The following is a 288358-nucleotide window of genomic DNA, read 5'->3' as shown; positions in this document are numbered from 1 at the left end:
TAAGCCGACTGATGAACGCGCTTCGTGATTGGCTGGTAATCCGATGGACATAAATATTAATGAGCCGGCTACGCTGGTGAAGGCGCTTCAGTGATTCGAGGTGAATCTGCGTGCAGAGCCTGTCATGTCAGTCATCTGTTCTTCGTGGAATTTGATCTGACTTTTTCACGGACAGCGATTTGGGGGTTGAAATCAGCACTACTATAAAAAATAGCAAAACTTTTTATTCACGTGACCCTGTTCTAATAAAGCACAAACAGCAAACAAAACAAATGGTGGAACTAACAGCCAGCAAACTACAAGTATTTTTTTTACCTTCAAAAGTAGCGACAGACTGTTACATATTAACAACCTAAACAAAACCCTGACGTATTTTCTACGTCTGTCAACACAGACACTGTCACAGTCACTTTAATGTCAGCGGACTCTGTTGAATGGCTAATTGACATCACCACAAACAAATCTCACAATATCACAGTAAATCGAGTTTGTGGTTTTTTTTAATTCATGCCGAATTAAAGAGCTGCTCCTCACCATTCACGAGTGTTTGTTTCATATTCGACATCCTTAACTTTATCGTGTAAATTAGCGTCCGAAATTAAATGGGAACATTTGCAATGGAGTTCGTCAGCCGCTTCCACCACTGAACGCGGTAAACTAATTAATAGGAACTGGACTTCAAACAATTTAGACACGGCGTCTAAAAGCGTAAAAACTACATTGTCTAAAGTGTGAGAGGAGATGGTGTATTTTTAGTTAAATTATACAATGTTCGCCGTCAAAGTCATTCATATAAACTGCCTGTAATGTGCAACAAATAGTAGTTTACCGGCGCCAGCTCTTCGGTGACCTTAACGGGTCCGTACCTCTAGTACAGATGCTACGGGTACGGTCCGTACCTCTAGCATCAACCAATAATAATAATAATATGACAGAAGTAGGGAAAATCAGTCACATCTGTTCAAAAGAAATCACACACAATTTCTAATAACCTATGCAATATGTAACAACTTGTTACAAAAGTTAATTAATGATTGTGTTCAACATTTTTATGACAAAATGTGGCATTATCACATAACAAAGTGAAAATTGAATACCTAATGAGGTGTTACATGTGTCATACAAATTTGCTTATCTTTTTTTCACAGGGTAATTCATCCTTTGAACCAACCAGCACCACAACAGATTTAGGTTTACTATTATTATTAGTTTTTCTAACCACAGTGACTAGTACTGACTTGACTTTTGACCATGGACAGAAGAAACGTTCGAAAGCGGGCTGTAAAAAAAGTCAGCACCTTGATATCTTCTATGAGTGAAAATGATGTTGAGTCTAGAGAGGCTGTACATGAGGAACATCATTTTGGGGCAGATATTTATCAGGCTGATGAAGCAGAGTCTGAAGCAAAGTCATCCTCATCTGAATCAGCAGACTCAGATGGCCAATCAGACAATAATACTTGTGGGGATTCTTTAGAGACATCTTTGTGTGACTGGGCTGTAAACTTTAATATCTCTTTGGTTGCTTTGACTGCTCTCCTGGCCATTCTGAGGATTTATCATCCCATGCTACCCAGGGATGGTAGAACTCTCCTCAAAACCAAAACTGTATATAATGTACAAAGCCTAGCTGGTGGTAAATACTTTTACTTTGGTATACTAAAATCTCTTGCAAAAACCTTTGAGAGTGTCTGCTCTAAACTTCCAGATGCACATATGTTTAGGCTGCAAATGAACTTTGATGGTTTGCCCCTCTTTAAAAGTTCTAATATCCAGTTCTGGCCTATTTTGGGGTTACTTCTGGATCATTCAAAGAAGCCAGTCATTATTGCACTCTTCTGCGGTAACTCAAAGCCATCCTCGCTAAATGAATACTTGAAAGATCTTGTGAGTGAATTAACATTACTTGGCAAGGGTTTTGTCATAAAAGGCAAGAATTTTTTTCTCAAAGTGAGCTCAGTGATTTGTGATGCTCCAGCTAGAGCATTTATAAAGGGGATAAAGTCACACACAGGATATTCTGGATGTGATAAATGTGTTCAGACAGGGGTTTGGATCAGTCATAGAATGACCTTTCCAGAAGTCAACTGTCCTGGCAGAACTGATGCCTCATTTATCAGTATGACTGACGAGGGACACCACACTAACTTTTCCCCTTTAAAAGATGTAAATATCGGAATGGTGACATGCTTTCCTCATGATTATATGCACCTTGTTTGTCTTGGTGTCATGAGGAAACTTTTAGACCTTTGGCATGGCTCTGGACCCCTGCGTTGCCGAATCTCTGCCTATCAGAGTCAACTCATTTCAAACACATTAATGGTCTTAAAAAATTCCATCCCAGCTGACTTTGCTCGAAAGCCTAGAACATTATTAGAGAGGCAAAGATGGAAGGCAACAGAGCTGAGACAGTTCTTGTTGTACACAGGTCCAGTGGTCCTGCGTGGTGTACTTGCAGTTTCACTGTATCAGAACTTCATGCTGCTCTCTGTTGCCATTTTTATTTTGTCAAGTCCATCATTATGTCTAACCCTGAATGATTTTGCTCACAGCCTGCTTGTGTCCTTTGTGGAGCATTTCAGTCAGTTGTATGGTTCAGAGAATGTTGTGTACAACATTCATGGTTTGACACATCTTTCTGAGGATGTGAGGCTGCATGGTAACCTCAACTTAATATCCGGCTTTCCGTTTGAGAGCTTCTTGGGAAGCATTAAGAGAACGATCAGGACTCCCCACCATCCTTTGCCTCAGATAATCCGTAGACTGTCCGAACAGAATGCTTGCCCTGGGAATGAAAACATACAGGGAAAGGACATGAGAGAGCTGAGAGAACACAAAGATGGCCCTGTACCAGGCACATTCAAAAATGTTCAGCAGTTTCAGGAGACAGTCATAGGGTGTGCTATGATAAACATCCAGTCTGAGAAAGACAGCTGTGTTAAAATTGGCAACTGCATCGCTGTAGTGGTAAATATTGTTGTGTCTGACAATGAAACCCATATTGTGTACAGGGAGTATGAGCAGCATGAGCCATTTTTTGACTACCCCATAAACTCAACTAACCTTGGGATATGTGTTGTCAGTAACTTGTCTAAACATGTAAAAGCCAAAAAAATTGATGATGATATTGTGAAGTGTGTCAAGCTACCATGTAATAGGAAATTTATATCTATTCCTTTGTTGCACACAAGTAATTAAGAGAGCTGACTGGATGAAGTCAGACAGTGGACAATGGACAGTGACATTGGACAGTAGACAGAGGACAGTAGACAGTAAACAGTGGACACTGGACAGTGACATTGGACAGTAGACAGTAGACAGTAGACAGTGGACATCGGACAGTAGACAGTGGACAGTATACAGTAAACAGCTTATTCCAACCTGCTTCACATTTTTATATTAATCAGTTTTCCTGTAAAGAGAAATAATAAAATCAGACAACCTATTTAGAGTTCAAAGTTTGTACATTTTTCTTAAGGGGCTCCTAATTATGAAGGGGAAGCTAAGTCCTCCATAGATAAGTGACTTACTTTATGTTTGACAGAGAGATGTTTAAAATAGTTGAATTCTTGGAGACGAGTGAGGTAGAGCTGGTGCCTGGTTCGTGGGTCAAGGAACATGAATGCCTGTGGCCACCACTCCGGGGAAAGGCACTGGAGACAGCAATTAAACAAAGAATCAGTCCTGCTTCAGACTGGATGGCATGGAATATCAGAGTGATGTTTACAACTGGTATGTATGCCTATGTAATAACCATGTCTCCTATTTGCAAAATGCCTGCATATCAAGTCCTTTTTGCACATGAAAAGCATAAAATAGTGTTTTTTTTATGAACATGCAGAAACCATTGTGTTTTCACCAATTCCAGCCAGGTTGGTATTACTTTGTGTAGTTAAGTCAGACAGGCATTTCACAGTTGCCATTAACTCACCAACCTCAATTGTTATGGCGAAAATTGAACGGAGCAACGCTGAATGTCCGCCAAAATTCAGTGCTGCAGCCAAGGCGCTTAGGGACCATCGCAAAAATGTATACTTAGTGGTTCAAATGCTTCGAAACACTGATCCATTTCAACACAATTGCTTCAGATTGATTCAGTGGTTCAGAAAGCTTTGTTTTCTCCATCACTAGCTAAAGTCATTTTGTTAGAGCTTCTACTTACCGAAGTGTAGTCCTCCAAATGGTTCTCATTGCAGTGTCCATTACTTGCAGTTGATTCAAAATTTATTTTCGTTAAATAAACTTAGATCATCTATATAATGTAAAGCAAAATTGCCTGTTGGATTTCTAAGCATTTATTTTGATATTTGCAACTCAAATAATCACAAAAACGATTTTCAGAGATTAAGGCCCTGAATTACTTTTTAGAGTGTATGGTTTGACAGTGTATGGCTTGACAGAAGTAGTAGTTGTTAAATGTTTTACAGAAAATTATCAGGAAGGCAGACAGAAGGTGAGAGAAGCTGAAGAGCGGTCTGATCTTCAGTCAGATGTAGAGGAATGCAGTGGACGGAAAACAAGGCGCAAAATGTAGATATTGCAAAATCTAGAAGTATTGTGAACAGCTGCATTCGAACTTAACAATTCTGAAAAACATTGCAAATTATAATAAGATCATTAATTGGGTCAAAACATGCACAATGTCTCCCAATCTGTAAACTATAGAGATTGTATAGATTACTTATGAACCTCCTCAGCAAATAAGTGTGTCAAAAAACAAAACAAAACAAAAAAACAATGCATTGAAGTGTATAATGTTGTGTAGTGGATGAGAAGGCTGACAGTATTTTTGAAAGGGATAGTTTGGATTTCTTGACATGAAGCTGTATGAAATAATCTTTGATAGAGTAGTGTATGAGTATGTTCTTATTGTAAGAGCTGCAATACTTGAATTTCTTATAAATAATAAAATAATCTTTAAAAAAAACTTCCTATGATATTATTTCTGTGAAATTACAATTGCTTTTTAGAAAACCACACCTAAAATATCAATGTAATGTCTTTTTAGGCCAAGTAGCCGACTTCTGCATGCTGGTTACCTAACAGACAGTGAGGATGAATCAAGACCTCAGCAGTGTGGCAACGGCTTAGCCAGTGCTCCACCAGTCTGTCCACCCACATATCAAGCCCTTCATCCTCCCATGATGTCTCACCAAAACGAGATGAGACATGACAGTTTGTCCTCCACTAGCCAATGGAATACTGACCAGGACCAGAGGAGCAGCTTGCAGTGGGGACCCCAGTTTGAGTGTAGGTGTTTACAGTCAGATTTTACCCATCTCATTTTGTTTCATACGAAAAAGATTAAATGACTTTATTTGTAGATATCAGTCATGCAGTTTGTTTGTTTTTTACTAAATTCTTACAAAAGTCTGGAGTGTAAATATTTGAAATGCTTATTTTGGGGCTAACAAATTATTTTCCAAATAAAATCTAAAATAACTCTGTCTTTAAAGATCACCCTAATCCAAGAACACAGCCCACACCATCGTGGTCTGCATGAGAAACTACAAACTGTAAGTGATGTTTTAGATATGTTGTAGATGGTTAAAGCTGCTGTCCGGAGTTTCCGTTTGTTTTCAATTTATGTATCATTTTTTAACAAAGCTTAAATGTGTTAGTCTAGTTCGATACTATAATATAAAGTTAGTATAACGCAATATGAAAATTTATTCCTGAGCTCCGCCTTCCTCTCATAGACCCCCATGTTATTCCAAAAAGCGCCGGTTGCTGCCGACCAATCAAGTTCGAGCTTCAGCTTTGTCATGCTGTCAATCAACGGTTACGCGCACAGCAAGCAAGCCCATGCAGAGGTGGGCGAGCTACGCACTACGCAACCGCGCGCACATTTGTTTTGCTTGTGGAGGAGAGAGCATCAGGGCTCAGCAACTTCCAGAAAAGTTACCAATCCCACGGCTTGTCAGGCCAAGAGACTGCAGGACGTTTTTTGGCTCGGGGTGCTCGCGTCGCTCCCCGACCACGGCCTCCATAGCCCGCCTGACGGCTTCGTTTAGATGCCCGACCTCTGGAGGAAGATGTTGGGGCGTCTGGGACATACTCTTCATCAGAGGAGTCATGCAATTCTGAACTCTAGATAGAAATAAATAAACAATGTAACACATATACACGCGTAAATGCACTAAGTTTGATAAACAACGTCATCGAGGGATACACGAGTGTAATCACATATTGAAACTTTACTCGTTCGTCCTAGCAGATTCATGTTATTTTGGTATTAGGACAAGTTAGACTCAATACAGCATTCTAACGTAATTCCTTTATTATTTACTAAATGTACTAAATGTAGAAGAGGGGAAAACAGCAAAACAGGCCATATGCTGCAGCACTCCGGGCACTTCTCTCATGTACTGCGCGCTTGCACAAATAAAGGGGCGAAATCAGAGGGAGGGACGGTGGGACCAACAGCGTTTTGGGAGACGCTGCGATTCAAACTCCGGACAGCAGCTTTAAGTAGATGGTTTCCCTTGCTCTGAGTTGTGTTCATTTATACCATCATAAAGTCAAACAAATCAATCTGTTTGATTTGATCTGATGTGATATTATGCTAAAATCTACTACCACAACATCCTGGTATGTTTTGTGTAAAGTTTGAATTTACCTTCATGTTTTTTTGCATATTCAGAACATGAGGTTGAATATGAACCCTGTCAAATGTGCAGTTTTGAACTGTATCAAAAGTTCAAGAGTGAAAACTAGTACTAGTTCTAAAGTGGTACCCTATGATATCATTCTGGTGTACCTTCAAATCCATTTAATGCCTCTAAATAATTAGGCATAAAATTAGATCTGTGTGAAGTTTTTTGAATGCTTTGTATTAAATACAATCTTTTGTTTTTCCAGCACTAATGCGGGAAATGCTGACAAAGCGAGAAATGATTCTCGACCAGCAGAAACACATTCTCCATCTGCTCCAAGCAAGACACCAATCAGACATGTCTGAATGATGATCTTTTGCCCATAAAAGACCATGAAAGTCTACAGGACTCAGATTTGAAAATGAAACTGGTAAGTAACAGAGGTGTGATGTTGTGGCTTCATCTAGTCATTTCCATGCCATGTGTTTGTTGTGCTCAGTCAATAGAGCAAGTCATTTCACTGATGATTACCTCATTTACCTTAAAAGTACCACATCACTTCCATGCACACATATGCATAAACATGCTACGATGGAGAGACCCAGACTCAACTGACTGAACTGTGGAGGCTCGTTCCTCTGTGGGCTGCAGACCCGCAATTGAGCCACAGCTAGCTACAGACTAGATACAGTATACACTGGGTAATGGGGCACAGGTGGAAACAATCCAGGCAGGTTCAGACATCAGACACAGCTTGGGACCACACTGCGGGAAGGACAAGTGAACAGAAACACTAGGAGGGAAAAATTTGAAAGGAACAGGAAAGATGAGACTACAGAGACAAAACATAGAATATGGCACAAAATCTACACACATCTACATTAATCGTAGTAACAAATTCTCCATTTTGTCATCCCTCTTGCCACATTGACCCATATTACTGCTAATAATTAATACATGTCACAGTACACTCTCAGAACATTTGAGTATTTGTCATCAGACACTTAAAAGCATGATTTCATTCTTTCAGGTAAACCACCTGAGCCTTGTTGGGGGCTGTGATGCCAAAGACACTGTTTGGCGCATCATGAAGCAAACCATCGCAAACAGCCTGGCAATGGAAATCAATTGGAGAGGCGTTAATGGCAAAACATCAATGGCTTCCCTGCAATTGAAGGCTGTTATAATTGGTAAATATTCTAATTATCAATTCATTCAAATTTCTGCTGAGTCATATAGTTTTGCCGCATTCCATTTGTCCTTGTATTGTAATTTTTATTTCTTTTCAAAACTGTTGTCCACATCAGCTGCTGTCAGAAAAAATCCACTGTCGTCGAAAGCCTCCCAACATGACATCGAGACATGGATTAAACGATGGTTGCATCTGGCGGCTGACAGGGAAGGGGGAAGGAAAAGGCGAGCCAGGATGGCTGAGTAAGGTTGTGACTTAAGTCATGTGTTAATAGTTTAAAAATAACAGAATAATAAAATAATAAATATAGAAAAAAGACAAATAAAAAACATAAATTGTTTAATTGTTTTAGTAACATCAATAATAATAATAATAATAATAAAATAGCAATGATAATATAATAATAATAATAGCAACAATAATAATATAATAGCAATAATAATAATAACAATAATTATTTTATTATTTTATTATATAATTTTATTTATTGATTAGTATTTTAATTTTAGTAATTAGTAATAATTATTTATTTATTAATTATTAATTATTAGTCATTTTGTTATTCAGTTCTTTACTATATTATTTATTTGTTAATGTTATCTATTTTTTCAGTGATATGATATGTTATATTTTTTCAGTGTTATGTTCTGTAATAAATTTTTGGATGAATTCAAAGTGAATTGAGTATGGTGTATTCCTGTATATTTTAATTTTCACAAAAACATCACACCTACCAGCTTCTGTTTCCCATGTGTATTTTTGTATTTTCAACTGTTGTTTCTTAAATGTTGAAACATGATATTCTGGGTATTTTGTTAATGTTCAAAACAGGGGGCAGCAATTATTTATTTCCATTCAACAAGTCACACTTTGTTAATAAAATAATTATTTATTTAATTTATTTATTATTATTTATTTATTTATTATTATTCATTTAATTTATTAATATTAACAGCAACTTGGAATATCATGTTTCAGCATTTCAGAAATACTAATGAAATTGCACAAATACATGTGGAACAGAAGCTAGCCCTGAAATGGGATGGAATTGAAGATCCCCATGACAACAACAGCCTTTCATGCAGTATATGGGCCAGAGCTGGGCCAGCAGCAGACTTTTTCTGCTTTCAGTATGCAGTGTGTGGGCCAGAGCTGGGCTGGATTATTATAACTAACATGAGACGATGTGTGGGCCAGTAGTGGGCCACAGGTTTTTTTGCATTGTAAAAAACACACTGGGCCACATCCGGCCCAGCAATGTTTTACCTGTAAGGCATGCAGTGTATGGGCCGGACTTGGCCCGTGGAACCAGACGTATACTGGGCCAGAGGAAACACAAGGATGTGGCCCAAGTATGGGCCAGATTAATTTTGCTATCTGTGCGTGAAATAAAAATGCCAGATAAAGAAGACCTCGCTGAAAAACGTCGGCATCATTCCTTAATATAGTCTATATCCGTGTAAATATCATCTATAAACAGTAAAAAGAAATGTGCTGGCGTAAAAAAAAAAATAGTATGGTGAGAGGATTCGAAACCACATTATTCTGCCGTAAAATTATGAGACCACAGTCTGACTTATCATGCCACCGATCAGTCTGATAAACATCACGCTTCATCCACAGAGATCTTTGTGATCCTGCCAGGTGTTTAACACCTGGTGATTGCTCAGGAAACACGTCCAGGTTAACTGTGGATAATTACAACTTAACACAGGCTGCCTGGTTAATAACGAGCCAGAAAACTAATTAATGTCTCACCAAGAAAAAACACAACAAAGAAGCTCGGAGTTCAGAGGAACAGATCCAGAGCAGAACTTAGGGTTTAACTCGGGGTTTGTTCTCAGAAACAGACTCTCAGCAGCAGAACATCAGCTGGATCTGATAAAATACATCAGAACAAATTGAGACCACGTTATCAAAACTAGTCACTCAGAAAACAATAAAACACGTTCAGTACTCCACGTCCGTCATTTCAGAGCACGTTAACCACTGACAGTATTTTTTTTAAGGAAATAAAGGGATCCTGCTTAGTTTTATTCCTCAAACGCCCTGCTGTTAGCCTACTATGGATGTGTACAATATTATGAACGTTACACCAGCTAACATGGTCCTGACATCAGTGATCAGAGGCTGGTTATTGTTTGCTTACAAGCTCTGAAACAACGTATTCTGAAACCTGAGAGAAGAAGCAGAAATATTTCACGACAAGACCTTTATTCAAAACTCTCCACATTGTTACACAACGGCCAGTTAATCATATTACTGAACTATATGTTAATCACTGAAATTTCCCTTGGAGATTCAATAAAACTCTTTCCTAACACGTTCTAATTTATCTGTTGATTATGTTTTGCAGCATTAATATAAGTATAAAACACTGATTAACACAATGAAGTAAAGAGTACTGGAAATGTGCAGCTTTTCATCATTTTATGGCAAAATGCTGATTGTTGTGTGATTTTCCAGCTTTGCAGATGTGAAAATTCAGTGTATACATTTCTTATACTTAGATTTCTTTGGTAGTTTGTAGCTGTACCTCAAATAAAACAAGACATTTAGCACTGTTGGAAATGATTACAGGTATTTTTGTAACACTTTCTAACATTGTATGGACAAAACAATACTTAATCAGTTCATGGAGAAAATGATTTGTAATACAGATGCTATCAACAGCATGTCTTGTTCATTTTATTTAGTTGTCGGTCTTGGATGATGAGGTCCAGTTACCGGGATCGCTAGTCTGCAGCTCACTGGTCTCATCCTGCAGCTCATCCAGGTCGACCTTTCAACAGAACAAATCAAATAAAATCTGTTTAGACTATGCAGACATCAACATGATCAGTATGTTATCTTTTGGCCCATCCTAAAATCACAAAATAGAACATTTACTTTAAGTTAACTGTGTTCATGAAAATAGAAAATAATTACTACCAACTAAAACCTTTTGGTTGCTTTTATGCAGGAAAAGGGAAGCAGGAAGCTGCTGTGGATCTGCTGCAGTATCTGGAGACATCAGAGGAACGGTTCTTGGAACAGATCAGAAGAGACCAAGACCTGACCTCTGCCATGCTCCAGAACATCCAGAGGACGGATGAAAACTCAAACACTTGTTTGGACTGATGGGACGCATGGTGTCGGTACTGGAGCGACTGTCCCAGAAATAAACTGCACTGTTCACTACTTTTGATCTTTTCCACAAAATAATCTTGTTTTTTGTAAAATCATTTACTTCGCAGTTATTTAAGTTCACTTGTGTTTTTACCATAGTCAGTCTATGATTATTACTCTTGCACTTTGGGTGAATAAAAATACATTCACAAAGCAATACAAAGCATTTCATTGAATTCGTGCCTTTTGGGTGAAATGCCAGGGGAATAAAGGAAACAGAACGTTTTAACAGAATCTTGTTTTGCTTTAATACATAATAATAAAATATAATAACTCGTGGGGAAAACCAAGAAAAAGTTTCTAAGATCATCTAAAACCTGGTCGCCTTTTGTTTGCAAACAAATATTTAATAGATCTTCCTGTAGTCTACATTATGTCTATCTGTTCATCACCTCCAATCTGTAAATATGATCTCGGTGACATTATGTTTATAACAAACCCCTCTCATATTTTATGGTTACATTATATCAAGTCTCATTCACCCTGTATACACACATGGACAAAATTGTTGGTACCCCTCAGTTAAAGAAGGAAAAACCCACAATTCTCACTGAAATCACTTGAAACTCACAAAAGTAACAATAAATAAAAATTTATTGAAAATTAAATAATCAAAATCAGCCATCACTTTTGAATTGTTGATTAACATAATTATTTAAAAAAACAAACTAATGAAATAGGGCTGGACAAAAATGATGGTACCCATAACTTCATATTTTGTTGCACAACCTTTTGAGGCAATCACTGCAATTAAACGATTTCTGTATTTGTCAATGAGCGTTCTGCAGCTGTCAACAGGTATTTTGGCCCACTCCTCATGAGCAAACAGCTCCAGTTGTCTCAGGTTTGATGGGTGTCTTCTCCAAATGGCATGTTTCAGCTCCTTCCACATATGTTCAATGGGATTCAGATCTGGGCTCATAGAAGGCCACTTTAGAATAGTCCAACGCTTTTCTCTCAGCCATTCTTGGGTGTTTTTGGCTGTGTGTTTTGGATTGTTGTCCTGTTGGAAGACCCATGACCTGCGACTGAGACCAAGCTTTCTGACACTAGGCAGCACATTTCTCTCCAGAATGCCTTGATAGTCTTCAGATTTCATCGTACCTTGCACACTTTCAAGACACCCTGTGCCAGATGCAGCAAAGCAGCCCCAAAACATTACTGAGCCTCCTCCATGTTTCACCGTAGGGACAGTGTTCTTTTCTTCGTATGCTTGGTTTTTGAGTCTATGAACATAGAGTTGATGTGCCTTACCAAAAAGCTCCAGTTTGGTCTCATCTGTCCAAAGGACATTCTCCCAGAAGCTTTGTGGCTTGTCAACATGCATTTTTGCAAATTCCAGTCTCGCTTTTTTATGAGTTTTTTTCAGCAGTGGTGTCCTCCTTGGTCGTCTCCCATGAAGTCCACTTTGGCTCAAACAAGGACGAATGGTGCGATCTGACACTGATGTACCTTGGCCTTGGAGTTCACCTTTAATTTCTTTGGAGGTTGCTCTGGGCTCTTTGGATACAATTCCAACGATCCGTCTCTTCAATTTGTCATCAATTTTCCTCTTGCGGCCACGTCCAGGGAGGTTGGCTACTGTCCCGTGGGTCTTGAACTTCTGAATAATATGAGCCACTGTTGTCACAGGAACTTCAAGCTGTTTAGAGATGGTCTTATAGCCTTTACCTTTAAGATGTTTGTCTATAATTTTTTTTCGGATGTCCTGGGATAATTCTCTCCTTCGCTTTCTGTTGTCCATGTTCAGTGTGGTACACACCTTTTCACCAAACAGCAGGGTGACTACTTGTCTCCCTTTAAATAGGCAGACTGACTGATTATGAGTTTGGAAACACCTGTGATGTCAATTAAATGACACACCTGAGTTAATCATGTCACTCTGGTCAAATAGTTTTCAATCTTTTATAGAGGTACCATCATTTTTGTCCAGGCCTGTTTCATTAGTTTGTTTTTTTTAAATAATTATGTTAATCAACAATTCAAAAGTAATGGCTGTTTTTGATTATTTAATTTTCAATAAATTTTTATTTATTGTTACTTTTGTGAGTTTCAAGTGATTTCAGTGAGAATTGTGGGTTTTTCCTTCTTTAACTGAGGGGTACCAACAATTTTGTCCACGTGTGTATCTCTGTACATTTTGTAAACCTTACATTTGCTGCTTATTGCACTCTGGTTAGAGTTCAAACCACATTTCATTACCTACTAGTACATGTGGTCATTGTCAACAATTAAAACTAGTTCTCAACTAACCTACCTGATAAAATAAAGGTTAAATAAATAAATAAATAAAATGTGTAACGACAGTAAATTAAATACAAATAATCTAATCTGCATTGGTGCATTTCTATGACCCACATGAAAAGACTGAGATATGGTCTGGTAAAGCATAATTTGTTTCAGGGGTAGACTATATTCACCATTTCAGCCTCGTGAACGACTTGTTGCTCGGTCCTGTCTGCCAGATGTAGATCACTCATTGCTGCCTCCAGCTCTTCCATCTCTCGGGATATTTCGTTCTCACCACTGTTGCATTAAATAAGGAATAAATCATTGCAGGAATAAAGTCAAACCTTACATTACATACATAAAGTCAAATCAGTGCATAGAGATGGAGTGAAGGTCAGACCTGGAATCCTCCAGTCTCCGTCTCTTGACGGCTCTATCCTCACTCATCTCACGTTTCCGTTTCCTCTGCTGCCGAGGGCCTGTAGATTGAAGCAAACACAGAGAGACTGAGTTCTAGGCTGTAATAAAAAGATGTTTTAGGTGTCAAATATTATTTTAAATGCAGGCTAATAATTACCACCAAGTTCTGGGTTCTCATCAGAATGCTGATCCAGTGGCTGTGAAATCTCTCTGCTAACAATAATAATTACAAATAAAAATCAAACGAGTACCACTCACATCACGAGTTCACAGCTAAAGGGAAGAATTAAGCAAATATGGAGAGATTGAACACATAATAAACAGACTATTATGCTCACTGTGATGCGTTGCAAGGACAAGAAAGCGAAAAATAGTCAGACTGAAAAAAGAAACGCAACACCAGAATACACCTGAAACCCAGAGACACACTTTGTGGAGTCAAAGCATGGGTGCAGTAATAAGACGCACACTTTACGCCCACTCTCTGAGACTGTGGAGAGCCAGCTTGATAAAAGAACAAATGAAGATGTTTGAAGAGATGAACTAATTCAGATGCTGTGATAGTCCTGTCCACCTATTTCACACAGTGTAAAGAGATCAACAAAGGTCAACCATCTGTAAATCATGCCAGGAATGGCCATTTTTGTTTAAGGAATCTGGTTTAGCAGCACATTTCCAGGAACTGACTGGCATAAGTTTGACTGAGTCCTTCCTGCCAATATAGACAAAAAGGGGACATTTATCTAAAACATCTTCAAAAGTGTTGATGCACATAAACATGAACAGTTCTGGACGCTCTTCTCAAGCAGCAAACTGAAAGAGGTCAGTCCACTGGTTGCTCAGAAGAAGTCATACAGATGGTACTTCTGTTACTGGTCTATTTTGACCAGAAGGAAGAGAATCTATTCAATTTTGTGGAGAAGACAAACGTTGCTGAGGAGGTTCAGAGGTAGAAATGTGCCACCAACACCATGCCTTATTGAGAAGTAAACTGAACCAAACCTGCAACTTTTCTCTGCCGTGGTACCAACACCAACTTGTACTCTTGGCTTGTCTACTCTCTGTTATCTTGCAACCAACTTTGGGACACTGGCTAACATTTCAGCTGATAAATTCTGCCAACAGTAAATGGAGAATTGGGAAATACTAAAAACAGTCTTGCTGACTATCAGAGGGCTATGAAACAGGGAAAATATTTATCCAACATCATTTCCAGCAACATTCATCTCCCCAGAATTCTGTTCAACACGGTTAATTCTGTTGTTAACTCACCTCTCTGGCTGATGCTTCAGTCAAGACTTAATTTCCTTGACTTTTTCTCTGATAAAGCTGCAACTCTCTCAAATATGAATGTTTCTGGGTAAATGATTTGTTACTCTGTGAGTAAACAAGTGTGTTCATCTTACCACACTGGTTTCTAAATGGAAACAGTTTCAAAGTGAACTTTTCTTCCATGATGTTCTTGTCAGTCATAGATAATTTGTGATATGTAAAACTTCAAATATATGACATTTACAACCTCATAAATATCAAAATAAACAGTTTATATATTAGACAGAATTTTAAAGTGAATATTTTGTGGCTGTTTTGATGCATGAAATCATTTTACAATATTAATTCATGTTTTGTGTATTCAGTTTACAGAACAGAATGAAAGCACAGTACTCACTCTGATAGTAAAATAAGGAATAAAACACCATTTAACCATTAAATCAGCAGCACTAGCGCCCTTACTGTAGTAGAAACTGATTTACTGTATTTTTTTAACAATAATTTCTGCCTGGACCTTAATATTTGCTGTAATTTCTGGTAATTTTTACAGAATAGATTAGTACTATAATTTAGGCTGTTAATTGTCAAGCAAAAAACCTTCATAAGGTACAAACTTTATTTTTACGGAATGTTCATTTTAAAGCTAAACATTTTTTTTAAAGTTAAAACTTTGTTGTTGTTGTTTTTATAGTTACTTTTTGGCCTTCATTGGAAAGGTACAGCGGAGACAGACAGGAACGGAGAGAGAAGAGTCGGAGGAAGACCAGCTGTAAAGGGCCGTGAGCGGGAACCGAATCCAGGCCGCTGCGTCCGGGACCAGGCCCTGTACATGGGTCCCATTGAGCTATCCGGGGGGCGTGAACTCATTTTTAAACAGTGAAATATGGAATGAAGCAGATTTTGTGAACGTAAAATGAATATTATCAATCCATTTCTTTCCCGTAAATGAAGAAAATGTAAGAAGATTTTAAGGTAATGTTCTGGTGAAAACAGCTGCTGACATTCTACCATGAAAACAATGTTTTGTGGTCAAGTTTAAAGTTCACACCTCTTTTGAGAGAACTGTCGTCCTGTAAATCTAACCCTCCTCTTGAAGAACTGCACCAACACAAGAAAATAGCATTAGCTCTCAGGGCCTCTAATGTTGTTTCATTATGAACAACCCTGAACACATCCTGAAGCGGCGAACAGGCTGCGGTCACGTCAGCTGCTTAAAATAAAGTACGGGTTTGTGAGCAGGAGAGATGGCGAAATCTGTCAGAGATGAAAGCATGGATGAGAACTGTGTAACATTTTTTCTGTCTCATCTCACAGAAGAATTTTCGATTATCATGTTGAGGGAAAGCTCAAAGAAGTCCTGAATGACTGCAGATATTTCTCCCTGGATGAGAGTACAGATGTGACAGATGTGAGCCAGCTCCTCATTTCTACCACAAACACTGACAGTTCATTTGAAGTGTATGAGGAATTATTGGTGTCTTTGTATGCAGGTTAGTTGTTGAACTTTGTGTTGGAGTTCTGCACTTTACTTTTTCGGAGAATAAAATACTTTTGTGTTTTTCCAGAAGCATTACAAGAGTGCATTTGAATGTTAAACATTGTAAAACAAGTACAATAAACACTGTTAACTGCCACGGTGTGTGTTACAGTGTTCTTTCATAAATATAAGCTCACTGATTAAACACGTTTTAAATAAAGACACATGAATTTTTTTGTTAATCAGTCCTGGAAGATTTTCGCTGACTTATTTCTAATTAAAATGTTTGTTTATTTCAAATTCAAAACGATTTTTATATTCAAAATAAAATTAATAATAAAATATCAAACAACTATTCAATAAAAATGTCAATAATATTTTTGATAATCAATAAACATTTTAGAACTTGAAGCAGCATGCCCTGTGATCACAGGAGAAAATTTTAAAAAATCACTACAGCTGACCATTGGCTGAAAAATAGCGCCCTGTAGCATAAATCCACAGCTGACTTTCCACGTCAAACACAAACGGGCTGCTGAAAACAATCTAACTTAGTTTTTTGGGACTCAAAGTCAGTAAATCACTCTGCCCAGTTTTCAGTGTGTGCTTCTAAACACAGTGGCTGAGGCCCGGTGTGACATAAAGTATCAACGAGGAAAATTAACAGGTTAACAGTGTTTCTGGTGTAGGATACAGAGGGTCTGCTTACCTGCACGCCACATCTTCTCCCGTATCTTTCCAATAATGCAATCTCTGAAGCGGCGAAAATGGAGCGCTTCTGTATCTGTTCTTCAGCCTTTGGTGTGGTGACTGAGGACCGGAGGGTGCGACCATGGGTACCAGCAGTTGAATCATACAGTGAATCACACAGCAACTAAAGAAGGCTGTAGATGGAGAGGTGAGAAGTTTTGCAATCTATCAGGCACGTGCAAGGGGGGGGGCTGGGGGGGGCTGAAGCACCTGCCCCCTATATTGAAATTTGCCTATTGCTGGTCTGGGATCTTTCTGCAAAGTTTGCATGTTCACTCTGTTCATGAGGGTTTTCTCACAAGTCCACTTCCTCCCACTTCCTCCCACAATCTAAAAACATGCTGAGGCTAAGTTGTGATTGTAAATTGTCTGTAGGTGTGAATGTGAATGGCATTGTTTGCCTGGATATATAGTCCTGTGACAGCAAAATCGCAAGTGTTAATTCAACTCACACCGAGTTAATTTTAACACTTTTTCCGAGTTGATATAATTGTCACGGAATTTGAGTTACAATTACATTTTTGGACAGTGTTACAATTTTAACTCTTTAATAGAGTTAAAAATTTGACACCCTCGGTGTTGTTTTGTGACACCATGCAGGTGCACTTTTGACTCAAATTTGTGTTATTCCCTCTCACTTTGAGGGTAAAGTTTTGACATACATAGTGTTATTTTATGACACGAAAAAGTGTATTTTTAACACTAAAATTGTGTTATTGCCTTTTACTTTGAGTGTTAATTTTTAACATGCATAGTGTTAAAAAATACATTTTAATTTGTTATGTCCCATAGTGTGTTAGCTTTCAATACTTTGTTTTACAATACATTCAATACATTATATAAAATACATTCACAGACCAGCAGTGATTAAGTTTTAAGTTTTTATTTGAGATAAATAATCTCCCAGCACCTCAGGAATTTGCACAATAGGCACAACTTCAGCAGTAACTACAAATAAAATAGTGGCACAATATACCGACTGTCATCTCCACCATAAGCAGTTTGTAAATCAAAGGGCTTATAAATCACAAGACTGTCTGCTTTAACAACATCCTTGCCAACGTTTTCAAATACTTTGTAAGCATGAAAATGTTCACTGAAATGGTCGACCACAAGCTTGTTTACAAGGAAGAAAGTAGTGTGTAAGTTAGCATGCATAACACATATGTAATTGATAGGGCTGGCCCGAATAGTGGTTTCTGGCCTCCGAATATTCGGGCCCTATTAAAGACAAATATCCGGAAATTCGTTCCGCCCCGTAACGTCCGACCGGGGGGGGGGCGGCGGCGGAGATTATTCTCCGAATATTTGGATCCGTTTGTGTGGTTCGTGTAGCAGCGCGGCATTTTGCCCTGGTTTAGTCTTTAGTTAAACTGAAGAATTCACAAACACCGGTCTTCAGCATCTTGTCTTGTGTTTATGCAACGAAGTGAAGCGTGACTTCAGAGTCGGCAGCCACCCGGCCATTCGGGTGGTGTTTACAAACACGAATGGAGGAGCCGAAATGAGCCGAAGAACACGGCGGGATGAGGAGAAATGGGCCGAAGGCGCAGGGAAGAGACAAGCTCCGAATATTTTCGTCTGGGGGGAGAAGGGGGTGATCACATCGACATATGTGTATATGTTATAGACATATGACGACGCTGAAGTTAGCTTCCGATTCGGCAGCTTCCGATTCGGCACTGAAGGGAAAAGTTAAGGGGAAATGAAATGAACGTGCGGTGCACAGTTTATCCACTGATTATCTGTTTTTGTCGACACTCCTTGATGTGTAAACATTTTAGACATTTGGGTAAGACATTAACTATGCCTGACAAGAGCTATTGTATTGGTAAAATTAGTATTTTATTTGTGAAAACGTTTAAGGGGATATTTCACTGTTTTTGCTTTATTATTAGACCAGGTCCAGATTGAAAACCACTGTACCTACACTCCTCAAATCTGGACTGAATTATTCTACAGAGCCTGTAGATTCATAAAAACACAGTGTCTGATTTGTGAAAACTTTATTCTATTTGTGAAAATGCAATAAAGGCACATTTTACTGTTTTTTTCTCATCCAGACCACATTAGACCAGGTCCAGCTCGAGACCGCTACACCTAGACTCTTCAAATCTGGACTGAATTATTCTACAGAGCCTGTAGATTCATAAAAACACAGTGTCTGATTTGTGAAAACTTTATTCTATTTGTGAAAATGCAATAAAGGCACATTTTACTGTTTTTTCAGCATATAGACCACATTAGACCAGGTCCAGCTCGAGAACCGCTACACCTAGACTCTTCAAATCTGAACTGAATTATTCTACAGAGCCTGTACATTCATAAAAACACAGTGACTGATTTGCGAAAACTTTATTCTATTTTTGAAAATGCAATAAAGGCACATTTTACAGTTTTTTTCTCATCCAGACCACATTAGACCAGGTCCAGCTCGAGAACCGCTACACCTAGACTCTTCAAATCTGGACTGAGTTATTCTACAGAGCCTGTAGATTCATAAAAACACAGTGTCTGATTTGTGAAAACTTTATTCTATTTGTGAAAATGCAATAAAGGCACATTTTACTGTTTTTTTCTCATCCAGACCACATTAGACCAGGTCCAGCTCGAGAACCGCTACACCTAGACTCTTCAAATCTGGACTGAATTATTCTACAGAGCCTGTAGATTCATAAAAACACAGTGTCTGATTTGTGAAAACTTTATTCTATTTGTGAAAATGTAATAAAGGCACATTTTACTGTTTTTTCAGCATATAGACCACATTAGACCAGGTCCAGCTCGAGAACCGCTACACCTAAACTCTTCAAATCTGGACTGAATTATTCTAGAGAGCCTGGAGATTCATAAAAACACAGTGTCTGATTTGTGAAAGCTTTATTCTATTTGTGAAAATGCAATAAAGGCACATTTTACTGTTTTTTTCTCATCCAGACCACATTAGACCAGGTCCAGCTCGAGAACCGCTACACCTAGACTCTTCAAATCTGGACTGAGTTATTCTACAGAGCCTGTAGATTCATAAAAACACAGTGTCTGATCTGTGAAAACTGTATTCTATATGTGAAAATGTAATAAAAGCACATTTTACTGTTTTTTCAGCATATAGACCACATTAGACCAGGTCCAGCTCGAGAACCGCTACACCTAAACTCTTCAAATCTGGACTGAATTATTCTACAGAGCCTGTAGATTCATAAAAACACAGTGTCTGATTTGTGAAAACTTTATTCTATTTGTGAAAATGCAATAAAGGCACATTTTACAGTTTTTTTCTCATCCAGACCACATTAGACCAGGTCCAGCTCGAGACCTGCTACTCCTAGACTCTTCAAATCTGGACTGAGTTATTCTACAGAGCCTGTAGATTCATAAAAACACAGTGTCTGATTTGTGAAAACTTTATTCTATTTGTGAAAATGCAATAAAGGCACATTTTACTGTTTTTTCAGCATATAGACCACATTAGACCAGGTCCAGCTCGAGAACCGCTACACCTAAACTCTTCAAATCTGCACTGAATTATTCTACAGAGCCTGTAGATTCATAAAAACACAGTGTCTGATTTGTGAAAACTTTATTCTATTTGTGAAAATGCAATAAAGGCACATTTTACAGTTTTTTTTCTCATCCAGACCACATTAGACCAGGTCCAGCTCGAGAACCGCTACACCTAGACTCTTCAAATCTGGACTGAGTTATTCTACAGAGCCTGTAGATTCATAAAAACACAGTGTCTGATTTGTGAAAACTTTATTCTATTTGTGAAAATGCAATAAAGGCACATTTTACTGTTTTTTTCCTCATTCAGACCACTGTTACGGGTGTTGCCGTATTCGGGGTTTCTCCTCCTCCTGTGGGTGCTTGTGTGCTGCGTGAATGTGTGGCGTGTGTATGTGTGTGCGCATGCCCTATCACTCTCTGGCTGATGATGATCCATCTCACCTGGAGCCGGAGTAATTAGGAACAGCTGCTGCTCGAGAACCAGCCAATCCGGTGCCACGGTGGACCAGCATAAAGACGCCAGTCAGCCTGAGGACGTGGAGCTCGCCGCTGTACCCAGCCTTGCTCATTTGCCTTTGATTAGTAGAAACTCTGTAAGGCTTTGGAACTCTGTTAGGCTTCGGCACGCTGTTAACCCTGTTGAAACTGTGGATTTGGAGGCCCTAGTTTTCGTTGGTTTTGTCACACACAGATAGTGTTAGGATTTATAGCAGGATTTTGCGTTTGATATAGCTCTAGTTTAGAGTCTCTTTTGGTTGTTGTTTATATTTTATTTTTACATTTATTACTTGCTGCCTCTTTTTTTTGTTCTTTACTGTATTTTATTTATATGTATTAAAAATCTTTAACGCCAAATGACATCTGGCTTATTATGTTATCACCCTTACCCACACTACGAGCCAGGGTTGTAACAACCACATTAGACCAGGTCCAGGTCGAGAACCGCTACACTTAGACTCTTCAGATCTGGACTGAATTATTCTACAGAGCCTGTAGATTCATAAAAACATAATCTCTGATTTGTGAAAATTTTATTCTATTTGTGAAAATGCAATAAAGGCACTTTTCAATGCTATTTGTCATCTGGGATGGGGTTGCGCAACTTATTTATACAATTAGTCAGAACAATGGCCTCTACAGATAATGTAACAATGATATAAGAATGCATTTTTTATGTTTTCTCATTCTTCTTCCTTTGATGTGTGATTACAGGTACTTTGGTTTTGGATGCAAATTTTGTCCTTCTAACTTTTGGGAGTGTTAACTCTTTTTATGTCAAGTTTTGTCTTTGTAATGATCTGACCAATCATTCACAAAACACTCACAATATATGTCAACAATGATATAATGAACCTGTGACACCCTATTTCTATCATTAATAAACACTGACAATCTTCAACATACATGGACATGGTACATGGACTTTCAAAAAAAATGTCAACAGAATTATTAACAACAAAACCAACAACAACAATAATAATGATAATAATAAGAATAAGTATAACAAAAAAAAAAAATTAGTAGACCTATTTCGAGCTTGGCTTTTAAATATAAAGCTCTCTCTCCCTGTATGTAAAGGCACATGCAAAAAATAAAATTAAAAAAAAAACTTTCAGGTGGTCACCTACAACATTTCAAGTGCGCACCTGAAAGTTTCAGGTGAGCACATGAAACATTTTTTTAATTTTATTTTTTGCATGTCCCTTTAGGGGCTCCATAATATAACGCCATGCTAACTTATTTTGAAAAAGGAAGTTAGCTTATTCCAGCACCGGCTTTCACAGTGGAGTCCGAGCATTTGCCGTAAGTAAATAATAATAATCAAGAAAATAAGCACCAGTCATTTCATGTAAACTGTTAGCACAGCACTAAATATCAAACAGGTTGTATTTAAAAGAATTACAACCTAAGTAAAGAAAAGAATCTTTCAGGGATTAAGTAAGAACTCTTAACTGCAAAAAATGTTTGGATCTAAGCATTTTCTACTCCAAATAACCATTATAAATACATGTTTCTTTCATTACTTAGGCTTCAAAATGAAGAAATTAAGAAGAGGTCAGAGACATGGCCTTCCAGATTTATGGACAGAGTCAGGAGGACAGGACCGGATAGTGACTGAGCTGTCAGCTTTTGAAAATCTTTCTCGAAAAATATGTTGGAATAGCCCCATATGGGAAATGTTGGCACAAAAAATATTTGAGGACAAGAGTTTTAAAAAAAAGAAATGGCTGTACACTGTATGGCACAGTGACAGAAAGTTCATCAGAACAAGGGTGTTGTTGAGGCAGAAGGATTGGAATAAGCAGGTGGCAATAACAGAATGTCACTCTGATGAAAAGTCAACTGAGGAAAAGAATGAAGATGGGGAAAAGAATGAAGATGGGGAAAAGAGAGACACGGAATCTGAGATTAAGGAAAGACTTGATAAAAAGGAACAGGAAGATGAGGAAACGAGAGACACAGAGTCTGAAGACGCAGTGTTTATAAATAAAGCCAGTGAAAATGAAATGTCTGAGCGCATTCAAACTGACAGCATTTTGTTTTTGGATGACAACCTTTTTTGTATTTGTCGACAGCCAAATAATCCTAATGAGCCATATGCCCAGTGTAGCCTCTGCAAAGACTGGTTTCATCCTGTTTGTGTTGGCTTCCAAAGTGTTCAAGACATTGCTGCCATATCTCCATGGCACTGTCCTTCATGCACCACAGATACCCAAACACCAGAGTTTGGAGATAAGGACCAGGTCAAGAGAAGGTTATCATTTGGAAAAGAATTGCCTGCTTGCCCTCAAGAGTTCAGTGTAAGCCTGACAAGAACGGAATGGGCAACAATTCAGCCAGCTGACAGAGTAGGACACAGAATTTTGAAGAAAGGCTGGATTGATGTTCTGAGCCGCAAAATAGGCTCTGTAAACAAATTTTGCGTCCTTGCCTTCAAGACTAATAAAATAAAGTGTAGCCAAAGTCGAAAAACCAAAAATATCTATTGGAGAGGTAAGGCTGTGTGTAAGTTTTCTGGCTGTACAACCTATTTACTGTCTATAGAGGAAGACCCTGAAGATACAGAAGGTGATATACCTGTGAATGTGACAGTCCAGGGAAAAATTAAGCACAGTTGCCCTGAACAACACAACCGTCACTGTCGCCTACCTGAACGCCACACACTACAAGGACAACTTGGCCAATGTTCGCCCATGCTCTTGCACACCAAACAACTGGCATCCACAGATGAAGACAAACTTTTAGCAGGAAATCTAAATGATGTTAAGTCTGTCCCAGTGCTACAGAAAATATCAAGCGAAAAAAATCTTGCAAATCGATTGGACAGAGATGCTTTCAAATTCAGCAAAAGCAGGATGTGGAAAATCCTAGTTCGAAGATGAAACACAGCAGCAGTCAATATATTGCAATGTGTCCTTTTGTTGTTCACACTTATTGTGAATCGCAGCTGCAGATTCTTCATGAGCAACAGAAGAATAATAATTGTTTGTTGTATATGGATGCAACTGGCAGTGTAGTTGCCAAACCTCACCCCTCCAGCCAGTCAGTACTGTACTATGCTCTTTGTACACCATGCCAGTCCACAACCAAAACTGTGGTTCCTGTGGCTGAAATGCTAACTTCAGACCAAAGTACTGCAACAATTCAACACTGGCTGACTTGTCTGCGCCGGGACTACTTCAAGCTGTTTATGAAACACCTGAAGCCACAGAAAATTGAAATTGATTTCAGTTGTGCCATGATACACGCAGTAGTTCAGGCATTTAACATCGTCAGCATTCAGGAATATCTGGATCATTGTTTTCAGGCTTCCCAAGAGCAGTACACGGTGCGAATGACAGTTATACACCTCTGTGCTGCTCACATGCTGAAACTAATAAGCATGAAATTGAGCAAGGTGCAAAGCAAAAAAGACATCAAATTTTTTTTTCTGTACTGCTTTGCCCTTCTACAAAACGCCACCGATTTTTGTGTGATCTTGTCCATTGTGAAATCTATAGTGTTTGCTTTTGCCTCAAGGACTAAAACAAAAGCATGTCAGGAGCATCTGGCATTACTGCAGGATGCCATCCAGACACAGAAGACAGACAAGATAGACATAAAAAATGAAGATGAAGATGACGACAATAATGATGATGCTGATGTTGAAGCTCATGATGACGATGACGGTGGACCCAGGATCTCAGCTGACCAGCATAGATCGATCAGAAAGTCATCACCTTTCTGTGCCCCTATTGAAACAGTGGTAAAGGAAGCAAAAGAAAAAGCAAGAAAGGATGAGCAAACAGAGGGAGCAACACAGAAGAACAGCCATTTCTGTGACTCTGTGGTGGAGATCATTTTAGATTACGCAGGCACTGTTCCTCTTTGGTCAGGGGTTATGTTAAAACATCTTGGAAAACAAAGAGACAGTAATGCTATAGCTGAAAACTGGTTTCGCACCACAAAAACTGTGGTTCTGGGAAAAAAGCTGCATCGACGAGCTGGAGATTTTCTGCAGCTCCAGCATGAATTTGTCGTGGGAAGATTAAAAGGGACATTAGTCCATAAACAGGCACTACTGACAAAACAACCAAGCAGCAGTAAAGATGCAGAGAAGATGGATGGCCCACACTCTCTTCCTCTATCACAAGAGGAGAAATGGAAGAAGCGAAGTACTCATAAGAGAAAGTCAAAGTACTTCAGCTCCCCTCCTCCACTCAAAAAAAAAATAAGGGCAAAGAGTCACATCACAGGTGCAAGAACACACTCACCACCACCACCACCACCACCACCAAAAAAGGGATGCTGTCCATTTTGGGGAGGAGAAGGTACTGTACAGCAGCAAACAGTGTCCATGACAAATACATGTACAGTCGACAACCTCCTGTATGTGCTTCACTTGGCAATTAAGAGGAGACCTGGGATCAAGGCTGACCTCAATGCAAATGCCAAGTTGAATGATTGGATTTCCAAACTACTTGAAGTCCATGAACTCTTTGACAAGAGAGAGTGGTCCCAGGGTAAATTATTGTGGTTAAACACAATTGGGCGCTTCAAAGGGACCACATGGGATGCGTATGGGACAGAGGAAGACATGGTCACATGTCGTCTGGAATTCCTCATGACAACAGAAATCCTGCAACGGTGCAAGAATTCAGCTTGTCCTGTCATTACAAGAAGAGTCAATTGTGTTGATGTCATGTAAGGATTTTTTTTGGTAGAATTATAATTTATATATGTGTTTTGTAACTGTCGTCAAGAAAAATAGAACAATATTTATTCTAGAATACAAATACAAATATATATGTTAACAAATAGACTGGTCATATTTCACAAGTGCTTTTTATGTGTTTCAAGGTGTGAGGACTTCAGTACTTTACAGACGGATATTGACAAGTGGATGACTACATCCCTTACAGCTCCTTGCAAAAGGTAATTATACAATAAGCAAACAGGTGTTTCATTCAAAGCATTCTCAAATGCAGTTAGACAGGTCTACTGCCTGATAGTCTGTTAGCAAGTGTTTGTTCTTTTCTACCTTTCATCTCAACAGAGGTCCTGTCCCATGCACTGAAAGTGAGCAAGCACCGCAGCGTGTTTTTGTAAATGGACAGCCCTGTCTTCTACTAGTCTCAGTGATACACAAAGACAAGCTCAGTCACAAGCTGCATCCTACAAACTTGCCACACCTGGTGAAAATTCTTGGTGGAAAGTAAGGAGCGTAAAGACTTTACAGTTCCCTATGTCACACTTGAATAATTTATAGTCACTGGTTTTATTTGTTTTTGTTGTTATTCTAATGTAGTTTGAATTTTTTTGTGACTACTATTTTCTACTATACTCTCATCACCCACAAAGGTACGAGCCAGCTGCAGTGACGTATCACCTGGGCACCAGAAACCACTTTGTGGCATTCCACAAACTAGGTACTGAAAAAGGCTGGCATTTTTTCGATGCCCTTGAGGAACTTGTCAACCCTGGCAAGGGCGATGTTGTCATTAGTGACACATTTATGAGGAAGAAACTTACGGCTAAGTGTAATGTCAGCCACATTCTCATGGTCAGGGTAAGCATGGACATCCAACCATGGCACAAGACTGTCTTGACTTCTAAAACTAGTTTTCCTTTGTTTTCAAAATTATTACAAAATTATTTTTAATTCTCTCTCTTTAGGACAAAGCAGCAGAAGCTGTAGAAACCAGGCGGCAAAAAAATGAAGAGCTTGTAATCTTCATTGTGGACCACAAAGGTGCAGATGAAAGGCCAAAGGTAAGTCTCTACTTAACATGTAATAACTTAATCATTCCTGTGGAACAGTTTTTGACCAAAAATTATAAAATTATAGAGCAACACCGAACCTGATACATTTTGAAAGTATCACTATGATATACAGCAATGCAATATTTTAAACACCTATGTACCAGTTATAGATTAATGGAATTAGAGATGCTTTCTTTTTTGATTAAAACTATGTTTTCTGCCAAGTACACCACTCTAATATGTGCAAGACTACAACAAAATTGTGGAAACATGGGTCTTTGCAAATATGTATGTTTATTTGAGCAAAGAAGAATAGAAAAGAACTAAATATTACATATATACATGTTTCATTATTTCCATAATCCATATTTTTCAGGCCATTCTTTCCAGTGATGAGAAGCCTCAATTTTCTTTTAAAGATCAGTGGGTCCCAATCATCTTTGATGATGATATGCAGCTGGACAGAATTGTGAGGTACCTGTCAGACCTTCTTGACAGCTGTGACACCCTATCTTCCGAAGTCAACACCATGGTGTCCTTGGACAGGATCAAATATATCCTGAATGTAATGCTGTCAGAGGTAGGCCAACAGCTGGCTGACTTACATTTATGAACACATAAATACAGGGATAGCAGTATTACTATTTCTTGTGTATAGTATAATTAAGAGAAGTGTTGGTACTTATTTAACCTCAAAAGATGTGTACTTCTTTGTTCTGTGAAGTACACATATTTCTGTTATTTGTTATGTTATCTTTCAGTGTTGGTAGTTGGTATGTTTGTGTTGGTAGTTACAAGTAATGGAAAAAAGAGAAAAGCTAAATATGCCAACAACAAATCCATTGATTGAAGTGAGAGACGTGCAGGGATATGGAACAGAGGGGAAACAGAGAAGGCAGTAAGGCAGACAGTAAGATAATGGAAAACCTTGAATGTTGCAGGAAGGCAGAATCTGGAAAAAAAAAAAAAGTGGTAGCAGCCTTACAGATTACAATAAATAATTTTATCCTGGTATGCTATTGATGTACATATAGCACACCTTTATAAATAATAGTAAACCTATCGAACCTGAATTAATTTCCTTTTTGTGAAGTATGTCTATGTTAAACATGATTTGCAGGTTTACATAAACTTTGTATTGTGGGCTAGGATTAGGATCATGTCTGCAGGTAAGTAGAAGGTCAGGTGCAAAGGAAGGAACACAGTTAGGACAGCTGCTGGCCAGGAAAACATGAGCAGGGTATGAAATAATAGCAGATGTTAGAAAAATACTACCAAATTAATTATCAAATATTCCTAAGTGTTTTGGGTACTGATAGAAAAGGTTTACCGTGTATGTGTTCATATTGTTCAGATGAAAAATAAGCACACTAACAGCTAAAGTGGTTCTAACACAGGCAACAGTACAGGTTCTTCAAGAGGTGAGAAAAATGACAGTGACAGAAGCTGTGGGAGCAGTGGAACATGGGAACACGATAGAGGAAAGGTAACAGCAAATCAGAGATTTTGGGTGTATATTTGCCACATGACCAATCTGCATATATTATGTGTTTAATGTTTCATAAGAAGTAAACATAACTTTTCTACTTTTGTTTTAAAGTGAGAAAGAAGAATTCTTCATGTTTCTCACAAATGAGATGGAGAGATGTACCAAAATGACAAATGACAAAGAATTGAATTAAAAAATAAAGATTTCACAAATCAGAAACTGTCACGCCCCCTCCTCACTCCTGTGCTCTGGCTCTCCTAATTACCAACGGCTGTGAAGGAGCCCAGCTGCTGGTGATCAATAATCAGCACAGCTTAAAAGCCTGGCTCTTCTCACAGCTCAATGCTGGGCCATTGCATGTGGAACTCAATTGTGCACACATTGCTGTTTGGATTCAATCACCCTGTGGGTTATCTTGCTGGCTCCCTCTTCCCTCCTCAACTCAGAACTCGCAGCCCGATCTCACGAGGATTCGTGAAACTGTTACGTAAGTTTTAGTTTCGGTTTCGTGCGCACCAACACGATTTCGTCATGTTTTTCGTGCCGCTCACCACAAAATGCGCACCAATGTATTTTAAACGGCGGACTTTTCGTGCCACTCAGAACGTATTTCAAAAGAATGTGTATATTATATTTTTAATGTAAAACCGTGGCGAATCCAACGCTATATTTTGCATGACATCGTCCCTAAACATAACCCTAACCATAACCATAACCATAACCTAACCATAAGCCGGTGGTACACTTACCAATTTGCATAGGAATTTCAAGAATGTCCGGCGGCCGGCGGCCGCAAACGCAATCACACAAGCAGTATACGCCGATGGACAGCTTAGATCGTCATGAATCCGCCGGTATAAACCACTTTCAGATGTGATTACCACAGTGAAAAACATTTCGTGGTGAGCGGCACGAAAAACATGACGAAATCGTGTTGGTGCGCACGAAACCGAAACTAAAACTTACGTGACAGTTTCACGAATCCCCGTGAGACCGGGTTGGAACTCGTCACTACTCCCCCCGCTCTGCACCCCTCCTTCGTCTGCCTGCTCCCCGGTTCTCGCCATATCCTTGTCACCGGCTCTCTCAGCTTTGTCCCCCACCTCGTCTCCCGATTCCCCGGACATTGTGTGAGTCATCTTTCCACCACGTCGCCCTCAGTTACGTTATAGTTTAGCCCCGTTTGTTTAGTTTCCGTGCCTCCCTAGTGGAGAGTGTTTGTGTTCTGTTTTATTATTAAAAAAAACCTGCCTGTCTGTCCGCCTGCTGCTTGGGTTCACACTCCGTCCGTTTCATAACAGAAACGGCGTTTTCATGAATGTTTAAGCTCCATAGATTAATCGAGTCCAGATTTGAAGAGTCTAGGTGTAGCGGTCTCGAGCTGGACCTGGTCTAATGTGGTCTGGATGAGAAAAAAACAGTAAAATGTGCCTTTATTGCATTTTCACAAATAGAATAAAGTTTTCACAAATCAGACACTGTGTTTTTATGAATCTACAGGCTCTGTAGAATAACTCAGTCCAGATTTGAAGAGTCTAGGTGTAGCGGTTCTCGAGCTGGACCTGGTCTAATGTGGTCTATATGCTGAAAAAACAGTAAAATGTGCCTTTATTGCATTTTCACAAATAGAATAAAGTTTTCACAAATCAGACACTGTGTTTTTATGAATCTACAGGCTCTGTAGAATAATTCAGTCCAGATTTGAAGAGTTTAGGTGTAGCGGTTCTCGAGCTGGACCTGGTCTAATGTGGTCTGGATGAGAAAAAAACAGTAAAATGTGCATTTATTGCATTTTCACAAATAGAATAAAGTTTTCACAAATCAGACACTGTGTTTTTATGAATCTACAGGCTCTGTAGAATAACTCAGTCCAGATTTGAAGAGTCTAGGTGTAGCGGTTCTCGAGCTGGACCTGGTCTAATGTGGTCTATATGCTGAAAAAACAGTAAAATGTGCCTTTATTGCATTTTCACAAATAGAATAAAGTTTTCACAAATCAGACACTGTGTTTTTATGAATCTACAGGCTCTGTAGAATAATTCAGTCCAGATTTGAAGAGTTTAGGCGTAGCGGTTCTCGAGCTGGACCTGGTCTAATGTGGTCTATATGCTGAAAAAACAGTAAAATGTGCCTTTATTACATTTTCACAAATAGTATAAAGTTTTCACAAATCAGACACTGTGTTTTTATGAATCTACAGGCTCTGTAGAATAATTCAGTCCAGATTTGAAGAGTCTAGGTGTAGCGGTTCTCGAGCTGGACCTGGTCTAATGTGGTCTGGATGAGAAAAAAACTGTAAAATGTGCCTTTATTGCATTTTCACAAATAGAATAAAGTTTTCACAAATCAGAGGCTATGTTTTTATGAATCTACAAGCTCTGTAGAATAATTCAGTCCAGATTTGAGGAGTGTAGGTACAGTGGTTTTCAATCTGGACCTGGTCTAATAAGGACTGGTTATAAAGCAAAAACAGTGAATAAAATACTAATTTTACCAATACAATAGCTCTTGTCAGGCATAGTTAATGTCTTACCCAAATGTCTAAAATGTTTACACATCAAGAAGTGTCGAAAAAAACAGATAATCAGTGGATAAACTGTCGCACCGCACGTTCATTTCATTTCCCCTTAACTTTTCCCTTAAGTGCTGAATCGGAAGCTGCCGAATCGGAAGCTAACTTCAGCGTCGTGACATATGTGTATATGTTTATGTGATCACAGGACGAGATGAGCCGATGTGGGGAGGGAAGACAGTAACGCTGCATATAGAGTTCGGAACGGACGTCATACCGCGGTGGATTATGGGATGCGCCCGCCATGTTTGTGGCCTGGAATTGTAAACAGCCGAACAGCGTCATCCGTGGAATCTATCGTTCACGTCCAAAAAATGGACCGAAAGAGATGCAAATGCCCTATTATCTGCAGGGAAAAACTGAACAACGAAGCCAAGCAAAGATACATGGAAAAAATTGGATTAATTCGTGGGATAGATCCATACGAGCACCAAAGCTGGTCCAGTGACTACTTTAACCCGTTAAAGCTGCTGTCCGGAGTTTGAATCGCAGCGTCTCCCAAAACACTGGTGGTCCCACCCTCCCTCCCTCTGATTTCGCCCCTTTATTTGTGCACGCGCGCAGTACATGAGAGAAGTGCCCGGAGTGCTGCAGCATCTCGCCTGTTTTGCTGTTTTCCCCTCTTCTACATTTAGTACATTTAGTAAATAATAAAGGAATTACGTTAGAATGCTGTATTGAGTCTAACTTGTCCTAATACCAAAATAACATGAATCTGCTAGGACGAACTAGTAAAGTTTCAATATGTGATTACACTCGTGTATCCCTCTCGATGACGTTGTTTATCAAACTTAGTGCATTTACGCGTGTATATGTGTTACATTGTTTATTTATTTCTATCTAGAGTTCAGAATTGCATGACTCCTCTGACGAAGAGTATGTTCCAGACGCCCCAACATCTTCCTCCAGAGGTCGGGCATCTAAACGAAGCCGTCAGGCGGGCTATGGAGGCCGTGGTCGGGGAGCGACGCGAGCACCCCGAGCCAAAAAACGTCCTGCAGTCTCTTGGCCTGACAAGCCGTGGGATTGGTAACTTTTCTGGAAGTTGCTGAGCCCTGATGCTCTCTCCTCCACAAGCAAAATAAATGTGCGCGCGGTTGCGTAGTGCGTAGCTCGCCCATCTCTGCATGGACTTGCTTGCTGTGTGCGTAACCGTTGATTGACAGCATGACAAAGCTGAAGCTCGAACTTGATTGGTCGGCAGCAACCGGCGCTTTTTGGAATAACATGGGGGTCTATGAGAGGAAGGCGAAGCTCAGGAATAAATTTTCATATCGCGTTATACTAACTTTATATTATAGTATCGAACTAGACTAACACATTTAAGCTTTGTTAAAAAATGATACATAAATTGATAACAAACGGAAACTCCGGACAGCAGCTTTAAGCTTCAGTGTAAGCTTTGAGATCTGCGTAAGCATTTCCTTAAAGTCTGAAGCTGCAAACGCGATTACACAAACACTATACGCCGATGGAAAGCTTAGATTCTCATGAATCCGCCGGTATAAACCACTTTCAGATGTGATTACCACAGCGGGTAATATAAACGCATTTGTCCGAAAAACAACAAATATCCATCCATCCGTTCTCCTGTGCTCCCCTGATGCCTTTTCCAAGCGGGAAAACTGAAATATTTCAGTCCGTTGGAAAATTTTCCCACAGACCAGTGGTGAGACTTACTGTCGCAACCCACCACACAACATGTGCGCCCCATTGTTGCTGATGGCCAGAAAGTTGGCGCGGTAAAAACATGTACAAATGTGAAGGTTTTAAGGAAGCCGCCAGTAAACCTGCCACAAATCCCAAGATGCTTTGCGACGTGATGTCACATTCCCGTTCTCTATTCTTTCCGCCCGGTGATGTCCAACGGCGGGAGGGGGGGCAAATACTCAGACACCAAAATTAATATCCGGATAGTGCAGTAGTGAACAAATATTCGGATATTCGGGATATTCGGGTCCAGCCCTAGTAATTGAAGACACATCAGCATAGTTGTCCAAATTATCCGGACAGTTGGTCAAACTAGCAAAACTTTGATTTGCCGTTCTGTTTAGAAAAACAGTTAATGCCACAGACATAACAGTATTAGCATTCCTTTACTTACATTTACTTACAGGCAGCGACAAACTGCATATTTTCTGTGACTTTAGACACTGAAATGCTTACCTTATCTCTCGAAAACCAAGGTAAAAATAACGGACAGTTGTTTTTGTTTTGTTTTTTGCCACTTTCAGCCGCCTTGTTCTCCGTCAGTTTACTCGAACGTAAACACAGAACCGGAGACGGGGAGGGGGGATTTGAATGCCAACGCGCAATTGGTCGATGCGATTGTCCTATCAGAGGGGGGCAAAATATGATTCCGGGCATCAGATTAGCGCGGGGGGTGAAAGATGATCGGGTGGCTCTGATTTGTCCGGAAAAGACTGAAGAGGCGATGTGAGTGGTTTTCAAAAGAAAGGCTGGGTGACGCGAGTGGTGGGGAAAAGATGATTCGAGTGACACGATTGGCCCCCCGTGTGTGGACGAGCAACCTCCAGGTACCGCCCTGTACAAGCACGCAGGCCCACATGCGTCACACCACACGCACGCTCAGCCCCGCTCTCAGGTGACAGCTCTGGGATGAGTAGAGTTTAGACTTGATATCACGGTGTGTGCAGTAAAGCCCAGCCAGGCAGTTGGAGATGGAGAAGAACGTCAAAAAACGTAAAGGAGGGGCTGAAAAGCTCAGAGAAAAGAGAAGAAAAGTGCTCAAAACGTCGGCCGGACAGAGTAAAACAATAACAGAAATGTTTGCTGTAGCCGCTGTCACGCACTGAGCTGGTGGACCTGAGCAGACAACCACACTACCAGGGCTGGCTGAGTGCAAATGGTTTATTATTTGGGGGGTGAGAATGGTGGCTAGGTGGGGGGAAAACCAGGGTGTAGGAGCGGGGAGTTCCGGGCAGGAGTGGGGGTCCAGGCAGGAGTGGGGGTTCCAGGCAGGAGTGGGGGTTCCAGGCAGGAGTGGGGGTTCCCGGGCAGCCGAACTGAACAAAAGCAGGAGAAAACAAGTCAAGAAACACGGCAGAACTTAAAACAGAAAATACTGAAGGCTAGAGCGCAAACCGAACTGCATGGTTCTTTGTTCAATACTCTGGCAGGGAGTGGAAGGCTGAGCCAGTCTTTATTGCAGTGGTGAGTCGTTAGTGAGATGGTTGTCAGCTGCCCGGGAGACGTGGAGAGAGTTGATTGCCTGAGTGGAGTCAGCTGGAGAAGCTAGACTCCACTCAGGCACCGAGCTGTAGGGGAAGGACAGGACAGAGGAGCGGATGGAAAATAGACAGGCCAGGCAGGGCAGAGGAACAGATGAGACAGGTGGGGCAGAAGAGTGGATGAGGGACAGGCGGGGCAGAAGAGTGGATGAGGGACAGGCAGGGCAGAGGAAACAGGAGAGGGGGGAGAAAAGCAGATGGGAAAAGGGATATTTGGGGATGTCAGGTGGGAAGGATGGGGGTGAGGAGGGAGCCCTGACAGCCGCTGCCGGTCCATCACAGGCACAGGAGCCACCTGTTGATGAAGAGGCTGAGCCAACAAGTGAGGATGAGGGGGGGCGCTAGTGAGCACAGATGGTGTAGGACGTGTTTTCCAGAGCTCCTCTCTGTTCAACTTTTATCTGCTTATTTTACCGTCTTTAACTGAGTCTGCTCGAGTATTGACCTAGTATCTTGTTTTTACATCTACACAAGTCCTTTTGTGACCAAGGAATGCCGGACAAATCGAAAGCTGAGAAGAAAGATAAGCCGAAACCCAACTTGCTCAAGCTAGCTAGCGGTGCAGCTACGGCTAATGTCAGCGATCCTGCACCAGAACATATACCCGTCCATCAGATGGAAGAAGCATTGAAAAACGTACAAGATACTATACGTGGGACTATCAACTCCCGATTCGATCTTCTGGAGGAGAGGTTTGCTTCTCTACAGTCTGCACAGAGCACTTTGGTGGGCCGGCTGGATGATGTAGATGTTACGGTCACGGATCATGGGATGCGTCTAATGGCTGTAGAGGTTGCCATCGCTGAGCTCCGTAAGGAAAATGCCTCCCTCAGAACCAAGGCTAACCAACTGGAAGGTCGCTCAAGGCGGACTAATGTCAAATTCGTTGGGATTCCTGAGGGAGAGGAGAAAGGGAATCCGACAGAGTTTGTATGCTCTCTTATTCCTAAACTACTGGGTGATACCAACTTCCCAAAACCAGTGATCATCGATCGTGCCCATCGCGCTCTACTGCCCAAACCAGCTGGAGGAGGACCTGGACCCGCTTCTAGACCCCACACCATCATAGCGCGGGTCCATCTCTTTCAAGACAAGGAGAAGAGGAGTCACGTGACGCCATGCGAGAAGGAGCCACGGAGTAGGGAGCTCCCCACTGCATTGCTACTTTTATCCTTTAAAACATTTACACCAGAGATATTATTGTCTAGCCTACTGGTTTTAAATCAACGGGGGTGCAAAAAATGTCGAAACTTTCCAAGTCCTCGGCCTGTGGAGATATTAAAAGACATCTGCGGTCGCATGGGGCTGATGCCACGATGCAAAATCAAGATGAAGCTAACGAACCCGAGCTGCAACAAGCTAGCGATATAGCTCATGACATTAGCAACATTTACTTAGCACTAACAAAGATCTCCGAAGATCTGGCGGGGCTAGCAGAAATACGTCGCACCACCGCATCGGTAGAGGCTAAACTCTCGTCTTTAATTACGAGAATGGACGACGTGGAAAAGCGAGTGGAGTACTTGGAGAGAGCCGAACATGAATGGCAAGATAACCCGCCAGCTAGCAAGACGGAGGTCGGACAGATATGGGACAAATTAGAAGACATGGAGAATCGCTCGAGACGGAACAATGTTCGCTTCATCGGTTTTCCGGAGGGTAAAGAGGGAGGAGATGTGGTGAGATTTTTGGAGGAACTGTTGCCAGAGTTGCTGAACATAGAGGGGAAACGAGAGATTGAACGAGCACACCGGATCGCTGGCCAGCGACCCACGGCAGGAGACAGACCCAGACCAATACTGGCCAGGTTTTTGAGATCGTCAGACCGGGATGCGGTACTACGAGCAGCGAGAAACAAAGGCAAGCTGACCTGGGGAAACACTACTGTTATGCTTTTCCCCGACTACTCCAGAGCCACCCAGATGAAGCGCGACAAATTCAAGGATTGCAAGAAAAAACTGCATGAGTGGGGGGTGAATTTCAGGATGCTCTTCCCGGCCAAGCTGAGAATCCAGACCGGCGAGGGTGAGAAGGCTTTTGATTGTCCCCGGAGAGCCATGGCTTTCATAGACGCTATGCAGTGAGTAACGTGTCTGAAGGACTGATTTGTTTCCATTCTCATTCTGCGCTCCCGTTCGTTATGTTAAAGAGACTGGTGTAGACTTTTTTTCCTTCTCCATGGTAGCGGTGCGTGAGGACTCACGACGGGTGGAGCCTCGCAGATCAGACACGGACCGTCGGTCCTCTGTTGGAGGGTCTTACGTGGGGGTTCAAATGTGCAAAGTTCAGGTTCAGTTGCACATTTTTTGTTTTGTTAGTTGTATGGGGATGTTTGCACTTAGTCACCACCTCTGGGTAACAGTACTGCTTTTGATAAATGGTTGCTTATTATTAAAGTGTAGACAGGCATGTCTTCACAAATAGATTTAATGCGTCTCTCCACATGGAATGTAAATGGTCTGGGGAACCCCGTCAAGAGAAAAAAAGTCATGACTATGCTTAAGAGCAAGAACTATGATGTGGTGTTCCTTCAAGAAACACACATGTCAAAAGAGGAGTCTGAGAAACTCTGTACAGGATGGGTTGGACATGTTTTTTATAGTATAGGTTCTAGCAACAGTAAAGGTGTTGTAATTTTAGTGAATAAACATTTACAGTTCAAATGTCTTAAGCAAATTAAGGATATTTCAGGAAGGATGATTATTGTACTGGCTGAAATACAGTAACAGAAACTACTCCTGGCCAACATTTACGCACCCAATCTGGATGATGAAACTTTCTTTATTGATCTTGAAAGTAAGTTGCAAACTGGTGGAAATTATGCTACTGTTCTAGGGGGAGATTTTAATCTTATAATGGACCCAGTTCTTGACCACAGTGGGACAGGGCTGCGTAAAATGCCGAGAGCTGCTGTGACATTGCAGAGAATTTGTAAATCTTTGGGATTAATAGATATTTGGAGGATCAGAAATCCTTCTGGCAGAGACTACACATTTTTTTCACCAATGCACAAGACCTATAGCCGAATAGATTTTTTTCTGATATCCAAAGCACTCATCCCCTCTGCTATGGGCTGTGAAATAGGGAATATTCTTATTTCTGACCATGCTTGGGTTAGCCTGGACCTACTGGCCCAGAGTGAGAGAAGGAAATCTTATAGATGGCGTCTAAACTCATCACTTTTGCAGGACCCGGTGAATGTCAAATGGCTAAGGACAGAAATAAATGATTATTTGAAAATAAATTGGCAATCTGTATCATCTGCAGGTGTCGCCTGGGAGGCCCTAAAGGCTGTGATTAGAGGACGTATTATCCAACACACATCATACCATAAGAAAATTAAAACACAGGAGCTTTTAAAGTTAGAAAATATAATTAAACAGGCTGAAACAGGGTTGAAGCAACAAATGTCACAAGATGGCATGAGAAAATTGACAAAGTTAAAATATCAGTATAATAACATAATAACACAAAAGGTTGAATTTAATTTATTTCGGGCTAGACAAACATATTTTGAGTCAGGAGACAAAGCAGGAAAGTTACTTGCCAGTTATATAAAACAGAGGGAGCTGGCCACCACTATCCCTGCTGTTAGGTCGGCGGCTGGGGACCTACTTACTGCGACTGTAGATATCAATCAGGCCTTTAAAGAATTCTATACCCATCTTTATAGTTCAACATCCAGCGCTAGTGAAGAAGAAATCCATAAGTTTATAGAACCATTGGGACTTCCAAGACTGACAGCTGAACAGAGGGATTTTTCAGATTTAGATATTACTATTGAAGAGATTAAAGGGGTAATTCAGGCTTTACCTACAAGTAAAGCACCTGGGCCTGATGGCTTTACCGGGGAATTTTTTAAGAGCTATGCGACAGAGTTAGCTTTGCCTTTACTAGAGGTGTATAAAGAGGCTCTGGATAGGGGTATATTACCACCAACTCTGAGACAGGCACTTACTCGTCTGGTTCCTAAGAAAGGTAAAGATTTGGATGATTGCAAAAGTTACCGTCCGATTTCATTAATGCAAATAGATGTTAAGATAATCTCAAAAATTTTAGCAAACCGATTAGACAGTGTAATTACATCATTAATTCATTCTGACCAAGTTGGATTCATTCGCGTTCGTAGCTCCTCAGACAATATTAGACGCCTTGTCAATGTCATGTGGTCACTGGCAGACACCCAGTCTCCAGTTGCAGCAATCTCTCTGGACGCAGAAAAGGCTTTTGACATGGTAGAATGGAGGTATTTATTCAAAATTTTAGAAGAATTTGGATTTGGTACTACCTTCATAAAATGGATTCATGTATTATATAAGCACCCAGAAGCAGCAGTACAGACCAATGGGCTTATCTCAGATTATTTCATGTTGGGTAGAGGAACCAGGCAGGGTTCGCCCCTTTCTCCTTTGCTTTTCTGTTTAGCTATCGAGCCCCTTGCAGCAGCTATACGTGGGGCGGTTGATTTCCCAGGTGTCACGGCAGGGGGGAGGGTACATAAATTGATGCTTTACGCTGACGACATTTTATTACTGGTGTCCGACCCCAGTAGATCTGTACCATGTCTTCTTAGAATCATAAACTTGTTTTCAAAATTCTCTGGTTATAGGGTGAACTGGTCCAAGTCTGAGGCTCTCCCCTTAACAGCTTACTGTCCCTCCACTGTTTTCCAGCCAGGTGCATTTCATTGGCCACAGCAAGGTATCATGTATCTGGGTATCCGATTTCCTAGACAGTTGAAAGATTTGATCAAAGTCAATTTTGACCCATTATTACAAAAAATCTCTTGTGATGTTGAGAGATGGGCAACTCTTAATTTGTCCATGGCAGGTAAAGTTAATGTTTTGAAAATGAACTGTGTTCCCAAACTTAATTATCTAATCCAGTCCCTCCCCTTAGAAATTCCCCATTATTATTTTAAGAGGTTTGATAGGATATCCAAGATATTCATTTGGAATGGTAAACGCCCCCGCTTAAATCACAATAAGTTACAACGACCGGTTGATAGAGGAGGCTTAGGGCTGCCAAAGATGTTGTTTTATTATTATGCTTTTAACTTAAGGCACCTGGCCCATTGGTGTCTCCCTCCCGAAAGGGCGCCACCGTGGTACTGTATGGAACAAGCCGTAACGGCTCCTCTATCACCCATGCAAATCTTGTCTACTAATCTGAGTAAAGAAGCAAAAACACATCCAATAATCTCTCATCTTAAATTAATTTGGACTAAGGTTGCTAGAATATTTAAATTTGATCCCTTTCTCAATGTCTCTTCAAGTATCTGGTTAAACCCTAAATTACGAATTGGTAAATTCCCCATTTATTGGAAGATATGGCGGGAGAATGGTGTTGTTACGTTGGGGGACTTGTATGGTGATGGTTGCTTAAAATCTTTTGAGGATTTGGTACTGCAGTGCAATATCCCTTCGTCTCAGTTTTTTAGGTATCTGCAACTACGACATATGTTGGTGGGGATCTTTGGGTCCGGTACATCAGTCCCCCAAAATGCAGAACTCTTAGATAAAATTATAAAGAGTTATGGAAGGGGACACGAGGCAGCAATCTATTATTCTATGTTGATTCAGACTCTTAGTGATGGACCAATTTCAGCTCTGCAGAAGATATGGGAAAGAGACCTGAACCTGACCTTTAGTGATGAAGAGTGGAACAGAATTTGTAAAAATGTTAAAGTAGTTTCAAGGGATGCAAAAGTACGTCTTATTCAATTCAAAATTATACATCGTTTTTATTGGACTCCTTCTAGATTATTTAGATTAGGATTATTATCCACATCACACTGTTGGCGATGCAAATCTGAGGAAGGTAATTTAGTTCATGTACTATGGTCGTGTGATAAAGTCCAACAATATTGGTCCAATATTTATGATAATTTGTGTGAGATTACAGAGATGCAAATACCATTTAACCCTAGATTATTTATTTTGGGTGATCATTCAGTCCTGACAGGACAAGATAAATACATCAAAAGTTACATCCAAACCAGTATTATGATTGGAAGACAAATACTCATCAGGGGATGGAAGAAGGAGGGGGTACCCTCTCTTCAAGAGTGGGCTGAGGAGAAAGCTCGAGTCGCAGCATTTGAAAAAATGTCATACAAACAACTGGGTAAATTCGATCTATATGAAGCAAAATGGGGCAAATATTTAAAATATTTAAGGGGCTCCTGAAAGGGACCATATGGTGGAGAGATGCAAATTTTCAGTTAATATGGATAAATATAGTACAGTGCCTCTTGTTTGTCTGTGTTTTATTTAGTATTATTGTTTTTACTGTTTTTTTTTCTTTGTTATTAATTTTATTTATTTACTCATTCTTCTTAACCAAGTATTTCTTTAATGTAGTACCTACTTTATTTATTGTATTGACCCTGTTGGGATTAATTTTCTGTGTTTATTTTTGTTAGTTATTTTATGGTGGGTTTACATTGAGGCAGTTAGTAAAACTGGGATAGCTGTATATGAATGAATACAGCGATTGATGTTGATAACCAGATGGAGATTAACAGCACGGAGGCTGGTGGCTGGGGAAGGGTTTGTATGTTGGGGTGGGGGTTTCTGTTATTATTGTATTGTTGAAGTAATAAAAATAAAAATGTTAATCTCAAAAAAAAGACAAGGAGAAGATACTATGGCTGGCTCGTCAACAATCCCTCAAGTATGGCGAGCACAAGGTCTTCGTCTTCCCGGATTATACAAGTGAGGTGATGGAGCAGCGGCGTGGGTTCCGTGATGTTAAGGCAACGCTGCGGGAGCTGAAAGTCAAGCACAGCCTGCGCTTTCCTGCCAAGCTTCACCTGCAGCACAAAGGGCTCCAGAAGATTATTATTTATTACATGCAGACTCTACAGCGGACTATGAATCATAACCATTAGACGGTAATGCTTCATGGGCTAAGGCCCACATCTCGTTGTGTGAACAGAAGAGGGGCAGTCGGTTTGTTTAGTTGACTGCTTAGATAGTTAGACTCGTGTTTCGGTTTTAAGCCATTCACCCGGTGTCCTTCTGTAAGAAAATGGGGGAAGAGATGCTTTGTTTGGGGAAGTGTCAGTGGGGAGGGGTGTGGGATATTTCAGAGTTGTTTTATGTTTTTCGGAGCTGCCAAACTAACTTTATTTGTTTGTCAATATTAATATTGCTCATTGGGTGTTTCAGAATGTTTTTCTGCATATATATTATTAATGTCAGTACCTAATACTGCAAATCAGTCAGACATGAGTACTATTTCACTGATTTCTTGGAATGTACGTGGCCTGGGTCATGCTATTAAAAGAGGTAAAGTACTAGCCCATCTTAAGTCTCTTAAAGCGGACATAGTGTTTCTCCAGGAAACCCATATAAAAGCTACTGAACAGAGACGACTGAGAGCTAACTGGATCTCCCAAGTTTACCAAGCCCCATTTTCATTCAACGCCAGGGGTGTCGCCATTCTCTTTCGTAAAAATGTCCCACTTCAATTTGCCTCAGCTACCATGGATCCAAATGGCAGGTATATTTTATTAACCAGAAGTATTAACTCATTCCCTGTTACTTTTGTTAATATACACGATCGGAATATAGACGATCCAAATTATTTTTGCAAAATATTTGATTTAATTCCCGATGGCAGCACCACAAATGTGATCATGGGTGGTGATTTTAATTGCTACCTCGACCCATATCTCGATAGACTCTCCTCCCGGGTGCCAGTAACACTGCTATCTGTTCAAACATTCAACAACCTAGCAAAGTCTCGAAACATGGTCGATATATGGAGGCTGCAGCACCCAACAGAGAGAGACTATTCCTACTTTTCTCATGTGCACAAATCTTATACAAGGATTGACTACTTTTTAGTAGACACAGCATTAATTTCCAACATTGAAAATACTAAATATCATAACATCTTAATTTCGGATCACTCCCCTGTCTCATTACAACTAAAGCTTGACCTACCAAAACGCACCTATTGCTGGTGTTTTAATCCTTGGTTGTTATCAGATCAAGTATTTGTTGACTATATCTCTGCTCGGCTTGAGGAGTTCCTTGAGATCAATGATGCAGGAGAAGTTTCAGACTCAACGCTCTGGGAGGCCCGAAAAGTAGTAATGAGAGGTCATATAATTTCTTTTGAGGCCTCAAAAAAGAGGGAACAGCGCCATCGCCTGGTGGAAATTGAGAATGCACTTACAACTTTAGAACAGATCTATAGGAGCTCCCTGTCTCAAGATGATTACAATAGGATTCTGAACTTGAAATATGAATACAATAAAATTCTCAGTGGTACCATAAGTAATCTCTTACTAAAAGTCAAACAAAACTACTTTGAGCTAGGAGACAAACCAGAGAGGCTGTTGGCCAGACAGCTGAAAGGTGCTCAAGCAAATCGCGCAATTTATAAAATTAAATCTAAAACAGGAGAATTTTTGCTAAATCCTAAAGAAATAAACTCATGTGTCAAAGATTTCTATTCAGAGTTATATACAGCTAACTCTACTGCCTCCAATGAGGATAGAGACAATTTTTTTGACTCCCTCAATTTACCAACATTAGATGAGTCATCCAGAGTGGAGCTTGACTCAGACTTCACCGAAGCTGAGCTAGTTGAGGCAATCAAATCATTTCCCTCGGGCAAGACAGCCGATCCGGATGGATTTGGCTACGAATTTTATAAGACGTTCCATAGATTCCTAGCCCCGCTTATGATTAGGTCGATAAAGGATTCTACTGTAAACAAAACATTTCGACCATCGCTATATGAAGCAAATATATGTCTTCTTCTAAAAAAGGGCAAGGAGGACACAGATCCCGGAAGCTATAGGCCCATCGCTCTTCTCAATTTTGACCAAAAATCCATCACCAAAGTCTTAGCCAACCGTCAGGGGAGGCATATTTCTTCAGTCATACACCCAGATCAAACAGGGTTTATTCCAGATAGGTTTTCTTTCTGTAACATGCGGAGGTTACTAAACAACTTATATACCGACCATTCAGATAACTCTAGAGAAGCGATCTTGGCCTTGGATGCGGCCAAAGCCTTTGACCAAATTGAATGGCCTTTTATGTTTGAATTGCTTAGAAGATTTGGAGTTGGGAATGCTTTTATAAACTGGGTTAAGATGCTGTATCTCTGTCCTAATTTCTCTATCCTCACCAACAGTGACAGATCTAGGTCCTTCAGGCTACATTGCGGAGTAAGACAAGGTGACCGTTTGTCACCTCTTCTATTCAATATGGCTCTGGAGCCCCTTGCAATACGGATCAGGAGTCATCCTTTCATTCAGGGTATTAAGATAAGGGGTGTGGAAAGCCGTATAGGGCTTTACGCGGATGATGCGTTATTATATCTTGGGGATCCTGTTGTCTCTATTCCCTATTTACTGGACCTAATTAGGTGCTTCGGCAAACTATCTGGGTACACGATTAACTGGGGAAAAAGTGAATTTATGCCCTTAACAAGTGGTTTAGATCAACATTTCCTTGACACCTTACCTTTTGCAATTGTAAAGGATCACCTTACATATCTTGGGCTTAAAATATCTCAAAATCCTAAGCATCTATTTAAACTCAACTATGCTGACATGATTCTGAAGCTCAAGAATAATATAGAGAAATGGAGAATCTTGCCACTATCCATGGCAGGGCGTATTAATACAATCAAAATGGTGGCTCTCCCTAGGTTCTTATATTTGTTTCAAAACCTGCCACTTTTTCTCACCTCAAAATTTTTCAAACAACTTGATTCAATAATTCTTCCATTTGTCTGGGGTTACAAGCCGCCTAGAATATCCAAGGCATATCTGCAGAAACCTGCAAAGGAAGGAGGATTCGGCCTCCCCATCTTTAAGAATTATTATTGGGCTGCCAACGCCAGGGCCCTGATGTATTGGCAGCAGGCTCAGTCAGCTGAGGTACCTAATAACTCCCCCCAGTGGCTTCACATTGAAGCCACTGCCGTAAAAGGCTCCTCCCTTTGTGCATTACTTTTCTCCAAGACTGAATCCCCTCATAAACTGATTGGTGACAATTATGTAATGAAAAATTCTCTTAGAATTCTGAATCAGATAAAAGGTGCCAACAAGCTGCCAGACGTGTCAGTACATACTCCTATTTGCCACAATCATTTGTTTTTACCATCTATGGTGGATAAGGTCTTCACAGTTTGGAGACAAAGTGGACTTGTGACCCTGAAAGATCTCTACATAGATAAGAACTTTGCTTCATTCAGCCAGCTGAAAACTAAATTTAAATTATTGAATTCCCACCATTTTAGATACCTTCAAATCAGGCATTATGCTAAAGGCGCACTTACAAACTTTGAAACTATGCCAACGAGCTGTCCTTTCTACGATCTGTTGTTGAGTCCTCCTGATTTTAGGCACCTGATATCCCGATTTGTGAGGCTATTCTCCACCATTGTATCCACGCATCATCTTAGAGAAATCTGGTCAAATGATTTGCAACTCGAGGTTTCTGAAGACACATGGAAGGAAGCCCTAAGTGGCATTCATAAATGCTCCATCAATGTTAGGTATAAGTTGATACAGTTCAAGGTCATCCATCGTTTACATTTTTCAAAGCTTAAATTACATAAAATCTTTCCATCAGTTTCTCCACTATGCGACAGATGTAAGGGTGCAGAGGGCTCCTTATCTCACCTTTTTTGGTCGTGTCCTCAGCTGCATAAGTTTTGGTGTGAAGTTTTTCAATGGCTTGGTGCAGCATATAATTTGGACATATCCCCCGACCCAGAACTGGCTCTCTTTGGTCACTCAGAGTCTGCTCCCAGCCATTCGTCGACGGTGCGACAGGCACTACTGCTGGCAATGGTTGCCGCAAAAAAGATGATTCTCCTGGACTGGAAGTCCCCCAATCCTCCATGTTTCAGGAAGTGGCTCAATGAAATGATCAACATTATTCAGATGGAAAAAATACGCTTCTTCAGAGCCGGTGCACAAAACAAATTCCTGGACATTTGGGGCCCATTTATTGACAATCTTAACAACTAGTACTTGCTCATCCAGTCTGTACTGTATTATCTCTGTAACACCCGATTGTTAAATGTGGTAGCTACAAAGCGATGCATATGTGTGACTTTTTTTCTTTTGTTTGGCAGCTCCATGGTTTGTTTTGTTTTTCTTTCTCTTTGTGGTTTCGGTTCTATCCTGCTTTTATTTGTTGTACACTTTGTATAACTGAAAATTGGAAAATAAAATACTTAAAAAAAACAAGTGAGGATGAGGATGCAGATCGATATGAAGAAAGCGAGGCTGGAGTAGCCTAGCCACGCTAGACAACGAATTTAATTCTCTGCCAGGGTGGGTCTAGTTACCCTCCATAAGGCTCGAGGTTGGATGCTCCTAAAACTGGCTGGACGAATCACCATGAAGTGTAGAGTCAGAAGGCGGGCGTAACTAAGTGACGACAGAGGCACGACGATTCTGACAGAAACCGGAAACAACCATAGAAACAAGGATAGACAAGAAGATGGCTGCGCACAATAAACAGTTATCTTTCGACTCGGCTTTGGCCACAGCCCTTAAAGATTTGAAGCTAAAATTCAACTTAAAGATAAACAAAGGACGACACTCAAGTGTTTCATTGAGAAGAAAGACGTATTTGGACTTATGTCGACGGGATATGGCAAATCCCTAATATACCATATCGATTGCACAGGTGGGCTGGGCTGGTCCAAAAAGTCCTGGGCCGAATTTGACTTCCAATCCAGCCCTGTTGACAGACCTGATGTAAATGATGCTGAGCTGCTTCAGAGCAGCCTTGTGTTGATCAGAAACAACATGATCCAGGTACTCATCACACCAGCAGCAGTCTGTGCTCGTAGCATCAGCCAGAGTGAATCACCCCACTTAGAGGAAGCAGACAAAAGTTTGTAGCAAAGCATTGATGTTCTCGAGCCAGTGAATCCACTTGTGGAGACCTTGAAGGTTCCCGCGGCTGCTGTACACAACGTTATGAAGAAGTCTCTGCTCTGATTAGCAGAAAGGCCAGCCTGGACCAGCCTCAGCAGAAGCTGATTTGAAAGGAGGTGAAAGAACTGTGATACACTTTCAGACTAAAGTTACAGCTGTGGTAGCAGAAAAATGGTTGTTTCTTTGAGTGTGCTGCTACATACATATAGTTAAAATATAGCTGACTGTGTGTTAGTTGTGACTTACTGAAGCACAGATTCTGCTACTTTACTTCAGTCTTTTATTCACACTTCATACACTATATCTCAGAGTACTTTTCACCAGTCTATCACAGGGTTACATATACAGACAAACAATCATGCTCACACTCACACCTAAGGACAATTTGAATCATCAATTAGACTCAGCATGTTTTTGGATTGTGGGAGGAAGCTGGAGAACCTGGAGAAAATCCACGCATGTACAGGGAGAACATGCTAACTCCATGTAGAAAGACCTTGGGAAGCGGGATCTTCTTACTGCAAGAGGAAAGTGCTGACCACCAAACTACTACTACAGTCCTCATCCAGGAGTATTTTTTGAAAATAGTTTGTATGTGTTAAGAGGTGGAAGAATGTTCTTGCCCCATAGAGAAATCCTTCAGTTAATCACAAACATTTAGAATCACCAAATCTGGAGATACATGCTCTTCATTGGACGGGAAGGGTTCTACAAACTGTAATCTGAGGAGTAACTAGTAACTAGTAGAGGCAGAAAGCTGTATGAAATGAAAATACACTGTGTTCCAAATTATTATGCAAATTGGATGTAAGAGGCAAAAAAAATTTTTATTTGTTTTTTAATTAAACTCATGGGTGGCATTGTGTCTCAAGGCTCTGTAGATCATCGACATCAATCTCAGACACCTGTGATAAATAGTCGCCCAGGTGAGCCCAATTAAAGGAAAACTGCTTAAAAGTGATGTTCCACATTATTAAGCAGGCCACAGGTTTCAAGCGATATGGGGAAGAAAAACGATCTCTCTGCTGCTGAAAAGCTTAAGATAGTACACTACCTTGCTCAGGGTATGAAAACATTGGATATTTCCAAAAAACTTATGCGTGATCATCATCATGCGTAAAGAAATTTGTTGCTAATTCAGAGCACAGGCGAGTTCGTGCAGATAAAGGCAAAATAAGAAAAGTTTCTGCCAGACAACTTCATCGGATCGAGAGAGAAGCTGCTAAAAGGCCGTTGCAAAGCAGCAAAGAGGTATTTGAAGCCGCTGGTGCCTCTGGAGTCCCACGAACCTCGAGGTGTAGGATCCTCAAGAAGTTTGCAAGTGTGCTTAAAGCTAATGTTCGGCCACCCCTAAACAATGCTCACAAGCAGAAACGGTTGCAGTGGGCTCAGGAATACATGAAGACTAATTTTCAAACAGTTTTGTTCACCGATGAGTGCCGTGCAACCCTTGATGGCCCAGATGGCTGGAGCAGCGGATGGTTGGTGAATGGCCACAATGTCCCAACAAGGCTGAGACGGCAGCAAGGGGGTGGGGGTGTCATGTTTTGGGCTGGAATCATGGGGAGAGAGCTGGTAGGTCCCTTTAGGGTCCCTGAGGGTGTGAAAATGACCTCTGCAAAGTATGTAGAGTTTCTGACTTACCACTTTCTTCCATGGTACAAAAAGAAGAACCGTACCTTCCGACTAAAAATCATCTTCATGCATGACAATGCCCCATCTCATGCTGCAAAGAACACCACTGAGTCACTGGCTGCTATGGGCATAAGAGGAGAGAAACTGATGGTGTGGCCACCATCTTCTCCTGACCTCAACCCTATTGAGAACCTCTGGAGCATCATCAAGCAAAAGATCTATGAGGGTGGGAGGCAGTTCATATCCAAGCAGCAGGACTTTGAGTTATTTATTGTATTATTTATTGTAAAAAATACTGTTATCATTACGAGATTTGTTCAATGAAATTTGATTGAAACTCTAACGGCTGATGACTTGAAGATTATACTGACTGACATTTGCATCAATTATTCATGAAAATTTGAGTAAAATGTACTTTGTATAATAATTTGGAACACAGTGTACTTAAGTAAATACCTCAAATGTGTACCTAAGTAGAGCAGTTTTATAAAGTACCTGGTTAGTGTATTTTAGATGACAGCTTCTACAGAGGAAGTGTGGTGAGCTCCTCATCTATCCACAGAGCCTTTCTGAGGTCCAACACTGATTCCAGCTGATGAGGTCTGGTCTCCAGGAGGATCCTGGAGAATCAACATATTAACAGAGATGGAGGCAAATAATCACACCACCCCTATGTTTGTGGGCCGCCACTGGTTACCAGATACTTCTTAAAGCCTTATGCGGTCGAGCACCAACTTACATTTGTTATCTTTTACCTCCTTATGAAACTGATGGCTGTTTGAGATCCTCCTTGGCTGTTCCTTAATCTCACCCTGTGACCAGAGGAGTAGGACCTTTGCTGTTCATGTCTCTGAGCTGTAGAACTCCTCACAGATTACAAATGTGTTCCCTTTGAAAACATTAGTGAAGACGTTCTTTGTCACACAGGTTTCTCCTGATTATTTATTCATCCTTAGGTGTGTTTTTTTGCATATTTGGTGTTTTTCCAGTTTGGTTTCAGACCTACTTTCTGCTTTAGTAGTAATAGTAGTAGTAGTTTCATGTTGTTGTAAAGTGCTCTACAAATGAAGAGTTCATTTGCAAAAACAGATAACTCCGTTTTGATAAATTGTCAGAAAACCTTATATTTTATTGTTTACTTGAGATAATATCAATCAAACTGAAGATCTGACTCAGTAGAAAAATACATGACAAAATATAGAATAAATAAATTATTAGTGTTATTATCATTATTATTATTATCTAAAGTAAACAATAAAAAATTAGTTTTCTGAAAATTTATAAAACGGAGTTATCTGTTTTTGCAAATGAACTCTTCAAATATTTTGATTTTGAGTGGTAGTGGTGATACTACTTCTAATTGGACTACAGGTCAGAAAACAGAAAATGGAAGAAAAATGTCCTGAGATCTTTTGTTAAGTAAACGTACTAATACCACACTGAACACACTCCAATAAGTAAGGATGTTACTGAAGTACAAGATGGTGGAGAAAATAAAGAACTGTTTTTTGTCTAATCAGTGAGGTGATATTGATCAGTCAATAGATCGATTTGGAAAGTGATGAAACAGACCAACAGATCAAAAATAAAATTCTTTTCACTGATTAAATAGCTGCCAATTAATTAATTTTATGTTAATCATCTCAGCTCTGTTTGTACACGTGGACAAAATTGTTGGTACCCCTCAGTTAAAGAAGGAAAAACCCACAATTCTCACTGAAATCACTTGAAACTCACAAAAGTAACAATAAATAAAAATTTATTGAAAATTAAATAATCAAAAACAGCCATTACTTTTGAATTGTTGATTAACATAATTATTTAAAAAAACAAACTAATGAAACAGGCCTGGACAAAAATGATGGTACCTCTATAAAAGATTGAAAACTATTTGACCAGAGTGACATGATTAACTCAGGTGTGTCATTTAATTGACATCACAGGTGTTTCCAAACTCATAATCAGTCAGTCTGCCTATTTAAAGGGAGACAAGTAGTCACCCTGCTGTTTGGTGAAAAGGTGTGTACCACACTGAACATGGACAACAGAAAGCGAAGGAGAGAATTGTCCCAGGACATCCGAAAAAAAAATGATAGACAAACATCTTAAAGGTAAAGGCTATAAGACCATCTCTAAACAGCTTGAAGTTCCTGTGACAACAGTGGCTCATATTATTCAGAAGTTCAAGACCCACGGGACAGTAGCCAACCTCCCTGGACGTGGCCGCAAGAGGAAAATTGATGACAAATTGAAGAGACGGATCGTTGGAATTGTATCCAAAGAGCCCAGAGCAACCTCCAAAGAAATTAAAGGAGAACTCCAAGGCCAAGGTACATCAGTGTCAGATCGCACCATTCGTCGTTGTTTGAGCCAAAGTGGACTTCATGGGAGACGACCGAGGAGGACACCACTGCTGAAAAAAACTCATAAAAAAGCCAGACTGGAATTTGCAAAAATGCATGTTGACAAGGCACAAAGCTTCTGGGAGAATGTCCTTTGGACAGATGAGACCAAACTGGAGCTTTTTGGTAAGGCACATCAACTCTATGTTCATAGACTCAAAAACCAAGCATACGAAGAAAAGAACACTGTCCCTACGGTGAAACATGGAGGAGGCTCAGTAATGTTTTGGGGCTGCTTTGCTGCATCTGGCACAGGGTGTCTTGAAAGTGTGCAAGGTACGATGAAATCTGAAGACTATCAAGGCATTCTGGAGAGAAATGTGCTGCCTAGTGTCAGAAAGCTTGGTCTCAGTCGCAGGTCATGGGTCTTCCAACAGGACAACCATCCAAAACACACAGCCAAAAACACCCAAGAATGGCTGAGAGAAAAGCGTTGGACTATTCTAAAGTGGCCTTCTATGAGCCCAGATCTGAATCCCATTGAACATATGTGGAAGGAGCTGAAACATGCCATTTGGAGAAGACACCCATCAAACCTGAGACAACTGGAGCTGTTTGCTCATGAGGAGTGGGCCAAAATACCTGTTGACAGCTGCAGAACGCTCATTGACAAATACAGAAATCGTTTAATTGCAGTGATTGCCTCAAAAGGTTGTGCAACAAAATATTAAGTTATGGGTACCATCATTTTTGTCCAGGCCTATTTCATTAGTTTGTTTTTTAAATAATTATGTTAATCAACAATTCAAAAGTGATGGCTGATTTTGATTATTTAATTTTCAATAAATTTTTATTTATTGTTACTTTTGTGAGTTTCAAGTGATTTCAGTGAGAATTGTGGGTTTTTCCTTCTTTAACTGAGGGGTACCAACAATTTTGTCCACGTGTGTATAAATTGTAGTTTATTTCATAAAAAAGCCACATATTTCCCGTGTTTAGTATGAAACAAATAAAGCCAGTAAAGTGGCCGGAGCTGTCACAAGAAACAGACAAATAGAAATATTGAGTAAAGCACACTAATTAGTAAATTTACTTTTACTTTCTTTCCACATACATGTAAATTTTTTAATCCAGATTGTATTTTTAATTTACTGCATTGTGAAGTTTTATTTTTAATTACACAGATTTAGTGCACTTTGACTTGTTTCTCAAGCCTCATTTTGTACACTGTAATCCTGTAAGCTGTGCTAAACCAAAGATCCACCTTTAAAAGAAGGAAACTGAGTGGGAGTCAATAAAAAGTCCATTTAATATTCATCAACATCACTGTAACACTATTCCTGCATGTTTACTGCATTCTCTGTTATTCCACACATCTGTTATTTTCACTGTGATGTCCAACATTCACGTCTAATTTCACAGCATGAACACAAAGAGGAGAACTGCATGGTGGTCAATGATATAGGTTTTAATGTTTTTGCAGCTAACAGTGAAGCAGTAACAGGACAACAGTGAAAACATCCCCTCGTCCATCTGGTGCCCATCTTCTCATCCAAACCGTTACAGCGAAGCGGGGTCGTTGGAGAGATCACAGCTTTATTGACCATCTGTAACTTTGTCCAGTCTTCCCCCCTCCACCATTTCCTTTCACACGTCAGGAGATCCCCACCAGGAGGCGCTGTTCCCTTACACTCCCAGCTGTCAGCTGCTTTCACAGGGCTGTTAATGAAGGAGGATCACTTCTTTTTGCCTTGGCCAAACAGAAAAACAAATCGGATGAAACTGGTTCACATTAAGTTTTAGATCTCCGACAGGTGGTCCAGGAGATACAGAGATTGCTGACCAGTGGCTCCAGAACAGCAGCCTTAACAGTCCACAGTAATTCAACTAGTCAGTGAGTGAATTTTGACTAAAAGCAGTGAGTGTTGGAGCATGTCAAGAGAGTTTTTACCAACAAAACGATTTACTTCATAGGACCAGGAGATATGCATGTTTCATAACAGTAACACACTCGTCTCTTTTCTTTATTTACACAGCTACTTGGAAATACGGCCTGAATACAACACATCTGCTCTGCTGTCCAGAGAGGTGTGTTTGTGTGGACAGTGGAGCTTTACAGGGGTGGGTTGGAGGGAGGGGGCTAAGGCTGGACCTCCTCAGTCACATCACTGCTAGAGAGGCAGACGTCCGACAGCACTGAAGCAACAGCAAGGCAAAGCTTGTTTTCTTCATTCATTTAGAAACAAACTAAAAGTAAGAAATAGTGGGGTTTTTATCCAAGGCATCACATTGTCAGTAACGTCGCACACATGAACGCCTACAACCCAGATCGCATTGTACAAAATCTCATCAGCGATTCCTCTACACCGCCACAGACGTCACACCTGTCTTATTTATGCACAGCTACGCTGCACTAATTAAAGGCTCAGCTCACCCAAATCACAGAAAAAACACACTACTCATCACCTCTAATGGTGTGAAAAATGACATGAACTGTTTTATGTTCCTGTTAACCTGAAAAGATTCAAAGGATTTGCTGGGACAGACCAGTCAGTGGGTCGCAACTGGTGAGTCAGGACCCTCACAGTGAATCCTGAAATGATTACCCAGACAGGAAACAAGAAGAAAACACCAACTACACACTTCAGTACTTGAAATGCTCCATGTTGCTCACAGATACATACCGTACTTCTCTCTGTTCATGTGTCAGTATTATGTGGCTTACTGCACACACGTCTTTATCCGTGTATAGATTGGTTGACGGTAAATCAGAGGAACTGTCAGTCAAAAGAACCCATTTCAGCTCATTTAGAAACGGTGAGCAATTACATGATATGTCCACCAGGGGGCTGTCAAAGCTGTTATCTTGGCCGTGGTGTTCAGCAAACATAGAGGGTCCCTTTACTTAGCTAACTTTCTACATTTCAACTAAATAAAATGGGCGAGCTTTCACAGGCATACACACACTACCGTTCAAAAGTTTGGGGTCACTCAGACAATTTCATGTTTTCCATGAAAACTCTCACTTTTATTCATGTGCTAACATAACTGCATAAGGGTTTTCTAACCATCAATGAGCCTTTCAACAGCATTAGCTAACACAATGTAGCATTAGAACACAGGAGTGATGGTTGCTGGAAATGTTCCTCTGTACCCCTATGGAGATATTCCATTAAAAATCAGCTGTTTCCAGCTACAATAGTCATTTACCACATTAACAATGTCTACACTGGATTTACACACGTGGACAAAATTGTTGGTACCCCTCAGTTAAAGAAGGAAAAACCCACAATTCTCACTGAAATCACTTGAAACTCACAAAAGTAACAATAAATAAAAATGTATTGAAAATTAAATAATCAAAAACAGCCATTACTTTTGAATTGTTGATTAACATAATTATTTAAAAAAACAAACTAATGAAACAGGCCTGGACAAAAATGATGGTACCTCTATAAAAGATTGAAAACTATTTGACCAGAGTGACATGATTAACTCAGGTGTGTCATTTAATTGACATCACAGGTGTTTCCAAACTCATAATCAGTCAGTCTGCCTATTTAAAGGGAGACAAGTAGTCACCCTGCTGTTTGGTGAAAAGGTGTGTACCACACTGAACATGGACAACAGAAAGCGAAGGAGAGAATTGTCCCAGGACATTCGAAAAAAAAGTATAGACAAACATCTTAAAGGTAAAGGCTATAAGACCATCTCTAAACAGCTTGAAGTTCCTGTGACAACAGTGGCTCATATTATTCAGAAGTTCAAGACCCACGGGACAGTAGCCAACCTCCCTGGACGTGGCCGCAAGAGGAAAATTGATGACAAATTGAAGAGACGGATCGTTGGAATTGTATCCAAAGAGCCCAGAGCAACCTCCAAAGAAATTAAAGGTGAACTCCAAGGCCAAGGTACATCAGTGTCAGATCGCACCATTCGTCGTTGTTTGAGCCAAAGTGGACTTCATGGGAGACGACCAAGGAGGACACCACTGCTGAAAAAAAGTCATAAAAAAGCCAGACTGGAATTTGCAAAAATGCATGTTGACAAGCCACAAAGCTTCTGGGAGAATGTCCTTTGGACAGATGAGACCAAACTGGAGCTTTTTGGTAAGGCACATCAACTCTATGTTCATAGACTCAAAAACCAAGCATACGAAGAAAAGAACACTGTCCCTACGGTGAAACATGGAGGAGGCTCAGTAATGTTTTGGGGCTGCTTTGCTGCATCTGGCACGGGGTGTCTTGAAAGTGTGCAAGGTACGATGAAATCTGAAGACTATCAAGGCATTCTGGAGAGAAATGTACTGCCTAGTGTCAGAAAGCTTGGTCTCAGTCGCAGGTCATGGGTCTTCCAACAGGACAACGATCCAAAACACACAGCCAAAAACACCCAAGAATGGCTGAGAGAAAAGCGTTGGACTATTCTAAAGTGGCCTTCTATGAGCCCAGATCTGAATCCCATTGAACATATGTGGAAGGAGCTGAAACATGCCATTTGGAGAAGACACCCATCAAACCTGAGACAACTGGAGCTGTTTGCTCATGAGGAGTGGGCCAAAATACCTGTTGACAGCTGCAGAACGCTCATTGACAAATACAGAAATCGTTTAATTGCAGTGATTGCCTCAAAAGGTTGTGCAACAAAATATTAAGTTATGGGTACCATCATTTTTGTCCAGCCCTATTTCATTAGTTTGTTTTTTTAAATAATTATGTTAATCAACAATTCAAAAGTGATGGCTGATTTTGATTATTTAATTTTCAATAAATTTTTATTTATTGTTTCTTTTGTGAGTTTCAAGTGATTTCAGTGAGAATTGTGGGTTTTTCCTTCTTTAACTGAGGGGTACCAACAATTTTGTCCACGTGTGTATCATTCATTTAATGTTATTTTTGTTGAAAAAATGCTTTTCTTTTAAAAATAAGGACATTTTTAAATGACCCCAAACGGTTGAACAGTAGTGCATATATGAAGAGTTCATTTGCAAAAACAGATAACTCCGTTTTGATAAATTTTCAGAAAACTTTTTTTTTATTGTTTACTTGAGATAATATCAAACTGAAGTTGAGTGGCTTTGACTCAGTAGAAAAAACACATGACAAAATAGAGAAAAAAAATTATTTGTGTTATCTCAAGTAAACAATAAAAAAATTAGTTTTCTGAAAACGGAGTTACCTGTTTTTGCAAATGAACTCTTCATATATATATAAAATAACCCAAAAAATGTAGTTTTTGTGACAGTCACAAGTCTATTGATGGAATGTGATGGAGGAGCGCTTATTTTCTTGTAATTTGAGTGAACTGATCCTTGAGTAGCTCTTCAGGTACGACTACAGCTGTATATGCAGGAAGGGTTTGGCTTCAGATCATTTTCAGTGACATGAGCCATTACAAAGCATCACAACATTCAATTTTTTTGAAAGATGTCGTCCCTGGCTGTTGTCAGGTTGTTGTACTCCTCACTGGTCCTTTGTGAGGAAACACCAGCACCTTTACCAGCAAGACAGTTGAGCCTGAGGCTTTAGGGAAATGACAGATGAGACCTTGGACAGAAACGCTGATGGTTCAGCAATAGAAAAAAACCTACAACTTTACTTTAGTGGGATTTCTGACAGGAGGGAGTGGAGAGGAAAGGCCAGATGTACAGATAAAAAGGCTGGAGACACACACACACACACACACACACACGTACAATATTGGTCCCCATTGTAGTGCCCTTAAGGGTATAGTAGTTTATTTAGCACTTAAAAGTATGGGTCCGTCTACAGACAGATAACTGCAAGCTGGTGTAAGGCTGGTAGTCATCAGTGGAGCACTTGGGCACCCAGAGTTCTATCTGTGTGTACTGACACTCACTCAAACAGGAAGCCTCATCATTAAGAAGTAAAGAGGAGGCTTCTCAGCCTTTGTACATGTGGCATCTTCCTCTGTGCACTCCCATGCACGTCCCTTATTATAGTGCTGAACTGTTTCTTTAGGATTCATGGCTCACTCATTTAAAAAGCATAACAAAGGGCTACATAAACATACATTTTTGCATATAAATTATTGGCATTTTAAGTCTGCTATGTCAGTACTAAGCTGGAAAAAAAAGAGATAAAATAAATTGAAAACAAGACCTGTGAAGCCTGTTATGTGTGTAACAACATACCCACTGGTTCAACACATTCCACTGTTTGTAATCTCTCTCCACCAAGTAGTTCAAAACAGGAGTTTAATGAAGTCTTCTTAGGGTCCACTGTCACTTCTTTGCAAAGAAAAAAAAAACAAACAAGAAGCCTTCAACTGAAACTTAAGTGTACAATCTGTAATATTTTACTGTACAAGTGTCAAAAATATCCGACTATTTTCATCTGTGATCCGCCAAGTGATTCTGCTGATGGATGTGGGCTGTATTTCACAGATGAGCGCGGGGTCCAGATCCTGTCATGTACGTAGCCCTGGAGAACATGGTTTCATTCTGTGGTGAGTCTCATGGCGTTCAGAGCTACACTGGTTCAAATACAAAAGCAAAAACGTCCTCTGATTCCCAACTGAGAAGAAAAAGGCGAGTGAAACAAGAGAAGAGGTCATTTGCCATCCTTGCAGGATGTTTGAGGTTTTTCTTTTTTAACCACCCCCCCACCCCCCACCCCCCAGTCGTACGTCCTCGTTCTCTTGGAGAAGTGCAGCAGCTTGCTGTGTAGAGATGCATTGTGGTTATGTGTGTGCTGATGAGGTTTGATAACGGTGTCTTCTCTATTTTTTTTTTTTTTTATTTCACAACTACATGTGTATGCATGTCTGTGTGTACTGGCAGCTGCAGTGACTGTAAAGCCAACTGCCCTGCCGGTGATGCTTGAATTTTATGAGTATTACCAATTATTTGTGTGCAACTGAAGCATCACATTTAGGCTTATTTTATGTCCTCACCAGGCTAAAACCCACATGTCTCTCCCCTCCCACCCCCTCTCTTCCCTCATAAAATCAGCCGAGACAGGGGCGGGTTGGGCCTAGGCTCTGAGCCAATAGGAAGGCTTGTACCACCTCCTGGGTCTGCTGGGGTGTAGTGTTGACATCCTCCAGGGCGTCTGCCACAGCAAACTGTCGGTCCCTCAGCCGGTTCCAGTTGGACAGTACGTTGTGGTACTCAAACACCTTCTCATAGTTCCCTACTGAGTTGTAGAGTTTGATCAGGCCTCGGTAGTCGTACTCCAGCCCACTGTAACCCTCTCCAAACAGCTTCTTACCTGTAAGGACAGAGAAACATCAGATGACATGTTCGTAGTCTTTATAGGGCAATTAATCAGTTGGCTAAAGGAAAAAAAAAAAAAAAAAAAAAAAAAGTCAACATTTAGTCAAATGTGACAATCACCTTCTTATCCCTGTTTTACATTACGGTAAATGAATGTCTTTGGATTTTGAAGTCTCTACATAACTGCTTTGGACATATTTCACTATTTTAAGGTGCTATAGGAACCCAAAAGCTGTCTGCTTATTAGAGCAAGACACTGTCAGAACAGAAAGAAGGCGATTCTTGAACGTTTCATACATTAATGTGTGGTTCTGTCAGACAAATCTAAGCTTAAAAGTGTAATTTATTTATTTTCAACACATCGATCCAAAAATTCTCCTAAGATAAAGTCAAGGACTCCGGTGTACTGCAGGAAGTTTCCACAGAGCAGTGAGGAGGTGACAAGAGACAGAGGAAAATAAAACAAGCCTGATCAATGAATTCAACAGAGCACTGCTCTGGTATACAAAGGAGCAAGTTGTCAGTAAGCTGTTTGATGATATATTCAGCAAGAGAAAACATCTTTCTAGAGTTGATGTGCCACAGTGGTGTGAAAAACATCATTTGGAGATGTAAAATGTAAGCAGTTAATATGTATAGACATGGCGCTTCTATTTTTTTTTTTACGTGTCACTCATACGGGCACCTGAAGAAAACAGCTGTCCATTCCATTTCCACTTTTTTGCCCTTTTTGCAAAAAAAACAAAAAATGAAATGTAACTGTTGTTTTTGTGTTTTTATGATTTATGGCGTTAAAACAGGAACATACACCATGAACGGCATTTCTGAAGTCTCTTTACTTCTAGCAGCAAGTGCAGAACTTTACATTACAGTGAAAAAAATAGTTCACAGTGAGGAAAACCATGGCAGGAGCAAAACCCACCCAGAAACTTCTTAGGGTTTAGAGGGTTAATTACAAACTAATTAGGTTACTGGACGCTAACTTTATTGGATAGTACGGCTATCCAATACAGCTTGAACAGGCATTAAGCATCAGAGGATTGTGTCAATAAGATGGAGGAACTTCAAATCAGTATGACTCAGCTGCCAGCTTTGGCTCAGAGCTGGGTTCACTTGTGGAGCAGCACGGCTGGACGCACACAACAAAAACAGCATTTTCCTGGAATCCATGAGCTACAGGAGTGACCACAGGGCGCGTATAATATCAAACTGGAAGGCTGGCCTGGTATCACTGGGCTTTACCCAGCCTTTCAGGTACCATGAAGTAGGGTCAGTTGCAACCATTGTAAATTATAATGGTAACTTCAATAAATGATAACGTTGTGAAGCAAATTATATACAGCTGTGTTCAAAATAATAGCAGTGCAACATCACTAACCAGATCAACCACTGGTTTTGGTAGAAATGATATTCCTACATGGCAAATAACTTACTAGCAGGTGTAGTAGAGTAATAGAAAACCAACAGACCGAAGTCAATCATGACATGCACGCTGCTGACTCTGTTTCACTGAATAATTCAAAAATACCAGTGTGGAGTTCAATCAGTGAGGTCAAAAGCAGGTCTCAAACAGGTGGAACTCATTTAACGAAGAAGGCAGCAACCGTTGTGCATTTCTCTAAAAAATCTGAGTAAAATGAGTCGTTGCAGACGTTCAGATGAACAGCATACTTTGATTAAAAAGATGATTAGAGAGGAGAAGCCATATGAAGAGGTCAGAAAATGATGGGCTGCTCAGCGAAAATCATCACAAATGCTTTAAAATGGCAACCAACACCAGAGATGTGGAAGAACCCCCCCGTTACGGGGCGGAACGAATATCCGGATATTCGTCTTTAAAAGGGCCCGAATATTCGGAGCCCAGAAACCACTATTCGGGCCAGCCCTACTGATGTGCTGAAGAGGTTACAATTTGCCAAAGAACACATTCACAGACCTAAAGAGAATTGTCATTTGTTTCTGACAGCATTAACATAGCATTAGCATGGATATCTCCATCTTCAGCATCTGTCCTCTGTTTACTGACACGGACAAAGAGAAGCGTGATGTCAGGGTTTGTTGGGGTGGGGTGGGGAGTGAGATATCCGAGGTACTTGGATCTCACAATTAATATTCAGATACCACCACAACAACCGAATATGTTTTGATTTAGAATGAAATGTGCAGTGTTCCCAATGGAAATAAAAGTTATTATGATAAGGATTTTGAGCTTCACTCACTTCTTTAGTCTTTGCTGCTACTATTTTGAACACAACTGTAACTAGTCCACATCCAAAGCGAATCACTACAAGTTCACAGAGCAGGTTACCATGATTACTATGATCAATGTACAGACTTACTATACTTAAATGATACCCTTTCAGATGCCAGATGGACTTTTGTTGTACAACCCTGTTCAAATTATTAAGTTTTCCAACATATTACAGTTGACCATATTACCATCTAATAACTGAAATATGTACTTGCTTATTATTTGTGATTGTTTCACAGCAGGTATCTTTGGCATTGTGTTTCTATCAGTGTAATTCAGATAAAATGAGGAAGCTTTTCTAAATCAAATATTTGTACAGTTAACACGGAGAGAACTGTAATTAAGTATACTGTGACTGCATAATCTTTTTAATTAGAAATAAATATTCTCATAAATACCACCCAGTAGTAAATCAGACATGATCTGGCACCCTCTTATTTTCTTTTTTTCCAGCCAAGACATAATAATAGTATTTCTTTCAAGCTTGGACCACAGAACTAACTTTATTTCTGGTTTGCTTTTACTCATCTAAAGCCGTAGTCTTTTGACATTTGGGCATTATTCATACATATTTTATTGTTTCCTCTTCTTTATTGGTTAAGTGATTATGCTGTGCATCTTTTACTTTGCAGAATGTAATATAGACCTTCTCCAGCTGCAATAATTCAATTTCCCCACTGGTGGCACATCCAAGGTCTAGTGATTTTGCATGTGACTGGCTTGTAATTAAAAACTCTTTTATGTGAACACACTGAACTTTGTTAATAGACCCAGAGTAAACCAAGGCATTTAAAACCTGCTTTGTGAGGCACATTATTCAGGATAATTAACACAGGACTCAGTGAAGCCCGGCAACAAAAAGAAGCCCCGACTCAGATGAACTTATTTCCTGCTGACACAGGTTTGGGTCCTGCATATGTTAATTTACAGTAAAACATTTAAAAACAAGCATCTACTGTTGCTATCTTTCCACTGACCAATAGCAATGGAGCGCAGGTAGAGCCTCTCTGCGTCTTCATACTGGTTCATGTCGTAGTTGTAGAGAGAGGCCAGGTGACCCACTGACAGAGCCACTTCATAGTCTTCATGGCCCAGTAGCTGCTCCTTGATCTGGATGGCTTTGATGTGCATTTCCTCTGCCTCCTGGACACACAGTGACACAAACACAAAGATAGACAAACAGATCACACACGAGGGACACACTTTAAACACCTATTTATATTTCGACATTTTGTTTCTTGAAGTTTCCCAATAAATAAAAACATCTGGCTCCTTTTACACTGAAGGAACATCGTTTTGGGTAAATGCCTGTAAATGTCGTAACTGGGGTAAAGTACACTTGTGACATCATGCTTTGACAAACAGAGTCACAATGCTTATTAGTTTACAAACTTTCCAACAATCACTCCCTGTCTGGTTTTTACATAATCTAGAGATAAATATTGTGCGCTTTTGTGGGATTTAAAACAGTGTCACATTGGTCCCCTGCTAACTGTAACATATTGAATTCTGTAATTATTTCAGCCTTCATTAAATCTCTAGAATTATAGAGTCTCACAGTCCGTCTCCACACTACCCTTTCATTAGCCAAATGAATGAAATACAGCATCTTACATACAGTAAACAACAGAAGTGAGTACACTGCTGTACAACAGCTCTTAAACAACAAATGATTCAAAACTGCACCACCTGTCAATAATGTAGAATATTTGCTCTTATGAACAAATACTTCAGAAATGCAACAAAAGCAAAATACACCTGTAGTCTCATACAGCCAGCTCAGGCTGTAATGAACAACGGTTCACTGCACCTAATCATCATGCTGCTATCAGGGAGAAAAGGCCCGTCTTCTTTCTGTTTCTCTAAACCAATCACACACCCATTAGGTGGAGTTAATGAAGGCTGCAGAAACAGTGCCCCCTATAGACAGTGCTCTGGGGGGGTTTCGTGCTAGAAGAGAAGGCAAGCAGTGTCATTAAAATGGCTTAGTTATTAAATGGTTGCAAAACATGCTGTGAACATCAGAACTTTCTTAGGTCTCAACCTATAGACAGTGGCTATCCGTGTCATGGTTCCACATGGAAAAGATTCCCAGACAAAATGAGAAATCCGATGATGAGACTTTGCAAAATGATACTGCACACAGGAAGATTGGCAAACAAATTACAATTCAGTTGAAACACAGTTGCAGCAGCAACCAGGAGGTACACAACAAGCCACAGTATCACTAATCAAAGCTGCAGTGGTCCTCCTAAAATAACACCACGGACAGAGCACTACTTGTACTTTCTACCTTCTGTGTCAGCTAAGACAGTGTGAGTCGTCAAACTCTATGGACAGCATTCACTAAAAAAATCCCTTGAATGCTCTCGAAACTGAAGGTTTAAGCTTCGATACAAAACACGAAAGAAAATCCTGATGAATACTTAGAATAAATTCTTTGGTCAGATGAGACCAAGATACATTTGGTTAGCTAGGATGGGGTCCAGCATGTTTGGTGCTTCCATTAATCAACAGTGAAACACATGCTGTGATGGTTTGTGGCTGCACAGGTGTAAGAGGATGGGGAGATGACATTGTAGATGGAAACACGGACACTTGCAGATGTACCAAAACACTAACTGACAAGAAGCTTGGCAGAAGATTCCACCATAAAAATATTCCAAAGAACACTGACAAAATCACAAACAAGACTTTTTAAAGAAGAACAAAGTGAAAACTATGACCTGGCCAAGTATGTCACCTGACCTGAATGCAACAGAACACCTCTGGGAAATTCTACAGAGAAAGGCCGAGCAACACAACTCCTCCAACAAAGAGCTGCTGAAACAATAGTCTGAAGAATGGCAGAACGTCTCTGCAGGTATTAGTGCAACACTGGCATCCTCCATGCTGTGGATGTCTGTATTTTTAATATAGTACATCTAAACTGTTTATTATTTCACATAAGAGAAAATATCCTACTGTTCAACTTAGAAGTGATTTGAATATTTTAACATTCAGATGATCTGGCACAGGGTTGAACTCAATTCTGGTGTATACTGTATACAGCAAAGTAATTTCTATTGGACTTTATTCACCACAATTAACAGTTTTAAAGCTCCACAGAATGCTAAAAGAATATCCAACATCATGTAGCTCAATTATTTTTTTGCTTTAAACAGGGATCAAACTTCAGTCTGTTAGTCTAACATATTACAATCATTTAGTAGGCGTTCTGTCATGTGGTTTTGTTTCTCAGCTGGATACAACTTTTCAGGATCAAGTGCAGCCTGATCATCTAATAAGACCCAAAAAACTATAGCACTGGGTCCTGTGTAGGAAACACAACTGCAAAGATGAGCCCAAGTATTCGAAAGCAGCACGATGTTGATGCGTAATAAAACAAAACAAAACACTAAAAGCTGTAAAACTGACTGTCCTCGAGAAAAACTGCTAATTTGGCAACTCAAGAGAGAGGAAATATTACCTTAGTATTCATTACTGACAACCGAACCTCTCCATCGCAGCACAAAAAACAAACAAACAAACAACCCTTCCATTGCATGTAAACTAGACTAGGGATGACAAAAAAAAGAAAGTCTCAACTGGCCTTAAACTTCCTCATGGACTGGTAGAGCCGTCCTAGGTTGCCGTAGTGTTTTGCTGTCTGGACGTTGAACTCCCCAAAGGCTTTCTTGGCCAGTTGCAGTGAAGAGAGGTGCAAATCATGGGCCTCCTGCAGGAGACGCTCTTCTGTCTCTTTATTGTGGCAGTCAATGGCAATTTCCTCCAGGATTAGTGCTTATGAGAACACAGAAAAGATGTTAGACTTAACATACTTTGGCATAGGCAGGCCTATCCTCACTACACTGTGTCAGCACTCTGGCTCTGGGTAGGAAAATTACTTCACCAGCCCCTAAATAGGAATAACTGTTGTGTGCTCGACATCTACCCATCACTTTCATATTTTACCAGAACTTGGCTGGTGCTAATTTTCCATTTTTATTTGGTATTTATTAGGGAACACTCTTTAAACCGATCATAATCTTGTTGTGCAGCACTATGTCCAGGAAACAGTGACAGTAACCAAGAAAATAGTACTGGGGAAGAACTTGTGTTAGTGGACCATGCTTTAAAAAAGAAATGTTCATAAACTATGGGCAAATATTAAAAAAGGTTCCTGCTGCAAATGCTTTGAATATACTCTTTGTAGGTCTTTATAACCATTCAGGAAAAAAACAAGAGACTACTTTATAAAACTATCCATACTTTGTCTAAACTTGCCATTCTCAGCGTGTAGGTTGCATTGTTGTTTCCTATAGAGAAGGGGATTCTAAAAGCGCTGAGATGCAAACAGTGAAAGGGAGAGTGTTGTGTGTGATATACAGCCAATGGCAGGCTTAGATCCAGTCTAATGTACCACTACTGATTAAAAAAGCTAAATCTAATTCAGCACTACAACAAAACTAGGTGGATGATTACTCAGTATGAATTTCAGGAATGTAGAAAAACCATCCCTGATATTATCTGATAGAACATAAATACTATTTGCCAGCATGTGTCAGTTTTTTCTTTTTCTTGAAGTGAATAGTTAGCAATCAAATAGTGGCTAAATCATTGATTCTGCTTCTCAGCCTGACTTTTTACTGCAGTAACTCAGCTATTACTTGCGTAAATGTTTCTTTGGATTTGTGAGCCCTTTGTCCAAGATTTGAATCTGAATGGTTGAAAATGTCTGCAACATGTATATACATATTAGGTCCAAGGGACAATGACTGTTGTCATGAAATGGATTGCGTTCATGATATTTCCCACTGAGCCTTCCACACAGTGGGCAGCAGCCCAGCATGTCCAAGAAACTTGCCTTACCTTTGACTCTCTTAGAGGAAGCCAACAGAAGATGGTCCTCAGGCAGAATGTGAGTTATGATGTCTATGGCACGTTCTGCATGGAATCTGAGGGGAAAGCAAAGCAGATGACTCAAACATATCATGCAACTCAAACTTGGCCGAAGCTCTATTTAAATGAGGTAAAACACTTCCAAGAAAGCCAGCCTTTTCCGTTGAAGAAAGCTGTTTTGAAGCTCATATAGTGCAAAAGTGAACCAGTCTAATAGAGGTTCCATCATTACCCAATACTGAACCAGTGTCTTTGTATACAGGGAGGGGTATGACAAGATTAATTATAAATAAAAAAAAACATCTCCCACTCAGCTCCTTGCAGTCTTTGAATTTGGCATTGTGTAAAATTACATATCTTTTTAATGCAATGGCACATGACTCTAAACATGCATCCATATTACATAAACAGCAGTACAGACAGCAACAGCAGCAACACAGTATGAGTCATAGTCTTCTGCGTCATTTACAACAGGGCTTGTGTTGAAGGTAATTAACAGACTGATGTAGGAATAGTCCTGAGGTTGTAAGATTTATTGTACTCACAGAGCGTTGTCAAATTTCCCAGAGCTGTACTGGTGCACGTATGAAGAGTAGGCCAGGTCTTCATGGGCTGTGGCAACATGGATGTTCTTTCCCCCAAACACAGACTGTCGAATGTCCAGGGCAGTCTGAATTTTGTACAGTTAAAGGATTTAAATAGGTAAAATTCCTGAAAACAAGGATATGTAAAACATAGGCACACTTTGGTTGCCTATCACTCTGCTTACCTGGTAAATAGCAACTGATTGGCATATGTTGTCTACATTTAATAAGTAAAATCCATAATCTAGCAGCGTGTCGGAGTACTTGGGATGCTTGTGTCCAAAATGTTCTCTGCAAGACACAAAATACTGAATCAGAATCCCTGATGACAGAAAGAATAAAAATAACATGCAGTCGCTATAAAGACACAGCAGGTTACCTTGCGAGAAACACTGCATGTTTGATCAGCTGCTCTGCTTTTCTGAACTCCCTCTTTACCACACAGGCCTGCAGTGAAAGCACAAGTCCAACTTTAAACAGTCATTTCTGAATTTGTATCTGAGCATCTAAAGCTGAAATCATTTAAAATCAGTGCTGAAAGTTACTAACAGAGACACACTATGTATAGACATTGTACCTGTGACAGTGACATAGGGACATTTTCTTAATCTTTCACCTGATCTAAGTATTACCTTGGAGGCTTGTCTGAGGACATCAACTACTACTTTGACAGGCAGCCCAGGAGTAATTTCCTTCATAGCCTCTATACACCACCTGTATGCCTGGGACATGAGGAAAATGCAGAGAAAAACAGAAGTTACAGATTTCTCAGCAACACTGCAGTACTGTAAGTCAAACAAAACTACTATCAGTGGTTAAACATTCATACCTCATCATAGTGGCTTTTGGCGAAGAGCAAGGCACAAAGCTCACCATACAGCGCTGCCTTGTTGGCCTGGTGGCCATGTTTGGCTAGTTTGTCCATGTAAGACTGAGCAAGCTTGAAGGTCTCCTCCCCCAGGTGATACTTACAATTTCCATTGCGGACATGAAGCAGCCTGAAGAGACAAGAGCAGAGGGCTTGAATAACAGTGTCAGACTTGTGTGTGACTTCTCTGAAGTGATTTAGTAAGTATTACTCTGTCAAGGAATGGCAGAGTTTTGTGACGATTGGCGCATGTTTGTCTGTCTGTCCGTCTGTTTCTTTGCCTGTTAGCAACATTACATTACATATACATTAAAAACAGACTGATTAAACTGTGGCGGTGTTTACGAGTCCCATCAATTTGTTGCCTGCTACAAATTTAGGACACACAACTCCTAAATACACGCCTGTACTCAGTGTCAGGTCATTTTGTTTGTGGGTATATCTATATTGTACGGCTACTTTCTATGTTGCTGCGATTACCACCACAAATTTCTTCAAGATTTCATCAGAACAACACAACAACTGAGCAGCCTTGTCCTCTCAAACATTGTTATAAACAATGTAAAATTTGCTACACAGGTGGACTGCACAAACAGCAATGAAGGAAACTACTAGGTTCCCTTCACTGCATATGTGCTCACAGAACTGGAGTTGTGTGCAGTAAATATTATTTGTCTGTGTTTAAGCAAACTTAAAAATGACATTGTTAGATGGATCCTGTAGTTCATGTAACTTAGTACCTGCCCTGAGTTCCTGTAGTGGAAAGATGCTGATAGACTTGTGTGTGTCTGCCTGTTAATGCATACACATGTAGTTCTGATTGTGCTGGTTTAAAAGTGACACAAAAATCTTATCAGGTACGACCAAATAAGACTGCCATTGCAGCTGGCGCATAAAGTAAATAACGCCCTGACACATTCAGATCAGGGTTTGGCCGATAATGCTTTAAGTATATCTTAAAGAAATATTTATTATTGTTTTTCAGACAATATTGTTAGTAATCTGTGGTTGCCTCCTAATTTAGCTACTAGCTGTTAGCATAGCCAAAGCCACAGTGAAAGTAACTAATATCCTGATTTGTTGTGATGCCTGTGCTCCTTGTTCAGTTTTTGCACATTGTGTCTCTGTTCAAGAGAAAAGTTTGTCATTTAGAGCAGACTGCTAAAGTTACCATACTTTCTGGACTATAAGCCGCTACTTTTTTCACACGCTTTGAACCCTGCGGCTTATAAAACGATGCGGCTAATGCATAGATTTCTACGGGCTAACGAGCTTCATGCCGTCAATACATTTAGCCTTGTCACATCAGACCAATGAAATTATCAAACAGGTCACAGTGGACCAATGACACTGTTTGAATTAAATCAAACACACTCACACTAAATTCTTCGGATCAGTCATTTTGTACTTCATACACACATCCTCATCATGGAAAACACATGAAGAAATGCATATGATGCAGCTTTTAAGCTAAAGGCAATCGATCTGCCTGTCGAAGAAGGAAACAGAGCTGATGCACATAAGTTTGGCATCAATCCATGGAGAGACGCTGGAGACGGCAGCGTAAAGAATTGACTCAATGTTTATTACTGATGTGTTACAGGCACTGTTTGGAAAAAAAAACATTTAGTTAATTAAAAGTTGAAAAAAACCTTTCTGTGTAAATATCTCATGTTACAACTTGGACACCTGCAGCTTATAGACAAGTGTGGCTTATATATGTACAATTTTTTTTCTTTTTAAATTTAGTGGGTGCGGCTTATATTCAGTTGTGCTCAATAGTCCGGAAAATACAGTAATCTTACTGTAGAAAGATTGTATGTGTACTCAGGTTAGCTTTGCCACAAGCAAAGAGGCACAGCAAAACTCTTAGCGACAGCCTAACGTATACATTCTACACAAAGGGGTCTTCTTGGTTAGTGTAAGCACATAGAGGCTTTCAGACTGACCTGACACAGCATTCCACAGCCCGGTAGCAGTGGAGGACTTCACTGTGGAGTGTGCACAGCTGCAGGCACGACAGGAACACTTTTTCTGCATCTCCATACCAGCCCGCATCAGACAAGAAGCCACCTGTGGTCAAAAATATTAGACACACTTAGCCACATACATATTCATGGAGCGAATTACTCTAGCAAGCGAGTCTAAACATTATATAAAGGAACCTCAGTTAAACTGACAGTATCCAACATGGCTTGGTAGCTAAACAAAGTTAGGATGATTTTACATGTTACCTCTGCTTCTGATAAAAAAAAAAGTAGGTCAAAGCATGTTATAATAAACAAGATGCTCTTTCAAATACAGTTGACAGCATTTTTTGCTAATTCTAAGTTACACTTCAGGGTTCTCGCCAGCGCATTTCAGTTGAAAAAGTTTAAAGTTGAAAAGATTACGCTGTGATTAGGGCCGCTACGCTGCCTTTCAAGTTGTGGTATTGTGTTTTCGTAATATTTCCATATTTATGTGAGAAAACCTCTTTAATGGGGCAGTTGGCGCTGTGAAAGAGAGTTATTTTGACAGATAACGCCATGTGCATTTGTTTTTATCGACTGGGTGCCTATCTAGGTTAATTTATGTCTCCCCACCTCAGCCGTACTTTCCTATCGATTGAGCCGTTCCCGTCTAAAATTAAGAGTCGCTTCCAATCTCGGGGTTACAATTAGCATGTCTCGGTTGTTTCCATGATGCCATGTATGGTGAATAGTGACCTAAATCACGAGCATTTGGAGCATCTGCGTGACGCTCATTGGCTGACATCTGGGCCGGCCGCTCGCGAGATTTAATGAAGGCTATTGCGCATGCGCATAGTGTCGGGCCGTCCCGACCTGCTGTTACGCTGTGAAAAAAATCCTGGTGAGAACCCTGCACTTGATAAGTACGGACTAGTTTTGTTGGTAAAATAAACACGAACACCAACCACAAACCTTTAGGATCCATCCAGTTTTACCACACCAATGACAAATGCTTATACAGTTTAAGTGGTAAATCTAATATAAGGGGAAAGCGTTTAAAAGATAGCTGCACTTTTTGGAGCTGAAATAGATGTTTTAATACAGCATATAACATACATTATTATACCTCAGTGTAAAATCACATTGGTTCAAATGATGTAAAATTGCTCCAAACTTTCTCACCTCTAAATAATTGTATTATTTCTATGTTGAAAAGTAGAGGATTTCCTGTTAAGAAGAATTAAAAACAAATACTTATATTGAAAACACACAGCCCAAAATAAAAGGTCAGTGCGACTAAGTGAATAAACTTGTGATCACTGATACACAAGACAGAAAACCTGTAGTCCCTGAAACAAAATTTAGTACACCTGTGATTTCCAGCTAGCCTAACTGCTTGGACATGGCTATAAAATGACCTGTGACCATCAGACCTTTCTCAGTTTTGGACCTATGGACTGTGTCAATGAGCATGTCTGAACTGGTACAAGGGTTATTAAAAGAAATCAGAGTTTCTGTGAAGCTTAGACAGCGAGAAAGACACTGCACACACAACACATTGTGTAATGTGAACCTCTATGGACACATCCAAAGAAAAAAACCCTTTCTTGCTCTTTGTCACTAGACTGAAAAATCAAACTTCTGATGAATACTGGGAGCACATTTTTTGTTCCTATGAAACCAAAACAAAACTGGCTCAGCTCAGACAGAGTCTAACATGTTTGGTGTGACCGTGGTCAGGATAACCATGGCCAGCTGAGTGCATATTTCCAACAGTAAGGCACAGAGGTGGGAGTCTGATGGGCCACATGAGTGCAAAATATATTGTGAGATGATATTTATAGCTCAAACCATGAATGTCCAAAATCCTAGCTTAAAAGGATCACTCCTAGTCTGCAGAAGCTCAGCAGTAGATCCATATTTCAACATGATTATGATCTAAAGCGCACTGCCAAAATCACACAAGAGTTTCTAATGAAGAATAAAGCACAAAGTATGACCTGTTATGTCACTCAACGTAATCCAACAGAACACCTTTGGGGGATTTTAAAAAGAAAGGAAAACCCCTTCAGCAAAGGGCACCAGCAAAAACAGAACGCCAAAACATCTCTCCTAAAAATTCTGCAACACTGGCATCCTCCATGATTGAGTCTGTCATCAAAAATAAAGGCGAACATGTGAGGGACTGAAAAATAAAAATCTGAATCTTTGTAATGAAAGGTATTCTGACTTTTGCCTGTATTTTTTACTGGCGTAAATCTAAACTATTAGTTTTTAGTTTTACATGACAGCAAATACCCTGCTGTTCAACTTAGAAGTAATGCAATCACTGTGCTTTGATGAAACACTGAATCATTTGACCTTTAAATGATACTGCACTACTTACTTCTCTTGTGTACTGTCAATCAAGAAATTCTCTATTGCTTGTATGTTCTTAAGTTATATTTTCAAAAATAATTACATTTGCATTTAAACATGTTTATTTTTCCCATGTAAACAAGTTGAACCAATCCACACATATTTTCAGAAAATGTCAAACACGACTTTTGGCGAGATAAATGGACTTTTGACTTAAAGTACAGTAAGTGTTGCAAACTGTCCTGCAGACATATGTTAAGGATAATGGATGATAGCTTCAAATTTCTGATGAATAATTGTCATTTTAAACCACCCTCTTCCTGGAACCCAGACTATTTCTAAGCTCGCTGAAAACAAAGTGAGAACCCTGACCTGTATCTCACAGACTGTCTAGGAGAGACTACTTAACACTTTCCATTCCCTGGCCCGCCACTTACCCAGCACAAAGCCGAACTGAATAGCCTTCTCTTTGACGTGGGCGTCAGACTCTGCGATGTAGGAGCAGCGGCGGCTGAAGGAGTTTGCCAGAACTGAGGCTACTTTCACACCGTGGTCCATTAGGGCCTGGAAACAGTGGTGCAGGAGATGTCTGCAGTGAGGGGGACAAAGAAAGAGACCACGTCAGTAGTGTATACAACCAGTGCATCTGACCAGTCACTGAATAACAATAGCAATGACAACAACTGATCCACGAGCAATGACAGGTTTTTCACACTAAGCCCATCCAAACGCAGAACATAGATAACTCTATGGAAAAAACCATCAATAATTCACCTTAACACTTAAAGGGCAGTTTACTGTGGTAAGGGATTTACAATGCTATTTTATATTAAGTTACATTCATCTACTTTCATAAACCCCTGACCCCTTTTAATATAAAAAACAAGTCTTTAATACACTCTAGAAGCCAATTAATACGATTATTTCAGGATCAACACTAACACCAATTGTTTGTAATTAAGGAGACTAATGTTTACATGCATTTAATTTGAAGAGCACTTTTCAGTACTTATCCTTTGGTATTGATTAATACTGTTTACAGCACAGTGAAAATAAACTGCTCTGACAACCATAAGCGATCACAGGCTCAAGGATAATATTCTAAGATAACTGATGGCTTAATGGTGTGTGGTTAAAGACAAAGCATAGCCCCTTATTTCCTTACCTTTTATCTGAAGCCCGCAACACCTTAGCAAACACCTCCAGCTCACAGAACTCTCCCCCCAGCTGGCAGAGCCGGCCCTGCTGGTAAAGCTGAAACACACACACACACAGGTTGGATTGACAAGACAAAGGTGGAAATGCACTGAGAATAATACAGAGGCCAGCTCTTCCACCAACCACTCATCGAGCATGTATGTGTGGACAGCATGTCTGAGGAGCAGACTACTGAATAAAATAAAACAAACAAAAAAAACAGCTCATGATCCGTAATTACAATGGTGGAGTTTCTGTTCTATTTAGGGGTGTGTTCTAAGTGATGCTTTAGACAATGCTGCGTGCTGTTCAGGAGTTCAAACAAAAAAAATTGCTGATGTCTAGCCTGTCATCAAATTGTGCTTAGCTGGAAGTTGTTATATGCCATGGCTCCGCATGGTGGAGTCAACAGGAGACACTACCAGCCCAAGCTATGGCTCTGGAAATATCAGTTATTGGGCAAAATAAATGTGATACACTTTCTCCAGTGCTTTTGTATAGGCCGATTATATTACTGTGACCTTCAATTAATTTTATTTATAATGCGTCAATCCACAACATATGTCATCTAATAGCACTTTACATACTTCTCTTGATGCCTTGTTGACACATTCTGCTTCCTGACTGCAATCTTGCGGCTCATGACTGGAAGGGAGTCCAACTGAGCTTTCCAATCAAATAAAAAGTTAATTTTGTCACCAACTTGCTGCATGTAGGAAACTGAGCCGTCATTTTTCAGGCCTGTGATTTACAGTGAACAGGCCTGTCTACTGTTGATTTGTCTAGTTTGAGAACTCACTACAGCCCTTGACACTGTTAATCCTACTGCTGTCTTAAGAGCTACAGAAAGACGTGGACTACTTTTGGGATAAATGGTATCATCAACTGTTGCATGTAACAAGGCAATGATTACCATAACTGGGAGGACCGGCTGCCAAGTATAATTAGTCATTAGTTCACTTTTTTTAGTAGAGACAGAATAACTATCAGTTTGGCTGATTATCGTGGCCAATAGCTGGCATTTTTTCAATTACTAGTATTGGTAAACTATTGACAGATTATTGATAAATGAAATGTGCTACTTCAGGTCTAATGCAGCCACCTCTCTCTGTCTTTAGTCATTCTGTGGTCTCAAATGTCTCTCGAGCAGAGACTGCAAAATCTGAAAAAGAAACAAGCTGTTGCCACAAAGCAGGAAATTAGCTATGTTAACTGCAAGCATCTAGGTTGGAAGGCTGCCACAAACTATGTTCAAACAGAATCTAGAAAACCATAATTAATAACGCTTTAACATATGGGCCTTAGTCTGTAATAAAAATGATAGAACAGTGAAAGACGGAGAAGAACGGTCAAGGTAATAGCTGGAGACAAACTGATCAACCTCAGTCACTTAAACAGAGGAGAGCATCCTAATTTAATCAGTCCTATTTCTATTTTACAGATTAAGTCACTTTTAAGAACGTGTTTTTCATAATAGAAGAAGCCTAGTTATGAAAAACAGGTTCCCTGCTATCACACGCTGTTAAAACATTGCATGTAATGTACATTGGTTCCAAATACTAGTTATCAGTCTTTCTTGATCACCAGTAATTGCCCTGAGTACCAGCTTTAAAAAAAAACAAGCAAAAAGCATATCAGTCTATCCCTATTTTTTTTTAGTTTCCTTGGAAATGTGTCACATGAAACTACTGTGTACATTACATGTCGTGACCATGCAATACAACTTATAATCAGTGGCACACTATCCTGGGTGGGAGCTCTTCGGGGGCTCCACCATTTTGCTACAAGCAATCCAATCTTGCTCAAAAAATGTCCTAGCAAAATGGGTTCTCCATCACTTGTCTTACAAATCACACATGAAGGCATGAAAAAAAAAGAGGTTTCATAGTAACTGGTACATCCAGTCCTTGGAATGTCACACTGTTGTGCTTATTACTGTAAACTTCACTCTTTGCACAAACTTGCTTAAGTGGCTTTCTTAATCATGTTCGGAGGATAGGCCATGTATAAAAGATGAATGTAGCCTCCTGGTCTGAAAAGGGAAGTCAGAGCGGGAGTGACATAAATCTGCACTCTTTCTAGTGGTCAGCAGGAGCCAACTCCTCTGACTGCAAAGAGAAGTCTGGCTGTATATGAGAAAATTCCCTGCTTCTCACTTCATCTGTTACCTCAGTAAACATTTTCCCTAATGTGTTTATGGTTTTAATTGATAAATTCAAGCCCCCTTTGACAGAACATGGTGTCATGGTGTTCACTGACTGTCTATAAAGACAGTCAAACACTCCATCAGCTGTAGTGGCTCCGGTCATTGTCATTCTGGCAGTGCCTGACTCTTGCTACTTCCCAGGTAAGTCAAAATTAAGCAAAGAGGGGACATGAGTGGAGCTGAGGCGAGCCATGCAAAAGTCTCTGGAACATGAACTCTTCTCTGACAGCATCTACCTGCCACTCAAAGCAGCGATGCCTTTACACATAAGTTATTCAAAAATTCAGTTCCTATACAGTTGTCATGAACTGCAAAATAATCTACAAAGAACAAAGATGTACTTTTTGCACCGGGCTGTAAAGTTCGACATTTTAACATGGCAGTCTATGAGGACTGACTTGATTTTGGAGCCAATCTCAGGTGGGCATTCAAGGAACTACTGTTCTTGGCACTTCTGCATGATTTTTTTGTTCTGGAGGTTATAGCTTGTATTAACTTGCAAATGATGTTCTTATTCAGACTAAGATCAATGATAAAGCAGGGTATGCTTTATGGTCTGGCTGGTATATTTCCACCTGTGTGTTTGAATAATTCAGAAAAAGGGACACAAAGGCCAAAGGAAGGAGGGAGGGAGATAGTTTCACTCCAAGTCCCCTGCCCAGGTCACCTACTTTCTGTCACCCAGTCACTCCGCCTTATCCCAGCTTCATTAACAAAACAGTTACTCTCATTTGCAAATTTTTTGACCTAAAATACAGATTTCTGACAGCAGCTGTGGTGTGACACTGAAGCCGATCAGACTGTCTGATTTCTGTTTATGGTAGTATAATGAGGAATAATAAAAATAAAATACTGATTACTATCATTCTAATATACAGAATTTGCATATCAAAGATATACTGTTCGACAGTAACAACTTTATGTCAACAAGCTTACTACATCCTACAGACTCAATGAATCACATTTACAGAAAAGAAAAGACAAGTAATTTACATTCTTATATACTAAGACACCAACGGTTGGTAAAGATGAGGTAATATTCATTACTAAATAGTATGGTATCGGTGTTTTGTTTGAATGAAGAGGTCATAGTTTCAATGTATGACATTTAACTGCCTCTAACAACACAGTGTATGCCAATGTACATCACATCTAAAGCATTTCCCTGCCTGTGCAGAACCCCTTTAAGATCCTACTGTAAATGACCCTTCATAGGCAGGTGAAGTTGTCGTTTCAGCTCAGTGTTGTAGTTATCTAACTTAAAGTCGTGGGAACAAAAAGAACCGTTTTCAAAGTCACAGTGTTTCTCAATAGAGCTGTTATGTGTTCGCTGTCTGTGGCAAACTGACGGTGACCGTTCGATAAAGCGGAGACAAGTCGTAACCAATATGTTTGCCCATTTAAAACAAAGCTAGCGTTTCTTAAAGAAAGTGGGTCACAGCAGATCTTCACAACAGCAAATCCACAAAAATATTTTCTTAACACGACGTCACTGAAAGAATTCATTTATACGGTTACTGATGTAATTAGCTACAGGGTCGATGTCGGTTATGGCTTCTTATTGAACAAACGTACACACATACACAAGCTATCTTTAATGTAAATAAAATGTCAGGTCAGCTGTTAGTTAGTTCATTTACACCCATTTAAAAGCTAAATTTCGTCTTGAGGAGCGGATGTAACGTTATCGATATTTTGCTAACGTTAGCAGCAACGTTAGCAGCTGATTACAGAAACTCGTACAGGATGGTGGCTGTCTGATACACCAGAGCCTGTTGACTGGTAAACCTTACCTTATAATAGACATCGAACTGTATATTTTCTGGGAGCGAGCGTATGTCCCTTCTTGACCGGCTGTAGTTGTCCACCACCGCCGAGATAGCGGTGTTGTACAGTGTTTCTGGGATCCATTCGAGCTCCACCGCAGCCATGTTGTTTTCCCTCTCCAAAAAAACCCCAGCAGCTACAGCCCTCCCCAACTCTCCCTACATTCGCTACCTTACCGCGATTAAACCACGTCCTCCCAGAGTCCTCATATAACATTCGCTCTGCAGTGAGCCCACAGATATTCGTACTGTCAACAGGGCAGCGCTGCTCCTCTAAAACCGCTGTTTAATTTTCATCTTTCTCCTTCATCTACGATCATCCGTCGACCCTACAGCAGTTCCGTGCCCCCGTCCCGACGCACACTCACAGGCGGTGACGCACTGACGTCATGGTGCAGGCGATGCAAAACTGTTGATGCAAAACAGCATTTTGTACTCAGAGAGAAAACTAAGATTTCCTGCGCAGATGTTACCATATGAAAGCAATCTATTTTAAAGATCTACATTGCACATTCATCCAAACGCACTCAGCTATTCTACTATTCTCGGAGAAGCAATGGTTCTTCAGAAGGCTCTCTGTTTCATCAAACTGTCATTACCTATTAAAGAATCTCTATTGAGGGAATGGCTCTTCACATACTTAGTGTCGTTCTTAAAGTACTTATACCTTTTACTTTTTAGCAGAGCAACTGATGGTAGCTAATTTCATGAAACTATAGCTGCAGCTAACGATTATTTTGATGATTAATTAATCTTAAGATATATTTTTTTAATTTTCTTTTATTAATAATCAGAAGACAATGAGAAATGCCCTTCAGAATTTGTCAAACCCCCCACAGGCATCTTGCAATATGTGTTTCTGTCTGACAAACTGTTAAGAACCCAAAATATTAGATAAGGAAAGACCCAGAAGTGATGTAGTCTTACATTTACAATTCATACATAAAAGTTGTTAAAAACCAGTGTCTCTATATCTTTGAAATTCATTCAGTGTTTCATGATTTTAGTTTGGATTTCTCAGTTAATTTAAAGCTTTAGGGATAGGTATTCCTTTTAATTTTAAGGCTTTAGGGATAGGTGTTCCTTTTAATTTTGTGTTTGTGTTTGGTCAATAAGTCAGATGGACTTAGTTCGTGCTTCTCTGAAACTGACATTTTAATACCTGTCTGAAATTAGATGGTATACAAAGGGAACATTAATAAATGCCCAAAAACTAGGTTCACCTGCTTGTTTTTCAACCAGCAGTCCATAATTCTATTCAAAATGCTCACAGAACTATTTACTTTATGTTTTTTTTACTCTACTCTATGTAAGAACTATTTGAAATAGCTTATGTTTTTCAGGTGGGACCACAAAAAACTCTGTTGAAAATTACTCCTTAAAGAACCCTTTTTTGTGAAAGTTCTTTGGAGCACATGACATTTTTGATGGTTTTTGGAGGTAGCTATGGGCATTCTTGAAAGACCTGTTTGCAATAAGGTCCTTTAAAGAACCTCTCACTAAAAGATTCTTTGAGAAAACTAAAACACATCTTCTGTTGCATCACTGTGAAGAACCTACAATAGTGCCTGTCGTCATCTTTGTTTTTCTGAGTGTTGCAGACAAAAAACAAAAAATATACAAATATACATAACTTTTGTATTTAAGCATGAATTTATTTCAACTTTTGAACGTTAAACCGTCAGGGTCTTTGATTTCTACTGTTGGGAATTGTTTTTGTTTTTTTTAAATATCCTATTTAAATGTATTTAATTTTTAAAGTTTGTTCTGCCCCCTTTGCAACAATGACAGACACAACTGAGCTGCATGGACTCTTCAAGTGTGTGTAAAACTTTATCAGAATTGCTTTCATTACATTAGAACCAAGCAGAATGTGACAATGTTCCAAAGAGCTCACTGTGATGACAGGAATGTTTGACTTTCTTCATGCTCAAGAACTCCATAAAAGTAAAAGTTCACTGGGGTTGAGGTCATGTGATTGTGGAGGAAAGTCCATGAGGGTCAGCACTCCTCTGTCTTCTTTGGTCTTCGGGTCGAAGCTTTAACGTATTTTGGGGCTCATTATCCTGCTGCAGAATGAATTCTTCTCCACAAAGATGCAAACCAGAGAGTGGAGTATGTCTCTGAAGAGCGGATTGCTGCTTTTTCTTGGTCAGGGTGGAGTCAATTCACTGCAGGTATCCAAACCCGCCAGACTTGAATCTTCCCAGCAGCATATTTCACTGTGGGTTTGATTCACTGTGGTATCATTCTCTCTGCTGTTTTTTTTCTATCATTCACTGTAATATGCTGTGCTCTTAGCTTTTTCCATCGCTCCAAGTAGTGAGCTACAAGTGTTTGGTCTTGTTTCTCGACCTGAAAAGTGGCTTAGAGATGCTCCTCCTAGACTACTAGACAGCCATCTTTTGACAGGACTTTTGCTGAGTAGTCTTGTGTTTTTTATTTAAATTCTCCACCTGTGACCAAGCTGCTCTTCCATCTCTTTGTAAAAGCTATTGTATTAAACTTCTGATCTTCTGGTGGTGTGCACAGTTTGTTTCTGCTTGATTCTGCTTTGGATACAACTGGTACAATGCCTATAAAGTGTTTCTGAGTACCCTACACAGCCACCTTAGAAACCTTCAGTCTAGCTATGGCTAGATGTTGAGAAGGCTCCTCCTTGCTCAAATTCACAATCTGGCTTCTGAAACCTTCACATATTCTGATGCCATGTCTACCACTATCACAATGCTGCTTAGTGAGCATAGCTCAACTTGAAACTTAAGGCAAAGCCAAAATTGAACAGTGGCCGCAGGTTGATTTAATCGAGCAAACCTCTGATGAGTCAATCAAATGTGACATCTGAAGACTGCATTAGTGGTAAGATACAGTTCAAGGAAGTCTGACCTTTGAACAAAGAAGTTAACATGATCACTGACACTGATCTGCTTCAGCTCAACTGCTGACATGCTGAATCTAAAATACTTCCTCTTCATTTTACCAAGTTTTGTGTTGGACGTTCCAGCATTTTGAAATCAAAATTTACATGTTTTGCAAATGTTTATCAGTTATCTGTCTCCTTAAATACTAATAATTAGTTTTTCAAACAGCCCTGAACCAAATCTGTCAAGTTTTACGTAATAGTATCAAACTGTAAATTATTCTGTAATCCTCAGGCTCATCATGGCTTGCTTCATGGGCACTGTTGAGGAGGTTATCAATTCCAAAGCAAATGTAATCAAATCAAATCAAATCAAGCTTTCTTGTCGTTTTCCTGTACATACAACAGTAGTACAGGCAAGATGAGAGAGCATTTCTCCAGGCTCTAGTAACTTAAAGCAATTAAGTTAAGACATCAACACTTGTGCAGTCAAACCCCTACCCACCCTCCTGCCCCCTCCCTCCACACACACACATACACACACACACACACACATGCCTAAAAAGTCCATTTTACAAAATTACAAAATTGTCAGTATTCACAAATTGACAGTTGAGTTGTTAGTGTCTATAGCAGCAGCCTGTGATGTAAATAAAGTGAACACAGTTAAAGTGACCTTGTGGACTGATGAATTCAATTGTACACACAGCTCTGCTCAGTGGTCCAGCCTCTAGAGGGCAGCAGTGCAGCTGCTGTTGCCACGTCCACGTACTAGAAGAAGGCAGACTATGACGTCAACGCGTTGGAGCATGCCTACTACGCTGAGAGATAAACAAAGGCAGGACGTCGCTCTGATATAAACTATTCTGCTGTTATTTTATAAGCTAACAAAACCGAAACATTGTGAAGCGCCCTAATTCTGGAGCCATGGAAAAAACATTGTTGATGCGAGTGAGTGTGTTTACCGACCAAGGAGGCAGGAAATACATGGAAGATGTGACCGAGGTCATAGTAGAGCCGGAGCCGGGAGATGATGCGCCGACGTCGGGTGAGCCAGAGGAGAGCAGTGAGGGAGACGGTACGGTCACTTCTCTAGCCGGGGACGCGCGTCTGGACCAGACTGGTGAAGCCGGGGAACCACCACAGGTTTCAGATACAGCCTGTGAGCCCGTACGGACGGAAGGCCAGACTGTACTGGCGGAAACATCTTTACCGGGAGGTCAGAGCCCGCTGCGAGTTGAGCCGAGCCCCGCGAACCCTTCCCGCCGTTCTGTCGCGTTCTTCGCTGTGTTTGATGGTCACGGGGGTCGCGAGGCTGCGCAGTTTGCACGAGACTATTTGTGGGAGTTCATGAAGAAGCAGCGGGGTTTCTGGTCGGACAGCGACCGGGAGGTGTGCTCTGCCATACGCAAAGGATTTGTAGCCTGCCACCACGCTATGTGGAAGAAGCTGCGTAAGTTTACCAACACCTTACGAAGCTGTGGCTTTTCAGCTGTCAGTACTTGACCCAAAATGTTCCCTCCCTCTGTTTGAGAACCCTTAATGTAACCCCAACCCCCTAAAGGAGACTAGTTGTGGCCTGAACCCTGTAAGCTTGTCCCAGTTCGTGACCAGTGGAACTCCTATGACGGCCGAATTTACTACAAGACTCCATACTCAGTGAAGTAATTTTCTTTCGGCTGCATAGATTGTCTAAAGACCGATATAGACACCCTGACACTCTGTTAAGGCTTTATTTCTGCTGTTATTTAGATACAGAGGTATTTATGATGAATTGTTTTAGCCACCAAATGCAACGAAGCTACATTAGTTAGCAATAGCCACTGGGTTGACTTCAAACAAAGCCTGCCTCGACGAACGGCTACTGACTCAGATCGCAACTTAATGTATAATGTAGTCTGCAAATATGTTATTGTTTTCTTTATATACTTCACCTGTGTTACTGTAGCAGTGCAGGTGCCGCTATAAGCCATGGCAAACACTTCTGAATCGTGTTTTAGCCGGTGTGTACTATGCTGTACAAATGCCGGCTGTCTGCTCAGGTGTCTGGCTGGACATGCCATGGCATGTTAGCTGTTTTCCAGCTGGCCATGGGTTATGTCTCTAAGTGTTTGCACAGCGCACGTCTGACTTTGCTTGCTTTGGTAAATTTGCTCCAGTACTGATACAAACTGACCCCGGGTTCACGGTGTTCTTATCGGGATCAGTGCATCAGACAGCAGCCGTGCTAATGAGGGGTTTGTAAAGCAAATAATTTAAGTAGCATGTTCTGCTTTCATTTTTTCTTGATGTTAAATTTATGGTTCCCTGCACAGTAGGGAATGTGTAGGAAGCAGATGATAAGCTGTAAACAGCTCCAACCCGGTAGAGGTATTTATTTTCTGCCTTCTGTGTTCTCAGCTGAATGGCCAAAGACACTCACAGGCCTTCCCAGTACATCTGGCACCACAGCCAGTGTAGTGGTCCTTCGAGGAAACCGCATGTATGTGGCCCACGTTGGGGACTCGGCAGTGGTTCTAGGGGTACAGGATGACCCCTCAATCCCATTCATCAGAGCTGTGGAAGTCACACAAGACCACAAGCCTGAACTACCCAGAGAGAGGGAACGAATTGAAGGTCTGGGAGGAAGGTAAGGCTGAACCCACAGGACCCCACCGGTGCATTTTATCTACATTTTGATGTTCTTGGTGAAATATGTTAAAATGTAACTATTGCATGCATCTACATTGAAGGATTTTGTTGATACTGAGCTGTGCTAGTAAATTAGAGTTTTTTAAGGTAAAAGACATACTGCAGCAGAAGCTTGAATTCCGGGTTAATATAAGGAAATTCTAGGAACAAGAATAAGTCCAATAATTTCAGTGTATTCATTGTTGCATTTCCGCAATCACACCACCCTCTATCTAAAGCAAGTGATTATAATCAAGAAGCTTCTTTACAATAGCAATAGCAAAACATTATCACTCTCAAAGGACAATGCCCTTTTACAGGGTCTGACATCTCTGCTGGTGAGATATTGTTGTAGTTATAGGCTTCTTAGTGCCTTGTCAGCAAATAAACCTCTAAGCATAAATGGCAGGGTAAATTCCACATTTCTAACAGGATTTATAGTTAAGTGTCAGCTGTGATAATCAAGATGTAGTTCATTTTGTTGAATGAATCGTTGTTGTTTCACCACCGTACCAAATGGTTGTAAGAACACTGGAACAGACTAACCTTAGTATAACTTCAGGTTGTAACTAAACTGGAACAATCATAAACCTCTCTGTAAATGTTTGCTTTTTTTGTGATGTGCTGTGTCAGCCAGCGTCCACACGATCTCTGTCCAGACAAGTCTCATAGAACCTTTTAGAAATAATCTCTGTTCATACCAGCGCCTGTAAAATACATGTCACATGACCATTAACTCGCGCTGAGCAGCCAGTGTACACAGAAGCTCAGGGCTGGATGCTTAATTGTGGAGTCATGTGATAGAGGCACGGATTGGGGAAGGACATACAGTGACTAATAAGACCAATAAGGATGCAACACGAGAGTCTGCATCATTTCCAAAATTGTCGGTTTCCCTCCGTACAAAATAATGGGGTGTTTGAAAATCTTCACTGTGGAAGGAGTTTCCAAAAGGTTTGTTTTCAGGGACCTAAAGCAGCATTTGCACATGGAAGAAAGCTATGATTGAAAAAAACTGTTAATAATAAATATGAATGTGGGGACAAAGCCATAGACTATTAGTTTTAGCTCATTGTGCTGAATAAACGGTTAGCTGTGTGTAGTCCTGATCATTGTAGCACAACTGGCTCTATGAAATCTGCGTGTTCTCTGGTTGATGTAAATTGCAGCTTTGTTTTTCTCTCCTCTATCTACAGTGTAATCAAGAAGTCAGGAGTGAACAGGGTGGTCTGGAAGAGGCCAAGGCTCAGCCACAATGGTCCAGTACGTCGGAGCACCGTGATCGACCAGATACCGTTTTTGGCAGTAGCCCGAGCTCTAGGTTGGAAAAACACACCACAGTATACTTGTGAATAGGGATATGTTGAGATTTTAATGGTACTACTACTTTTACCGATACTACTTATTGATCCAGTACTTTTACGGTGTTTTTCTCAGTACTTTTTGATTGTTTTTGTTCTTTGTTTTGTTTTTAAATAGAAAAAGTAAACAAACGAAGAAGAGACTATAGATTGCTCTATTTTTTTTCGTGCATACTATATTTAAATTAAAATTTCTATAGATACTAATGTGTTCATAGGATGGTCAGAGCTCACTGGACAGGTTTTTACTCACAAAACAAAACATTATGCACTGTGTTCCATTAAACTATCAGCATTAAATAAGAATTTAAAGCTCCGCCTTGAACAGATATCAAGTAAATGTAAAGACCTGTTTCACTCCTCACTTTTATATATATAAGATTAATGTAGGGCTTTGACAGTATTTTTACTGTGACTTTAATAGTTTAGTGAAGAAAACCGTTTGAGTACTACCAATATTCAAGTAGAGCAACAGTAAAAGAATTTGTTTGCAGCCCTGAAATCACTAAATCCTGCTGCTCTGTGTTCTAAAAGTGAAGCTAAAACGATAGTTCAGATAATGAACCTCTGAATTTCAGACTGAACTGATGAACAAAACCACAGTGAAACAGCTGGTGAAGGCTTGCTTTTACTCAAATTGGGTTCATTCTCACCAGCCACACTCACATATGATTATTGCCAGGCTTGTTGAATCTAAAATCACTAAACAGAACCTGTCTGGTATTGTGAAGTAGGTAAAGGGTCTCAAAAAGCAGCACATGATGCCATGTTCTAAAGAGATTGAAAAACCGATGCAAAACAAATTTATTGACATTAATCAATCTGGATTAGATGCACAGGATGATATAGGTCTTCAATAATATTTAAATAAACCATTACCTAAAAGCGGCATTTTGCTTTTTGTAGACTATGTCTGTATAATAATCAAGAAATACATATTAGTTTGATGATCTGTGGCATTTAAGTGTGAAAAATATGCAGAAATAGAAGATTTCTGCAGGGGGGCAAATACTTTTGCACAGCGCTGTGCCTGGTTAGAAAGGGATGAACTTCAAACCCATCAGTCAAACATTTCTCTGTCTGGATGTGGTGAACTTTTACTGAAACTTTCTACAGATGGATTGTGTTTCTGTTCTTATATAAAACAGCTCATTACTTTTGTGGCAATGAACATTTTCTGCACCAACTGTAGTGAAGTTTAATCAGGCTACTGCACGTTCAGCACCTGTTTGTACTGCACGTAGCTGCAGGTGACTGACAGGTGATCCTCCCTCAGACACTGGGTTGGATTTGGAATGTGAAAGTGCATCACAGACATCAGAGACATGTCCTTTGGTGATGAGATAAAATTTGCAACACAGCGTTCTTATTTCCAAAGTACTGTACTCTGACGCTAACTGCTGAACTGTTAACGTCAGACCTTACCGATCCTCTGGTTTTTAAAGATTTTGCCCTGGGGCTCGTTTAATACCGGGACTCGGTACTCATCTCTACCTATGAATAACCTGTTAGGAACGCTGAAACAATGACCTATGAGAATAATGTTGTTCTTTTTGCCTGACCATAAAAATCTTACAAACTAAAAAAGTACAACCTTCATCTTAGTAACAACATGCTTGTCGACGGGAGCGTTTAGCAACCGTAGTGGGAAAAAATAGTGAAACACACAATCATGTTTTTTTTTTTTAACAAAACGCATGAATGCATCTCTTTTTTTTAACAGTATACATAATGTATGCTTAAGGCAGTGGGGAAAAGTCATGTAACTAGAAAATTGTTAAAGAATTTAGAAATACATTCATACATTGTGCTTAATTAATGCACCTCTTTTCAAAGAGCATGGAATCAGCTCATTCTTCCTAGATTTAGAATGTGAGCATATTCTCCCATACCACCATCAGACTCATGTGCCAAAACTCTTAAGTTCACCTTTTCTTGTTTGCTCTTCAAATGTTAAATTGTGACTGAGTTCAGACATTAGTTGGGTTTCCATTACAGTTTTTCGCAAAATTAAAGCAATATTTGTAAAATTTCGACAAAGTTTATTTGCGCTTTGAACGTGTTTCCATTAAAGGTTGTTCTGGGCAGAAGCATCGTAACTCTCGTAAAATATCATCCCGCGAGATTTCACTGCAGGAAGATGGACGAACCCTTTCTCCCTCATTTCCACTTCTATCTCCTTATAACACTCTGCATGCCTCTGCTGTTTGCTGTCTAGTATGGCAGTGATGTTTTTCTCAAGAATAATGGCAAGAAAAGTCTCGGTCTCCTCTTCTGTCCACACGTACCACGCCATGTTTACTCCGAGAGAACTGGTCATGTGACCAGGTACGTCACGTCCGGTGACGTATAATTGCGGAAAAAGTGGTTCCATTGCGCTATTGCGATATTTTTCAATATCGAAACGTCTGAAAAACCACCTCATGAGAGCGTAAAACTTTTTAGCGATATTTTAGTCCTTTTTCGAAATTCAGGTGTTTCCATTACCAGTTTTTTATTGCGCTATTTACTTTTTGCGCATATCTAAGGGTAATGGAAACGCAGCTATTATCAGTGTTGCATTGGAGCCTGTTTTCCACCAGTGTGCAGGCAGGCACATGTCAGGCTACGTCAAAGTCTTGTTTGGCCTGTTATGACATTAGTTGAGGCATTCATATTAGTCAGCAAATTTAATACACCTGCTCTTTGTCAGTTAAGCCAGCAACAAAAGAACAGAACTACAGTTTTCACTTATGTATGGTAGCAGTTCTTGCATGATAAAGACCCGCTCTTGAGGGTTTTGTGAATGTAGATCATGCTGGAGGTTTTGGACCACATTGGTCGAATAACCTTGGTTTTCCTTCAAGTTCTAAGGACTAAGTTGCTCAGGAAAACTGACACTGATTCTTAGTCAGAGAAAAAAGGATGGGTTACAACGTTGTGCCATTCAGCTGTATAAATGTCTTGTTTAACAAATGGACCGTGGCTTCAGTGCACAATTGTTTGATGGACAAAAGAGAGACAGCGAAGAAATAGCAGACGAATTTAGACAGACAGTTTATAAAAATCATCCGTTCCAGACAGTCATGGCAAAGTAAGTTGTGTGGATTTGTATTTCCTTCAGCTAAGACTTTCTTATCCAAAACAGGTGATCTGTGGAGCTATGACTTCTACAGTGGGGAGTTTGTGGTTTCTCCAGAGCCAGACACTAGTGTGGTGATCCTTGACCCCAGAAAACATCGCTACATCATCTTGGGCAGTGATGGTCTGTGGAATATGGTGCCCCCTCAAGAGGCCATATCCATGTGTCAGAACAACGATGAGGAAATGGTGAGTGGTCTTTGCTCTTTGGCTAGTATCATTTGAACTAGTATAGAGGGATGGCTCATTTACTGTATGCCTGGTTTGTTGTCTCTTGTACAATAATTGTTAAATAAGCAAATGTGAGCAGAAAGCTATACTATGATACTTGATTAAATCCACTAATGTGTGCCTCCATGTCAGCCCTTGTCAGTGTAACAACAGTCTTTGATACTGCAGGCACCATGTGGGGTATCGAGTGCCAGACAGCTGGTCAGCCACGCTCTGCTGCGGTGGCGCCAGCGAATGTTGCGTGCTGACAACACCAGCGCCATCGTGATCGCCCTGCAGGAACCTGGGACCTCCCAGGACACCTTGCATCATGAGGAGGTGCTGCTTGACTTAACCAAGGTGTCCCAGTGCCCTCCCACCTCCATATCCCGTGCCGACACTCCTCTCCTTCAGGTGAGGGCAGGGTGACAGTTCACACATTGAAGACTACACAACATGTTTGTTTTTTTATTGTTGTGAAACTGTGGGAGTTTTATTCTACCCTTTAAATTCCCAAATGACCTCTGAGTTCACTGTTGACTCATTTGTGAACAACTTTCAATACATAGTTGCAGAACTGGATACAAAGCTGAAAGACACTGGGACATTATCCCGAGTCAAAGAATCAGACCGTTTTATTATTTTTTTGCTGACAGTTCTGCGTGGTAGTGTTGAAACAACCAATGTCTCCCAGGTTTCAGTTGCTTTTAATTGTGTTATTTTGCACTGTATAGACTGAAGATTGCGTTTTGTGTAATCCATACACTCTACCAGTCACAAATCTGGACACAGCTTCTCATTCAGTGGTTTTTATTTGATTATTTTGTACATTGTAGATTAATACTGAATACATCAAAACTATAAAACAATACATATGGAATTATGTTGTGATCGAAAAAGGTGTTAATCTTCAGTATTAATCTACAATGTAGAAATAATACAAATAAATAAAAAGCATTGAATGAGAAGGTGTGTCAAAACTTTTGACTGATAGTGTATATACAGCTAAGCTCCAAATTATCCATACCCATGAACACGTTAGATGTATATGGAATTTTCCTTTTACAAGTAGGTTTGTTCATGCTAGAAATGACAAAAGACAGTAACACACTGTTTTAGAGATGTTACAGATACATTTGAACTATTTTTGATTTAGAAAAGATGCACTGTGTTAAGTGGTCATGGTAAATTCTACAATGTTCTAGAGGGTTCTAATACACTATTGCATTGACAACCACTGATACAGTAATTCTCCAGTCATTTGTTAGTCAGTTGCATGTCAGCTAAAACCACAAACTTTAGTGAGGACCTTTGAATGTGCACTACGGCTGCTCACAACATGGGGAAAGGCTATGCAGTCATATCCAAGCGTGTCAAAAAAAAAAAACACAAGGACTTTGAATCATTTAAACACCTCAGAGTGTGTGGTAGAAAGTCAAAAATGGTTACTGTGTTGGCAAGAATGGCAGTTTGAGGAACCAAGGGGAATTCCAATATTCCGCGACGATTCTGACAGAAACCGGAAACAACCATAGAAACAAGGATAGACAAGAAGATGGCTGCGCACAATAAACAGTTATCTTTCGACTCGGCTTTGGCCACAGCCCTTAAAGATTTGAAGCTAAAATTCAACTTGAAAGATAAACAAAGGACGGCACTGAAGTGTTTCATTGAGAAGAAAGACGTATTTGGACTTACGCCAACAGGATATGGCAAATCCTTAATATACCAGTTGGCTCTGCTGGTTGGGAAGCTAATGGGACTTAGGCTTCACTGAACTCCCGCATCCTCTGATTTCCGGCGCTCTAGGAACTACGTCAGCCTATTCGTTGCGCTGATTGGTTGTATACCTACCCAATTGCTGCAGAGTGATTTAAAAGACAACCTTTTAGCCCGTCTCCCTCCCTGTCGAGAGTTACTAGACCCTTGCGTCTTCAGACCTGGGTCTAGCGCGGCTAGGCTAGTGAATCTGAGCAATTCTGGTACCAACATCTAAAGACATATGGTCAAGCAGAACCTGAACAAGGCTGGTCTCCATAGACCCAGACCAAGGAGGACTTCACTTCTCCAAGACAGAAATACAGATGTCACATGGACAGTTGGACACAGATGGTTTTAGTCATCAGGTCTGTGGTCAGATGAGATGAAAATGGATGTTTCGACATGCTGGGATGGGATTTTTACTGTTGAAAGGAAGGACAATCGGTCAACCCTGAGAACATCATACTAACAGTAAGACATGGTGGTGGGAGTAGAATGTCTTGGTGTTTTTTTCAGCTAAGTGGTTAGGCAGCCTTGTCAAAGTAAATGGTGTCATGAGAAAAGAGCATTTAGATTCTGGGGTAAAACATCAGGCTTTCTACTGAAAGTTTGGCATTGGGCAACATTTGACCTTCCAGTAAGACTTGATCTGAATTCTGAAATCTACAGCCAGAGTGGTCAAGAAATGGTTAACAGTAAACATTATGAACATTGTGAAGCAGCCCATCCAGAGTCTTCACCTGAAGTCCATTGAGAATCTGATTGATGGCAAAGAAGCCTTTAATCTCAAAAACCTGGAGGTGGGGGGGCGCTAGGGAGCCCGAGCAAGATGGCAGCTTAGCGTAAAGGCTCCTCACGACTTTGCACATAAATCTACCCTAACTTTCTTTAAACCTGACCAGGCGACGGGAACGGACTATGTCAAAACCCTCAGCAGCAAAGGAGTGCGACATTTTCTCTAAAGCACGGAAGCCGGGCCTACGAAGCTCTAATATATCATCTTTGCCACAAGACTCAAGTGAGCGTAGCATGGCTAACATGACCGACATGCTAACAGAGCTAAAAGCACTCCGCTCCGACTTTGGCGTGAAGCTGGACGGAATAACCAACAGGCTAGGTGAGCTGACAAATTCAATCTCTGTGATAGAGAGCAGTATGAGCGAAATCAAACGAGAAGTAACAGCTAATGAAAAACGTATTGACGAAACGGAGGTCCGTATATCTGCCGCAGAAGATATGTTGAAAAAAACCGAGACGGCGCTAGCTACAGCGGCAAAACGACTTGCACTCCTGGAGGAAAAGGCAGAGAATCTGGAGAACCGCGGCAGGAGGAAAAATATTCGGCTGTTCGGTCTTAAAGAAGGAGCCGAGGGTAACCGTGATCTCTTGGACTTTGTACATGACATGTTACCCCAGTGGCTGGGCACTGGAGACCATCGGTTGATGACCTTGGAGAGGGCTCATCGCACGCTGGCCCCGGCTAACCCGAGTCATAGCAGAGCTGTCCTCATCCGCTTCCACAAATTCCAGGATAGAGAGTTTGTCCTACGTGCCACCAGACAGCGGAACATCACACACGATGGGTCCAAACTCGTCTTCGTCCAGGATTTTTCAACGGAAACCATCCGACGAAGACGAGAGTTCAACGCTGTTAAAAAGCTGTTCGTCGACATGGGAGCCTTCCGGGGATTCCACCTCCAGCCATGCAAGCTCAGGGTGTTGTACAACGGGAAGATTCACCTGTTTTCTTCCCCACAGGAGGCAGAAAAATTCCACCGTAATATCACCGCCAATCAAACCACACATGGTCAGGTTTGATTTATGTCTATATAATACAGAAGGGTAGGCATATTAATCTCTGTGCAGACTTTTTTTTTTTTTTTTTTTTTCTTTTTTCATGAGTGCAATGCTGATACAGGACACTATATTTAAGTTATGTCTCTATCGTGTGAATGGATAGACATTTTGTGTTAGGACTTTCTACATGAATCAGCCTTTATGTTTAATACAACTTAAATATTGAGTAACATTTGCACTTTCATATTGCTCACTACTCTGCATAGAGTCAGTTATCTCCAAGCAAGTTGTATGTTGTTGAGGGACTGATGCTGTTTGCCAGATATGTTCGGGGCGATGCCTGCTCTGGTGGGTTTGCCTGGTCGTTTGGGGACTAGGCTAATATTCTGGGGAGGTGGGAGGGGGGGGATAGAGTGGGGCCCCTACACTCTACCCATATGTTCTTCTTTCTTTATTAGTTGGTTTGCTTCTATTGTTTGTTTAGTGTTTTGCTCATACAACATGTTTTCTTTCTATGCCCACTTTTATGCCAGTATGGTCAAATATTATCAATATTATATAAAAACTTTAATATGCCTAACACACTTAACATAGTAACATTTAATGTCAGAGGCCTCGGCCACCCAATTAAAAGGAAAAGAGTTCTTACATTTCTAAAAAACGAAAAAGCAGACTTGGTATTTTTACAGGAAACTCATTTGTCTAATGAGGAGCACAAAAAACTTAAAAGGGACTGGGTCGGCCAGGTCTACTTTTCTAGTTTTACCAGTAACAAAAGAGGAACAGCAATACTTATACATAAGAACTTGCCATTCATATTGAAAGAACAACACTCTGACTCTGGGGGTAGGCATGTGCTTATTCGAGGAATGTTGTATGGTCAAGAACTAACGCTGCTTAATATTTATGCACCCAATGAAGATTCTCCCAAATTTATGACAGATATAATTACCTTATTTAGTCAATATTATACAGACTTAGGGATAGTTGCTGGTGATTTTAATTGTTGTCTGGATACTAATTTGGATAAATCCTCACTCACACTCTGTAATTCAAATGCAGCGAAAATTCTGAAGTTGTCCACTAGAGATATAGGCCTTGTCGATGTTTGGAGAGAACTTAACCCTACATCGAGAGATTACACTTTCTTTTCAGCCAGACACAAGTCATATTCCAGAATAGATTTATTTTTCTTACCACAGGAACATATCTCTAATGTAATTTCATGTAACATAGGGCCCATCCTTTTATCTGATCATTCACCAGTCCATCTTCAACTTGCCCTCACACCACAGACTCACCAAACTAAATACTGGAGATTTAACTCCTCAATCCTTACTGAGCCTGAGGCCTGTAATAATATTCGTTTATGGCTTGAACAATATAAACAAGATAACGCAGCCTCCAATGTAACTCCAGCCATAATGTGGGATGCTGCTAAGGCAGTAATTAGGCGCCAGCTGATCGCCTATACATCTGCAAAAAAAAAAATTTTTTTTAGACAATCAGAGCAGCTCAAGACAGAGTTAATCAATTTAGAACAATCTCATAAACAATCCCCTATGGAAGAAAATCTGAAGAAATTAAATGAAGTTAGGAATAAACTTAATCTTACTCAAACAGAACACATTAAAAAACTCATGTTCTTTACAAGACAACAATACTATGAATATGGCAATAAACCCACTAGGCTCCTAGCCTATCAGCTTAAAAAACAACATGCAGACAACACGATTAAGAGTATACGAACTACGACAGGCCAACTGAAATATGACATTCACTCAATAAAATCCGCATTCCACAAATTTTACACACAACTTTACACATCAGAAAACCCATCAGAGGCAGATATCAAAACGTTCCTGGAAGGGGTATCTTTTCCTTCTTTATCAGAAGATGAGAAAAAACAACTAAGTGCTCCATTTACCCCAGATGAGGTATTGCAAGCAATTAAATCGATGCCCTCTGGGAAAACTCCAGGCCTAGATGGTTACCCCATAGAATTCTATAAGACCTTCTGGCCACAAATCCAGCCCCTTTTTATGCCAATGCTTATAGATTTTTCTGAAAATGGAATTCTTCCTGAGTCCATGAAAACAGCAATAATAACATTATTACCAAAGAAGGATAAAGATGCGACTGAGTGTTCCTCATTTCGCCCAATTTCACTACTGCCAGTAGACTTAAAAATAATATCAAAGTTAATTGCACGCAGAATAGAAAACCTTTTGCCACAGATTATAAACCCTGATCAGTCTGGCTTTGTAAAGGCACGTTATGCGACTGACAATATCCGGCGGCTACTTAATATAACCGATTACTCAACGCTTCACAATAGAACAGTCTTATTACTATCGCTTGACGCAGAAAAAGCTTTTGACAGGGTCGAATGGCCGTACCTGTTAGCTGTCTTGGAAAAGTTCAATTTTGGTGAAAAAAGCATTGGCTGGATCAAAGCAATGTATAGCAATCCATGTGCCCAAATATGTATAAATGGTGCGCTTACTGACAAACTCAGTCTGTCCAGGGGTTGTCGGCAGGGCTGTCCACTGTCCCCATTCTTATTTAATTTGGCAATCGAACCATTTGCAGAAGCTATACGTGCCAATGATGAAATCACTGGTATTGACATTGGGAACATTAAAAATAAAATTTCGCTATATGCCGACGATATAATTCTATACTTGACAAACCCTGAGAGATCAATCCCGGTGCTATTAGATCTTAGCATTAAATTTGGGTTAATATCGGGATATAAAATTAACCTAACGAAGTCTAACGCCTTATTATTGAATTCACCAATTTCAAATAAATTAAAAACTATCTCACCTTTTACCTGGGCTCAAAATGGTTTTAAATATCTAGGGGTGCACGTGACTCCAAAACTCAAAGATCTATATGACATGAACTATGTCCCGTTAGTCAAAAAAATTAAAGAAGAATTAGAACATTGGAAAACACTCCCCATTTCTTTTCTAGGACGCATTAACATAATCAAAATGAATGTTTTGCCACGCTTTAATTATTTGTTCCAATCCTTACCCTGCTACCTAGACAAAACATTTTTTAAATCCATAAACGTAATCTTGACTTCTTTTATCTGGAAAAACTCCTCACCGAGAATAGCTTTGAAAACTTTGATAAAATCGAGAGAAAAAGGGGGGTTGGAATTACCTGATTTACAGATGTATTATTGGGCCGCTCAAACAAAAGTTCTAATTAGCTGGATACATAAATGTAGCAGTGCTCAGTGGATAGACATAGAAGAAGAACTCTGTCTCCCTGCCTCTATAACAACATTACCTTTTATTAACAATACAAAGGTGGTAGTAGCAAAGACCTATGTAACCTACAACACTATTCAAGCTTGGCAAGATGTAAAAAAATTTTGTGGTACTTTCAATAGAATTTCGAGGCTTGCACCTTTATCCTCCAACCCAGACCTGCCGCCATCAATTGGAAAATCTCTCCTTACAAAGTGGAAAGAGTTCGGCATCCTTCAGTTCCAAAACTTGTTCACTGGAGACACTATCAAGTCCTTCGCAGAGTTAAGATCAGAATTTGATATCCCAAAACAAGACTTTTACAAATACTTGCAAATACGCCATCTAATTAATACTCTGAAAAGGAAGGGACGACTATCTTTGGGTTTGACAGGTCTTGAGAAGGTTTTGATTAGTTCCACATCACTTAAAGGGAAAATTTCTTTAATTTATAGAGTGCTTTTGGAACAACACAGTTGCTCCCTAAACCCATTGAAGACAATATGGCAACGGGATTTGGCAAGGGATCTTAATGAGAACCAATGGGATACAATGTGTCAGAATGTTATGTCCACACTGTCCTGTAACAAAATAATTGAACAAAATTATAAGTTTATGCACAGGATGTACCTAACTCCATCTCGACTAAGTAAGATGTTTCCTAACTTATCTCCCAGATGTCATCGTTGTGAAATTTGTGTGGGGACAACAATGCACATTTTTTGGGGATGTAGAAAACTAAAACACTTCTGGAGGGATGTACACAATCTGACTGTTAATGCTGTAAAAACTCAACTGGAATGTACACCGATACTTTACCTCTTTGGTACGGAACTGGACAAGACACTCAATCTCATACATAAGAAGAGGATTACCATAATATCTTACATAGCGAAGAAGTGTATCCTCCTCAACTGGAACCACCAAAAATCCCCGACGTTTAACCTGTTTAAACAAATCCTGAACGAAACTCTAAGACTGGAACAACGGACATACACTTTGAAAAACAAAGGAAATATCTTCATGAAGATATGGGAGCCTTTTTTGGGCCTCTGACTTTACTGGAATATGTTGGAATAGGCTATGATCCCACAAAACAAAAATCATATTTGTTTTTATGACCATATTATGACTTGGTTTAATTTGTTTCATTGGTTGTATGGGCTGTATTATCATTGTTGTATTATGTTTTGTTATATTCTTACCATTATTACATTATTATTTTAATGTTTTTGTCTCTGTAAAAAATTTTTTTAAAAAAGACAAATAAATAGATAATTGAAAAAAAAAAACAAAAAAAACCTGGAGGTCACCACAAAAAGTAATATAACAAAATCCCAGAGGAGACATACAGAAGGCAAGATCTGTTTGACTGTCTTACCACTGAGCAAGAGCATGAACAACTTTGGACATGGCTTTAGTAGAAAATGTAATTTACATCTCTAACACGATGACTTTCTGTCTTGTGACTTATTTCATTTCCAGACAGAAAGAAACATACTAGTTGATAAAAAATGACTGTAAATATACATTTGATATGGGTGTGAATCGTTTTGAGTGTACATGTCAATGCTGCATATGTCATCACTGTCCTCCTGTTCTGTTCTCCTGCAGCGGCCTCCAGAGGAGGATTCTCCTTCAGCCATGTGTGAGCTGCTACCTGCCTTGGAGAGACGGGATGGGCTATCAGGAAGCAATAGTTTGTACCACATGAGTCTGTCTGACCCGTTTGCTCTGAGTTCACTTTGTTCAAATAGCAGCACTGAGCTGCCCAGTCAGTCCAGTCCCACTGATGGTCCAGTTAACAGCAGGACACCCAGCAGAAAAAGAACTATTGATGGATCGTCACCACCGGCAGGTCAGCCGGCAAAGAAAGCCCGGCGCAGGACAGCCGACAGGCCACCGCTGGTCCAACACAATGCAGAGAAGAAACAGAAGGAGTCGAATAATGTCTCTCCCATTCTCCAGCAGCACAACAAGACCACAGTGTGTGTGTGCTAAAACACACACCAGCTTGCTGCTCCCACTGTCCACCTCGTCTCCAGTGGTGTTTCTGCTCCTGATGTTTGCAGCTGTCCTGCATTGTCACAGTTCAAAGCAACCTTGCTCTAAAGGTTGTTAACATACTTGTCTCAGCACTAGGACAGTCCTCACTTGAAAACTGTTGGGGTTTTTTTGGATGAATTTTGTGTCTTTGTTTTGAAATTCCTTCCTGATAAAATGTGTCTTATTCCACCTACGTTTCTGGTAACAGTTGTAAGAAATAAGTATGACTAATTGCTGGTGTAAATATTATGCATTTTATAACTGAGTATTGAGAAGTAAGTCAATCTGCTCATCTAAAACAAATCTATATTTTTTATACATTCTTTTATTGTACAAAGATAAACATCAAAATCCCCTTTAGATGAATTCCACCACAGCTTTCTTCTTCTACTCCTCTGTCTGTCAACACACCGCCGTGTGCACACCTTGTGTTAAAACATATTTATGTATTGTTATTCTTATCTGTTTATTTAATCACTGGAGATTTGTCTTGAATATAAAAACTGAAGGTGCTGCTACAGTCATGAACCAGTAAGCTACTACTTTGTGTATATTGATATATAAATATATGTAATGCGTCATGTAACATGTTGTTCTTTTAAAGGTATTCTTTTGACCTAACTCATCAGGCCATCATGAGGTTTCTAATATTGGAAGATGTTTTTAAGTTGTAATTGCACAGTGTATCTTACGGGATAAATCCACTCTACTATCTCTCATTGTTGTAGTTTGTATTGAGACATTACAGTTGATTTTGGTGTCTTCACTTCCTGAGCCTGCAACACTCATTCATACATCAAGTAGTGATTTTTCTAAGTCTCCAAGAATGCCTTTCAACAGCCCTCTGCTTGTGCAGATGTTGGTATGTTTGTCCCTATAATGATGGATGTCTCCCTCTGTGTTTGCTAAATTTCCAGGTGGTTCTAAAACTAAGACATCCTTGATTCTGAGGGACTGACAGCAGAACTGATGTTTACAGTCATCGTTCATGATTATTTGTTGCTGCCAGATCTTCATTGTGGCTGCAGTAAAGTATCAGTAATGTCATTCTCCATCACAAACATGTTGGTTCCTGCAGAGAGAGGACTGTCTGGTTCACTGATCGACCCTTTACCTTGTTTTCTCTCGTGCAACAAGACAATAACTGCTGGTTTCTGTTTTGCTGAGGGTGATTGAGAGGTTTATTTAGGATTCTCTTTCGACAAGCCATTGTCCCTCCATGCTGCAGCTGCAGTTGTATTGTTACTGATGTATGCACAAGGCTCATTTGTGAGTAAATGCACTCTGCATGGACTTTATAAGAGAATATTTTTGCACTCTTATGGTGACCTTAATTGTCTTTGAGAAGACAGTTTTGTTTTCTTTTTGAAATAATGCAGCTAGGAATGAATGACCAGATTAGAGTCTGAAATAAAAACAGCAAATGTAGGACATCAAATGACAAATAATCAGATCTCTTTAGAAGGGAATCGTCTTTATGCTGAGTGGCGTTTGTGTGTAGAACGTGGCCGTGTCCTCTTTTGCCTCTGGTTAATGACGGTGTTTGATTCAGATGATGAATATTCACTACAGAAAGATAATGACCATTACACAGGAAAGACAGATGCCTCAATCTTTGTTAGACTTTGTTACATGATGATGTATTTTCACTGAGCGAAGTGCAATTTCTAACAGGAATTTGTAGCATTATGGAGTGGATCAATAAATATCTTACCACATTGGAGGAATGATGATAATGCTAATGTTTGACACATTCTCTGCTAATACAGTCTTGTCATGGGATCCCTTGGTTTCTGACTTTTCTATAGTATTTTTGAGAATTCTCATGAATCTTTGTCTACTCATTTACTCTGTTGAATACTCACATCCCTGATTCAAATAGCTGTGCTAGCAGCAAAAGTGCATGTGTACAGTGTAAATGTGAAAAACACTTATCTGGAAATGAACCTATTTAAATAAAAACTTCTCTGAAGTGAAGTATTTACACTGCTGTGCAAGTAGATACTGACTTTTTTTAAAATTGTTTTGCATTCTGCTTGTTAAGTTGCACTTTAAAAAGACCTTAATGTCATAGTTTTTATTCTTCCCTCTTCTATCACCACCACACTTCACAAATATTTGCTCACCACTTTGTTTGTAAATAAATATTTTCCAACTGAGAGCCATGCATATATTTGGCACTAACAATCACCTTCCTGTTAGCTTTCTTTTTTAACCAAATTTTTATTTAAACTACATGTTTTTATGCATATTTATGTGCAGTTAAAAAGTGGACAAACAAGAACATACACATGATAAACACAAACAAATATACAATTCAGCAACATGACAAGCTCGTGGCATCATCTCAACACATAAAAAGGAGAAATAAGTTTAAAGATTAGAGAGCAGTAGGAGGCCATGAAACATGTCAAAATATGCAATGCAGACACAAATATCTTTACATTTCCAATTTCAATTCAAGCAAAAACATCTCCCCGAGCCTGTTAAATATCCATCCATCCATCCATCCTCTATACACCACTTTATCCTCACTACGTAGGGTTGTGGGGGGTGCTGGAGCCTATCTTAGCTGACTCGGGCGAAGGCAGGGGACACCCTGGACAGGTCACCAGTCTGTCACAGGGCCACATACACAGACAAACAATCACACTCACATTCACACCTACGGGCAACTTCGAGTAACCAATTAACCTCAGCATATTTTTGGACTGTGGGAGGAAGCCGGAGTGCCCGGAGAAAACCCACACATGCACAGGGAGTACATGCAAACTCCATGCAGAAAGATTCCAGGCCCACCTGGGGATTTGAACCGGGATCTCCTTGCTGCAAGGTGAAAGTGCTAACCACTAGCCCACTGTGCAGCCCCCTGTTAAAAATGTTAAACCAAATTAAAGGAAGCAATAGCAGAAGCCCATAAATTCATAAAGGAACCTAACTTCAAATGGAGTTTTACTGTTAGCTTTCTAACCTTAGCTTGATAAGTACAGGAGACAGATGCTTGACCTTTTCTACTATCTAAAGCCAAAATCTAGGTTTTGTTGACCACTACTTTTTCTTTAACCAGTTTTTAGCGCTCAGTGCTAATGAGGATAAAGCGGTGTACAGGTAATGGATGGATGGATGGGGCTGGAGTCTATGGGATGGACCCCAAGCTCAGCTGACTAAACACCCTGGAACACCCAGTCTATTACAGGACTGCATATAGAGACAAACAATCACACTCACACCTATGGACTATTTAGAGTTACTAATTAACTTTAACCTGTTTTTAGACTGTGGGAGGAAGCTGGAGAACCTGGAGAAAGCCCACGCATATACAGGGAGAACATGGAAACTCCACACAGAAGGATCCCAGGAAAACCGGGACGCAAACCAGGGGTCTTGTAACTGCAAAGCAACAGTGCTAACCACTGATCCACTTTGCAGCCCTCATTTAGTACCAACACCAGCTTCATGTCATTGATATTGAGTAATAGAAACAGTCACTGGTATCTGATATGTTATCTGTTTACTGATAAATTACCTCACCAAAATGTAGAAAGTGCATTTTGGGGAAGGTTTTTAGGCTCATATCACTATGTGGGTCAGGTGGTTGGTGTTTAGTTATGACATGTCTAGTGTGAGTCATTGCAGGAAGTTTACAAATGCAACTACTGATGCGTCATATTGCAACCAGCACGCCACGCTAAGAATTCACAATAAAAGTCTAAAATTGTATTGATCCATGTAAATTTGGATATATATATAGACAGACAGATGCAAGACTGAAGCAAGACTAAAACAAAGCTAAATAAATGAAACTAAAGCAAGTCTGAACAAAAGCTGATTTTTAAAGGCATCCACAGTGCCTACACATCTGAAGTCCAATGTTACAGTTCTGAAGTCTCTTTTGTCTTGAATTGAAGTGGAAAAAATACTCAGATGCTCTACTTGAGTAAACGTACCAATATGGGAATGTAAGAATACTCCATTACAAGTTAAAGTCCTGCATGAAAATTCAAATTTAAGTAAAAATGCATGAATATCATATGCAAAATGCGGTTAAAGTATTATAGAAAAAGTATTGATTTAGATCCTCTGACTGATATATTATTATTATTATTATTATTATTATTATTATATATGTTGTCATTAAATTATTAATAGTGAAGCATCAGTGTGTCCACAGCAGGTTGCTATTGTAGCTGCTGCAAGTTTGAACTACTTTATATCCAGTTTTATATCCAGGTACTGAAAATATATCTGAGAGCTCATCACATGATTAATGGTAGAGAAAAGAAGTGAAAACAAAGTTCTGATAGACAAATCTGTTTTCAGTTTTTCTCAAATTATTTATTGTTGCTGAGATATTGGATCAGTAAAACATTTATTGAATTGAAACCTTCTGAAAAGTTTCGAGTCACTGTTTCGTAGAGCTCATGTCTATATTGTGAAGTGACTATATGCTGTTTATAGGAAAAAGCCCAAAAGTCTGACACCTCTGGTTTAACCTGTAAGATGCACTGTATTTAGATAGCTTGTTATGTTATCCAACGTGTCACTACTTGGTCTTACAAAGCACAATATTGGTAGCATAAAATGGAGAGAATGAAGTAGAATGCAAGTACCTTAAACTCTACTTGAACAGAGTGCTTGAGTAACTTAGTTTATTTCCACCACTGGCCTTAAACAACTAACAACTAATAAAGCCTGAACAGAAGAGCTTAGATTCCTACTAATATTTTATAGTAACAGTTATTAATACACACTGAGGAATCACTATGCAAGGCTCTGTGCACAATCACAAAAAGTTTGAAGTGGATTCTGTAATGAAACTGGGTTTGGAATGCACCTCGCACAACCAATCAATCGATCAATGTAAGAAGGATCTAGCCAAAAGAAAGAAACTGAAGTCTGGATGGACACATGACAGAATGGGTTACATGTAGGGCTTACTTTTGAGCTTTATCAACAATTAAAAAACATAACTGTAGCAACCATTCAAGGTTTTATCACATTAAAAGAGTTTTATAATGTTACTTATCAATAGCAGCATTTTCTGCATAAGCAAATGGTAGTAATGAGTGACAAAAAGGAAAAAGAGATCTGACATTGCCTTCACTTCCAACACGTCCTTCCTGGATGTCTCTCTCTCTCTCATGCTTTTATTTTGACAGGCGCCTGAGGAAGGCTCACGTGCAACACTGCTAGCATCCTGGCAGGGAACTAATGTGATTTTCAGAGCGGGAAGAAACATGGGAAGAACAGGGAAAACATAACCAGCTTTTGTTCGCCAAATTCGTCTCTTTTATATCTGTCCTAACATTTTTGTTGTTCTGAGCAGCGTCACCAGTTTTATCATGGGACATCATGCCAAGAATGAGCCAAAGTAACGTAAAGGAGGACTTAGCATTAGCTCCTAGGTAGCCGGTGATAGCTTCCCAGTGACCAGTCAGGTAGGTGATAACTGTGGAGCAGCAAAGACACGAAGCACTGGTTACTCTATTGACCGTTTATTAGCAATGCGTTAGCTGTGCCTTATAGTACCTTAAGCTTGTGAGTTTTTAAGGTACAGCTACTAATAAGGTCGTTGTTTAAGGTGTACTGAACTAATGTCAGTATATTGTGTAGCTAATAGTAGGCTTGTTTATGCATCTCTATTTCTGTGAAGCAGACACAGGAACATGGCCACATCCAGGGTGGAGTACACCATAGGAGGGGTGAAGATCCACTTCCCCTGCAAGGCTTACCCATCCCAGCTGGCAATGATGAATTCAGTGAGTAACTACAGTTCATGAGACGTGCTCATTATAAATGAGGGGCTGGAGACAGCTCATAGTGGGCATGCTCTAGTAAGAACACCAGTCTGTAACAGGGATAAATTATTACAGCTGAGGTGAATTCACTGAAGAGAAAAACATTATATTGGTCTTGGTCTTGGTGGGTAAAGTTGTCAACACTAGCTTATATACACTTACAAGTCCATGTATATCATGGACAGTCTTGAGTTCCCAATGATTTCTGTAACTCATGTTCCTGTGATGGAATGATTGAAACACATGCATCTTTGTCACAACAACTGTGCAATTTGGTTCTTTCATAATTTTATTATAGGTCTTCTGTAAATATGTCAAAATCTACTAGGGTGAAAATATACATATGCAAAAATATGTTCATACTAATTCAGGAGTGTCTTTATGTCAGGAATGCTATATTTTAACTCCTTTCCTGAAGATGTCTGTGTTTGGTGGCTCTCAGTGTACCGACACCAGCTTCAAAAACTTGGGAGAGATTCACAAGGAGACTGCGGCCATCCGTGTTGCTTGTGCACCTTTTCCTACGTTCTTTTCACCTTGTGGAGAGCATCAGTGATCGTCCTCTAGACAGTTTTCAAGTCAATTTCCTATAATTGTGGTAGCCTGTATTAAACTAGACCAAGAGTTACATGGTATTTATATTGGTGAATTATAATTTACTCAACTCAAAATATACTAATGTTTTGAGATACTGGATTTCTCATTGTCATGAGCTATAAGCCGTAATCATCAATATTAAAACAAAAAAGGCTTGAAATATTAAACTTTACATGGAATGAGTGTAGAATGATATACATAGTAAGCACTCCATGAGACACATAATAGACCCTGATGTTGCACTTATGACTCTTGGCAGATGAGCCTTATAGTGTTCCTGTTGACCTACAATATTTAATTACTTTTTATTCAGTTTACAGTGTAGCATGATGTGACAGGATTTCTTTTAGTTTAACACACACATGACACATGGTGTGACACAGAAGTAATACACAGATAAAGTCTGGCATATGTTATGATTTGCCATCCCTGCCTCCATCATGGTTTGTACATTCCAGCTGTGTGTCAGCCGTCTTTTGTATCACAGGTGTCAACAAGTTTTCTGCAAAAGTTGTAGTGAAATATACCTGTCAGTCATTCCATCTCAAATCCTCAAAATTTTTGACCTGTTCCTGCTTGACCATTTATTATTTGCCTGAAACTTTTAAAGCCTTCTTTTTTTTTAAGATTTTAACTCACACATTTAATCAGAGGTAGTTCAATCTACTTGTCTAGTAATGCAGTTTCTGAATCAATGCCATGAGTAAAACCAGTGAAAATTGCAGAACTGTGTCATCAGTTGTTTCTGAGATATTGATCTAAGCCTGCTGGAAGTGGGTTGACCGAGAATGTAAAAAAAAAATCTTGGAAAGTACTTGATAAATCAAGCAAATCAGAAGTGGTTGAACACAAGCCCCCTACAGATTTTTATGTATACGCAGTAATATTTATCCACAATGTAACAAAGCCAACAGCACCTGAAATTGTGCAGTGCTGAACTGGATTTGGGATTTGGTGATTGTGATGTTGTACCCTACAGCAGAGTTAAACCCATAAATGAATGTGTCTGTATGTTGTACCTAGATTGTGCGAGGGTTGAACTATGGGCAGCACTGCCTTCTGGAGAGTCCTACAGGAAGTGGAAAGAGTTTGGCTCTGCTCTGCTCAGCTCTGGGATGGCAGAAAGCTCAGTGTGGTAAGCCTCCTCTGACTGAGACCAGCTAAACAGAAAACAAAGTGTTTTGGTACATTATCTTACTAGTAAATTCAGTCAAAATTCACTGGATGGAGAGATTTTTTGCAGCAGAAATATGTCTCATAAGCAGCATTTGTACATATTGTGTCACTTTTTTATTCCAACTTTTATAAATGACCTCTTGTAAACTAAAACAGAATTACATGTCTTTACAATATACTGTATGTACAGTGACATGAGGCAGAAATACTTAGATTTTTTTCCTCAGTTTTCTTGTTTATGCATTTTTTTCTCATGACCTCCCTAATGTACCGACTGGATTCATTGTAATTGACTGTCACATCTCTTTCATTGTGCAATGACAGTTAAAATGCAAGAAGGACGGAGTTCTGTGAAGGACAAAAGCCTGTCAGATGCCCCCACACCTTGTCAGTGTGTGTGCCACAGTAAACCCAGTAAGACTGTGGATACAGCAGCAACCAAACCTGCTGTTGTGGACCTCACTGTGTCACCCTGCAAAGAAACAGCTCAGCCGCCCCCTCCTGCACCCAAACATAGTAAGAAGACCTTTTTTGTACTTGTGGCAGCATGTGAATCATACTATATATCACGGTGCATCTAAAAAGATGAATATTGTGGAAAAAAGTTGAGTATTTTGCATCAGAAAGTGATAATTTAATATATTCTAGACTCATTACTTGAAATTTGAAGTATTTGAAGCCTTTTTTACTTAACTTTAGATGATTTTGACTTATAGCTAATGCAAAATGAGAAAATCTAGCATCTCAAAATATGAGAGCATTTTATTTAGAATTTGAGTAAATTACTGTTCAGACAGTATAAATACTATTTTTCTCTCTGTAGTAAAGTACACACAACCACAATCATAAGGAAGACGGCTAAATGGAAAGTTGTCATTGCTGATAAGACTGGCTGTTGGCACTCAGAGTGCTGTATGGAAGTATATTAATGGAAAGTAAAACTGGTAGGAAAAGTTGCACAAGCTAGAGTGATGCAGACAGCAGCCTTGAGAGGACTGTCAAGGAAAGTCGGATCAAAAACTTGGAAGAGCTTCACAAGGTGAGGATGGTGTCGGTGCATCAAGAGGTACTGAGCACAGACGTCTTCTGGAAAAAGCTACAACTGTCACATTCCTAATATCAAGACACTCCTGAACCAGAGACAATGTTAGATGCATCTTACCTGGAATGAGGAGATAAAGAACTGGACTGTTGCTAAATGGTCCATAGTCCTGTTTTTAGTTGAAAGTAAATTTAGCATTTCATTTGGAAATCAATGTCCTGGAGGAGTCTTGAGGAAGAATGGAGAAGCTCAGAATCCAGTGTGTTTGAAGTGCAGTGAGAAGATCCTGCAGTCTGTGACAATTTTTGATGCCACTTTGTCTGCTGGTGTTGGTCCATTGCCTTTTATTAAGACCAAAGTCACCGCAGCATCTACCAGGAGATTTCAGAAAACTTAATGCCTCCATCTGCAAGCTTTATGGAGATGCCAATTTCCTTTTCCCATAGTATTTAGTACCGACCTACAGTGCCAAAACTACCACCAAATGGTTAGCTGACCATCATATTACTGTGCTTGATTGTCCACCCAAATTCACCTGACCAGAACCCCACAGAATCCCAAATGGCATACTGTCAAGAGGAAGATAGCACCTGACCCAAAAATACAGAAGAGCTGAAGTGTGAACTCTCGGGACTCCAGAGCAGTCTCAACACAGTCATCCTACTAAGCATGGTGAAGGACCTAAGCTTCCTCAGGAAGTGGAGTCTGCTCTGTTCCTTCCTGTAGACAAACTCAGTGTAACATTTTAAGTTCAGTCTGTTTCCAAGTAAACAATGTGTTGTATCTGCAGTTGCCCCCAATAATGGTAGAAAGATTGTATGAGTCGGTGCATAAATGAATAATTTCCATTAAATAAGTGTGTCTTACATTTGCTAAAGCTAGCCTTGGCCAAAGCAAAGTCTTTCTCTGTGTTTGTTTCTCTTATCATATGCAATCTAAATGTGTTCTTTTTGCTTTGTTTTAGTGTCTTTACCAGAGGAATCACAACCCAAAGAAAAGTCTATAGCCTCTCGTCTGTCTGAGAAGTTCCGCGCTTCTCACAACTGTGAGAAAGACGACGACTTTCAGCCAGACAGGAAACGTATTCGCACTGCAGAGATCAAGGTAGCCCTGGGTGCTTCTTGTACACTGTTGTACACTTATACTATATTTACTGTATTTTGCATTTTACATCAATATATGCATTTGACTGATTAGCAATATGTGAAATGCTGAGTAATGTGCAGCCCACTGAAGTAAATTCCCTGTGTTTGGTTGTCAGAGCCGGAAAAAGCAGCGTCTGGAGCAGGGAGTCGTGTTCATAGATGATGAACCGGAGCAGGAAAATGAGCCAGCAGGTCCTCAGGATTGGAGTACAGAGACCAACAGCCAGGCACCTGGTTTACCCTCATCCTGCAGTGTGAGTAGACAAGGATACAGAGTAACTCCAGTTATTTGGCTGCACTGACACATGGGGGCAATGTTGTCCTTTTAGTTACGTTTTAAATACCGGTCTGTTGCTTTGGACCACCTCAGACATGAACAATGTGATTCAACTTTTTGTGTGTTACCTCTATCGTTTAGAGCCGGTCAGTGCTGGTCTCCAAGGCAATATTTTAACTTTTGTCTTCCTGCAGATAGTTGGAGCAAGTCATCTTATCCATAAAATTAAATAAATGACAATGTGTATTAAAAGATTTATACAGAGAATCGTCCTGTGAAGCCAGCATGAAGATGTTTTTTACTTGCAGTAAAAAAAATTTTTTTTAATGAGATCGATATAATTTTACATGGGTCATTCCAGGTGAAATGACCAGATATTCCTTGGGGGTGTTGCTGCACCATTTTCAAATTAGTCAAAAAGTGTAATGGTATAACTTAGGTATACCTAAGTTATAACTTAGGTATAGGTTCTTTTGCTTGTAACATGACATTGTACAATTAAATTTAACATGTTTAATCCCACTGCACTGATACTGTAAAATTCAACATTATTGTTGTTATTTTTAAATTAATCAATCATATACTACTACAGAGCTCCCTGAATTCAAGTTAGTACATGTAATTTGTATGTGTATGTTATAATTACATGCATGCATTGGGGCAACTGGGTGTCAACATGTCATTGCACTTTTTGAAGGTAGTCACCTTTAACAAATAACATTTCAAAAAGAACAAAACATAAATAATACTACCATTGGAATGACTGCTAATTGTATCCCAATTTAAAGTGCTGAAAAGCAAAAAAACGATTTTAACATTACCCATGCCATTTTGAGTAAGAATATCTCAGTAACTACAAATGTAACCCTGCTGCTTTTTTGTACAGTGATAGAAGACAGATGGAACTGTCTTGTAGAAAAATTTGGGGTCTCTGGTACCTGTCCCACACTGAGATTTTTGCCACCAAAAATAGCCAATTAAGAATCTCATCCAACTTTGGGAGCTCATATTTTCCAAACTGAGGTACCTAGAAAGCTCCAGTTTGCTAAGTTATCACACAAGTTTGTGTAGAATGGAACCCAGGGGTGTTAGAACACTTCTGTGCAGTATTTCTAGTACTTTTAAGGTCCCAAACCCCACTCGTGCGTAGGTTTTTCTTAATTTGTAGCATTTTTAGCACCCCCCCATGACCTGCAGAGTGTAGGGAAACACCTGAGGATGTTTGTGGGGCACTAGCTGCTACATGCAGAGGCCTTGTTTACCAACTCACAGCTCTCTGGTATGTCTAGAGGCTGAGAAATGACCACTTAAAGATGCAAAAAACGCTGGCGAGGCTTTTTATAGCCCAAATTCTGAAAATTTCAGACCCCCACAACTCAGAAACTATTTGAGCTACAGGCCTACAATTTTGCATAGAAAGTACTTTTGTGACTATCTAATGGCATGCACATTTAGGACTAATTTGAAAATGGTGCGGCAATCACCATCTGGTGAAACCACATGGAATGACCCACATGTAGTTTTACACATGTCTCCAAGATACAGAGAAAAAAAACAAAATAAACAGTAATACAAAATATCCTTGACATAGCAATCTCACTTGGTCTGAATATATGGATGGTACCTAATAGGGCTGGGCAGTATAGCTGAAAACATATTAGGACAACATGCCTCATTTCATTTGACAATTATCATTTTCAATGACAGATTTTTTAATAAAGTCCAGCAGAAAAAAAAGTTTACTTTAAACTTGATCACTTTACTTATAAAGGCACACAGGTAATGTTGTCAATATTAGCACAATAATAAAATATATGGATACACATTAAATCAATAATAATAATACATTTGATTTGTATAGCGCTTTTTGCAACACTCAAAGACACTTTACAGGTAAAATCAGCAAACATTAAAAGTAATGGAACATCATAAAACAAGTTCTAAAATATATTACAAAAATAAGTTTTTGTTATGTGTTAAAAACAGTTCTGAACAGGTGGGTCTTAATGAGTGATTTGAGGGTGGTCAGGTCTGTGCAGTTGCGGATGTGTTGCGGTAGGTAGTTCCAGAATGTGGTGGCAGACATGGAGAAAGCTTTGTCCCCCCAGGTGTGGTGCTTGGTTCTGAGCGGGGTGAGAGAAGGTTTGCAGTGGATGAACGAAGGCTGCGGGAGGGAGTGTGGAGCAAGTCTCTGAGGTATGGGGGCAGTAGAGGGAGTGTGGAGCAAGTCTCTGAGGTATGGGGGCAGTAGAGGGAGTGTGGAGCAGGTCTCTGAGGTATGGGGGGGCTTGGTTATGGAGGGCTTTGTGGGTCAGCAGGAGGACTGTGAACTGGATGACAGGGGTGATGTGTTCGTGGGAGCGGGAGTGGGTGAGGAGGTGGGCAGCAGAGTTCCGGATAAATTGAAGTTTATTGAGGACTTTTGAAGATGATCCTTAAAGAATGCTGTTGCAGTAGTTACTTTGGGATGTGATGAATGCACGGATGAGGGTTTCAGTAGCAGGGAAGGAGAGTGACTTACGGAGGCGTGCGATGTTCTTGAGGTGAAAGAAGGCGGTCCAGGTGATCTGATTGATGAGTTGTTGGAAGGTGAGGTTGCGGTGCACACGTAAAAAAAATTGCAGTGGAAAAGGGTACCATAATCTTTCGGTACCTTTGAGTGCACAGAAGGCAACCGGGGCGAAGTTGAGACATCTCGCTAAGTTGAAATGTTCTCAGTGACTGGCTGGATGAGGACTCCTCACTGGCCTTCACATGGCTAAGTACGACGGTCCATTGGAGCAGGCTGCTAGAAGTGTGTTGGCAAACACATGGACGTGGGTGTTTTTTTAAACGTGAGTAGGAGGTGATGAAGACTGGAGAACCACGGACCAGTGCACCATGGGAGATTTTTACGAAAGCCACTGGGTGAGTGGCAGAAAGTGAAGGGGCTCCTATAGGAAAGGGTGGGACATGCTGTTTATAAGCCAGGGTGGGTGTACATTTGGGAAAGTTCATACAACTGAACTTTGTGTTTCATTATGTGCTCTCATGATGGCCTGCATCTGATGCATTCATGTAAAATAATGTAACATTCTATTGAAGGACTTACAGGTATGGATGAAGTGTCTGTGGCTGGTATGTAGTGCTGTTGTTCAGTACTGACCCACAGTCCCTCCAGCAAGAATACGAAGTCCTAGCGCATTTGAATTAGAAGCAGAGTTTCTGCCATGAAAGTAATTTATTTTTGAAATAATCGGCATCAGTGGAAAATATCAACTGTGAGCATTCTTTATGCAAAGCAGTACTATGCAATACAGCCAGACTAAAGCACTGTTAATGCTATATGTTCATGATCTGCTGTTAGTGTTTCAATAAGCCATTACTATGAGCCACCTATCATCGACAATAATGACATTAATTTCACCTATGCTTCTCTTTCACTTACATGTCAAAGCATTGGTTTGACAAAGGTCCATACTGCCTTGCTGTTGCCAAGACACTTAAATGGAGCAGAGCCATCAGTGCAAATATTGGTTGTGATCTAAGGATTTATTGCACATTTTCAGTGTGATAAATGGCCGACACAAACACAGATTGGTTAACCTCCTTCGTAGAAAATGTCAAGAGAGTAGATTACAGCTGGCTTTGGTCTTTGTGGTTCCACTATGTTAGCAATGGTTTAGAATCACTATTCAGTATCACCACTGGGTGCCAGTATACTCCACCAAATTTACTCCAGGCCGTAGTTAAAATTTCAAACTAGTATAGGCCTAAAATGAGACATTGAACTTTTCAGGTATGTCACATAGGTTTTCATACAAATACTACGTTTTGAAACATATAAGAAACAGGTGTGAGTAGGTTTTGTATTCATGTGATAATTTTCATTTGTAAAATCTGGAAATCAGACAATTTCACAGTAAGAGCTTTTCCAAAACTTTTAGAGATTGATAAAATAGTATAGTACATACCTAAGTACATATTAATACCATACCTTTGGGCCTGAAAGCATCAGTTGGCAGTAATGTGGAAGGTAGAGGGCCATTCTGAAATGTTTGTTGCATAAAAATCTGTTCACATTTCAGGCTGCTAAAAAGTGCTAATCATTACAGAGAGAAATCCTAGCACACTTGAACAAGGAGACTGTTGTACATTAAATAGCCTGTCCTGTGACAAACACAGTTTTGTAAACTCTCACATTTTGACATCTGTGTCAGCTGTTGTTGATTTACAGTGGCAATTTTTTTGTTTTTGTGGATGAATAATAGTAGACCATTTTTACTGTTATTATTGCATTTAAGAGGCCATTTATATCTTGCCTGGGGACCAGACAGCCTTTATATTGTGTATTACAAGTACACATAAAGTCAGTCTGGAACTGCTCCATTGAACCAAATCTAGCCCAGAGGTGGGACCACCAATCACAGCTTGAATTGGAGAGAGCCAATTAGCGTAACACATGTGTGACGCAATCGCTAAGCGACCTAACAACTGCCTTTCCGCCATGATGTTTTGTAGTTTTAACAGCTTCCTTCGCCGTACAGGGGTCCTGAGGAAAATTTAAGCTCTCCCTTTCAACAGTGGAGGGCAGCATTACGCATTCTATCGTACAGCCTGCTGGAATTAAAAATACATCCTTTTTAAAAAGAAAAGCTTTAAGAGCTGCTTCTTGTTGAGGTTTTAAGGACAAATTCAGCCCGTGCAAAACAGAGAAAAGCGCACGAGAGAAACCTCGCTCTGTTGCGGTCGCCAACTCGGCCCTGAAGATGACGCATCGTTAACGCCCGCCTCTGGTGCTCTGATTGGTTCGGTCTGATCTGCTCGGAGCTTGAAAACCTGTCAAAATGTGTCAGTGGAGGAGGGCTAGACCGTATTCCCGTATATCCCTTATAACGGGAATACAGTCTAGCTAAGCTAGATTAATTTATATCTACATGAGTAGACAATGCATTATTTCTCAGTTAATGCAAAATAACAGCACAAAATAATAAATAAACTTTGGATTGAACATTGTTATTATGTTCATCATTGATCAAACCAGATAATCAGCTATTTTTTGACTAATATTATTGAAATATGACCAATGTGCTCAACTTAGCTTCTTTGGAGTTTTTGTTTTGTCCATCAATAAGTACTAAACACAAGGACAAACTGTTTACTGAAAGGCAGAAAATCCTCATGCTGAAAAAGCTGATCCTTTGCAAAGTAGGTATTTATGCTTGAGAATGGACAGCAACTACTGATTTATGATCACAATAGTTTCTGATTTATTTACTGAGTCCACAAATCAGCCATTTGACTGGCTGCTTGTCTTAGTTTATAATCATTGCAGTCACTGCATCAGATTTAGTTTGAAGGTACTAATAAACTGACACCTGAGAGTATTTTGAAGTTATGCTATGTCTAGAAAATTCTTGAAAGTTAGGGGCAAAGTTAAACATTTTTGCCACCTAAATGTTGATTTTGACAGCTCACGATATTCGTGACTAATCCCTTTCTTCTGTTAGTTTAATGGTTTGGTCTTATCATGAAAGTATAACGTCTCATGTGAACCTGTTTCTGCAGTCACAAGCAGCCAAACCAGGTACATCAAGCAACACCACATTCTTAAAAGGTTGTTTCTGGTGAATAATCTATGTTCAGGAGTTCTGTCCAGGTCCCAAACACCAGCAGGTTTCCCATAATCATTCAGACATTCTCAGCCATAGAATGCTGGCTGCTGCACAGCTCACAGGGTGGTTAAACTCTCACAACTGCGTCTTAACCTGCCACAGGTGTGTAGCTTGGATTTAGAGCTGTGGATGGTGGGAGGTGGAAAAAGAGGAGGAGGGAAAGTGAAGTCGAAAAAGCGCGTCCATCTCTGGTTTCCCTGCAGCTACATGACCCGGGCTCTTTTGTCCCGCGAGCGCTGACTGACGGCCTGAATGGGGCCCTTTGAAGCAAGCTCCAGTTTTAATTAAGAGGGTTTGCCTCGCCTGGGCCGCTGATCTGTGAAAGCCACGGGGATAAATATTGAATGGGGTTCACCCGCTGGTTACTGCGCCCGAGGGATAAACAGGTGCTTTGGAGGGCAGATATTTGCCAGGGCCCCAACCTGCTCAGTGTGGTCATATCGGGAGGAGGGGGTGTTGGGTGTCATGTCTTCCGAGGTATTGGCTATTGAAGCCCACCCTTATTGGAATGAATTCCAAGCTCTCGAAAGCTGTGGAATGAGGAGCAAATTGGCGTCCAGTGAGAGGCGCCAGTGATACCACCGCCTGCGGCCCCTCAGTGCCCTCTGACTGGCCCCCTGGAGTGTGAGATTTCCATCTCTCAGGTGTTGGCACTGAGTATAGCAACAGAAGCCTACCTGTGAATATTCTGAGGTGTTCAGTAACACCACTGACCTCTGTTCTGTCAATTCACGAAAGCTTTAGCCGCTGCATACACTTACACCTGGCAGTGTAGGTATACCAGGGAAACTGAGTACACCTGCACTAAGTAAACTTAGTATACCTGAAGAAACTTAGTAAAGCAAAAGAAACCCAAAGTACCCTTTCCCATACAATGTACCTGTAAATACTGAGTTACAAGAAAACGGGTCTTTCATGTAACATGCTGTTTGACAGACAAAGGAAGGGCATTGTCGTTGCTCCCGGCACCCAAGAAGCAACACCACTGGAATTGTTCTGCACTAAAAGAATCAGTATGTTCTCGATGCGAGCAGAGCTGGCGTCTCGTTTGCCCCTTTTGCCAGTTATCTACATTCCTTTCTTGGGGGTGTCTGCTCTGGGCTGTGGGGCCAGGCTTGAAACCTTGTTGTCCTGGCATCTCGGGAGGCAGCCGCGTAAAAGGATACTCTTGTGTCAGCTGTTTCCTGCTGCAGCTTTTGACAAGGGCCTCTATTCATCAGCAAGCCCTTCTACACTGCCCCAACCCACCCCCACTCCCCCCACCTGCCAATGAATAAGTAATTATTGGCCATCTTGGGGCAGGATATTTGGATGGCTCTATTTAATGTGGCAGCAGCAGGTAAGGTGATCGGGCCCAGGGCCCAGGCTGTGGAGCGTAACTGTTCCAGAGGAGAAAGGTAACCTGAACTGGTGTTGGGGCCCTGCAGCACCTCTGTTTATTTTTCACATGGGCTCAGGGCTCGTTATCCCTCTTAACTCTGAGAGGCGGCTCTTTAAGGGCTCTCTTTGGCCTACACTCCATCACACATTGTAATATTTGATGGGCAAACATGCTTGGAAAATCTGAGCTGCCGGGTAACCGGAGCCTCCAGTCTCTCATCACAAGTGCTACCTTCTGATCCTCATGATAAGTTGCCATAGAATGTGTGACATCACGTACCATTCATTCTTATGTAGAATCATTCAGGTAATTTGTAGAGGATTTCAGGATAAGCTTGTTTGTTGGACTACCGAGTTATATGTATTTGATACAAAGAATGGCAAACTCTTAAAAAATAAGCAGGCTACCTTTAACAAAAGATGATACCATGCAAGGTGTGCTTATCAATCTTGACCCTTGGGTGTTTAACAAGCCAGAATGCCACAATAGGTCTCCACAGTCCTACAAGTGCCTTTTGATACAAAACAAGAGATTGCCAACCTATTTCTAATATACTGACAATGATGAATGTGTAATTCTCCCAGCTTTTACCATTTTCATTTGTTCACACAGTGTGATTGTAATGGAGACACAGGACAGAGGCTTTCATTAAGATGTGATTCAAAGCAAGAATCTTTCTCAACAGTTGAAGTGCATCATATGAATAAACCATTCCTTCATAGAAAATGTAATATTACATTGCAGTATTACTATAGATCATTTTAAAGTTTACTTTCTGCAGGTGATAGTAGATTTTTTAATTTCTAAAATGACCAGGCTAGAAATTAAAGCAATGTAGCTGACTGATCATAGCACTTTAACACAGAGAAATCTGTATCCTATAAATCCATTACTGCTTAATGGTATACCATATTCAGAATTGCATAGTTTAAACATACGTACGTCTCACTGTATATGCTCGTAAAAGAACGCTGTGTAGTGAGTGTAAGTAATACTCTAGTAGCAAAACCTCTAGTGTATTGAACTGAACAACGGTCCTTTAAATTAATCACTTTTAGTCTTCATTTGCTTTAATTTTTCCTTATTTCGCCTGACAGACATTTGAGTCTGGACGTCATCTACCCAAATCTTTACTATGTTGGTATGATAATGTGATTTTACCAACTGAGATCCGTACTAGACCTTGTTTTGCTACAGAGCTAAACAATGTGAGGGGAATACTTAATTACAATTTTTCTGACAGATATTGTAGTCGCAGTCTGATTTGCACTATTTTTTTAAGTCACACCTCAGTTTGATATTTATTAAAAACATTTAAAACATTCAATTGAGCATTACTATGTGACACCATCAAAAGTGTGACAATCACATGCTAAGGACAGCATTCATTTGTGGCATTGACATGACACGTAAACCTTGAGTAAGACATGCTACAGAATCTCCAAGGTGCCCGCTGAATAATGAGAATAGGTTTTTGTTAGTTAACACATGGTGTGCATGCCTGAACCATGTAGTATACACTAATTAATGGGTATATACACCCTATGAAAGTTTTAGTCAACTCAAATGAAATTGAACTGAATTAATAGCTTCTAAATGTATACGGCACACTTGGAACCAACTCCAGACCTATTACCTGTACTCAACTTATGAAAAAATCACGAGGGATTAGTCCACACCTGAAATCCATGAAACAGCTTTTGAATTGCTCGTTAAGTACTTTTGGTACCTTGAAAAACAGGAGGCTTCATATTAATGATCTGTAATTCCTAAACTGTTATTACACTTAGTCTCAAATGAAAGCTGTTTGCACTTAGCCCATATTCATCATAGAACTGTAATGTCAATATGTTCCGATAAAAATAAAAACATAACTAATCTTGTTATTGTGGTTAATGTACAAAATGTACAGACCACACTGTATATTCGTGCGACATGCATAAAATACTGCAAGCACTACTACAAACAATATTCCTAATACATATGATACTACAGAGTATAGAATATTAAACTAAAAATTCTGGTTATGAGAAGCTGGCGACTATATAATATATTTGAACCACTTAATGCTCAAAGAGTACCCCACTTAAAAGAGCTCAACAAATAAGCTGGATGAGTTTCATAAGCGTTGCCAGCTACACTTTACCTGTGAGCAGGGGAAAAAAGAACCAACTACGTCACTGGACAGCCAATTATGAAGCAGCTAGATTTCCTCAGCTGCCACAATGGTGTCCTATCGTCTTACAGACCCAGAAAAGGTCACCTGGTGCAGAGTGTCAGGACACCTTATGTTTATACACAAAATCTTTCTGCTTCTTTGTGTGTTTTTCAAAGGACTAAACAGGACAGTATGTCAGACAGTGACTAATGCTGTGAGGACTTGGTGGCTTTTTGTATCATAATACATTGAAAAGCTTGACATCCAGAATATTAAGACAATTATGATGACAATGGAGAAGAAAATGCAGCTCTTATGCATGAGATAAAGCGAATTATTGAACATTTATTTGAAACCTTGCAACACATCAATGAAACTCCAGCATTAGAGTAAAACTATGAGAATTATGACTGTAATTTAACTGTAATTTCATTGAAGAATAAGACTGTTGGTCAGGCCTCAAAGATACAGCTGTAAACATTTACATATAGCCACACAAAGTCAGTCTAGAGTTTCCAATAACTCCTACAGCTCCTATTTTCTGTTTCTGGAATTATCGACACACATTTCTCACAAACAATCCTGCGTTTTGGTTCTTTCATTGATTTCTTATAGCTCTGGAAATGTGATCAAATCTGCTGGCTCAAAAATATACATAAAGCAACTTAAATTATCTGTTTTGGTGATGTCAAAATGTGATGTGATGTCTTGACCAAATTTTCTAAGTGGCATGGCCTCTTTGCTTCTCTTAACTTCTACAGTTGAGTACATCTGCTGACTTCTGTGAACCAGTCTTAATAGGGCCCATTTGATACGCTCATTATACTCAACCAAAAATGCTACAATAAAAAGATCAAAGAAGCTCACCACGAATCTATAAAATAGCTAATCTTTGACTTGAACAAGTCAAGAAAGTCACTTGGAGCCATTTCAAAGCAGATCCCAAAATCATCTGTGCAAGAACTGTTTGTATGTATAAAGTGTATGGTACAGTTGTGTCACTGCCACAATCAGGAAGAAAACACAAGCTTTAACCTGCTGCTGAGACAGTCGGTCAGGATGATCAAGAGTCAACCAAGATTCACCAAAAAAAAACAGGTCTGCAATTAATTAGATGCTGTTGGAGCACAGGTGTCACCAACACTTGTTGACTTGAATGAAGTTTGCTGGTCGAAGTACACAAAGTAAATGGTACCATGAAGAAGAAGGATTGCCTAGACGTTCTTCAGGATACCATAGCATCAGCATGGCCTTGACAACGTTTGGTGTCTCAGCAAGACAGTGACCCCAAACACATCAAAAGGGTTAAGAAATGGCTATACCAGGCTAGAATTAAGGGTTTAGTTTGTCCTTCCCAAAGTCCTGACTTGAACCCCTTCGACATCCTGTGGACTGTGATGAAGAAACAAGTCTGTATCAGAAAGCCAACAAATTTAATTAAAATGCACCAGTTTTGTCAAAAGGAGTGGTCAAAGATCTGTCCAGAAGCTTGCCAGAAGCTTGTGGATGGCTACCAAAAGCACCTAGTTGAGCTCAAAATGACCAAGGAACAGCAAACCAAATATTAGCAAACCGAATATTTTCTGACAAAGACGCATTTGTTTTAATTAATAGACTTAACGGCACTAGCATTATATTACCGATATCTGGGACTCAACTGCAGCATGTACTGAGATGTTGAAATCAAGCTGGGAATAAGATGAGATAGGATAAACTTTATTGATCTTTCAGCAGGGAAGTTAACATTTTACAGCAGCTGGATACAGACAAGGCAGAAAGAAGCACAAGAATTGCAAAAAGTACAATAGGGCTAAAAAATAAAGATGTAAAAATAAAAAAGGTCTCACAGAGACGGTATACCAGGCAAATCTACATATAGATAACTACAGTTATGATATGGTGAGTTCACATATGGATATGTACACATGCGAAATGATGAATTTACATATGTACAAGTATGACATGGAGGATAGTGTTCCCACAATTCTCTTATTGCAGTCAAAAAACGTCAAATACCAGTGGTTAATTTCTCAGTATTTTTGTTTTCTCTGTCCAGGATCCTGAACCCTGTTCACGCTGCCCATGTGCTTCAGCTAAAGACGGTGTGAAGGACAAAGACAAAGATGGCAGTAAAAAGATTCCTAAGATCTTCTTCGGCACTCGTACACATAAACAGATAACTCAGATCACCCATGAGTTGAAGCGCACTGTTTACTCCCATGTGCCCATGACCATCTTATCCAGTAGAGATCACACCTGTGTCAACCAGGAAGTGGCGCCTCACTCCAACCGCAATGAGCGATGCAAAGATCTGCTGGACGCCAAAGATGTGAGGATGAGCATTTAAGCACTTGCACACACACACTTTCAGAGACTCAGTAAATCTGTTTTAAACTGAGACCGTAATGTCATCTGCATAGCAATGAAAAGATACATGGTGCCATTGGAGACAGTGATGATAAAATTGTACTTATGATTTAACCTTGCGGTACATCGCAGGCAACTTCACTTGTAGTAGATAAGTACTTACTTGACCGCAGGAGTTCTTCTTCAAAGACAAGAATATAAACAACTAAGTGCAGTACCCTTGATGTCAATCCAGGATTCCAGATGTTGCATTAAAACGGCATGGTCAGCTGTGTCCAAAACTGTACTTAAGTCTAAAAGAATTAAAATGGTTGTTTTAATGCTTTTAAAATTAGATCATTAGATACCTTGAGGAGGGCAATTTCTGTGCTGTGCAAAGCTCTGAAGCCTGATTGGAATTTTTCAAAGATGTCATTGTGACATGAAGGCTAAAAGTGGAATTGAAACCACTTTTTGTAATACTTCAGATAAAAAAGAAAGTTTAGAGGTTGGTCAAAAATAGTTAAGAACAGAGGAATCTAGGTTGGGTTTCTTTAGAAGAGGTCGAGTCACAGTATGTTTAAAAGAAGATGAGAAAATGTTGTTTAAGGAGCTGTTGATGATCTATAAATACTGGTCTCAACTGCATCAATAACCTCTCTAAGAAATTTTGTGTGGATTACATCAAGGCAGCACGTGATTGTTTTGTTTCTCTCTTTTAAAAAAAAAAAATCGGAATGTTTTTTGTCTCTCTCACACTCCCATTCACTGTTCTTCACAGCAACAATGAACCAGCGCACCCTGTGAAGAGAACCCTGACCGCTGTATAGCCTCAGAGCAGCAATTATGCTGATACAATATCCACAATTGGTTCAGAAGACTCTTTTTGACACTGAAATGTCAGGAACCATTGAACAAACTTTTTTTAGAGACATGAGACACTTGCAACCCATATACTGTCCTAAAGGTGAGGCGCCTACTGTAATGAGGACGATTACGCTGTCATCAGAGGTGTTTGCCTCCCATGGCAATTGTCATGTGAAATGGCTGGCCCAGTCATAACCCCTTGCCAGAGTGGATGTCACTGATGTTTCATCTCCTCAGGGGATATTCAGTGTCAGGTTACCATGCTGTACAGACACACAGAGATTTATACACAGAAACCCCTATCGTTCATTTAATGTCATCTTCAGCCACAACACCCACCCTCTGTTTGAACTGTGATGAAAACTGTCCTGATTCCCTGAAGGTGGCTGAAGGCTGTTAATCCTCCCAACTCCCCTTTCACTGAGCAGACAGGGTTCAATGTCAGCAAAGTGTCCAAGCTTAGCACATCATTTTGAGAAGTAGACCATTTCTTCTAGACATTATTATTGTGTCTGGAGGTTATTGAGTCCACCAATGCACAGTGGGGATGTGACAATGTCACCTCAAGCTGTTAAATTCATCAGCAACAGGGTGGGACATCTCAAGCCGTGCCTATGTTGACAGAGTAATTGAGGCTTGGTACATGAGACGCTGCTTCTTGACACACTGTATCCATTAGCTGTATGAGTGTCAGTACATGTAAGCTGCTACAATAGCTAGAGCACCTGATCACAGGCAGCCTCTGAGATACTGTATGTCACGTGTGGTTGATGTGGGAAACTTGAGAAAAGAAATTAGCTGTGAAGAATAGCAAGGAAGATGTTTTATACAGTGTAATAAACTATTGGTGTTTTGTCATTGTATTACTCTGATGCAATGAAATCAGCTGACAAAAACATGCAGAACATGGAACACCTAACTTCATTGAAACTAGATGTGTCGAGTAACTGTTCTACCCCAAACTCTGAAAATCAAATACCATGAGAATATGTGGACACAAAAATTCTTAGTAAAGTGCTAGCAGGATGGGTAGAGGGGTTTTCCCTAATATTATCAGTGACAACCAGAATGTTTTTACAAAGGATAGTGTCCCATTAGACTGAATGATTTGAGAATGTTGACAAAGGCCAATCCCAATACACACAGTTACGACTTTTGAGGCAATTTCTGTACACCAGAGCGGAAAGTGTGTGACCATTTATGAAAACAAACCTGTAACAAATAACAGTGGGTTCCTGCACTGAAAAAGCATTAAACCTAGTCAAACCGTTACTGTCCACTGAATACTATTGACTTTTAGTCATTTTATTTCTAATGTCATAAAAACCAAACCATATATATTAGTGTTATTATACTTTGGTGTAGTGAGCTAGTTTTCTATGCATCCTCTGAAAATGTCTGTGTTACAGGGCCGGTCATGCCGCTACTACCATGGTGTCCAGAAGATGCGAGACCAGTACACACTACAGCACGTCCACGGACTGCATGATGCATGGGACATTGAGGAGCTGGTAACACTGGGGAAACGGCTCCGCTCATGCTCTTACTATGCTGCCCGTGAGCTTATGGAGAGCGCCTCTATCATCTTTTGCCCATATAACTACCTCCTGGACCCGATGATCAGAGAGAGCGTGAGTAGAGTTTGCAAGTGGAGCCGTAGAGTCATCAGGATGAAAATAATAGGGAAAGGGATCTCTGTTGGGTCCTAACAAACACCCAAATTACATGTAGAGTTTCGCCATTACTCACTCCTTCTCCACTCTTCCTTTATATCTCCATCTCCACCAGATGGACATTGACCTTGCAGGACAAATTTTGGTGTTGGATGAGGCTCACAACATTGAGGACTGTGCCAGGGAGAGTGCCAGCTTCACATTACAGTACAACAGTCTGCTTATGTCAAGAGATGAGCTGGATGGGATGGTCAACAGCAACATCAGACGCTCCAGTCACGAGCCACTCAGGGACTTCTGCTACAGCCTGATCAAGTCTGATTTAATTTCTTGATTTTGCCAATGTCTGTAACACATTGTTACATTAGGTCTTTACTCAAGGTGTCTTTTTGTCTTCTGTGTAGCTGGATCCAGGAGAGCCAAAGCCTGATGTCTGAGCGGGGATACGAGAGCGCCAGTAAAGTTTGGAGTGGGAAAGACATACTGAGCATCTTTCATGGATTGGGTATCACTGCTGGCACTTTCAGCATTCTGAAGGTAAACCAGATATCCTTTCCTGTTTGTGTACTTGTAAAATTCGACGTTGACTGTATTAATAAGTGCAATCTCAACTTTCTTGGCTCAGTTGATTCCAGCTGTAAATTATGGGTAAATGGTCTGTCCTATCATTAGTGGTACTCAAGCGCTTTACAATGTGTTTCTTATTCAGTCATTCACACACCAATGGTCCTGACCCACCCAAACATCAGGGAGAAAAATCTAAGTCTTGTTCTGTTGTGGTATTTGCAGGAGCTTCTACCATGTTCATCACCTCACCCCAGTCAGGCATTTCCCACTGTAATGTGCATGCATTTAGTGTTTTTCATCTAACAGAAGACCCTATTTGAATGTTTCTGACATAAGTGCTAGCTTGTCTCCATACTGTAAGGCTAAAACAGGGAAAAAAGGCAATGTGGCTTATGATAAGTCGTAGTAGTCGCCTTTATTTGTTGTGAAAACACTCACAGCTTACATAAATAGAATGAAGTTATTACATTTAAATCTATGCTGTGTTTTTTGTAATAATCAGCAGCACTGTATTGCTCTTCCACTGTGTTTCTGTGTGTTAGCAAAATCTGGCAGAAGTGTTGGAGAAGGAGGAGCGTGTTGGTGTGGTTAATGGTAGAGACGACATGGTGCAGGTCCCGACCATCAGCACAGCTACCGCCACCGTCCTCAAAAACCTCTTCATGGTGCTGGACTTTCTCTACAGGGACAACTGCAGGTAAAGAAATTGGCTGAGTACTTGTCATGTCGCTGCCTCAGACCAGCAGTCTCTCAGTTGGGCTTGTGTGTTTGTAGGTTTGCTGAGGACTACCGGGTAGCCCTGCAGAAGACCTATGCTTGGACGAATCAGGTCCCTCCTGATGTCCCTGATGCTCAGGGCTTTTTCGTTCGACCTCGTCACCGACAGCGCCAGAGTGTCAGAGTCAAGGCAGAAGTCCTGACACTGAGTTTCTGGTGCCTGAACCCTGCTGTGGTAAGAGGTTAGACATGGCAGGCTCTGGCATGTAAGCCATACTGATCTATTACTGAGTAGTGTTACCAGGTGTACTGATACTAGAGAAGTATCACAATACCCTGTTGTTAAAAACAAGACTATTCCCCTTTTTTTTTTTAGTAGCGGTACTTAAACAATGACAGAGTTTCAATGGTGCCATATTTCCTGTGAATTTTCTCAGTGTCCTGGATTGTCCACTTTGTACATCACAAAGCAAAATGTAGCATTATTTCTTTACAAACCAACCGTCAGAACAAGACCGCGAGCACCAAAGATGCCAAAGTCATGTCTGTCAAAGATGTTTTCAGCTAAGAATAAGCCAACATGTCTAACTTGACAAAGAATCTTGCTGACAGATTAGCAAATGTGACAGATAACATAATCCATGCTCTTAAAATACATATCAAGCAAATTATTTACTGTATGAAAAACAAACTATCTCACCATTGGAGTTTGATGATGTAGTTACAGGCAGTGATTACTGTTTAATTTGTTTTTCTCTGTTTTTCAAACCAATACGATGACCTCTTTTTATGCAAATGCAGCATTCACACTGCTGATGTTAACTCATGTTACTGTAAGCTGCTAAAAATCAGAAAATTCACAAGGTTGCCAATCAGACAGCAGTACTCATGATCAACTGAATCCCTACAGACAGAGTGAACTGGGAATGATTAAAATGTGCACTAAACCACTGCTGCAGTTATCTCTGCAGGGATTTATACTGCATTAGGCAGTTGTGTGATGAGAACATGAAAGAGCTGTATGAACACATTATGGTGCAGCAGTTCCTTCCTGTTTCTTTTCAGTTTGTTGACACAATCTCCACAGCCTTGTAGTAGCATTGTCAAAGTATTTACTTTTAAATGAATTAAACTTTAAATTCCATGTTCGGTCACCTATTAGTCCGTAACTTTTCCTGATGTTTTAGGGTCTTACCATCATTTCACTACCAAGATATTTATGCAGATATCTTAACACTTAATTTTGGTATTATGATAACACTTATTACTGAGGGTTATAAACTCAAAGATTAAATGATTTAAGCAGATGTGACATTATTAAAGATAACCATTTTCTCTAGTTCCTGTCTCCACTGAGTCATCATATTGAATATTTGAATACTGATTATGAAATTAATTGTCTCTGTTTTTGTGTTTACATCGCCCAGGCTTTCTCTGACTTGAGTGGGTCGGTGCACAGCATTGTGCTGACATCAGGAACTCTGTCACCCATGGGCTCCTTCTCCTCTGAACTTGGGGTGAAATTCTCAATCCAGCTGGAGGCCAACCACGTGATCAACAAGTCCCAGGTAAGTAGGTTTACCCATGTCAGTTAGTCTATACGAATCTTGTGGCTGTTCTTAGTCTATTGTTGTCCAGTGGAATATTTAGTAGGTGGATTTACAGGAACATTGTGTGACACTGCCTGGTTGTTTGACTCAAACCACCATCCTTTTTAATTATGGCTCAGAGTCTTGGCTTGAAATAAGTAAAAGTTTGAGCTTGTAGATGCTCCAAATCTGTCAGTCCTGCTTTTGTCCAGCAGATGTCACAGTCTAACCATGTGGTTGCAAAAAAACCCCATCGAGAGTTCTGAATTATGGAATGGCTGTTCAGGGATGGTATATTAGAGAACGTTCTTGCCATTATCACCACATTTATACATTTTGAGTTGACTAATCATAAAGGATGACATTAAATATACTGCAAATTTGATCACTGACAGTAACTTATAAGTTACACTCAGGAATTTTTATAGGCAGACGAACAAAACAATTCTAAGCTAAACACATTGTATTTTTGTTTGGGTTTTTGATAAAAATTTGTTCTGATCTCTTCAGGTTTGGGTGGGAACTGTTGGTGCAGGACCTCAAGGCAAAAAACTCTGTGCCACCTTTCAGCACACTGAAACGTATACTTTCCAGGACGAAGTGGGTGCCCTGCTGCTCCATGTCTGCCAGGTCATGGCCAAGGGTGTGCTGTGCTTCTTGCCTTCCTACAAGGTAAATGTGGAGATTGATGTGTAATAATCTGTCACATGGGGTCATGTTACATAATGTTATGTCTCCCCATTACGTCTCTCTTGTCACCTCCAGATATGCATTGGCTGGTTGTTAGGGATGTGTAGTGAAGAGCACGGATTACAAAATATTTGTCAGCAAAAGGTTCAGGAATTTCTAGAAAATATTAAATGCAGACAGTCCTACAAAATTAGTTTTCAAAAAACATTTCTGTTTGAATATTTCTCCTTAGTCAAAAAATAATTGCTTTCACTCATTTTACTTGTTAAAAACCAGGCTCAATATTGTGTCCAATATAAAGCCTTTATCTGGTCATTAGTATTGTTATTTTTATTAATTCCCGATAAAATATATTAACTTACAAATGTGCTCTCTATCCGTAGTCATCATTCTGTGGGCTCAGTGAGCCCCCTACAGTGTCAGATTTAGCCATATGGCAAGTCCTAAGTAGACCTGCAGAAAGAAATAAATCAAGTGAGCAAGAGAAGGAGTAAATGTAACACCAAAGCACTGCATACATTACTGCGCAAATGATAAGAAACCAGTACATATAATGAAACCATTATAAAACATTCAATAATTCTAACTTATAACAAAAACACGGGAGCAGGTTTTTCTAATTCTTGTCAAACACCAAAGCACTTCTGAAATGTCTCTTAAATATGAAGATTTTTAGCTGTTAATGTGTTTGAGAAAGATTTATCTCACTGCATGAGTACATCAGTAATGTACAAATGCTTCAGTTTTCATTGCTTTTATTTATAAAGGACAGGTAAGTGCATCATCACGACAAAATGTTTACTGGTGTCATATTCTCAATGTGATTGTAAATTTACACTCAAAATAAATAATTACATGGTGCTGAAGTGGTGGTTGACGGTCCGAGTTTGAAACATTGACTTCTCCATTTCACCACTGGGAGGAACTAGAGACCACAAATTCAATTCATCAAAGCTTTTGATGTTTAAAGGCATTCATGTCAACCTGTACCTTGCAAAACAAATAACTGTTTGAAGTCTGGACGACATTACAGTAGTTTCCACTGCTAAGAAGCAGTGAGATCACATGTTACAATAGATCACTACAGATCAATAGAGGTACTTGTCAGGTACTTGTTAAGTAGCATCATCCTCACAGAGCTGTATCCTCTTTCAGTTAATGAGGGTGCTTCTGAGAGCACACTCATAGACACTTTGTCCCCCTTTGTTTGTTATGCGTTTTTCTTTATCAATAATTAATGTCCACTGTAGCTCAGTTGTCACATTAGCTTACTGAGGGCCAAGTGGATTTCATTTGTCACCGTGTGTGTCTTTACATTGCACATGTTACATGTAGTCGATTAACATACTTACTACAAGAACCTTAATAAATGTGAGCTGAAAGTCATTATTCATTCACTTGACGTCTTGATATTGTAATGCAGTACTTCTTAACCTTTTTGGCTGGTGAACCCACTAAATGAAGCATGCTGTCTCCTCATACGTCATTGTCAGTGGTTAGAGTGTGCATAGAGTATGGCCAGTTCAACCAATAATCCCCACCAAAACCCATACTAGTTGTGTAATAGACATTGTTTTTTCAACTTTCTCATATTGTTAATCATCTGTCAACCCCTGAGGTATGTTTTGCAGTCACTGTAATAATGTACACCTCTGAACCCTCTATACCGTAAAACATTGCCAAAATTACGCCGTTTATCAGAGCCAGAAACTGTGAAAACAGAAAGATTTGTTCAATTTTTATTTGTCTGACAGTCTAACCTGTGGGGAAAATGACACAAATATCAGCTTGCTATCATGATATTTCATCAAAATCCATTTATTTTACATGTCCTATTCAAGAATTTACCAAAAATAGAGCATGTCCTGTAAAACCCATCAAATTTTGCGCTCCTGTGTGCACCTGTGATGCCACGACTGACTCAGCTGTGACCAACAGTTATCTGACAAAAATTCAGCGACTTTTTCTTTGAACTGCAGACTGTGTTTGCACAGAGCAGAGAAGACACAAATATGGAAACAAATTAGAGGAACTGAAAGCAAAATTAAACATACCTGTCAATAAAATAAAACTTTAAATGATAAAGAGAGAAGCAAGTTTTTCTGGAAGTTGTTGGCAGATACATTCATCAAGATGAATTATCTTTGTAGGGTTGAGAAACAGTAGTGAGAGGATGTCTAGTTTGTAGAGCTTCTAAAAATAGAAATAGGCCTCTTCAGCTAACCTCTCTAACATGTAGAGCCACCATTTTTGCCCTAGAAAAATGTTGTACATGTTGCTTCCAGTTTCTTCAATTTGTAAAAAAAAAAAGACAAATAATGAAAGAAATTCAGCTTTTTTCTTTTTTTTTTTTTTAATGATTCATGGCATTTTACATTTGTAGTGCTGCACAAAGACATTTTTAAGTTCTAGTTCTTGCCACAACAGTGTTGTTTCCGTAGAGGTGCAGAAAATAGTCTCACATTATCTTACATTATCATAACCTCTCTTCCAGTTTTCAATCATATAATCTTTTATAAATATAGGTTTTTAGCATTTTGCCGATTTCATTAGCGGCAGTGGAAACATTCAATGATTGGGTCACAGTAGCTGAGAATGAATTTTTGAAGCTCATGCAAGACATTTTGAACGTCTGCGTCACCTCTACTGCTGCTGTGTTCGACACTCACATCCTGTTTTGAATGGAAACACACTGTGTCATGAAAGCCAGGCATCGCTGACATATTGTTTTGTTGTGATCAGTCAAACAGGACTTTTGCTGTGATTTGCCCTTGGCAGTCTTTGTTTTTGCCTTTGGCGTATTTTGAGTGGCTCATGTTGGACTTGTATTTCACCTTGTCCCATCCAGCGATCATGGTGTAATTTTTCTGCAGTCCTCGCATGCTTACTAACCAGTTGCATCGTCAAACAGCTGATGACACCACCATGCAAGCTGTGAGAGAAAGCTAAGACTCTGAATGTTGTTGTTCTCTCATTTTACCTTCCTTTTTGTCAGCCTGTACTGCCAGCAAAGGAGCGACTATGAGCTGTGGGATGTTTTTATATTATTGATAGCCATGTTGGAGTCTTCTATCGCTCTTTCTGTGCTGATGCATAAATATTTAATCTGCAGTCAGCTCTTAAGATGAGGAGATGAGGGGATATGAAGGGCTAGGGTATTAATTGGAGCCCATGGAGGCTTTGTTGGTGCCACTGAGTCCCGTCTGCCCTGCGATATGTGTGTGTGTGTGTGTGTGTGTGTGTGTGTGTAGAGAGAGGGTAGGTCATCCCAAGACATCCCTGTTTCAGTATGTCTCGGTGATGACTATCAGCTCCTCATACACAGATGCCTCTGTGACAGACAGTCAGAGCAGTGAGGCGAACAGGCCTGCAGGGTCAGAGGGGTGTCCCTCGAGGCTCTGCCCTCACATTCACACACATTAACACACAGTCAATAGCACACATTTGCACAGTTTAAGTTATGTTTTAGTACTAATGGATTCCAAAATGACTAAATTACAAGTGAAATTAGTAATATAATCCACCTAAATGTGTTTTTGCTACCAGTAGTGTGTCTGTCTGGGTCAGCGTTGTAAAATTTAATGTGTCAATATTTCTGTCTCCATTATTGTCATTTCCCAACTTTGACGTTGGTGCACTACAAACTAAATGCAAGGAACACTCAATAGTGTGTTAGGCATCAGCACACAACACAGCTCAATACTTTTTTAAAGATACACAAAGTGTGTCTACAATCAGTGGTCACATACACAGTTTCCCAGAGATACTGCACCAGTGCTGTGGTTTTGTAGCACTTTAGCCTCAACAGTCCCCCAGTTAATGCCCATTAAAACCACAGCAGGCTATGCCGTCTGGTCTCAGCCGCCAAGGGAAGGGACCAATGCTCCACGGGAGAGGGGGACTGATGGTTTATTAAAAAAAGCAGGGGTTTGCAGAGGTGAAAAGATGGCGGGGAATACAAGATGCTTTTAAAGAAGATTGAGATAAGGGCCATTAGGTGATGTCGCCTCACTGTCTGTGTGAAGACGCACCCAGCGCTGGCGCCTGGGCTCTGCTGAGCTTGTGTCAAATCAAAGTCAAACCGGACTGCACGCACTGTCCTCAGCAGCTCAGGGGTATCTGAAGCACCCATCACACAGCTTCACAAGTACTGTTATCTCAAAGTGAAGCTCTTTCTGTCTGTGTTCGGGAGCACATTAGAGTCATTAGTCAGTTTACCCAGTATAGCATATCACTAAAGATTTTTGTTAGAACTGAGCTGATGTTTTATTTGAGTTTTTACAGTGGAAACTTCAGAGTTACTGCTGTTTAACTAAGCTGGACCTTTTTTTGGAAGGCTCTCATTCTCAGACTTATAAAAGCCCAAGTTAAAGGGTGTCTGAGTAATCTGTTTGGTACCTTCTGCAGCCACAGTAGCAATGAATCGTCTCTATCAGTGTGACTGAAATATAACAAAACATAATGTGAAAGCTATACAAATACTATAAAATCAAATTTGAATTGCTTATTTTGTTCAACAAACTATTTAAGTCCAAAGGTGTGAATCTTTAATATTTGCCATTGATAAATAACATACATGACTATTCACTTTTCAAATGAGTTTTAAGTTAGCAGCAGAAAATGACTTATTTGAAACCCCACCATGTTTAATGTTTGTAGAAAATACCTAACATATCTGGATGTTTGCATTTTGCAAATGGAGTGTAACTTAAAAAAATGAATTGTTAAACCATAAGGTTGGTGCTATCCTATATTTTTTTGAATGTCAACTAGTTTAAGTCAGCAAATTTAGTGCCCACAAAACTGACCGTTTACTAATTTCTCAGCAACAGTGGTTAAAAACTAATGTCCATTTTTTGTGATGCTTTAAACATTTATGTATTTATAACAAATGTTTTAGTATGTTTGTCTTCATTACGTACGAATGGGCTTGGGGCTGAGAGCGATACACAGGGCAGAAAAGCCAGAGAATATTGAGGGACAAACCCATTGTTGTTCTAGATGTTTTATTTGGATTTTATGAGAAAATTGTTGATATTGTATTGCCAACTTTATCTTAAATATGCATAAGAAAATATAATATTTCCTTTCCAACTGACTGACATTCTGTGGCATTTTTCCAAGTTATTGAACAGTGTCAATTTAATACACAGTCACTACACATAATTATCTATACAAATACTGTGATACACTTCAATGATAAATCTCCATAATCTGGTAATCTGAGATCTTTAGCTAGACAGACATAGAGAGATATGGATGACTTGTGTTTAATGATGATGGGTATGAGACATTATATGTCTCAAAAGAGTTTATATTCATCACAGTTTAATCTATTTTTTTTTTAAAAGAAGACAGTAAAATCATATCAGCGGCTGTCTTCTCTGGGCAGCAGGCAGTGTTCTTGCAGAGTTCCGTTGTCACCACCGGTGTGGCTGGGATGTGTAGAGCAGACGACAAGGGAAGAGTGGTAGGCCAGAAGTGGCAGGTGGCTTCTTGCCACCAGTCTTGGCGTGATGGCTGCTGTGATATTTTGGGGCTGAATAATTTACACTGCAACAACACGTCTCCCCTCGCTGCTGCGAAATGTGGCTCCTGGCTGCATGTTTCATTAATGCCATCGCCTCCAAACCCCTTCCATAATTCAGCAGGCACTAGAGGAGCTGCGATGTGTCGCCACACAGCTCAGTGACACCAGGGACACGAGGAAGGAGATAGAGTGAGGCCGGATGCAGAGGAGGTGAAAGATTGGGAGATAGTACGAGGGGGAAAGAGGGGAAGTGTAAAAGTGCGAGAAAGACTACAGTTCACTGCTTCTGTCTACTTGTTTCACCACCCTGTCCCAATTGGCAGGAAGATCTGGCCCACTTTACCGTGTCACTGGCAGAGGCAGAGCATTGCACCTACCATGCCTAGAAAGGACAATAAATTATTCACACCTTGTTGTGCCCTCTTATGTGCTAAATACTGCTCATTCCATCCATGTTGCATAGACATCATAACTGTGCTGCTGTTACACCTCTTGAAGTTTGAAAGTGCTGGGTAACAAATGAATTCACTTTTAAATGAAAGTTTTGCTGTCTGTTGAAAGCAAGTTCACATGTAGCTTCAAACAGTCAAATCGTCTGTGAAAGAATCCTTGGCCATAGTGTGAAATACACATAATTGTGCTTTGATGCTTTTGACCAACAAACCCAAATGACCACAAAGTGAAGGATACTTTAAACATGTATTTTTAGATGATTTACATGTGCACATGTATAAGCTACTATCTTTTGGATGTTGTGTATTGCCAAAAGCACTTTTCTATAAAGCAATGGACTATAAGTGGTAGAACTTAACCTATGTGACACAGTTACCACATGGATTTTTGTGGTACTTCCTATATTGTTAATCTGCAGGCCTTAGCCTTTACCTGCTTTTTCTGTTTTCTTTGGTGTTTTGTGGTAAACTGATTCAAAGATGTGTAGTGTATCTTGCAGACTGACATCTTATTATGATCTGCCAGCTTAGCTCCAAGTCTTTGTCAGATGTTGTTCCTAAATTATTTATTAAGGTCCTCATGTCTTTTTGCCTGTAATTTCAATGTTGAGTTTGTAACACTCTTGTGGCTGAAAGGCTTTGCTGAAGGTGCAGAAAATCCATTTGACTTCACAGTTAAAGCTTTAGTTTCACACCTACAGCCTGGCAGTTGGATTTATAAGACAGATGACGTAACCCACATATTCACTTATATATTGAGAGAATTTAATTTTCTTTCCAATAGAGTTTGACATTCTGTTAGTGTAGCTAATATTTAAATTTTCCCAGTCAAAAGGGTATTTATTGGCATTTATTCAGTGGCAAGTGTTTTGTCTTGCATTCATACCAGCTAATAATTTCAAGAGTTTTTGAAGACATTCATCTTAAATGCACATCTTCTCTCATTTTTTTTATGGCAAAAGACTTTATTAGGTACCATTTTTTTCAGCAATGAATGGATTTCTTTTTCAATGAATACAGAAGCATCAAAGCTAGACCATGGAAGAAGTAAATCCTTTTCTTTTTGAGAAGTTATGGTGGAGGAGTTTGTGCTCTTGTCATTTTTAATTTTTAAATTTTTTTTTGCGACAGTAGCTCTTGTGACCTCTTGAGACAAACTGCTGAGGTATCAGATGAAGTAGATTCTCTTTAGAACTGCATTTTTGGTAAATGGCAACCTTGTCTGGATTATGGTGGTGGAGCCAGTCTTAGAGGAAAGCTGTTAGGTGAGCTTCCCTATGCACATTATTTCCTGAGGTTTATTAGTGACAAATTGCATAAGTGGTGTTGGAATATTTGAGTGTAAATGGTTGTATTTATATAGCGCTTTTATCCAAAGCACTTTACATGATACGTCACATTCACCCATCCACACACTGATGGCGGAAGCTGCCATGCAAGGCGCTAACCACGACCCACCAGAAGCAATTCGGAGTTAGGTGTCTTGCTCAGGGACACCTCGACATGAGCATGACGGGCCGAGGATCGAACCGGCAGCCTTCCAGTTACAAGATGACCACTCTACTCACTGAGCCATGCCACATTCATACCTATCCATTTGTCTGTCGAAGAAACCTGATAGGGTCAGGGAAGCATTGTTCTGATCTGAACCCAAGTCATGCTTCATTGACTGTGCCAGTCATAACAGAGATGTGTAAGTCAAAGAATCCTCAGATCTGCAATTGTATGTCTTGGACACCTTGTTGGAGAGAGGGGCAGTGAATGAAAGAGGAGATTAGAGTTGAGTTGTTTAGTGCATTAGGATGACTGTGGTTCAAGTCCCTAAGATTGGTAGTTGGAACTAAGGTTGGTAGTTCAATCCTCCACCCTTCCACATGTCAAAGTGTTCTTGGGCAAGACACTGAACCCGAAGTTGCTCCAAATGGAAAAAGGACACCCAACATGGCAGCTCTGTTCACAATGATATATGGGTAAGTTTGTGAATGGCTGAATGAGAAACACATTGTCAAACACTTTGAGTACCGCTAAGGTAGAAACGTTCCATGTAGGTGCAGACCACTGACCACACCATATCTTGGGAAGTACCCCAGCAGTCTAGGACAATAGCTAAGGGATGCTTCAGGCGGGTCCCGTGAGCAGCCCTAACTGTAGCTTTATTTAAAGAAAAAAAAAATTTATGCCTAATGTTAAAAGTAGAGTGAGAGTCTGCTTCCAGAACCCACACTGGGACCTGGTTCCACTGCAGAGGTCAGGATTATAATGATACATGGAGTGTTTGATACAGTGCCTTGTAAAAGTATTCGGCCCCCTTGAACTTTTCAACCTTTCGCCACATTTCAGGCTTCAAGCATAAAGATATAAAATTGTAATTTTTTTGTCAAGAATCAACAACAAGTGGGACACAATCGTGAAGTGCAACAAAATTTATTGGATATTTTATACTTTTTTAACAAATAAAAACCTGAAAAGTGGGGCGTGCAATATTATTCAGCTCCCTTGCATTAATACTTTGTAGTGCCACCTTTTGCTGCAATTACAGCTGCAAGTCGCTTGGGGTATGTCTCTATCAGTTTTGCACATCGAGAGACTGAAATTCTTGCCCATTCTTCCTTGCAAAACAGCTCGAGCTCAGTGAGGTTGGATGGAGAGCGTTTGTGAACAGCAGTCTTCAGCTCTGCCCACAGATTCTCCATTGGATTCAGGTCTAGACTTTGACTTGGCCATTCTAACACCTGGATACGTTTATTTGTGAACCATTCCATTGTAGATTTGGCTTTATGTTTTGGATCATTGTCCTGTTGGAAGATAAATCTCCGTCCCAGTCTCAGGTCTTTTGCAGACTCCAACAGGTTTTCTTCCAGAATGGTCCTGTGTTTGGCTCCATTCATCTTCCCATCAATTTTAACCATCTTCCCTGTCCCTGCTGAAGAAAAGCAGGCCCAAACCATGAGGCTGCCACCACCATGTTTGACAGTGGGGATGGTGTGTTCAGGGTGATGAGCTGTGTTGCTTTTACGCCAAACGTATCGTTTTGCATTGTGGCCAAAAAGTTCCATTTTGGTTTCATCTGACCAGAGCACCTTCTTCCATATGTTTGGTGTTTCTCCCAGGTGGCTTGTGGCAAACTTCAAACCAGACTTTTTATGGTTATCTTTGAGAAATGGCTTTCTTCTTGCCACTCTTCCATAAAGGCCAGATTTGTGCAGTGTACGACTGATTGTTGTCCTATGGACAGATTCTCCCACCTCAGCTGTAGATCTCTGCAGTTCATCCAGAGTGATCATGGGCCTCTTGGCTGCATCTCTGATCAGTCTTCTCCTTGTTGGAGGTGAAAGTTTAGAGGGACGGCCGGGTCTTGGTAGATTTGCAGTGGTCTGATACTCCTTCCATTTCAATATGATTGCTTGCACAGTGCTCCTTGAGATGTTTAAAGCTTGGGAAATCTTTTTGTATCCAAATCCGGCTTTAAACTTCTCCACAACAGTATCTCGGACCTGCCTGGTGTGTTCCTTGGTCTTCATGATGCTCTCTGCACTTCAAACAGAACCCTGAGACTATCACAGAGCAGGTGCATTTATACAGACTTGATTACACACAGGTGGATTCTATTTATCATCATCAGTCATTTAGGACAACATTGGATCATTCAGAGATCCTCACTGAACTTCTGGAGTGAGTTTGCTGCACTGAAAGTAAAGGGGCCGAATAATATTGCACACCCCACTTTTCAGTTTTTTATTTGTTAAAAAAGTATAAAATATCCAATAAATTTCATTCCACTTCATGATTGTGTCCCACTTGTTGTTGATTCTTGACAAAAAATTAAAATTTTATATCTTTATGTTTGAAGCCTGAAATGGGGCGAAAGGTTGAAAAGTTCAAGGGGGCCGAATACTTTCACAAGGCACTGTATATATCATAGTTCTGAAGTCACAAATTGGCAAGTTTTCAATATAGCAGAGAAAATGAAAATAAAATATGTTTTATTTATTATTTAGGACAAGGGCAACATATTCTTAATTAACTTAGGTGAACCGTTAAATCTAGTTGTGCAATTCAAGGTTTAAAATTAACATAAATTACACTGCCTTTCTCTCTTTCTGTCAACATTGACAACACAGCCATCTTGTTTTTATAATATTTATATTGGAATTGCCAGTGTCCCCTCAGCTACCAGTCTCCCAAATGACCAACTTCATTTGTCAGCTGGGTTCAGTCTCACCAGCCACACTCATATATGATTACAGCCAGGCTTGCAGTATCTAAACATCACTAAACATAACCTGTCTAGTATTGTGAAGTAGCTAAAGGGTCTCAAAAAGCAGCACATGATGCCATGTTCTAAAGAGATTCAAGAACAGACGATAAAACAAAGTTACTGATATTTATCAGTTTTGAAAGGGTTACAAAGCCATTGTTCAGACTCTGGAACTCCAGAGAACCACAGTGAGAGACTTTATCCACAAATGGAGAAACATGGACCAGTGGTGAACCTTCACATGAGTTGCCGACCTACCAACATTTGTGGTGGTATTGTGATGGTTTGAGGCTGCTTTGCTTCCACAAGACCTGGGCGACTTGTCATAATTGATGGAGCCATGAAGTCTGCTCTCTTTTTTTGTGGGTTGTCTCTTTCTAAAGAGTCAAAGGGTCAAATAGTTTTTCATAGGACTGTACATTCAGTGCGATCTCCACTTGCTGGCTTATAGATTGACCCATGCACCATGAGCAGTGACGTCACAGGTTCTGGCCTCAAAGGAAGGCAGATTATGACCTCAGAGTGTAATCTGAATGAAGATGTATGACATGTTTAATCAAAGTGTCATAGTGTGTGCACAGAAACTCACAGAGTGTACCAAACAGAAAATTTTGTTCTGATCCCAACACTGCATACTGAATGATCTGAATGCCCATGATCTTTGGAATTAGCAACTGGTCATCATGTTCACTATAAAATGATCAAATTTATGCGATTGCAATAATATTCCCAAATGTCCTTCAGGTCTTTAATGGTCCAAAGTGTTCTGTTCACATCAGACATGACCTTTGTTTAAAAAGATATTTTCTGTTATGTAGTGATAAATTTAAAAGTACCAGCCTTTTCAGTAGTGAATATAAAACACAGTTAAATCCTGTGTTTACTGACCCTGTCACATCAGTTTTATCAGTGAGAACATTCTGCCTCCATACTAATCTCCTTGCGGAATCAGCTCCTTCCCAAGTGCAGCCTGGCAGATAATGGCTGTTTTGTTTAGTGGCAGATCTGCCTAAAGTACATAACATGAATTATTCATCTCCTGCTGCAAGATTGCACTGGAAAGCAATTGCAGGGCAAACAGTTTGCTGAGTTGAAGACGCACGTAAGGGGGGGTCCTTGTCGATGTAACACTGCATATTTAGCCAATGTATCATGTTTTATTGATGCAAACATCCTGACCTCACTTGCTTTTGGAGGCAGCAACCTGACAAAATCCTTCCCATGCTTCATTTCACCACTATGTGGCAATCACACTGGCATGCAAGAAGCCATCAAAGCTCTCCTGCTAGCTCATTTCCCTGTGTATTTCTGTTGTTTTCCTCAGTACGGCACATAACCCGCAGAGCAAATTTCTCTTTAACTCTGTATGGTGTTTTTGAGAAACACTTGAGTTGAATATTTATGCAGGTAAACTGACTGTTGGGGAGATGTTGATGGATACTCCCAGCCCTCCTCCCATCTAGAGGCTCCATATGCATCTGACTCTTGACACTATTAGTCTGTTGAGAAGTTTTCTGCTGACTACGAGAAGAACTTCTATTTGACCCTCCTAACACATTTCCGAGCCAGTGAAGCTTCTTTTTGATTGTGAAGCCTTGCTTATTCAAGGATATAATCTGCACAGCACAGACATGAGTGGGGCCATGCCAGGATGAGGGCTTTTAGATCAATGTGCCTCCCCTGAGAGGCGCTGACTTTTTGCACTAACAATAGTACAGCAACAGTGATTTTATTGCAGAGGAGGTTTAAACACATAAGCTTTCTGCCAAGTGCAAGTAAAGAAAAGAAATCCAAGCTGTTGAGGACACAGGAGCAAACATGGGTAGCTTAATGGTTCTGTGTTGCAAGCTTGTTTCAAACTTAGAAAGTGTCATAAAGTGGTACAGTGGCATGTCCTACATGGTGCAGAGATTTACTGGAGACATAGGCCTGCTACTGTCTTCCTAGCATGCAGGTGCATTTTGCCCCCAGTATCTCCCTGAAGTTGCAATTTTTTTGTTTATTAGGCTAGTTTGCTGGGGGAGTTTGCACTGGTTTAAACTATTTGTCTAGAAGAATCTTTTTAAATGCCCCAAAAATCATTTGTGTGATCTGCAAAATACCATACATTTTATTTCCCTTGAGTCCTTACATGAATCATTAATATGTAGAATAAACAGTTTTGGTTCCAACACTGGCCCTTGTGAAACACCACATGTAATGTCTAATAGACTTGATTTTTGTTGTCCAATCTGTAAAAATTGTTTCCATTTACTAATATAACTAATATATATCACACATAACTTCACTCAATATAATGCTATGCCTTTTATGCCATACTTTTCCAGTTTATTAATTCAGATTTTATGATTTATTATATCAATTGCTTTTTCAGATCTATAAAAACTCCAACCGTAAATTCTATGTTGTCACAACAAGTTATTTCTTCTGCTAGTTCTAATAATGTCATTGCTGTTGATCGGTTTGATCTAAATCCCTACACATCCCCATTAAGTTCAGTAAAACAGAAGAGCAAGTGCTACACCAGTTAAGCCTAGATCGTGTGAAGGGTGTTCGATAACATAGTTTCTGGAAGATGAAATACATATGTTTTTTAGCATAAAACTTCAAGTTTAAACTTTGCTAAAGAACAAGAAAAGATGCCTGCTGGATATTGACATCACATTCTTTGGTCAGATGGGATCAAAATACATTTTTTGGCTCAGATTGGGCCTGACATGTTTGGTATAAATCTGGACAGGACAACCAGGCCGAATGCACAGTTCTGATGGTGAAGCACAGGAGAGGGGCGGCATTAGTGCAAGAGGTGTTGCTATGAATACACTTAGAGATGGCACCATGAATTGCACTATGAATACCAAATACTGGCTGATAAGAAGACTCCCAGACCTTTGAAGCTTGGCAGAAGAGGAATATTCCAGCATGATAGCCATCCAAATCACACTGCCAAAAATCATACGAGATGGAAAAATATGATGTGGCCAAAGATTCGGCTCAACTTAAATCCAGGGGAGTCTCAAAGGTGGTATTTATTTGAGAAAGGCAAAGCAACACAACTCCTAGAGCAAATAGCAGCTGAAAGTGTGCCTCTGAAGAATGCCAGAGCATTTCTTTAAATATTAATTAATAGTGCATCGCTTCTCCATGCTGAGGAGTATTGAATCTGTCATCAAAAGTTATGATGGACTTATTGAAAAACATATCAGTAATGAATTGTGTACTGTCTTGGTGATTTTGCTTTTTTCAAAAACTAGGCAGGCATCTGTGTTGACAGCATGATGCGACTTTTCATTTTGATCAGATGCTGGACAAGCTGAGAGACCGATGGACCAACACTGGTCTCTGGGAGAAGCTAGAACAACAGAAAACCGTGATCACAGAGCCGCGTGGTGGAGCCAAGGGGGATTTCGACAAGCTGCTTCAGACGTACTATGATGCCATCAAATACTGTGAGGGAAGAGGTGAGACTGGTAAACATCATCAAAATGGCTTTGGCAGAGTTACTGTTGTTGTTATATTACACGGAAGTGGCTTAAATGGTCACTTGATCACCTGTATATTTGTGCCAAAACACATTAATCTGTGATGTAGTGGTTGTCCAGCGAATCAAGCAATTAACTGATTTGTAACAGTTCAGTTAAGAGCTGCATGTTGTTGTTTATAATAATAGTTTGATTTATCATTTGTACAGCAGCGCAAACCCGACATAATCATAAGTTACCACAGAATAGTTCTTGTAATTGTTCAGTTTTACTGAATATAACTTCCATACTTTGGTGATATATGCTGATTTATTTGTTATAGATGGTGCATTGCTGATTGCTGTGTGTCGGGGTAAAGTGAGCGAAGGCCTCGACTTTACAGATGACAATGCCAGGGCAGTGGTCACCATTGGAATTCCTTTCCCAAACATCAAAGACCTCCAGGCAAGTAGAATCACAGCAGTCTGCAGACATTCTCCAGCAGCTCTTTCAGTTGTACATGCTAAACAAGTGGTTTAGATCAGAGGCTCCTATCAGGCCAGAGAACAATTGCTTCAGGGCTGCAGCTAAAGTGTAACTTTGACCTAAAAAGCCAAAGGAAAATTTACAATTACATTCTTTAAATGATTCACCGCTTCACGCCTTTGTTTAAAGAAGCCTCGATTGTCATACTATAAAATGCACGAACATCGCATGTGTTAAAATCTAAATTCTTTGCACAATCATAGCTATAAAAAAAAAAGGAGGTTCTTCTTAGTATGTTGAAAACTGTCCATATCTGTTTGTATCAGGCAAAAAATGGATGCTAGTCACAGCTCATTTCAGAAACAGAAACAAATACACTGCTCAAAAAAATTAAAAGAACACTTTGAAAATACATCATATTTCAATACGGGGAAAAAAACCAAACTGGATATTAGCATTGATCTGGACTGGATAATGTGTTAGGAATGAAAATTATCAACCCCCCAGGAGGACTAAATTCAAGACACCCCAAAATCAAAGTGAAAAACTGATGTGGCAGGCTGGTCCATCTTGCTGAAATTCCTTGGCAGCAACTCAAAATGGTATTCAGTAGTTTGTATGGCCTCCATGTGCTTGTATGCATGACTGACGATGCCGGGACAAGCTCTGAATGAGACGACAGATGGTGTCCTGGGGTATCTCCTCCCAGAACTGGACCAGGGCATCGCTGAGCTCCTGGACAGTCTGAGGAGCAACCTGATGGTGTTGGATGGAACAAAACATAATGTTCCAAAGGTGTTCTATTGGATTCAAGTCATGTGAGCATGGGGGCCAGCTAACGTCATCAGTTCCTTCATCCTCCAGGAACTGCATGAGTTCTCTTACCACATAAGACTGGGCATTGTCGTGCACCAGAAGGAATCCAGGACCACTGCACCAATGTAGGGTCTGACAATGGGTCAAAGGATTTCATCCTGATACCTAATGGCAGTCAGAAAGCCATTGTCCAGCCTGTAGAGGTCTGTGCGTCCCTCCATGGATATGCCTCCCCACACCATCACTGACCCACCACCAAACCGGTTATGCTGAACAATGTTACAGGCAGCATAACGTTCTCCATGGCTTCTCCAGACCCTTTCATGCCTGTCACATGTGCTCAGGGTGAACCTGCTCTCATCTGTGAAAAGCACAGGGCACCAGTGGTGGACTTGCAAATTCCTGTGTTCTATGCCAAATGCCAGCTGAGCTCCACGGTGCCAGTCAGCGAGCACAGCGGGCACAAGAGGCCGCTGGACCCTCAGACCACTCTCATTACATCTCCTTCTGATTGTTTGATCAGAGACATTCACACCAGTGGTCTGCTGGAGGTCATTTTGTAGAGCTATTGCAGTGCTCATCCTGTTCCTCCATGCACAAAGGAGCAGATACCTGTCCTACTGATCGGTTGAGGACCTTCGACAGCCCTGTCAAGCTCTCCCAGACTAACTGCCTGTCTCCTGGAATCTCCTCCATGCACTTGAGAATGTGCTGGGAGACACAGCAAACCTTCTGGCAATGGCATGCATTGATGTGCCGTCCTGGAGGAGTTGGACTGTCTGTGGAACCTCTGTAGGGTCCAGGTATCGCCTCATGCTACCAGAAGTGACACTTACCCTAGCCAAATGCAAAACTAGTGAAAAACAGTCAGAAAACATTAGGAAGGAAAAAAAATGTCAGTGGCCTTCACCTGTAAACTCATTCCTGTTTTGGGGGTTGTCTCATTGTTACCCCTCTGGTGCATCTGTTGTTAATTTTATGAACACCAAAGCAGCTGAAACTGACTAAAAAGCCCCTCAGTTACTTACTTGACCAGATCAGTATCCCACATGTTTCACTGATTTGATGCAATACTTAGATCAAAAAATGTTCCTTTAATTTTTTTGAGCAGTGTACTATCGATCCCTTAGGGGAAATTGCTCCTGCAAAGGTATACCACACATGACCAGAGGGCACATTAAATGTTACACTCGCTGTTTTCTCCACCTCTGTTTGTCTTGGTTATAGAATGCTTCATATTCACAAATGTTGGTGAAGAAATCACAACCTTTCCTTTCTGGAAATTGTTAAAAACTGTGACCATGATAACGCTAGTGTCCAACTTGTGCTTTCTTTCTTCACTTTTTCCATTTTGGCTCCAAGGTCCAACACTCTGGATACGATGAAGACAAAAAATATATCTCACAGACACACACGTGCACGCTCAAACAAACCCGCACCACATAAGAGCATCCCTTTTTGGTGATCCGTGAAAAAGAATCCCAAAGCGATGTTGCTGTGTCTGCCCCGTCCTTAACAGATAAAGTTGACCTTTAAGTTTGAGTCTCCCCCGCCTCCCGGTTCTCCTCCCCTTTACTGCTCCTCATCCTCCTGTCAGAGCACGATGAAGCTTTCACTAACCTGTTCTGTCAGTGTAGCAAGACGTGTGGCTGATTGAAGCTTTCCAGACCTTTTCACCTTAGCCAAAGCTGTCAGTTTCACCTCTGTCAGCTCTCAGGGCATTGCTTTTTGTTTGTTTTTTCCCTCAGATTTGTTTGAGATTTAGTTTTTTAAAATTTAAATGTTGTGTTTCTTGTTAACAAAGTAGCTGTTGGATTGCTGTAGAGAAGGTCATGTTACCCTTCTTAGAATTTTACTCTAAGTGATGCCGTTTTCTTTTTTCTTCTATTAAGCAGCTGTTACCTAGCTCAGTTCCTAAAATAATTTGGTCAGAAAACAAAGGGTCACCAATATGGAATGCTGAACTTCTTCACCTACAATACCCACACTAGTAAAATATTTAAACTGCCAGTATATTATGGGTGTGGACCAGGAGGAGTTATTGAAGTTTCACTCCAACCAGCAAAATCCTTGCAGAGTTCACACAACAGTTATGCTTATCTGACAAAATGCATGTGGTGACAGGATAGGTAGGGTTAAAGCATGGAAGGAAAAGTCTGACTGTACTGAGAGACAGACTGCTGGACTACAAACTGAAACCAACACATTTCTGGCATTGGTTTTGTTTTGCAATTCGTTGACAGTAACTAGTGCTGGGCAAAGATTTCAATTTTTAATCGCAATTAATTGCATTGTTTTTGGTGATTATTTACGATTAATCACATCATTATGCGTAAAATTAAATATTGAATTTAAAAGTAGTGTATTCTGCACTTCTATTTTAAAAGTACTGCTATATGAACAAAAATGCAATCACATTTAGCTTGCACACATGTTAAAGAAGTAAGGTGCTTTTTAACAGCAGTATTCTCTTTACACAGTAGCATTTAACATATTTCTTGTAAATCTCAACCTAAACATTAATGTAGTCAAATCGAATCAAACCAAAGCGATTTGCCATGACAAAGGCATTAACGTTTTATCTGGTTTGTTATAGAAAAACAGGTTACCCTCAGAGTCCAGAACCATGATCAAAAGTTTAGAACAGGAACCTTCCCAGCAACAGCAAGTTAACATTTATCCATCTCTATTGTTATTTTTTTCTGAACAGGTACCAACCGAAACATTTCTCTTTGTTAGGGAGCAGCAGAAACATTTCTGTTTTGTCAGGGAGCAGCAGAAACAGTCTACGTTCAGTAGCAGCTGTCCTGGTTTGTAAGGTGAAGTGGTTGAACAGAAAAAAATACACAGCCGGGATTGACTGTGCTGAAGACTTTTTAGCCTGTGAATTCCATGTTTGTGCTTCTTTTGGTCTTTTGGGAAATCTCAGACAGGAAAAAAAACCCTTCCAGTGATGCAAGTTGAGGCTCATGCGTGCTGTCCTTCGTTGTGGTCCTAATAACGTATAGCAAAATACTTTGCTGCAGCATTTGTTAGCTTGTCTTGTTTTAGTTTATCTCTATTTCTTCCACATGCTGTTTCCAAGCAGTCTGAATCCTCCCTCCACTGTTAGTTTGGGTGAGACGTTATGACGTCCTGATCAACATCCAGCCTTCTGTGACTCATGTTTAGTCTGTTTGTGTATTCAGAGCCAGTCAGCAATGGACTTCAATGTGCAATAAAATAATTGTTGACGTTAATTAATTAATGCGTTACCATGATAATAACCTGTTAAATAGCCCAGCCCTAACAATACCACAAAAAATTAAAGAATATCTCCTACCTTTTCCTTTAAAAGACACATTTGCCTATTTTAGACGGTTGACATCGGCACAAAGCAATCGCTATCTTGTACTACCTACTTATAGCAAATGACAACCAGTTGTCATGTTTGAGAAGACTGTAGAGAAGGTACATTTTTTAGACTAAGGCTTGTAGCAGTTTGCTGTTAGATGATATTACATTATATGGTGATTTTGTTAGCCCTAACCCAACAAAGGCTAACATACAGTATCGTAAAGGTGATGTGTTGATGTGGTGTTGCTGTATCAAGGTTGTAAAATAATGCACCTTGTCTAAAATACAACAAGAGATGAGTGGATGGAGCACAACACCGGGGGGAGAGGTGTGGAAGCCAGAGCTAGTTAGGGCCAAGACGGAGCTGACCAAGCGTGAAGAGTCTGCATTTCTAATGACATCTTCTGTGGTCTGCAGCAATAGCCTTTGTTTATTTGCGGCGTGTGTAGCGCTCCGCAGAGAGCTCGCCATCTCCTGCCATCTCTTGTCATAACTGTGACTGCTGTAGGATCAGGTGGGAGAGGCTGAGGCTGGTGACGGCTGAGATTTCAACTTTGTACGGCTTTTGACAGTGTCATTCTTCACTTTTCCCACTTTAACTACACGATGAGAGCACAACTGTTAGTTCAGTTTTCCCAAATTTCATTTTTTTACACTGTGTGCTTTAGGGCTGGGCGATATGACCAAAATTTTATATCCCGATACGATATACATCACGATATAGCATATTTTTGGTAAATTCGATGAATGAATGGGACTGCGCAGCGGCATACCTTACAAAGTATGGTAGTCTGATCCTTGTCAGTCTTTTTAAATCCAAACCGCCGCCATATGACAGAAGTTCCCCCTCTTTTAGGTACAGGCTCGTCGGTTTGAGCTGGTTGTTCATCATCTTGTTGTTTAGATTGTTCTTCTGAGTCGAGTCCACCGTCTTCCTCGGTAGCTGTTTGTTTTAGCCGTGTGCAGTGTTGCCCAACTCCTCAGTAAGGAAAGTCTCTGTTGGCTGTCCTAAAAGTCGCTAGAAGTCACTAAATGACATCATCGCCTAATTTGCATATTTCCCAGTTCACATGTAATTGTAATCAACGTTGTAGGAGAGAGGAATAACGTTGTGGAGACCAAAAAGTGAGTATAAAACGCCCAAAATATGTTTTTGAACTAGAGGCTAAATGCTGTGGTTTATTTTAGTATGACAGTGAAGAAAACATTTTCATTTATATTCTGCTCCGTAAGTCTGGATGGGATCTGTAGTGACTTTGCACATGCGCGATTCATCTGTCGTCTGGCCGCAGAGTGATGTGGGTCTCCTGAGACACTGGGACTGCTGCGGGGTTACTGGACTGACAGCCTGTGCTCTGGGACAGGGAGGAGCTCACAGCAGCACCTGCTGCTTGTTGAGGACAGTAACTGCAGAATGATCCGAGTTTTCCTGTCAGAATCTCCAAAGTGGCACAAAAAGTTGCTAGATTTGTCGCTAGTTGCTTTTGACAAAAAAAAGTCGCTAGGACGCTTTGGAAAGTCGCTAGATTTAGCGAGAAAGTCGCTAAGTTGGCAACACTGCCGCGTGCCTTGACTTGCCATAAGGCACGTCGGTGACGTAAAATATTGCCGTAAAGCGTGTTTTGCGACACTGCGATATAAACGATAGGATCTTCACATAAAACGATAGATATTTTCTATCGCCCAGACGATATCTATCGTCATATCGCCCAGCCCTAGTGTGCTTTTAGAATTACTTTTACGTAGTCTTGTTTCCTTTCTACCTGTACTGTAACTAACTAATTGTAGCAGAGGTACCAAAAGGAACTACGATTTTTGTAGTAACAGATTTATACAACAAAATTGCACTGTAAATCTGGGACTGTATTATTAAAGGATACAAAATGTAATTCAAATCTGAATTGCCTGGATTTTAGTGTGATTATCTAAACATCAGGTCTCCCTCCTCTATTTTGGACTGATACATTTGATTATTGTGTCCAAACCTGTTCACAACTTTTTCATTCATCTCTTTTTCAAATCTTCAACTTCAGCTTTGTTTCCCCCTCCCGTTTACTGTTCTGTTGTTGTCACAGTGGCAGAAGCAAGGTGGCCCCAAGAGAAGCCCTGGGGGTCTGTAAAGATCTGTGAGCTAACCCTATTGCACTACTGAGAGGAGGACACTGACACTGATGACTGTGAAGCCATGCAGCTACCCCTGTAGCATGCTAAACTAGCACAGATACTGCTGCAGCACTCTGTCAGAGAGATAATAGCTCATGAAGGGACCGACGGGTTCAGACAGAAACATGCTGCATATGTAAAAATGGATCCACTACCAGATAGTTAGTACTACATTACTGTGAGGGTTATTTTCAGTGAAAGGTGAAGTCAGCATGGAGTGTCCTTTGTTTTTGGTAACCATATTTTTTGAGTAAGGGTTCACTGTTCTATGCAGAAACACAGTGATCTAGAATAATGCTGTTCCAGTCAAGTGCAGAGACCTGCTGCTGCTGCAGAAAGTTGCTGAAAAGGCTGAAACTGTATGTTGCTGTGATTTGGTTAAGTTGTGAGTTATAAACTGAAAAGCAGGCCTTAAATTAAAGGAATTGGAAATGAATTGAACTGAAATTAATAATACTTCAAAGGTTGGAGTCACCACACATAGATTTGTCTTAGATTATTATTGTTTTTTTATAATTCAGCATCCTGCATGGCATGCTGTTTGTCACAGGTCAACAATGTCAACAAACTCTGTGTCGTGTTACTATAAAAAACCTGTGTGTATAAGAATCCCTAAATCAAAGTAAAAGATGTTTCATCAGACAAACTTCTCTGGTAGATTATTCATGGAAAACAATAACAGTTGGAGTTGTAGCATGATGTGTACTTCACTTCCTGCATAATGACTATTGAGTGTGGTCACATCACAGTGTCAGTATTAAATCGACATATTGTGCAGCCCTGTACTTATCAGTATATAATGGAGTTCAAATGAGCTAAACCAACTCCATTGACCCAGCCCATGAATCCCCTCAGAAGAAATTGCTGTACCAAACTGTGAACCATAAATCTATTTAGACTGAGTGATCTCTCTGTGGGGTGTATTGTATTACCTTTTATAACCGTTATGGCCATTAAAATACTGTCTTTACCTCTATATCATGGACCAACAAAGAAGACCAAAAGATAATCGCAAGCTAATCCTAACATTGAAAACGGTCTTGTTGGAATAGCTGTTATATGACATCTTGGACATGAAGTTTTTCCTCCCTTTGCTTAGTTACTGATCCCCCTCTTTTGATCTCTGCTGGTTCCCTTGGAATTAACAGATTGAATTTTGTTTACTTTAAGGCTATTTTGTGACACTGCGGGTGCTGATCCTGCAATATGCAAGACACTTTATAATCTCTGTTCATCATGTGCTCCATACAGTACAGCTATGCAAAAATAGATCTTTTAAGGAACCTGGATAAGTGTGGTGGGAACGGTGTTAAGGTGCTCCTTGTGCTCTGTCACTACTGTCCCAAAAACACGCACAAACATGCATGTGCAGTTTGGCAGTTTTAGCATTCCTGAAGACCACCATTTTCTTTGATTTGACCTACGCTGGTGAAGTTCATTTCAATAGATATGTGCCAGATGTGATCAAGAACAGGTTCAGTGTACAAAATTTTGTAGCACCTGAACAAAAGTGTAAAATTTTAAAATATTTGTATTTTGTTTTATTTTGGGTCTTTTTAGGAAAAGAGATCAAATGTAAAGGTAGAAAAAATGGCATCGAGGATGTTTTTACTGCTATCAAATGTAAAAACAGGATAAATGTAACCAAAGCAGTGTGTAAGAGTCACAGCCCAGCAGCTGTATTGCTTCTAATTTTCACAGTGTTAATGTGTTTGGTTTTATTTTTCTTGACCCATTTTCACCTTTAATGTATTAATACCTTCTTGAATTTACACCATACGTTTCACACTGAAACTTGTTCTCTAAATCCACACAAACACACGTACATATGCCTGACATGTTCTTACATTGTCACTGACATGCACTAGTGCTAACATGTGCACATTCTCTTAAGAGCACACATGGATCCAGACATATTAACTCATTCATTCTGTGCCACAGTCACACGACAGCACCCCATTGCTAGGATAAGAGGTGTAAGCCCAGCTTCTCTCCACTTAAACTGCTCCAGCACTCTGGATGCCTGCACCGCCTGCATTCCCAGACAGGCAAAACTCGTAGACGCTCCAACCTAAGCACATAGCATAGCATTTTACTGGCCTGTTGTGTTATTGTGACAAAGATCAAAGGTTGAACTTGAAAAGTCCTCTGCAGAGAAAGCCTAGCCAAAGGTGGTATTACATTTATGTTGAGTTTTTCCAATGGCATGTTTAACAGTGAACAGTCACGTCCTGCGTGAGTAAGTCAAACAGTAAGTAGTTTTAACAAGCAATAAAAAGACACTTACTACTGATAAGGCATCTCTTTTATTTTAATGAAGGTCTCAGCCAACCTCTTTGGCTGTCTTTTATGAAAGACACAAGAGCTTTTTAATTCTAAGGCCTGCGCGCATGTAAAACAAATGGATAAAGGGGATTTTGGAGGAATGTTGAAGAGTTCACGGAGATCATCAAGATGAGGGGATGATTAATGCTCCATGCGCACTCAACACACTGTACATATGGCTTTATCAGCAGAAGCTGAAGGAATGCTGTGTAACACATGAACACCACTTGCACAGTCCTCGTCAGCACCACAAGCAAATCCTCATTTACTCCTAAGCCAGCATCAGTCTTATGGTTTGTTACTCTTTAGAATTATTTTCTACACTTTGCAGAAACCATACTGAAACAATACATATAATAGCTAAGTTTGATGAATATAAGCCAGCCCCGATTTTGGGTAGAGAAGAAGCTCCCAAATGTAAATGATGTCTAAACAAAAGCAGCCATACATGAAAATTCAACAAATTTTGAAGTAAATCTGGAACTGTCTGATAAAATATTAAGACTGCAAACCAGGCTTTTAATGGCAGCTTTCTGTCCTCAACAGTTTTCAGCACATGATGTTCTGCATATATTTTGTTAAGTAATGAGATTTAATACCAGGGCTGTAGGTAAGACCACCTGAGTGAAGTTTCACATCGGTCCGAACCGTTCTGAGAGGCATGATTATTAGAGGCACTGATTATTGGTTTGGTCAATTAGCAGAGACAATAGTCAGCATTTTTCAGATAATGGGTGTTATTTTTAAAAACAAAAAGATTTTTGGTAAAATATGTTAATCTAAAGATGTGCTACTTTTTGCTCTGATGCAGCAGATTCTCTTTATTGCACTCGCTCTATAGTCTTGGGCAATGTCCTACACACAATTTCTGTCAATTTGATTAGTTGTACATCAATATGCACTGCCATTCAAAACTTTGGGATCGCTGAGAAATGTCCTTTATTTTTGAAAGAAAATCTTTTTTTTTTTTTAAATGAAGATAACATTAAATGAATGATAAATCCAGTGTAGACATTGTTAATGTGGTAAATGACTATTGTAGCTGGAAATGGCTGATTTTTAATGGAATATCTCCATAGGGGTACAGAGGAACATTTCCAGCAACCATCACTTCTGTGTTCTAATGCTACATTGTGTTAGCTAATGGTGTTGAAAGGCTCACTGATGATTAGAAAACTCTTATGCAGTTATGTTAGCACATGAATGAAAGTGTGGGTTTTCATGGAAAACATGGAATTGTCTGGGCGACCCCAAACTTATGAACTGTAGTGTATACAGCGCCCTCCATAATTATTGGCACCCCTGGTTAAGGTGTGTTCTTTAGCTTCAAATAAACTCTTTTTTTTTTTCTAAAAAATATAAAACCACAATTGAAAAAGGAGAGGAAAATCCAACCTTTAATTCAAGTGCAATTATTCAGTGGGGGAAAAAAATCACACATTAAGAAATAATTCTGTTACATCAAATCATGTGTGCCACAATTATTAGCACCCCTGATGTTAATATTTTGTACAAACCCCTTTTGTCAACAAAACAGCACCTAATCCTCTCCTATAATACATTTTTCAAAAATTTTCAATGTGAGAGTATGCTTCTGCAATAAAAGTTGAATTTATGTTAAGGCTTTCAACACATCTTAACCAGAAGTGCCAATAATTATGGAGGGCGCTGTATATAGGTTGGAAAACCAATATCCATCAGAAAAAGTCTGAGCAAGCTCACACCCATCAGACAGATGTAAGTGGAAAATAATCTCTGAGAAAAGTAAGGAGTTAAGTCAAATAGGTTTTGACCCAACAAATAGCCACAATACTCATGAGACCCAGTCTGAGATAATAGCAACGTTTTCCCTTCAACTGAGGCCGAACTCTGTTCTGACAGCTTTGTTTGATACAGTTCACTCTTCTGTAATTACTGTCCAGAAAAGACATCTTGTTGTGGCAGCCTCAGCCTTCACATACATGTAAAATTGAGCTGTTTGACTTGACATTCATTTTTGGTTTAACTGCCTCCCTTTGAATTAAAAAAAAAAGACAACAGCAATTAAAGAAGAATAAGTAGGACTCAGTGTAGACATGGTGTGAGCTGATCCATGATCATATTGGAAAGGAGTGTGATAGTCTGATGCCCTTGTCAGTGTGGGCACACACACACATGGACAGTGTCTTGAAGATGAGCCACTCAGCTGTCAGCTCAGCCACATGTGGCAGATGAGGCGCTCAGCAATCTCAGTGACAGGCACAAGATGTCCTGGACTGCCAGGGGCGTGCACACTGACACTGATGCGCACACACACACACACACACACACACACACACACACACACACACACACACACACACACACACACACACACACACCCTACGTAAAATGTACCTCAAACAGATGCGCTCAGCTGCGAATCATGCCTAGTGGTCAAATATATGTTTTTAGGGATGAACAAGTTGCTGTAGAGGACAAGGCCAAAGCAAACGAGTGATCTCTTGACATTTTAACTAATCCCTTCTAGCTTGTGGTTTCTTGCACATTTGCGAGATTTGCTAGCAGCCAGAATTGGCTTTTTCACATATGCAACCTGTCATGTTAGATTGGACGGTGACATGGTACAGACCAGGGATGTGATGGCTCGAACGCTGAAATGGACTGTGATTGGATTTAGATGACACTGCCGGCTCGGGGCTACCGGCCTTTTTGTGGGTTGAGAAGTGGATTCTTTAACTGCTCTGGTGTCTCATACATTGGCAAACCTCTCACCATGAAGCCAGCAGCATTTTCTGAACTTGTTGTGATACGGTTACATGAGTTTCACTCCACTGACAGCCTGCACTCCTGTTGGATTGTTTTTAGAAAGAAAGAATAATTAAAATCTCCTGACAGGCCTCGGCCTACATTCTACAAACTATCAAACTTTGTGCTAAGATGTTTCAAGGTGGGAGTTGTTGCATATCTGCTTGCATGCTTCTGAGGTGAGGTGTGATTAGTCATAGTCCAACTTTGGGGCGGCATTTAGAATTTCCTGTGACTCTGCTTGTTTGTTTACACACACAAGCTGAGGCAGGCCACAGTGGCATTGCGTGATGCACGTGAGGGAACAGGCTGTACCTGCCATGGCCCCGTGTTTGGTGGCTCTGGGCAAACACACGGTACCTGTCAAAAGCAGTTAGAGCCCCGTTCAGCAGCCTGCCCCGCATGGCATCCCGTCAGACGCCAGCTGAACTTTTCACTTGTCAATTCTGAAAGGTTAACGCTAAAATCAGCAGCGACAGATGCAAATGGATGGATGCTTTCCTGGCATTTTTGTACAGGGATGCTTCATGTCGCAGAGACCACCTTGTCTTCCCCTCCTACCTACATTCTACTCTGTCATGGCCTCTCTTTAGCCCCTCTGTAGCCCTTTCAGAACACATCTGTCTGTGAGGGCAGCTCATACCTCACCACTTCAGGCCCTGAATAATATTTGTGTAGGGTTTGGGTTGTTTGCCCTAGATCCCCACTTGGTGTGGCCCCTTATATTTTTGTTATTAATTCAATTTGTTCTGCATCATTAGGTAAGCATAAAACCTTCCTTCCCAGGTACTGCCACACTGCTGTGGTTGTTGCATGGCAGATTAGGTTTTTAGCGTAGCAGGTTAGGTAATCTTTTTGTAGCGGGTAACTTTTTGGAGATTAACGCTCAAGATTAGCGATAGGACTCATATTCGAACTAGGAGCCTGTTTGACTGAAGTGAAACATGCAATTTGCTTTTTGCAGCCCATCAAGGGAGATTTTTTCCAACAATTGAATAATAATGAAATGATAATTTAGTTACTGTTTTCAAAAAAAAAAATACCAGTCTTTGTCAGTTAGCAGCTCCCTTTCACTTTAAGGGTTTGTTTTGTAACATTTTCAATTCAGTATCTCAAATTTGGTACTGTTCAGATGAAGCAAGCTATTTCAGAACATTATTTTGTTTGTGGGAATTTGTGACAGACAATTTTCAATATTTTTGGACAGTGATCATTAAATATCAGAATGACAAATTAACAGATAATGAAGATACTAATTAGTTCCATATCTAAAGCAGAATAGGGCTTGATAAAGTAAAAGCAGCAGCCAGAGCAGTGAATTTACTTTTGAGAAATTTTGTTCATATTCTGGTCACTCTTGACAGCATTTCTGAAAGAAGTTCTTATTATTTGTAATTGATTTATTAAATTGCATACATAATTGTGCAACAACGTAATCCACAATCATTCAACTATTCCACTGATTGCCATTCCAGGTAGAACTGAAGATGAAGTACAATGACCAGCACTGCAGCTCTAGAGGTCTTCTCCCAGGTCATCGCTGGTATGAAATCCAGGCCTACAGAGCTCTAAACCAGGCCCTAGGAAGGTAGGTCTGTCCTCTGAAGCAGCTGTGGATTACCTTACAGATTTACTTTGGTGCTCTCTGCCTTTGGTAATTAAACTTTCAAACTTCATTTCTCAGGTGTATCCGTCACAGGAATGACTGGGGTGCCCTAATTCTTGTGGATGATCGGTACAGGAATAATCCTAATAAGTACATCACAGGTACTCAGTATGCTTCACAATGTTAACTTTGTCGACCTGCACAGCTTCTCAGTTTGAACACTAGGTGGCAATAGTTATCCACTGTAAGATGTTTGGTAGCATGTGTGTCTACTGTGTATGTCTGTGATCTTAGGTCTGTCTAAATGGGTCCGCCAGCTCGTCCAGCATCATGACACCTTCCACAATGCCATGCAGTCTCTGGCAGCATTCTCTCAGGGGCAGCAGAAGGTGGAGGTGGCTTCTGTGTCTGCAGAACTCAGCCCTACTGCCTCCTCTCCCAGCCCTCACTTAGTAGCAACTGTAGAGGAACAGAGCTTACCCAAGGCCTCAGAGCTTCGGATACCCAGCTCATGTGTCAAACCGCCTGAACCCCAGCCGGACACAAGCCCTTCAGTCTGCCATTTTTTTTCTCTTACACAGCTGAAAGGTGAAGAGAATAAAAAAACAGGTGAGATAAATAAAAGTATTGAAAGAAGAGTTTTGGAACTGCAAGTTTAACGTCTCTGAACTCTAAGCAGCTTCGGGGTGTTTTTGCCTCTGTCACATTTTTAACTCACTGTAGGCTCATTTGTCACAACAATATGAAGACCTGCACAGTCATGACTGGAAGTAGAAAGAGCTTACACGTCTTTTGTGCAGTATAACACTTTCATAGTCATAATCATTAAAAGTGGGGGGGGGGGGGGGGGGGAAACATGATTTTAAAACAAAACTGAAATCAACATGTATAATATTTTGCGAATGTATCATTTTTGATGAAATTTTAAGTGAGACATAGAGAATAGAGTGATTTTTCTGAATTATTATGATTTTAAGCTTAGATCTGGTTCATTTTCACTATTCAACTATGTGCCACAGCTTTAGGACCAGCTGAAGCTGAACGTCTGCCAATTCTTTCTTTTTTCACAATTCCTGATAAATGGTGCAGTTTTTTCAGATCAGTTTATTGTAATTTAAAGATAACAGCCTGTTCAAAACCACACTTTTTGGTTTTAGAGGGTCTATGAACTCTGTGTTTTATGTTATACATACATAGTTCTCTTTCCTCTTTTAAAATTTATCAAATAATGTCACTCAGAATTGCTGATGGGAGGTTTAATGATCGTTACAATATATCTTTTTCCTTGTTATCGTTGTACTGTCATGGTTTTGTTAAAATTTTGTTTTGCATCTCAGATAAAAAGGCTGGTTTTCTTTTTGTCAACATCTTGGTACTATAGTAACTGAACCTGTACCAGTCCAAACACAACAACTCTACCAAAGTAAAAGACAGCCTGTCACTAGCAAACAAATCCCATGAAAAACCAAACCAACAATGTGTCTGTGGCTTTCAGTCTGACGTAAACTTGATAATCCTTTCAAACAGCTTGTTTGATTGTGGGATAGTGTCGGAAACGCCCTCACCTGATGTTTTTCCGAATGTGTCTGTGACTAACTACTTCTGAACCAGATGATCTGACATTCATACCCACTTTACACAGTGACTGGTGAGCTGTGGAGATGAGACAGGGAGGACTGTGTTGCTGTCTGTAGCACTTTTTTTTCCATTTTTTAGCCATCTATTTGTAGCACCTGTCATGTAAACCACCAAGTGCAGCACTGTGAATATCTACATAAGGAGACTCCAGATTTTACACTCCAACTTCCAAGTGTGGCTGCTCAGAACAATTCCAAACTCTTCTTCTGGTTACCATTCATTTAGTGCTATCTTCATTGAATAAAGCTGCTTTTCTTTCAAAAAATAAGGACATTTCTCAGTGACCCCAAACTTTTAAACAGTAGTGTATATTTGCCTTTCACACACAATACTTGTTGGCATTGTGCATTCATTGTTGGTTTTGCTAAAGTTATTGACAGTAAGACAATTACAGAATGTTAATTTTTCCTTCAGGATTGAATGTAAAAGTCGATTTTTGGTGTGATGATTAGCATGAAGAGTTACACTTTATATTGTATGCTTTTTATAGAAACAATGCTTAACTCTTTAAATCTTAAGCACATGTTTTCTCAGGTATGTTCCTAAGGAGAGACAGTGCTGCTTTACTATGTCAATTTCAGATTGCGTCCGTCATGATGGGGATGTGATAAAATTGTGTTGTTCCTATAAAATGATCAAACTTCTGATAAATGAGCACAGAACAGATTTTAGTCAGTATAATTATACTGCTCCCACTGTCTGGAACCTATTCTTACTTATTATTCTTCCATGAACTGTGACATTTAAAGCAGTGGTGCTTTAAAAAAACAGGAATTGAAAGGTGTATATCATTTTTGGTGTATGAGCGTGACATCACCAGATAGAAATATGCTGAGGTGACGTGTTTGCACATTGCCTTGGCGAGCACCCATTGTTTTTGGGGTCATAAGAAGGTTGAGCTGTTTGCCCATTTGAATTGAGTGTGGTGGATAGAGTGGTAGAAGGGTAGTAGACCCCCACCCCCTTAACCCTCATAGTTGGGGGTGGGGGTCCATGGGATCAGTTGAGTGGCTTGCCTCATTACTGTAAGGTCTTTTGCGTGCCTGAGTGGCGCTGGAGCGAGCTGATGAGCAGATGTTGGACTGTTGCTTTTAATTAAATCCCCTTGACCTTTGTTTGGGTTATATTGAGCGTATGCCCACATTTAGTATGTCTTTCTTAATCTTAGCATGTTTGCTCTTTCTGTTATATGCTATTTGAAGGGTAAAAATGTCTTCTGTGCACTGATTTAATTATTAAAAACTGAATTTTGCTTTATTGATACAGAACAATTGAAGATGCCGCATGTTCCCCCAGCTGAGCCTCGCTCACGTCCAAAAACAACAGATCAGGCTCTGTTCCCCATTTTCACCTCCAGCTCCATCAGCACCTCCTTTAAGAAGCCAATCTTTCGAAGAAGAGCACTCGATAATTCCAGCCAGCCCTTGGAAACTTTCAATCATCCTGAGGACAAAGAGAATCATCAGATCTCCTCTCCACCATTAAAGACTGACGGGGTTTGTCTTGAACAAAAGGCTGGAAACAATTCCAGTGAAATCAATGTGGAATCAAGCTGTCAGGCTCCACAATCTTCTACAGGAACAGCCCCTCCTTGCTATAAAAGTGAATCAGCCTCGTCAGATGATTCAGATGACGAGGACCAGACGATTTTTTTTACTCCAGAACTTTTTGAGGAAGAGGATGATGAAGGCAGCCCACAGAAAGAGATGAAGACCGAGTCGCCGTCCTGGATGGTCTTCAAGACAGAGAGCCCAGCCCTGCTGTCAGAGGAACTTTTTGGCTCTGAGCAGGCCCAAGGGCAAGCCTCTGCTTTTGATGGACAGAGTGCTATTTCAGTCAGTAAGAAAAGCACAGAGCTGTCACAGGGACAGAAAGAAGAAATCAGAGGACAGAAGCAAGGTGAGGAGAGAGAGGAGGTTGAAACCCAGAACAGACAGACAGGCAGTAAGCTCCGCAGGCTGTCTAGGTCCAAGCAGAAAGCTCCCTGCACTTCAACAGGTAACTAACAACCTGGATAGAAGCAATAGTGTAGACAAAGCTGAAAATCTTAGGAAACGATGTGCTGAATGCATATTATTTTGGCAGATGTTTTGGCTACAAATTTTACAGGTAGATTCATTGTGAAACAGATTGCAGCACAGTTTAAAATACCACATTCTCTTCATTCCATATTTTTTATTTTTTTTATTGATGTTCTTCAGTTCGTCTTTCAGAATTTCTTGAACACTTTGTTGTGAACTGTCTCAGTGGGTTACAGCTGCCTCAGGCAATTAGCCCACACACTAATACCACACATGCAGTCCACGATGAGGCTTCAGCCATCTCAGATCTGCTTCTTATGTAGTGTGACAGCTCATCTTATTAAAGCTTGTTCTCAGTTAAAAAAAAAAACACATAGCTAACCAACAATATTGAAATTGCTCCACTGATTGAATGTCTGTTTAAACAAATCATTAAAATACAAAAGCAGGAACTCATTTGTTTCTATACAAGTGCCTAATCATTTAGTTCTGTTTTAATGATGTTTGTAGATTATGGGTGAGGAACATGGATGCTTTAGGCATGCCTGATTTAACACAAAGAAGGGACATTTATTATTTTCAATTACATTTCCAACTATGTAATTATATACTGTAAGCCAAAGTGATATTAGTGTGTGAATATACATTGGCTCCACCTTCGGTATAAGCTTACATACATTGTAGTCACAATAAAATTAAATGCCAGCATTTCATTTCTGTTTTTGCTCTTCCATTCTCTTCATTGATTTTGTATCTCTTGTATGGCAATAATTTAGCTCCCAAAAGTATGATATGAATTAAAAAAGCAGGCAATATATCTGCAGTATCTTGTACTACAGCACAAAGCAAGACATCTGACAGACATCTGTCTGATCAGTGCATGCCGGATCTGAATGCCATCCAGAGGAAAAAACTGTTTGAGATGGTTTGTTGCAGCATATGAGGGTTCCTTTTGTCTTTTTGCAGCTCTTCTGAAAATGATCTTTCATTTTCTATGTAGATGGACATCCTCAATCATTCAAGGATTATCCGTTCTTTCCAGAGTTGTCCAAGTCATCTGGTGAAAAATCCTGTATTATTTCCTATCATATATCACAGAAAAACAAAACGTAGCAATATTGTTTTTTCCCCAATATCATGCAGCCGTACTTGAGTAGTCACAATATAATAATGCATAATTTTTGATCCACTGTTTTTGATACATGACCTTGTAGTGCAAGTCTCAAACAAATCTTCTTGGAGATGTCAAATAAACAATCACTAGTCATTTATAGTAGAACTTCCTTAACTGTAGTCCTTAGACAGTATTTCACTTCTGTATAACTGCAGAGCGTTTAATTCCTTTCTTTTTTTTTTGAGATAAACAGCTATTAGTTATGGCCTGAGCATGAGCAGTGCAGTCTGTGTAATCAGCAGTTTAAAGGCCATATTTGATTTTCTGAGCCTGAGGAGCGGATGTCATTAAATCAAGCCAATGCTAAATGCAGAGTCATCAAACAAGCTAAGTTGAGGGGAGACAGAACGATGACATTAAACATGATTACACTGATGTGATTTGTCTCATTACAGGACAAACTTCACCAATGTGTGATTTGCGCAGACGAGCAGAGTAGACAAGTGTTTCATTAAAGCCTTTCTATGCTCATCAGCTGCCTCCCAGGACTCTTGTATATGTAATCGTGCATGACCACTCGTTAACATAATCAAAAGTCAGAGCGTGGAGAGGCCAGCAAATGTGTGTTAAAAGCACTTAATAGGGAGCCCACATTACTGAAAGACTCAGTAATGGCTGTGAATGACTGTGTTCTTTGACATTAACCTAATTCAGCCTTTTCTCCAACCAAATCATTAAAGCTACACTAAGGAAACAGTTTTATTTGAAATACACTGAACCCAAATTCACAAAGTAGAAATGAAACACAAAAGGCACTTGATCCACATTCAGTGTAAGCCCACAGAGTTGTGCTCTTTGCCCAAATTAAATTCTGGCATTGGGAATGGTCAGAACTCTGTCTACGTAAAGTGACAACTTTCTGCTTTTTCACAACTTTTTCAGACAAGTGCTTTGTCTGAAAAAGACCCACTAATGTTGTGATTGTCGACCAGCTACACTGGTAAACTAAAGCAGTGGTATGTGCACGTCTGCTGTTGCCATAGAAATATTGAGGAGAAGCTCAGCTAAAATACCAACAAAAAATAAATCAAATGAGACACATGAATAGATATCTATATACAGCAGACTCCAAAAGTCCAACACCACTTTGAAAATTGTATTTCTGAATAAACGTGAAAATTATCAGAAAGTTTAAGGTTTTAAAACATTTAAAAACACAAGAAGTCAAATTATTATACTGAGCAACAAGGGCTTTTTCAATGTCACATTATGATTAAAGGTTGCCAAGAGGCAGTACGTGGCACTCTAAAATGCTTTGTGGGAACTGGATTAGTTGTATCCAAAGCACAATTAGACTAAGAGTGAGCACACCATCAAAAAATCAATACATCAAGCAGCAGCAAAAGTCCTGTCAAAAGAAACCTGTCTAGTAGTGTCTCAGAGGACAGGCAGCATCTCTAAAACACTTCGCAGGAGAAATCAAGGACAAACACTTTGGGTGAGCTAAGACATTGCAGTTTTTCAGCAGGTCATATCTATGATGCTAAGCATGGACACCACTACCACACATGCACACTATTGACACTCTAGTCTGGTCCAAGCAATGTGGGAGTCCTGACTCTCATGGACTACAAGTAAAGGGTGGGGGTACTTTAGCACTGTGTGAAAAAAGTCAACACCTTCTCTATTAGTGAGTTTTATAATTTCAATTGATTTCTAACTGAAGAAACAAATGAATGTTGCTATCAAACCAAAGATGTTTGTCTGTGTCTCGTCTCAGCATCAACTGAAATAACTAATTGTAAGTTATAGGGCCTTTATGGGTGTCTGTTTCACTGCCAACAAAAATGCACGGTGATCAGCGAGAAATATCACCTAGTGGCACTCTGGTACTGTGTTTTGTAATGAAGTGCAGTGCAAATAGAAAGTATTCACCCTTTTTGGAAGTTTTCCCCTTTTGTTGACTTTTTTTAAGCATTGTATCATTCAGTCAGTTTAATTTGGCCTCTTTGAAAGGAATTTAAAAACAAGTACTTCATGTCAAAGTAATGCCAATTAAACATATAAAATGTGAAATAAGTGATTGTTTAGATATTCATTCCCCTTAAAACTGACTCACCTAATTCAACACAAGTGCAGCCAGTTGGTGCTAGAAGTCACACAGTGAAATGAGATCATCAGAGTTCAGATGGCTATAACTAAAGTTGAAGACAAAGGAACACTCCATGCAACTATGTTAAAAGGATATGGAAAAGCACAGGGGTACAGCAGAAAACATCCAAATCACTGAATATCCTTTGGCATACAGGTAAATCTATCATTAAGAAAAGACTATGACACATGTTTAAATCCACCTTGTCCAAGCTATCCTCAAAAACTAAGTGACCATACAAGAAAGAGACTAGCAACGGAGGCCACCAAGACACCTATGTCTCCTCTGAAGGATTTACAGGCTTCATGGGAGATGGGAGGGACTGTTCATACAAGAACTTTTGTCTGGGTTCTTCACCACTCATTATGGGAGAGTGACAAAGAGAAGACCACTGCTGACAGAAGATCATATTAAATTTCAACAAGTGTTCATAAGAAGGCATGTGGGAGAATCTGAAGTGAACTAGTCTTTGGTCTGATAGACCAAGATTTGTCCTTTTGGTCATTTGACCAGATGCTTTTTTTTGCAGACACCAATCACTGCACATCATCACAAACACCATCCCCACTTAGGAGGTAGGATGTGGTGGCAGAACAGGTTCAACAGAGTGAGAACAGGGCTCGTCGTTCCTCGATGTGGAGTTTTTTATTTAAATTTTTATGAACAACTTGTCGTCTATGGTTGTGTGAAAGCTGGATTTCATTCTTGCCCAGGTGTCAGTGGCTGTGTGGTATTCAGCCATCATGATTCCTTACAGGGTGATATTAGGTTGTCTCACTGGTAACAGAAAGTGACCCCTAGTGTTTACAGTTAAACTTATGCTTTTGGTCTGAACCATAGACTGTATATAAAGATGGTCGTAGCATCTGACTTCAAAATTGAAGCCAACCCGGAAGTGTCAAAAACTTGCAATATCACGCCGTCCACTAGGGTTGGCTCCAAAAAGCTTTTGCTCCATAGACCCCAATTCATTTTTGGAAAAAATAAAATTTGATAGACTGATTTTCTACAGCTCAGGATTTTTTCCTGTTAGTTTTCATGGTCAAAATGAGAGATCAGGAGGCCGATCTTAAAATAAATCAATACTGAATTTTAAATAAATCGTTAAAGTTGGCGGAGCAAGGGGGCGTGGCTATACTTGATTGACAGTCCCATTGACTGGTCCTGCCCCGAGTTGCTCTCCAGTCCAGCCTGTTTGATGACGCTTTTTACGTCACTGGCTCCAAAAAGTCCAAAATGGCGACCAGGAAGTAGCAAAATCCGGGCTTCATTTTCTCGGCGTTGAAACCAACGGGTGACGTCACGGTTAGTTCGCACCTGGTCTGAACCCCACTCACATTCTTCAGAATGCTCAATTAGCTGCCTTTCACTGCTGTTTATGGCTGCTTGTCTGTGATGCTGCTAAATTTGGAGTTAAAGAATGAATGCACTCATTGTAGTTACTCCAAAGCATTCTCATTTATTCTAGCTCCAAAAAGCAAGACTGTGACAGATGTATCTGCTTGCTAAAGATGTAACTTCATTTGAATTGACAGATGGAGGCTATGAAGGGAAGTGTCACGGAATAATCAGTCTTCAGCAGGCAGATGCAAGGACCAGCCAGAGGAGGGTGGACAAGGCCAGGACAGATAGTGAGCTGAAGGTACTGACCCATGGTTTGTTCTCGAGCAGACCATCCAGAACCAGACCTGTCCTAGTATACAGCTCAATAATCGCTTGCCAGGAACACCAGCTAACAGAAGTTCAGAAAGACAGCTGGATTGTCTGCCAACAGACAGGACAAATCTTAAAAACAAGTGCACACCACAAAATGCATGAGCCAGGAAGACCCTCTGAGAGTGTAAGGGAACACAAAGCTCTTAAAGTGTCCACCATACCTGTTTGCTCAACAAGAGCTGAGTTTGACATTGTCACTCCAAAACAAGAAGACAAGGGGAGTTTGGGAGAAGCTGGAGGAGGAAGTCAGCACACCAAACCACAAGGTACACTTATCACAACAGTTCACTGGATGTATGTGTCAGCGATAAATAGCATCCAGTTCATTTGTGTTCTTAAGAAAGCTCTGCACCATAGTTAACACATCACAGAAATGCATTGCTGTCTGACTGTCTTGTGACAGCACCACTGCTAGATTACAGTAGGACGTCTGTATAGATCAAAAGTTGACCAAACCCGGCTTCTATCATGACGCTGTAGTCTTACTAGTATTTATTATGTCACTAATTTAGCTATGCAAAATTAAAACTTTTTACTGTTTGTTTAAACCAAGCTCTAAAAGTGCAGAGATCTTATAAGCAGAAACGCAGGCAGTTCAAGAAGACCTCTCCAAAGACAAAGGTAAGCATTTGGTACCACGAGTGAAACTGGCCAGCAAGTTGGCCTCATTTCACCAAATCACATTCAGCCTGTGTCTTTAGCATATGACTTCTCATCCATTTCAACTTTACCTCACTCTTATATTTAGAATTTTATTCATTCATATAATGGCTTTGAAGGACACGAATAGCTTTGTAGGACTAGTAAAAGCAATGAATGTTCTCATAGACTGCTGTGTATGTTGTCTGTACACCAGCAGGGAAAGTTTTGGCATTTCTCTGTCTCCCACACTCAAGCACATAGAACACAGTTGGTGGCAATCTGACTCGTAAGATTTTGCATCCTGTGTGAAAATCAGAAGAGAAAAAGCTACGTGAAGTCATCAAATCTGTTTGAAACAATGCTCTATATGTTACAACTGAACTTTTTAAACTTTTCTTCTTATAGTTAGATTGGAGCTTCTAATTAAAGTAGCGTTTAGAAACAGTTTTAATTTATGTATCTGCCTTTTCTGTAACTCCTTAAAGATGTTTCTCAACAGACATTTCCAAAATTTGGGATGTAATGGAAGGCTATGAAGTATGACCATATTTACTGAAAAAAAACCCAATCTTACAACTGACTTTGTTTTTCTCACAGAACAGCAAAGACCAGAAGCCGTGCTCTCTGGGACTTTACTGTTCTGTGTGTGAAATGCAGCTGCTTCCAGTGGCACATGGTAATTTCTGAGAAAAAAAAATCCTGTTTCTGTTTATGATGTGTGAATAGCTGTGGTTTATTTACCACTGCTCTGTAGTTTTGATGTGATTTTCACTTTTTTAATTTGATTTTTCAGGCACATTACGTCAGGCTTTGTGTAATTTCGAGCATCTATCTTTTCTAAGAAGAGATGGATGTAGTGCTGCTGCTCTGACCCAGCGCTGCCAGTGTGCACCCCATCAGCCATTCAGTTCAGACAACTCACTGCTGGTAGTCCAAAGTCTGTCCTCACTGAAGGCCCTGCGAACTGCTCTGCAACCTTACTGTGACAACTCTGTAACTGGTAGGCTGACTGCTGATTTGATTTGGCAAGTGCACTATTTACATAACATTATACTAGCTTGCACATAGTAATCAACTGAACTGTTGACAGTTGGACATAATGATAAGAAATACTGACACATTTTTAGAAGAAATATATTAAAGAATGAAAGGAAATGTACCCACCCCTGCTGTTTTAGACACAGTTTAACATTCACAAAGAGATGTTAGCCTTTCACTTTGATCCTTTTACAGCACTTTTTTTCCTTCTAATGTCACTACAGTTACATGCTTTCCCACTGATTCTCATTCATGCAGCATATAATGCCATCTGGAACCCTGAAGAGTGCTCTATTACCAGATTTATGCAATGCAAAGGCTGCTCCATTCAAAGCCCCATTCGTTCTGCAGCTTTAATAGCTGCAGAGATCCAGTACCTGGGAGACATGGCTCAAGATCAGGTACATAAATGTGAAGGTGTGTAGTGTATGTATTCAGTGTGGGGAGTGAAATTTAGAGACCCGGATTTTAGTTTTGTTAGAAATCATTTCTGAATTTTTTACATTCATTTCACACTATCTTGCAAAACTCTCCTAGATTAGACATTCTTGTAATTTCTCTTGAGGTTTATGTCTATAAGCTGGGAGGATTTTTGTTCCAGTTAAAAGTGTCATTCTAAATAAATGTGTTAATATTTAGCTAGTTAGCATGTGTCACACTTACCATCCCTCACACCCACTACCTTCTTTCTGCCTTATCTCCCCTTCATTTTCCCTTTGAGTTGGAAAGACTCACTGGTGTCACACACAGTCTTTTGTGCATCAGTTACAGCCACTTGATTTCCTGTTTACAGGACCAGGGCTGTGTACAAACACCAGATGTTTTGTGCACACAAATGCTGAATGAACATCGCGCAGACCTCATAGAGATAGTCACTGAATTTCACCAAAAGTATATTGGATTCCTTTAACATTGCTGAATCTTTGTGTTATTATGTGTTCTAGTAGCATCTGCCTTTTTGCAGATAGGGGAACTATGTGTGTGAGTTTTGAGTGAATGAAAAGTTGAGTTTGTGTAATTTATTGTCTGGGTTGATTAGATGTTTTACATATCACATTCCTACAATATTGTAGGTACTATATTTTTATGTAGAAATGTGATCAAATCTGAATTTGACCTCAGATTTCGGGAATAAAATATAGTAGCCTACGCCTAGTAAACAGCCGTGCTTACAACATAGATGGAAATAGACCCTGATGGTCTCTACATCTTCAGATGCGTGTGCTTGTGTTTTCATGTTTGTGTGTCAGTATTACATGTTTTGTTTTATAAACCTGCTTTGTAGATCAGAGCTGCAGTACTACAAATTCAGCTACAACAGTTTGCATCAGGCTGTGACTTTAGCTTCAGAGAACTGACAACAGAAAGTGTCTGTATCTTATTTCCTTCCTTCCGTTATCAGTGTGTCTTCAGGCACTTAGCTGTTGAATTGTTCCAATGAAGCAGATTTTGAATCCGACCAAAACCTAAATCATGCCATTGCTACTTTACCAGCAATTGACAGTGCTGTAATATTTACAGAACAGGGAAATGAAAGCAGAAGCCTCTCCCTCTCTCATTACTCATTTCCCTGAATCACTGAAAATGCATAGTTAGCATGACCCACAGGTGGGAAATGCACCATGTTGAAGTAAACTAAAATATTCCTTTAAGTTTTTGGACTTAATTTGAGCACTAAGATATTACTAATGAGGCAAAGAAAGTAAGTTCTAAAAATCTGCTTGCACAAGAGGACAGAGCTGAAAGTGCTTTGCATGTGTGCACATAACGATGCAGTCATCTTTCAAACTAATAATTACAATGAAATAAGCGCCTTCAGAGAGGAAATGCACTGGTCTTAATTTGTCGTGAGACGTCAGACTTGTTTGTTAACAAAGTAGCGATGTACTATTGAGTAAAGGCAATTTGACTTATTTTCGGTCACAGTTTGCACTATGTCCAAGAAGCTTCCTCATGTTTGTGTTGATATGAAATTAAACAAGGCCCTAGAGACGGTGAAAACCAACCAGATCATGTCTTACATTTAAATGCGCTGTAAAGCTAGTGTGCTCAGGGATCCATTTAAAAATCAGTCCAAAATATGATCCAGTCAGTTACAGTATCTTGCACTTACATCAAGATGTATGTGCAGTTTTCTTTTGTTGTTTTTTCATTTGTACCTCCAACTTGTACAAGGTGGACACATGCTGTGCCTGGAGGCATACTTCAATCAGTAACTACCCCCACCCTCCATAATCCAACTTACAGTTGTAACAGAACAGAGATACAGCACAGAGTGTCACAGCTTACAGGAATGCCGTGGTTCGTTTTTATGCCCTCATTGATTTCTACATCCTTATGCTGCTTTTTGAAAAATGCTTTGCTTTATAGGCAGTAAATGCCTCTGCGCTACATTGTGTCTATTAAAGGCATGTGGCAGAGGTTCAGTTTTTAAGAGATGTTTAGGACGCATGTTTTTCATGTAACGTATATGCACTGATGTTTTTTCTGCACTGAAAACCCTTATCCAAAATTCATTATAAAAAATGTTCTTTCAGTTTCAAACCAGTGTGTAGATTTGCACATATTCTTTTTTTCTTTTTCTTTCTTTTTTCTTTTTTTTTTACAGGAAAATACTTCAGTGTATGTCAATTTTTAAACCATGAAGGACAATTCTGGCTTTTTTTTTATCTGGGTTTCTTGCTCTTTAGGTCATAACTATAATATATTATGCATTTTGAAAAATTAAGTTCATGATATTTCAGCAAATTTATAGTAGCTTGGTAGTTGAGAATTTTCAGGTTTTTATATCGATTGTAGTTGTTTTAGACTGCAAACATGCAACTGCAAACAAGCATTTTGAATAATTTCAGACTAAAAACTTCATTTCTGTGACTGTTAGAGCTTAGTTGGTTGTTACCAGGAGAATCCAGTATTAACTGCTCAGTCTCTTTGTTCTAGCAGCTTCTTAAAGGCCAGTCGCTGTTCAGATTATCACTGTGACATGTCAGATTAAAAAGATTAACCCTGACTGACGGGGTAAATTCAGGTTAAACGGTAACTTTCCAAACTTTGTGCTACTTTCAAGTTGTCCATTTTCTGCTCATCTTTTTCCACTCTTTTTTCTTAAGATGAAATATATGTACAGTAAAAATAGTTCCGGACTATGTATGAAATTATTCAAATGCACATTTTTTTTTTACTTAACTGCTAAAAAAATAAGAACAAATATGCCAATTAAATCAACAGATCTTTTTGCCAAGTAGTGCTTGTTTGATTTTCAATGTTCTTGATTTGTAGAATGTTAAAATAAAAATGAGTAGAAATAATTTGCGGGACTAAACCATTTCTGTGCTACAAAATTTACCATAGTGTGATGATGCTGTTGAGTTAGGAACCTCAGTCAATGACTGAGACAGAAGTCATACTGAAGGTTAATTAGATGGCATACACTGACAACAATACAAACAAAATAATGGAAATTTAAATTAATGATCAAGAAAACAGATGTTAGAAAATGTGAATATTTAGCAGCACAAAGTCAAAGAAAGATTTGACATACTACAGTGATGTGGTGTGGCCTGTTTGAAACATCTTTATATTGGTAAACCTTTGCTGTGCACCACAAAAACCCAGATCTTTAAAAATTCTAACAAATATGTTGATCTGCTTAATCATTCTCTGCTTTGTCGTGTTGTTGCAGTTTGATTTTTTTTGTCAGTACTCCCATCAAACAGTAAGTTTAAAATAGTGATCTTGTTTGTGAAAAAGCTTCAACATTTTGGCCATCTGGATCACAGTGTGAATTTGACTAAGCCCATCGGTCGAATGCACATCTCTGCCCCCCTTTCCAGTCAAGGGTTTAGGGCACACTTTGGTCCACCCTTCACTGTTTTTGAAACGCTTGCTCGCATGAGGCAAGTTTTAAGTTCCTGCTGTTCCGCTGTGAAGTTGACAGACACCATATTGCATGTAAAGCTTTGGAGTCTGTCTGGGTGGAATCGGCAGACACCCAAACTCCAGTCTGCCTGCAGCCAGGTTGACTGACCAACACTGTTGGCGTGGGGGATGACACGCTCACAACAACTTCACTGGCATCATTAACCATTGTCATTTTAACCTGTTAGGCTCGTCTTTGTCATAAGGTCCCCCTCCCCATCATTTATCACTGTCATCTGTGCCAAGAAGTGTTGCTGCTCATCGCTGCCTTTTTGTGTTTCATCTGACCTGCTGTTACAATCGTGTAGTTACTGCATTTAATAATTGTTCATGTTCAGATAATAGGAGGGCACGCAGACACCATGTGTGTTTCAGTGTGCTTTGTTATAGCACAGATGAGAATGGAGGCTTGCAAGCCCTGATACGGTGACCTTTAATAAAAGGCAATCTTCATGCCTCAGTGGATGTTAAAGGTGATTATTTTCATCTGAATGATTTATGTGTACCACAATATGGATTCTCTTCAGTATTTCTGTTCGAACAGTAAGCAAGTAATTCAACCTGTGATGCAGGATTTTACTTTAAAATGGTTTTACAACAATGAACTGCTGTAAAATTTACCCAATAAGGCATATGGTGACCAAGAACAGATCACTATTTGTCATTTTTTTAAAGAAGACACTTTAAACATGTTTCAGATGTGTTTTAATTTGCACAAAGCCAAATTAAAAACACAACGTAATACTTGGTTACTTGACCTTACACACGTGGACAAAATTGTTGGTACCCCTCAGTTAAAGAAGGAAAAACCCACAATTCTCACTGAAATCACTTGAAACTCACAAAAGTAACAATAAATAAAAATTTATTGAAAATTAAATAATCAAATCAGCCATCACTTTTGAATTGTTGATTAACATAATTATTTAAAAAAACAAACTAATGAAATAGGGCTGGACAAAAATGATGGTACCCATAACTTAATATTTTGTTGCACAACCTTTTGAGGCAATCACTGCAATTAAACGATTTCTGTATTTGTCAATGAGCGTTCTGCAGCTGTCAACAGGTATTTTGGCCCACTCCTCATGAGCAAACAGCTCCAGTTGTCTCAGGTTTGATGGGTGTCTTCTCCAAATGGCATGTTTCAGCTCCTTCCACATATGTTCAATGGGATTCAGATCTGGGCTCATAGAAGGCCACTTTAGAATAGTCCAACGCTTTTCTCTCAGCCATTCTTGGGTGTTTTTGGCTGTGTGTTTTGGATCGTTGTCCTGTTGGAAGACCCATGACCTGCGACTGAGACCAAGCTTTCTAACACTAGGCAGCACATTTCTCTCCAGAATGCCTTGATAGTCTTCAGATTTCATCGTACCTTGCACACTTTCAAGACACCCTGTGCCAGATGCAGCAAAGCAGCCACAAAACATTACTGAGCCTCCTCCATGTTTCACCGTAGGGACAGTGTTCTTTTCTTCGTATGCTTGGTTTTTGAGTCTATGAACATAGAGTTGATGTGCCTTACCAAAAAGCTCCAGTTTGGTCTCATCTGTCCAAAGGACATTCTCCCAGAAGCTTTGTGGCTTGTCAACATGCATTTTTGCAAATTCCAGTCTCGCTTTTTTATGAGTTTTTTTCAGCAGTGGTGTCCTCCTTGGTCGTCTCCCATGAAGTCCACTTTGGCTCAAACAACGACGAATGGTGCGATCTGACACTGATGTACCTTGGCCTTGGAGTTCACCTTTAATTTCTTTGGAGGTTGCTCTGGGCTCTTTGGATACAATTCGAACGATCCATCTCTTCAATTTGTCATCAATTTTCCTCTTGCGGCCACGTCCAGGAAGGTTGGCTACTGTCTCGTGGGTCTTGAACTTCTGAATAATATGAGCCACTGTTGTCACAGGAACTTCAAGCTGTTTAGAGATGGTCTTATAGCCTTTACCTTTAAGATGTTTGTCTATAATTGTTTTTCGGATGTCCTGGGACAATTCTCTCCTTCGCTTTCTGTTGTCCATGTTCAGTGTGGTACACACCTTTTCACCAAACAGCAGGGTGACTACTTGTCTCCCTTTAAATAGGCAGACTGACTGATTATGAGTTTGGAAACACCTGTGATGTCAATTAAATGACACACCTGAGTTAATCATGTCACTCTGGTCAAATAGTTTTCAATCTTTTATAGAGGTACCATCATTTTTGTCCAGGCCTGTTTCATTAGTTTGTTTTTTTTAAATAATTATGTTAATCAACAATTCAAAAGTGATGGCTGTTTTTGATTATTTAATTTTCAATAAATTTTTATTTATTGTTACTTTTGTGAGTTTCAAGTGATTTCAGTGAGAATTGTGGGTTTTTCCTTCTTTAACTGAGGGGTACCAACAATTTTGTCCACGTGTGTACATACCTCTTTTCACTAAAATACAGTTGGCAATATTGTGGCAATGTAAAAATATATAAATATATTTATTTGGTCTCCTAAGATCCCATTTATTACACAAAATATGTACTATATACTAAAGCAGATTACATTGCACAGAAAAATATATGAAGGTATGCAAATATACATGCATCTTATTAAGGCATTTGCCGTAAAATGTCTAAAATAATGTTAAACTTAAGGAGTTTTAAAATGTGTTTATGAAAATCACTTTTTTCCTATGAAAATGTTAAAGTAATATTAAAACCTATTTGGCAGCTGCAAAAATCTTCTTCAGAGTAGAATATGTCCGATGTAGATATGTACGAAAATAACTTCAGACAAATCTAGATGGCAGCATGCTGTGTATGATGAAACATGAACTTTGGTCTTTTGTGAGGGTTTGTGAAGGCAGTTCTTCAAAAATATAAATATATGAACGTATAAATTTTAGATACTGTATTTGCTGTCCAACTTTGTGTTTTGTGGTAGAATTTTCTCACATTCACATAGCCTTTTAAATGGTAACACACTGCTTTGGATAATTAGCTAATGTAATTGATTTCTTTAATCGCATGTCGACTCTCAAGGATTGCTTGACCGGATCATCTGGTAGTAGAGGGTCTTTAGCAATCTGTCTACTGAAGCAGCTGTTAGAACTTGGCTTGAGTCATAGGTTTGGAGCTCCTTGGATAATAAACCCAGATTTACTTCAGAGGGTCAGTGGAATTAGACACCTAATCTGCCTATGTAGTTTTATAAGTTGACTAATCTTGATATAGACATCCGTTGTTTGGGCTCATCTTAGTGTGCTTACACAATAAGCTTGTTAATGCTATAAGTGTGATTGTGGCAACCATTTGCTCAGCTGAAAGCCTAATGCTTTTTTAGTTCTGCATATTGTAGTAGGGTATCAGCAGGAGAGCATTAAAGACTGGCAATTAGCCATTTATGCAACTTTACCCCATTTATGATAGATCACTCACAGCGATAAGACGCTCTGATCCATTAAACTACTTAACCTCTTTGTGTAGTATCACATTGAATTGTTTGAGCAGTTGTTGACTAGTTGTACAAAACATTATACATTAATGTGTTTAAGCATGTTCCATACTACAAGTTATGAAAATTATTATCACTCACATTAGCTTTGAAATATTTGTCCAGCTCCATTTTGTTGCTTCCCACATTGACTTTTGAGTATCTATGTTATTATCCTTTTTCTAATTAATAAAGTTGGACTTCTTTACATGGGGATGTAGAAAGAAGTTTCACCCTGACACAAAAACCTGTTGTTAACCTTGATTGACTTGCTCAACCCTAACACTGAAAAGTGTTCGGGTTAAGTGGGGCTTAATGTAGACAAAATTGGGAATTTTAGCCATACTGTCATCATGGCTTCAAAAATTACAACATCAGTTGGTCTGGCAATCTGTTTGTCATTCCATCACTTTGGTCCAGACTGAAATATCTCGACTATGGGCTGGATTGTCAGGAAATTTTGCACAGCACTTCATCATTCCAAGAAGATGCATTATTTAACTTTTCCTCTTGTCCCACTAGCAGCTATGCATTTTTGGCAGGTTTTAAAATATTGGTTACATTCCGATGAGATTTGGAACAGAAATCCATCTGTACTATATACAGTCCGTGACAAAAGTCTTGTCGCTTCTCTTAAGTTGTAGGAACAACAAATAACAACTGGACTCGTAGTTGATCAATTGGAATCAGAAATGGCTCATATGAATAACAAAGCCCTCTAGATTATATTTATTATGCCAAAATAAAGTTTTGTATCATTCATTGAGTTTTATCATTTAATTAGGACAGAAAGGTCAGATTTTGCTTGGATAAAAATCTTGTCGCGTACAAAAATAATGTTGAAATTATACATACAGTGCCTTGTGAAAGTATTTGGCCCCCTTGAACTTTTCAACCTTTCGCCACATTTCAGGCTTCAAACATAAAGATATAAAATTTTAATTTTTTGTCAAGAATCAACAACAAGTGGGACACAATCGTGAAGTGGAACGAAATTTATTGGCTATTTTAAACTTTTTTAACAAATAAAAACCTGAAAAGTGGGGCGTGCAATATTATTCGGCCCCCTTGCATTAATACTTTGTAGTGCCACCTTTTGCTGCAATTACAGCTGCAAGTCGCTTGGGGTATGTCTCTATCAGTTTTGCACATGGAGAGACTGAAATTCTTGCCCATTCTTCCTTGCAAAACAGCTCGAGCTCAGTGAGGTTGGATGGAGAGCGTTTGTGAACAGCAGTCTTCAGCTCTGCCCACAGATTCTCGATTGGATTCAGGTCTGGACTTTGACTTGGCCATTCTAACACCTGGATACGTTTATTTGTGAACCATTCCATTGTAGATTTGGCTTTATGTTTTGGATCATTGTCCTGTTGGAAGATAAATCTCCGTCCCAGTCTCTGGTCTTTTGCAGACTCCAACAGGTTTTCTTCCAGAATGGTCCTGTATTTGGCTCCATTCATCTTCCCATCAATTTTAACCATCTTCCCTGTCCCTGCTGAAGAAAAGCAGGCCCAAACCATGAGGCTGCCACCACCATGTTTGACAGTGGGGATGGTGTGTTCAGGGTGATGAGCTGTGTTGCTTTTACGCCAAACATATCGTTTTGCATTGTGGCCAAAAAGTTTGATTTTGGTTTCATCTGACCAGAGCACCTTCTTCCACACGTTTGGTGTGTCTCCCAGGTGGCTTGTGGCAAACTTTAAACAAGACTTTTTTATGGATATCTTTGAGAAATGGCTTTCTTCTTGCCACGCTTCCATAAAGGCCAGATTTATGCAGTGTACGACTGATTGTTGTCCTATGGACAGACTCTCCCACCTCAGCTGTAGATCTCTGCAGTTCATTCAGAGTGATCGGCCTCTTGGCTGCATCTCTGATCAGTCTTCTCCTTGTTGGAGGTGAAAGTTTAGAGGGACGGCCGGGTCTTGGTAGATTTGCAGTGGTCTGATACTCCTTCCATTTCAATATGATTGCTTGCACAGTGCTCCTTGAGATGTTTGAAGCTTGGGAAATCTTTTTGTATCCAAATCCGGCTTTAAACTTCTCCACAACAGTATCTTGGACCTGCCTGGTGTGTTCCTTGGTCTTCTTGATGCTCTCTGCTCTTCAAACAGAACCCTGAGACTATCACAGAGCAGGTGCATTTATACGGAGACTTGATTACACACAGGTGGATTCTATTTATCATCATCAGTCATTTAGGACAACATTGGATCATTCAGAGATCCTCACTGAACTTCTGGAGTGAGTTTGCTGCACTGAAAGTAAAAGTGCCGAATAATATTGCACACCTCACTTTTCAGTTTTTTATTTGTTAAAAAAGTATAAAATATCCAATAAATTTCATTCCACTTCATGATTGTGTCCCAATTGTTGTTGATTCTTGACAAAAAATTAAAATTTTATATCTTTATGTTTGAAGCCTGAAATGTGGCGAAATGTTGAAAAGTTCAAGGGGGCCGAATACTTTCGCAAGGCACTGTACACTTTATTCTGAATACACAAATATGCTATAAAAACATCAGAACATTAAGTCATGGTGTCTTGCAAAAAAGAATTAATATTGTGTATGACTTCCAGAGCTTGGAGGACTGCATCCATACATCTCATCAATGACTCGAATAACTTATTGATAAAGTCATCTTAAATGGCAAAGAAAACAGTCTTGCAGGGCTCCCAGAGTGCATCAAGATTCTTCTTTTTCATCTTCCAAGCCTTCTCCTTCATTTTACCCCAGACATGCTCAATAATGTTCATGTCTGGTGACTGAGCTGGCCAATCCTGGAGCGCCTTGACCTTCTTTGCTTTCAGGAACTTTGATGTGGAGGCTGAAGTATGAGAAGGAACACCATTCTGCTGCAGAATTTGCCCTCTCTTATAGTTTGGGATGTAATGGGCAGCAAGAATTTCTTGATATTTCAGGCTGTTGATGTTTCCAAATGCAATATGATTTTTTTCTTGTCTTCTGTTTAATACTGGTTTCTATGCACTAATTTGACTATGGAGAACACCGCGTGAGAGAATTTGACAAACTGTTCTTGTAGATACAGGGATTTCTGGCGACCAGTTCACGTGTAACTCTGTTGCAGTTGAAAAAGGGCTGACCCTGGACTGTCGAAGCAACAAATGCTCTTCTCTAACAGGTGTCTGCCTGACCTGAGCTCGTCATAAACGTCACCAGTTTCTTCAGATCTTTTTCTTATCCTCTGTACTTGACATTTGGATACATTCAAGCTGTCTGCCACCTAAGCAGCAGACTTGGTCTTCAGGGTCTTGATGGTCAGCACTTTGGTCTGTGGTTGGATCTTTGGCATGCTGTCAGGGTCAGGTTGGGCTTCATATGAAGGTCTTGTGTCTTGGGTTTCTTTTTATACACACCTGGGAATGTGTCAGTTACAGTATTTGTCACAGGTGAACTTCTAATCTGTGATTGGTTAAAGACATGACAAGACTTTTGTCCATGCAAAAACAGATGTCATGGGCTTGACCAAGACGTAAACATCAGGACACTTTATGACGGGTTCAATTTGCACCCAGTTATTAATGTGAAAGCCTTTGACACTAAAATAAACCATTTTTTGTGAGAACTGATTGATTAGAAATAAAGTTATATGCTATTTAAGGTTACTATATCCTTAAGCGACAAGACTTTTGTCAGGGACTGTATTTATCAAACATGGCACATGCATGCCCTCATTTTGTATTGTATTACATATCAGCGAGACAATCAATCTTGTTGTACAACTGTTACAGAAACCTTTAAAGTCAAACTCAATCATTGTCTAAAAGAGTGTGAAATCCTCATGGTCAAATCATACATACATACAACATCATGGTCAGCTCTGCAACATGGCAGCTTGATTAGTTTGCTGATGCCTCAAAACTCTTCTAATTGCCTACCTACTTTTAGTCGGCATATGTTTCAATGACCTGCATAGTTTGCATTATGTTAATAATGGTGCCTCATAAATCTGTCAAGGAAAACATTTGCTTCTCGTTTGGGAACGGAGCTTGGGTTCGAGTCGAGGTTTTGGTTGAGGGTGGTGACCTCTCAAGATTAAGCAGCGCTCCATTAGCCTGGTATGCTGCAAAAAAACATGGACTGTCTTTCCCCTTGATGTCTTGAATTATTAGCACACAAAAGCTCTATGAAGTCTTCCTGAGTCACAGATCTGTCAGATGTCTAGGACAAAGAAGATGGAGATCACTGAGAATACTTCACAGGCATGTTCCACTTGCCATTAGATGGTAAATTATCAGATCCTTGAAGATGTAGCTCGACTGTGAAGATACCAACAGTTTAACAGGTGGAACGCACTGAAGCCTTGAGAACTAGCCTTAGTCGGGAGTGAAAACAGGCCTGTATTAAAAAATTACAGATGCCTGTGTTGTTGGGATATGCTTGTTTAAGGTACTGACATGGCAATGCATCCAGGAAGTCCAGCTGGAGTAGCAGAATAATATATTTAGATGTGCAATAGATGCCAAATCAGTATGCAATCTTTTGTAATACTCATAGACATCACCTGAATTTATAACTGCCACATTTTTACGTTGTCACAGTGACTGAGACAAACAATTACATTCACATAACAATGTAATCTACCATGAATTTGCATTTGTTGGACTGGCACCGCAGCTCGTTGTTGTTGAGGCTGGTTCAGCTTAGTCAGGAGAGTCGGAGTCCTTCTCAGCAGCACACTGACAGAGCTCCAGTCAGTCCAATTATGATTCATTATCACTGTGTCAGCCTGTCTCTGAGAGAAGAAGAGTTAAAGTTGTCTTTCACAGAAGATGGATCTCATTGCCAAAGTAAATCTGTTGCATGGGTTGAGATTGTTCAGCAAAAAGTTCTGAGATATAGTGTGGACAAAATTTGTTGTGGCTGCATTAGCAGAATTAAGACCTGCCCCCAAATCAGAACTTTGTGTGTCGGGTTTGTTTCAGCCATTCACTATATTGGTGTATTTATTTTGTTTCTATTTTAGTAGGGAGGCCTGTGGTTTTGGGCTAAGTGTCTTCACTGTATCCGGACCTGTTAGCTTTAGCTTTTACTGTCTGAACCAACACTTCAAAGATGAGGGGGAGGCAGAGAGACACATGTATAACGTTGCATGAACCAAGCCTTTCTTTTCCCTTTTTTCAGGCCGTTTCAGTTCAGTTTATTCACACATCATCCAGGGAATACAATACATTGTATATACAACAAATATTTTTACACAATACATGGCACATTACATTTGAATAGCTGTTACAGTGTAACTTAGGCCTATCTGGACACTTTATGGCTGTCTACAGTAACTAATCAGCCTGGGTTACATTCATTTCACAGTAGGTTTGTCTATGTCCTTGTAACATTACTTTTACATGCTACAGTTGCTCACTTCCCATAACACCTGACCTACGTCACACACAGGTTACCCACAAGGCCATGTTCCTAACAGGTAAACGCTCAGCTGGAACATCACTTTACATCAGGTTTCAGTTTCACACATCAGTTAACCATACTGTATGTGCTTTACACATTGGCAACATAAACAGATGTCCGTCTCTGAGTCGAGTCAGGAATCTTCAGTTGATACTTTGAAGCATTGATTTTCAGGGAGCAGCTCTAGTTAACATTACACTGAGCACCGATCTGTCCTTGCAGTTCTGCTCTTGTTCAATTATTCCATAGGTCAGGACATGTGTCCAGTAACAGCATTTGGTGCAAATGCACAAATTAGCAAAATACTGTGCCCTGTAGAGAACTGGAAAGTAAGGATGAAATCATTGGGGGCTGGATAGATGTGCAACATATCTAACAGTAGTGCAGTAGAACAAAGTTTGTATTTTGCCCCACACAGACATTAAGTATTTGTTTCATGTTGTGGAACAGACCTGGATGCTCATTTACTGTCCCCTTTCAAAGTTTGCATCAGTCAAGAATTTTCCTTAAAATGTCATTTATCTCACAATAGCCACCATTATCTATCCTCTCTACTAATATCTCACTATATTACAGAAATAAATCATTGTTAAAACACTGGCCATGAATGTTACAAATTTCCACAAAATAATTAAGGGTGTTTTAGAATTCCAATGCCACAGTTGGCCTGGCTAAAGAGTTGTATTAGATTTGGATAATTCCAAATGAAATATATGTTTTGAGTACTGTTGTGATCACAGGGTGGAGTTTTTGCAGTCTGTTGCTGCTCATACAGGGCAGGTGTGGGGAAACTCCCTGCGATAGACTTAATCGCTCCTGCATTTGGGAATCCTTCTGCAAATATTTCCGCAGATCAAACATGTAACTTCTCACTCATCTCCCACTAAATGCTCTGCTTTTCTCTCCTTGACATGATCGACTGCCTTTCTTTTGACAAAGGGCAGGTGAAAGGTTAGGCATTAAAAACTGTCAGAAAGCTAAGTTAGTGCCGGGGACTTACAGATATGCAGAGTAATGTGTTGAGAAATAGGAGGAATGAAAAGCATTGTACTGTTGGTGGTCCAGACCTGTGTAAATATAGTAAGTGTTGGGACATTCTGTGTCAAACATGCTGCAGCTTCAACAGGTTTGCTGTTAAATGCAACACGTGGGCTCTTCATGCAAATAGAAACTCCTGACAGATGTGGGTCTGGACTGAGCAATTTGCCCTTTGTGGTTGTATCTCTTACAACATATTCCTCTTGTTCCAATTATCTCACACCTATTCTCACCACACACAGTCATTCAAAGCACTGAGGAAAATCCCAACAGAGTAATGACGGGAAAGTTCTTTGTTCTGGCCTCTTAGTGGAATCTGTATGTGCTGACAGACAAGGCTATTTAAGAACTGGAGCTCTTAAAATCAAACAGGACACACTCAGTGTTTAATTCTGTAGCAACATACCCAAAAGCTTGCCCTGACTCATTACACTTTCAAAGCGCGCTGGCACACCTCGCCGTGGGAATGACACTTCTCAACGCATCTCTGTTTGAACAAGCTAATTCCACTTTCTCTGTGCTCTGTGTTGGGCATTCAGCAGCTTTTTTAGGTTATAATAAAGCGGTGACTGAATGCACGAGCTTAGACTTCAAAAACGGTTAATAAATGTTGAATACAAGTCCTAAGTGTGCACATGATTCCTCCTACCCCTCTGTTTGAAGTATGAATTAATCCTGTTTTATTGTTGAAGGTCTGGCAGGTAGACACACAGGTGGGGACAGATAGGCGTCAATAAAACTTGCTGCTGAGCTCTATGAATTTCCCTGTTGGTGTTTTTATATCCTACATGTATTTTGGGTGTCATCCTGCTCACGCTCATCTTAACTGTCAACATATCTTTAGCGTGAATGGAAGCATTTTAATTTTTTGCTTGTATGCATCTGTATTCTGAAACAACAACTACTTTTTAATGATGGCAAGATTCTTTGTTATACGTCCAAATATCTTGACGACCCACCAGCCTTCTTAAAATTAATTCAGAGGATAAAGCTGCTTTAACACATCTGGAACCTTATTTTTATAGCTTTGACCATTCTTTTCTTTGTTATAATAACATTGTACTGACCTCTGAGAACATGGTAGCATCACTACATTAAAGCATGAGCTTCACAGGAGATTGCTTTGTCAGTTTGTACTGACTGTAAGGCAAATTAGTAAAACTGAAGGTGAGCTCACCAGAAATTGGGGTTAAAATCTCTGCACTGGAAAACTGTGTGTGCACAACTGCAGTTATATAAGGTGGAATAAATGGGATGGATCCATGTGGACAGCAAGTGTAGAAACTTTCACATCTTTTTTTCATATTCTAAAAAGAATTGACTAGCCTGATGACCTAGTAAAAATATAACTATCTGGCCTTTCATTTTTGTCCCAAACTTATTAGCAGTGTTGTCATGTTCTTCAACCAAAGGTGTAGCAAGCTGCAGTAATCACTTAAATTGGTGTTGGTATGATGAAAAGAGTCAGTTTTAAGTTGTATCAGCTCTTCCATCCTGACAAGAATTAAAAAATATCACAAACACTTGTAGTATCATAACTCAGTTTCAGAAACCTGTGTCACTTTAGCTGCATCACATGTATTCATGTTTGTCTTTGTCTATGTTCGAGCTTCACGGTAGAACATGAAGGTGTCTTCTAAAGACTCGCCCAGTTCTGCCTGTCTAATAGGAATTCAGTCACGCATCAGTGTCCACAGCTTGCTCTCAACACCCTCTGTTCGTGTCAGAAAACAAAGGCCACAGGCGTCCCCGCAATACATAGCCGCTGGGCCAACCGGGACAACACCTCTAAAGCAAACAGGCTTACCCGCTCTTTATATCAGCAGCATAATGCTGAGCTTTTGTTCCTTCCAATCCTCCGCCCTGGCTCTCCTGCGCCATAACAGGTGCCGCTTGAAGTTGCTTTTCTGATTCATTGTTCCTTCAATTCCAAAAGCCCATCTTTATATGTGCCCTCCTAGCTGACTTTGTAGGTGACTTTCTCCAAATGTACTCAACAAATGTACAGCCTTTCATTCTGTGTGGTGCAATGAAAACATGGCTTAGTAAGTGAGCATTTGTGTGTACACTTGTGTTTGTGCCGCTGCTTTAATGATGGGACACAAGTTCTTCCTGTGAGAAATGACACCGCTCTGGGTGATACAAATAATCATTTAAATGGGTTTGAAGTCTTTTTTCAAAGCTGAGCATGTAAGTTTCAGGACTACTTAGAAGTGTCTTCCTAGGAGCGGGTGCTTTTTTCTCTCCTGAAACAAACAGAAAATGGTTCTGCATGAGAGGTTTTTGCAGTCGGAACAGTCAGAATTTTCAGCAGCCAAATGTTTTTTCAGGACTTGGAGGCCAAAATAAAAGAGATTATATTTGACATTCTTATACTGGCCAAGTGGCAGAAAGCACGGCTCTAAATGTTCTGACACTGCGTTATGTCTGAAAGATAAGGAAATAGGCAAAGTGTTTGCTGATATGTTTAACATTTTCTACTGCAGCCCCTTGCATTTTAATGCAGTGCTGTTTTTGGTCTAGTTGTGACCTTAACATAGAACTTGCAGAATCAAATATCTAAAACATTAGACTGAAACTAATGAAGGTTTTGTCAAAGAACTATACCTTAGTCAGTATTCAAATGCTGAAATGCGCACTGTTGACCACCTTTGGCCTCTTGTCATACTAAAGTTCCATTGTGAGGTTTAACAGACACTTCATTTCACAGTTCAGTTCACATATACACAAGCTCAATGCTATTAAAGTTATAAGCTGAAGTAATATGTTTAAGTTTAGCAGATCAGAGGTTTTCTGAGTTCAAGAGTTCACAGAAATTAAGTAACGGTCAGCTATAATAGCTATTTACAGTTAAGATTACATGATCAGTGTTTCCTTGAGCAGTTTGTTTTCCTTAATCTGTCAAGATACACTAATTGGAAGACACTCGTAATGCTTGAAGTAATACAGGAGTGTTATCCCTGTAACCCAGTAATTGACCTTTCTCCCCCTGATGATATGGGTGCGGGGTCAACCTTAGACCTCTGTAACAGTCTTTGGGCCTGTTATACAATTGCTGTCCTAGCCTCAGGAATCCTTTCCATAAGGCGATTTTCTCTTGATTTTTGAGACTGGGCAGTGCCTAATCATATGCAATCAATTACTGGCAATTTAGGTGATAGTAATAATTTTAGCAACATTTTCTACAGCATGTATGAGTCTTCACAAAACTCTTTTAGTGGAATATGGAATGTAATTTGCCATTGTATAAAGCATGAAGCAATGAGTCTTTATATATGTACATTTTTGTCTTTATTTTTGACAGTAGACAGCATTAAAGTGACAGAAATCAGAGTGGAGAGAGAAGGTGACTGACATGCAGAGTCTTCAGCCACAATCAAACTGGGGGTGATGCTACCATAGTGCTCTGGTATCAGTCTTAACCATTAGGCTACCAGGAAGCCCCAGTCAGTGAGACTCTTATTGAAGTTTGCTATTCTAGGTATTTGGGTGGGCTGTAACAGTTCTTGCCCAGAAGTATGCCCTGGGCTTTACTGTAGAGTATCAAACACCAGTCCTGACAAGTTGAAGCAGCATTTGAAAATGTGCTCGTGGTTTCCTTGCTTCGGGTACATGCTATGTGGGCTCGGTTTGAATTCACTTCAGGACATTTGTTGCGTGCCATTACAGGTTCAAATAGTATAGCTGCTATTGCTCAAACAAATACAAACTCTGTTACGCAAATATGAACATTTTGAAAAATAACTCACATGAGAATTTCTGATGTGGCATTCTTCATTTCATTTAGTGTGTGGTTCAGAAAAATCAAGACTTGGAAAAGTTATAGGAAAGTTAAGTTAGCATCATGATAAAATTAAGCTTAGCCAGTTTTGACTGTGTGTTAAAGTGAGACTTGAACTGCTGTTGTTAGCGTCAGCTCTCTGCCCTCATTTATTCACAGCATCATTTACCTTCTGCTTTGGCACTAAATGTTCCACGTAACTACAACAGATCACTTGTCAAGAAGGTGTAAACATGGGCTACTTTATGCAGTCTGAAACACTAATGCTGCTGTTTTTTCATAGACCATAGTGTCCATGAAGCTATCAGAAACATTGGTGCATGAAATACTAAAAAAAAAGCCATTATTAGATGTGCTATATCCAAAGCATGAAGCTTTCTTATGTAACCTTATATACTTACACACTGTGTTCACTGGTCACCATGCAGAAGATGCATGTCAGTTCGTCCACAGTACTGTTGACTCACCAGCAACCCATACAGCCCAAGACAAGTCACACATACAGTAGCTATTACATGTCCAGTGTAGACTGCTCGCTATATTTCATCAGTCACACATGAAATGAAAAATGCAAATATATGTGGTGAGGTCAGGGTGTCAGAAAGAAGGCAAACTAAGAAAATACTTTTTGGCTGAATTCTTTTTCAACTAATTATCCATATTTGGATATGATTTTATCCAAATAGAATACTAATTCATTCATTCATTAAATTTGTTACTTATCAGAAACTAATTTTCAAACAAAATATTCACATCCCCTGAGCATTCCAGCTTTTTTTTCCCTAGAAAACAAAGGACTGTGTTACAGTTGCTGATAGAGATGGATTAAGTAGAGAATGTTCAAAGAATTTTGGGGAAGTTTTCATCCATAAATACTTTCAAAACCACAATGTTTCCGTCAAAGTTGCTGTCCATGTTTGTTAAAAAACAAAAATAGGTAATTGCGGCTCACATTGAGGATTAGCTAAGTTTACCAATGTAAATTATCTTTGTCGTAGAAGAAGAGTGCTCTGCATCACACATGTATTGGATCATCTCCAATGTGGGTATTATTCAGAACCACTTCATTCTACATCTGTCTTTAAACACCTTGGAAAGAGGAGAAGACTTCTTGAACAGGTCCTCAGTCTGTCACAGCATTGGTACATGTTCATACCGTATTGTATGAAAATTTTAGGCACTTTAGATGTTTAGATTTTTCACCACCACACAGTACCATCAGATAGGTGTCTGATAGCTCCAAAACGTATTCAGCAGCAGCTCAGACAATAAGCTCAAACATCCAGCCAGGGTCATAAAGAACCTCAGCCACAAGAAGAACAAGGAGTCCTGCAGCAGCTGCCACGACCCACACAGAGCTCTGAGCATCATGGAATCAGCCTGGGATTTCATGGATGAGATGGATTGAAGCCACAGAAGAGAAGTGTCAATTTCTCTAAAACATTTCAATAACCTAACTCCCTAATACTGTGAAAAAAAACTGTGTTCAAGTTTACTGGGGGGAACTGGTGTTGCTATACAGGCAATCAATTAAATGAGAAATAAAGACTGTTCCTGGCATTATTTTTGAAAGCATTCTTACTTTTAATGCCTAAATGTTTGCACAGATGGACAACCATTCACAGTCTCAGTCACACCTACAGGCACCTACAGTTTCAAGTGTCCAATAACCCTAACCTTTTTGGAATGTGGCATGAAAGCAGAGCACTGTAATGCAGCCCACACCAATTCTAGGGCAAACATGCAAAGACCAGACAGAAAGGTACAGGTGGGCCACCAGGTAGCACATGCTGCCTTTGCTGTAAAGCAGCAGTACTAACAGCTGTCATGCTGCTCTAGCTTTGCTCTGGCAGCATTTCTGGCTTGGTCTTGAAATGGGCTCCTTGCAAAGCTTGAGGTCAACCTATTGAGGGTTCTGGTGAGGAAAAGTCATGCTCCACTAGGAAAGTAGTACAAGACAGGCTGCAGGTTCTGATTCATGAAATGTCAGGTTTTATCAGCTTTGTCTCATCTTTATCAACAGTTATTTCCTGTGAGTCACCCAAACCAGGTATTCTTAGAATACTATTTAACAAGCTGAGTTTATTTGTTGATTAACATTATTTTCATCTTAATGCTACTTTTGTTGGGTAGGTATATTTTTTAAATTTTCAAAACAGATAAGTGTAACAACACTTCTTTGTAGACATACAGCTCTCTATTAACAATATATTGCTCTTTAAGCCGCCCCACAGAGGTCAACAAATTTACATTCTGAACAGAAGTAACCATCTATATCAGCCTGTTTCCCAGACATGGGCGTGTATAAATTTCACATCAGGCAGAAATGTTGGTGTTTTAAATTTCACAGCATGTCTGCAATAACAACAATAACTGATCATGCGCTATAAGTAAGACTCAGTGGTAAAAGCTATGCAAAATTCTGTCATTTCTTAATGTGATTAGAATATAAAAGTGCCTTTGTTGTCAGTACCATACGTATCCTAACATGAACTTCCAAGCGCTTGTTTTTTATTTTCATTCACACTGTTTTTGTGTTATTGTGGTTTGTATTGTACACAGTGTTTGCTCAAACACTGCAAAACTGGAGGCAGACTGAAGAGATGAAAGGAAGCAAAGAAAAGAAAACATGTCAGTAACTGCTGTGTTGATCCCTGTGTACCAGAGTAGCCATACATCAGTCAGTCATGTAGGTGGTAGAGGTTCAGCGGTAAATAACTTACCAGAGCTAAAGCCATAGGATCATGAGAGTGCAAACATGATTATTGACAGGAACACAAAAGGAGGTTTAAGGGAGTCTCATCCCTCTTGTGTGAAATTTCAGCCAAACACTGCCATGTCTAAGAGGGTGGGCAGGTGACAGTGTTGAAGAACATGAGGATGCACCCCTCCCCACAACTAATTTGTAAGCAGTTTCATTTATTCTTCTCTTGTGGTTTCCAATCATGACCTAGTTTTAGACTGACAAGGCCCCTCGCTCTCCTGTTGTGTTTATGATAGCCATGTCTCCAATAAATAGGGCAGCCTGTATTTTTGTGTGCGTGCATTTGTGTATACTGATCACGGGGCAACCCAATAATCCTTTTTCTGTGACACGAAGGTGTTGCAGACACGCTGTCTTGGCCTTTGCCCACCTTCTGCTTGAGTCTTTAAGCCTTATTGCACTTGACACATTACCCTGCAAAGAATGAAGCCATCCTGTTTGTCCTACTCACTGAGGACAGAGTGGGGCACTGTTTCCCTACTTTACTTTCAGACACTGGCTTGTTAAAGCTGAGAGAAATGTTCTAGGCTCCAAGGGCTCACCGTTGGGCTTGTGTTGCTAGGTTTTACCATGTTGTCTATTGTGTCAGCAGCAATAAAGAGACATCTGTTTCTTAAGCTAATTCTGCTCATTTGCTATCCCAACAAAGCTCTCTAAAGTCAGTGGCTTACCCAGACACAAGGCACTGCCATTGTTCAGTTCATCTTGTCACTTTTGTTTTGCCAATCTGTCCAAACAGATTTACTGTTACTGAAATTAAGTGGATGTAAGAATGTTGAAAGGAGTTAATAAGACTACCAAGGGTCCCAAGATGAACACACCATTTATAACGTAACATACGGACTATTTCTGAGCCTAAACCAACACTGGTGTCCCTAGGGATGAACCATTAACAACACCCTCCAGCAGGGGAAAAAAACGGTCATTGCTCCGTGTACAACTGATCTATTGAGTAGGGCGCCGTCTGAGCCTGAAGTTGCTCTGAAACCATTTACTATTATGGCACTGCTTTCGCCTGCCACATAAACATGCAGAGATAGATTGTAGCCAGACTAGTGTGTTTTGCTCACGGTGCCACTAGGTGAAGAGAAGTCATGAGGAGTTTATTTTGAAAAATACCAACAGAGATGACATCACCAGAGCTAGTCTCTAAGATTCATACGTTGTGACTGCTCTGCTTTGGGTTTCACTATTTGGCCATCAGACCTGTTTGCTTAGTTGATAAAAGTGATTGTTGATGATTTGTAGTTATGCACAGGTTGACAGTATATGTATGTTACTTGATTTTCTTTTACGTGATATATTTCTTTTGAACTCTTGCTAAAATGAACTATCTGCACAGTTTCAGATGCTGCATACACCCAGTTAAGCATTTAATTGGTTTGTTAAAATCACTTTCAGATAGGGATTGTTTCAAATTTAAGGATATGTTGGAGGCGCTACAGAAGTTTTAATGTGGTATCTAGAGAGCTCTTGCATCATTGGCATAGACTGGTGGAAAAAAAATATTAGAGACACCTTGTATTAGACTGGATTGAATTCTTTTTAAATTTGGTGACTTTTCCATGACTTAACTGTGTTTTTAAGTTTGTAGCACATTTTTATACTTTTGTGTCAATGTCTCAGCTCATGTGTAGAGTTCTGTTTGCTATTAATTTCCAATACAGTATTTAAAATGTTTGGGTGCATCAAACACAGACCGTGGAGCCAAAGGTGTCTTGGTACTTGTGCAGGTTTTTCAGCAGCAGTGCATGTCAGTGTTGTAGAGCAGCACTCATTCCAGCTTCTCGGCCTTGCTGAACTACTCTGTGATTTTATGATGCCGCAAGTGTAGCCAGGATGTGTCCAGCTCTTCTAGCACTTTAAAGACGCCATCCAGGGAAAATCAAGTTGTTCACTTTGTCCATGTAGTGTTTTTTTTTGTTTTGTTTTTGTATATGTTTTTTGTTGTACGCGAGATGTTGCATCATGTCATTGGTTAACTGTCAACACCATGGCTGAGCATTTCCACCTGTAAGATGCAGTGTACCGATGACAGACTCACAAACACTCAGTCAGACTTCTGGGGTTTCATAACAAACCTATGAAACCAATTCTGTAAGCTTGGGTTCTACAACTTTCTGTCTCAGTCAAACAGGATAATTTAATTTTGAAACAAACATGTTTTAGCTGAAAGGTGTGATAGTGACGTATTAGGAAAAGCTTCCAGTTCGTAAGTTCCAGAAAGTCTGCAGAGGACTATAGGTAGGGAGGATGGAGGACTTGTCATCCAGGAGACAGGATTTTGTGTCCCATGTGGGACTATTATCCTTAGACTTGAGTTTAGTTGACTTACTGTTTGGTGAGGATCAGGCACCAAAAGCTCTTGGTTAGGTTTAGGGAAAATATGAAGGGTTGCTATAAAATACAACCTTTTCATGACATTTTCAAAGCTGCAGCTCTATTTCTGAGTTCCGTATGATTACTCCTACTTGATTTAATATATGATTGGTTGACTGAAAAGGCACAACATCCATCTATCCATTATCTATTCACTGCGTTATCGTCTGTAGGGTCTCAGGGGGCTTGAGTCTATCACAGCTGACTGGGTGAAGGCAGGAGACACCTGGACAGGTCACCAGTCTGTCAAACAGACAACCAAGCACACCTATGAAAAGGAGCAACAGTAAATTAAACAGGTGGATTTGAAACATTTTATTATAACAATTGCAACATAAAACCTTTTTCTTCCAAACGTAACTGAGACAGCAGTATAGTTATAAACAACGATGCAAATGTGGCTATTTGGGTGTCAACACTTCTGATTGAAGAACCAGCCATACAACATATGTAGTCATACTGACACCTGCAGTGACCAGGGGAGTATTCTAAAGCTTTGCTTGTTCACTTTTTCCTCATTCCTGTGTACCTTTGTACCAATGCCAGGTTCTATTAGAGAGCCATTAGCACACTGTACTATCATACTAGTACTAATAATAATAAAAATTTAAGTGTTCTACTTATTTGGTATAATCTTTCCCCACAAAGCAGATTTTTCTTTTGATGGACTCATTGATTGTGACTGACTGAAAAACTGATGTGATGATCCCAAAGGTGCCAACTCCTGATGCTTACAAACCAAACATAAGGATGCAAAATAAACACGTCATCTGAACAAGAACATCCCCCTTACACTCTCACCTAGTAAGCACACACTCTGACACAAACAGCAGCAAGAGCAACGCATGCAGAATAAGCTGCAGAGTAAACAAGGGAGTGGAGCCTCAACTTTAAAAAAATTCTCAGGCTGCAGGGCCCGTGGGTGTCAGGGAGAGCTCTACCTCTCACCTTTTGAATTGTGTTTGTGCACACATGTGTTTGCCTGCCTGTCTGTGTGCGAATGTTTGCACATTAGTATGGATAAAAGTGAAATGTTTGCTCTCTTAGCCTGCTTGACAGCTGTCTCTCAGCTAAAGCCCTATCCAGTTTGAGCCTTTCACCAGCACCTAGTGCTAATGGAAAAATAAGCTTTGAAAGGAGAGGCAATCTGAGAGAACTCATTAATTTGCAGTCAGCCTTTTGTGTTCACTGACACTGAGAAATGGGCTGTCATTGATCACTGTCCTAATAATTTTTTCTCCACCCAGTCAATAATTACTTTATACAAATGTAACAAAGGTTGTTAAACACTTCAACTAGACACTAATTTGCCTGCTTGATCACAGTTGAGTTTGATAATGTTGAGTCATCGTTTATCTAAAATACACTGCTAATGACATCTAGATCTTCTGTTTTTGCCCTTCAGCTTAGCAGTGTTGTGTGCTCCGTTACATACAGTATATGTTACATACATTATGGTGACAAATTAAAAGGAAAAAAACACATAAGTTATATTCCCGCGTGAACTTGAATATATTTCAAATTCGACAATAAAGCACCTATTTGTTGAGCTATTATGTGAGCTGTGTTAAGATTTTAGCCTTACAGTGGCACAATATAGCTCACAAGGTGTCCTCAATGGAACAAGCCAGAGTGATGAATGATTTATATTGGTTTAATGGTTGAATGATAATAAAGCTAAAGATAAGGTCATGAGATCACCAAAACAATCAGGACCACTGGGGATCATGAGCATTACACCAGATTTCGTACCATTGTGGCCAATAGCTGTGGTTATCCCTGGTGTCATCTCCCTGCCCAGCCAGACACGTATCTGTATAGATGCACAGAGCAGACTGGTCCTCTGGGAAACTGCTTTCAAAATGGTGTTCAACCCCTCCTTCTCTCTCTCTCCCACCCATCCTCGTCTTCCTCCCTCTCTCACATACTGTGTAGGGCGCATGCTTCTCCTGCAGCAGACACACTGTCTTCTTTTGGTCTAATTTCCTGATTGTGTAATTATATCAGGATGTTGTTTGTCCTATCAGAAATGTTGCTAGTCATTGTTTGGACTGTGTTTGTTTGTGTGAGATGAGCGCCAGTGATAGCACAAGCATGGAGCCAAGCTTTGCTATCTGAGCTATCAGAGATAGCACTTCCTACAGTCTCTAACTTCTTCACATAACAAACCTTTTCATCCAAGTCCTTGTTGTAAATGATTGAGACGTGTGGTGTCCGGAAAAGCTAAAAGTTAAAACAGTCAACATTAGATCCGTCCTTGTGTCTGATAAGCAGAAACCTCAGGAGAAAGTGTGCTTGCGGGGTGAGCGGATGTTTTTTGAATGCAGAAGGAGGACAGAGATCCTATCCAGCCCATTAACTGTAATTGTGCTTGTACAGAGTTTATTTGACAAGGAGTGGGGCCTGTAGGAAGAAGGCAACGGAAGGGGAGGTGTCATCCTATCACATCAGACATGAGGCTCTGGGGCCAGGAGGAGAGGAGGTGCAAATGAGTTTAGGTCACGACCAAAAAGGACTGCAAGATGGGCGTGATAAGTTCCACTGTTGTTGTCCACCCTTCCTGGCCATGGTGATGATAATCAATCTGCTTGTTTTGCCTTCACTTCTTCACGATAGACGCCAAGGGCTACATGACAAGACTCTAAACAACCTCTTAAGATGATAAAAGACAGACAGCTGATTGTACTCTGTCACAGACACAGTGAAAAGTAATGCTCACCATGTATGACCCCATACTTTTTCTTGGTAACTTTTTCAAAGATATTCCTGTTAATCCGCAGTGTGGGTCTGTTCTTTGTTTACAGACAGGAATATAATTTATTTTCAGTTGACTTTTAAGGAAATTATGTTCACCATGTATGGCCTTCACTTTTATTTCATATATTTATGTACTACAGAATGTAAAGAAATCCCTTCTCCTGCTGCAGATTTTCACAGTGAATTTTTTAAAAACAGACCTCCCATGTCACTTACAACAAACAACAAAACAGAACATCAGAACCTGGAGACGTCCAAGGTTGAAGGAACGCTGCGTCTACGAAGTCGTTGCGCAAAGGTGAAGAGATATCGCCTAAACGATTGGGGCCTGCACTACTGTAGCAGTGGAATAACCAATTGCATGTACATTTCGTGACCTCTAGATTAAGTCCAACATAAGCCAAAGAGCTAATCTGTTTAATCAGTGTTTTAAGGAATGTGGTAATGCACTTGCTTTGTATTGTTGTCTGCAGGGAACAATTCAAAAAAGAACAAGTGAAAAGTGTAAGTGGCTCCAAGTGGCCTGTCTACTCAGTTAGGCTATATGCAGTTTTGTTTTGTTTCCTGTCTTTCAAGCTCTTCTGAACTCTTGTAGCATTTCTCTTACTCTTGGCTTACCTGTCTCTGCTTTGGAAAGCATCCTACATGCTCTCTTCCAAGCTGCGCCCAAGTCTTTGTTACATGTGGTTGAAGGGCACATTGTGCAACTTCATTTGATACATACTGAGGCTCAGTTGGTAGGGCTGCAGTACAGTGCTAAATGAGTGCAGACAGTTTACTGCATTGGGTTGTCTGCACATATACATAGACGCTTTAATGAAGTCCTATTTTCTGCATATATATTCAATGCAGTCACAGAGTTTGCAGGTGGAATCAGAACTTCACATTTAATGCCTCCTGGACCATCTTGCATCCACTTAGATGCAGAAATTATTATTTGGTTGCAAAAATTATCAGTATCCATAGTATAGAGACTCAGTAACATGAGAACAGCTTCTCCTTGTCTGACAAAGCTACAAGTGAACAAATGAGCCATGAAGTGACTTTACACATTTTTTGCGCATATCACAATCATCCACTCTGGTGATGTAATCATGGAATCAGTGCACCTGAGATCACCTGAGTAGTTGAGGAGACACTTTGACAAAGTAAAAGTCTAGTATTCTGCCAGAGGCTTTCATGACATCTGCTGAACATTCACAGAACACCACAACTGCAGTTTACTAATTAAAAAACCTGGATATACTTCAGCAATTGTCCTGTAAATGTTTCTTGCCTATGACTGCTGTCAGAATACTTCCGAGGCTTGTTTTGGAACACATTATGGAGATTTCAATCCAACATAATGGGATCACCCTTTAAATACCCTTTCAAACAGCTATGCTAACAGGATGTGCGACCCACTCTTCAGCCTTCTCCCTGATCAACCTGGCTGGACTGCGTTAAGTAGACACCTGATTTGATGGTCAAGATTGTCCGTCACAACCTAAGCCCTGAGGGGATGATCCACAAATCACCAACTAAGACTCTTTGGAGTCGAGGCTGAGGACCTAAATCCCTAAGTTTACCTTTCTTACCTGTGCTTAGGCCTCTTACTGTACGCTACTTCGCAGGACACCGGGATCTGTCCTGGAAAACTGGCTGGTAATCCAACACCTGCTGTAAGGACACCTGGTGTCCAGATTTACTGAGATTGTGTCGCAGCGACAAGGCCTCTTCTTACAGCCCCATCGCCTAGCCTAGCAGCAGAAGTTTTTTGTTAAGAAATCAAAATGTGACAAAAGCAAACATTGGCATGCACTGCCTTAGCTTAAAGGTATTTACAAATCACTGTCCTTTCATCTGACTTAAGATTCAACAATGGGTGTCTGGGGCCAATGCAGTAAAGATTTCTGAAAGACCGTGCTGGCCAGAAATGTCAGTTCACATGTTCTTGCCTTATATTCAAATTTAGCATGAATTGCTTTTGTAAAAGATACAACCCTTGATGCGATCATTTTATTCAATCAGCACAATCTCTCCAGAAAATCTCTTCCCACACACACACCTGAAACTACAGAGCTGACTTGTCTCCCTGTGTTGTGGTTTGTCTTTCTAAAATGTGAGAACATTTAAACCTAAGTAGTAGATTTACATTTCAGTACATGGTTTGCATGCATGGACAAAGCAGTACTTGAAGCTCTCAGATTATATTTATAACCTACAGATATATTTATATCTGTAGGTTTCCTTAACACAAGTTCGCCCTTGAGTGGTCTATATTGTGATATCAACTGATACTGATATATTGTGTTGAATAAAGATATCCAGTGAATTAAGATTACAGTAGTGCAACAAGAATCTTCCTCAAGTTTTATTTGAAAACAGTATGACCTGAAATGTGTATTTGGAGAGGAAGAATCTGTGAGGAGTCTTTTTATTAGAGCAGTGTCTGTCAGTGCAGTGACCTGTTCATGATCTGAACTAGACAGTAAAGCTTTTACCAAGTGACATTACTGATGTTAAATATTTAAATTTGTGTGTTGATGCGGTGACTCCTCATTGTTACTCTTGTCTGGGTGAAAAATATAATTGTACTTATTGCCACAGTGACATGGAACATTATTTCAACAGACTTATTTATCAATTACTTAATCAGGATGTGTTCTGGTCCAGCCTCTTTCCAGGTTCTCACTGTGGCTAGCTGACCAGGTGACAGTTACAGATGAAAAGAAAAGAAACAGGAAACACAGATCCCTGGAACTACTGTATGTCACATTGTTATGTGTGAGAGCAGAGGACACAGGTGTCCTCTGAGCGTGTTGTCTGATCCAATTATGCACTCCACCTGTGTAGAGCGTGCAAAATGACGAACTTAGTTGTCTTATATCTCTCGCCCAGCCTTTCTTTAGCTACTTAATCACCTTCAGGAGGATTGTTCCTCCTTTGGCTAACCAGGCCTTCAGCAGTGTGTGATCCCCGGTAAACCTTACTTATCAAAGTAAATACTTGATCCGTAGCAGACTGGCAGCTAAACATGAAGCTCTAAGGAGCTCGCTCAGAGTATTGTGATTACAGACTTAATAGAGGACAAACATCTTAGTGGGATGTCTGTGACAGCGATGCCCTATCAATCCCACCTTTACTTGTTCAAGCTGGATTGTTTACAGCTGTCTCGCAAAGCTGCTTTGATTCATTGTTTTTTTTCCCCTCAAAATACAGCAATACGAATAGAAAACTGAAGTTGGCAGCCTTTTTTAATAGTGTAAAAATAACTTATTTACATTATGCTACTGAAATAAAACCCCTCACCACACAAGTTGGAGGCACAAAGTTCATAAGAAAAAAAAGAGGTTAGAAAACCACGGGGCCTTTTCATCACCTCTGTCTGAATAATGTAAACAATATTCATAGTCTAATAGGAAGAGTTTAATGGGAAATGATTTATTTATGCTCAAAGTAGCTAATTAAATGCATTGTTTAATACTCTGTTTACATATAATACATATAAATGCTGTCAGAGTTTGACATCCAAAGACCAGTGTTAATACTCCACCTCAGATATTTGAGAAGAGTGAAGCTCATCCCTATTTGATGTAACACATTTCAGCCAGTAGAGGGTATAGGCGCTCCAAGAGGAGATCCTCCTACTCTCAAGTCTCATTGTCTCATTGCATACCACTGACTTGCACTTCCACACATCTCCTCAGCCTGTCTACACAGTGTGTGTGCACAGATGTCATCACTCTACCCAAGAGCTGGAGCCACAGACACTCTTTTTACACCATTCAGTTCATTTTTTTCTCTCCGTTAACCATTTGTGACTGTGCAGAAAAAAATCACCACATACTTAGAGGAAAACATCTACACAAGATCTAAAAATCGCAGGGCAAGTAAATCTGAAAGAGTTTCCTGTTGACTTTTTTTTCTAAAGCAGTTTGAATGGATCACCTAATCCTTGATGACTGTGGTTGGGGTTGGTGGGGGGGCTTTGTGCCATGGTGTTTGCCTAATAAGCCAGACATCAAATAGGCTCCAGCCATAAGTGACAGAGGATTGAGTGGGTTAAAGGAAATAATTAAGGATCCAAAGAGTCTGTCTTAACTCTTGGTTAGGTAATGGTGAGGCAGGCGTGTTATTGAGAAATATTTAGCTTGTTTCTAATTGTCTGCCTTAATCACAACTCAAATTTTTCCAAAGGTTTTCCATTATTAGTTTGTAGCAAGTGAGTACCTACACTTTTCCTCATTATTTCTAATCCAAAATGGTGATTAAGACCACAACATAGAGCAGAAGGAAGCAGAATCTTTTAATTGGCCATTTTAAGTCTTGCTAACTATACGGAGTCTGACTGGTCAGTGACACCAAAAGAGTGCCTGCTTTTGTATCTACTTTGGAACTTGCATTACTTATCGCATTAATGTGTCTCATCTCCAGTGTGTTTAATACATAAATGGGAATGCAGCATTTTGTGTACTCTAGTTTACCATTTTTTAAATGTACAGTAGTAACAGCAGTAGGAGTTTTACAAGAAATAAATCCATTATATTCAATGGCAGATCGACTATTAAAGTCCTTGTTTTGGTCTTGGAATTGGACCAAACTGTTTTTTGTTAATTACAGGGCTTAACTTTACAAGCCACATGATGCAAATAGCAACAAATGGAGATTATGGGCCAAGAACAAATTATAGTTATCTTCTTTGCAGCTATAATGCAATTTATATCAAATACAAATGTTGGAGAATCAGATATGAAATCAGATTAGAACAGCCAGTTGCAAGGCTGGACAAAATTACAAGTTGTATATTTACTAGGTTTTACAGCTGTTCTACCCTTCTATTGCAATGCAAAAACAGAGTATTGTCATTCTTCATTTACCTTTTTATTACTCTAATCCTGATGATTTATCTCTTTAATACAGCACATGCTACATAACAGGATCCATTCACAGTGGTTAAAGTACAAAAAAGAGAGAGAAAGAAAAAATCTAATTTACTGAACAGTTAAACTTTGAGTGTTGAACAGTTGTGTAAATGGTAATACCAGTTACAGATCACAGGAATAGAACTTTACTGCAGTGGAGATGCTACTTTCCAAAAATATATCTTTTAATTGAGAGTAGATAAAATGTCTGTCCTAATAAAAAGTGCAGCCTTAACAATATTCTTCACTTTGAGTTTAATTACTTCACTTAGTGTAAAGATCGTCTGTCTTCAAAGAGAAGCTGGAACAAGCTGATTTTGAATGAATATGCTGTCAAACAACCTCAAAGCAAACTTAATGGGAAACCAAAGGGTAAGTTTGAATGCTAAGGGGTTTTAAAGTCCAATAAGTATACAAAACCAGCCAGCTCAGAGGGCTGGAGAATGAAAGTAAACTACACTTTGTCAACAGTGTATTGGAACAGTGTGCAGACACTAAAGAAAGCTGTGGATGTAGCCGTTTACCACTTTGTCAATGCTGTGTGTTTAGTATATCCAGAAGAGACAGAACTGCTAGGTGTAATTGAATTCAAATATACAAGTATAACAGAAGGAACTCTATCAGGTTACGAATGATAACTACGTATATAGAGTTAAAGGTCACTGTAGCTCTGAATGAGTTGAATGTGTACCTGTTGTGGAGCTGATTTCCTGCTGCTGAAGCACATTTCCACTGCATAGGTCAGTAGCGGCGTTGTTCCTCCACGAGTAGGTCAGGGTTAAAGGTGCTGACTCACGATACAGCGATGGAGGCTCGGAGCTCAATTATGACTGATCACTGTCAGACAATGTTGTCACAGAGTACGAGTTTTACCTAGTTATTTATATCTTAATGTTGCATTTGGAGTCAGAGATGTACCAAATTCAGTGCAAAGTCTAGAGGCAGTAAGAAACTTGAAACTTTACTGTTGCTCCTTCTCACCTTACAAACAGACATGCTTCAGACATGTTGTGAAAAATTAATAATTGAATCCAAACTGCAATTTTCCTAACTTTAACCACATAGTTCTTGTGCCTAAATAAAGGAAGTGACTGAAAACAAACTTTAGTGTAAGATTGATGGTGCCTCACTGGACAGGAAGCCTGGCCTGCTGAGTGAAAGTCCTGTTGCTGCCTTATGCCTCCATCCTCCTTATGTGGAGGTTTTGGCTCCTCTAAACTGGAAGTCTGTCCTACTATTTTGCAGTTGAGATTTATATGTTTAATACGAAGGGAAATGAAAACGTGAATCAGAATTTTAACTGTAGATTAATCAGCAAACATCTTAGGAAATATCTTTTTTTTAGGCGATGATGAAAAAGAAATTTAGTACATATAATTCCCATAAAACAGTTAGATGGTTAGATAAATCGTATATCATATTCAAAGTAATTCTATTGTGATAATCAATAAAATTGATTCAAATAGAAGTAGCATCTTCAACTTCATTTACTCCCAGCCTGAAATCCACCTTACGTCTACCGGCAGCCAAATCCAAAACCCATTATTAGCATCAGATCTCGTTAGATCGAAAGATGTCAATGCATCCATTTTCTGTCATTTATCTGGAGTGGTGTCATATTTGCACCTATGTAAGGTTATCCATATATTCCCCTCACCCTTCAGTGGAAGGTGTCCTGGTCAGATGCCTGGATTGCCTCATTCGGGTCCTTTCAACACAAAGGTGAGGTGTCTCTGCTACAGACGTCCTCTGAAAATCAGACCTCCTTTCCTTGTCTCTAGGCATGGTCCCAGGCACCTCTTGGAGGAATTCAGCTTGACCCCTTGTTACACAATAGATGGCTGAAATATTAATCAACTTATGAATCAACAACTTTTCTTTCCAGCTCAGCTCCCCCTTCAGCACAACAGTGTTCTCCATTTTACCTTGTGAACAAATCCCAGATAAACTAAAGGGCCATTAATGCTTTCCACATCAGTGGTAGACATGATGTTAATTTGGTCATCTTCCTAATTTGGCAAGGGTGTGCAGACTCTTCTTGTAGACGTCTGCAAGCATCCCAAAATTTGTAACTGCATAGATTGTATGCACTGTAAGCTAGCTTATGGCACATGTGCTAAGAAAACGCATGGTGCTCAAAACAATTGTTTGTTATAAAGAGAGAATGTGCAAGGAGATTCTCTGTCACGACCTGTCCAGGGTGTTCCCTGCCTTCGCACGAGTCAGCTGGGATAGGCTCCAACCCCCCCCCCCCCTCCGTGACCGTAGTGAGGATAAAGCGGTGTATAGAGAATGGTTGGATGGATGGATTCTCTGTCATCTGAACTTTAACTATTCATCATGAAAATAGTTCAACTAGTTACTCCTTAACTTTGGAGGTTTCCATTTTTGCTTACCATTGGCAATGTCCAAGTCTCCAGAAATCCTCTGCTATGTCTGTTCACTGTGCTCAGTACACCTCACAAATAATCACGGTGCCACATTCCAATCTGTAACCAGCTGCTATATCCTGTAAGAAGCATAAAATCACAGCCAACCCTCTGGAACCGTCCACAGAAGCCCGATGTGTTTTTCTGAGTTCAGTGTCAGGAGCAGTGAGACGATACATAGCATATTCTATAGTATTTACACTGTAGTTTGGATAGAACCACATGAGTCCACTTCAAAGTCTGCATTGATCTGCATATAAAGATGTGTAAACCATGAATTGTCTTTCACCCTGATGTAGTTGGGACAATAACTCCTTTAAAATAGAGAGGGAACAGTCCACCATTTTCCAATGAAGAGCCAAATGATGGAGTCTCAAACTTGGAGGTATGTGACTCTGCTCCCAGCTATGTTACACTTAGTGGCACCAATGCAGGCTAGAGCTCATGGGCTAAATGCTAACAGAACCTCATCATCTGCAGAGAGACAGAGCAGCAATTCTGAGGTCCCAGAAACTCTCTCCCTGGCTGCACTTTGATTTGTTTTCATGAAGATAAGATGCTGTGGCTACCTCACCACTAGAATATCAGGTTTCTGTGGGGTCACAGTACGTACTTAAGATTTGTGTGACTTCTTTAAACAATGTCTTTTGTCTATTTCTTCATGTTAAACACATGCAACACATATGAATTACATTTACAGGACCTTTAATAAGTTTTCTATTGTGTGAAAACACAATTGTATTGATCCAATTGAAGATTCTGACAGATGAAGTCAGTAAAAGTAAACAATGCACAAAAAATATGAAGTATGGAGACTGGAACAAACCAACATGACATGTATGAATTGATTTTCTAAAAAAGAAATTAGCCCAAATGGACCTGAGGATCAAGTCAAAAATATATATTTTTGACATATTGAAATGCTGAATTTGAGTGTTGTTAGACTACATATGACTTGCATCTAGGCCCAGATTACGAGGAAGGACTACAGACCTGTTGGGGTAAACTTACCATTTTTATTCAGCCATAAAATCATGTAGAATATCTGCAAAGAAAAAATGAAGACTCAGTCACATGTTGAAATCTTTAATTCATAGAGACCTACTGTTGCATTGTTCACATTGAGAAGAATATGCCATGTCGGAATACACTGCATTCATGTGCTTGCTGCCACTGCCACTGAAAGTTCTGCACAGATTCTCCTCTTGTGTCAGCAGCCAGTCCATCTCTATCCATCTTTACTCCTCTGTTAAGTCTTTGCAGTCATTTCTTCACTTTACATCTTCTTCTTTTTCTTTCGGCTTTTCCCTATTTGTCCATTTTTATTTAGTAGTGAAGGAAATTCATGGGGTCCATTAGAATTACTGCATGTTGATTTTTTGACACAAATCCTCAGTTTAAAGAAACTGTTAAGGTCCACAAACAATCACTCATCCATTATGTATATGTGTTTTATGTGTAGCGGACAGTAGAGAGCAGGAACCTTTTTCTGTTGACATTGGGCGACAGGTGGGGTACACCCTGGACGCGTTGCAGGTTCATCACACGGCTAACAGAAAGAGATAAACAAGCACGCATATGGCCAATTCACAATCACCAGTTAACCTACTATACATGTCTTTGGAGTGTGGGAGGAACCTGGAGCACCTGTTAAAAACCCAAACAGTGAAAACATGCAAACTCCTCACAGAAAGGCATCAGCTGACTGGCAGGATCAAACCCAGAACCTTCTTGCTGAGGCAACACTTCCAACAACTGCACCACTGTGTTGTCTAGCACAATGCTGTTTGAATAAGTAAAAGATTCTCAAAATTTAAACAAAATAATGTTTAAAAAAGGTCGGGAATAGACATGTTAGCTCTTTTTTTAATTTACAAGCATTTAATGAATCTGTGGAGGACAGTTACTAACTTATGGCTGGAAACAACAGAACATAGCTTTTTGGTTTTGCGGTGTTTCATTGTGTGTCTCCACAGTGGTACACAGCGTCTGCATGTCTTACACTAGCTGGATTCTGATGCTTTGGGTTTGACCTGTGTTCCACATGAAAGTTGTTTCAAACATCGAAAGACAACAATGTGTGCCGTATGTTTGTCTCCCTTCTACTGACTTTGTAAGTCATTTCCAAAGCACATGAGTTTTTCCAGTGTGAAATGTTTTGTCCAATGTAAGAAGTAAATAATCTGAATCTGTGGTTTCTTGCTCTCTAATGTCTAATCTCAGAACTTATTGTAATGATTATTAGTTTTTACAGTTTCTTTTATCCAAAGCCACATTGAAATGCAGGAATCTTATTTTATACAGCAGATTAAGCTTTGGTTTATACTGCTGCCAACCAGCTGTATGTTTGATCAAGGGACACAAACAGTTTAATGTCCCTCCACCAAAGCTTTGAACCCACACCGTGCCCTTTTGGCCGAGTCCTCAAGCCTCCCACTGTTCTGAGTAGTGCCCACTGTTGCTAATCCATCTGTGAACGCTGTGTTCTTCGGGCCTCCTGTACACAATCAATCATTTTTATGAAGGAGTCAAACAGACGACTTGAAACACCTTAGCGTGTTCATTATCCCTTCCTCAGCTAATGCAGTGTCACCCTGTGCTCATGGCACATGGATGGTCATCTGGTGGAGAGCCAAATGAGAAAACCTCTGGATTCTCCTCATCTTTTGCAGAGCCGATCTTTCTGCATGTGGATCAAATCAGAATTATCCACTAATTGACTATTTACAGGGCTCCAGAAAAGCCCTAATGGACTTGATATTAAATCCCCCTCAGATATTTAAAGTGTCTTTTTGGAGTGGCTTGCCGAAAAACCAAGCCTTTTCTTTTTTACAAGACGGCCAAGTTAAGCCCGTCAGTGCGCTGAAATGGGCCAGCCAAGCCCAGGCGGCTGTTAGATGGGATTATGGGACGACAGTAGGGAAGGGCAGTGTGGTGTAGCAGAGAGGGGAATGGCCAGATCTCCCCTCAATGACTTCCAGATGGACTGCAAGGCCCAGGTTCTCTCACTGGAGATACATACTCTGCTTGGTTAACTTGTGCTCCATAAGGGGCTTAAAGTTGGCTTCTTTATAATGAGATTGACTTGGGTTTTATGTGGAAAGTCAGATAACATAAATTTCAATATGCCTGCCCTGCCCTTTAATGCACTATTAAAGCTTAGACTAAAAAACTTGGACTATTAAACTGAAGTCAGGGATCTTCAGTGTAAACTCGTGTTACTTTGCTTTTAATGTCAAGAGAACCCTTCTTTAAACTTTTGTTGATTTAGATACAACATTTCAGCACTGTAACATCAACTGTTTGATAAAGGAACATATATATTACACATACATATTTTAATAGTACATGACCATCACATGATTTCAGGAGAATGTCAAGCTGTGTTTTGTGTTTTTCACAGATATGGTTGGCCCCAGCAGCAGTCCACTTCTGCTCTCTCATCCATATTGAAAGTTGAAACAGGACCAGAGAAAGGCTTTTGTTTGTTTTGCCTCCTGTGTGTAAAAGATTCTTTTTGGCTGCCATTATTTTATGACATGTACCAGCCACATTTATGACATGGCCTCCATAACTCTGTGGACTCTGTCCTGTGTTGTCAGAGCTTGCCAATTTTCAAATAAATGGCGTTTGAAGAAAAGTCTTGTGGGGTGTCATCATTCTCATACAGGGGGTGCACACCCTAGGGTTTGGTATCCACATCTTGGACGTCCACCAGTGTTTTTACATGTTCTAACTTATTTACTACACATAACTTTTGCTACACTTTATTCCAAAGTTATTCATACTCATGCCAAATTTTGATTGGTAATGGGTTTAAGCAATGGGTTTCTTCTGGCTGGAAGTGAATTAAAGCAACAACAAAAGAACAGAAGACATTGTGTTTACAGATGCTAATGCCTGTTATTTTTTCACGTTCACAGTTATTCACCATTGTCAGTTTTTGAGTAAATGCAGCTTCTATACTTTTCCTAATGGTCGTGGTCATTTCTATCATGTTTTAAAATATTCTACTAGAAACAGAGAACAGCTGATGCAGTCGTTCTCTAGTCAGTTGCGAATCATTGCTAAAACCATAGAGAGCGCGCTGAAGGAGTTAAAATGTATCATTAACATCTCCAACACAATGACTCGCTGCCTGTTGTCACTTGTTTATATCATTTCCAAGCAAGGAGGGAATCTAGTTCAATCAAAAAATCTATTTGGAATGACTCTTTTGAGCCTTAACTTTATTTTGCTGTTGCCTATTTTGCAAAACATGCTGATGTGTTTTGATTCTTGGATGTATTTTGTCTGTCTTTCCAGACAGTCATTGTTTTCCATTTGTTTGTATATGACATGAAATTTGACAAAAAGCTGGACGCACAATAATGCTGACTCAGTGATCACTGCAATTGATTACACACCTCCTGACTGCCAGTGGATTTTTATGCCATACTGAAGTGAATAAAAACCAGGGACTGCCTGGAACAATAGTAAAATACATCTGAACATCAAAAAGTGCACTGCATCCATTTGGAAACTGTCAGCAAACATGAAGAGTTTACATAACTTGTAGGTCAAAATTCCAAAAACAACCCTTTAAGCAAGTCAATTTAAAGTACCATAGCCAAGCAGAACTGTACTCTGATAAGATGAAAGATAGCCGGCTGATGATTTGTTGATTTGAATGTAAGCTCTCTGTAAAAAGAACTCCCTTCATGCGAACTGCACCAACAGCTGAGAAAGAGATAGAGAAAGAGGTGCTGACACGAACCAGGACCTAGCCATCAGCATAACTCATGATCTAATGAGAGCTCTATGTGAGGGAAAGCAGTGGCCCGTATGCTGATGCACTCATTCTGCCGTCTCTACATTCCTTTCAACAGATTTGCTTCACCTTGAGTTTTGATTGCAGGCACATTGGACGTTCACTGACTGTTACATGAGTGAATTATAAGAGTATCTTTTTGATTCTGTCAGACATCATGGTGCCTCCTGGTCCTGGATCGTGTCAGAGTGAAATCAGTTCAGTAATGGAGAAATTACTTCAGTGAGAATTGATGGACCTCTAGTGCATCTGAAAGACACCAAAAACATTTTTGAATTTAAATTACATGGAACCTATATGCCATGAAAGATCAAGTTTATGCAGGGATAAGAGTTGCATTAAACTGACAGGCTTGACAGGCCTCTATTTCCATACATTCTTCAGGCAAACATACAGCATACTGTCTATTGTGTAAACTGTCCAACGCCGTACTATATAAATCTCAGTTCAGCTCACCAAGCTGAATTTATTTGATTTATTGCCTCATTAAAAACCTTGAAGTAACGTTGAACAGTATATGATTTGTGATTTGTGGAGGATTTGTTTTTCAAGAATTAGAGGGGTTTGACTGGTATATAAAATCCTACTAAAAAAAGCTATTTTTCTTTTTTGTACTGTGTGTTTGCATGCAAGCAAGAAAAACTCTGCTAATCTCTCCATGCAGATTGTCACGATATTCTCTTGTACATCAATAAAAACACAAGCCTGCCGCCAGAAAAGAATGTCCACACTGGACTAATCTATACAACCATGAATCATGTCCAGTGCCAATTTTTTTCAAACACACTTTCTGTGTCTGCACACTGAATCTTTAGGTTAAGGAAGGATCGTGGTTATTGACAATAAATTATTGTTAAAAGTAGGCAGCTAAAATATTTAGTTAATTTAGGGGGAGGCTTTATAGGGCTCACCACAGCCTGCGCTAGCACGTAACATTAGCATTGGACATAAATCCTGAGCTGTGGAATCATCCTATATGAACAGAATCCCAAGAGATAGCAGGCTGGAAAAACAGCTCAAAATAACCAAGTGCTTGTTCAGACTGTGATGGCACAGTTCACATATAATATAATATAGTCATTTCTTTAAAGTTTAAGTGTTATACTTTTGGATTAAACATAACAAACAGTTCGGCATGAAAATGTTTATTTGTCAGGTGTGCAAAAATCTCAATATATTCAAAAATGTTATATTGAATTTACATGAAATAGAGGGACAATGCATGAATGCATGAAGGATCACCATCAAATCCAACACATAATCTTTTATCGAGTCGTTCCATCTCTACTGTGTGTAATGCTACTGAGAGCCTTTTCTTTCTGCTTTCCTGTCTGCTCGGACTGTTCTGTGTTTGCAGTCCTGCAAGGATTTTTTCCAAGTAAGTCATTTGGGAGTGGGATTTGTGTGCAGCTCTCTTTTCCGGTACTCAGTCTGGCTTAACAACAGTTCTTTAAGCTCCCATCTGGTTCTGCCTGAGAGTCCTTTGCTGTCCCGTTTCACTAGAATATTGTTTGGAGTCATAAGTCTGAAGCCAAGTTTTGAGGAACGACCACAGTATGTGTCTCAGTTTTACACTCTCAACATGGTGTTTTCTTCAGATGAGTGCTATTGTCACGCGAAAGGCACAGACTTGTAGGAAGTATTTGGATAAGACCTATATATTTACAACTCTCATGATGGGTGGTTTTGTTGTGCACCTTTCACTCATTTAATTACTCTGCATGTACATCATTAAGAGAGACTGTCTCAATGCATTTTCATCCTGTGTGTTGAAATGTAGCAAATCTCTTGTTGGCACATGTGAATAATCAAGACTACAAGGAGATTCGTTTTAATAATTTTTCGACATCAAAGCTGTCCTCTCCCATTTAAAGACTGACTTCATATATTTCTTCTGAAGTGACTTTCCGCTACACACTAAAACTGAAATTTACACTTTTGATGGCGATGTTTGAGAGGATATTGAACATGTAAAAATTCCTAGAGTGGAAAACGCCCTAATGACAACAAATTAAAAGACCGAAAACCAGCAATGGACTGATCCTTCTCAACTATGAGCCACAACGATTGTTCAAGATAACATATTCCCACATTACCACAGACACTGCCATTTTAGTTTTGAGCCAGTTCTACATATACCATCTGGCTGCTGGAAATACTCACCAACCCACCTAATGTGTTTATTTTAATCAGTCTCCTCACATGGAATGGACCTTCGTATACATACAGTGATGTTTGGTGTTGTGGCACTGAATTCAAGCGATGACAATGAATTCCCTTCTACAAGAACGTAGACTGGGACTGTACAGTGGTGGTGGTTGGCACTTTCGTCTTACAGCTACAAGATCCCCGATTCATGTGCTGGCCTTCCTGGGATCTTTTTGCGTGGAGTTTGCATGTTCTCTTTGTGCATACGTGGGTTTTCTCTGGGTTCTCCAGATTCCTCCCACAGTCCAAAAACATGCTGAGGTTAATAGGTAACTCGAAATCATCATAGGTGTGAATGTGAGTGTGATTGTTTGTCTGTATGTGTAGCCCTGTGACCTGACCAGGTGTCCCCTGCCTTTACCTTAAGTCAACTGGGATAGACTCCAGCCCCCATCTGCAACCCTAATCAGGATTGAGCGGTGTATAGGATATAGTATAATGGATGGATGGAGAATGTAGACTCATAGCTTACAGGTGGATGTTTCTTGTGTTTTTGAAATGCTATATCAATCACAGTTGCAGCAAGGAACAGCAAGGCTCTCTGTTGAGTAGTATTACAGCATCAAAAGGGAGTGTTGTCGATATGTTGCTTGATTGCTGAGTGAAGGGGTCGGGGGGTGCTCTGTTGTCCATGTCCAGTATCTAAATGTACTGTAAGGCCCCATCAGAGCTAGCTCAGCAGCTGCTAGTTTTCCCTTATCTATTAGGCTTTGTTCTCCCGCTCATTGTTTTTGTCGTCATTATTTCAGGTTAGCTGGCTATCATTAACTGTATAGTTGACAAAAAACTTCAATGCTTCTCGTCCCTTTAAGCCTGATGCTCCCCTGATGCACTTCAAGTGCTAGTCAAAGCCCATGATCTGCAGATGAGTGTAAGTGAGCCAGCCTACAGTACATATGCTACACAACTGCATAAGTAAAGAAGGTCAGCCACTGTTCACCAGCGTTGTATGGAATAGTGATTCAGGAAGGGATCATGGATGTAAATGGTTTAGAGTGCAGTTTGGCAGTGACCATGGCTGTAGTTCATTACCATTGCTTGGCATTTTCAGCCCACTGTGGGATTTTGAAAACCTTGAATAATTTCAAGGTAGGACAAATCTGGTTTCTCCAGTGGCCCACATTAGCTGTCAGTCCAGTGACTCCCTGCATTACTCAGCCCTACTTGGTACTGATAGGATGGATCCCGGATAGATATAGTGCCTTGTGTGGAATAGGCTGAGAAATCTCTGTGTGGCCGGAGCGGTGACCCTGGCTTCTTGTGGTACAGAGGTGGATGGCCTGACCTATCTCTGGATCCCGGAGCACCCGGAGAGCATGAAGAAGAGGAGGATGATGGTGGTATGACGGGCAGACCTCGCTGAACAGTAGCTGAATTGTAGACCCCTATGTCAGCCTGCGGTCGGGACACCATTGATGATGTGGGATGTGGCACCACAGGTGCAACCGTGGCAGCATTGGTGAAGTGAGCAGTGAAGGACTGGTACGGGACGCCCTCCACACTATAGCGAGGGTAGGGCTGCATTGTAGCCCACATGTTGCAATTAATTGAAGGGGCGTTGGTCAGGTCATCTGTGTCCCCTGCCCCAGATCCAGACTCTGTTTCCATGCTACCATACATACAAGCCTCTCTAGAGGTGATGGCCTCGGTACAGTACGGGTGAGACAGTAAGGGTGACTCGTAAGAGGGAGGTGAACGAAAGTAATGCTCCTCTGAGACTGCAGACGATGTCTCCAGATATGGTCGCTTACATCCAAGCTCCAAGTGCCGGGCATTATCTGTAAAGTGATTTTAAAAAACGCATTTACTGTGTATGTTGCATTCTCTGTAATTCTGTATGACTGCTGAACAATGACTACAACATACCTCTGTGTTTGAAGCAGTGGTACAGAAGGCTGGGATCTCTGCTCTGAGAGAAGTGGTTTGAGATAGGATCTTGGGAGTCTGAGTTTGGCATAGGAACCCCAGTCTCATACTGATAAGAGGAAAGGACTTGAGGGTGTCCTGTTAGAACTCCTGCTCCAAGTTTTCCTGACAGGTGACTGTGTGTGGAAATAAGCCTCTGGCGCACCATGTTTTTTGAAATGACTGGATATTCTTTCCTGTACATGAGCAACAGCGACAACACAGAAAAAGAATCAGTTTGCCATGCATACACGTACACTTCATCACAGTGTTTGACAGAGACTTGGTAGATTTTTGAATCCAAACACAGAAACAACCCTGTAAAAAGTAGTTTGACTGTACTGGTTCCTTTTTGTGTGAACATACCCCTGTAGTCTTGAAACGCGCAAATCTCCTTCTTCACTGCCTCGGAATCCTTTGGCAAAGGGATTGTTTTCTATCTTCAGCTGAGTGATCTAGGAAAATTGTATTTCATTGAAGCTCTTATTCTGTTTGTTTGCATAAATCAAGCCATAGATAAAACAATTGAAGAAACACTGTTTTCAGCATTCGAGTCTTTGTTCTAGTGGACAGGAACCGTTGAGCCACCCATGCACTCCTTGTTACCATTTAAATGGTTGAATTTCATTCATCTACAAGAAGCACATAATACCCTTTAAACTCCAACTCAGTTAAACATGATTGACCTTTGGACCACTTTTTACAAATCTCTAGTATATGCTGTACCGATATAACTGATGTACCTTGTGGTTTTGATAAGAGGTTACAGAGATGAAGGCTGTCTCATGAAAGACATGAGTGCAGTAGGCAGTGTTCTTGGATCCGAAGGCGTTGTTTTCGTCAGCTTTGACTATGTGTAGTCTGGGCTGGTACTTGTGCATAGAGTTCAGGATGATCTAGGAAGGGGGAGAAAGGACACCACATTTCACTTCAAACTTACTGAGCATTGTCACTGTGAAATGATACACTGGAGATGCAAACATGTTTTCAGTCCCCCAGCAGACTGAGAAGATACAAACTGACTGTTACAAAAACTGTACTGATAAGAATCGCATACTCCACCTTTAACCCTGTAAGTCCTACAGTCGCAAAATTATGTACATCACCTTCGGAGAGTCTTAAAAAGTCTGTAAGTGTTTTTTAAAGACCACATTGACATAGTCAGTGAGTCCTATTGTTCAGCCTTGTAATGCTCATGGATAGTAGATCAGCATAAAGAACCAGTTACTGAACCATTAAGTCACACAACCTGCAAAGTTTGCATTGGACTGACTTAGTTTTTTTGGAATGGCTCTGGTTTTTTTAAACATTTTTTGATTATTAGAATGTCTAGAATATGTATATATTAATTTACTGTGGAATACATTCATCAATTTAGACTTTGATTTTTTTTATGTCTATCCTGAATTCTGTCTCTATGACACTGGTAGTCTTATTGGCCTCTGTTCTCTAGCAAATCTGGAATGAGGTAGTGACCCAAGATATACAAAAGATCTTCATGTCAGATCATCAGCAACACAACTCCCAATCGGAATAAAGTGGAAAAAGTCATTACATATGCTAATAGGCAACTCAATATCTGTTTGTGCAGTGCAAGCACAGCATTAACAGTGTTAAAGTTGTTGCTCAATGGGAAACACAGCCACTGCTAGTAAAATTCATAATGGGAAGAAGTTAGTTTACCCAATGCCAATGCTTAAGCCTAAGATGATAAGCAAACAGTGACAATTGGCAGCATTATTGTCCATGCTTGCTAAGTGACACAACCAAAAATACCCATAATTACTGTATTAGTTGCAGCTGTGGCTCTGATGCTGTGGGAGGTCTAAGACAGAGAGAGATGTAGTTCATGCCGGATGTGCTGTCATAACAGCTACTATAAAAAGACAATTAGCTTTTTTATTTGAACTGACAAAAGCAATGCAGGAACAGACATCTATGAACCTTTTTCAGATCTGTCTAACATCTTTGCAGCTGTGAATAGCGCCTCCATTTCCTTTGTATATTAAATTTTGAAAAAACAGCATCCATTAACAGACCACTCAGAAACTAGGCATTAGTATCTAGTATTTAGTATTGACCTCCAATGGCAGCTGAAGCACCGTTGAAATCACCAACATTAATGGTGACTCAATTCCTTTTGAGTGTCTCTGTAAGCTGACATGCATAATAGCAGGGCCTTGGAACACTTAAATGGAATGTGGACATCATTATTGTCAATAATTGCCTCTGGTCTTCTCCTGATTTCACAATGAAAATGTCTGCCTTAAAAAAGCCCAATTCCATAGTACATAATAATCAAGCATATGTTGCGTTAAAGATTGCATCTTTCTAAATCATTTTCCCCTTTTTTATAACATTCAATTTCCTGCGAGGTGCCTCACATCAGCGCTGATGAAAGTAGCATACTGTATTTTAGACCAAATACATTCCTTCTAATTTTACCTTCAACAAATTTAATCACATGGATCACAGAACCACAGACTGGCCTCTTTCCAGTTTAGACCCCACTAAATTCAGGACCAGTCTGGGGCTCTAAAATCAAACCATTAGATCAAACCATTTGTAATATGTTTTTATTCACTGTGTTTATGGCTTTTGCCAAGCAGGTTGCTTGGTGAATTAATTATCTACTCATTATCCTTGAAGTATACCATGTCAGTTACTGTACCATATATTCTGAACCTTTCATGCTAATAGCTGTGAAGCACTTCCTCTGCTTCTTTCTTCTCTTATCACACTGAATTTGTAATGTTGTGTATCAGTATAGCAGGTGGCATGTGTTGAGTGCGTTGTGTTTAGGTTGTTGGGTGGCTGCAGGTTGACTCACTAGAATCACTCCGCTCAGCACAGCCCAGTGCTGTGCCCAGCGAAGCGTTAGCAACAGTAGGGCAGGGTCACCACTAGTCCAGCTCTGTCAGGACCGATAAGCATCAAGCTCTGCACCTCGGCTCCTCTCCTCATTTGCCAGACACTCTCCTGAGGAGCCTTCTCCTCCAAGGGGCTCCCAAAGAGAGGCAAAGGTTGGAGAGGGCACGAGGAGCTAGGCTCAGGTTGAGCACTGAATGGCCCTTCACTCACATGCTCCTGTTGCTGAGGAAAGCTGTAGAGAGAGATAATCTATTGGCTGCTTCACTGGAGGCTCTCTGATGACCTTTGTCTGCTCTGCTGTCTGGCTGCTGTCTGAGGGTGATACTGGAGACTCTTGGGTGATAGTCTGAATGCAGTGATCAGGGAAGCCTTCCTTAGATCAGTGAAGAGCTAAAGAAAGGATTTGCTTTCATGTCTACTGATATAAAAACATGCAGGCCTGATCACTTGCTTTGACTGATGTTTGATTGGGATGAGTCCTGACAGGCCATTGAGGTTTTTTTTTATTAGAATTGCACACAATAACTGAAACCTATCACCTGTTCAGGAATAAAGTTAAGGTTAATAACAAAATTATTGGCAATTGAAGGTCTGTGTTATGATGTAAACGCCAGTCTTTTGCTGGCCTTCAACCGTTCCCTACCACATTAATACTTCCTGTCTTGGTTTAAGTGGTGAAGGGTGATCTCGTGCACTATCGACATCATTGTTTGGATGCTGAGATAAATGGTGAAACTATACTGACAGTCAACAGAAACTTTGAGGTAGAAATGTACGCAGAATTCAACTTGTAGGGGGGTTGTAATTATTCATTGTGGATTTACTGATGATCTAGTGCCCCAGTAGTTGAGATAATGATGAGTTGTCATTTTGTCATGATTCATTGCACATGGGTTGGTCACTTTGCAAAAGTGAACCAAATACACACCAAGCAATACTCAGTGAGTATCTGCACAATTTGAGAATGGGTTTTGAAGGCCTATATAAAGGCCCAAAAAAGGCCACCATTGTTAGTCCAGTGAACAGCATCATGCCGCGTCTATCACATGAACAACGTCTCCGGGCACTGGGTATGGTGGAGGCCGGTTTGAGCTACAGTGATGTAGCCAGGCGTATGGGCTGTTCCCAACCCACAATCACAAGCCTGGTCCAAAGCATGCGGCGACGGATTGCTGCCTGCATCGAAGCAAGTGGAGGCCATACTCGGTATTGACTGTTGTGACTTTGTGTTTGGCAGGTGCCGTTTTCTTTTGTGAAATTCTTTATTTTGAAATCATTCCTGAAACTTTAGATTTTTGTTTCTGTATGCCAATATGCTAAACAAATGATTCATATGAAGAAAATCCAGTTTCGGGCTTCAAAATAAAAATTATGTTGAAAAATATGGTCTCAAAGTTTTTAATGACTGTCAGTGTACATGATCATCTGTTGATAGGACAGGGTAAATGATCAGTAACTCCAGGTTGCCTCAGCGATAAGGATACTATAAAACAATCAGCCTAACTGAAGTGTGAATTCCTCTGAACATCTCTTGGCTGACAGTAGTAAGTCTAATCCAGATTGCTAACGTCTGTTTGTTATCAATAAAAAGCAGATAGTCCATATTGCTCATGATTGTCATGGATTTAGATTTGAAAGATCTGAGGAAAGGAGGGTGTAGTCATACACTATTCACTATGGAACACAGATTCTACAGCCTGCAAATCCACAATGACAACACGCTGTGCACAACACATTCTCCATCCTTTAGATGCTGTTGACTCCTAAAGACACTGTAATTAGGTCATGGACCTGCATTTAAAATAACGTCATCTCATGATTTCCCAATACAGGAAAAATGTCTTTCTTAAAATTGATTGAACTCTTTAATAGTTGCCACTCCCACATACGTGGCAGCAGCAACGAAGAAGAGGAGTGAAATCTATGGTTAAATTAGTCATTTTTACAAATACTGGAATTAGCATAATTAGCAGTGAATGAGAGTTCCTTCACTCCACTTATAGAGGCACCGTGTTGCTGCACACCTCCTGGTCTGGGCGTCATCTGGGCCCTGCCTGGCCTCTAACTTGCTCTGTCCTCATTACTCGCCCTTATCACTGGCCAGGCACTCAACTCAATCTGACAGCAGGCCCCGCCACTGATCTGAGAGGTTATGAACCTAATGAGCCCGCCCATTGATGGGATGGCTTCGGACAAGCTATCCCAGAGTCCCCCTGGGGAGCACTGCCACAGTCACACTCTTCACCTCCCTCTGCAGCCGCTGCCTCCTCGCTCTGTCTGTCTGACCTCCCTCTCTGTCTTACATACTCCTTCACTTCCTTCTATCAGGAATCTGCCTGTGAAAAACAGCTTCATGATCTCCCTGTTCGCATATCTATCAAGCAGACATTTCACATCAGTTGAATGTTTCATAGATGGTTGCTTCTCACTGCCACGTATGTGACACTGGGTGACAACTTCTGTCACAACAGAGTTCCTCTAAGTCATGACATTGTTGTAGTATATTGAAGTATTTGGAGATTTGTCCCAAGCATGCAAAGCTAAACTTAAACAACCTTAAGGATGTGTTTTTTATTTAGCCTGATATGACACAATCTTAAAGATTTGACCTGTAGAAGTCTGACTGTGCACCACAGTTCTGTTGACTAGTTTTGAACTGTATCATACAGGGGAGATTAGCCACCCTTAACTCATCATTTGTGAACTTGAAAAGACTGTTATCCTGAATAAGATTTGATTTGTGCTGGTCTTTTTCTTGACTTAAACTGATGTTTTTCTCTCAGCTGTGCTTGATGTTGGACCTGACTCTGATGGCTTAAGTTCTTCCTGAATACTTTAAAGGAAATGTTCTTTTCTTTTTACAGCGGTGGTTTTCTTTTAGTAGTTTTCTCCATGAATCCTACTGTGGGTAATAGTCACCAGATGTATTAAAAAGATATGTGGACATAGTAATTCATTTCAATCAAGTAAACATTTTACTCTCCAATTTTACTGCTAAAGTAGAAGAACGTAGCAAAATTTCTCAACACTGCTTTCTAGCATAATCCACTGGGACAAGAAACGCTATGACATTGTAAAATAAATGGCTCTCTTTCAAGAAGTAATATTCTCTGTGGGTACTCACATGCCCAAAAGGGTCCAGGTGATTGTTTGTTAGCTTCAGCTTCTGAAACGATACCAGCTGCCGCATCCAGTGAGCTCCTGTGGCAGGGGAGTCAGGGTGCACATAGAGTCTGCCTGGCATTGCTGGCTCAGCCTTACCAGCCACCATCCTAAAAGCAGATTCAGAGAAATGTGAAGAAGCAAATTGAGGCCACCAAAGAAATTACAGATTTGACTATGTATGTTACTGCTTTAAAAAGCCAGTTCCACTCAAATTTTCAGGGAATATGCCAGGCCTCCCTTACCATAACATAGCTGCACACCACTGCTCTGAACCCTCACAGCATTAAATCTCTTAGACTGAAAGGCACTGGTCTCTGCTAAAACATCATTACTAATTATCCGAGTCCAAGGTGTCGCTGAGGAACGCCAGAACCCGCCAACTTCAGTCCATGCCACAAGATCAGAAACAAATGGCTGTAAAATAACTGGTCTGTGTGAGTTTTTGCTTTTTTTCAGCTTTTCCTGGCAAAACTTCTTTGTCCTCGCTTAGTTGTAAAGCAAAGGCTGCTCTTAGACTCTGCTGATGGAAGTAGGATTGCACTGTCATCGCTTCCAGTTACAGTTAAGTCCAATACAGGAGTTTTTTCTAATCTTTTCTTTTCTTTCCTTTTCTTTTCTTTTCTTTTCATCTTTTTCAGCATTTTGCCGGTGCTGTACAGTAAGGATTTGTTGGCAGTGTAGATTTGCAGCAAGAGTGAACTATCAGATCATACCATTAAATGAATGATAAATCCAGTGTAGACATTGTTAGTGTGGTAAATGACTATTCTAGCTGGAAACAGCTGATTTTTAATGTAATATCTCCATAGGGGTACAGAGGAACATTTCCAGCAACCATCACTCCTGTGTTCTAATGCTGCATTGTGTTAGCTAATGGTGTTGAAAGGCTCACTGATGATTAGAAAACCCTTGTGCAGTTATGTTAGCACATGAATAAAAGTGTGAGTTTACATGGAAAACATGGAATTATTTGGATGACCCCAAACTTTTGAACAGTAGTGTATGTAACTTTGGAAGGTGAGGTCAACCCTGATTTTCCGTGGCAGCTGTGTTCTTCCCTCACTTCTTTTTCTTTCTCTCTGGGATTAGATGTGGATTTCTTAGGATTTTAGAAATGTTATGCCTCTTTGGTGAAATCAGTGAACAATAGTTATCTGAGGAGTGCTTCTTTTGAAAAATATTATTTACTCAATTTCGGCATGACTGGAGGGGCAAGTACATAATGACGCTCCATCCCTCTATCTCATGGAGACTAGAAGGGAGCCCAGCATATTTGAGATGATTTGGGATTGTAGTGACCTGTGGGTTTACACACTAAGGCCATGGCCAGAACTGGATTAACCTGCTGGGAACGCAGGTGTGTACCTCATTAGTCCCACAAGTTGTAGAACCACCTAAGTCCACTTCTTCCATCTGGCTCAAGCAAGTTCAACAAAAGCTACCAGTAGCAGCAGAAAAATTAGCCTGGCAATGGAAGAAGGATAAATTCAGCACAGCTACTGACTAGTTTCTATAAAAGAAACAATCTTTTTGTTTTTGAGGAAAATTTGATTTTATTTAATTGCTTTCACTTTGAGTTTTTTTCTTTTTTTTTAGTTCAGGAATTGTCATGTTTTAAGCTAATGTACCTTAGAGTCCATACAGCAAATGCTTCCCTTGACCAGAGGTCTGCTCGTCATAAAATGCTCTAAATATTCAAGAGTTTGTTTGGGTCTTTGAACTTACAAGAGACTTTGATTAGAATAGTTGGATTCAATCATCCAAAATGACTGCATTCTCCTGAGAGAGTATGTACACTGATCAGTCACAACATGAGAACCACCAGAGGGTGAAGTGAATAGCATCGATCATCTCATTTCCTTGCAGTGCCGTGCTCTCCTATGAATCGGCATGACATCTTTCATGGATGTTACTTTGACACATAGCACCTATCTAAACATTGTTGCAGATCAAGCACACACCCTGCCATGTCACTGAATTTCCTTGATGGCAGCGGCTCACCCAGCAGGACAATGCACACTGTCGCACAGCAAAAACTGCTCAGTCATTGAGGAACCACAGTGTTGTAGTTCATGGAGGCCCTGGCTCACAACCCACAGGACCTATAGGATCTGCTGCCAATGTCCTGGTGCTGGACACCACAGGACATCCTCAGATCTCTGCTGACCATGACTAGGTGGGTCAAATCTGTTTGGCAGTAAACATTATTAAGTTCAATCTTGTAACTATTGAATGTTTATCACTACTGGAAACAATTGGAGGAATGACAAAAAGGGAGGTTGCAAATTTTCATCCCAGTACAGCAAGGCAGCAAATCTCATTCCGAAATCGCGCGATAGCTCGTGAAATCGCGCCATAGACCGGTTTTGGCGCGAGCTATCGCACGATTTCGGAATGAGATTTGCTTTCTAGCGTCCTGAGATTTGGATACAGACCACAACAAAGAGCGATCGCCAAGTAATGTGGAGGCTTTCGTTCACTTCTCATCCCTAGTATGTTGTGGGACACTCGTTGAGACTATCCAAGCCGGTCAGTGTGGGAAAAAAGCACGTTGGGGTGGACTTTGACGCGGGGGGGCAAGTTGCCCCATATTTTTCGCTAGCTGAGCTGCTAGCTGAGCTGCGAAGCTGCCTGCCTGGCTAAATACTGGAGCTGTGTCGAAAATTCATTTCTCCATCACTCACATGTATGAAAAGACATATGAAAACAGACCCCAGGTTGAAAAAAAAAAACAAAGTTCCCCTTTAATCCATGATTGGAGAATGGGCTCAACCTAAGCCAGCCCAACCTAACCAATTTGCATATTGAGTGTGGATCCAACTGCAGCCACAAGCGAGGTAATAGCAGGTATAAATGAGAGCACCATGGACTGGACAGCATTATCCAGATAATTTATCCAGATACAGAGCACATGTTAATACCAGGTATAAAGTAAATGTATTTAAATGCATTACCACACTAGTCCTCTTTCATTAAAGCAAATCTATATTCTGAAAGTTTTACAGCAGAGTGAAATTGCAGGACAGTGGCAGGTTGAGTTTCTCTTAGATAGACTCTCCTGAATCAGTTGCTTTGAAGGAATTATCATTAAAATGAGATCACAAGGCATAAATTGAAAACTTATCTCAGACACTGCATATTCACTTCTGCTCTCATAGAGCTATCGAAAGTCATGACACCAGGCAAGGTAGCAGGAAACCTTGGAACAAGGTCCTGACATTTGTGTTCCTACAAACTTACCACTTGTTGTCACAGAACTTGTAGCGGTGATCATCAGCTGGAACAATGTCAATCAGTAGGATGTATTTGGTCTTGGGGTTCATCCCAGTCACTTTTACCTTGTAGCTCGGAAACATCCTCCTGGTGAAGAATGTAAAGTAAAACTGTTAGTTATGCTCATTTGGTATTAAACAACGTGGAATAGTCCCAAATTTACACAAATCAGTTCATCCTAACTGGTCTTAATCGAGAGTCCCCATCTGCATTTGAATTTTACAATAATTAGCTGAAGCACCTTCTGTACAGTACAACAAACACACAAGTTCTTTTTCTCAAATCAAAATGCCACTGATCTAAACTTGTGACTCTACATAAATGCAAGATCCATTAAAAAATAGATTCCTTTTTATATGCATCAACTTTCAAAAGCTGATAAAACCACACATTGTCAAAGTCAAAGTCAGCTTTATTGTCAATTCTTCAATATGTACATGACATACCAAGAATCGAAAATACGTTACTCGCTCTTAGTGCAACATTAGACATTAAAGAAACACTTAGAAGGTTCTGAAATAAAAGAAACAGTATAAATTTAGAAATGTCATGTACAAAATAAGATAGAAAAAGGCAAAAACTGTGTGAATTAAAAACTAGAGAGCAAAAAACAGGTAAACTAAGAAAAACTAAGAACAAGGAAGCAAATGTGCATAGATCTCGTAGGCTGTTGCAAAGCAATTGTGTGTGTAGGTCAAGTGTGGTATCATCACCGTTAGTGCAAAGAAGATCCGATTAGCTGACTGACTGCAGCTTGGTGATGTTCTTAAGGGATTGGGATGAGCAAGGTCTCATGGAGTTCATGGGACTAAGAAACAAGTAGGGTGAATAGCTGCTATCTCCAAAACCTGAAATAAACCTGAGCTCAACGGTAAGTGGATGAAACCTGCTTCTACACAGATAACCACACTAAGCACATTAAAGACTCTGGAGCTGTTTGACAAACCTTTTCTCAACGTTGTCCTCTCTGACAAAATCTCACACTTTCTGGTCTAGCAATAATTTTTCTCCCGACAGACATTTATATGAGAGAGGACTGAAATCCTTTCATAGTCATGAAATGCCATAAAAAGCACTGGAACACGCTCTATCTTTCATCTTTTAAATGCCTCAGGACTAAAAGACAGAATATGCTAATATAGCAGTCAGGGCTATAAAACACATGAAGGGAGCTACCTTTGATGACCTCTTCTGGGAAACCAAAAACTTTTTCATCCCATCTGTGCCAAAGGAAGTTTCGTAAAGGACTCTGCGCCCCCTTATAAAGCTCTAAGTGGTTTTTAATGGCACCCCGGATCGCACAACAGTTTAGACAGCCGGCACGTCACTACTTAAGAGCCTACGGTCAAAAAGGCCTGCAGTTTATCTGTTGGTGCTGCCCATGGCAACGTGGTCAAACACTGTGCGACACATTCGTGACAGCCTCGCATGCTTTTCAGGGAGGACGGCGAGGCATCAAACCCCCGTCTTCAATCTTGCTCTTCCGATCGGTGCAAATGCCCATCTTCAAAGGCTCATAGTGCCGATCATGTTACTGTAAATACTCCCTCACGTAAGACAGCGGGAGGGGAGGGGGATTGAGGGCAGGTAATTTAAATCTCTCTCCCAGGCTTCAAATCCAATCAGTAGGAGAGATCAGTCCGCTATCATCCTCACTGAAAGACGGGTTAATCTTAGAGGAACATTCAAAACAGACCTCTGCTCATCTCTGGCTCCACTCACACTACACAGACAAGCAGATGGAGGCCTGTGTCAACACATGTGGCCCTTCGATCTGTATAATATAGCCATAACGACCTAATGGAGGCCTCTGCTGCTCACTCTTCAGCTGTGGAAATGACTCTATCCTGCCAGACCGATAAAACTGCATGCAATCCACAAATTATGCTAATAAACTGAAATCGTAAAGCCATTCTCAAAAGCACAGTTAAGAAATGCTAAAATGCAATCAATTTAATTGGGTGCAAACTAGAGCAAACACTGTGGGACAGTCTCATTTCAACAGCAGTCACAGCACTGCTCTCAGAAAGTGTGAGAGACGGTCAAGCCTTACCTACAGTCACATCTCTGCACACCTGTCCCAGTGCAGAGCTCAGTGGGAGGGCTGTGGAACTGTCACTTTCAGATTGTTACCTCTATGGTTGGACACGGCAGCCTACCGATTTCACCTGTAATGAGGGGATTTCATTCCCTGCTACACAATCTGACGGACACTTTCTTTGGACCATACTGAGGCCATTAGACTTCCATTTAACTTACTGCACTGTTTATCTCAGCTGAACTATGATATTTATTTGAATGTATGTATCTGGACTCTCCATCACTGACTGCCTCAGTCTATGACAAGAGGCCCCCACTTTTGCAGAGGAAGCCAGTTTATAAATCTAGTTTGAATTAGTTTTACTTTGAGCTCATTTAGTGTGAACTGTTCCATTTAACATGCTGACAGAACTGGAGTTAAATCCTGCAACTACTTTTTTTTTTCTGGCAGACCTTTGTTTTACAATGATTGTTCCAATCCAGATGCATTTGAACGGCGCTACTACCCCCATTCAGCTACATACACCCTATAAGTTCTGACTAACCAGAAAATATTTCCAGTGGTTTCACATTACTGTCATTAAACAGTGTATAGACGGTATCAAAATGCATCTGTGTTGTATGCAAATAAAGAATCTGTTGTTACTCGTGTGTATGATTTAGCTTTTGCTTTGGATTTAGCTGAAGCTCTTGTTTAGACCCTTAAAGGATGTAAGGATGAAACCTACTTTGAGGAGTTCTGGAAACAAACTGGTGAACAGTTTAAGACCTGCCTCAGAACATGCAGCCAAAACCAAGGAACTAAAGTCTGGTTGGACACAGCGTAATGTCTCAGCTAGGTGGAGTGTTCCACGTAGTTAACCTGTGGAATTAAAATTGGAATTATCTCATGAGCTTTATCGACAGTTCAAAAAGTACAGGAACAATGCAGGTTTTAATCAGTTGCAGATTACATGAAGCTTATTATTCTCTGTATGACTTCTCACCTTCTTCTACTTGCTAATCTTGTCTACATAAGCAAAAAACATGAGACACTGAGCCAACACAATTTGAGTAATGGCTGATTTCTGGGTGACATTGACATGTATCGTGGGGCCCAACAACAACTGTTTGCTCTGAGGCCCCACGCAGGACTGAACTGTCCAACTGATTAGAACACAACCCACATGCAGTAACGTCATCCCAAACTACCCTGTAAGATGAATGAGGTTGCATTCATTCACCATACCTCTGCTGGTTTACTTGAATGACAAGGGAAAGGTTCTGTAAGGACACTGCATTTTTAGGCAAAGTCAACAGTCTTTATCAAAGACTTTATTAACCCTGTGTTGAATCCAATGTGCTGCCTCACATTATTTACTGTACCTCAGTCTAGTTTACTGGAAGGGGAACAGGCCATGCAATCAGTCACATAGACAATACAATGCAGTTTGAATTTGACCAGATTACAAACAAATGTGAATTAAAGGCAGTCAGAAAGTGCTGAGAAACCACTTTAAATGGAAAGTAATTCTTGTTTATATGAAATTAGCAGAAACACAATCAAGACATAAGAGATATCAGTTCAGTTTGTCACATTTGTCAACCATTTTATATGTTCCCTGTACTGATTTTACAGAGGGCTGCACAGTGGATGGTGGTTAGCACTTTCGCCTTGCAGCTAGAAGATCGCCGGTTTGCGTCCCACAATTCCCCAGATCTTTCTGCATGGAGTTTGCATGTTCTCCCTGTGCATGTGTGGGTTTTCTCTGGGTTCTCCAGCTTCCTCCCACAGTCCAAAAACATGCTGAGGTTAATTGGTGATTCTAAACTGTCTGAAGGTGTGAATGTGAGTGTGATTGTTTGTCTCTATGTGTAGTCCTGTGATAGACTGCTACCTGTCCAGGTGTCCCCTGTCTTCACCTTAAGCCAGCTGGGATAGACTCCAGCCTCCCATGACCCTGATGAGGATTGAGTGGTGTACAGATAATAGATGGCTGGATGATTTTACGGAGCATACCTGTCTTTTTAGACTAAATGTAGCAAATTATGACGTACTGGACATTTTCCAGGAATGTCATAAACTGGATTTTTGTCCCTTTCAGCCACCTTCCTTACCCCCTTTGTGTATGTGTAGCTGATAGGTGAAGTGGCTTTGCAGTCCAGTCTTTCTGATGAAACATGGCAATACTTAGCGTTACACAGACGCTGAATGTATTGAAGTACATGTGTACTGCAACTCAAGACAACTGTTTTTCAAAGGCAGACAACATGAAGGCATACATATACATATGGTGGTGTGACTAAGTGAGTGAGTTTAAGGGGAGCATGAGAAATGGAAGCGGGCGAGTGTGTGTGTGATATCAGTGTCAGGGTGTGTGTGTTTCTGCCAGCTGTTTCTCTTAACAATCCCACATGTTTAGGCCCTCTAGTGATCCATTCCCTCTCTGGGAATCTCCAGTACCACGGCGAGATCAAAAGAAACATTGAGGGTGGGGGATGATGAAGCGCTACAACCTACGAGACTCTGGCCTATTGTGGGCGCCGGATTCCTCTTATCAACCCGCCGCTGCTCTCTTGACGGACTGTGTACAAAGAGGGAGAGTAAGGGAAGAGTTGCGCTGGGTGCTTTGAAGCGGGAGGATTACGCCTGGACAATGACACTCACCATAACAAGTCTTCGAGGCTCAGCTAGGTGCTGCTTGGGAGAGGACTGAGCTAGCTTCATCTCAGAGTGTTGGGGAAATGTGGAATCCCCTGGGTGACGGCCAGCCTGGTTGTTCTGCATCTGTCCCCCCTCTCTGCCACCTCCACATTCCCATACCTCACATGTTACACCAGCAGATTTCTATCTTTCCACTGTTTTTACTTTTTCTTTTGATTTTAATTTGCGGTAAATGTTGCATTAACAGTGTTAATGTAGCCTGTAGTTTAATTATCAGAAGTATACTGTTATATGAAAGCAGATGTGAATTACAGAAATTACCAGTAAATTACAGAACTAGAAGCACCACTTGGTGTTTGCATGCCTCCACCAACCACATAAGACACAGTATTTACTCCTGTTCCTGAGTTTTGTCTTTAAATACAGCCAGAAAAGTGTTTTTACAAAATATTAGTGTCATAATAAAGTTGACCTTTGACTTCTTGAATATAAAATATCATCACTTCAACATTTCATCCTATCATACATTTGTTGGATATTGTCATAATTTATGGGACAATTCCTGAGATATGGCCAAAATCGAGCTTTGCAAGGTCACAGTGAATTTGACTGTTGAGTCCAAGTGGGTGACAAATTTTACGAAATTTTCTAAGGTGAAAACATGCCTCTATCCACAAATGCATAAAAATACATTTACTAGAGTGTTTAAATGTGGTGATTTTGGTTTAAAAATAACACTTTGTTTTTTATGTGGTGCAGCTTCATTGATAATCTGAATAATTGTGACACACTGTGAAGCACCGTGTTACAGAGCCTCACAGGCAGTCCTTCTCCCCTTTTAGGAAACACAGCTCACTGACCAGCTTACATTACGCCTCTACACCGGTGCATTCATTTCACTGACTGTCTCAGCTACTGTTTCTATTTGATTGCTGCCTGCTTTCACTGTTTTCTTACTAACACAATTAGAAAGAAAACAGTAGAATCAGTTAGGATAAAGCAAAAAATATAAATATCAGGTCACACTTGTCATGCCTAAATTCTCCTTTTAAAACATCTACCAAATTTATCTCTTAGTTGGTCTTAAAGATGCATCTAACAGTTTTATTGGGTGACAGGAAGAGCACCTTATTTGTCAGTGTTGATGGGTTCGTTAGAAACCTACTGTATTTCCAGGACTTTTAGTACTACTTTTAAAGTTGTCTAAAACACATTCTATACGCACAAAGTTTTTGAGGAATTTTAGTTTGTTTCAGACAAAGTAAAGTTAATCCTGACTGTCTGCAGCTTCAACTGGCACTCTGACATATAATGTGTGTCTCAGCTTTCACTGCTCACATCAGCACCCTGTAGATCCTCACCGTTACTTCAGTGCTGCCGTGGATCTGCTCCATATTAGCTCATGAAGTTCCTTACACCATATTTTCCACACCATCTTCTATCATGCACGAAACTCATCAGCTCCCTCTCGCTTTATTTACTTGTTTCATTCAGTTTTTACAATCTGGGCTGGACTGTTATGTGTTATGTGGACCTTAAACTGGTATTCAGGTGTCCAAAAGGTTCAATGTAGTGATTCTGTTGTAAAAATTACACTTTGTTTTGTATGTGGTGTATGTGGATCTAACTTATTGTGATATTCTGGGCCCATCATTAAAGAACCTGCATTCCAGGATCATAAACAAAGGAGGTGGTTGCCTCATTGTTAATGTATACAACACACATGCTCAGCTGTTGCACGTCAGGGCTGTCTTTATGGCTCAATGAAGCCAAAAAATAGTCTTAGAAAAAAAGTTCTGGTCAACATAGAGTCTCTGGAGTTTTAAGCACAGTCTGCTGCGTTTTAAGGGATCATAAGGTAAAAAGGTCAGAAATTCCTACTACATACTTTAAATTTAAATCAATCTTTAGTAGAGTTATTCACCACCACACACACTAGCATTCAAAAGTTTGGGGTCATCCAGGCAATTTCATGTTTTCCATGAAAACTCCCACTTTTATCCATGTGCTAGCATAACTGTACAAAGGTTTTCTAATCATCAATGAGCCTTTCAACACCATTAGCTAACACAATGCAGCATTAGAACACAGGAGTGATGGTTGCTGGAAATGTTCCTCTGTACCCCTATGGAGATATTCCATTAACAATCAGCTGTTTCCAGCTAGAATAGTCATTTACCACATTAACAATGTCTACACTGGATTTATCATTCATTTAATGCTATCTTCATTGAAAAAATAACATTTCTAAGTGAGTCCAAACATTTGAACAGTAGTGTATCTCCACACTCCACACTGATCTGCTGATGGTGATGATATTTGAAGTGTAAATGAAAGGCAGACTTGCAGAAATAACTCCAGAGCTGAACCTGTTCTCTTGCTGAGGAGCACTCAGCTGCTGGCATCACAGTGCTCTAAACTGGCCAATCAACACACAGTGATATATTCTGCTCTATGAGACAAAGGATCAAAAACTGTGAAACATAAAGTGTGAGGCCTGAGGAAGCTTCATCTATGTACTACACACAACACAGGGATTCAGTCAGACATTAGCCATCACCTGCCTGACAGATGACGCTGGGCTCAGTCTGCACATTATTTTTGTCTGATAACATGGTGTCAGAGGAACTTATTAAATTCTTAGCACAACTTGGCCAACATACACAACAGACCATTTACATGTGGTGTGTGCAGGAGCCCTCTCTGTGCTCTCATTGGTCAGCATCATGGAAGGTTGTCATACAAAAGCAGAGAGAAGGCAAAAAAGAAAAAAAAGTTCTTCCAGGTTGAGGAAGGTGTCTAAGACAAGACCTCAGCAGCTGTACAAAATATGAGATAAAATGATGAATAGTTGTGCTAGACAGCCATTTTAGGTTCCAGTACATAATACCTTTCTGTTATTGTGTTGTCAACTTGTAGTGGTAATTTTTGCTTTTATTTATTGATTTAAAAAAAATGTGAATAAGGATACATTATGGTTTCTGACTGTTTCAGGATTTGTTTAGAAGATTTTATGTTTGTTTGTAAGGTTCTAAATGGTTGGTGCCACCAGATTTAGCAGACCTTTTCAGTCATCATGGTTAGACCAAAGAGATCGGCCCACCAGATGCTGTCTTCTCAGTGGCTCCTCCTAATCTCTTGAACAGTTTGTCATCTCAAGTAAGACCTGCTCAGACTTTAGAAACTGTAAAGTTCCTGCTGAAGATCCACCTCTTCTAGTTGGGATTTGATTTAAGTAGACTCATCTGTTATCGTGTTGTCACTTTTTATTCTTTTTTTTAAATTAAAATTTTCTTCTTGTTCTTTGTTTTTCATATTTGTCTCAAGTTAATGTGTTTTAGAGTGTTTCATGCTTCATTGTTTCACTTGCACAGCATTTTGGTTCAAGTCTTGTTCTGTTTAAATGTCCTTTATACATACATTTGAATTTGACTTTGAACAAAGATGGTAAACATTGTGCTTTCTGTAAATCAGCTTTATAACACTGTTGGCAGAAGAGTCTGCAGCTGTGATAGCAGCTTTTTGAGGCTATAGGCTCTTAGTCCTGTTTCATTATTCAGGACTAAACTGACTGTGGCTCCTGTTTTTTTTTCGAGATATTTGACTCAATCAAGCAACACCACGCTTCATATTGTTCATGTCAAACTGCATTTCATACCATGGTTTGAAAGGCCTCTCTCCTGTGCATGTTTTTCTCAGAGTCTAGCGTGTCCTTCTATTTTCTTTAAAAAAATCTTTTCTATTTTTCTACACAGTGTTATAGTCTGTTAAATGAAAAATTAAGTCTCTAAATAATTTGGTTTCTGTTTCATGATTTATTATCTGACTCCAGTTACTGAACAAACCTGTCAGCGTTGTGCTCTCAGATCACAGCTTTGACTGAATCAAACTATAATGTGTTTCAGAAGTGAGGCAGTCGAGGACAATCTTAGCATCGTTTAGATTATTAGATACATTTTCTTGTCGGCTCAAATGTCACATCTAATACAGTGTTCTTCTGTGTTTTACTGGGACACTACACCGTGCTGCCTGCTACAACATTACCAAATATCTTGATGGCACGGCGAGCAGCTCTACATGCATCATTCATAACGTGCCTGAATAATTCAGTCTGGTGTTGATATCATTTTCATTTTCAGAGCTGTTACTCCTGAAGAACGACAGCAGCTTTTCAGTGACCTTCAGCCTGTCTGCTGCACACTGACTGCAGGTAAACCCAGGCAGGTTTCCCAGCACAGCTGCACAGCTCCACCACTGCTCAGCCCTTCAAAGGGCTTTAAGGATTCAGAGCCCACTTATCAGCTGGACAAGGGAAAGCCCATCTCTTCTGGTTATGTAGCATTAAAGAAAAAATGTGGTGACCTTTTGCATTTTTTTACTGGAAAAAAAACCCCATCCCATGAGGAATGAGAGGCGGAGGTTGATTTGAGAGTGTACTCATTCTCTGGTTAATGTCCAAAGGCCTCACTATCTAATCCTCAGGTCGCATTAAATCCAACAAGCCGAGCAGTCATTTGTGTTTTCAATTATGTAGCCACTGCAGCAGGAACTCTCTGCCTCGTCCTGAAAGACAAACTTATAACTGCTATATGTTACTATTAGCTGTCTGAACACTGGATTGCAAGAAGGTACAATAGTCATTTTGTGTAATGAAGCCATCACTTAAATATCACTTTTCATTTTTTGCACTGAAGAATGTGAGCAGCTTTTAATATACTATGTGACTAACAATATAACGCAACACTTCGCAAGTTTCTGATGGTGAAAATCCAGTGAAGCTGATTACTTTCAGGAAGACTTATTCACGCTACTACATCACTAAATGTTATTCATAAACTCTATTATTAATGCTGTAATGCATGCTGTATTGTAGGTAAATGTAGGTTTAAGGCACTTCTTCTTTAGCTATATTTATGTGACTATAGTTACTACTAACTTTATATGTGACGATTTTACACAAAAACATTTGGTCATCATAAAATGATGGATTTTAAAAAAAATACTATATAGCAGCCCTTAAAATACATAATACCACCATTATATTATTAACATATTCCTTACATTTTCAAACATTACCAGTTTTAAAAAAATAATATTACTAGATCCATAATGATAAAACAATCTTAGGGGCCATTACATGTAAAAGTAGTTTTTCTTGGATAATATTCTGAATGTAAGTCTTTCACACAGTCAGCTTCTAATAATAGAATTCTATGATGAGCAATGCCACCATGTTAGAACACACACACACACACTGATGTAGCACGCTTTCCTTCACTAACCTCCCTGCTTTAGTGATGATCATCTCGGTGCCGGCCTCATGGAACTTCTTCCACAGCTCCCTCTCATGAAGAACCACCTTAATGTTCTCAATGTTCTGAAACAGAAATCACTGTTACACTCGACACAACTCAAAGCCCAGTGCAAGCCCAGTACAAATAAACTCTAATTTGTCTTAATGTTAACCTTAATAATATTTTCAGGTAAACTCACTTCAAAGCAGCTTGTAAAATCGTTTGAATTATATGTTCAATTAAAAATCCACTCCAGCATTTTTCTAATGGAGGTATTTAAAAGCATATTCCAGACAGAATTCATTAGATCGTTTTTTGGTACCGTCAGTACTGGTTACACTCTTGCTAACAAATGAGTTTATTTTTAATTAAAACATCTTCATAAACACTGTCATCCCATTTAATTGAGAAAAAGAAAGAAAGAAAGAGAATGTTTCCTCCATTATTTAGCAGTCTATAAACTACTGCCAGCTGCCTCCATGTGTACCTGGTCAGGCTCACTGGAGCTGGGAACAGTGGGAGCTGTGGACAGGCCCAGCCGTGACTGGTCTGGAAGGAGATCTGTCTCCCCACCGGTCTGGACCCGGCTCATGCGTTCATCCGTCACAACGGAAGCCTTCTCCTGCAGCATCTCTGCAAGATCAGAAAAATGCTCAGCAGTCGGAAATGTGCATTAGACCTGGTGTGGTGTGTTAAATGTGTAAATAGGTGCCTCACTGCCATCAAGTTGTGCTCAAATGCACATATTCAGTGCTGTTAGCCTTCTGTTAGCCTTGTATCAGGAGACATAAAACAACTGTGAAAGTCTAAGATTTCAAAATTTCCCTTCATCTAATTGTGTAATCATTACTGTAAATAAGCATTTTTCAGTTGGATTAATTCTTAATTTTTTTTTCTAAAATATGTATTTTTTATGAACTAATCTGATTAAATAATCTTTCCAATCCCATGTGCTCCTTGGGTCTGCTGTCTTACTACATAACTGCTCTATATTTATTTGCTCTACAATAACATTTTGCTTAAACTCCAGATTAAAAATCAGCTAATTTTATCTTTCTTTGAACACACTTCCATCCTGTTCAGTGACAATACATCTACAAACCAGCCGATAATTCTTCCTTTTTCTCCAGCCAGGTTTTTTTTTTAAAACACACAACACATGGTCATCCTCTGTTTAATGCCACTGATGTAAAGCTAACATTTTGTCCTGCAGATGCTGGCCATAATCTCACAAATTTCCAGTAGGTCTTTGAATGCAATTAGAAATGTTTAATTGTAGTTTGTAAAAATGAAATGAAAACCTTTCTCACTTCTTACTCTGTCTCTGCTGCTAAGCTGTTCTAATAGAACAAGAGCCAAGCTGAAGGATTAGAAATGTCTCAATTTAAGAAGTTGACGTAAAACCCCAGTGAGCTGTATTTTCTCTGCTCAGCTGCATCACCGTATGTTTGTAATACTAGTGTGTATGTTTCTTCAGTGAGGACGAGGTCATTTGTTTGGATTGTAGCGGGTGTCCAGGTACCAGCTGCTGTTGTTGTTCAGAGAGTCTGACAGACACGCTGAAGGTGGAAAATAACTATCATTATTGTTATTATTATTATTATTATTGAATGAAGACATAAGAAAATTAGCTGAAAAGTAAATATACAGCAAAACCATAGGTGGACATTTCAGACTGAAGAAAAACCTTTTATGAAGCATTCGTCTGGATGCCCCTTAGGTCATCTGGAACTGGTCTGTTGTGTGTCCCAAGAACAAGAAGCAAGTAAGGTGAGGCAGCATTCAGTTATTATGCTCCTCACCTGTGGAACACACTTCCTGTAGATGTGAGGTCCACTCAAACTGTCAGTGCCATTTTTTCTTTCTGCTGTCTGTTTGTCATTGTAATTATATAAAACTGCAAAATAAAGTTTGAAAAAAAAACTGTCAGTGCCTTTAAATCAGGGCTGAAAACACCATTGTTCACTGCAGCGTGCTTGTAGATTAAAATACTACCCACTTTCTATAATTCACTGTGTAGCAAGTAGTATTCCTATATGTTATACTCTATTGCTTTTACTTTTAGATATTTCTTTATTCGTTTAAAATGGATTTTACATATTTTTTATTTTTTTGTATTTTATTTTTTAAATTTTATTACTGCCTTGCTGTTTTTAATGTTTATGTAAAGCACTTTCAATTACCTTCTGTTGAATTGTGCTATACAAATAAACTCGCCTTGCCTATATACTGTTCATATGATTTTTCTCCCTGTTAATCACAGATCACTAAATCCTGTGGTGACGGTCTCGTGTGAACCCGTACAGCCTCAGAACTGTTTAGCTCCATGACAGGCAGTCAGTGAGTCAAAGGCTCAGGACGAGACTCTGGGTCAAAGCCTCGGCAGCAAATCACACGACATACTGTACAGCCATCGCTGCCGCAGTAAAAATGCAGCTGCAGCTTGGTAGAAGAATGCCTGTGAATTAGTGCGATACACAGATAAACCAAGATGATAATCTGAATCCTGATTCAGACATGAATCACATCAGGAAGGACTGTTGCTGTTAACAGGACCAGCTCAGTGAGGTGAAACTAACATGAGTAACTGTGGAGGATGTGCTCATCATGACGTTGGCGGTCATATGTGCAGAATCACTGCAGACTGTCTTCCACACTGCTTCATAACCTCCATCTGTGTCTGTGTCTCTTCCTGCTGCTACGAGCTTCATGCTGCTCAGACCCTCGAGGGTGTCATCCAGACTGCACACACTGTTTTCTGAACGCTGCTTTACACTGATGCTGGAACTATTCCTGATAGATGAACTCAATTATTTTAGCCTCACTCACATGTATTGAAAATGTTTTTTTTGTTGCATTCATTTATTAGCATTACAACACTTCAAACTGACATGTTAACTACACTTTGTCTATCAGATCATGTTTCAGCTGCAGTATTTCAGACTGACTTTAAGTCCTCATCACTCTCCCATAACTTCATAGTGATCCCAGTCAGAATCTTGTGATCAAATAAGGCAAAAACTGCTGAAAGTATACCATCTTGAAACCTGTTGCTCCTGTCTCCCTGCACCTATGAGCCCAGAGCGGTTCATTCCTCCGGGTTGCACACTGGAGATGTGTGCCTGTAAACACAGAACGGCCACTCTCTCAGCCATGAAAGCAGAGAGGCGGCGTGCAGTGTAAACTGATGGAGACATTTGTGAAAGCTAATAAAGATAAGAGCTGACAGAGAAACAGCCACAGAGGCTTTTTTTTTACAGTACAAATCTGATCCTTTCACTGGTCCTGTTTAACTGAGCAGTGTGAGCCAAACCCTGTTTCTGCCACCCTGGACAAGCAATCTGACAAATATTCTGGACATGTATGTGTGCACATGGAGAGATAACACCACCGAAAAGTACAGAACTAAAACCTAAATTCTGATGTCACCGAGCTATATTTTCAGCATGGTTCTTTTTAAAGTGTGCAGTCCTAAGGGGAGTCTGGTTGAAGGCGGCTGCTTGTATTAAAGGAGCGTTTGCTGTAAATGTATCTGCTGATAATAATAACATTAGAGTGCACTGGGAGAAGGACAAGAAGCAGCAGTAAACAGTGCCACAAATACTTTACTATGCAAATATCAAATACAGGGAATAAATATGAGAATTTTCACATTGAGAAAAGGTTTAAAAGTACAGCTCCTTGTGCACATTGGACAGCATATTTTGTGTTGTAAAGCTCCTCTCTTATTTCCCATGCAGGTAGTGAAAGTCCCGCGCTGTGGCCACCAGTGTGCATGATATCCTGCTCTGCCCGTATGACTCAAATCCTTTCCAGAGCTCTGCACAAAATGCAGCAAAGAGTTGTATATGAGAAACGCCAAAAGCCAAAGCAAACCCGTGCGCTGTGTACGCCTGCTGCTTCTAAGATGTGAGGCGTGTTAACTGTGTGAGACAGATGTAGGCTAATAAATTTCAATCTGCCGCCATTTTGTGTCCCTGAGCATGAAGGCCTGGGCATCAGCAGTGAAGGCTTTTATATCTAAATAACCAATAATATCACATGATAAATATGTAAATAAAACAGTTAAAATGGATCTTTCATCTGCTTCAATCAGCAGTATTTAGACCTGTCAGCTGCGGCCTCCAGAAACACAAACTCCTTTAAAAACATGAAACGGAAAATATACAATAAACTAAAGCATGTTTGCTATTTAATCCATCAACATTTTTTTTAAACTCTCAAGATAAAAAGCAATGCCCTGCTGCCACAGAAGCTCCCAGAGTGACCACAGAGGTGCTGCTCCAGAGAAACAACCATCTGACACCTTAGTGCTTGAAGACGATGTAAGAAAACCAACATGGACCGAATCAAGCACCATCACCCATTCAAGATATAAAATGAAATAACATTTAGCTGTGAATTATGACCTTTAATTAGTATTTATAATATTTATGTCATTATTTATCTACTTTCAATTCTGTTATTGTCCAAACACAGCCCAATATTTAAATAATCCAATCTTTAGCCTATCCTGTTTTTGAATTATTCCAAAAATAATGATAAATATTTCTTCTTATTAAAAATTAAGTAGTTATTTTTGTTGTAATAATATTTCTAATAAAGCATAGCATATATGGATGATATGATTGCTGTAAAAAAAGGAACAAAACTAGGATGAGTGCTGATAAATGTGGCTGAAGGAGAGCCCCTCAGTAAACAGCCTCTCTGCATCTCTGCTGTCACCTCCTCTCACACTGGATCTGGGAGAACACACTCTAATTCTAACCCCACAGAGGATGACAGTGTGTGTTTTTAAGCCTCCCTGTCCTCAGACTCACTGCGCTGTTTACAGCCAAGTAGATCACCAGCAGATAATCAATTTACACAGCAGCTAATGAGCAGCGCAGCCGCGTCTCTGTACCTCAGTCAGTCAGCTATCATCTGCTTAAATCCATCCCGCGCACCGCAGCTCGGTCCTCGGCCTGCATGCAACGGGGTGTTCCCTCCCCGCAGCGCGCTTCCACTAAACCCGCCTGCTCTCCAGCCGGACTCTGGCGGCGGCTGTCCGCTGGGAAGTGTCGCTGTGTCGGTCTGCTGTGCTGCCTTAGTGCCTTTCAGCTTCTCCAGCGCCGAGCTGCGTTCTGCGCCTGTGCAGTGCGCTCTCTGCGCTCTGAAGGGGGAACTCAGTTGGGTGTTTTCTTGGAACCATACACACACACTCCCTCACACACACACACACACACACATTGCTATACACAGAGTTGGTCAGCCCCCTGGATGTGTGAAAGCAGCAGGGAGAGAGTGATCTGTCCCCTTCCTTCTCACACCGGCTGCTCTTGGAGCTTTGGCGGGGAACAGAAGCCTCCTGAGCGCACGGAGACTCCTCTGATCCCCGCTGACGGTTCAGCAACAACCCCCTCACTGCACATTAACACTCCCAACACCAGCAGCTGAGTCCACTATCTAACCTCTCAGTCCTGCATCAACAGCCATTGCGCAGTTTAACTTTGATTTTATGGAGACGTTTTTAGTAATGAGTCCGCTGGAAACATTGAACACACCCTGAGCTCAACTCCACAGGCCGCATCCCCTGAACTGATGCTGACACACTGCTCACTGTTTTAAATGAGGCTAAAATGCAAAACTAAGTCCAAAAACCACTAATTCATTCAGTGAAGAACACAAACTTTAGGATGGCTCCAGGAAGGATGCTTCCCAATGGACAATAATCCACCCCAGGATCTGCCCCAAAACACTGATAAAAACTAAAGCAAATATTCTCTGAGCAGCACCAAGAGAATCTGTGAAATAACTGCAGTTAACATTAAATACAAAATGTACAAAGAGGGCTAAAACTCAAAAGACCGCAACCCCAGTAAAGAATTATTCTGTCCGTCTGTCCATCACACACCGGCCTGTGACCCGTACAGTAAACACAATTAAAAGTCAATTTGGGCTAGTTACAATACAGACGGATGCCCCTTGGTAAAATATGTGATGAAGTAGGCATGATTAGAATGAGAACATCTCGTTTGTTAAAAAGTTTTAGTGAATAAATATCCAGTGTCGGGGCCCAGTGGAGCAGACTCTTATTGATATATTAGTAACAATACGTCCACAGTCAGCGTGTTACTTTATTTATTGCATTTTAACCATTCACTGGTGTGTACATACAGGCCGTGGCTTTGGCTCTTTAATGTGATCAGAAGTAGGTTCGGCTCTGAACCTGTTTTTATTAAAACGGGGCCTTTTAACAGAGATCGTTATTGTCCCAAACCAATAGAACAAAACTACTAAAATAATATTCAGATTTACAGTAAATGAAAAACCGTGGTTAGTTAGAAATTTGTTAACTTTAGCATAACAACAACAAAGAAAAGAAACGCACAAAAGAAAAATAAAATATCAGCACTTTCACGCAGTTGAGTTTCTTGTGGATGCGCTCCACGGACAGCCGTGTAAATATCAAAAAAACAAACAACAACAAAAAAACACTCACTAAGAGCAGGTTATAGTATGACACGGGGTGTGTGTGTCCTCACACACTGGCCCAGAAGCCTCCTCTGCAGCCTCCGGCGGTGGATGGAGCCGCGGAGGCCTCGTTGCGTCCGCAGGTGAAATATGCGTCTGTGGGTTTTGCGGTAAATGAAGCGTGAGTCTGCAGCGCGTCTATAAATCAGGTGCCAGCGTGGCTTACATATCTTCCTGGTGACATGAGCGAATGAACGGCCACCGTTTGTCACCGGGCTGAGTGTGTGTGTGCGTGTTTGCAGCTCTGCTCCGCTGCCTTTCCAAGCAGCCTGATACTGCTGCTGACAGACACTCAACTTTCTCCAACTGCTCCCAGCGCAGAGCTGCAGCTGCTTCATTCTCACCTTGCTCACTGCCACTCTAAACAGCACATCCTCTGCTGAATGTAATCCCAATCCAACTCATTTTTATTTCATTCTTTTCATATTTGTCACCTTCTGCATCACTCTGTGCTGGTTGATAGAACTATTAGGGCCCGCAGAGTGTCTGTCCACAGCGCAGACCTCTGCAGCAGCTCCATTCTGATGCGGCAGCTTGGATCTCATCAAACGCCCTTATTCAGTCAGAGCCAATTACACAATGAGTTCAATTAGCCAGAGAGCAGTTACATTAAAATCTAAGGCCCTTCGGAGCCTGTGAAGTCTGCTGAACATCTGACAGTGTCGGAGAATGTGGCAGGTCATGAGATAAAAGCAAAACTAAATATTTACACTCAAGTTCGACATCATGTGCGCAATGCTCATCAGGCCGCAGCCTGCGTGGGATTCAGTGCAGCGAAACACAAGAGGTGTGACTGTTTCCCCACAAGCAACAGATGAAGCAGAAAATGAGGCTTCATGCTCATATTTTACAAAAAAAATAGGAGTTTTCAGTTTGCATTTTGACAGGCTTTAGTCGCGCAAAAACGCACTAGACTAGACTGCAAAATTGCAGTTTTAATAGCAGTTTGTTGTGAATAAAAAGCATTGGAGTGCGTCCGTTCTTACCTGCTGCCTGCTCAGCCTGACCTCTGTGCTCCTGCTGTCTGCTCTCCACTGGAGGATCTCAGGCTCTGACACACAGCGCCTCTGCACCGATCTGCTGCAATCAAAAAGTTAGATTTTTTTTATAGCAGCAAAATTGAGCTGAGGTTCTTGGAAGGGAATTGAACCTCCACACACTCCCACCGTCACGTGGTTGGAGCAAGAGGAGGTTTCTGCCGCAGTCAGTCTGACACCAGTGCTGGACTGGGAAACATAACTTCCATTAGGTGATCACTGGAACCAGGACCAACAGCAGCATTCAGCTCTTCTCTCAATCCCTTAGAAAAGATCAAATTACAGCCCAGAATACTAAACCTCCCATCAGCTGCTACAATGTGCTCACAGAAGTTCAGGCTAACAAACACAATGCCCATGCAACTAAAATGACAATCAGCTCTTCCAGTGTGTCCCCTCGTGAATCTCTAACTGTAAACTATTTTAAATTAAATAATAAATGTATTTTTGTGTGTATAAATGAATAATCTGTCTTTAGTTCCTCACAGTGTCCCATGCTTGCTACATGTGGAACTTTGGAACAGTGACCAGGTAGTCATTTGCTATTTTCTTGGAAATAAAATTTTGCCTAATTATTTAAGTTTTAATGTTTCTAATAAATTGTCCTTTGCTTTTTGGACTGAGAAGATTCACAGACATTTAAAAACTGATTTTAAACCTCATCCCAGCTTCACACAAAGTGTCACCAAACATAAAACAAAGGAAGCCTTTGTTGTTTAGCTGAAACATAGTTATGAGAGGATGGCACAAAATATTTAGACAAATAAGCAACTTTCTGGTTATTTATGGTCTGCAGAATTTCCTGTTTTTCTGATGAGATTGATTAAATGATTTTTTTTTTCTTATAACATGGTTGCAGAAAATGTAACTATAATTTGGGCTATACATTACTGAAAATACAGTACATTAAAAAGCCTCATACAGGAATTTAGTTAGAATTTAGTTATAATGTTTGTTTTTTCAATGATGATAACATTAAGTGAATGATAAATCCAGTCTAGACATTGTTAATGTGGTAAATGACTGTTCTGCTGGAAACAGTTGATTTTAATGGACAGCTGAGAGTTCAGTTAACTCATGAAGTTCATAAGAAGCAAAGCTAGCTTTGAAACAGACCTCCCAGTATGTATTATCAGACAATTGAAACTCTCTTTATTTGAAGTCATTTTAAGATATTTTGGAAACTTGTTCTATTTAGCTAAGTTAACTTAACTCCGCTGGTTTTAAACTTTCACAACTCACAACATGTCTTTTAAAAGAAATGTTTGACCAAAGTAAACTTCCATTTTTAAGGCAGCTTGGGAACTTAAGTCTCTGACTTAAATGAACTTCAAAGGATTTACTCTGTGAGGTTTTTATTCACAACAGTGGAATGAGATACAAAGTGTATTAATTTCCTATCAGTAATATTTATAGTAATTCTGAAATATTGGACTTCAGTTGCAGCATGAAAGATGCCAGACATTTGTTTTGGATTTGACTGTTTCCATTTCTTTATGTTTGCTATAATTCTGCTGTGTTTCTGTGTACACTGCTGTTATTAGATCAGTTGAAAACCAGGTCATTGTGCTGCTTCAGGGCTCAAGATGAGACTATTTTCAGATTATGAATCGGCATTTTGCTTCATATTAGACATACGCTATGATTTTTTCCATTAGGACATTTCAGTTGCAGGTGCTCCTTACTCATAACCTGTGTTTGTCACCCTGTGATTGTCAGGGGGTTAATATAAAGTGGTTCATCTTCAAAGAGGCGCCCTGCATCGATATGACTATTAAAGCATAGCTGCTGCTGGTGTTGTGTTTGAAGCAGCGAGGGGGTGTCAGATTAACCGGGGTGGGAGTCTGACCTTTTTCTCTCCCTGGCAAAACTTTTTCTTGTGTAAGTGGCAGGAGGTGGGGGAGTTGGGGGGATGCAGAGGGGAGTCTCTGGCCAGGGCAACACATTTCTCTCTCTGTCTGTGTTTCTTCCTCAGTCAAAATGGCGGAGGCCGAGGCTGCTTTCTGATTAGCTGGATACAGTGTCTGTCCCCTCCCCCCTCCCCGCTCTCCAACACCGCTTCACTTCTAATCACTCATTGGTCATTTTCACTTCTCCTGGCCAATGTTGATGCTCAGGCGTCACAGTCAAGGTGGAGATTTGTGCCTGGACCCCCTCCTCAGGCCTCCACTGTATTATTGTTCATGGCTGACCTCCAGTTCTTTGCACAAGCGGACTGCAGCGCGTATCACAATGCAGTGGCTCAGAACATCATGATTGTTGACGATCAGCATCTCTTCACTGCTCTCCACATTCTCTGGTTTGCCTTGAAGGTGTTGACTAAATTGAAAAAAACCAAAACCAAAAAAAAAACAAAAAACTGAAATCTACTTCTCAGTGTGTTTTGTGTGTGAGAAACAATGAGTGAACAATGCTTCAAATAAACACGTGAAATGTTGCATTTCCTCTCAGCCCCACAGAACATTTCAGCATCTTTCAGTTCAAAGTGGCTACTTCACTCTATTTGTTCCTCCTAACGCTCTCTTTTGTGTCATTTCTAGGAGCAGCAGGCAGCTGATTTCAACAGGACAGCTCTAACAGCCCACTGTTAGCTACTTGCCCAGCACAAACAGTGAACAGACAACATTACTGACAAGCTTGTGACCATAATAAAGCATTTACCTGTTAAATAGGAATATATTTTTCTAAAGAGATAGTGGGGACCAAAGCAGAGCAAAAGAAGATGAAGCATCAGTTAGGTCTTTACCTAAACTACTGTAATATGTTAAAATAATAAAACAGCAACAGCACAAAGCTTCATATCCATCAAGCATTCTGTTGTTCTATGGCACGGACACACTGCTAATAGCAACAGATTTAACATTGCAATCCACAAGTAGTATTAAGAACAAGAGGCCTCACTTTGCACAAAGTGACAGACAAGAACAGGCTTCTCATTTCTGACCAATGACTCCTGAGTTTATCATATGAAATGACAACTGCTGGTAGTAAGCACACAATTTGTTGAAAAAATGTTGTCTCTGGCTGACTGTGGTGGTGGTGGTGTCCAAATGATTAGTTTTTAAAAGGAAAACACATAATGGCTACATGTATGATATTAAAAAATAATAAGGCAGAAACGACTACAGCTTAGTGCCTCACTGTTCATTACAGTGGTGTGACCGCCATGCTGCTGTGGGTGACAAGACAGAAACAATCATCAGAACACACTGAAGTTTAAACAGAATTAGCTGTTTGGTACAAATGTTAGATAGGTGTCAGTGTTACAGAACACTTTGTTAAATACAAAGTCACAAAGTTAGGGCTTTCTTTACAAAATGTTTTATCATTTACAGGTTTTAGCAGTAACATTTTATATGTTCTTGCATATTTAATAACAATATATTCCTTTTATTTTAAAAAAATTCATTGTAAAACGGCTATGCTGCACAGTGATTGGTGGTTAGCACTGTTACCATGCAGCTAAAAGATCTCCAGTTTGCATCCCGGCCTTCCTGAGTGGAGTATACGTGTTCTGTCTGTGCATACGTTGGTTTTCTCCAGGTTCTCCAGCTTCCTCCCACAGTTCAAAAATATGCTGAGGTTAGTTGGTGACTCTAAATTGTCTGTAGGCGTGAATGTGAGTGTGATTGTTTGTCTCTGTGTGTGGTCCTGTGATAGACTGTTACCTGTCCAGTCAGCTGTGGATAGACTCCAGCCCCCTGTGACCCTAATGAGGATAAGGTGGTGTGTAGATAAAGGATGGATGTAAAAAGACTTCCTCTGTGTTTAGACATATGTAAGACTTATTACAACACACACTAAAGTTCAGTCCAGCTTCAACTGCATTTCTGGTACAATCTATTTTATTAATTTGCTTTTTTTTTTATTTAATAAATGATCTATACTAACCTTATAAGTATGTATAAACTTAAGGCACATGCTCAGGTTGACCCCTGTCACACACAAACTGAAGCTGGACTCATACTAGTCCTCCAGTAACTTGAAGCAATTCTGCCTTACATTTAACATTCAGGATGGCCCAACACAACAACAACTACAATGACAGCTGACTGATAAATGCCCATTTCTCATCCCACTGATATCAAACATTAATAAACATCTACATCTATCTTTTCCCCTGTCAGCTAACTGTTCTCATTTAAATGTGTATAAACGTGTGAATATATCAATGAGTATTGACACTATGTTAAGGATTACTCACATTGTTCTATTAAATTCAGCACTTTTAAACAGTGTAAGATAACTTCAGTGAGATGTTGTTACCTGCTTGGTTTTGACATCCAGTATTCCAAGGCAGCACAAAAACCTGGAATTTTCTTTTGCTTGCACTGACCAAGTTCAAGCCAAGTTCAAGTTTTAGTATCTGGTCAGTTTTTCCATCAACTCTGTGTGTACTGAGCAGACCAATAAATGAGGGCCCAGGAACAGCCTGCATCTGACACCTAACCTAAGGCCCTCTAGCTTTTCCCTTCCTTCTCACTTGTGTTGCACAGTGTTGACCGCAGAGATGATGTGTTGACAACTGAGCTCAGTAGTTATAATTCATAGCATTTTTTAGAATTCTCATCTGTGTCGGCTTTAAAGAAAGTATTAAACATGGCTGCAAGCTCATAGAAAAGCCACTAAGACGTTTTGTTAGTGCTGCAGGGCTCTAACACAGTCCTGGAGATTTTACACTTTGCATTCAGAGAAAATGTACAGTTGTATGCTTGAATATTGAATCCATTTGGATGCCGAAAAAGCTTTTAAAATGCGATTCAGTTGAACTTGAAAAGGCCTTGACTTCTAGAAAACAATTACCCTCTTCAGGAATAGTTGCTGTTTTATTTCTCTGTATGAAGCCCAGTTTCACATGATGTGTTGTGGTGTTGTTTTGAATATGTCACAGTGTACGTCTTCATTATGTGCAGGGATTAAGCTGTGTGGTCACATTAGATCGAGCCCTAAATCCTCTGTGGTCAATTAATGAAGGAGCAGTGGTTTGGGTTTCCGCAAAGGCATTTAGCTTCAGTCACAAACATTGGTTTGACACATTGGGAAGTTGGCTGGGTGGTTCCTCCGACACTGTGGGGATTCTCTAAATGAAAGCATCTATGCCTCAAGTGGAAGATATGTGAAAATCACGTCTTTCACAACAATCAGTCAAAGCATTCAGAGTAACGATGATTTCCCTCAAATATTTTAAATATTTTCATAGTTGACAGATCCATAAAGGCATTTTAGACCCCTGCGTTGTCCCAGTTTATAAGAACTGTAATCTGCTGAAAGCATCTTACAGAGCGGTTGAACCTATTCATCCTCAGTGTTGGCTCTGCTTACATACACAACAGTAATGAGTGTGAACACTCAGCACAGAGCAGTTAACCTACAGCTCAGAGCAAACAGTGAGGGCCAGATCCACGGAACTCCTTCACACGTGAGGGAGAGCCAGCTCACACTGAGTCAACGTCCTCCCGCTTTCCATCAAGAGCCAGCAGACAAACCGCTGCACTTTCCCAAACACTGTTAGCATGTGTGAACTGATGGAGCGGCTGCAGAGGTCACCACACAGCGCTCAAACCCAGCACACTGCACTGTGGATTAAAGGTGTTGGAGGATTATTTGCTTTTATGCCTACACATGTGAAACCTGTAAGAATTATTTTTAATCTAGTGCACAGTGATACATTCAAGTTAGTGATTAGGTGTAACTGTGGAGATCTGAAAATAGATTTCTCAAATCACAAGTAACTCCAACATGTACTCAATAAAATAATACTGTGTGTGCTTCAGGAGGGGCTTGGCTTGTGTGAAATTACAGAGACAGAATGTGTCAGGTTAAACTTTCTTGCTTTTACTGTTAAAATTCGGTGTCATGTTAAAATGTGAGTTATGTCGGTATAATAAAATAAACACATGACATTGATATGTATTGTTAATCTTCTTTTCCTTTCGGCTTTTCCCTTCAGGAGTCGCCACAGCGAATCAATTGCCTCCATCTAACCCTGTCCTCTGCATCCTCTTCTCTCACACCAACTCCCTTCATGTCTTCTTTAACCACATCCATAAACCTCCTCTTTGGTCTTCCTCTAGGCCGAACCATCTCAGTCTGGCTTCTCTGACTTTATCTCCAAAGCCTCTAACATGTGCTGTCCCTCTGATGTACTCATTCCTGATCCTATCCATCCTGGTCACTCCCAAAGAGAACCTCAGCATCTTCAGTTCTGCTACCTCCAGCTCTGCCTCCTGTCTTTTCCTCAGGGACACTGTCTCCAGACCAAACAACATGGCTGGTCTCACCACAGTTTTGTAAACCTTTCCTTTCATTTTAGCTGAAACTCTTCTGTCACACATCACACCTGACACTTTTCTCCAGCTGTTCCAGCCTGCCTGTACACACTTCTTCACCTCTTTTCCACACTCTCCATTGCAATACATTGATATGTATTGTTAATATTCACTTTAATCTACTGCAGAAGCTTGATCCCATTTTAAGATCATCTAGACTTGTCAGGATGAGTGGAAACAGGCTGAGGAAATTATTCATTGTACATTGGTTTTCAGGCTTGTGTCTTTGTGCAGTACAATTTTACAACATATCTATATGTGTAGTATATTACAAGTGTGATGCGTTCTCAATGTCAGGAACAAATGATAAAAAATGACTGATTTGCTGTTTCTTCATTAGTATATTCATGACAGTGAACACCACATGACACACACCAACAGAGCCTATTGCTGAAAACCAAGATTCCTAAAAATATGGGAAAACAAGTACTTGAAATAAAGAGAGTGTTTGATATCCAAACTAATAAATCTTATTGTTGTGGACTTTCTCTGGGAGTTCAGTATTTGCCTTCTTTGATGAAGAAAAACCGATGATGAAGAAGTAACTCTTCACCAAATGTGTGCCTGTGGAGGCAACACCCCCCAGTGAAGCTGTGCAAAAGAAATAGAAATAATTGAATGAAGACGAGGAATTTCAGGTTTTAATAAAATCAAATCAATGTTTCCATTATGAGATTATATTTTTTGTGATAACTGTTGAGGTTTAAGCTAGTGTTTTACTCAGGTTTGGCCTGAACTTTCATTTACAATTGTCTACTCCATTATTGTTATGATGTACAAAAAAAAAAAAATGTTAACAACCATAACATGATGCCATTCATGTGATGACACAGAACACTGACTTTATCAAATGCTATGACTCCAGGTTGTAAAAACCACATGTTGCATCTACTTGAAAATGTTTGACTTTTGCAAACTCACATGGCATTGCAATTGTAATATGCTTTACATTTTATTTCAGATCCCACATGAGGCTGACCATTATTTACAGCACTCTGCTCCAAACAAAAGTATTTTTTGTTCACTAATAATGCAAATGTCAAATGAATTAAAAGGAAATAAAGCGAGAGTGACAGGCTCTGGCTTTTTAGTGTGAAACTGCACTGAATGTGTCTAAAAGCAGACTTGTCGGGTTACAGCTTCTATAAAAGGGCTCCTGTTTATCTGGCCTCTTTCTCTGTGCTCCACCTCATCTGCTCTGGCGTCTCACTAGTTCCCCAGTGCTCGTATTTAAACAGTGTCATGCCCTTTGTTTTTCAGAGGTAAGCCCCTGGACTCTTTGAAGTGGGCGCCATGTTTGCACTGTGACCATTTAATTCAGAGCGCAGCTTGATGATATTAGTGTCAGGGTCAATTGCTGATTCCAGCTGGACTTTAGAGGCTGCCTGGCTGGCGGTATGTGGGCATCATGTGCTGCTCAGTTCAAGATCTGGTCAAACCCATAGTCTTAGTTACACTCACATACACACTGCAGCTCCTCCAGTTCCTCTGATCCCTGAACATGTGACAGGGCAGACATGGGACCTGGTTATCCTGCCGACTTCACAGGCCTGAGCCCAGTGCAGTGGAAGTTGTTGCTCAGACCTCCCATGATGGAGCCTCCACAATCCCTCGATGCCGTCTTCCTCCTTCCCAAATCATCAATACAGCAGACCCTAGAGTCTGTGTTTCAGTCGTGCCTTAGTGCAGAAATGGTTTTGCCATGTGCATAGAATGTGGAAGTGATACATTTGGACTTTCCCTCCTGCCTTTAATGTGGCTGTCTAAAAGCAGATGTAGTTCAGAAATGGCTGGCTCCTATTTGACTCTCATTTATTTAACAATAGACTCTGATCAGGAGGAAATGGAACTTCATGTGAACTGAATTCATGAACCTGGGATTCGAAAGTGTTCATCACTTGTGGTCAGCAGGTGCTGCCAGGTGTGCCATTAATGCAAGTCTACAGTAATCCTGATCCGATACACCTAATACATGTTTGCCTCTTCAGACAAGTTTCACATCTTTGTCTTTTCTGGTTTCTTTTCTGAGACGTTCAGGTTCTGGTGTCCTTAAAACTCCCCCTGTTGCTGGACTTCTGTCACTGTAACAGTCTCTGAGCTAAATGTGAAACAGCAGTGTATCTTTGAGTTTGACAAACTCATAAAACACAGACTTTTCTGACCAGGACAAGCTCCTCTCAGTTCTTTTTCATTGTTTGCTTGGAGGTCATTAAAGTTAAATGGGACTGAGTTTTTGTCGCCGTCCTCTGTGCTGTACTCTGCCAGCTTTACTCTGCTGCTGGCGGTAAAAGCTGGGCAGCCATTTGTCTTGCTGCACTTCACTATATCTCTGCTTTTATTGGGTGTGAGTGACCTGTTAGCAGCCATCTAAAGGACTTTTTTTCCCCTCTTCTGTTCAGAGCGTTTGTTCTCATGGAGGAGAGAAAACCCTGTGAGTGTGGGATCTGAGAGAGAAACACTGATGATGTCGACATGTGTTTTTATGTACTCTGTGCTTGCATGCCTTCATATCTAGGACTGTTATGTGCATTTACTGATCCTCCGGCCTGGGTCAGAAAATATAATTACTATGTGGAAAATATAATGACCATGTATATAGACTGAGATAAATGAATAACTGATTTAAGCATATGCATTTGTGCAGGTTTTCAGGATATTGTGTTTACCTTTTTGTTTGGTGTTCTCCATTTCACCTGGATTTACCTGCTTTTATTTGCTATTTTAATTGTGAGATACTGAATTCAATTTCCACCAACAGTGGGACCTAGAGTTCCATCAGAAGAAGCTGTGATGAAGCTACAAGGATTTTTATACCCTAACTATATAGAAAAGTCAGTTAATTACCTTTTTTTTTTTTTTTACTGACATCCTTTCTTCCCTGGGTGTTGTCTGGAAGGTACGAGGTCCTCAAAGTCTGACAGGATTGATTGGTTCTGGATGTTTCTGATCCAAAGTACTACATCACCTTGCTGAACTCACAGCTTTTCTGCAGGTAGTGGCTGGATGTAATTTTCCAGTTTTTGGTCCTCTTATGTACATGAGACTGCTCGATAAAAATACGAGTTCTCTGGGAAACCTGCATTCTGGAGTGATTTTTTAGAGTTAACACTCAAAGCAGTTTTTGCACTTGAGACTAAAAAAAATTATGTAGGAGATGGACTTATTCACTCCATTGCTTTAACTGACACGATCCAAACAAAGTAGTAATTCACAAATAAACTGTCAGGTAAACTTACTATACAACATAATTATAAATCTGGTTTTCAGAGCACTGCCTTGTAGCTATGACCTTATGTATGATCTCCTCCAAGACTGCAAAAAGTGACTGATTCCTGTTAGTTATCCATTTTTTAAACATATTTTATCTAAAGAGTCACCTTGCTTTGTTCTGAATCTCCTCAGCCAAAACAGACCTTTGGCTGGCTAATGGATCGATGTGATTTTATCCAAAATATGTCAGAATAAATGTGTAGATCATATTTGTGTTGCTGTGTTATTGACATGTAAACAACTAGTAGTGAACAAACAAATCTGTCATCGGTGCTGAATTTATATGCAAGTCTACACTGTTTCTAAAAAATATCTGCTGCCTGCAAGATGGGAAACCCACGTATTTAAATGAGTCTTCTTTAGATCCTGCACCATCAGAGGTTCGTCTAAGAAATTCACATTGTCTGAGCTTCTTTTGAACCTGATCACTTCATGTTACAAGGTTTCTTTGGGATGTCTTTTCAGGATTAAATTATTTACCTCTGACTATGGAGACAGACTCAGAGTTTTAACACAAAATGCTTTTACAACAATGAACCTTTGGTCTAATTTCTCTTCCACTGATTTTTTTTGATCATTTAAATTGCTTAGTGTTTAAAACATACATATGAGTGTAAATGACACCGTGCAGCTTTGATGCCACAGATGAACACAATATTTTCAGTGAAAGCATGTATTGTGAGTGGACTCGGTGACATGACTCAGCCCTGATGAGTCACGGTGGACAGTGAGTCTCTACAGCGGCGGAATAGTTTGAACCCTCAGGTTCAAACATTCAGGTCATTTACTGTTGAGCTTTAGGCTGGGACAAAGTTGACTCTCTGTGTGCTGTACAATGAACTGCTTGCAGCTTTTTTGTTTTCTTTTGTTCTGATTGTCTCGCTTGCTCTGATGTTTTGCTTCTGCAGGTGACATCCTTCACATGGCACACTGCTCTGAGGACTACATGTGTATGTAGGGGTTTTGGATGCTGATTTTGAAATTCAACGACCAAAAATAGGTGAGCTTCAACCATGGACTGGAGAAACAAATAAATGGCCCAGTCTAGTTGAATCAAAAATAAAATGTTTAATAAAACAATGTCTTCTAATTTTAGGTCTCATTTTTTGACTAAAAAATCTAATTAAGTATGACTGAACATTTTGATTAAGTACCTAAATTAAATGTCTAAAAATTAGGAATTTGTGAATTTTAAATTAGCACATTTTTTACATTTTTTTCCACCTTATGAAGTTGATATGATGAATTTTGTTGCTACAGTTGCACCAGTAACACTGGTGTTACTGAACCAAATCAGGCTTAAACCACTACAATGAGCTGCAAACACTAAATAAATCCCAGCTGAACTGTGAACTGGGGATAAATCATGGGAATTAATCTTAATATAGCACATGGTTGTTTTTATCTGCTGTGTTAAAATACAAAATACTTTTTGAACATCCTCATTCTCCACCAACTGTGTCAAAAACGCTCTTAGTCTTTGCTAGTGCGTTGCTGCATTTCTCCACACATTACCACCAACTGCAGATCAAAAAGTTTGAAACCATAGGTAGGAAAGCGTGCATATGCATCCAGCTGCTCCTTTGCTTTACAAAGGGTCAAAAATCCTATGTCACTTTTGATTCAAAGTGTAACAGCTTTAATTTTAAGTGGAGCAACCAGACCGGAGCACAGAGTGGTGCCTCTTCTGCAGATGTAACTGAAAATTCAAATGTCTGCAATTCATCCATCCATCCACTCTCTATACACCACTCTATCCTCACTAGGGTCATGGGGGGTGCTGGAGCCTATCCCAGCTGACTCGGGCGAAGGCAGGGGACACTCTGGACAGGTCGCCAGTCTGTCACAGGGCTACATATACAGACAAACAATCACACTCACATTCATACCTACGGGCATTTTAGAGTCATCAATTAATCTCAGCATATTTTTGGACTGTAGGAGGAAGCCGGAGTACCCAGAGAAAACCCACGCATGCACAGGGAGAACATGCAAACTCCATGCAGAAAGATCCCAGGCCCACCCCGGGAATCTTCTTGCTGCAAGGCGAAAGTGCTAACCACTACATCACTGTGCAGCCCCTGTCTGCAATTCAGTACAACCTAATCTGAACAATAAGTAAGCTGAAATCTCTGTATCATTGAATTAGTGGAGCATCCCTCTTCCTTAGCCAACTCTAAAATAACTAAACAAATGTCATTGTTGTAGATTTAAGCCACTTGAAGCATTATGAGAATTACAACAGCTTCAGTCCAGCATTACTGGTAAAACTATCGTAAAATTCACTGGCCCAACTATCAAAGGACTGGAAAAAGAAATATTACACACAGAGAAATCTCTAAATTCACAAATTGACCTGTGTAACAACTGCCGAGCATGTCAGTTAGTAATGAACAACACTTACAAATACTGTATACCGTCTTTGCTTCTAAAGAAGAAGCTGCATCAGTCAAGCTCCAGTGTGAGTACACTGCACGTCTGTGGAGCAGCTCAGAGTTTATCTAAGCAGGCGTGGGTGTATTTTACATGCGTCTGAGCTCGGACAAGAGTCGGGGGATTGTATGTTTTTAGAAGAGCTGGCGGGTTTAGTCTCAGTGTCTTGACTGGGCGCAGGCATCTGTTCATCATGACAGAGACTGTTAGTCTTTGCTAATCTCCTGTGTTCATCTCTGTGTCAGCTCAGTGTGTGGAGGTCTGGCCTCTTAGTGCCATCAGAGCAAATGATTTCTTCGGGGTCACATGAACAGATCCACATAGTTGCTCTCGCTGTCCTCTTTAAACACATCCTTGAGGACTCTGCCATGATCAAAAGCTCACTTTCGCAGTGACCTGGAGGCACAACAGGCTGGTACTGTATTTGTAATTTGGGCTTGAAGAGTGGCGGGTGCAGGCTTTCGCTGCTGTTTGATCTCGGACAGTGAAAGGTGTCTGTTTCAATGCGGGCCTTCTGTGTTTCCTTTTTAATGAATGACAAGATGGAGGTCGCCCAGCGTGCCCCTCTCCAGCCACTTCATTAGCTGCCCTTCCGTGTTTGGCTTTGCTCTGATTTACTGCTTTTCCCTTCGACATCTTTCGGTTTGTGATTTGTCTCCAGAGCAGCAGGTCATAGGAGGATGTACCAGGATGCTTAGTCTTTACATAGAGTTCTTCCATGCTATGTTCTCTCCAAATCATGCTGTAATTTATGCTGGGGATCAACCAAGAGTGTGCACAAATAGGCACTTATACAGCAAGGTTCAAATCTCTGAGCTATTCAGCATGTTGTCTGAAGGAAAGGGAAATGTATTTTTGGTTACATGTTTTTTCTCCGACAGGCTTTGCAGAAATCTGAGAGACCTATTCTTTGTTCTGTCTTTAAACAGACTTGGCAGAGCTTTGATGTAGACTACAGTATGGCTGGGATAAAACTAATCTCCATCCATACAACCCCTAACCACAAATAACACTACACTCCACAGCTAAAGTGGCTTGTATATTCTTACGTTAGGATGTATTTCCTTCTGTGTGCAATGGGCAAAGCACCTCCACACCTGAGTGTTTATATCACCATGTTTGATTGCAGGTGTTTTGCACAACTGCATGAACCTGTTTCATTCACTGCTGCACAAATCAGTCATGTAGCTCACTCAGTAAACTGAATGAAGAGACCTGCTCCTTTCTGCTAAGCTACAGTTAACTTATCGTCTCATTATCTAACTGTATATGTGTGTTCTCTGGTCAGCGACTTGTCTTTGATACTCAGGTGAAAGCTTTTGTCCAGATGTTTGTGTCTTCTTCAACAATTCTTATTCACCAGCCTTTAGTTAGTATGACAATAACAAACTCACTCAAAAATCTCGACCCAAAGTGCAGTTATGAGGATGTGTCGGGGCCTTCAACTGTATCTCGTCTTCTTCTTCAGTTTTAGTGTGTCATGTAGTTTTGGTTTAATCTCACATTAGAAAAAGGATCAAGCTATATTGTATGGTAGCACCAAGTGAGTTAAAATAAGGGTCTGCCAGATACTTTATTTTGGGCTGTTTTCACTTTGCACACATGTACACAATCACATCACACCACCTCTACAGATTATTATAACTGCTTGCCAAATTATATGTTTTTCTAAATGCACTTTCTGCTCTTCTTCTTTCTTATATAATCAACCATCTTAAATTTAACAAAGAAATATATATTTCTTGTCAAAATGCATTTCACCTATTGATTTCATTTTTTTAAGTCACTCTGTGACAAATGTCATTTTTTAAAAAATGTTTTATGTGTGCAATGCAGATAGTCACAGAATATAATGCAACATTTTGATCAATCACAATGAGTGAGTCAATGTTATCTGTAATATTTGTTCTCCTTTAAATCAGTATGTTATAGTCATGCAAGGCATTATATGTTGTCTTTGGTCATACTGTAGTTCTAAAGTAAGTACTTGTGCCACCTAGTGGTCGTTGACTCTGGAAGCAGCAGCTGTGGAGCCTGATGGAGGAGAGCTGGACATCAGTACACATGAACCTCTACTGGTCAAATGTTTGGAGTCACTTAGAAATTACCTTATTTATTGAAAGAAATGCATTTTTTCTTTCAACGAAGATCACATTAAATGTATGATAAATCCAGTCTAGACATTGTTAATGTGGTAAATGACTATTCTAGCTGGAAATGGCTGATTTTTAATGGAATATCTCCATAGGGCTACAGAGGAACATTTCCAGCAACCATCACTCCTGTGTTCTAATGCTCCATTGTGTTAGCTAATGGTGTTGAAAGGCTCACTGATGATTAGAAAACCCTTGTGCAGTTATGTTAGCACATGGATAAAAGTGGGAGTTTTCATGGAAAACATGAAATTGTCTGGATGACCCCAAACTCTTGAATGGTGGTGTAAATATACCTGCACTGAAATCCAAAGATACTTCAAATATAGGCTGTAAGTGTGATATGGATGTATAGGTCAAAAGTATGGAAATATGAACAGAAAACAAGAAAAGAAAAGCAAGAACTGCAAGAGGATTGGCTGTTAATCTGAGCAGCAGATTACATGCATTCATAATGTGAACAGATCCAATCCCTGTTGATCCTCAGCAAGAGCAGACAAACAACACTGAGTTAATCAATGATTTAAAAACTCTGCATATATAAATCTATTTTTGACAGCTTGAACATTACATAACAAAACCCCAAAACACCAAACATATGTCAGTCTGAAGGTGTCACTACTTTGCTACACTAGTTTCAAAGCTCAGTGTTGAGATTGTTTGTGATGCAGTGCTACATATGGAATAAAACACCAGAAACAAAACACCATAAATAAAGTGACTTAACTCTGGGTGATGACAGCTTTACAATGTGTTTGTGTTGTTATTGTCAGCCTGTTTCAGACTGAGGCCACAACAGACTTCCTTCTCACTCCTCAGTGTCCAGGAGGGGGCGACGGCTCGGCATGCTGCAGCACCAAAACTGTCCCAAAAACAAGGACTCACAAACACACAAACACCCATACCCACACACACATGATTGGTTGTATGTGTTGTTCTGGCTGCTTGGAAAGCACTCATCTGACCTCATTATTGATGGTTACTGTTAACACATTGTCCCTGTCCTTCACTGTATAGATACATACATGTAGAATTTACAGCTCTGGTGGCCCAAGTGATCTGCCTGTACTTTATTATAGCTGCATTTTATAGGTGTGTTTATTAGGTGTTTTTAATGGATCTTTTGCCCTCATGATTGAAGTTAACTCAAAGCATTCTGCACTTTCCCCTTTCGCTCGTCAAATTTATTTTACCAGAATGAAAAACTTTCCCTTTGTGTTTTCTGCCTTTGTGTGTGTCTGTAAGGAATGGGCTCCCGGAAGTGTTACAGTGAGGTTACAGGCTGTGTGTTTTATTCTCTCCCTCCTCCTCTTCCTCCTCCCTGCCTTGTCCTGAGCAAGGACAGCCGTCTGTGATTGGACCTCTGTTGCTCCACTGTGAACCAGTGCAGTGGCTGCACCTGAGAGCAGCAGCCAATGGGCCTTCTGCCCCGTCAGTAGCAGAGACAGCAGCCTGCAGAGCTCCAGCATGACAATACACACTCTGTAGACACCATACAGGTTTCCGGGCTGTTTCCCAGCAGACCGATACACACCACCAATGCTGCTCCTTCATTCTCTAGCTCAGTGTGTCTGCTCAGCTTGGTGTAAACAGGTAAAGCCAAATGTGCAGATGTTTTTCACTGTCTGAATTTTGTTTGAGAGGTTTGTTTAGCAGCAGGACAAGAGCAAAATAAGGATATTTTTTGAGTGTAATTGTTAATGTGATGCATTGACTTCTAGCTGTTTTAATTCTAAAATGCACAACTCTCATCCTCCAGTGATCCAGATGAGAGTGTAGGGATCAGAGGTTTCTGAGGGTCATCACAGTGAGCGCTCACTGCAACCCTTTCCTTCCTCATTATATCACTTATCATAATCTCATGAAGTATCTCACAAATCCCATAAGATCAGCTCTACACTTAAGCACCTTTTCACATTTAAAAATCTGATCATTAGAAAAATATTTAACAAAGCCGTAATTCTTTTCTCATTTGAACGATTCTACTTCACTTTAAAATACTACAACATGCTGCAAAGAACGACCGGATTTTAATTGGAAGTAGAGGAAGTATTTATCCTATCTATTACAAGTAAAAGTGCAGTTCAAAATTTAACAACGAATGTAAATATAAAGCATTCCTGAGCATCTATGTATTTATTAACTTGGAAAGATGCATCTTTGTTAGTGTTTTTTTAATTATTATATATATTAGTTAATTAGTGTTTATGTTAAAGCTGTATTCTGCTTTAGTTTCTTGTCTTGTTACTGATAGTTTGAAAGAGGTTGCTATTTTATTTAAATAACAATATTTTTCATACATATTTCGCACATTTAGAATCACATATGTTATGTTAATTTAGTACATTTATAAAGTTTCAGTAAAGGAGTCTATAAAGCTGCACAAAAATAGGAAATGCTCGCAGCATACAGTGAATGTGTAAATAAATGTGTTTAGTCACTTTCTACACACATTTTACACCGTACTACTGCCATCCTATAAAACAGTATTATCACATGTATATAAGCAAAGCAAATGTAAAACTTGTTAATAAACTACCAATTTCCCCATAAGCAGTTACATAAGTAACCTTAAACCCAGAGCAGCAGAATACTTGTGTAATCTGGGCCAGGGACCAGAGCCTAGCCTGCTCTGAAATATCTGCTGTAGATAAGAGAGCAGAAGAGGGAAGCTGCTGTTTGTCTCCTGAGCCACTGCAGCTTCTCCTGCTGGTCTCCAAAAGCTTCAACAACAACATAGACCTGCGCCGATCATTTCACCAAGTTGTGAATAATCTTGGCCTTTTTACCCCACGCCGTCACCAGTCATTAGTTATGATCCACGGGGCCTCCACAGGAGCCTATTGATCACTCACTGACTGATTGATTTAGACAAATACTTTTTTCTCCCAGAGTGCGAGGTCGAGTCGCTCTCCCTGTTAATTGAAGATAACAGAGTGGCAACAATGGCCCCCGTAATAGAATGAGAGTTTTGTGATTGTCGCTGCAGAAAGAAAAGAAAATGAAGAAGAAGGGGAGGGGGACGAGGAGGGGGGCTCTCTAATTAGGAAGCGGGGCGGTGTGGAGGCTGTGGCCGGCAGGCAGGCGACAGGCGCCGGGTCCCGGACAAAAGGCTGTCTGCTGCCCTAAACTCCCCCTGCTTAACCCTTTAAACCGACACACACACACACACACACACACACACACACACACACACTCACACACTGCTGCGTCATGCTCACACAGGCCTCCACACACACACTGAGAAGGAGAAGTGTTCTTTAAACAGCAGGAGTGTGAAGGAACAACACAAAAAGCATTTTCAGTAAATACACAGCAGTGTTCTAGGCTGATTAGAGTCGCTCACCGCGCGTCTTCACATATTTTTTTTAAAAAAAGCCGTAATAATATTTATTTCTGCGCGTAAAAACGTGTTTAATGCGGAATTTATGCTCCACATTAAGAGAGCCGATGTGCTGCCCTGCAGGCCGAGTTAAAGAGGCGGCAGTTAAAGCTGCAGAGGAAAACTTCCTATAAATACTTACATTACTCGACTCTTTCTAAAAATACAGCCAGGCACACAATAGTAAAGGAAATGCAGATTGACGGTGACTGAGGAGAGGCTGAGAATAGAGCTGGAGGGCCGAGCAGACAGGAGACAGCTCCGATAGAACATAAATATAACACACACTCTGCTGCCACTGCTGCACAACAAACACACACCACATCATGTCCACAAGGAAATCCTCCTCTTTAGCTTCCACCGCTCATGTAAATGCCCAGATCATAAAAATAAAATATGTATAGCTGTAGCTTTAATGCAAAATTTCTACCAACAATTTTTAGCCACAAATTTCACCATATGATTTAAATGTATTTTTAATCACATGCAAACTGAGCCCAGTGGTATTTTCTTATCAAATGGAGTAAACCACATGAACAACCTGCTTCTGTACTGGTGGCTGAGCTGCCGACAGAGGGCGCTGCTGGCCCGTGTGTGTGTACAGATGTACATGTATGCGGGCCTGTGGGTGGAAAAGCAGACATGACTTTACTTAAAAATGCTCCATACATTTCTGCATCGGTTTTACTCTAATTAGGTGATCTTAACAACAGTATTATTATTAATAATAATGATAAAAACAATCATACAAGCTTTCAGCACAACGATTTTTTATTGAAATTGTGAGACAAAAAAGAAAAAAAAAGAAAAAAAAATACCCGGACAACCAGCATAAACAAGATACTTCCATCTTTAAATATATTTATGAATAGATATGAACGACGCGCCCAAAGGAGGAATTGATTTGAATGTCTCCTGGCTGGAGTGAAATAACCTGAGGTGTTTTTGAATCCATGTGGAGCTCTTTCTCTCTCTGTTCCTCTGTATTTGTCGGTGGATGCAGACTAAAACATGGCACACACGTCTCCTAAAAAATCAGCGATGCTTCATACACAGTTTTTTCAAACCAACAAGCGCTAAATAGCTTTAATTTACAGTATATGTTCATGTAAAATAAGGGAAGGAGGAGGAGGAGAGGGAAGGGGGAAAAAAAGCTCAATTCGAAATATATACACGCTAATATACAACCTTGAATAAATTAATACCAATTGCATATTCTTGGATCTTAGCTTTATTTACAGAATTTTTTAATTACATAAATAGTTCAGAAAGGTTTTTTCTGGCATGAATTGTTAAGCGGTTCTCTCTGTCTTCCTCTAGCAGACGGAACGTTCACCTTCCATCCCTTTTGAAATGATCAGACCTGTCTGTCGGTGTTTCTGCTCCTGTCCAGGCTTTCAACCAGGCCTGGATGCTCAACGCTTCAAGTTTACTAAACTCAACACACATTTTCTGCAGCGCAGCGGAGCTGCAGGCATTCACACCGATATCTGGGGCCGATACCGGCCTGCTGTGGTCCACCTCACACAATGATATGATCAAGTTTGATTCAAAGCAGTTTTTGTAGTGTCCTCTCTATTACACATCCTTAAACTGAAGTGGTTGGAGTTGCTTTTCTTATTTAATAATATCTGATCATTATTTAGTGCTTTATTTTCTAAATTGTTTCCATATGCTTTTTGTGTGTTTTATTTATTTATGTTTCTAAATTGATTTGTTTCTAATCAATATAGAGATATATTCCAGAGTTTCTTGGGGGAGTTTGCCTGCCTTCAAGAGCGACTAACCCTACAAACAATATAATTCATGGGAGGGTTTTGGTGTCTGAGGACGTGGAGGTGTTGTCTGTCCACCCCTTCAACAGGACAGCTCTGGAGGAAACCTTCAATACTTGTGAAATTAAAAGGTTAAATATAACAACATAGACAATATTTCTGTCTACCTGCAGGTTTGTTCTGAAAGATATTAGTAATCGGCCTTCATAGACCCTCATCGGTCAGACCTCATCCCAGTCTCTGTAATGTGCTGTACAGGACATATGCACTTATTGTCCTCTGTATTCAAGCCAAATCTTCATCCAAAACTGAGAGTCTTAATCACTTGGGAGAGTCTGCACTTGGGGAAGGCTCCCTCTGGCCCTCCAGGCCGCTCACCAGTCTCTGGATGCTCTGCAGCTCATTGACCGAGTCCTTCATGGAGGTTTTGGGAGATGCAGCTCTTCCACTCGAGCCTCCTGTCTTGTGGTTGCTGTGGTGCTCCGGGGCTGGGCTGGTCTCCCTGCTGCCTGGTTTAGAGGATTCAGAGCCTGGGTTGAGGCTGCCCGGCAGGCCGGTGGTGAGCAGGCTGGAGCTCTGAGGCAGCGACACTGGGAGCTGGTAGGGGTTGAAGCGGAGCCGGGGCCGAGAAGAGCCCAGGAAGGGGTTTCTGGACAGTGGGCTGGAGGTGCTGGTTGCTGGGAGGGCTGAAGCTGAGGCAGCTGCTGCAGCTGCTGCCATATAGGTGTATGGATACGGGAAAAGACCTCCGAATGGAGGCATGGGGATGCCCTGGAATATAAGAAAGAAAAGTCTTGGAGTCACACTTGCACAGATCATTATTTCCAGTCAAGAGGTTGAATATTCTCATTATTGACACATTTTCCAACACAGAAACACATCAGTCTCCTCAGAGGATTTAGAACAGATACAGGACAGACCTGACAAAAACAAACGCACAATACCATTTTCCTCTTCTGAGTGTAAAACTCTTTTAACAAACAGCTTATTCCACAAATGCCAAATAAAAAATCTGAATAATTTCATGACTTCTTATTAATGTTGCTTTGTTTTATTAAATGTATGTTTTAATGCAAACACACAGAAGTTCCACATGTTGCAGCAAATACATGAACATTATCTCTGCTTATTTCCAAGACTAAATGAAGTCCAGTTCTGATGTATGCCTGATTAGCTTTCACTTAGGCTGAAGTAAATCCTGTCTACAGTCTCAACCCAAAGCTCCAGCTCTCTGTCCTCCTCATGTCTGAGGAGAGCTACAGGTGTGGAGACAAACAACACCAAATTGTGACTAGATGACCTTTCTTACCTGAGAGGCGAGCATGTGCTGGGACAGATGGAAGGGGAATGGGTTAGGGGTTCCTCCTGTGCCCTGGGCGGAGAGGCTGCCATTTTCCAAACCACTTGCTCCGGATACAGAGGCCAATAGATGCCCCATGCCCATAGCAGAAAAGGCTCCAGGGGCCATGGCAAACTGCCCGGGGTGAAACAACAGCGGCGATCCGGTGTTCAGAGGGTTAAAGAACTGCTGACTGTGCAGACCAGACAGAGCCAGGCTTTGTAAGTGGCCTGGGCTGAAGTGCGAGGGGCTTTCAGTCTGGACCACGAGAGGGGAGAAGGCGTCCTTACTGGCACTGATGCCTCCAGCCTCCGAGTCCTTTGTCAACGCGTCCGTGGTGTCCTTCCTGTGCCTGCTCTCCACTTTGTCCTTCTCAAGGTTCCTTATACTGAATATGGAGTCGTCCTTCTTTTCAGTGCTGGGCTTTTCCCTCATGCGCTCCTCACACCTGGAGCTGTAGGGGGACACAGGTTCAGGTCCCGGGCTGTTGGAGGCGGTGCAGCGCTCGTCGTGATGCTCCAGCTCCTGCTCGCTGTCAGTGCATGTTTTCTCATCTAAGACACAGGAATGAGAGGGAAGAGGTGTGACCATCTCATCACCACATCCCAGCAGCCCACACACACACTAAGGCTCAGACACCTGCTAAACCCACTCTGCACATTTCAGACGGTTTCAGACTCTTTGGGAAATTGATATTTGTCCTGCATTTTAAATCTTCTTCTTTTATTTCTTTTTTTTTTTTAGATTGTGTGAATTTTGTGAGCAGGCTAACTTTAGAAAAATAAAACCATTTAAATTAATAGCAGTAATAATTTAGACCCAACACTTCCTAAGAGTTTGTGGGATAATTTATTTGACTAAATGAACAGAAATAATACACAGGAACCAGACCAAATACATTTTTAAAATCACATTTGCTTTGCAGATAGTGCCCTAATATCAAATTACACTGGTGTTCTCAATTAGAACACTCAAATCTAAATGTGAATTAAAATACCACTTTAGTTCAAATTCAGACTGACTTTACTGTTTTTACACACATCTTTAGACATATATTCATACATTTAGCTGACAATAACTGCCTGTGTAAACTAGAAGACAATTAATAAGAATTCACTTAAATCTTATTTAAGTGCAATGGGACTGGTTGGATACAAATCCACCAAAAAACATCATTTATCCACACCCAAGCAGGCTGCAGCTTAACAGTGAAGCACTTTAAAAAAATTTCCGATTGTTATGAGTGTACTTGAACGAACCATGTCATCACCCAGGGTTGCTTAAATTATTATTATTATTATTATTATTATTAATAATAATAATAATAATAATAATAATAATAATAATAATAGGTTCATGTCTGTGTCTGCTTTTCTGTCCCAAATTCCAGCTGGATATTTTCTGCCAGTTTCACACTATTTAAATTATTACAAAAATTATTAGAACAGCATCTAAATTTTTGAAAGCCCTACACCATCATTAAAACGCATCCTCACGCACATGTTGATCCCTTATAAATAATAATAATAATAATAATAATAATAATAATAATAATAATAATGGTACATGTCTCACCTCGGCTGGGCCTGCTGAACCTCAGCGGACTGGTTCCGGCTCCCAGCGGGGAGTGGACTGCGTCCCTGCCGGTCGGAGGCTCATTGGACGAGGCATCCGAGTCCACGCCGTCTCGGTCCGCCTTGCACTGGTCCTCATACATCCGCAGCGACGGCATGGTCAGCTGCTTCCTGCACAACAAAACCACAAATACTGTTAAACAGAATGGCCGTCGCTTTGTGCTGCTCCGTAGTGTGATGCTGCAGGTGCTGTCCAGCCCACCTTTTCTCCCTCCGGCCGTTCCCCGTGTCTCTGAAGCCTTTCGCAAAAGGGTTGTTGTCAATCTTCAGCTGCGTGATCTGTCCAAAAACACACGGAGGATTTTTAAAGACGTGGAACCGCAATGAAAACACAAAGCCCGCACAGTCAGAGCCCATTGTCTCCACCTGCTCCATATGCAGGAAAACAACGTGTTGGGATTAACACACAGGCAGCGTGTTGGACAGGAGCCACCGTAGGCCTCGGATTTGCATTATTAATAAAAGCGTAATGATGGGGCGTTATTCTCATAGGCCCCCGGAGAGGAATTCTGCCACGAAATATTCCTCTACGGGGCCACACAAGCCTCCGATCCCCAGAAAATAAGGCAGAGGGAGCAATAGTGAAGCAGATGACTATCATATCAATAATTAATAATGCGGTTTGGATCGCTGCTGCCTCACGATATGTCCTGATGCGGAGGGGGAAGACTGCGGCTCCATGTATGACCGCGGAGCTGGCACCGTGGCTCTGAGAGGCTCCTGAGGGCCCTCGGTGGCCCCTGAACAAGGCGCTTCAGGCGTGTCCAGTGTGAGCAGAGAGAGTGCGTTTACAGCATCTGTTCGCTCAGGCTGCAGGCTGAGCGGCCTTTAAATGCCTCCTAATCGATGGTGACTCTTCGCCATAAAGTTTTACAACAGGACCCCCACCCCCTGGACACGAGCCCCAATTAGCTTCATGGAGAGGGATAAAGGCACAGCGACGGGGCTTATATTAATACCAGCAAATATAAAACCACAATTCAAATGCGCTGGATTCTGACAACATTCCCTTAAATCCAGAACCAGGCGCCAGAAACCGCTGGTGTCACATTTAGGAAGACAAAATCAGAGAAAAAGAGTGCATATTTGATGCAGCATCACAACAAACACAACACAGTGACCAGTATTTATACGCCTAATTTATTCACTTCTGGTCAAGTTAATAGGCCGTGTGTATCCCGTGAACAGCTGATAACACAAACACACACAACACAGCAGTCCGTTTGAATTCATGGTCAGATATGTCTGCTACACTCACAAATCCAAGCAAAGCAGCAATTAAAAAAAATCAAGTGGGACATGGGAGTCCTCTGCAGGGAAATTAGGCGACCTACAAAATCAGATTAAGTCTTCGGGGGTTGGTGGGGGGAGGGGATGCATGTAGGACATTTATTATGCAAACTGTAGCAGCAGCCATATTAGAGTCCGTCCGTGGAGTGTGAACACTGACTCACCTTGTCGTTCTGATACGCTGTCACGGCCACAAACTCGGTCTCCGGGAACACGTAGGTCCTGAAGGTGCTGTAGGGGAGCTTGAGGATGTCGTTGGCCCTCACTATGTGGAACCTGGGCTGGTACTTGTGCATGGAGTTCAGGATGGTCTGGACCAACACACACAAAACGCACAGCTTTGGAGTGAATATCAGCGCATGTTAGAGTCCCTGTTTGATGCTAAAAGTCGACACTAGGCAGATATGTGGAGGCGGATCATCCAGCGCATTGTTATTGATGCTGTTATAATTACTATGTAAGCAGACTTGTCTGTAATTAGTGCGGGGCACAGGGAAAAACCTGACCAGGCCACACATGGTGTCATGAGAGATCAAACCCGCATCAAAAAAATGATCTGATCCCGTTGCTATCAGGACAAAAGCTACACATTTTAAATTTACCAAAGCACAGACACTTTCCGAGCCTGGAGTTACAGCCTGAGGCTCTATTTTGACACAAGACATTACACACATTTTAACATCTGATATCGAACTCATTTCACATTTAAAAAAAATAAACCAATAATGAAACGACAATAAATAAGCAAAAATTAATTCTAAACAAAATCACTGCACTGCAATATGAACTTTAAACAATTTAAATGTATAAGCAGCAAATACCTCAGACCTGTACAGAAAAAGACATCCTGCCTGTTACCGACTGCAAATTATTTACACTGACATGGAAATGTTGAATTTGTTTCCAGTTGAATGCACCTTCTGCCTGCTACTAACAGCGACTTTTTCAGGCATTTATTATTTTCTCTGTGCCGGTTATTTTTAAGTTTTCGTGCATATTTTTCACAGGTAAAATAATGTCAAATATGGGAAATATTCTGGATGAAAAGCGCAAAGACGCAGCAGCTTTCAGGCCTCATTTTAGAACAACATAGACCTGATGTTCACTACAAATGTCTACACAAAACTATACTATACTATACTATACTATACTATACTATAGTGTAGTGTTACATGGGGATTTCTCTCTGAGCCGATGCGGTGATACATGACTTAATCCTGAGCCTCCAAACACTCGGCTCACAGATGATGTTTTTTTTTTTTTTTTTTAAACTCTCGATTAAAACCTCAGCTGAAAATAAAGAGGTGGAATAAGGAGGTGCAGAGCGGTGTGCAGGCCTGAGCTGCTGCAGCTCGGTCAGGGTTTGGATATTTGAATGCAGCAGGACAAAAACGCAGGCTGATAATATTCTGTAGAGCTGCAGTGAAACTTAAGCTGTGTGAATGTGAGCGGCGGTGGGAAGTCAAGTGGCGACAAAGTGTCAACAGCTCTGGACGGAGAGCTGTCCCATCTTTACGCAGCCTGTACAATCTCATAGTCTTTATTTTTCCACTTTATTTATTTGTCTCAAAAACCCTGTCTCACAATAATTTACCCTGCTTGATAATTCCCCTGCAGTAGGTTCATAAATTGGATCCAGCACACGCCATGCGCTCTGCTTTTATTTATTTTCCGTTTTCCTTCTCGTGGTTTTGCTGACACGACGACCCACTTTACACACAAGCTTCATAAAAATTTTATCTGATCTTAGAAACACCTAAAAACAGCAAGCACCTCGTGTAGCATTTTGCTCCATGTGGAAAATACCAGTTTGGCCAAGAAGAGGACAACATAAAATACTAGTGAGAGTAAACTAAAAAATAAATGAATAAAAAAAACTCTAGATGTACTTACAAATCCGTGTTTGTCCGAGATATTGTTGGTCAGCTTGAGTTTATGGAAAGCAACAGGCTTGGCCATCCACTGCTCGCCGGTGGCCGGGCTGTCCGGGTGAATATACATCCTCTTGGGCATCTCCGGGTCGGCCTTGCCCGCCACCATCCAGCGGGAGTTGTGGAACTTGTAGCGGCAGTCGTCCGCCGCCACGATGTCCATCAGCAGGATGTATTTGGCTTTTTTATCGAGCCCGTTTATTCGCACTTTGAACGGAGGGAACATCCTCCTGCAGAGACACACACACTGGGAGTCAACACGCCGCGATTCAACCAAAACACAACACCACATTATCAAACAACACTTGAACAAATCTGACAAAAGAGGCTGGGACGGTCGCAGGAAAAAACAGGCCGCTCTGACAAGTGGAAATACTGCAATTGTCAGAAAATATTCGCCAGTGTTGCACGCAATTAGGCGACAGCAACGCAGAAAAACACACAGTGTGTGAGTGTGTGTGGTGTCTCTGTCCTCCTATGTGTGTGTCTGTGTGTGTTGTCCAAGTCCTCCACTACAAAGCTGAGCAGTATATTTATGACCACACCACTTCACGTCCCTGCTTTTTGAAGTGACAGCCTGTTTATAAAATCCAGAAGCTCTGCTGCCTCCACAGAATGCAGTTTGGGAGATAAAACCTGATTAAAGCGCTGAGCCCATTTCCCCCAAAATATCCTAGAAATGTTTTTTCATCGACGTGGAAGTAAAGAATGAATATTTTTAAATTAAATTGGACTTTTATTCATTCACTCGCCAATTAAAGTCCCAAATGTAGCCAGAGTTATGGGCCCGGAACTTCATTTCAAAACAAAAGCTTTACTGTATAATTAGTAGTAAATATTTCTTGGTTCTGCCGTGTTGTCTGTTTTTCTTTTCCAGTTTATTAATAATTGAACTGATGCATTTTCGCTGTAAAAATGAGTCTCGACTGGTAAAGGCCTGACGCACAGGCAGCCGCTTAATAACCTAAATAAATGGCTTTTTAGCTGCTCCAAACTTGTCAGCTATGGCTCATTCCCTGCATGTACGAGGACAAAGTGACGGGGTTTTATTTAAAAAGTGCTTCCTATAGAGGAATCACAATTCGGAGAAATTCTTACCTCCCAGATTTGGTAATAACCATCTCCGTCCCGAGTTTATGAAACTGGTCCCAAAGGTCCTTGGCTTCCAGTGTAACTTTTGGGTCGTCGTCCACTTCCTCCTCGGGCTCCAGGCTCTTCATGCTGCGGAGATGAGCCGCCTGATGGTGGCTGAGGGCCGGGTGGAGCCCAGCCTCCGCCGCCCCGGCCAGGCCGTGGTCCGCGATGGGCTTGGTGAGCGCCCCGGGAGGCAGACTGAGCGCCGGGAAGAAGGAAGGCTGCGCGGCCGCTAGGAAGGCGGACATGGGGAAATCGGTCGGCCGGTGTGCGTGGAAAGGGTGATAAGCCATTGCAGTCCCTGTAAAAACTGGATCTCTCATCGGTGCATCCACAAAAACCGAAGTGAAATAACAGATATTTTAGTGGTATTTCCCCCTAACCCAGAGCCAGTGTAGGTCCGCGCTTCGCGAGGCAGTCAGCGGTACAGAACAGAGCAGCGCCTTGTCAAACACTCAACGTGTTATCAGGGTGAAGAAAATAGCCCAGAGTTGCTGTTCTCCTTTGGTTCCTCCGCCGAATCCTTCAGTAGGAGCGGCGGTGTGAAGGCAGAGCCCGGCTGCGCTGTGTGCCTCTCAGAGAAATGAGCTGTTTCTCTGCTTCAGTCATCCCACACTGACTGGAGAGATGTGGCCCCGTTCACTGCAGATCTGTGACTATCTCACATGTCCTTCCTGCTTCCATCCCCAACACTAATGAACCAAGCCCCTTTGATTGCTGATTTTACGCTTTCTGGACCAATTGTGGGCCCCTATAGGCGTGGTTCTGACAGCTCCGGCCAGACTCTAGGAGAGGAGGGGGGGACAAGAAGGTGTCGGAAGCATTAGCAGTAAGAAAACATGTCAACAGAATAAAATATTAACCAATGACAGGAAAGATCGGGAAATCCCACCCCCATTTCCAAGCCAAACATCGGGTCAGCCCTCAGTTCTTGGCCGGTGGAGGCATCGCCTCTCTCGGCTTGCGTTTTTACAATGTCGCCTTCGGAGAAACCAACCTGTCCACAGACTCACTGTCTTAATACTCACCTTTACACAGAGGATCAGCTCTCCACAGTTAGGCTACACTGTCTTTTAGAACAACTCACAACAGTAAATCCACGACTCGCAGCTCATGCTCTGCATTCCGGAGAGATTTATTTCAGAGCTGCTGCTCTCTCGGTCGCTATAATAACAGACTTTGTAGCTAATTATTCCATCGGTTGTTTTGACGCTTAGGCTGGATTTGCCTCACGCTAGTCCAGGCTATGTTAGCTGTGTATGTACACAGACCTCCGCTCAAACAGCCTCGGCTTCCCCAGGAGAGAGCCGCGTATCTGAGCGTCTTCCTCATGGAGCTGCCGGACGCAGCAGCAGCAGCAGCAGCTAATAGAGGCTGGAGCACACAGACCCGATGCTGCGTGGAGCAAAAAGAGGAATGTGTGAATTTTGAGAGAAAAATCAGGGAGAAAGAAAGCGGTGAGTGTTCGATACAAACTTCCTTGTTTGGCTGCAGATTAGATTCGTGTCATATTTTTAGATAACATTTATTTCGTTGTACAATCAGATTAAACATTAATAATATTTTAACTTCTGGTGCTGCAGTGTGCTGTTCCTGCTGTTACAGTGCTGTGTGATATTTTCTACTGTCTCGTCTGTATTTCCACATCAAACAGTCGCAGCGATGAGATGATTTAGTGCTCAGTCTGAGCTGAGGGCAGGCCGTGGTAGCGTGTAATCTCCGACAGGTTGTATTTTCTCAAACCAAGGACAGTGCGGGACTCCGGGAGCCACGGGGGGGCCCACCAGTCCCGCTGCACTCTGCTCTGCTCAGCTCCTTCACAAAACCCCAGCTCCGCAGCTCCTGATTAACTTGGACTCAGTTTGTTAAAGAGCCGCTCGGCGCCAGTCGGCTGATGCGCCACAATAAGAACAATCTCTTGTCTCTTTGTATTTACCCTGAAGTCTTGCATGTGCGAGCCCCTGCGGCCCCTCAGCAGCCTCATCTGCGGCTCTGCTCCATTTTCTTGCCTCGGTCATGACTCGGTGTCAGATGGGAGTTTTTTCTTTTCGGATAAACAGCGGCTCTCTCCGGGCAGGGAGGACCGTGATATGGGCCACAGGCGTCACTTCGACAAAACTGAAACAAAAAGTGAGAATCCTTCTGAATGAGGCTGTCAGAGACAACTGAGCATTTCCTTTGCACCCCTGGAACTCAGCCGCCTCTCTAGGCTTCTGCTCTAAAATTGTTGCTGGTCATAAAAATGTCTTGAAGAATAAAAATAACTATAAAACCGCAATATTTAAAAAAACACAATGGATCTAATAACCTTAACCGGACAGTATACAGCTACAAAACCATTAAATGAGCTCACACTTATTTAAAGAGACAAAAAGCACAAAGAAAATAATTTCGTCTCCCCCATAAAGTCTCAGCTGTGTGTCAGACAGCGCATGTTGTGTGATTTAAGAGCATGACATGCTTGCACATCTCCACCGTGTTGCACACTTGTTGCTCGGCTTCCATCACACTGATACAGCCATGCGTAAAGAGTCAGCAGGCCAGACAGGAGCAGCTCCAGCAGAACGGAGCGGACCTTACCTGAATCAAGCACTTTCTACAAACCCAGGAAACACATTAGATCAGACACAAACCCCTGGAGCATCCACTGCCCCGCACAGCGCAGCACCAGCAGCTGTCACGACGTGAAAGAGGTTTTTAATAAGTCCTGTGTTGGGAATAAATCTCTATGAGCATGGGAGAATATAAAATAATCTACAGTGCCCTTTAAAAGAATGAAATTGTGGCGTGTGTCTGCTTTAATTTGGCCGGTCTTGTCTGAAATGCATCATCTTTAGATTTATGGACGTGGAGGACAGCGGCTTGTCGTGTCACACTTTGGGAGACACATACGTGAAGCTTCACTTTGGAGCAAAAAGAGATTAGCAACATATGGAGGTGGATAACGGTTTTTCTGCCGGAATACTCAACTGGATAATTGTATCAACAATGCTTGTGCAAATCAGTCACCATTTATTTGTTCTGCGCCTTCAACGGCACAGACATCTCCATTACGCGCGATTTAAAAGTCATTAAGTGGAGGAGGACTGCTCCGAGCTGCTGCTAATTCTACATAGAAGGGGCACTGTGCTGATAGATTAACATGTCCTGTGTGTTGGGGATTAATGAAAGCAGACAGTAAATATGCTCCTTAGACTTGTACTTTGGGCATATGTGTGTCAGCTGGGGCCCGTGGAGGTGAAGCAGTGGAGGTTGGGAAACATCTCAAAGCAGGAACAAATTCAAGCGCTGGTGCCCATTTTCTCCCAAATATATTGTTGAGATATTTTATCATATTTGCACAATTATGATGTATTACATAATACCCACAAATACGCTGAAATGATTCTGCAGGTTGGGAGGCAGCTGGTGAGCGCAGCCGCCTCTCACCCTGTAAGCTGGGCCTGGAAGGAGAATGAGCTGCATGACGCTTTCCATACAGTAGGAAGTTGACTGAGGCTTTTCTGTGTCCTTGATCTGTCCGCTCAATACAATACAATACAGCTGCAGATGTGGAAATGTGCGCAAAAAGCGTCTTCCGTCCCGGTGATTTGGCCCCTGTGTCAGCGATTCTAGCCAGAGACGCTCTAATTACAACAGAACGGGACAGTTTTGCGCCATATTCGTCTATAATCGAGTATTGTTATTTTTTTTCCTCCCTTCGACATTGTTCCCTTCTTCTTTTGATCTCTCCATCTTCTCCTCCCATCTCCCTGCATCATCTCTCCGGCTATATTTAGCGGCTAGACTGAGGCCTTGGCGCCAGACCGTTTAAGACCTGTCAAAGTCCCTCATATTTCCCCTTGTCACATGGAAACCCGGCGACCAGCGGCCCTCTCCTCCTCCCCCTTTCTCCTTTTCTCTTTTCCTCCTTGTTCTCCCTCCTTCTGCAGCTACCAGCAGCCCTCCTCCTCCTCTTCATCTCCTCTTCATCTCCTCCTCTTCATCTCCTCCTCTTCCTCCTACTGCTCCTCTGCAGTCACTCTGTTAAATGAAACATATCAGTTCTCACTTGTAGGAAAAGCAAAATGTTTCCTCAACCCCTCTCTCTCTCTCTCTCTCTCTCTCTCTCTCTCTCTCTCTCTCTCTCTCTCTCTCTCTCTCTCTCTCTCTCTCTCTCTCTCTCTCTCTCTCTCACACACACACACACACACACACACACACACACACACACACACACACACACACACACACACACACACACACACACACACACACACACACACACACACAGAGTGCACTCTATCGTATTATTTGGAACAATACCCAGAGAGAGATGCTTTTTTGGGATCAGGCTAATACCTGATGCATCACAGCTCTGCTATTAAACGTTTTTCTGGACATGACTTTATGACAAACTCAATCATGAGCTACAACTGCTCAGATCAGTTACCGGGGCCGCAGCCCGTCCTACCCTCCGGTGCTCCGGTGCGCTCCCGTATCTCCGCTGCAGCCACAGCGTTGTACTGAGGCTGCGTCTGACTGACAGGTGGAACACCGGGTGGGGGCGCTATGGGGATCCCAGGGAGCCAGAGGAGGGTGACAGAGCTGTCACATCCGCAGGCGTTCCCGCCGCCACGCTCACTGAAGTGTGATCAGGTGTTAGTCCCACTGAGCCCCACGGAAAATCCAACTCTTTCCTCTGCAGCACCTTTTACGCACTCACTCATTTAGAGAGATTTAATCTAGTTTAGTTGTAGTGAAATGATGCTGTTGGCTGTTGTGCTGAGGAGAGCCGGGGCACCTTTGGGTCATCAGTGCAGTTAATGCAGCCTCAGGAGGATGATTCCACGACGCACTGCACAACATGTGTTTGTTTAAAGGAAAAAAACACGGACCCGATCAGTGGACACACTTCCAAATATCATTCAGCGCTAATATTTGGCGTCTTTGTCTCTTTGTAAAATCGTCTCCTGTACTTTCAGACGACAAGGTGGATATTTCTTCACACATGTGAGGGTTTCGGCTCTTTTTAAAAACCCCGGTACAGACAGGGTATTAGCGTTGTTGTTTCTTTGTCTTGGTGTGTGTTTATTTTGGGCTACACATGCGTCAAATGTTTAATAAAACGAAATACATCGGATCCAGTTCAGTCATCTTCTGAGAAGTCATTTTTGTCTCTTATGCACTGTCTTTTGTAGCCTGAAATCGGAGTTTAGAATTGAAATCCTGACATTAAAAATAATTAATTCTGCAACAAGCTTCAAAGGCCTCTACACGAAGACATTTACTTTATAAAAATAACTTGATTCCATCATTTTTTATTCATCCGCTCCTCTGCGTATTTACTTATTTAGATGATTTTTTTTCTTTGTGCTCTTTTGAAAATATATTCATTTAAAAAGCCCACGTCGGACACTGAAACCTCTTTTTACAGGGCCTTTTTCTGTATTTTTATACTGAAATACGACTTCTCATGAACTTCAAATCTACTGGCGCAGTTTTACGAAGCCGAGCAAATCCAAGAGAGAGATTCCTCTCCGTTTGGTTCAGGAAAACACTCTTTACTAATCAGAAAACATTCAAACATCGGCTTTTTAATATCTTCCAGCTGACAATATTTATTACTATTTCATGTTAGTCGAGACGCATTTTTTTTTTTTACCAGCAAAATAATGTTTTGTGTGCTTTGCAGATGTGTTGACAGCGTGGAGAAATTGAATTAGCAGCCTGAGCGCCGGGAGCGTTGGATCCTATTAGGAGCAGCAGAGGAGCAGCTACCTGCAGGCCTCAGCTCAGTGCAGCTCCCTGAGGACCAGCTCCAGCAGATCACCACAGCCCTCAGCACGTCTGGAGGACGAGCTTCAAACCACACACTTATTACTACAGATTTTGAATATAGCCAAAAATAAATAAATAAATAAATAAAACAAATCTGGAAATCGTAGAAACAGCGGAGTTTTAGAAAATTCCAAGTCACGTTGCAATGAAAAATAATTAAAAACATTTTCCTGAAAGTCTGAGTAAAGACAAAAAAATGCAGAAATCTGATGTCAAAACACGCAGAAAATATTGCTGTATCAGATTATGCTGCACTATATGACTGGATGAATGGAAGTGTGTGGAGCATGAACCTCCAGCTGCTCTGCAGGACAAATATGATGAAACTGAACCCGATGCAGAGAAAAATCCTGCTCACCTTCCCGATCCACGTCTAATCTCCATCTGACCTGCCTGCACACCGGTGAACACATCTCCAGCTGACAGAGTCCTCCTGGAGACCAAGCTGTGAGCCGGTGGTTCTCAGAGTGTGGCTCGTGGACCTGCTGCGGTCCTGTAGGAGCTCTGATGTAGGACAAAGCAGCAGGTTCATTTCACCTGCCAGCAATTATCCTCCTGACAGAACAAAGCCTGAAAATGACTATTGTAAGCAGAAATTCCGGCTTTAGTGAAGTGTGCCGTTCAGCTCTTGTTTTCCAGGTGTGAGCTGAGCTCTCTGAAACACCTGCTGCTCACTGAACACACCACTGGATGCAAAAAGAAGTCCTCCTCAAAGGCAGTTCTTTATTTAGTGGATAGTTCTTCACATGCTTTTAGTTTTTCTTTCTTTAGTTTTATTGGAGCTATTTGGGAGCAGGCAGAAGGGTCATTCCAGGACTGGAGGACATCTTACGTTCCACCCATCAAATTTCAAATAATCCATGTACAAAAGACTAAAACGTGCAGTTGTTGTGTAAATGTTCTTGTCCTGAGACCAAATCTAAAAAAATAGGAGAAAAGAATGAGAATATTTTTAAAATACCAAATAAGTCTGGAGTTCCTCCTAAAACACAATTTTTCTCTGTTCCCACCCTCTGAGGACCAAACTGAATCCCAAATAAAACAGTTAAAATAAAATTTAAATCTCCTTTCTCGGTGTTTTTTCATTGATGTCTCTTGTAATTGTGGGAACATTTTAATCAGCATAATATTTAAAATAATTATTATGGATGGACCCTGTGTCCTACAACATCCCTGTCACTGTGATTAGAGTAGGGTTAGCAAACAACACAGAAAACATGGAATAAAAATGATACCACTGATGTGTGAGCTGAGGCAATCAAACCTTTGATAGTTTATTACCTATTATTAAAGAATATGGAGCAGAAAACTAAAAGAGAAGGTTGATGTTTCCATAAATTTGAAATCCAAATGTCCTCCAGTTCTAGAAAGACCCAACAGCATGGACCTGCAAGAAAAAATTCTTTTCATTTTCAATTAATTTGCAAAGTATTTTCTCAATTAATTGATTAGTCTTTTGGTCTAAAAACATCAGAAAATTCAAATCTGGCATCTTGGAATATGTGTTTCTGTCTAAGAAATCCTAAATATTAAATGTGTTATAACAGAAGCACCAGAAATGCTGCAGATTCTTAAATTTACAATCCATGCATAAAAGTTGATCAAATCAATGTGTCAGATGCATTCAGTGTTTCCTGATCTTTAGTCTGCATCCACTAACTCATTTCAGGTTTTAGGGTTTGACATTTCCCTTCAGAGAGACTGTACTTGTGCTTGGCCAAATCTATTACACTTACTGGCTTCTCTGAAGGTTCATTTTTGAATATCTGACTTTACTGTAATTAAATGGAGTAAAAGGAACGTTAATAAAGGACCAAAGAGTATGTTTACGAATATGTTTTTCAACTCATGCAAACTGATTTAATTCAAAATCTTCAAAGAACCATTCATTTAGAAAAAACAAAAACAAAAACAAACAAACAAAGGAACCACTAAAAGGAGCTTCTTTACACAAAGGATTATCTTGAAAATTCTTTCTTTAAAGTGCCTAAAAATGTCTTGTAAAGTGTTTAAAAGAACATTTTTTCATGGTGAGGCACCTTTGGTGTTTCTTTAAAGAACTGACTGCAGAAAAGCGTCTCTAATCATGTCTTGCTCAAAAAGTTTATTTATGTCACCATTGTGAAGAAATTAGCGCCTTTACTAAATTAATTTTTGGGTGTAGAGTTTGCATTTTACAACATTTATTGGAGGGATTTTCACAAGGTTTCTTGATTTTATAAAAAAAATTTGTTACATTTTCTATGATTTAATTCCTGCCATAATTAAAACTGGACCAAGAGAAGAATAAAAGCTGGAACTCTTTCCTGCCTGTGTTTCAGTCCTTTCCCCCGGGACAGACTGGCTGCTGATTCAGGATCAACATGAAGACGATGGACTGAGTCCTCCAAGGTCAGTCCCACACATTCAGCACTGAGCTGCAGAAGAAACGACGACTCCAACACTGTCTGCTGCTGCTCCTTCACATCTTAAGATAAGATCATCTTTTATTACTCCTCATGTCAGGGGAAATTTCCCATGTTACAGCAAACAGTAAGAGCAACAATAAACAACGATATAGTTATAATCACAATAATATTTACAATATGCACAAGAGCGAAGGATGGAAATAGTGGCTTATGGAATAATGTAGAGTGCAAGACATTTCTTACCTCTCTGCTGCTTTTCTTTCCTGTTGTAATGTTGCAACCAAATGAGCACTCCATTCACAGATTTTTCCCAAAAAGTGTTTTTTTTGCATCACTATATTTACATATTTACATAAAAGAAAACAGTACATAGTGGTTGTAGAACATTACATTTTTGCAGCCATCCTAACGTCAGTTAGAAGAACAAACAGACCGGATGCTGCTGGACGTCCTAACACAGTTTGTCTTCTTTCAGCAGAGTTTGTAAACTATTAGAGCTATTCTCTGTCAGCTCCTACAACCAGATATTCTCATGTGAAGCAATCCAACATAACAAAGATTAAAAAAATACCCGAGTACATGGTAAAAATGCTCTTTATTCTAAAAGATAATATTTCAAATTACAGGGTTTTTAATAACCAGCCTCTAGCATGATATTTATAGTTAAAGCTACATGGAAAATGAATTCCTAATGAACCACATCACATTTAATAAGTAAGGATGTTGTGTTTTATGAACCGGTCTCCACAGTGGGTGAGCTCAGTGATGTCACCTGTCATCTCCTAAAGTAGAACAGAGAAAGATCAGCTAGAAATGCTTATTTAAATGTGGTTGCATTTGCTTTAGTACAGAGCTCGTGTTGAGAAAGACAGCTGGTTAATTATTAGTAAGAAGCCCAATTACATTTCAGTATTTTAGTACATTAGTATGACATGCTGGCACTTGCTTTAAAAATTACAAAGTCCCTAAGAACCAAAATCATGCAGGGAGCTTTCTGCTGGCTGCTTCTTCTTCTTTTTTTTTTTTTTCAAAGAAATGAAGTTAGATGGAGGAAATTGTTCAATCATCAGTTCAATGTAAAGTCACTAAAAAGGAAAAACAGGACGATGCACTGTACAGCTGGAACTAAAAACTGTTCAGACCACTCTGCTCACACCAGCTGCAACAGTCAGTTCAGCATTAAATCAAATTTAACTGTTTTGATAAGCAATGAATTGGTTTTCGTAATTTTAAGGAAAAAATATCAAAATTCTCAGATTGAAGCTTTTAAAATGTGATTTTTAATTTTTTTCCCCTCCTCTTTGACATTAAACTAAATAACTTGCTGCAGATAAAGAATTTGTCATCTTAGGCTTTGAGAAACACAGATCAACATTTTTCGACATTTTATGACATTTTATACACCAAAAAATCCCTTAAATTCATTAACTGAAAAAATAACCTGCAGATTTTTTTGACTATTGAAACAATGGCTAGGTGCAGCCCTGATGATTGCTATTTTCCCCCTCAACATACAGTCCTCTGACTTTACACTGCAGGCCGCTCAGCTGCTCTCACCAAACATTGTAAAGGCTAATCCTAAATGCCATGCACCAAATGATGAGCCTCAACCATCACAATACATGCAGTAACCCTCAGTGTTAACAGGCCCTGTTCCAACCACATGTGAAATGTTTCCATGTTCTAAACTAGGTGTTCAAGCCTAGTGAAGATCTTTAAAATAATCAGGACAATTCTCCACAATGCTGAGAAGTGTACAGTGTGCTGCTGTACTTCATCTGTTGAAAATTCTGAAGCTAGGACTCAGAAGAAAGTATTCTTCTGCTGCACATTTCCTGGCAGGGGGTTGGACGTCAGGACCTGGAAAGTTGAAGTTTTGCTCCAGTTTACATTTCAGGGAGCTGATTGTGTGATCTACAGTGACTACAGTTAATGAGCCGGGATTCAAAAGTGATTAGCGCTAGCATATGCTGCTGCTAAGTTTGAAGTTCAGCAATTCAGAAATTCTCCCCATTTGCCGCCACGTGTCTGATTAAAAACTCTTATATATAAATTCATTTTTAACAGACATGTAACCTTTGTGTGTGTGTAGAATGCAGTTTGTTTTTAATGGCATATTCTGTTCCGGATGCTGAGTTGTGTTTATAATTTGTACCTCTGAAGATACTCAACAATGTGAAGTGTTTGTAAGAACATGGTGAAATAAAACAACTTCCAATTGCAAACTGCACTTTTTCTCTTGTACTTGTTGCATAAAGCTGCTGCTGGAAGAAGTGGCACATCCTGCCAGCTGGAGCTTATTTCTGCTTTATTCAGAAGGGAGTCTTGCATATAACCCTAAACAAACACATTTTGCAATGGTTCATTTTATGTATTCTTTCTGTTGTCCAACTCAGCCTGCAAACCATTTTAGTTTCAAATATATGTGAACACAGACACACTGTTCATTTAAAATGTTTCAGGCATTAAGCTGTAATATGTTATTCACTGAATTTGTCAGGCCATCTCTTCCAGTCTGGACATGTTCCCTTGTAGCTGGAGAAGGATCCCTTTTTCTTTTTATGACTGGTAGCTTAAGACGGCATCGATGAGCTAAATCGTATAAAGTGTATTACATCGCTAAACTAACTTAATTTGGATTTGTTTATATGACTTTAGTTTAACATTTTACTTCATTAAAAAAATAGTGTATACGAGCTTTAGGATTAGAAGTTTTGCTGATTAGCAGAGAAACAAACATGCCCTCTCGTTTCTTTCTCAGAACAAAGAGCCAGTCGCCCATAAAAGTCCCTTTAACAACACTTTACTGCCTGTTAAAAATATGGTACTAATTAGCAGTGGTTCTATGTGTGGACGGTCACCACCGTGGTTGAAATGTGAACAGTACAATTAGGAGCAATTAGAGTGAGAAAAAAGGACAGTTTCATTTCCTCTACTTTTATTATATCTTCACTTGCATGAACGCTGGGAAAAGAAGCCAGTATTTTACAAATCCAATCAGACCGTCAACAACAAGCATTTGCTCTGAATTAGTAGACTCATGCTCTTGTGTGTTCATTCGGTGACTGAGCCAGGACATCATGACATGCAGCCAGTCCAACAGTGGGGTAGTGCACTACACTGCAAATTGTTTTCTACGGGGACTCTGGAAATAGTGCATTTATTTAACATTCTGCAAAGGACAAACTACCAGACAAAGGGTGTTCAATCAAGTCATTTCTGAATATCAAAGTTCTCTGCTACAGGCAAAGCTAGCACATTTAAGGAAAATAATTTTTTTTTAAACATGTAGAACTAGAGGCAGGAAAAAGATTTTGGTCAAAAATTGCTAATGTACAAAATACGGCATGATGGCGACACAAGCCTCTATTACTCCGCTCAATTAAAATTTACTACCTGGAAAGGCCAAATGGCAATATATCTAACTGATTTCAGAAACATATCTCAGTTACACTGTAAACATCTAAATTACTTCAGCAACATAGTAATAGTGTCATCTCATTACTGCATCTCTTGTCAAATGTAATTACAAGAAAATCAAAGGCATGAAAGGAGCAAATTTAATCAAAAACATTTAGCGAGAGGCCATGAGAGCAGCAACACACACACGCTTGAAGGGAAGAAGGAGCTGCTACACGTCATTGACTGGAATAAACATTTTTTTCCTCTGTCGGTGCTCCCTTTCTAATGGCTCAGTCAGACAATAGGCACACCGTAAAACTTCAAACACACACACGAAGAATGATGGCTACCGAGGAAACAGCAGACATCAGCTGCAGAGAGGAGAGGACGGCTGGTTTGCAACGATGTCTGTGAGGACTGGCTGCTGACTTAACATCACAAGGTAACAAGCAGACTGATGTGCAGGGTGATGTTGAAAATCGAACATTGAAAATAATACAGGAAGCTCCTCCTCATTCAAGCTGTATCAAAATATGAGACCACATTTCATCTGTACTTTGTTTGCTTCATTGCTCAGAAACACTTAAAACAGCTGCTAACCTTTTCAAAAATCTATAATAATTGCGTCCAGGTGTTTCCATCCGGACATGAATGCAATTTGAGGGTAAACAGCAACTAATTTAGGGGAATGATTTTTGCATTTAATGGACAAATTCTAAATATCTGGAAATCCGCACAAATTACAGCTGTAGGTAGTTTCAACAAAACAATATCAGCCTCCAAATCCAACCTCACAAATGAAACACTAATACTGGATGTAGCTGTTTGTGATCAGCACAGAACACACCGTACAGAGAAACACAAATCCTAGAGACGATTTGGTCTCAGTTTAACACATTAGTGTGTCAGTGGGATGCCGGGGGAAGGGGGCAGGCAGGTGCTCAGGTAGGCTGGACGGCGGGGGAGAGGTAGGACTCTAGGGGAAGTTTGTGGGGAACAGGCTGAGCGGCTGGCTCTCGTTGGTGGGAAGGGGGGAGCGGTAACCTTCAAAATTTCGTGGGATGCTGCCGCTGGTGGAACCCGAGCTGTTACTGAGGGTCTCGATGCTGCCCTCCCTCTGCAGCTCTGCAGGGAGAGAGACGCAGACAGACAGACAGACAGAGAATGTTTAATGAGCCATCAGCTGCATAACAGTCAAATCAAACAGCAGACTTACATTACCGTTCAAGAGTTTGTTATCATCCAGACAATTCCATGTTTTCCATGAAAAGTCACACTTTTATCCATGTGCTAACATAACTGCATAAGGGTTTTCTAACCATCAATGAGCCTTTCAACAGCATTAGCTAACACAATGTAGCATTAGAACACAGGAGTGATGGTTGCTGGAAATGTTCCTCTGTACCCCTATAGAGATATTCCATTAAAAACCAGCCGTTTCCAGCTAGAATAGTCATTGACCACATTAACAATGTCTACACTGGATTTATCATTCATTTAATGTTATCTTCACTGAATTGTTTTTCTTTTAAAAATGAGGAAATTTTGAAGTGATCTCAAACTTTTGAACGGTAGTGGATGTGTTGACAGTGGCATACTCAGAGCCACTGCAGCTACACTCCCCTCTACACAGTCACTATGAGAACTAAACCTCAATAGTTTGTGATTACCACCTGAAATATCAACAACACTGAGTGAATATTATTATTGACAGTTGTGAAATGACAACAGGTCATATGTGCATATTCTTCGGTCAGTTGTCACTGGAACATGGAAGTTTGGCTTGTTTTAGTAAATTTACCAAAACGGTTCTTTACCAAATAGCTTTTTATGCTAAAAAGTATCATTTTCAACCTGAAACTCAGGTACCTGCTAATTGATAAAATCAAGGATATCACTGGTATCATATTTAAGAAGCATATTTCAGACAGTGACAGGTAACTGCATGTAACTACACAGTTGTTGGACAAAATGGATTTAAAGGAGAATTAGACTTGCAGCCCTACATGTTCTTCACTCAAACGGGCAGACTAATAAAACTTGCTTAATGCTTGTATGTGACTTTGTTCCTTAGCTAGTGAGTCACAGTAGCTTATGTTAGCATAAAACCTGACACAAAATGACTACACCAGTACGCTGATGAGCCAAAACTCACAGAAAGAAACATTATCTTGTAACAACAGAGCAGGTTGAGCTTTGGGACATTAGTAAGTGAACTGTTGTTTGTTTCAGTGTTGAATCAGGGAGAAACAGGTAGGTGTAAAGATCTGAGTGACTCTGACAAGGGTCAAAGACTGGGAGGCCAGATGGCTTCATTGGACATCTCCCAAACACCAAGGCTGGTGGGATACTACCAATCAGCAGTTGGCCAGTGAAAGACAAATCATGAACTGGCAAATGGTTGCTGATTGGATGGATCTGATACACAGTGGTCTAATGAGTAGCTTGCTGGACTTAAAGAATCTGCTGCTAAAGTCTTGGTACCAGATACCACAGAGGCCCTTCAGAGCTTCCATGGGAAGCATGAGGAGTTATATGATCAGAGAGATTAACTAATCTGGAAGGAAAACAAAGTAAACTGTCACCTGAACTTTATCTCTGTTATAACTTCAGTCTTGATTCCAGCTTTGACCTACTGTATTTATGGGAGTAGTGTTTCCTCTTAGTGTTAGCGTGTAATATGGGATTTTTACCAACTTTTCTGGGCATTCACTTACAGTTTAACCTCCAAATAAAGTGGTTCTGATAATCTGGATAAACTATTGCTTTGTTTACAACCTGTGTGAACGCCTGACTGCTCTTGTTTCTTATCCAGCTGAACTTTGTTTTAGGGATCTTAGCAGTTACTTTGGTTGGTACACTACTAAAATTACTAGTAGAAAATCCGATTAAAACCAGGGAAATAAGATATACGGTAAGTTATACCACAGTATTCCTCTAATCCAGTGTTTTAACAATATAGAATAATGTACATAAACAATTCCAAACATTTTAGGAGACACAAGTGGAATTTAAAATCACAATTCAGAGAAAGGTGCGTAGAACACTGAACACTTTACAACATTTTTGTTTAAATTAACAGGCAGTATGAAGAAAAAGGTCATTTTGGATACTAGGGATCCCAGGGGATCCTTTCTTGTTGCTGCACCATGAATAACTCATCAGACCACTATTACCCCGCATTTGTGTTAGAAGCAGATGAAGTTCCCATCTGTGACAGTAACCCACACTGTCAGTGGACATCAGTTATTCTGGGACACAACTAAACTCTCCCAACATTCTCTGGGTGACACAGAGCATTTCTCTGACATGTCATGCTGCTCCACAGCCCCTTCAACATCCCTCACTGTGGACTGACCAAGTTGCTCTGCTCAGGATCTCTGCATAAGGAACTCATTACTGTTATTACATGCTGTAAACCATATCCGTCGATATGCGGACGGAATGGCGTGCGCATAAGTGGCAGCACGGTATTAAGACTGTGATGCATGTAGTGTATTGTGACGTCCATCAGGCGTCTCGCTGCGTTTAATCTGCTGCTGCTGCCTGCCTGCTCTGCTGACAGTGGTCGACGCCCTGGAAACATGCAGCAGTGTGCATCTGTGACGAAGTATGACTGTCATCAACAAATTGAGAGCAGGATTTGATAATGCATGTACATGAGAAGAAAAGTGCACATGGTTACTGTTAATGCAGGTTTGCAGAACAGAGAGGATCAAACGTGTCTATTCAACAGGACTTCAGGCACACACTGCAGCAACAGGCTATATATGAAATGACTAAAGGATGGCATGCTTTTCTGAGCTGTATGTGAATGAGATGAGGTGACGTATTGGCACTGGCAAAGAGGAAATTCTGGCAAATCATGATGCCTCAACAAAGATGGACCTGTGATGATGTGTGCTAAAACCTTGAGGTGTACGGCTGAGTAATGTGCAGTCAGTGCTGCAGCTCAAAGGGCTGCCTGGAGCGGTGCATGCTTTTTCTGGTGTGGCAATAAGATATAATCCAAGATCATACTTCAATGAGTTTATCATCTTATCAGACACCAAACCACTGCCCTTTAGAATACTAAGATGAAGTATTTCAAAACTCTGGAAACCTATGAAAATGGCAGTCAATTTATCACTCATTGTGAAAACCACCAGGTCAATGGCCCAGACACCTCACTGAATGTGGCTGCACTTATATAATGGGCCACAGTTTCTTGTAGCTTGCAATGACTATTATCTGTTCCAGTGCTGCCCAGGACGGGTTTGGTTGACAGGAGAAGCAAATGATTTAAGTTCTAGGGAGATAGATGAGATTCTAGTTGAAAGAGACTTTATTTTTGTTGAATAATACCTCAAATCCAATGGCAGAAAAGAGAGAAACATCTAGAACAGTCACTGACACAATGACTGCACAAACAGTTTCCATTGCTGGAGTTGTTACTGCATCAGAATATCATGCTATGAATACTTTATGCTGTTTGAGGAGACTTTGAACTGCTGTCTGTCAAAAAGTGACTGCAGAACACATCACTGACCTTCAGATGAACAGGAATCCTAATTAGCTTAAGAGCCTTTCCAAATTCGTACTGTACTGAGATAAAACCACAGCATGTGTTTAATGTGTCCTGCAGATGTGCAGGAGCTACTGTCTTTAGTGGGTATGCAGGAAGTGGGAGATTCTTACTTCAGCTCAGGAAACCTAATACAAACCACACTGTTATTATCACAGCTAACACGCAATGTGGCACACTGCGGTGTTATCCCAGCCTGCGGCCAGCTCTCCACCCCCCTCCTCTTTAATTCCCCAATGCTACATAGGGCAGAAATGCAGCAGTAATCCCAGGCAGAGGCCAGGACTGCTGGTTCATACCACTCTGGGTTCAGAAAATATGAGGATTTATACGGCCAATACCGGCACTTTGTTAGATGAGATGCTAATAGCTGCTAGTTTCACTCTAAAACGATATTGGCTTTTTTGTAGTAAAAAAAAAAAAAAAAAGCTAACAAAAATATACAAAAACAAATTTTGTTTAGATTCATTTTTGGGTATTTTACCCTATTTTTTTTAAATAAAAAACTACTATCATTATACTAATGTTTTACTGTATTACTTCAAACTGAACTGGGAACCTGCTGCTCAGAGCATCCATGTGGTACGGGTTACTAATAAATAAGACAGAATTAGCACTGACTGGTTGAGATCAGCAAACTGACAGACTAGTCTAATTCCATCCTTTAATACACAGCTTCCTTTTTACACATTCATCAAGTATCACAGCACACACACCACAGTGCCGGGGTTATCTGGAAGAATGTGGGTCATCTGTAATGATATCGTTTTTCCAGTGACAGCTCCCGGCAAGCAGAGGAAAGTGCCAGAGTCACTGAGAATGAACCTAACCTCACACTGCTCCCGCCTGAAAACTGCTCACCACCACAACAATGTGACACCCAGTCAAGGGCTGCCAAGCTTATTTTATTCGTTAGTAATTTCTTAGCGTAATTCTTCTAGCTCATCAACAAAACTCCCTGATAACTCTCTTTTTTCCATCACAGCCTCTATACTTCCTACATCACTGATCAGAAATGGCAGCAACTTGCCCTCTCAGCTAGCCTTTTTGCCAACCGAAGCTAGCCCAGCTGGAACTGCACTATTGCAGTGTTATTGTAGGCGCTGTAAGCTGCTGAACACCCCAGTAAAGCTCTAAAGGCCCTTTCTAGTGCTGCCTAATCCACCTCATTGTGTGACGCCTACCAGCTATTCAACAAGTCTTAACCTCTCACGCCCCCGACACAATCCCCCAGCGCGCTAATGTTGGGGATCTTTTCCTCTAGGGCTGATGTCACAAGGTAAAGTAATATGGTTATTTACAAGGTGGTTTTGTCTGGTGTGATGTGTAGATAATGCTGCTCTGGAGGGAAGCCAGTGAAGAAATGGAAACTACTGTAGGGTTTGACTGATACAGGCTTTTACAGAATGGCTGATCAGAGCCAACTGACAAATATATTGCACAAATATGAAATGGCTTATCTTTAAAAGTGTCATTTTCAATGCCAAAAATGACATGTGAAATTGGAAAGCTGGTAACAGCATCTGAGATGGAGATCAGTCTATCTGGATGCAGTTTGCATTATCAAATGATTCATTGGCTCTTTTAAGTCACTGAAATATTATGTTATTGACCATTAAAGTCTTGTCTCCAAATATTGGCACGTATATGGGCAAATTTTGGAAGGAATTCTGCTGCTGGCTGCTGCTGGTGCTGACTCTGTATGGCTCCTGGGACAGAAGCTGTGGATGACACCAGTGGCCAGACTTCAAAGGAAAATGCAAGTTAACACAAGATGAAAAGGCTATCAGTAAAACAGCAGTGGATGCCACAGCTGGAGATAACAGGGAGATTTTTCAGGCCAGTGTTGGATGGATGAAGGGGTGGTGGTGGGGGATTTTGGCAGTGTTCAGCAAGGAGGAAAATTTAACTGTTTTGGGAGACGTGTCCTCACACAATCCAACAGAGACACATATAACAACACAGCAGCAAGTTAATACCTCATCAGCCAATCGGACATACAGAGGGAATGGTCAGAACTGCTGCTGTCTGCACCCTCGGCTGTGAACAGGCCGTAATCCTCTTATATTCTCACACAAACACACACAGACTCCAGCATACACACTTTCATTTTCATACAAACACACAGACTAAATCTACTCTCAAATGCAAAGTACAACAAATACTGCAGTTGTAGCTAAAAAGCCTCTCAGGCACACCATCTTTTCATCCTTAAACCTTCTCCTACACTTAAAGAGAATTCACAGTTGGTATGGTTTGAGTGTGATATTTCAGTTGTGTCTGCTGTGTTGCCTGTTTATGATAATATTGCACACAGCAGTGCTGAGATTTGGCAATAAAGTGACACTGACAAAATCGCAAATGTCCAACTGGGCAAAAAAACACATGCAGTCAGACAGGTTTTAGGCCAGCAGAGCCAGCACAGATATCAAACGACACTATGTGGAATGTGAGAGCTCCTGAAATGTTTGTGATTATGCATCACCGCGCAGGGTAACGTTGTGCTTGTTAAGTACAGAAGGTTGTCCTGATTTTACTGTTAACATCTGTTTTCTCTTTCAGGTAAGTTTGAAGGGTTGAAACCTGTCATATTTCCTGCCTCTTTTTCTGTCTTCCAGTGCAATGCTATCATTGAAAGCACAGGATTATTTATTGGCAGCTGAGTTGTCGCCATGAAATGAAATTGAAATACCATCCACTGTGATCACTTTGCCCTTTTAAGTGTACACATATCAGAACACACACAACCAGGGCTACATATACAGACCACTTCCTGAGGCCCTGACTGGCAGTGTGTCAGAGTGTGTCATGTGCATGTTGTGGTGAGACGAGACTCACCACTAAGAGAGGGGATCAAAGAGAATACAAAGGAGCTTTTAATCAGAGGGTCTGTGCCAGCCAGGCTGGGTAGAGTCTCATCCATCCTTCTATCCATCCATCTATCCATCCATCCCTCTCTCCCCTGGAGAGGCTGGGATGAGGGCAGTAACCCATAGCGATAGTATACTTATCCCAGCTGATTGTTTTTGTGTTTTAACTTTAATCTCACCGTTGGCCCCAGCTGCCTCTGATTAGTGCTCTCACGTCACATTCCAATCCCCAACGGTGTCACATACACACACTTACACAGAAGTGCATGCACTAACTTCGCTGTGTGAAAATTGATTCACAAACGTACGGGTGTTAGAACAAATTTAGCTTGCTTCCAACTCATACCAGGGACTTTTGATATTCACAATAAACAAAAAAAGAACATTAGAAAGTATAAATAAAACAAAATTACAATAGCTTGCAAAGCTTTTCCCTAATGCATCTTACTTCTTTTTACAGGTATACATGCAGAGTAATTTGGGATTCATATTGCTTAGGTGCAGTATTTAATTAAGTATTTATGTATTTAATCAAGTATTCATTTTTTTTAGGATTTTATCTGCTAAGTTATAAAAGCTTTTGAAAAAAGCATGTGGGGCACTGCAAGTCCATGTTGAAACAATGCATCGATGCATACATCCATTTTCTCCAGATTATCAACCAGCTTGTCCAAACATCCCGGCAACATTTTCAGTTCCTCCAGGGGGATCCTGTGGTGTTCCCAAGCCAGATGAGTTATGTAATCTGTTAGTAATGTTTTGAGTATGCCCCTGGGTCTCCTACCATTTGGCTGTAAAACCTCTAGAGCAGGTTGCCCAGGATGCATTCTGATCAGATGCCTGAACCATTTCAACTGCTTCCTTTGGATGCAAAGGAGCAGTAGCTTTACTTTGAGACCCCTCTGGAAGTCTAATGTCCTCACCCCGTTCCAAAGGCTGAACCCAGACACATTTTGGGGGAAAATATGCTGCCACCCACTGGATCCATCACCAGCAGAGATAGCCTGTCTGATTTCACTGGTTCCAGCAGTAGTTACTGGATGTAACTCCAGTCCTATGTGCACAAAGGAAAAAGGAGAATGGAGGTCTGCTATGTTGTTATGTCTGCAAGTAAATGATGAGGAGAAGACTCAATTCAACAAAGACGTCAAGGGGGCAAAAAATGGTGCTTCTTGTTGTCCTCTCCAAGTTTAACACAGCATCATAGAATTAGTTCAATGCTGCTCAGAAGTACAGTCAGATCCATAAATATTTGGACTTTGACACAATTTTGGGCATTTTGGCTCTGTACACTACTGAAATAAAATGAAACAATCAAGGTGTGCTTTAAGTGCAGACTTTCAGCTTTAATTTGAAAGTATTTACATCCAAATCAGGTGAACGGTGGAGGAATCACAACACATTTTAGATGTGCCCTCCACCTTTTTAAGGGACCAAAAGTAATTGGAGGATCTGCAGAAGATGTTCCCAGAATCAGAAGGCAAAGGTTTGGGCATCGTACATAATCATACATGTATATGACTACCAGATGTCATCTCCTGTGCATAAATGCTATAGATGGGTCACTGGTAGAACTAGAAAACATTAATTACATAGAATTTACTGCATATCTTGTCTGGGTTGATTTTCAGTTGACCACTACATGTCAGGTGCCATTTGATGGTCTTTTATCCTGAACTGGCACTTCTGCTATAACCTTCCTCCAGGATGTGTGTCAAAAATGTATTAACCATCTCCAGTAGCATTTTTAGGTGTGGCAACATTTATAATCTTGATGGAGATGCTGCTACGTGCCATGGGTTTGTCATTGTCTGCAGTGGTTCACCTGCCCACTAATACATGCAAAAACATCATTAATAAGGACTTACTAATGTTTTACACATTAAATCACGTCAGCATCGCTATATGAGCTCTTGGTATGTACAATCCTTAGAAAGCTGTCCAGTTGGACGACTGAACCCACATTAGTGGGAAAGCTCATTAACATCTACCGGAGATCATCCTGATGGACCGTGAAAAGCCAGGCTTAACACACCCTCCTGTGTGAAGGACAGCACACATAGACGTGACTGGAGATGCACATACTGTACACAGCATATTAGAAGAGATGGCACGTGCAAATGGCACCACATGCTCGATTTAAAGAGATTTTTTTCTCAAAAGCTAAGGACTATTTTGGATCAAGCTCATTAAATCCCTTAAGTTTGTATTCATTCATATTTGCCCAGTAACTAGAAACATTTTCATTAAAGGCCCTGGCTGGTTAACACCGCAGTCTGGAATTCATCAACACCTTGACTGATGATCCACCAGTCTACAGCTTTCCTGTCTAATCACAGAGGCATAGAGATACTTATAGAGCATCTTCATCAACACACTAACAGCGTCCAGCCGCATACTGGAAAGCTGTCCACTGAGAATGCATGACGGCCGTGTGCTTGAACTCCACAGGGGAAACCACAGCCAGCACTAGTCCCATGAATCATGATACTCAACAGGTTGCATGATTAAGGAACAAATGAAAAAGAAAGTAAGTGATTCATGGGGCTCATTCAGGCCCCTGAGCGGGGACTTTCTCTCCGTCTTCTCTGACCGTATATTCTAAGCTTCACCAGCTCCATATACACAGCTGACCACATCTTTCCCAGCGGCTGCTCATTAGAGTGTGTTATAAGGGGTGCCAACAACAGGCCGGGACACTCCTCACACTCTATGTGGGCCGCTTTGAATTAGGTCTCTAATGAAAACCTAGTGGTGACCCAGGCTTTGACTGGCTACTTACCCAGAGCAGACTGACAGCCGCCTCACCGCCGGACACTGTTTGGAACTGCTTTTATAGGCTGACTGCTGCTCTTAGACATGAGCCAAAGAGAGTAATGGCAGATTCAAAAGGGTCCATCAAGTGAACAACGTAAAGAGAAAATAGGGGAAAAAATATGTTGTATTACATAGCTTCAGCTGAAGTTTTAGATACAACAAAAACACAGACAGGTAACAGCACATAATTGTTTGGAACATTTGTAGACTGTCTGGAGGCAAAGACATACACGGTCAGCAGATCCTCAAAAAACAAAAAACAAAAAACACAAACCATTTCAATAGCTCAGGCCATTGTTTCTATTGATTAAGATAACTGTAGTTAGAGAAGTAATTAGTAATACCTCTGAAAGCAGCAACATTTGTGCTTAATTTAATTAAGTGCATTTTTTTGCTTCCCTGAGCAATGAGGATTATTGTAACATTACGGGTGTGCTTGCTTTTGGACTTTTCCTCCAAACAGTGTCAGCTACTCTGAGTACATTTTTGGCTTGTTTTGAACCTGTGTGATAGTCGGGTTTGATGTCCTTTCCTTGTTCTCTTAGACCTCTTATTGGTGGTGCTATTGTGAGACTGTAGCATGTGCACTGGTGACTAGACATAACATGGTAAGAATGTAACTCTTGGTTCCTCAGTAATTGCTAGTTTTGGATTTTGTTTGGTAAAATAAAAGATGTTGGACAATTGTATAAATCTCTGCAGTCTCAATAAAAAAAACAAAACAGAAATTGCTTTTGGGACTGGCAGTATGTTTCATTACAAACCCCATTTCTGTATGGTTCATTTACACTGATGAGCCAAACATTATGATCACCTCTGCCTAATATGCTGTTGGTCCTTCACACACTGCCAAAACAGTCTGAACTCACCGAGGCCTGGACTCTACAAGAGGCACTGCGACGTTAACAGCAGATCCATGAAAGCTGTGAAGTAGAGCTGTCATGGATCAGAATTGTTCCAACACATTCCTCAGTACCCTTTTGCTGGGTCATGGTTTGCCCCTCTTTGAACTGGCAGGTGCTCCCTACTGCCGAGCAGGAGCAGCCCACACCCAGTGAACTGGCACTCTAATTGTCCTAGCATGATGATTTGACCCTGGTCAAAGTTGCTTGGGTCTTTACACCTACCTACAGGTCCCACATCCAACATGAATAAGAGAACCAAAGTGTGTAATATATCAAAGAATTTGACATATGATTATCTGATCATGGAAACATCTCAGACTGTGGCTGTACAGACAAATTAAACAAAAACTGCAATAAAGAAATGAGGAAATGTGATGAAATCAGATGCTGGTCAGACAGTTCACTAAATGGTTTAATGGTTTAATGAGTACGATGTCTCAAATACCACTGCCTTCACGCTCACTGGTTCATAGCCTAACTGAACAACTATGGAAGAAATGTAACAACGTGTTTAAGCAACACTTCACATTACTATCATTACTGGGATCAACTGAGGAAATACCTTTTGTAAAAATAGGATTCCTCCCTCCTGTAGGGTTGGGTCACTCATCTGTGTGGTACAAGGTGAGGTTTGAGGAAATTATTTGAATACATACAAAACTGCTTGAGGTTCATATAAGCATTTTAAAGTGAACTGCATCAACAGTAAGCACATTCAGAGAGTTCTACTCGTGTAAGCACTTCATAAGCAAACTGCCAATGGTAGGGAACAGATCCCATTTTGTAGACCGTTGAAATATCCTACCTCACTACACAAGCACACTTGCATACATACAGTTTGATGTCCTTTGACAAGCATGTTGAGAAACCCCTGTCAATGGTTTTGGACAGGAGGACTGGTCTCAGCTGAAAGAGGTTGCTGGTGTTGGTGTCCACTGAGAAAACTGACGGACAGCACAGCGTCAGGAGGCTGTCGCTTGTCATTACATCACATATGTGACCAGCTCCACAACCACTCCAAGGTAGGAGCCAGATAAAGTTGCACACTGTGTTTGTGTGTGTGTGTGTTTGTGTGTGTGTGTGTGTGTATGTGAGAAACAGAGAGAAATACAGTCAATTTTCTAACAGAAAAAGTAGTGGTAAAAGTAGACCATATTCTCTACGTGTCCCTTGGCGTAACATCATAAGCACATGGCTTAGAAATGGTTATGGAAACCTACCTCTAATGTTGGCTTGACTCAAAATTAAGTGTTATTCATTGGGTACGAGGTTATCATTTACAGTTAATAACAATAGGTGTTTTTGAAAGTCACTGCTCATATTTTTGCATTCGAAAAGAGAATGAAAACAATTACGTAATTGGAAAAAAACACTGCTGAATTGCTTTCTCTGGGTTATAACTTTCACATCATGCTGCACTTCTGGTAACTTAGATACTGTGGGTGCCAAGATCCTCGCATGCTGTCGGTACATTTACAATAGAATCACCATGGACTGCTAATGTGCAATCAATCTCTATTGTCAGATTTTAATTTATTCTAGTGTTTTTTATTCATATACAGTATTGTCACTTGAACTTAAACACATGTTTTTGGGCATTAGCTGATGTGGCTGATGGGATATGTTTTCTTGAGAGAAAAGTCTTGGAATACCTTCAAATGCTCTAATCGTTTCAAGCCAAATCTATGCATGTGCCATCTCCACTGTCCACATAAATTACACTTGAGTGAAATACGTCCCTATACAGATATAATTGTTTCAAATTTCTACATATGCGTATTTCTAATCATTTCAGGTCCATTGAAACCATGGACAAGTATGATTAGATAATAGGCATCTTTTCTGATGGCACTGATTCTGCACTGCTCTATAAACAAATGCTAGCAATCACAACAGAGTTAGATAACTGAATCTGCTGATAAAATGTTAACAGCGTCCTGATTTTTCCACCTAAATGTAGCTACTGTAGTAATACACAGACATCTAACACACACACACGCACACGCACACACACACACACACACACACACACACACACACACACACACACACACACACACACACACACACAGGATCTCTGCAATGGTTTTCCAGGAAAAAGTGTGAAACCAAAATGGGAAAAAATGAAAGCAAACTCATGTAGAACTACAGAGCTGGTAAGAAGAAGAACAAGGTTCCATTAAGCACAACATCAGTGTACTACGGGTACTTGTTGTACACCTATAGTACAGTATGGGTGTACAACTCTGGTTAACCCTGAGAGACACCCAAACACTTACTGTACACACACACACACACACACACACACACACACACACACACACACACACACACACACACACACACACACACACACACACGGAAACAGTGAAGAAAGCATACAGCAAAGGGTCAAAAGGGGAGAGCTCATCCAGTCTGCATAAAGGAACAGAGGCATTTGAAAAGAAGCTTGTGGATGAGAAGCTGAAAACAAAGAGGAGCCTCCATTACATAGGGCTTGCCTTTATATACTGTAAAAAAGATGTTTAAGGGGACAAATCTGTCACTTGTGAGTCTGAATAAACAGAGTTCAGGTAATAAAAGGTCAGCTTTTAACCTGCGGTTTGACCTTTGGACGAATAATTTCCTTTTTCTGCTTTCACATAAGGCACTTATACTTTCTTTGAAATTATTAGATATATGTCAATAGAGCAGAGGATAGAAAGGTTGCAGTGAACAACTACAGGCAAATGTGAGCAACCAGATAGGATGCAAAGTCTCACAGGGTTGGACACGAGCACTCATCAGCCCATCAAATGTGCATAAAAATGAATTGCTGTGAGTAGTACTGTCAATACTTGACAACCTATTCTAATGTCCTGTCCACATTCAGCTACATGGCACCAACTGCATGACCAAGCACTTTGTGTGTGCAGTTGGCTCAAGGACAAAGTCATAAAAGGCTTTGCTTGCCTTTGATATAGATTTGCAGTAATATGTATAAAAGAGCAGCTGAAGCACTACAGGAGCAGTAGAAGCTGGATATTAAACTATTTTTAGGGCATTCTCAACAATATACTTAATATTTGCTATTTAGTTATGTTTTAAAGTTCTTTTACATCATAACGGATATGGCTCAGTACAAAAAAACAACAATAAAAAGCTAAACTGATAGAAGAACAGACATCGGCATAACATTGGCGCTGCTATAATTTCAGTTCATGAAAGTCTCAAACATGTATGGGTTTCAGATTTTTTAATCTAAATAAACAAAACTATAAGTCGTGAAATACAACATAGATAAATCAAATACAGGCTTGAAATAGCTTCAGGTGTAAAATGAAGCTCCCAGCATGTTGTGTCACCTGCCTTTTAAATGACTATCGGGCTGTTCCTAAAGATCATCGTGCCATCAAGAGGATCACTTTGGCTCATTTCCTCATTACTGAATTAGACATCTTTGGATTACTTTGTTTGCATTTGATTGAAGTGGAGTGGAAAAAAGGGACATTATCTCTATAGCATCAACATGAAGAAGATGCTTTTTATACACCAGCTCTAATTGCTTTAGTGTAGCATAATCATAGTTGAGCTTTCATGTTGGACACATGGCTGCACAGATTGTCAACACACAGAAAGCTAGAGGTCTGTATGAGCATACCACACACAACATAATATCATTACAGCACGTCTGTGTTTCAGTGGGTCTAAATCTGAGCTGATTGGTACATTTTGCTTGTGTGTCAGTCTTTAACACTAGAGCTAACACTGGTATTCACAGTGACAACAGCTCTCTGAAGACATAAAGTCATTCTACGAAAGAAAAGTAATAGCATAATCCATAGTTACTGATCATTGTCATACAGTAGTGGTGCAGAAACAACTTACTGACATATTCAGACCTGTTTTTTCAGCTTCAGTTACATGGGTCTGTTTTGTTTTATGTAACACCACTCTTTAAATCAGTAGAATTCAACAATAACCTACAGACTGAGTCACAACACTGAGGACAACCCCAACTACTGTTTAAGGACAAGGGTGCATAATGAACACCCTATGAGAGGAACTAGAAGAGCTGCTTTGTTTATTGTTTTTGATTAGAGCACATGGAAAAGTCAGAAAGAGAAAACAGTGTGTGCAACAAGACCACAGAATACAGTACAAACATCATAACAGTGAGTACACTTGCTATACAGACAGCTTGCATGCATACTTCTGTAGATTTATGCCACAAGCAGTCTGGTGGATACAATGATTGGCCCTAACAATCTAAACAGATGTTAAGTGTCTAAAACCTTTGCACAGTAGAGTGTAAAACCCACCATCCATGTCTTCAATAGTCTGAATCTTCCTCCATTGATGCTAATATATTTCCAAATTAACATGAGCCCCTTTCTTTACACTATGTCCATCAATCCATCCATCATCTATACACCGCTTAATCTTCATTAGGGTCATGGGGGGGGTGGGGGTGGGGGTGGTTGGAGTCTATCCCAGATGACTTAGGGTGAAGACAGGGGACACCTGGACAGGTAACAGTCTATCACAGGGTTACACATAGAGACAAACAATCACACTCACATGCCTACCTACGGACAATTTAGAATCACCCACTAACCTCAACATGTTTCTGGACTGTAGGAGGAAGCTGGAGAAATCTAGAGAAAGCCCACATATGCACAGGGAGAACATGGAAACCCCATGTAGAAAGATCCCAGGAAGGCTGGGATGCAAACCGGGAATCTCCTAGTTGCAAGGCGATGTTGCTAGCCATCTTTTTCTTTACACTTTGTGTGCTGGTTTATTGTTTGTTTTATTGACATGATTTTCTGACAGCTTGGTCAAGAATATAAATTTGTTTCTGTCACATGCTTCAGGACATGATTGCAGGACTTTTCTAATGACCAATACTTGACTACAAAATCTGAAAAAACAACAACATGATACATACACACATACTGCACATGTACACAGTTGGTTTCTTTGTTGACAGGAGTTCTGCTGTTGTAGAAAGCTGGCCTTACTCAGCTCAGCTTAGCTGCCTCTCCATTATGTATCCTATCACTTATTCATGCCACCATATTTTATTGATACACACACACACATACACACACACACCTGCATGCAGGGTCATGTTAGGAGAGGTAGTGTGTGTAATATATACTGTATGTGTACATGTAAGTCAGTGTGACAGGGTGTCGGCTGAATGTGTGTATACTATGTGCTCACACAACACATTATCAGTCTGGGATGTATTTGTTTTTTCTTAAAAATAAATAAGTAAATAAATAAAATACAATATTTCCTTTCAGAGTGCGTTGTCACTCTGATTTCACACTAGGGAGGAAGTTGACATCATTTCAGTTACTCAAGAATGTGTTTTCCTGTGGCAAACTGCTTAAAGTAACAAAACATCTCATGAGATAACAAAGACTGAAACTTGCATTTTCAAATAAATTTTCTAGTTCCTAGTTGCTCTGGGATGCAGGGGAAACAGTGGGGTGTCTGTGATGTTTTAACCTGACCTGAATCACAAGAAAACTTTACTGCCCCGATGATATAAATACTGTTTCATATTTTTCATGAAGTTTCTGCGTTAAAAATTATATTTCATTGGTATGAAAATTAGAAACTAAAGCAGAGTCCTATGTTCTAAGTCCATAAAATAATCTGAATCATATGTGAATACATGTGTTTCTTTACCTATTCATTGGGGCATGTTTGTAGGCATGATTGTAGAATAATTAAATTATGGTTTCAGGGCCTTTAAGTGAATGTTTTTGATGCTTTGAAATGGGTTGTTAATGTACTTTGCCACCATATTCTCAGTAATGTATCACTGAAGATGTACAATTTGTGTGGCCAACAATGTGCTATGTTTTGGTATGCTGCACCTATATGACCTGCTAGAAAGTGTGTCAGATTGTGTTTAAAATCAGAGATATTGCTGGCTCTGAATGGTTATATTTGATAGTAGGATGAAAACATTGTTAACCTGTTCTCCTCATAGTTTTGATGCATTCAGTCATATAAATGAGGAAGATGGCAGACAGTTTACAGCAGTCACTCCTCAGCTCCACACACCTCACTCAGCTGGTCTCAGACACAGATCATTGAATTCCAGTGTCAAAAAGGTGTAAAGAGAGGTTTCAGATGCTGGGAGATTAACAACTTTTAAAGTTCACTGAGGCTCTACGGCTTCCTTCAGAAGGCAAAAGTTTGACTTAGAACAAATGACATGAGTTTGACCTCATAATACTTGTCACTCTCCAAGAACAGACGACTAAAGAGTACCCACAGAGGAGGGTGACCTTGAACTTGTATTGCTTCCAATGTAGGCTGCTCTAGACTATCAAAACATATTGTACTGGCTAGTTATTGGAGCGAGTTGCTCTATTATAATTGCATGGAATTCACAAAAATCCCAAGTCTACATCTGACTGATGGATTGACTGACTGATGAATTAGAACGAGTGGTCATGTTCACTTACTGCTCTTGTGCCCGACACAGTCAGTGTGGACAATCAAGAAACGCCAGCTTTCAGCACGTGCATCAGCTTCATTAATAAAACCTCGGGGTTTGCTGCTTGTGTGGCCCTCAGGTTGGGTGCAGGTATAAATTGTACAATGTTTGCATCTTTACACCAAACCTCTAAAATATCACGCTATGGAAGTCACTAGTATCCGTCTGAGTGACACCTTGGAGAAAATGGCCTGGATGCAGTTTGAGTGACGGGTCACAGATCACAGTGAGTCCATTGCTGGAGTCAGCAGAGCGACAGAAGCAGCAGTGACAACAAGTGTTTTGCTTTGTGCTGCCGCCGCCAACAGTGGTGAAGCAGGTTGGGTGAAGTGGATCGCCCTCAGCCACGAGTCCATTTCTGATGCTCGGCACAAAGTGTGTCTCGAGCCCTCTTGTTGTTTGACCAGCCCAAAACAGAGACGGGAGCGAGGCTTTAAAAAGCGCTTCCCACCACTCTCACCATCTTCCTCTTTCTCTTTCTCGCCCTAATTCTCTCTCTCACTCTGCTCTCGCTCGCCCTCCTTTTCTGTGAACCCTTACAGCCCTGGGTCTGTGTGTGTCTCCCTTGAGCGAGCTGTTAAGTGCAGTCTCCAAAAACTCCACAAAAGCCCATTTGCAGTCAGCTAGAGCTCCACACACAACATACACACAAGTGTAGAGTGACACTAACATGCATAGACACATATACACACAACTGCATTCACACGCTGAGACTCTCGCACATGTAGACACACACTCTCTTACACTCATGCACACTTTTCACACTTCCCTCTGGGCAAACAAGGCAGAGTGGCAGAAGCGAGCCTGGGATAAATGATACAATGATATCCAGGCCTGACTTGTCAGTGGAGCTGAGAGAGAGGATGAGGAGGAGGAGGATGAAGAGGAGGAGGAACGGGCGGTGGCAGCTCTGAATACAGGAATTATTCTTCATCGTCTCACAGTGTCGCTGCACATTACGCTCAAACTCTCGCCTGGCAACGTGGAGGGAGAGAGAAAGAGAGAGGTTAGGAAGAGAGGTGGAGGGAAGCGCTGAAGGGCAGCTATAATGACCACACTCTGCTTTCACACTCGCCGTCTCTTCTCTCAGCACCATACTCTCTGGCCTTAGCCAGCCTCACATTCCCTTTTCTGTTCTTTCACTGGGTCCCTGACGTCTTTTTTCCCCCCTCTCTTCCTCCGTGCGTTTGTTCTTTCTGTCTGTCACGGCAGGGCTGAGTAGCTTTCAGGGAGAGAGTGCACTCATTTGCTCTCTCTCTCGCTTTCTTCTCTCTTTGGTTAAAGCGAGGGGACAACATGGCCCTCTGGGCATGTCACAAAATGATTAACTAATAGTTTTGAGTTAGTCAAGTATCCAAATGGTGTGTGCATGTGTGTGTGGTCCACTGCGTGTGTACTTCAGTCTGTACATTAGGCCAGCTATTGAGATCATAGTCACCATTATGCTGTGTACAATATAGACTGAGCTGTACATACACTGAAGCTGCGAGAAAGCCGGTAGCTAAAGACTGGCCATACTTGCGTCAGTTAAAATGTTAGACGGTGAAAGACTTCAATAGATGGTTGGAGTCACATTTTGAGTGGGCATGTCTGATTCATTATTTATCCAGCCAGCTCTCTGGACAGACTGAAAAGACTTGGAGTTCATGACAAATCACACTGGCATGTTGAAAACCTAAACTATTATGTTAAGTTCATTTGAGGAAACCAAAAGCAGACACATACAGCTCTCAAATGGCTTTTCCTTGTCTTCCGTTGTCCAGCATTGCTCATTGTAAATTCATGTCTACCAGTCGCTGCTAGGCCACATCAGGTCAGTGATCTAATGACTGAGCTGCAGCCAAATTCATTCAAATCTGGTCACAAGTCTTCCTCATGTACACACGGATGATTGATTAAAGAAACAACCTGTATCACATGTGGGAGAATTGAGAGAGTTGTGTTGGACAGCAGCATCAAATGAGGGAATATGTTCTGAAGAGGCTGTTCATCTCAAACACAGAACATCTATGTCACAGAGTATTCAGGGTAACCCAAACTTTTGTATATCTCTAAGAAACTTTATGTTGGTTATTTGTTTCATTTGACAATCACCTGTATTTCAAAGTGACTTTAACAAAGACAGACAACATGGAACAACCCTGTCTCCTAATATTAATAGGTGCATATACTACCATTCAAATGTTTGGGGTCACCCAGGAAATTTCATGTTTTCCATGAAAACATTTCTAAGTGACCCCAAACTTTTAGATGGTAGTATATGCTTACCTTCAAAGTAAATATAAGGGGTGATGTTGGATATGTGATAGTGACGTTATCAGATATTCTAACAAACAGGATGCAAACTCTGCAACTGTCAGTACTGATTTATAGCTCAGTCAGTATCAATCACTGTTAAAGCACACAATGATTAATGATGAAAATGAAAGTAGCTCAAAGGCAGAACACATAAAAACATCCAGCCACATGTCCATATCATTACGCTATGTTTGTCATTCACATTATATGACTGTCCGAGGCTACACTGTCTCTTCACTTCTAACACTATATGAAATGTTCTTGACCAACCTAACAATTTATCATGTTATAGTAAGAAGAGTTATCTGTAAAGAGATATGCTGGATTTGTGAAACTACAGGGAAGTGTTGTGGCATCACAGGACAAAGTGAAATCCTGTGAAGTGGTAGTGAAAGGTAGTCTAGCCGCGCTAGACAACCCACGGCAATGAATTTAATTCTCTGCCAGGGTGGGTCTAGTTACCCTCCATAAGGCTCGAGGCTGGATGCTCCTAAAACTGGCCGGACCAATCACCATGAAGTGTAGAGTCAGAAGGCGGGCGTAACTAAGTGACGACAGAGGCGCGACGATTCTGACAGAAACAACCGGCGCACAATAAACAGTTATCTTTCGACTCGGCTTTGGCCACAGCCCTTAAAGATCTGAAGCTAAAATTCAACTTGAAAGATAAACAAAGGACGGCACTGAAGTGTTTCATTGAGCAGAAAGACGTATTTGGACTTATGCCAATGGGATATGGCAAATCCTTAACATACCAGTTGGCTCCGCTGGTTGGGAAGCTAATGGGACTTAGCTACAATCTGCCGGCGCTCTAGGAACTACGTCAGCCTATTCGTTGCGCTGATTGGTTGTATACCTACCCAGTTGCTGCAGAGTGATTTGAAAGACAACCTTTTAGCCCGCCTCCCTCCCTGTCGAGCGGCCCTAGACCCTTGTGCCTTCAGAACATGGGTCTAGCGCGGCTAGGCTAAGTGAAAGGGGTTTTGAAAGCAGAATTTGAACAGCAGCCTGCAGGGTTAAAAAAGTAAGTTGTTGGTTTGCTCAACCATCCACCATGACATTTCACCACAAATATGTTCTTAATTAAACAAACACAACAGCAATTGCATTTCCCTCCAAAATGTATTTGTACTCAAAGCAAATTAGTATTTCTAAAGCATAGCTTAAAACAGTACGTGTTGTCATATGGGGTACTCAAAAGTGGACCTCATCTCCGGTATTTTAGTGAATGCTCTACAAAGAACTCTCACACACTTTTCCTAAACCACCTGAACTTTTGATGAAGTCCAGCCAGTATTAACTACCATTACTGTTTATCAGACACATTCTTCAAAAAGGTTTGAAAACACTTCCTAAGCTGGGAGCAACCTAATTACTGAGGGGCTGGAGCTCATTCTCCATGGGTGCAAAGGCCTTCAAGCAGTGAATACCTGGTTTGATTCTGGGCCAGCAGACCCTCATTGCATACCATTTCCCTGCTGTCTTTCTCTACATTTCCTGTCTCTTTCTGCTGTCCAATAAAAATAACATAAAAAAAGACATTTCCTCAACAGCACAACTGCATGCCTGCTTATGAGATGTTAATCTGCCCACGTAAACATCATGGGAGTTCAACACAAAGTGGAACTGACCAAGAACCAGAAGAGCATGTGAAAGTGGCACTGAAGTGAATGCAGTGAAACTAGCTGTTCTGGTCATGTTGTTTCCATTTCAGCTGCACTTTCAGACAGTGGCTAATGGTGGAAGCAAGGC

The 288358-nt window shown here is 40.4% G+C and overlaps 6 protein-coding genes and 3 long non-coding RNA genes across 11 annotated transcripts in view; 5 read left to right on the top strand and 4 right to left on the bottom strand.

Moving 5' to 3' along the window:
* Nucleotides 1-4892: 4892 nt before the first annotated feature.
* LOC127536832 (uncharacterized) lies at nucleotides 4893-6942 on the top strand. Its single transcript, XR_007946033.1, has 3 exons — nucleotides 4893-5250; nucleotides 5457-5516; nucleotides 6862-6942. It is a non-coding gene; the product is annotated as an uncharacterized LOC127536832 (long non-coding RNA).
* Nucleotides 6943-56269: 49327 nt separating this feature from the next.
* appbp2 (amyloid beta precursor protein (cytoplasmic tail) binding protein 2) lies at nucleotides 56270-75812 on the bottom strand. Its single transcript, XM_051958154.1, has 13 exons — nucleotides 75397-75812; nucleotides 71366-71454; nucleotides 70638-70789; nucleotides 67840-67963; nucleotides 65852-66020; nucleotides 65655-65744; nucleotides 65402-65469; nucleotides 65208-65313; nucleotides 64984-65108; nucleotides 64409-64494; nucleotides 63150-63340; nucleotides 60535-60700; nucleotides 56270-57301 (listed from the first exon to the last, which is right to left on the bottom strand). The coding sequence occupies exons 1-13, from the start codon at nucleotides 75532-75534 to the stop codon at nucleotides 57039-57041; spliced, it is 1767 nt and encodes a 588-aa protein (XP_051814114.1). The 5' UTR covers nucleotides 75535-75812; the 3' UTR covers nucleotides 56270-57038.
* A 3271-nt stretch (nucleotides 75813-79083) lies between these two features.
* On the top strand, nucleotides 79084-96501 carry ppm1da (protein phosphatase, Mg2+/Mn2+ dependent, 1Da). Its single transcript, XM_022195632.2, has 6 exons — nucleotides 79084-79742; nucleotides 80690-80918; nucleotides 82156-82280; nucleotides 85448-85629; nucleotides 85840-86064; nucleotides 94086-96501. The coding sequence occupies exons 1-6, from the start codon at nucleotides 79217-79219 to the stop codon at nucleotides 94470-94472; spliced, it is 1674 nt and encodes a 557-aa protein (XP_022051324.2). The 5' UTR covers nucleotides 79084-79216; the 3' UTR covers nucleotides 94473-96501.
* Nucleotides 86080-94085, top strand: LOC127536826 (uncharacterized). The gene is made up of 2 exons (XR_007946026.1): nucleotides 86080-88211; nucleotides 93780-94085. It is a non-coding gene; the product is annotated as an uncharacterized LOC127536826 (long non-coding RNA).
* Nucleotides 96502-99695: 3194 nt separating the features above from the next.
* brip1 (BRCA1 interacting helicase 1) lies at nucleotides 99696-153786 on the top strand. Of its 2 annotated transcripts, none has more exons than XM_022195631.2 (20): nucleotides 99696-99955; nucleotides 100174-100276; nucleotides 101936-102047; nucleotides 102413-102604; nucleotides 104095-104234; nucleotides 104392-104529; nucleotides 115802-116074; nucleotides 118368-118589; nucleotides 118747-118946; nucleotides 119036-119168; nucleotides 119741-119895; nucleotides 119973-120150; nucleotides 121343-121483; nucleotides 122015-122176; nucleotides 135736-135895; nucleotides 136239-136360; nucleotides 149284-149396; nucleotides 149493-149575; nucleotides 149709-150023; nucleotides 152319-153786. In XM_022195631.2, the coding sequence occupies exons 2-20, from the start codon at nucleotides 100184-100186 to the stop codon at nucleotides 153056-153058; spliced, it is 3672 nt and encodes a 1223-aa protein (XP_022051323.2). In that variant the 5' UTR covers nucleotides 99696-99955; nucleotides 100174-100183; the 3' UTR covers nucleotides 153059-153786. The 2 variants fall into 2 exon arrangements, with proteins under 2 accessions (XP_022051323.2, XP_022051322.2); XM_022195630.2 differs by having other exon boundaries at nucleotides 100171-100276.
* A 4090-nt stretch (nucleotides 153787-157876) lies between these two features.
* Nucleotides 157877-196230, top strand: LOC127536830 (uncharacterized). Its single transcript, XR_007946031.1, has 4 exons — nucleotides 157877-159373; nucleotides 159491-159697; nucleotides 159994-160136; nucleotides 195994-196230. It is a non-coding gene; the product is annotated as an uncharacterized LOC127536830 (long non-coding RNA).
* Nucleotides 196231-198625: 2395 nt separating this feature from the next.
* On the bottom strand, nucleotides 198626-221431 carry tbx4 (T-box transcription factor 4). The gene is made up of 8 exons (XM_022195623.2): nucleotides 221288-221431; nucleotides 220789-220883; nucleotides 210790-210909; nucleotides 207509-207656; nucleotides 202257-202409; nucleotides 201880-201968; nucleotides 201475-201710; nucleotides 198626-201386 (listed from the first exon to the last, which is right to left on the bottom strand). Exons 1-8 carry the CDS (start codon nucleotides 221429-221431, stop codon nucleotides 200731-200733), a joined length of 1641 nt encoding a protein of 546 aa, XP_022051315.1. The 3' UTR covers nucleotides 198626-200730.
* Nucleotides 221432-246663: 25232 nt separating this feature from the next.
* Nucleotides 246664-255722, bottom strand: tbx2b (T-box transcription factor 2b). Its single transcript, XM_022195629.2, has 7 exons — nucleotides 254985-255722; nucleotides 253849-254116; nucleotides 252120-252266; nucleotides 250868-250944; nucleotides 250607-250776; nucleotides 249002-249585; nucleotides 246664-248463 (listed from the first exon to the last, which is right to left on the bottom strand). Exons 1-7 carry the CDS (start codon nucleotides 255341-255343, stop codon nucleotides 248014-248016), a joined length of 2055 nt encoding a protein of 684 aa, XP_022051321.1. The 5' UTR covers nucleotides 255344-255722; the 3' UTR covers nucleotides 246664-248013.
* Nucleotides 255723-266164: 10442 nt separating this feature from the next.
* Nucleotides 266165-288358, bottom strand: part of bcas3 (BCAS3 microtubule associated cell migration factor) — a 418130-nt gene continuing 395936 nt past the window's right edge. For both annotated transcript variants that reach the window (XM_022195624.2, XM_022195625.2), the window contains one exon: nucleotides 266165-267775. In XM_022195624.2, coding sequence (XP_022051316.1) covers nucleotides 267627-267775 — 149 coding nt within the window. In that variant the 3' untranslated portion in view covers nucleotides 266165-267626. The remainder of the gene's footprint in view (nucleotides 267776-288358) is intronic.

Source organism: Acanthochromis polyacanthus, chromosome 13, assembly GCF_021347895.1.
Source record: "Acanthochromis polyacanthus isolate Apoly-LR-REF ecotype Palm Island chromosome 13, KAUST_Apoly_ChrSc, whole genome shotgun sequence".
Classification (NCBI taxonomy): domain Eukaryota; kingdom Metazoa; phylum Chordata; class Actinopteri; family Pomacentridae; genus Acanthochromis; species Acanthochromis polyacanthus.
This window is presented reverse-complemented; position numbering and strand designations above follow the sequence as displayed.

Bases quoted from the DNA above. Each gene is read 5' to 3' on its own strand.
- brip1 (XM_022195631.2), top strand. From the start codon at position 100,184: ATGGCCACATCCAGGGTGGAGTACACCATAGGAGGGGTGAAGATCCAC. The intron at 104,235-104,391 runs GTAGCCCTGGGT...TTTGGTTGTCAG, and splicing joins TTCGCACTGCAGAGATCAAG to AGCCGGAAAAAGCAGCGTCT. The intron at 149,576-149,708 runs GTACTCAGTATG...CTGTGATCTTAG, and splicing joins TCCTAATAAGTACATCACAG to GTCTGTCTAAATGGGTCCGC.
- ppm1da (XM_022195632.2), top strand. From the start codon at position 79,217: ATGGAAAAAACATTGTTGATGCGAGTGAGTGTGTTTACCGACCAAGGA. The intron at 82,281-85,447 runs GTTGGAAAAACA...TATCCAAAACAG, and splicing joins GGCAGTAGCCCGAGCTCTAG to GTGATCTGTGGAGCTATGAC. The intron at 85,630-85,839 runs GTGAGTGGTCTT...TTGATACTGCAG, and splicing joins AGAACAACGATGAGGAAATG to GCACCATGTGGGGTATCGAG.
- tbx4 (XM_022195623.2), bottom strand. From the start codon at position 221,431: ATGCTGCAGGAGAAGGCTTCCGTTGTGACGGATGAACGCATGAGCCGG. The intron at 210,910-220,788 runs GTTAGTGAAGGA...ATTCTTCACCAG, and splicing joins ATCATCACTAAAGCAGGGAG to GAGGATGTTTCCGAGCTACA. The intron at 201,711-201,879 runs GTATGTTCACAC...GCTCATGTACAG, and splicing joins CGCGTTTCAAGACTACAGGG to GAAAGAATATCCAGTCATTT.
- appbp2 (XM_051958154.1), bottom strand. From the start codon at position 75,534: ATGGCTGCGGTGGAGCTCGAATGGATCCCAGAAACACTGTACAACACC. The intron at 65,109-65,207 runs GTAAGCAGAGTG...TACAAAATTCAG, and splicing joins AATCAGTTGCTATTTACCAG to ACTGCCCTGGACATTCGACA. The intron at 57,302-60,534 runs GTCAGTGGAAAG...CTGTCCTTACAG, and splicing joins CCTGCGCTCCATTGCTATTG to GTAAGAAGCTGTTTGGAGAG.
- tbx2b (XM_022195629.2), bottom strand. From the start codon at position 255,343: ATGAGAGATCCAGTTTTTACAGGGACTGCAATGGCTTATCACCCTTTC. The intron at 250,945-252,119 runs GTGAGTCAGTGT...GTTTTTGGACAG, and splicing joins CAGCGTATCAGAACGACAAG to ATCACGCAGCTGAAGATTGA. The intron at 250,777-250,867 runs GTGGGCTGGACA...TTTGTTGTGCAG, and splicing joins AACGGCCGGAGGGAGAAAAG to GAAGCAGCTGACCATGCCGT.